General features: G+C 42.6%; 5 protein-coding genes across 7 annotated transcripts; 2 read left to right on the top strand and 3 right to left on the bottom strand.

The window, feature by feature from the left end:
* Positions 1-21,799: 21,799 nt before the first annotated feature.
* On the top strand, positions 21,800-53,087 carry LOC311189270 (ras-related protein Rab-10-like; the record flags this gene model as incomplete). The annotated part of the gene is made up of 6 exons (XM_084260893.1): positions 21,800-21,965; positions 28,641-28,701; positions 29,749-29,887; positions 37,845-37,934; positions 43,564-43,665; positions 53,013-53,087. The coding sequence occupies 6 exons, from the start codon at positions 21,800-21,802 to the stop codon at positions 53,085-53,087; spliced, it is 633 nt and encodes a 210-aa protein (XP_084117019.1).
* A 7,122-nt stretch (positions 53,088-60,209) lies between these two features.
* On the top strand, positions 60,210-165,355 carry GAREM1 (GRB2 associated regulator of MAPK1 subtype 1; the record flags this gene model as incomplete). The annotated part of the gene is given in 6 exon segments (XM_084280187.1): positions 60,210-60,330; positions 86,473-86,613; positions 145,128-145,258; positions 154,742-155,920; positions 160,975-161,148; positions 164,456-165,355. Coding segments are annotated over 6 exon segments (2,646 nt in total).
* A 27,491-nt stretch (positions 165,356-192,846) lies between these two features.
* Positions 192,847-223,189, bottom strand: MEP1B (meprin A subunit beta; the record flags this gene model as incomplete). Its single annotated transcript, XM_084260608.1, has 15 exons — positions 192,847-192,864; positions 193,809-194,007; positions 196,440-196,533; positions 197,225-197,407; positions 199,098-199,565; positions 201,720-201,935; positions 202,605-202,757; positions 205,896-206,114; positions 207,904-208,082; positions 212,765-212,882; positions 213,953-214,025; positions 215,064-215,107; positions 215,218-215,268; positions 215,454-215,472; positions 223,127-223,189. The coding sequence occupies 15 exons, from the start codon at positions 223,187-223,189 to the stop codon at positions 192,847-192,849; spliced, it is 2,097 nt and encodes a 698-aa protein (XP_084116734.1).
* An 11,013-nt stretch (positions 223,190-234,202) lies between these two features.
* On the bottom strand, positions 234,203-242,160 carry RNF138 (ring finger protein 138). 3 transcript variants are annotated; one of them, XM_084279948.1, is made up of 7 exons: positions 241,964-242,160; positions 240,794-240,959; positions 239,169-239,284; positions 237,625-237,693; positions 237,031-237,136; positions 236,084-236,157; positions 234,203-234,809 (listed from the first exon to the last, which is right to left on the bottom strand). In XM_084279948.1, exons 1-6 carry the CDS (start codon positions 242,077-242,079, stop codon positions 236,119-236,121), a joined length of 612 nt encoding a protein of 203 aa, XP_084136074.1. In that variant the 5' UTR covers positions 242,080-242,160; the 3' UTR covers positions 234,203-234,809; positions 236,084-236,118. The 3 variants fall into 3 exon arrangements, with proteins under 3 accessions (XP_084136074.1, XP_084136072.1, XP_084136073.1); XM_084279946.1 differs by having other exon boundaries at positions 236,084-236,191; XM_084279947.1 differs by lacking the exon at positions 236,084-236,157.
* Positions 242,161-247,150: 4,990 nt separating this feature from the next.
* RNF125 (ring finger protein 125) lies at positions 247,151-265,350 on the bottom strand (the record flags this gene model as incomplete). Its single annotated transcript, XM_084260609.1, is given in 7 exon segments — positions 247,151-247,246; positions 249,147-249,237; positions 250,543-250,584; positions 250,586-250,635; positions 253,071-253,094; positions 253,098-253,224; positions 265,142-265,350. Coding segments are annotated over 7 exon segments (639 nt in total).
* Between the last annotated feature and the right edge of the window lie 11,749 nt (positions 265,351-277,099).

Raw genomic sequence — 277,099 nt, forward strand, 5'->3', positions numbered from 1 at the left:
TGGAACAACACCAACACGTCTCAGGAATCAGAGTCTTGGTTTCAAAGTGCCCCTGATGGTACTGACAACGATTTTGTCCAACTCACATTAGCAGCTAAAGTAGTTTCAGGACCAGTGGAGGGCAATATTGCTTTGGCTTCCTAGAATAAAGGGAACTAGGCACCAGCTAGGGCACGGAGCTGGTGTGTGCAAGGCAAAGCCCTGACTCTGGGCACAGGATGACTTTTTGCTTCACAAAAAAACAGTCCCCAGAGCGTTGGGCTGGAGCACCAGCACTGCCTTGTGAAATGCCTCGCTCCCCAAACACCAGCTTGCTGTAGAAATAGATGCTTTTGTACAGGCATCATGACCCCAGAGCAGTGTGCTGGGAAAGGCCGAGGTGGAAGCAGCTCCAGGGTGAAACACATTCTCTGCATCCACCAGCTGCATCATCCCCCATGCAGCCATGCCACAAAACAGCAGTTCTGCATCCTCTTTACCCTTTAACCCCTGTCTTTCCCATAAGTAGTCTTACTGCAAAGGAATTATAGAAAGGACTCTTCCTACTATGACTTTTGTTATTTTCCTCATTGTGAGCTTGACTCAGCATTTAAAAATTTCCCAGTTCCATGTTTAGCACAAGTTAAAGCATCTAAGTAAATATACTAAGGAGCTCAAAAAGGGGGCACTTGGGCCACATTCTTGGTGATGCAGGATCTGAAGTACTTCTGGGCTTGAGCAAACTTTTCAGAAGGTGAAGTCACCAAGCCTGCAAAAGTGACTTAAACCTTTTCCCTGTTTTTTTTTAATAGTTCCTTAGACTCCTTCTGTAATATTAAACACCTTATTGAGCATTAGAAGGAATGTTCAGATCATGTGTTGCCTCTCAGACACTTTTGAACCAATCATGCAGACTTATTTTGCTGTAATTTTTCTCTCCTCTTTAAGACTTTGATTCATTAAGCAAGAAGAACTTTGAACTTCTGCTCACTGAAGATCTCTGTGGTGTTTCTCCTTTTTCATCCTTGGCATCTGTGGCAAACAATGGCTGCTAATCAGTTACCCATGGAGCTTCTGGGTTACTGCTGCTGGGGTGGTGAGTGGGCTTGCCAGAAAGATGGAAGAAGAGCAATGGGGCTGAAGGCTGCTCAGATAGAGATGGCAGGGATGTTGTCCAACTTAGGGGTAAAGCCAGGGTGTCTGAGGGGAAATTAAAGCCTTATGGGAGTTTGCATTGTAGAGGTGGGCTTTGTGGGGACAAAAGGTGAGGTTTTTCCCCTACTCTACTCATGCCTGCTGCCACCTCCCTTCCTTATCCCACTCCTGTGGTGTCAAGGGGGACCATAGTCCCCATGGATGCTCCCACAGTAGGTGCTGGTGCAACCACAGCTCACAGCACCAGCAACCACTGAGGAGTCCTGCTGTCCAGGCTGCCATGAGGCAAATCTGTCAGGAGAGATGCTGTTAGACCCGCTGGTTTGGCTGTAGAAACACAGACAAATCTTTCTAGCTTTTTCTATCTGCAGAGAAGTTTGTGCCTGAAAAACTTGGCTATATTTCCAGCTGTATCAGTTACTCCAAGAAAAAAAAAAGGGGGTGAGGGGTGGGAATAATTTCTTCTTGCAGTCTGTGCCTGTCAGATCTGTAGACCATCAAAGCTACAGCACAATTAGAAGTTTAGCACGTGCCATTCAGTGTGGGCTGCAGATGTGGGCCTTCTGAAGTGATGTCCAAGAGCCAGAGTGTGCATCTCAGATCATTTTTGAATTGTGATCTGTATGTGTTCAACCTTGCCTCTACAAGGAGCAGAATTTATTTACACAGCACAGAAAGTGATAGAAGATCAGAACCAAAGCCTGGTGAGCCTTAATATGCTATTGGGGTTCCTTTCTGCATGAGAGAAGCACCTATATTATTTATATATAATTATTAATGATAGGATAGCAGCAAAGATAAGTGGCTCAATGGAGGCTAAGTAATTTCTCCAAAGCCATGGATTGACAGAAAATATCTCCACTTCATCTTTAACATGTGACTGCAAAGAACGGGTTGCCAATGCAAAAATCATTCCTCTTATTGATCCATTATACATCCATCTTTCTGAGAGAGTTTTGATGTTAAAAATATTACTGAAAGCTTTAGTGAAGACCTGAAATCTTTGATCAACAAATAGGTCCTTCAAAACCTAAAATCAATTTGGGCTTTGAACTTTTTTTGTCTTGTGGTTCCACCAGGGGCCCAGTGGAAGCACGAAGGTTCAGCTGCTTCTTTCTCCCTTGCTGTGATACTTCTGTCCCAAGGAATCCTGTACCACTGCATTGCATATACCATGTTTCTGGCTGCAGAAGACAGGAGGGAACTCTGTTGAAAAGCCTCACCTTACAGTGACTGGAGGTGCTCACTGCTCAGTGACCCTAGGCTCCAAGAGAGAAGTTTACTGTACTTAACAAAGACTTGCACCTCTGCATACATGCAACTCTGAACAAAAAAGCGGGAATGCAAAGGGACTGTATCCTATATGACTATTGGCATGGCACACGTATATGTTGGCTTTACTGTACTGAAACCAGTTAGTGCTTCTTGTAAATCCATGCCTGTCCATCTGCTTAAACACACACACTTGCCAACAGCCTGGCTGAAGCCAGGCTAAGATCACAGGCAGGAGTTTGCAAGGTTAGTCTAACTCGTCTGGAAAAAGCTAAGGAAGAAGACATTCTTCTCTTCTATTGCATTTATTGTAACATTACAAAAAATATTTTGATATAATTATTAACTGTCACATGTGTCTTTAGCTTATTGTATCAGTGCACCCAGTTATCTTTAATTCACAATCCAGTTGGCTTATAACACACGGTCACAAGGAAGGATTTTAAACATCCTCAAATTGTCTTCTGAGATGTCTGTGTTTCCCAGACAAAGGTGACTTTAGTGAAACAATTGCCAAAACTTTGGCTGTTGAGAAAGTTACAGGGCAAGAGTTTATTTGGAATAGCATCTCCCTCTTCTGCAAAGCTGGCACAGTCTTCTCAGCAGGGTGAGCAAAATACAAGCATATCTCTACTCTTGCCTTGGGTAAAGCAAAAGGAAAGGAAAGGGTGATACTGGATTGGAGCCAAGATGTTGATACAGCCTCTTCTTCCATGGGATAGAGATGATGCTGCTGGGAAGCGTCCTTCAGCCCAGTATGAGCTCAGCCTAGCTATCTTGCCTTCTCCAGCCTGGCTTCCTGGGTTCTGGAGTACATAGAGCCCAGAGAGCAGAACTGTGCAGGCTCAGTGATCTGATAGTTTAGCCTGCACTGCCTGTGCCTATGCCAAGGGCCTGTCCTACTCTACTTTGCCAAGGACAGGAAATTACAACATTACAACACTGATGTTCTGATACTGACATCCTGTTATTGCATCCAGTGGCTGAAGACTGTTTTACCTTTTATTACACCGATATTTAATAAAAAAAAAATTACATAGAGTCACCATAAACAGTCAGGGACTTGGAAAGTACATGTATCTACTCATCAGCTATACCCAGTCTTTCCTGAGCAATGTCTGCTAAGCAGATCCTAACCCTAACAATGATGCCAGTATCTGCCTGTATAACCCCTAGCAGTGCCTTGCTGTTACTGCTCTCAGGCATTTCCTAATATATCTAAACCTAATGTCTCCTGATGCAGTGTAGAACTGCTTGTTCACAGGTTACTGTTGTCTTCATTGACATTTATGGTTTTGATCTGTCTTCTTTAATTTCTCTGTTCTTGAGGTCAAACAAACCTGATGCCTTTAACCTTGCCAAAGAGTGTGGAATAAAGAAAATGGCCAGATCCACCTTACTTCACCTGCATCTTTCTTTAAGTGCTTGAAAGTATTCAAAACTGAACACTGGTCTCTAGCTGAACACCACACCTTCCCTGAGCAGAGGATGAAAACTTCATGTAGGTTGCAAAGTGCCCTTTTTTGTACAGCCCAGTACACTGTTTGCCTTTTTGCCATATCATTAACTCACACTCGTTAAAACTTCCAGATCTTCTCTATTTTATGCTTTCTCATCTGTTCCTGGTTTTGTGGGTTTTGGAGTGCAGGTTTTCCTTGCTGAGTGTAGGGTTTATCCTTATGAACTCGCACAGTATTTTGTTATCATTGCCTTCCCCAAGATACTGGGTATAGTCTGGATTCTAATTCTGCCTTTCAAAGTGTTTGCTGCTCTTTCAGCTTGCTCTCTTCTTCAAATTTAGCACAGATGCTCTTTATTTCATCAACAATGTTGTTACTGAAAAGTATTCTGAATGTATATTCAACACTGAGTATTACCAGGTCTTTGACAGACCTCTGGGACATTCCCCCTGAAGCATGCTCCTGTGTGACAGCAATCTACTAATTATTCCCCTTAGTTTATGAAATGGTTTTAGACTGACTCACCTGCACTGTATTTCCATCCATTGCTTATGGGGATTCCACATGTAAGCATGACAAAAGTCTCCCCGAAGTCATGATTTATGGACTTTATTCCTTCTTCCCTACTCTACAAGACCCGTTATCCTGTCATAGAAGGAAATTAGGCCGGTTTAATACAATTTGTACTTGACAAATCCAATTTGTCTTTGCAGCTGGTTTGATTATTTGTTCCATAAGTCTCTGGCTCTTCCTTTTCCTGCTTTCTAAAGATAAGCATTAGGTTTATCATTTTCCAGGCTTATCCCATGTAACTTATCTGCCACCCATTTTGATACTTGTTTTCATCTCTAGCTTCTTCTGAAATCGAGATTTGGTCAACTTTGCTCGTCATCAAGCAGCACTCTTTTAAGCTAACACACTCTTATGCGCTTTGAAATGTGGGTGACCAATGGCTCCAGAAGAGCTTTGGAGCACTCCCTCAGTGCAAACAATCCTTATTTCAGAGAAAATACGGATGTTCACACTTGTGGATAAACTACACTCACAGTTTCCTCAGTCTCTGCAACCACTGCTGACTTCTCAGCTTGATTAGCCACAGCCTGCAGTAATTTTGTCCCTCAACCTAAACAATGACAAACTCCAGATTCCGAATAAAGTCATCTTTCAGGCAGGTCATTTCTCTGATTTTGATTTCATTTCAGAGAAGTGTGGTGGTTTCACCCTGACTGGAGGCCAGATCATAGAATCATAGAATCACAGGGGTTGGAAGGGACCTCGAGAGACCATCGGGTCCAAACCCCTGCCAAAGCAGCTCCCTAGCTCATACTGCACAGATAGGCGTCCAGATGGGTCTTGAATATCTCCAGAGATGGAGACTCCACCACCTCCCTGGGCAGCCTGTCCCAGAGCTCTGTCACCCTCACTGTGAGAAAGTTCTTCCACATGTTGGTATGGAACTTGTGTGCTCCAACTTGCAGCCATTGCCCCTTGTCCTGTCTCCACAGACCACTGAAAAGGGGCTGGCCATTTCCCCCTGCATCCCATACTTAAGATATTTATAAACATTATAATGTTTATAAACATTATAAACATTAATAAAGTTCCCCCTTAGTCTTCTTTTCTCTAGGCTGAACAGTCCCAGCTCACTCAGCCTTTCCTCATAGGGGAGATGCTCCAGGCTCTTAATCATCTTTGTAGCCCTTTTCTGGAGATCCCTGTCTTTTTTATACCAGGGAGCCCAGAACTGGACAAAATACTCCAGGTGGGGCCTGACCAGGGCAGAGTAGAGGGGGAGGATCACCTCCTTCGACCTGCTGGCCACACTCCTCTTGATGCAGCCCAGGACCCCATTGGCTCTCTTAGCCACCAGGGCACACTGCTGGCTCATGGCCAACCTGTCATCAACCAGGACCCCCAGGTCCTTCTCCACAGAGCTCTTCTCCAGCAGGTCATCCCCCAGCCTGTACTGATACAAGCGGTTATTCCTCCCCAGGTGCAAGACTCTACACTTGCTTTTGTTGAATCTCAAAAATGCCCACCGAAATTGCTCTATCACTCCCCTTTTCAGCTGGACAGGGGAGAAAATATACAGAGAGAGGCTTAGGAGTTGAGATAAGGACAGGGAGAGATCATTCTGCAATGAGCATCATGGGCAAAACAGACAACACAGAATAAAGGAAAGAAAACTCTCTATTATACTACACACACACACTAGTGAAACCAGAGACAGATAATGAGAAGCGTGACCAGATCTTAAAGCACCTCCTCTCATCCCTCCCTTCTTAGCAGACTTCCCTTCAGTCATGATTTCGCTCCCTTCTTCGCCCCCATTGTGGCACAGGGAGGGGCAGGGAATGGGGAGTAGGAGTTTTGTTCAGTTCCTCACAAGTCGGTTTCCTTCTTGGCTGGGGGGGGCATTCCTCACACCCTTCCCCTGCTGCACTGTGGGGTCCCACCCATGAGAGACAGTCCTCCACAAACTTCTCCAATACGAGTCCTTTCCCACAGGGCTTCAGCCCTTCACCAGCTGCCCCACTGTGGGTCACAGCTATGGAGTACAGTCATAAATCACAAAATGTCTCTCAGTCTCTCAGTCTTTCAGGCCCAGACTGCTCCAGCCTGGTCCGCCATGGAGTCACAAGACCCTCCACCCCAGCAAACCTGCTCCAGTGAGAATCTCTCTCTCACTCACCCCTCTCTCTCTCTCCATGAGCTGCAAGTGCTGGCAGAGGCTTGCTCCAACTTGGGTTACAGCATCTCCTGTATGTCTCCACCTGCTCCAGCATGGGGCCTCTCCACGTGCTGCAGGTGGGGTCTCAGCCTTTTCCATGGGCTGTGGGGTGACACCAGCTCCACCATGGGTTTCTCCATGGACTGCAGGAGAAAGTCCGTCACCTGGGACACCTCCTCCCACCCCTTCTTCACTGACCTTGGTGTCTGCACAGTTTCTTACACCTTCTCACTCCCTTCTCTGGTGGCAAAAAGCATCTGCTTATGGTTTTTTCCTACAAAATGTGATTCCCAGAGGCTCTGTGACCATCACTGATGGGCTCAGCCTTGGTCAGCAATGACTCTTGCCTTGAGCCAGCTGGTGTTTGCTCTCTTGGGCCTGCAGAGAGCTTCTGGCTGCTTCTTGCAGAAGGCAGCCCTGCAGCCCCCCTTCTCCACCAGAACCCAGCCACTCAAAACTATGACAAAACCCCATGCCCTGCTGTACAGCACCAACAGTTATAGTCTGTGAAGGACACAAGGGTCAAGTTTCATGGTCTGCTTCAATTTTACTCTACTGACTCAACTATCCATCTTGTTCTCTTCCTGGCTTCTCTCTCCTCTTTAGTCCTTCCACTATACCATGTCCTACCTATGCCTTGGGAAGCATAATGTTGGCAAGACAAGCAAGGTGCAAACCCCACGAAAGGTCTGGGAGATGACGAATGAGGATATGCAGAAAATGGGAGCTGTGCATGTGATGTGACTGGGCATCACATCATCAGGTCCCTCAGCCACACTCTTTAAAAAGTCATAGCAGTGACCTCAAAATTTCTGGTGTAAAGATAACCTGAGGGTTACCAAAACTAATGTAGAGCAGAATGGTGTTCCCTGAGAAAGCACAGGTTTGGTACTATTGGGTTGTTCTGTTGAACTATTAAATCTTTCCAGGCAAACTGCAAACAGGCACATTTTAGAAATGCACAATTAATGATTTGCTTTCTGTCAGAAGGTGAAGTGAGTTTGTCATGCATAACCTGTGTGTCCTGCTGCAGGAATCTGTTTTTCTGAACAAGTCACATGGGTCTTTCTCAACATTTTTAACAGACACTACCAAACAACACTCAATGCTTGATTAATATTTGAAGTTATGCACCCAATCGCTCTTTCAGCTTTGTGTGTGGTTGCATGGACCTGGATGGAAGTTTGATTTGTTTTAACTGTAATCACAGAAAATGTTCTTAATTTAAAACAGCTTTTACTTAAGGGATGCATGTCTTCAAGAGGATCAGGTCAAGATTTTATACATTTGTGGCACAACCACCTCCTCTGTTATGTCCCTCTTCTCTGGGTACTAAACATTCATATTCACGTACTTCCCTTCCACTCCACAGTTTCCCCAGTATTTTCTTCCTTTTTTTTTTTTTTTTTTTTTTTTTTTTTTGAGGGGAAGATGCCAACCATGTTGCTTAGGAAGCTGTAGAGGCTAAAGGACTCTTTATTTATTCCTGGTTGTTCTACAGTTCCTGTTCTAACAGCCTCACCAGAGGGTGTAAGCTACTTAATTACATTTCACCTTCATGAAGTGTTTTATTTCAAAGAACAGCATGAGAATACTAATCCCCAAAGTAAGGCTAACCAGCTTGTCAATCAATGCCACAAAAAATAAAACATATGATACACCATCAAATTTTCTCATGTATCTTCCACCCCACATTTCAGCCACTCTCACTCCAGATTACTAAGGATTGAGTGGTCCCTCAGCAAGTTTACCGATGACTCCAAGCTGTGTGGTGCAGAGGGAAAGGATGCCACCTGGAGGGACCTTGACAGGCTTGAGAGGTGGGAACCATTCAAACTGCATGAATTTCAACAAGGACAAGTACAAGGTCCTGCATATGAGTTGGGGCAATCTCCAGCACAACAGGATGCACGGAGAATGGATTGAGAGCAGCCCTGAGGAGAAGGATTTAGGGCTGTTGATTGATGTAAAGCTCAACATGAGCCAGCAGTGTGCCCCTACATCCCAGAAAGCCAACTGTATCCTGGGCTACATCAAAAGGACTATGACCAGCAGGTCAAGGGAGATGATTCTGCCCTTCTACTCTGCTCTGGTGAGACCCCACCTGGAGTACTGCATCCAGTTCTGAGGTCTTCAGTACAAGAAAGACGTGGAGCTGTTGGAACAAGTCCAGAGAAGGGCCACAAACATGATCAGAGGGTTGGAGCACCTCTCCAGACAGTTGGGCTTATTCAGCCTGGAGAAGAGAAGGCTGCCTTCCAATACCTAAAGGGGCCTACAGGAAGGCTGGAGAGGGACTGTTTACAAGGGCATGTAGTGATAAGAAAAAAGGTAATGTCCTTAAGTTGCAGGAGGGCAGACTTAAATTACACATTTGGAAAAAATTCTTCCCTGTGAGGTTGGTGAGGCTGTGGCACAGGTTGCCCAGAGAAGCTGTGGCTGTCCCTCACTGGCAGTGTGCAAGGCCAACTTGGATACGGCTTTGGGCAGTTTGATCTAGTGGAGGGTGTCCCTGCCCATGGCAGGGGGTTGGAACCAGATGATCTTGGAGGTCCAAACCATTCTATAGTTCTATGTTACACATCTTAACCTGTATCCAAATTATCTTGGAAAAACAAACAAGATGAAAATGTTTTCTGTGGATGCATGTAGGCAAAATTATTTTCTTTCACCAGGGCAAAAAGGGAAGCCATCTACCCCAGGGCCCAGCACCAGCTAACTGAAAACTGCACAAGTGGCAGCAACCAGAAAAGATGACACGACCATAGAGACCCACACAGTCTTTACAGGAACACCTTACGGGCACAGCAGCCTGTGACCAGACTGAGTCCCAAGGTTTTTGATCCTGACAGAAATTCCAAACACTTCTATTCCTCACTTGAGGCAATACATCATTAATCCACAATACAGAAAGCTACATCAATTTTTTTTTAAACTTTCAGCATATTTAAATTACTTTTAAAGACTTATCAATCTATTCCATAAATTAAAATAAAAAATAATCTAAGGCAATAGCTTAACATTTTGAAATCACTATTAAACATTTTACAAGTTTGAAGACCTGGAATACAATGATTTAATGAATAGCTTTATCTTCTTTCAAAGGTTGCCTTAAAGAAAAGCTACATAAGAACTCAATAAGTTAAAAATCAGTATTGTGGCTCCTGACAAATACTTATGACTTAAAGTTGTTTCAGTGGAAATATTATCATACAACAAATAAAAAGACTGTATTTTTTCATGCTAAAAAAATGTTGCCTCAGAAATACTAGATGTCCAAATGGTGCAGGCAGTGATAACAAAGGGCATCCAACACTCAGCCTAAGCCAAGGGAAACTAGGAAGGAAGAGACACAGTAGCAAAATAAAATCTAAAGAAAGAGTCAAGGAATTAAATGTATCTCACAAAAATCCTGTGTTTTACAGGCTGAAGTTCTCACATCTAGAATCTCTGCTTCAGAGCAGTGAGGAACAACTGACAGATATAACAGGGAGGATTCCAGAAAATTTAATTTGTGTCTTTTTGCAGATTATAATTTAATTTTTACAGAACTGTCAGGTTCTTCAACTTCTTCTGTGTTGACAAAATACATTTCTGTTTAGCTGAATCATGCAGTACAATCCCAATATGTCTTCTTTCCAGGGCTGCTTTCTGCAGCCAGTGGTTTTATGGGACTTAGATGAGTTTTTGGTGATTCATAGTACTTAAACTACTCAAGAGCACTTTTTCAATTGGAAAATTCACTTGAAGTAAATGCATCATCAGCATGATTGTCCATGCATGAAAGAACTACAAGCAAAACAATGAGAACCATTTTTTAAAACCTACACTTAAGCCAAGAAAAACAGTTATCATGAACTATTAAAAGACCTTATTTTTTTAGTTTCCATGAATCTCTCATGGAAAACATGGGTTATCTGTGTCTCTGCATCTCTTATTCTGAGAATCCCAAATTGCAAATGAAAAAAGTATAATGTGCACATTGTTTTAGAGTCATTAAGATGATACATAGCAACATAAATTATATTATCTACAACAGAATAAGCCACTACTGATTTAGCCTTATTCTTGTACCAGTCTTTTCTAGGGAGAAGCCTATAAGATCTAGGCATCACATTCTCTTATTATTCTCCCTTGTGCTTTCAGAAGGCTAAATATAAATAAAATTATATTTAAATCTTTTAAGGATTAATGGAAGATGTTCTGATACCTGCCAAGTGCACTGTGGATTTGAAGAATATGACAGGCACTTAAACGAAAACGGATGTCTGCATTTTTGACATTTATCTGAGGGGAAAAAATCTTTCCGTGGGTTATGTGTATGCATGTGCCTATATGGCATTTTCACAGATGATTTGACAGTGGTACTTCCAAAATACTTCTACTCCTAATAGCATCAATGCAATCTTTCACTCTTACTCCATTGTGGCACTACTTATTTATTTATTCACTTAAAAAGATTTATATGATACATAAAAAAGGTCTATCCACAACTCTGCTTGCTTTTGGTATATAGGAAAATACATTCAGACTGGTGAAAACAAGTATAAAACCAGCAGCTTCCATTATATCAGAAAACAGTCACCAAGAAATAAATTCAAAACTATTCCCTGTCCCGGACAGCCATTCAGATAACCTGCACAAACCAAGACCATGAGGGCAACTTGAGAAGGTGAGTTCAAATCTTAAGAGCTTTTATAAAAGGGGCCCACCAAGCTCCCAGCTCTGAGGGTCCAGCAGATCTGAAGGTCAGAGGAACATGGTGATTTCACAGCAGGGCTGTGCAATCTAAATGTGAGGGCCCCCTTGCAAGCATCACTTGTTCCTGACGAAAAACAAGAGGATGGATGCTCATGTTGCCCTTTGGTAGGGTGTGGGGTTATCTGGGCACACTGGGGTGCAGAAGAGGAGTCCTGCTCTGGAAAGCTGACCCTTCTGGGCAGCTGCCAGCTGCAGTACAGTTTGCTAATCAAGGCTTAGAGGATTAAACATTACCACCAGCAAACACTGACATCTCTCCTCCAGAAACAAGACTCCACAGCAGACAGCAGTGTTGTGTCATCAACGCTGTCTGTGATGGGCTGACAGACACCTTGGGGCTGGAGTGGCAAGTCCAGCTGAGGAAGAGGAGCACCCAGCTTGGAAGCTAGTTGGAGCAGCTGCATCAGCACACAAGGAGATGGGAGCAAGCAGGTGAGTTTTGTTGCACTCCTGCCAAAATCCAAGTTAGTGGAGGCAAGCTAGTGCCTACAGGGTAGATCTTTGCTGGCTTATTCCTCCAGCAGCTCTGCTTGGTGAACTTGAACTGAAATACAGGTATTTCTACTAAAGGTGAAACAGATGTAGACAGTGTGTTCTCAGGCTCATCTACAAGCAGACTACTTGCATGATTTCCTCTTCGTTTCCATTATTAGATAAAAAAGCAATGTGAAGAATATGTAAAAGCATCCCATCAAAGCTGTCTGCCACGGCCTCTTGGCCTTTGGTATGTGGCCTTTCTCAATCACATATTCAGTTTTGATCTTCTAAATGTGGAATCATTCCCATAAACTATGCCTACAGACCTCTGCAAAGATGAGTTTAGTCCCTCGCCTCTACATCTGCCCTAATTTTCTATTCTCTGTCCCTATGATTCAGAGATCAATCAGCTCCCTCAGTCTACACTGCTCCTGAGTGACACTACAGGTGCTAAGAAAAATCAGAATAAACACATGTACCTATCTTGATGATAACGTACCTTTCCACCTTCTCTTCCTATTCCAGGGTTCTTTTCAGGATGTTAAGATGTTTCCCTTTTTGTTTTGTTTTTTCCCCAAAACCAATATAGTTTCCCATGGCAATTTTCCCTGCAGACCTCTTTTCCACAGGGAAAGCACAGAATGGGTGATTCAATGGCTGCTGAGTCTAGGTGCATAAGTAATGGCACTTCCAGGTTTTGCTTCCCATGGATAGGGATGCCTGCAAGTCAGACATGACACTTGGCTAAGAAAACAGGGAGCAGACCAGAAGAGAGGTAGTGATGCTGTTTACAAGGATGCCTTCACTTCAGGAGATATGGGAGGTAAATATGGGAGGTATCTTGCAATATGCAATCCAAAAGAAAGCATAATTTTAGCCCTACATTATCCATTATAATATACACATATCAGCATAAACTCTACTAGAAAGTAAGTTGAATCCTGCTGTACATGTCTGGTGCCAAGGGCTTCCTATGGCTACAGATGACTCATACTGTACCTCAAGCTAACTTTGCATTTTGAAATGTCCATGAAGCCTAACAAGAGCAACCTGAGGTCAAAAAAATCTCGGCACAGAGATGAATGTGATGAATGTATAAAATTTGATTTCTCTTCATTTTTTTCCTGTATCAGCCAATGCTTCAAACACAATACCTTTGCAACTCCTATGATGTAGTACCTTTACCAGGGCAGCAGAAGCCAAGGCAGACAAAGAAGGAAAGAGGAGAGGGAAGGATGAGGAAAGAAGACCAGGAAACCACTGGAAAGGCCGGGTTGTGTGAATATTGGGTGCCTCTCTCTTTTGTACATCGGTCTTCTCAAGCCACATGTATACCTGAGAAAAAAGCAAATTTTATCTTGTTTACTGCAACATATCAGAACCAATCCTTCCTAGTTGCCTTTCTAACTAAAGCATCTCTGCCTCAACCATCTCTCACTCTGGTTACAGAAATCCTCTTATCTTTTATTCATCTTGCTTCTCTTCAATCATCTGACACTACTTGTTACTGTGACCATTGTGCTGCCTCTTTTGAACACATTCAGAAATTATTTTCCCTAGTTTATCAGCATCGATTTCTTGACTTTGTCGTGACAGAACTGGTCAGTGTCTCTCACCTGCCTCATTCTCACAGCCCTTCCCACCATTGTTCTCATTACTTTCTTGCATAAAATATTCTCCCTTTTCCAGTTCATTAAACCACCAACCTGACAAATCTCTCCTAAAATAACCACTGCTTTCACTATGGCCAAAGAGACATGTTGATAGCACATGGATTATTCTTTATAGCACTCACCAGTCCCTCTGACCTTACTGCCTCCTGCAGCCCTTACTGCCTCCTGCTCCCCTGAGCTCTCCTCTCCCCAGCATCCCTCCCACGGCTGCGTGCCCAGATCACAGAATCACAGAATCGTAGGGGTTGGAAGGGACCTCGAGAGATCATCGGGTCCAACCCCCCTGCCAGAGCAGGCTCCCTAGCTCATATTGCACAGACAGGCGTCCAGATGGGTCTTGGATATCTCCAGAGAATGCGGCCGCTGTGCCTTACTCAACACCAGCTTGCACCTCTCTTCCCTATGCGCAGTGTGGAAAGAGTGGGGTTGTGTCTCCTATAAACTATGGCCACATGTCCCTGGCTCTCAGCCCATCAGCTGTCCACATCCCCAGAAGTATTTATTTTTCCTTATTGAACTGAGCAGATTCTCAGCATGAAGGGCACAATATTAACGTGCCCTGCATGTGTCCTGCAGACCCAGCCTGGAAACCCTGCACTGAGCTGTTTTATCTACTCAGATTCATTTGCCTTTGAAATAAATCCTATTTTCTAAAGTTTTGCAGCAGCACTTCTGCTAGGAATATAGTGCCTGACCTTTCCCTGGTTTTGAGCCAATATAATTTATTTAACCATCTAATAAAATTGGTGCAATAAAGAATCAGGACTATGATACTCCCATACATGTTCTGTTAAAACCTTAATCCTCTTTTTATCAATGTATCATGGTAACGCAGTTTTATCAATATTAGTTACATGATTGTCTTTCCGTTTTTTCTTACAGTAGTTTCCTTATTTGAATAATAACAATTTTCAAGATTAATATAGTCCTGGAAATGCCCCAAAAAAACCCTGTGTCAAAAAACTCATTTCAGCATTGCCCCTTGAAAAGATGCTTCCTTCCACTGAACGAACACTTTTGTAAATTTTCATGTCAGTTGTTCTAAGTGAATCCTATTCTTATAATATGCTTCAAGTTTTTTTAAGAATCACAAAATGCTTATTTTGCAGTTTGTAACAAAAAGCTGAGGTTTTATTAAATTTAGAGAAGACGCTGCAGCCCATAGGGGGGGAAAACCTGATGAATTTCCTTGAAACTTAGAGAAAACAGAAGCTGCTAACTCACATCCCACAGATGGGCAAAGCATTTATCTTTTTGAGAAAGCTAAGAGTAAAATTGTGAAATCATAGACAAGTGGCCCAATGTCAACACCCAAAAAGACTGGGATAAATACAGTTTTTAGTAAACTCACAGAGGTGAACACCTAGTCTTGAGAAGGACATATCATATTAAACCTAATTTCCTTTTGACTTGGAATAAAAGACCACTTAGATGGGATACACCTTAGACTCCACCGTCTTCATTTGTTTGGGTTTTTAATGTGCATTCTGAGGGATTTTCAATAGCATAAAAATGCAAATATAATAGAAAGGTACATGTTAGTGCTTGAGATAGCTGGAAACCTTCTGAGCAGTGTGGAAACTCCCAGGCATGCAGCTGGAGGTGCTCACCTGGGCCGTGGGGTGTCTGCTGCTGGAGTTCACTCCCCACGGTCAAGAACCTCCTCAACCTCGTTGCTCACCTGCACACAGAATATTTCAAACAGTTCTGTCTGATAAAACTTTTGAAAACCTTGTGTAGATTTAAAGCTTGTGCTTCTCAGGCTGATCAGCGAGTGAGGCTGACAGTGAGTGACTGACAGCAATAGATCACTCAGATACTTGAACTGGTCCAAAGTCTGGCTTTCCAGAACTTTCAGTTTTCATTTACAGTGTGCTGGTATTTCATTAATAGAAATGAGGCAGGCTCAAGGTAAGAGAAAAAAGAACATCTGTGACCTTGCCATAAATGTTGTGAGTTTTTCTGAGCAAACGTCAGGTATGACCAGGATTTTATGAAGTATACAGATGGCAGTCTGCATTGTCTCTTAAAACAACTATTCCTTCTGCTGCTCCAGGTTCAGAAAAATAAATCATACATTGCAAAAGGTGCTTTGGAAGAAACTTGACCTTTTCTGATAAGGAGCTGTAATATTTTTGATTTAAAACAGTGTTCTTGAAGTTGCTGAGTGACAATTTTTTAAATAATTTGCTAGATATTCATAGCTAGGAACTTTCATGGGTCCAGGAGCAACGATGCTGAGGCAGGGCTGGGGGTGACACTTGCTTGGTCTCCTTGTTAGTGTCCATTCTAAGTTTTTGAAGGGGTCAGGACCCCGATGTGAGGCTTGGGTTACTTCAGATTGTTCTGCTAATATTTGTCTTCCTTATCAGTAGGTCAGACATGTGACTTTGAATCCTGAGCTATCAAGGGATACTCTAACTGAAGATAATAAGCTCACCCAGGAAGCAATTATGACTTCCATTATTAAGGAAAATAAAATTAAAAGCCCCAACAACTCCAAACCAGGTCAGGAGCAGCTACAAGCAATGGGTAATTAATCGCAATCACTTTTCAACAGAGTTTTCATCAGTAATCCCACATTTGAGTCATTCTGACTTGGAGAGGTGCCCTGTTCTCTGATAAAATCTTAAAAATTATGTTCCAGTTTAACAGTGAATCCTGACTTTTAAATAACTAAAATACTTTACAGTTGGCCCAGAAATTTCATTCAAGGATTAGTGAACCCTGTTTTGCCTACCATGAATAATTTATCTCACTTTTGTCCACTCAGAAGTGGTTTTATCTTAACACTAATGAAAGTAAAGAGTTTCACTTCGGTCACTTAACAGAAACTATTCAGTGAGTAATCTTGACATGAGCAGTGACTTAGTACTGAGGATTTTAAATCCAAATTAAACTTCACTCTTTCCTCTCATTACCATTTTTAGCTTGTACCTTAAACTCAGGAAAATTTGCATAACTATGCTGCTAATATTTATAATTGCATTAGTATTCTAATATTCCACCAAAATAAATTCAAATGGAAATACATTTAACCTCTCTGCAGTATTTTGTAGGCTTTATTTCATTAAGGAGACTGTGACATCTGTAATGGTACCATTATGTTTCAGAAACAGAGCTGCACTTGAACACTGCTGTTCTTCATCCTTGGTTGTTACATTTGACTACTTAACTGGTTTTGGGGGGGCGGGATGGGGGGGTTATATAATGGTTGCTTGCAAGAATGTCCAACGAAGGTTTAGTGACAATATTATGCTGGGTGCTTCAAAGGAAATTGGTTGCTGAAGGATCTCTGGTTCCATCTTGCATTCAGAGCATTCCTATGACTGTGGTGAAGAGTTAGCCCACCTTTTGCCGGGCTTTGGCTATATGAGAAATCAGCTGCTGTAAGAATTCACTGATGCATCAGGAGAGATTGGGGGTGAAACACCACCAGGAAAACAAACTAGGAGGTGAATCCCAAAAGTTGTGTAAGCATTTTGAGAATTTAAAAATGTGGCATTATCTTCTTCGCCCAAAGCCTGTCAGTGCTCTGACAGTTAAACTGAGCAGTTATTCCTAAATCAAACACTTCAGATAAGAAGCACAATTCTAAATATCATACCAATAAAAGCGACAGTAAGCATCTACAAGGATTCAGTGACAATTAATGCAACGTTGTCATAACCCTATATTTTATAGAATGAAATTCTAATAAATCCAGTATTTTTGCTGTATGAAAAGGTCTGCCACTAAACTACTATCTAAAATTATGTCATTATTTGTCTTTATCAAACTGTTGGAAAGATCAAGTCAAAGAAATGGAAATGAGCAATCAAAAAAAGCTGAATAAGAGGCAAAGACATCCTTTTCCAAGGATATCTCAATTAATATCATGGAAACTTTGTTTTGTTCTTTGCACTGATTGTCCTGTAGCCACAAATTATTTTCAAGCTGTCATTATTTTCAAGTCATTAGCTTCATTAAACTAACTTTACTTATGACTACCACTATAAATATAGTTACATCATATAGTCTACAAAGCTCTGGAACTTTTTTATAAAGCATGAAGCACGTATTTTGAAAGAAAAATTAAATTTCACTCATTGAGTGGTAGCTTTCCAAGAAGCTAACTTTTAAATGGCTTCAGTCGGTGGTAAGAGATGGAAAGACTGTCCCCTTGTGGATAGCAATATGAGGGAAGTGATAACTGTACGTCGCCGACAGCAGCCATAACCCTGGGCATTTGGAGTTACTTTGAGGCATTACCTACAATCCTGCCTTGCACGTTGTTCATAAATCAACACTCAAATGCACAAGGTATTATGGAGAGTTTTTTAATTTAAATCGGTTGGCCTGACAGATGACAGAGGGTAAAGATGAAGCTTTCATCTTTGCTAACACCACCCTTCCAGGCTATCACCTAAATCTAAATGCTGCAGGCAGCTGCAGCAGTGCCGTCATTTGAAGAAAGCTATTTTATGAAGAACAGCTTCAGAGTAGAAAATGGGCTCCACAATAAAGTCAAACTCTTATGGGCCATCTATAAACTAACATACTGCTCACATGCATCTGCCAAACCCATGCTAGAGCATCCATCTACAAGGCGAAGCACCAGTCTTGGCCGCACGCCTGCAGCCACACTGATGGAGGGACCAGAGCAGCCCTGTTTCACGGCTGGCCGAAGACACCCCTCCTTTGCTAAACATGTTAGATTACCCCTTAATGTTATAGATTCCCTATACACATCGTGACCTCTGACCAAGAGGTACAAGAAGATGGCTGATCTATGAGAACTGCCAGAAGATGCTAGCACCCCATCACCGCTCAGATCTGGGATGATTCACGGTAGCTTCAAATTCCAGCATAAGGAAGCAGAACTTCACAAAGCTGCTGAGATAGCAGGGGATGTTTCTTAAGTGAAGTGTTCTGGTGTGAGAAGTCCAGTCCTTCCCTACTGTAGGCAGTTATAGCCTCTCTGACAAATTCACCATGGTCTGTCTTTAAGATTTTTCTCCTGATTACCTCAACTGTGAGAATTTTGTGAAATATTACTATAAAGCTCACAGTTTTTATCTCGACCATATTAATGGTCAGTGTATATCTATTAATTCTATTATCCTTTTGTTTAAGCAGCATTTTCACCTCCTCATCTTCTAATCCCTGATAGAAAGCAATCATCTTCCCTCCTAGCCTTTGTTTTTGTGGTGGTTTGGCCCTGGCTGGTAGCCAGATGCCCACCAAAGTCGCTCTATCACTCCCCTTTTCAGCTGGACAGGGGAGAAGATATATATTGAGAGGCTTAAGAGTCAAGATAAGGACAGGGAGAGATCATTCCACTATCAGTGTCACAGCCAAAACAGACTCAACACAGAATAAAGGAAACTAATTTATTATACTACAACACACACCCGGGGAAACCAGAGTTGAATAATGAGAAGTGCGACCAGATCTTAAAGCATGTCCCGTCGCTCCCCTCTCTTCTTAGCAGACTTCAATTTAGTCATGGTTTCACTCCCTTCTTCCCCCCCCACCCCCCCCCACCCCATTTTGGCATGGGGAGGGGCAGGGAATGGGAGTTTTTGGTCAGTTCCTCAAAAGTTGGTTTCCTTCTTGGCCAGGGTGGAGGCGTGGGGGCATTTCTTACACCCTTCCTTTCCTCCAGCATGGGGACACACCCATGGGAGACAGTCCTTCACAAACATCTCCAATGTGAGTCCTTTCCTGCAGGGCTTCAGCTCTTCACCAGCTACACTGCCCTGGCATGGGTCAGTGCTATGGGGTGCAGTCATAAATCACAGAATGTCTCTCAGTCTCTCGGGTCCAGACTGCTCCAGCCTGGTCTTCCACGGGGTCACAAGACTCCACCCCCAGGCAAACCTGCTCTGGTATGGATCTCTCCCTTTCTCACTCTCTCTCACTCTCTCTCTCCGTGGGCTGCAAGTGCTGGCAGAGGCTTGCTCCAAAGCAGGTTACAGCATCTCCTGTATGTCTCCACCTGCTCCAGCATGGGGCCTCTCCACAGGCTGCAGGTGGGGTCTCGGCCTTTTCCATGGGCTGTGGGGGGACACCTGCTCCACCATGGATTTCTCCACAGGCTGCAGGGGCATCTTTCTCTCCAGTGCCTGGGGTCTTCCTCCCCCGCTTCCCTGGCCTTGGTGCCTGCACAGTTTCTTACACCTTCTCACTCCCTTCTCTGGTGGCAAAAAGTGGCTGCTTGCATTGTTTTACTTCTTAAATATGATTCCCAGAGGCGCTGTAACCAGCGCTGATGGGCTCGGCCTTGGCCAACAACTTCGGCCTTGAGCCAGCTGGTGTTTGCTCTTTTGGGCCTGTGGAAAGCTTCTAGCTGCTTCTTGCGGAAAGCACCCCTGCACCCCCCGCCTTCTCCACCAGAACCCAGCCATGCAAAACTACAACAGTTTTGTAAACTGAGAAAGCCGCACACCTGTAGCTTTACTGTACAGGACGGACTCCCCAAATGCTTTTGTAATGTGCTTTGTGTCACCTGAAAGTGTCCTGCAGGGTCAACTTTTTCCATCAACCGATACATTCAAGCATATATCCAGTTTTACCAATACACAGCATTTCTCTGTCCCTAACAGAAACACTGATTCATACCTTCTTTCTTAGTATTTGCTGGTTTACACAGTCATGTCTCACAGATCAGTCTTAAAATAACCAACCAACTCAGTAGGTGATTTTATCAGTCATTTCCTACTGATTATTTCCCAACTTGTAGAAGAAATCCTCGTTCTTCCAGCAATGAGGAAAACTACACTGGCACTCTTTGAAGATCTCCTGCCACCAAGCCCTAAAGGTTTGTAGCTATCCGGTCTGGCACTGGCAAGCTGAGGGACAGGTTGGTGTGTGGTTCAGAGTGGGGCGATGGGGAAATAAGCCTCAAATAAAACTTGGCATTTGGTAAGAGGATGTGCCGAATTGTGCTAGGTGGAATTTACCAAGTCATAAATTGTCCTCTGTAAAGAGTAAGTTACATCTTCTCTGTGATACATGAATAGATCTGGAAGGAGCTTAAGGGGTTGATGTTGAAAATGCCAAAATGCATGGGGAGTCTTTAGAGCCTAGATAGCCACAAATACTTGTAAATGCCTATTAGCACTTTTAATTCAAAGTATATCCCATTTGTAAATTAATGGCACTGGACAAGTTCACTGTGCATGTTGGTAAATGGCCAAGGGCCTGAAAATGTGGACAATATGAGATTCTGGTAAGAGCATCCAGACAGACATGCAGCAAGTCTACACTGAAGATACATACACATTTGGATTTTTGTACGCTACAGGTCACTTTGACTGTCAATGAGAACAAATAAAAAAATAAAAAAGAGGAAATTCTTTAAGCCTATTTCCTCTGTCTCTGTCTTTAACGCTACAACGTATTAAGAGACCAGACTGTTTATTTCTGGACTTCACGGGGGAAGCACTACAAAGGGGTTGTGAAAGTTCCCTCTTTCCTACCCTGTGATGAAACCTGATGAAAAACCATTTATTTGCATAATTTCACAACCCTAATTCAGGACAGAGGCTGAAGTGTAACATGTGGAAGCCAGCACAAGATCTGTAAGAGGTCAAACAAGGCCCTGATGCACAGCTTAGTGTAGCAATGGATGCCTGTGGCACCCACCAGACACTGCTGGCATCTAAATGGCTATTACAGGAGGATGAAGTCTGGAGAGGTTGGGTGAAGACCGGCCTGGTGCTTTGGCCTAACGGACCCGGCCATAGTAACAGCAGCTCTGGGACTGCTGCAGGCCACAGCATCCTCAGCGCACAGCATGGCATCACTCACGTCATCATTTGGGTCTCAGATTTTACCTTTTCAGCCATCATCGGAACTAAGCAATTTACAGCTTGACCGGTTTAGTATTTTCTATAGCATGTGTGCAGATTTCTGCCTGGCGTAACAACAGCGACATGCAAGTGAACTAAAAAAAACCCAAACCAAACAACAAAAGATGCGGCGGAAGCTTTATTCTTCAAAACCGGCTTAAAAAGCTGGCCTGCGGTCCCGCGCACCTCTCCACCCCGCTCCCCCGCAGCATCCGGGGCTCTGTGCGGCCCGCCCCACCTGTGCGGGGCGGGGGGCGGCGGCACCGTCCGCACCAGCGGAGATGGCGCCCGACCCCGCCGCCGGGCTTCCCCCCCGCCGCTACACCGCGGGCGGGGGCGGTGCTCGGTCCCTCTCAGCGGGACGGCCCGCGGCGGTGAGGCCCTCGCCTCGCCCCGCCCCGCCCCGGCTTGGCTTGGGCCGGCCCGGCCGGGCCAGGCCGGTACTCGGTGCTCGCCATGTCGGGGCTGGGTCAGGGGCAAGGCGGTGCGGGGAAGCCGCCGCTGCTGGTGAAAATCGTGATGGCCGGGGAGTCCTGCGTGGGGAAGACCTCTATCGTGCGGAGGTACACGGAGCCTGGTTTGCCGCTCGGCGGAACTCCCTCCTCCTACCTGCCCACGATCGGTGAGTGACCGCGGGCCGGAGGTGCCCGCAGGCAGCCTGCCCTGCCGGCGCTCACCCGCAGCCCCAGGCCTGGCACCTTCCCGGTGCCCAGCAGCTCTCCGTAGGCTGCGGTCAGCCGCCGGCAGCCGCAGCCCTCTGCGAAGCGGGGCCCCGCCGCCGGCTGGCGGGCGGTTGTGTGCGCACGCCCGCGCTCGCCGCACTCCCCAAGGGCCTGGCGTGTATCCCGCGGGGCCGGGGATGCCTGGGCTCCCGCTTTGCGCCCTCCCTTCGTGCCGTCCTCCGCGGGTGCGCGTTTCAGACGCAGCCTTCTCGTCACCGCCTGCCTTGGGGATCTCAGATCTCCCCGAGGGACTGAGCAGTCACATCGAGAAGCTTAAACCGTTGCAGAGGTTTGCCGGGCTCTCAGGAAATGTGTCACCCTGGCTCTGCCAGCAACTGCGCTGTTTATACATAGCATTTGGAACCTAACTCTTTGGTTAAACTGATGAGGACAGCTTGTTGCTTACTGTTTCCTACTGCCCGTGACTCCAGGCCGAGGCCCTGTTGCTGAGAACCAGAGTAGGTGCAGAGAAAAATGGTATCTGCCTCAGAGAGTTGTCAGCCATCAGTAAAATGCCCAGGTCCTCCCTCTGTTGTGCTAGAAAGGGAGTTAATTTTGTGCTAATAATTTTAATCATATAAAGTCAAGATGTTTTCTATTGGAGGTCACCGTGTGCGTGATTATTAGAGCAGAGCCATTGCTGTCATGTGAATAATTAGCCCTGCCAGCCCGAGGTGGTTGTGTGCTGCGTCCATCACCCCATTGCTTTCATAGAATCATAGAGTGGTCTGGGTTGGAAGGGACCCCAAGGATCATAGAGCTCCAACCCCCCTGCCACAGGCAGGGACACCATCCTGGATCTACACCCAAGACTTCAGCGGATGGGGGATGATGGGGAGCTCCCCACTGCCATGCGACACCAGCCCCACGATGCCGTGAGGAACGGCAAGTTGACTGTTCACGTGCTGAAATACATGTCATCAGCAAGAAAACACGTCGTGTATGTGGTGGCTTGATACGCTGTGGAGATTTTCCCAGTTTTTTTGTGGGTAAATCTTCACTTTTAAAAGCTTGCATGTAAGAATTTTTTTCGTGTTACGTACCTTTGAAGAGAAAGTTAAAGTATGCAGAAGAAATCGTGTGTGTCTTCATTTGGAATATGTATGGCTCTTCTGTATGTTTTTTTCAGTATGGGTGGAGTTGGCTTAACTAAGTAAGTAACAGGTAGTAGCTGTGGCAGCAGTTGGTCCAGGGAATGGCTTTGTGTACATGAGAGGACTTGACCTGCCTGTGTGAGGATGGCTGAACTTAACCCACTTTTTATTTTCTTGCCTGTTCTTGCAAAGCAGCTCCTGAAACCAGCACAAAGCAAAGGGGAGGAATGCAACTAGCAGTGAAGTCATGAAATTGATCCTTGTAACAGGCAACTTTTTACCAAGCTTAGCAAGGAGTCCTAAAGATTGGCCATCAGCTCCATTGGTCCATTTTATATTGGAACATAGATTCTTGACCATGAGGTCAAGTATGATGGTCAATTTCTTTTACTCCTAATTCAGTCCACCATGGAGTCACTCTTACATGGTGATGATACTAAGAATATATTTTCCAAGTTATGGGTTGAAATTGTTTAAGGACTAGTTAAAAGAGTCTTAAGACAGTTATATATTGAGATTAACCTTATTTCTATTACTGTTCCTGAAAGTTGTTCTTGAGAGATTTAAACACTTTTTGAACAAATGTTTATCTGGAATGTAAATGAATTGTCCAAATGTGGTATTTGCTACCTGAATGTGATCTAACCATTACATCTGAAATACTGTGTTACATTCAGTTCCATTTTAGGACACGTATTAGATCTTAGATTTTTAAAAGGAAAGGGACTGTGAGTGATGGCTCCAGAAAGAGTAATGTTGGAAGTTTCATGCAGACTGAGAGCATGGTCCAGGCCCGTAACAGTGTAAAGAAAGAAGGCACAATACAGTGCTTTTTCTGTTCACGTCTTCTCCCTCTTTGTTGACATCATCAAAACAAATAAGTGTTTTCACACAGATACCTGTTTCATACAAGCTCAGTTAAATGATCCTTATTTGTCATGCAGCCTGTTGAATGCTCATCTGATGTTAATTGATTTTTCACCTTACCTGTCCAGCTGCAACCATGATTTGAGTAGGGGAAAGATTATCCAGGCTGTGCAGATTCTCAGCTATCCCAGTCCTCTGACAAAGTCTTCTTTAGTGGCAAAGGGTTGTAGGTACAGGAGTTAAAAGGCTGTTGAAAATCTTCTTTCTTGTTCCTCATGAATCAGAGGTTTGTGTCACTAGGAAAAATCTCAGTGTTATTGCAGGGGCAGGGGGAAAACCCAAACATTCTTTAATAAGCTCCATCAGTAGTGAATTTTTCTAAAATGATGTATTTTATGAAAAAAAAAATTGCATCCACAGTAAATTTTAATTGAAAGCTTTTTATGCAGCACTTAAACACACAAGGCTGGGTGCCCTTCCTCCTCTTCAATTACGCAGTTTTGGTAAATTATAAGCAGTTATAGTTTTCTAATTAAACTTCTACGCGTCATAAGGCAGATGCATTGTATTATGAATAGACTATAAAGAATAAATGTTTTTGTTTAAACAATGGCGTTGCATATAAAGCCATAGAGAAAGTTTATGAACAAAAAAACCCCTCTGTATGTGCAAGTGAACGGGATTGTGATCTCACAGGCTGTGAGGTTATTTTGCTGTGTTATGGTGGCTGCACATGCTTGCTGTGAGAAACATTTCTGTAGAGGTGTGCATCCCACCCCCAGTCTGATTTTATTTTGACCTTTTCATCCACATGAAACCTTTGCTTTTTAATGCCAATATTTTGAAAAAATAGAATATTGAGTGAAATTGCAAATGCAAGTGATTTACACATTTGTTTCTGTTGCGAGATAAGAGAACGAGCTCTGAAGTCTGTGTAGATTCCCTGGTACTCACTTTAGAAGGAAATAAAGTCAACAAAATGAACAACAAAATAAACAAAATTAACTGTATTGGAAGTAAACATGTCCTGTGTTAACTACACCGCTGGTAATCCCCATTGTAATTCTTCTCATTTTTTACAAGAAGGCTGGATTTTTTGCCACTTTTCCTTTCCTAACCATCTTACCCATGAGCTGCTTTTCTTACCAAAACAGTAATTATCGGTACTTGTGACCACTCAGATACCACTCTGCTTCAGATATTCCTTGGCAGGTACAGCATACAGGCTGATTCAACTAGTGCACCAACAGCTAGTAAAGGTTAGGTATAGGTAGGAGTAGATACCAACTGCTTCCCCGTTTGCAGAGCTGTATGACAGTAAGTGGTCTAGGGAGAACCTGCACCTGGGCACGTACCCTCCCCTGTCCACGCTGTCATAGTCATGTCCTGCTGAGCTGCTCAAGCTTCAGTTTTCTCCAAATAGACATACTTTTTGGATCCTTTTATATGAGGAACTTGCCAGCAGTATTGGGGTGAAAAGTCTGTTGTCATTTTCTAGGCCAGCTGCAAAGGAGCTCTTTGAAGGGGACTTTTGCAGACAGACAAAGACGATTTTATAGGTGTTGAAGGAAGAGAAGGGCAATTCACAGCTGAATTCCCCTGTGGCTGGTGACTTTTCATGAGTTTTAGACCTGAGTGTCTCTAAGGTACCTTAGTCCTAATATGGACGTATTTGTTATTTGGAATTTAAAAAAAAAATAAATTGATCTCATGACTATAAAACTTTCAAATAACAAGTACAGTTTGAACTTGTGCCACGCATACCCCTTCTTGGTTTTATTTGACAGCTTAAAAGAAGCAAGTACAAGCTGTTGCATTCAAATAACATTTATCTCAGGAGTGTTAATCAATGCCCGCTTTGTTTTGTTGATCATGTTGTATAATACATGGGCCTGAAAGCATCTGAGAACTGTGAGCTGTCTTTGGCATTGTATTTCTCATTTTTCTTTTCTGTCTTTCCAATTTGCCAAGTTTGCTGGAAATTTCATATAAAGACATGAACAATTCATGCATGCAGAACATATTGACTTCTGTTTTTCACTAACATTCATTGACCTTTTAGGTCAATAAATTTTAAAGTTGACTTAAGTAGTCAATAAGCCTTATTTTAATTTAGATTAAGTTTTAGTCTGATTCAGCACTCTTCTACCCTTTTTATAAATAAATAATAATTAAAAAAAAAAGCTTATCACAGAATCACAAGGTTGGAAGAGACCTTTGAAGATCATCGAGTCCAACCATTCCCATCCTATGCTAAACCATATCCCAAAGTACCTCATGTACCCTTTTTTTGAACACATCCAGGGATGGTGACTCAACCACCTCCCTGGGCAGCCTGTTCCAGGCGCTGACAACTCTTTCAGTAAAAAATTTTTTTCTAATATCCAGTCTAAACCTGCCCTGGTGCAGCTTTGTGCCATTTCCCCTTGTTCTATCTTCTGTCACCTGGCTGAAGAGACCATCACCCACCTCTCTACAACCTCCCTTCAGGTAGTTGTAAGTGGTGATAAGGTCTCCTCTCAGCCTCCTCTTCTCCAGGCTAAACATCCCCAGCTCCCTCAGCCCTTCTCTGCACTTGCTCAAGGACCTCAATGTCCTTCTTATGGTGGGGAGCCCAGAACTGGACACAGTACTCGAGGTGTGGCCTCACCAATGCCGAGTACAGGGGCACAATTACCTCCCTAGACCTACTGGCCACACTATATTTGATACAAGCCAAGATGCCATTGGCCTTCTTGGCCGCCCAGGCACACTGCTGGCTCATATTCAGCCTGCTGTCAACCAACAATATAGTGATTTATTTATATTTATATTTTATTTATATTTTTTATATTTATAGTGATTTATTATTAAAAGGTATGTCAACTAAGAACTGTTTCCTACAGGCCTGGGAATCCCTGTCTGGATTGCAATGTTTTTTGCCACGTTCCCCAGGCACCATTTGAAAGTGACATTCCAGCCTCCCAGTACCTGCTTTGTCCCCCTCAACTGCTCAAACATCAATTGTAGAAAGTGATACAGATAATTAAACAAAACCATGTGAATTTCAGGAGCAAATGTTTTCCATCGTGTTGGAATTTCACCTTACATGAGCAAATTTGGCTTAAATTACATTTCCATGTGACATTATTAATTCCATCAAGGAAGCTTTGTGTAATACTAATTACAGATACCAATTATATTATTTCATCTTTCCTTTCCATTGGAGCTTCAATAAAAATTCATCAAGTGAAGGACATGATTATCATAATAATTTTCAAAATCCACCTAAACTGTTTTACCACATACAGAGAAAAAATTTAACAGCATTGGGATCATGCATGGGAGTGTTTATTTGTCAAAGCTTTGTGCACAATACATTTTTACAATGCCAGTAAAAAGGAAGGGAGCATTTCCTCCACTGCATTTTTGGTTTACTGCCATGGATGCTTTCCTTTGATAAAGTAATTTCACAGATAGGCTCTTGCAGAAATCAGTAGTTTAAAATCTTGTGCTTTTTCAGTCTTTTTAGTTCTTTCAAAGCACGTTGTTACAGGTGACAAGCCACTCTGAAGTCATGTTAAGTAGCCTTATTTTGACCCTAAGGAATTTTAGCCATGTAGTATGGCCAGCTATCACAATGTCACCTTAAGGTTGCTTCGTATAATTGGCAAAAATAGCCTTATTGTTTCTCAGTGGAAAAAATATCAGCAGAGAAATTATCAAACAACATTTCAGCAATAGAGTAATTGGGGAAAAAATAGTTAAGTGTGTGGACATGTGTCAGTCTAAGATAGCAGGTGATAGCTGGCAGATTCTAATGCTCAGTTTGGAGCTTTAACAAGCCATAAATACAGGTATCATCTACCACATTTGCAGCACTAATTTGATAATGCAATAAAGGGAAACAGTATAAATTATAAGTAAAGTATCTTTGAGGAAAGATCTGTAATGTTTGAGTAGACAGCGTACTTTTCAAATGCTAAAGCGTAATGGTAGCATTGGCACTATGGATCTGGGATATGCAGAGATTAAGGCAAGAGGGACAGTTGTCTTAATTTTGAATGAAATTCAGGATATGTTTATCTTTTCATTTAACTAGCCTTTCATTTAACTAGCTAATTCCTGTTTGTGTAACTGTGGGTTGTTTTTTTTTTTAGGGATTGGAAGTAAGGACAGAAAAACGGCATTGCACATGTAACAGCTTTTTAAGCATTTCTACCTGCCCATTTCTAGCTGCTACGCTGTGGTAATGAAACTGGGAGCATCTGAAATCACCGGTGTGTTTGCCAGGTGTTACTGTGCACAGGCCATGAAACTGCTGTCACCTCACTTGCCTGTTCCTGGAAGTGTGTGTGTAGTTACAGAGTATCTGCATCCTTGCTTTGACCTGCCCCTCCATTGCTTTGTATTGCATTTGTGTAAGGTACTGGCATGTGGTTGTGTTCACCACTGAATCATTTCCTTTTACAGCTTCCATTTTGGATGTATATGGTTGAGTGGTTATTCTTTGTTTGGTATAGTTGCTTTTCACTTACAGTTCAAAGCTGCATGATAACTAGAGCCAAGAAACAATCTTCCAAGAGAATCTATGTGGTTATGAGAAATGTTAACAGATTTTCTTCTTTCTTCTAGGCATTGATTTTAAAGTAAAGCCAGTAACAATTAATGATACAAGAGTGAAACTTCAAATATGGTAAGTTTTAATTTACATCACAAATGAGAGTGCCAGATAAATTACATCTGCTTTTAATTGTGTGTCTTCCTAAAGTGCAGTTGTTCCTACCGAAGTCACTTTAACGTCTGAATTTGACCTAGGGGAGCATATGTTTTGCAGCAACTAATGTAAGTTAAAACGAGGGTTGTTGCTAGGTTGCTTTAACAATGAAAGTTCATTGTTGTGACACAGAAACAATGCAGAATTATGATCCACATTAAATGTGTGGAAAATCTTACATTTCATTACCCATCAAATGCAGGTTCAGAAGGGTTACTGAGGGAAGGCTGGTAAGATGAATCTTTGGGAACCTACACTCTATTTTTCACTTGTTGAGGTTTTTCTGAAGACTGTAGGCCTACTGACAGCTGTCTTTCCAGGCATCTAATACTGAAGGTTATCTATACTTACTAGTATTTAACTTCTCAAGAAGTAACTCTGTACATGATTTATCCAGTATTAGACCACTGATAGATCTGCAGGTGTTATTACAAAAGTCTTGGAGGCTTGTTTGCAGCTTTCTGAAGGTGTAATTCTATCTGTAGGAATTTCTGCATCTCTGTATCTTATGTCTTTTTCCCTCAGCCTGCCTTCCATTTAAACCAGAGTAGTGTCTGTGTGACTGTTTATGGGGGGCTTTGTCAGAATATGGGATGTCATCTGACTCCTGCAGGGCTTGTACTCCAGCGTGGGTTTTTTTTTAATCGCTCTAGTAGTAATACTGATCTTGATGATCAACTGTGCATTAAGAAGCAATGGTGGACTTGAAGCTATACTCAGTCTTCAACCATAGGTTTAGCTTCCTTAGTAGGGAATAAATTTCCAGTGTATTTCTTTCACTGCTGTATCTGTCACCCAGACTTTCTCTCATCCTTATCCTTTTTGTTCCTTTCGTATTAAAGTACAATTCAAAATTTGGACACTACACCTTAAAATAAAACCAATTTTCTTAGGATTTTGAAGTTTATCAGATTTTTTTTTCGTGTGTGTGTGTGATTTTTTTTTTTTTTTTACAATCTCTTTCAGGGACACAGCTGGCCAGGAGCGATTCCATACACTTAGTACTAGCTATTTTCGTGGTGCACAAGGCTTTGTTCTTGTATATGACATCACAAATCTGGACAGTTTTCAAAGTATAGCAAGCTGGATGAAAGACATACATGAGGTAAACGTATCTAACATTGTTTCATCTCTTAATGAAGGTAATTAATGATTTACTGCAGTTAATGTTTTAAGTCTCTGCATGAGATTTATTCTTGTTCCTTGAGCTGTATTTCTAACCACAGTTTCTTACATTTAACTTAGCACACAGTATGATAGAAAGGTTACTGTTACCTGAAACTGAAATAGAATGTAGATTATCCAGGATAAGCCCATGGGGATTCAGGAGTGTTTTCTGAAGCACTTTTAAAACGCAGCTTCCAAACGAGTTTTTGGGCATGCTGAGTTATGGTGGGTTTTTTTTTTTCATTCTTGCAGCTACACACAAGCCAGTCTACATGAGCTCCTCCCAGGATTTTAATTGGCTTCCATGTCAAAGTTCTGTATTGCACCCAATTAATTCCCTTTCCTAATTTCCTTACTGTAGTGTGGTTACCTCAGCCCAAGAATCAAATGAAACAAAATAAATGAAACATCCTCTCCATCTTTGCTGGGTATCCCCTTTGAGAGGATGGTTTCAAGAGGGAGGAACTGGGCGAGAAAAAGGAGAATCTCTTTTTGGTGGCAGTGAGCTGTCAGGCAGCTCAGCTGCCTGTGGTGCTGCATCCAGAAACATGTGGTTCCATGTGACATAGGAAGTGATTCAGCAACATATGGCTGCCAGACAGAGAGTGTGTTCTCACCTCCCTTCCTGCTCCCAAGCTTTTGCCCCAGCTGTGCTGCTTCTGGAGCTTGTCAGAGGCCTCCAAGCTTCACTATGACTAATGCAGTAAAACCAGTTGAATGGTTATCTGCTGCATCAGAGAGTCATAAAATGTTCATAGAAAGGTCTGACAGTTATTGGAGTTGACACAAGGCGAACAGGTAGGAGTAGGAAAGCCAGGAGAAGAATGTGTGAGAACAATGCAAGGGATGAGTCTTAGACATCAGATCATTCAGCTGCCTGTAACACAGTACCCTGAGCCTGTTTGGTCTGTCTTGATAGGCTCTCTGTTAAGTAGAGGAAGGTCAGTTTTAGAATAGAGTATTTCAGTTGGAAGGGACCTACAACAATCCAATTGCCTGACCACTTCAGGGCTGACCGAAATTTAAAGCATGCTGTTAAGGGCACTGTCCAAACGCCTCTTCAATACTGACAGGCTTGGGGCATTGGCCACCTCACTAGAAAGCCTGTTCCAGTGTTTGACTTCCTGATGTCAAGTCTGAACCTCCCCTGATGCAGCTTTGGGCCATTCCTACTTGTCCTGTCACTGGATCTCAGGGAATAGAGATCCACACCTCCCTCCCCACTTCCCCTCTTTAGGAAGCTGTGGAGAACAGTGAGGTTACCCTAAGTAGTAACGTCCGAGCTTGTAGGTAGTATGCTTGTATAAGTTAATATGCTTGTGTAAGAGTTCAAGTAAGATAATGTTCTTTGTTTATTAACATCAAGTAAACATCCAAGCGTTTTTTTATAATATGCTGTGAATTGATAGGAGTATCACATAATGCATGGGAGAGGTCATCTTGGGGAAGCAGGCTTGAAATAAAACAATTGAACCTGTCCTCTTCTCTCCTCAGAGCTTTAGTATACAGATACATATATATATATATATATACTTGGGATATCTAACACTGTTGGTAAAATATTACATTTACATGACCTCAGTATTAATATTAGTATGGTGACCTAGTCCATCATTACCCTTAGATCTATTGTAAAAGCCCTAAGTTTCCACTGTCTTAACTTCAGTAATGTGTTACAAAAGAAATCTGATGATACAATATTCTTTGCTGGCTTGTCTGCTCACACTTAAAGGAAGCATATGTGGTTTATCATTTTGTTGTGAAAAGTGTGTGTCCTTTTCCTGCTAGGTAGCAAGAGTCACAGCTAGGTCTGCCAATGGTTTTACAGTTTCATGATTAAGATTTAACTTGGCACATAATATGACAGTAGGTTTACTGTTACTCAAAACAGAAAACGTAGATACATGTGTATGAATTTTTATATGTAAAATACTGATCTTCTTTTTACACTGCCTCCAAAGGGGTAATTTTGTCATCTTTAATTAGCTCAACTGGATCATTGATTCAGTGGGCTACAATGCACAAACACGAAGATGAAGAAAGTACCAGGACTGTATGGCTAGGGTGGAGGGAAGGATGGGACTAGCCCTTGTAGCCACCATGAAGGCTTAGATCTGCTTAAGTCAATCAAGAAATCACATCTGCACAAGCCTGCTTGCTGTTCATGACTCTTGAATGCTTTCATGTAAACGTACTCAACCCATTAATACTTAAAATTGTTTAATCTTAACCCCTGAAGGTACTTTGTTAGTTTAAAATTTTAAAAATGGAGAAGTACTCAATTTAAACAATTTCTGGGAATGTAGATTGCATGATAGATTGTACCAATCTAAAAACTAGCAATTAGTGAGTGTTGTAATGGAGCTAGATAATAATAAAAAATTTAATTTAGTCCTAGTGGGATATCAATTTCTGAAGTGTCTTGGTGAAAATATATGGGGCCATTCATTGCAAAAGAAGTGTTTTAAAGCAATAATTGTTAAAACACAGGGCATTTCATGAAAATTAATTACTCACTGGAGGTTGGTGACATTGCCTCCATTTGCTTTGGTCTGCAAATGCAAACCAGTATTTAATTCCCCACAAATGCCCGGTATGGAAGTGGCTGTTTGCCACAGTACCCTTAAAAATGTGCAAGACTAGAAAAATAAATTAAAAAAAAAATTAAGGAAGGGAAATGGACACAGTTTTCATTAAACACCAGACTAATAGGTAATGTGGAGATTGCCCCTGAACTAATCAAACTGGATTTTTGGAGATGATTCAGTTATTACATTACATTCTCATTTCTGATTTTTTTTTGTGCAGAGATTTTAAACAAAGTGGGGTTTTTTAAATCTGTTTAGTGTGCTAAGCCACTTGTACAACAATTGAAAATAACAATCTAAGCAATTTAGCATTCCTAAAAACTCCATTGATTTTATAAAAACTGGCCAGTCAGGGCTATTACAATCAGATTACCAGTAATGTTCTCATTGTATTTCAATTATTTTAAGTGTGGAATACAGCAACTTTCTTATTAAAAATGAGTTACTGTTTAAGGAAGTTCAAGACAGAAATATGCTGCTCTATCTGTATTGTTGTACAATTTATTCAGAACTAGAGGAAACTAAGTAACATGACTGTACTTTAAAAGCTAACTAGAAAAATACTCTGGGAGATTAATATCTTAGGACATTATTGGCAAATCCAATACAGGTATATTGGATTTATAATGCATTCATTAGGAGCATGATAATTGCAGGAAATCCACTTTAGAACCTGAAACCATTCTTTACTCATATGGTTGCGGGTAATGACCATTTTATTAAGGAGTTCCTCTTGCCTGCTGACATGACTTTTAGCTATTGCATGCAGCTCTTCTGAAAGGCTGATTCTGTTAGGTCTTTAAAAAGTAACTACAAGTAACCATGTACCAAATCCATTTGCAGAAAATGGTTCTTTCCTGGATGTTTTGAACAACATTCCCACTAAAATACTGGCAAAAATTTCCTCGTGATAGAGTGGTCAAAGGCTCAAACAGGTGCCCAGAGAGGATCTGGAGATACTCTAAAGCATGATTGAACAGGGCCTTGAGCAACCTGACCTGACCTTGAATTTGGTCCTTCTTCAAGCAAAGGGTTAGACCAGATGGCTTCCTGAAGTCCTTGTCAACCTAAATCACTCCATGATTCATGCGCATCATCTGGGTCTCCAAAAACTTTTGACACAGATGGTAGGTTCTAGTTTGCTTTTAAACACACTGGACTTGTTTTCATTGTGCTTGTCTCCTGGTTTGGCCATGAAGATGGCATTAGGAGTGCCTAATGATTATCTCTCTGCTGGAGGTTCTCTGCTAGCAGAAGGTTTTCTTGCATGAGAAGTATAGATTCATTTTCTCATGCAGTAGCAAGTCTTGGTGATACAATTTAATGTTCATAGCATAAACCTAAAGCCTGTATATTACATCTGAAAGAACTGACCCCTCAAGCAGATTATAAAATGTATGGGTCTGTTGGGTTGCTGCCATTTTTTAATAGTGTCCTTTTCTGGTTCTATGCGCTGGATATAGCTGAGAGCTGGAAACCTGGACTGTTGTTCAGTGTTTCTACATCATACTTAAGTAAAAGCACCACAGCAAAACACTTTACAAATGTAAATTAACTTGATTACAAACTCTTATGAATTTTTCTTCTTTAGATGGGAAAGCTCGGTGCCCAAAGGATCAAATTGTTCCAGTCCATAGACGGGTTTATTGTTACTACTCTGATTAGAACTGAAAAGTCTTGGTTTTGTCACTCTGCTAAATTGTTTTAGCTCTAACCCTAGACTAGTTGGAGGTTAAATGGGTTTATGTCTAGTCAAGTCAACGTTTGCTAATAGACAAATTCTGTCATTTGCAGAATTCCACTAAAGTCCTGGAAACTAGGCATTTGTAACTGAGATCATGGTGAGGCACTTAAAAAAAGAAATGGAAAGCGACATAGCAATCACAATATGAACACTGCTTATGTGATGCTGTCAGAGAGACTGTGGGGACAGTGTATTCCTAACAAATTAATTCTTCATTAATACAAAGGATCAGTTTCTAGTATCATTGTCTAGTGAGCGGGAGGAAGAGACTTCTGGCTTCACAGCCTTCCCCCAACTCCGTGTGACCATCTTCAAATCAGAAAAATGACATTAATGCTGTATTTATTCCTCAAGTACAAACTGATTAAACAGTACCATAGTGTATTTATCAGATCTGGATTCTTGATGTCATTGTTTGGATCTGCAAACAATGACATCTCTTCCCTTTTCAAACTGCAATTGGTGTGTATGAAAATCATGCCTCCCTGCGTAGCTACGCCCTGGAGATGTGGTGGAGGGAGGAAGCTGTGATTCTGGATTGCTAGCTTCATGCACCAAGGAGTCTGCACAGGTTTGGGGCAATCATGGTCGGTTTGCTGCAGGGGAGGTTGTAGCCAGTCATTCACAACAGGGTCTGTACTCACTATTTAAAAAGTGAAGGGATGGTTTTCCCAAAATGAGAACAAGTGCAAAGAAAAACCCCCAAACAAAACCTCACAGAAAAAAGGAATTACATACAAAGGGAATGAGCAAGATATTTTCCCTTTTGTATGCCTGATTTCTGTTAATAGCCTCATAGTCCAAAAGTTGGGCATTTACCCTGTTGGGTGCACTGGCTAGGTGAAAGTTGAGCAGTGCTGTAATTAGTTCAGGGTGTGGATGGGTGGCTCCTCTCACAGCAGGCTGATAAAGCACCCATAGTAGGATGGTGTGTGAGTCCAGTGAGTCTAGTTGGGTCCTGGCACTGGTGCTGCTCCCTCCTGTGGCCACCGGTCTCAGCAGCCTGACTCCCACTGCCACCCACTTCAGCTGCCAGGTGGGAAAAACCCCTTCTGTTGAAACATGATGACTCTGCGCTCTTCCAAAAAACTTGGTCAGTCTTGACTCCAATTTTTGGAGGGAAATAAGAGTACTGTTACTTTCTTTTGGGATGTTTAAAAACCAAAACCAAAACCAGCTAGAGTTTCTCGAAGTTCAGATTATTTTAAAGTTTAAATAAAATGTGAGCTTTGAAATGTTAAAACCAGAAGAAAATGTAAAGAGAGTTAACAAAAAAAAACCTGGATGTGTTTTTGAGATACCAAAGCAAAACACTTTACTTCTGAAAATATTTTTTTTCTTTTTGCCTTGATGAAATTGTTGAAATTCTTGTATAGTGTTTTTCCATGACATGGAGAAAAAATGTTTCCTGGTTCTTACTAGCTTAGTCAGTGCTGGCTTGCATAATAGCATCTTAACAACTGTAAAATAAGTGTCCTCTTTTTAGCTATAGAGTTTGCATTTGGAAAGCTTATTCCTGAGCTATAAATAAAAGAGTGTGAAAATACACAGTGAGCTTTGGAAGTGCTGAAGAGCCATATTTTTGGCTAATTCAAAGCAGTTTTGATACCCCTGCAGTTTTTGTGCCAGCTGAGCACGTGGTCAAACTTCTGCCTAGTCATAATGACTTCTTTTTCTAAGATTTCATCCATATAATCAATTTTCAAAATTTGAAATGGATGTTGTTTGGTGTATATTCTTTAGTTTTCTAAAAGTAAGAAACTGCAAGGTACCATCTTTAAAAAAAGGGGTGCTTGGAGTGCTTTGGTGAAGGAGCCAAAGTGAAAATACGCTGTCACTATATTGATGTAGAAATATTGGTTATTTGGTGAAATAAATGCTTACTGGCCTGGTATCTCTAACCTCCTTTTTGTTACTAGTTGTAGCTTTTTAGAAAGATCAGTGCTACTGCAAAAATTTGAGCTGTTTGTACAGAAGTACTTTGCAGGAAGGATTTCATGGTTTTGTACAGAAAGTGTGCTAATATTTCCCTTTGACCTTTTATTTCAGAGTAAAGTCAAATGTCACTTGTAAAACCTTCGGTTACATCCAGTCTTAAAACGTTGGTTGTGTGATGAAATTAAATTGTCTGTTTACCCTGTTTTAGGGACTGATGTATGTAATTTTGTGTAGGAGGACCATTGACCTTAATGAGTAAAGCTTCAGTGCATTCTGAAACAGCCAACATTTTGGTCTATTAATCCAGGTTAGATTGATTCATTATTTTAGGCCTGTACTTTGTACTCTTATGATGAGCTTACTTCATTTTAATACTACATTATCTTGAACATCAGCTGTGGGTATGAAATGAGATTAGCTGACTCTGAAATGAGAGTGGATTAAAAAAAATGAAATCATGTTCCTTAATAATAGATTGTGTCTCCTGCTGTACTCTTCAAATGCAGCAACTTAGTTGTAGAAGTGAAAATAGTCTAAAAATAATGATTCTCTCATCCTTTAATGAATAGAGGTTTTTCTCTGCGTTTCCCTGAAGGGAGGTGTGAGTCCATGTGCTGTAAAAACTTTGATGGAGATGAGAGATGTCATCAACATCCTTGTAGAGGGAAGATCTGCAGCCTGAGACCAGGCTTTTTGAGTCAGCAGGAAAGCTTTGTGAAGATGTACTTTGAGAATATGAGTCATGGGATCAGACCACATTGGCTTTAATTGTCTCTATATGGAGACCCCTCAGGTTCTTCCATTTAAGCACCAAAAGTGGTTTTAAGTGTTATGATTTTGACAACAAATGTCATTTTTCAAATTCCACATGATACTGCTGAACCATTCTCTTCCTTGTCATTATTCCTGTCGTGTGTAGTTACAGTGGCTTATCTTAACATTGGTGTGGAGCATCCAGTGCATTTCTCAGTCATCATGTATGCAACTGGATTAGTGGAACCTTTGAAGGATGGAGACAAGGTCAAAAAGCTAGGTTTTTCTCCCCTTTGAAATCAATAGTTTTTGAATTTTACTTCATTTAAAAATCTCTTGCCTTCTTCCAAGTGTCTGGGAATAAACAAACTTTTTATGTTGAATTTCAGCACTTTGAGTATAATTTTGGAGTCTGTGTGCAGAAGTGCAGCACATAGAAGTGCTCTTTCAGGTGCAGCAAATTCCTTCCTTTTTACCTGTGAGTGCTGGACATAGGCCAGGCAGACATGCTGATCCCTGAACCCCTTACTTCAGGGTGGGCAGTGTCTGTGAGTTCAGGGCACTTCCAGTCACCTCAAAGCCTCAAGATGAAATACCCATCAGAAGGTGGTACTTTTTACCTTACAAAAGGGGTTCCAAATTACTCCCTGTGCTTATTAAATGACTTTTTTCACCCTTTGCAATTTAGCTGTTTTCCTCTGAATCCCAGTAACCAGTAGAAAATATTTGTTGCAAAGGCCAGGACAGAATTTAGCCCTTGCTTTCAAGGAAATGAAGAGTTGAAGGTTAGTGCTAGCTGGTGGTGAAGGGCTATTGTTGTTTGTTTGGGTTTTTTTTTTACTTTACACTTATTAATGCTGGTTCTCTTTTAGAAAGCAGGTGATGAAGTGGACGTAATACTGTTGGGCAACAAGTGTGATAAGGAGTCAGAACGTGTAGTTCCAAAACAAAAAGGAGAAAAGGTATCATTGATCACTAGTACTTTCTTTGGGTTCTCCTCAGCATCTTAGTGTGTGACTGAGCTGTTACACTGAAAATTGTAAAAAGTTCCTGGATTCCACAAATTCAGTTTGCTCCAGGAGAAGAGTTGTTGAGTTCTGGAGTGTTGGGGGGAGAGCGGGGGATTTGCACACGAAGAGAAGGACGTTAAGTAACTCCTAGCTGATCTTTTTAGAATACTGATTTTTATGTTCAAAGTTAAAATGTACTCTAAAAGTTTTAGGTGTTACAATAGAAATTCTGTATTTTGAATTAAAACTAAAAATGCTTTAGAGTCTGTACTTTCAGAGTACTGGTTTAATGTGGAATACTAAAATATAAAAATATATAATGTATTCTGCATCATTTTTCTAGTATCTGATGCACCTATCAATGATTTAATTTTTTTAGTTATTTATTTTTATTTTTGCTACAGCCTGTCTATAAAGAACTATTCTGACAGCCTGTGTACTGTGATCTGCCTTGGCTGTGAATAGCCCTAAACAATATTGGACGGATACATACAGAGAATAACCAGCTCCCATAGTTCTAACTCTGTGTGCATGTATCACATGTCTGAGACTACAATATAGTTTATGCCTGCTGACCATTTGTAGGGAAGAACTGATGTTGAGTGGGGAGTGCTGTTCTAAAGGCAGTGGCAGAGAACCAGCAAGGAAATCCAGGAGCCATGCTACAGCAGAAGAAATTGTGATAATGACTTCAGTGTCGCAGGAGAGCTTGTCCTATACACCAGTATATTTTGCAGCTGCAAACTGTATGCATCCGTTGTCTGGAACTTGGAATGAGCCCTTCTGTTTTGCTTTGGGCATGGTGAGTCAGGCCGGATGTCTTGAGCTTGAAGAAAAGACCACTGATAATTTCTTGATGATTATATAATCCCAGAGATGGGAGCTTTAAAAATAAAAAAATAGAATCACCTTTTCAACTGCACTGCAGGTAGAAGCTTTGGAAAGTTCATTGCTCATATGCAAGACACTTTTGAAGTTAATGTGCTGTATCTGTGCACAAGGAATGAGGTTGCTGAGAAACACGTGTGCAGCTAGAAATCTCCAGTCGTTGGGTGCATGTGCACAAGAGGGCAGCAGTAGGGTTTGGCATGTGGCATTAACCGTGACATTTTCTGACTTTGGTGTACTTAAACATGCAATCAAAATTTCTCTCAGTGTAGAATGTTTTAGAAACAATTCATTACCTCCTCAACCATGGGTTTACTTTGTAGATTTCTCCTGTGTTCTGAAGCCAGGCAACAATTCAGTTCTACTAGTTCTTCTAAGAATCAGACTGAGCCATCAGGAAGAAGATTCCGTTAGCAATATGAGAGCTGATACTGTCCTCTCACTCCCAAGAAGAAAATACCCTATTAAGAGTGGAAAATAGTTTGATAATTACTCTGTTATATAGGAATTCATATTTAGAGATCTCATTTTACCCTGTGAGTATGAGCAGTTAAGTAAAGATCCCTAAATTCCCTGAGAATCTTACCATATATGTTGGCATTTCTGTAACAGTCTATCATAACTGAGTGGCCATTGTATGCCACTTTATAGACTAATGCTGAGAATATTTTTTTCCTTTTGTAATTATATAATTCTGATCACTTAGTTTTAATTTTAACACTATGAAGTATTATCTTGTGTCAGTAGCTTTTTCTTCACTTTGGGAAATGTTTGAATTTGACCACATTGGGCTCCTCCATTCCTTATATGCTCACCAATAATTTTATCTTTTTCACTGAAAAATAACAGTGTTGAAGTTTATATGAATTAGCAGAATGTGACCAATTTTCTCATATTACATCTTTCTAACAGAAAGAGCCAAGTAAAATAGTCTTCCATTTTTTTTGCTTTTGCTGTCTTCATGTGCCTGACTGCAAGGCTGGTTTTACAGGTACGGTACAAATGGAGGGGAAAAAAAAAGGGGGGGGGGGATAAAAAAAAAACAAACACCCACCCAAACAAAAAAAACCCAAAATAAACCCCAAAACAACCCCCCACATTCTGCAGAGTTCTAGGAATGATTTAGACACATCTCTCTGATTCAACACTACGAAATCATAGCAGCACTTTGCTAGGAAGTAGTATATTTTGAATAAAAAGAAATGAACAATAGGAAATAAATTTTGCCCTTGAAAAGATACTGGCATTACTTACTTTGTTATTGTAAGTAAGACATGAGCTTATTTCACTCGAGATCTCCAAACTGTTCTCAAGGATAATACAACATTTCCCAGTAGCATCATTTCCATAGGTTTGTAAATGTATTTAGCTGTTTTATTTATGGCTCTATTCAAGATGCTCCTAAAGGCAAAAAAAAAGTAACTCTCTGAATGTGCCTGTTCAGTTTCTTTTTGAGAGGGAGTAGCCAAAGCTGTATTCATACTTCCAACTGCTTTAACACTGGACTGTTGTTTTTTTTCCATCTAGCTATAATTTTAGAGGACTTGTTTGGCACAGTGCTCACCAGCATAGGAGATTAATTGGAATAATACATATGGTAATTTTCTTTGACATTGTGTGTGTATGTACAGAGGAAATGGGGGTGAATTGGTAGCCCAGTTGTACCAGGCAGTGTAGTAACGTGGTGCTGAGAAGGCTAAGTACACAAGGTTTTGGGTCAGGGTTTTTTGTTTGTTTGTTTGTTTTGGGGGGTTTTGTTAAAGTTTTATTTTGCATTGGTCTCCACAGACAGAGCTTGCTGCCAGACCTCTGCGTGTATAGGCGTGATTTGGGAAGGAGCTGGTCAGCCAGCAGTGGGAAAGCATTGGGTTAGAAACTGCTTAGGAAAAGTTGGGTGCAGCCATAGACATTATAAATGTCACCCAGTTGCGCTGAAAGAGCTGGACGGTGTGATTTGAGCCACTGTCAGTCTACTCTGAAAAATGATGGTTGGGGGAGATCCCTGTTGACTGTAAAGAGTCCATCACAACAGCTGTCTTTAAAAAAGAGGGTGCAGGGAACTGAGGGCTCAGATAGCCTTGCTTCAGTCAGTGGGAGGATCATGGAGCATGTTTTCATTAGATCCTTTTCCAAGGACATAAAGGACACAAAGATAAGCAGGAGTAATCATCAGAGGGCAAATTGTGGTTCACCACTGTTGCTGCCTTCCGTGTTGCCAGGGAATAACAGTGTGGACAAGGAAATATTCAAGGATCTTGAAATACATAAGGCTTTCTTGTGATCTTGAATTAAATAATGGCATCCTCACTTGGAAGCTAGGAGGTGTGGACTGGACAAGTGGACCATTAGGTGGATCAAAAATTGGCTGGGCTACAAGAGGTGAAGGCTGTATGTCTGACTAGTTGCTAGTGGTAAGCAGAGCACATCAGGGGTGTAATCTGAATGATGATACAAGAAGATTTGTGTGTGACATGAGGTTAAGGGGTGTGACTGTCCCACCAAATGGAAGAAAACCAATCCTGGGGAACCTCGATAAACTTGAGAACTGTGCCAATGGAAACATCATGAAATTGAAGATGAAGTGCAGAGATTTACACCTGAGATGGATTACACACTGCCCTGCTGCAAAGGACCAGCGGGTTACACTGAACATCAGCTCAAATATAAGTGAACAGTGTTCTCTCACTGCTAAAAGCATGCTGGGCTACATTAATAGGATATTGGTAGTAGATCTGGGAAGATTACTACCTCACACACACACATGTAGTGCTGTCAAGGCCACATGGAATATTGTGTCCAGTTTTGGCTCCCTCATTTCAAGAAGGATGTTGAGAAACCACAGAGAGTCTAGGAGACACAGCTACAAAGGTGATCTAGTACGAGTAATCCATGAGGAGAACTGAGGGAGCTGGGTAAAGAGGCAGCTAAGGAGCAGTTACTGGTCTACAGCAGTTGTGTGGCTACAAGCATGACAGAACTACACTCTTCTCAGCAGAGGCAGATAATAAAGCAAGGGGAGGCAGACACAAATCTTGGCTTGGGAGGTTCAGGTTGGAGGTAAGGAGAACCAGTTACACTAGAATGGTGTGGTAGCCATGGAAAAGGGTTCCATAAAGACTACAGGATCTCCACTGTTGGCAGATTTCAAGAGTCAGGTTGGCAAAGCCATGGCTGACCCCATATTGTATGGGCAGTAGTGTCATTCTGAGTGAGTTTATCTTTCCAGATGATTTCTGTTTATGTTTATCCGAGTTTGTACATAGGCAGCCTCTAGGAGTCTCTTACGTGACCAAAGAAAAAGAATGTTTAATAGTAAATTCTGTGTACTTTATAAGCTGGTTTTTTATTGCCTGTGGGGGTTTTTTATGAACCATTTTACATCATTGTTTTAAGCATTGACACTTAGCAATAGTCAGATGAGCCTAACTTTTCACAAGTTACTGCAATACAGAAAACGGTTCACAGCAGTCAGCTGGAGTTTTAGAATCCCATGTGAAGCAGACTGCCTTAAGAAACAGTCTTGATCTCATTTTTATTTTAAAAATTACATTTTCTTACAGCATTTTGAAGCCATTTGCTTACTTTTTTTCCCTACCTTTAACACAAACTTTATTATATTTTGACTAAAATTTTGAAGTCAAATTCTTGCCTTGCCTGATTTTGGATTTTTGTAAAGCATTAATTTTTTATTTCTAGAACTTACTGAAAACAAATGTAACTGCCAACATGAGATTTTTTTTTATCCTAATGGAGAGCCTTCCAAATAAATCATTAAGTGATCGGTAATTATAGTATTTTTTGTACATTATAAGTAGTAGGGTACTTTCTTTGCCTGCGATTGTCCTCTCCAGATGTGTACTGAGAGGGGTTCCATTGCAAAGGCAATAAACAGACTCTCCCACTTTGTTTTTCTGGCAGATATTATTCCCACCTTCCCCTCCCTTCCTTGGGAGGCAATGATGCAACTGTTTTTCTCCATGTATTTAACTGTGTAAATGAGAAAAATTTCAAGACCTTAAAAAGCTATGAATTTTGTTGTTTATTATTCCTCATGCCAGCATATCTGGACCCTATCTGTAAGGGAAATACACTGGAAATGTGAGGACACATGTTAGTAAATAAAATTGACCAATGCAAGGCCTGTGGTGCCTTTTTGTTCTAAGTATTTGCTCTCTTATTACCATAATATATTTTCACATACGTATCTTTTCTTTGCTTGCCTGTTATCTCTGAGCTTTTCACTGTCTAGTAAAAAAAGTAAAAATCTTTTAAAATATATATATATTTCATCATGCCACTTTTTCTACAGTTTTTGTCATATTTTTATTTATACTTTAATGCAGTCACTCCATTAGTTTCCTCCTCTGCCTAGGAGACAGTTCATTTTCCAAACATATCAAAACATTGAGAGCAGACCCACTTGAGTTTATTCTTATTTACAAGTAAAGATAGGTTTTAAAAGTTGTTTTGAAAAGGCAAAAATCTAAGAAGAATGTTTTAAGTTACCTGAAATGAGAAAACTGAGCATGAATATAGAGTACTTTACTGAGCTGACATTTACCTAATCAGTGTTTATGTAGCGTGTTAGAAGCTGTCAGAACACCTCCATATCTTGCTATTAGTATTGGGAAGTGGTTTGGGTTTTTTTTTTTCCTAAAGATTCTTCATCCCACCGCCTACATTTGTTTTTCAGCTTGCTTGGGAACATGGAATACCCTTTTTTGAAACCAGTGCCAAAGATAACGTGAACATCGAGGATGCGTTCTCAATCTTGACTAAGGAAATCCTGGAAAAGGTAGGCTCCTCCTCTGCTCTGAGTAGAAAGAACATGGGAGATTTTTCTTGACAGGTTGGGTAAACAAGGTTGTAAATACCTAAGTTTAATAACTAAGCACAGACAGTGCTGTTCTTGAGTAATGGAGTTAGTATTTATGGGGGATCCTGTAGCTGTAGACATACAGAGGAGGAACATGGGAGAGGAGGATTGAGGGAGAACAACAGAAGAGGGGAGCAGATAAAAATACAGTTCAAAGAGAAGATCAGGAAAACTGCATTTGTGGCTTTACTTCCCATGCTTTTCTTCAAGAGAGCTTAACAGCTCCAGAGTAGTTCCACTTCTGCGCCAGGGAGGTTCCTTCTTCTGTAGGATTCAGTAGAATATGCACACTGTGAAGATGCTGCTTGCTGATTGAATTGAGAAGATCTTGTATGTTCAGCAGTCCAGTGTTTTATCCAAAGTTCACAGCTGTTGGTTTGGTAATTTACACTAGTGCTTTTGAAGTTACTAGGACCTAAAGATTTGAGTTAATTAGTGGTAGAATCAATGTTTTAGCTGTCAGAGTCAGCATTTCTACCTACCTAGAGTATGTTGGCTTAAAGGTCCTTACTCCTCAGGGCTGCAATACTTTTGTAAGACTGAATTATTGTTAATTAGCTCTGAAAATGTTTTGCATTGCAATTTATTTTTAGACAGTAGGATATTATTTTAGACAGTAATGGATGTTCTTCATGTAATGCATTATCATTGCCATTCATCACCAATATTAGTTATACAGAACTAGCCTTCCATTCCGAATGCTCTTGAAGTCATAATAAAGATAAATGAGCAAAATTACTGACAAAGTCACAAGTTGCAGTGTTTTGATTAAGTAGCCATAGGGGATGGTCAGAATAATAGTTCAGGGTTAGACTCCTAAATCAAGGTCCTGTTGTATTACACAATAACACAAGCTGTAGTTAGTTGTTTTGGAGCAGGGGGGGGTGGAAATAAAAGAAAAGCTTTTGATTCTTTTAGCATGAAAATGAAGCTCAGCAACTCAGCAGCCACCAGGATAATGGCAGGTCCACGAATAGTTGGGAAAAAAGTCTCAAAATCAGATAACTCTGATTTTCTTGTAAATGAAAAAGATACTGTCTACTGCAAACAGAGAATGTATTTGTTAGTATGAAGCATGAAACCTTCAAAACAATAGCTATGATCATAACTCCTGCAGAGACAAATACGTGTGAAACGACCATTTCTGCAGAGGGCGTTTGGGTAAGATCCAAGAGAATTATCTGCAGCATTTGGGGTATTTCTCACTTTTAAGATTGCCTGTACTCATTTTACTTTAAATGGAGCTTCAGTATTCCTGCTCATCTTCATGAAAATGCATGGGTTTTGTCGTGAGGACATGCAAACAAATTCAGACCGTGTTGAAAGTGCTGTACTGCTGCACGGCTTTGATTGGAGCTGCTTGAGGATGCAGCGGTGTGCTCTGCATACCAGTATGTGTGCTGGGAAAACATGTTCATGAGAATTTGTCAAGTTCATCTGTAGTAACATTTCACCTCACCTGGAAATGTGTGCAGTCCCCCGTTGGGGCATCATGTACCATTACTTTGGTGTCTAATTTGTCATTTTTAGTGAAATGCATTTGTTGATTTAAACAAGCCCTCCTTTAGCCCAATTGGTTTTACCACTGGCCTGGTAAGAAAGAGTTCAGGGTAAAAAAAATAAATCTACCATACAGTTTCATCATGGTTTTCAGGTTCGACAAAATAATTTGCTTGTTCATAAAACTGTGAAATCTGAATGTAGTACTTGAATTTTAACTTCCTCTAACTGATGAAATTTTGGAGAAGGAAAAATGCAGTAGGAAGTGTGACTAGTAGCTGTGAAAAATGACATGATAGATGCCAGTCTGAGATCACTTCAGTCACACATCCATTCAGTAGTGGTAAAACACGTACTTGCTGATGGTAAAAAAAAGAGATACAGCTTTTCACAGTGTTTTGGCCCAGGACACCTACATCTGAGGTAGCAGGATATCAGGCCTCACTGACTTCTGCAGTAGGACCACCTGTCCCAGACTGATGAGATGCTTCAGTGGAAGCATGTCATTGCTGTACCAGTCCCGTCAAGGAAACTCGTTTTAAGGAACTACCTAGGAAAGTCGGTTATGGCCAATGCTTTTGGGAAGTATGTCAAGGTCGTTCAGAAGTAAGATAGATAGGCAGAGCAGGCTGGCAGGCAGTAGACCATTTTCAGATGCATTGCAGTAGGCTGTACTGAGCTGAGGAAATCAAGGGCTTTTTTCTGTATGCTATTGTTCACCATCTACCACAGGCATTTCTTTATAAAAAAAGTCTACAGAAAACACTCCTGCAGATGGGGAAGATCAATGTCCGGAGTTATAGAGCTCATCCAGAAGTAATGAGCTTCTTCATTCTCTTGAAATTTAGAAGAAGTTGTGGTTCAGTGAAAGATCAGGGGGAAAAAAATAACATTAAAATGTGTCAGGCATTAAAAAAGGCAAGTTTGTATCATCATTATTTTATGCTGTACTTCCTGTATCTTTTTTTTTGTGGTTTTACTTGTAGTGGGCTTAGAGGAGGGAGAAGAATTCTGTATGCCAGTGATTTAGACAACTAAAGCACTGCTTAACTTTTCAGGTATTTATCATCTCTGCCATTCCATGCTGAGTCTCATTCCTACAGCTCTAATTTATAGGGGTAGTCTCATTAAAACAATCAGATGTTGTTTGCTAAGCTAAGAAGTCATGCTGTATTTTTGAGAACTCACCATTTTGAAGCAGTCAGTTAATAATAACTGATTTGATTGTATCTGAAAGGCTGCAGTGGGAAATGAATGTGAACGACACAACTTATCCCAGAGGTTTGCTTAGACATGTTGACAAATAAAACTATTATTTTATTTATCCATAATTCTTAGGAGTCTCAGATATGCCTAAACCTGTTCATTAATGGCTGGCAGCTGGTCCTTAACAATGCTTCTGGTTGCCAGTGAACTATGTGTACTGGTGACTTAGTCTTCAAAAGACAACCAAAACAAAAAAAAATACCACCCAAAATGCAGTTGTTGTTTGCACTTTGGTGGTGTTTTGTTTCATGGCTGACAAGCAATACTCTTCTCAACTAGCTTTAAAAAAAAATATGACAAGCCTTTGTGTTTCTGTCTTTTTGGGTGTGGTGACTGGTATTTTTCTAAACTAGGAGCAGAAGGAGGGAAATTGTATTCAACAAAAAAGAAAAAAAAAAGAATTTTCCCTTTTCTGCTATAAAGCTAACCAACATTTACGTTCTGCCTGCCTCCCAAGAATGGCTGGCTACTAAGATTGTTTTAATATAATATTAAACAAACTTATATCTGCTGAGCAGAGAAGACTCAAAATCCATGTAAGACTTTTCCCTGTGCTGTTGAGAGTAACATTTAATGTTTAACAGATGGATGTCATTTGAGATGAACATTCAGAAGCATCAGGCCCCTATTCTGTCCTTCCTTGATCTTTTTACCTTCCTTTCCTGTGGCAACAATATTTTTGAAATTACATTGTGTGTTCCATTTCTCTGCTCCTAAAGTACCTTTGGAACTTCCTAGCTGATTCTAAACAAATTTGACAGGTCAGACTAAAAGAAAATCAAGTTTCTGAGGAGTTCCTAGAAAATAAGGAGCTGGGTAGAGGAGGCAGAGTGTTCTGCAGAAGTCAAGTCTCCAGCATTAGTTCATACAGTATTAGACAGAGATGACTACACAGAGAGACTGAAAACCACTTCAACCAGCCACTCCAGCTGGAGCTTGCATCATGGATATCAAATTTGGTTCACTGCAAGACCCAAATCCATAGGAAATCAGATTTTGTTGTTGCCAAAGTTCATGGAATTGTTAGTTTGTCCAAAAGACCCCTGTGCTCTAGCAGTGCTCATTCAGGGTTTCTTGTTGTCCTTGGTTGCATATGGAGGCTTTATTTGCCCTTTATTTATCTTATAATGACCACAGAATATTAATTACTGCATGAGGTTTTTCATAATGTTTCTAATGCTGTATTTTAGATCTGGTATAGATTTTTATCTTCATAACCTTCTTAGTAACATCAGGTAGTATATTCAGCATTACACACATGAGAACCAAGGTATGGAGATTAAAGCAAAGAGGATAAATAGTGCCAACTCTCTTATTCCTGCTGCAATATAGGGCATAATTTTACTACACAATCTTGTTTAATTATTAAAAAAAAAAAATAAAGTCTGTTCTGGACATCGAATGTGCCAGACATTTTTCTGGAAACAGTAGCATGTAATTAGGCTATGTAAATCAAAACTTAATCATAATGTTTGAGTATAAGGGATGAGATTCATCTGAGTGTGCAGCCTTAGCCAAAATTTGCATGACTGGTCTGGTGTGGTTGTCTGGCATCATCTCTATCCTTGTTTCAGGATAGAACTGTGTTCTGGAGGTTGTCTTTTTCTCTCCGTTCATTACAGAGGACTTCCTATCTCAGGCTGTATGGCTTCATATGATCAGACTTACAAACTCCAGGAGACCAAAGGGATGTTACACACTTGGCTTACTTTGGCATTTGCTGTTTCTGGAAGATCTTGACTTTGAAGCTGGGTTGCTTTTTAAAATAGGGATTTTAATCTCAAGGGTTGAGGAAATTTACAGTAACAGCACAGCTGTCTTCTCAAGTTTGTGAAATAACTCCTTGCAGTATAACATTGTTATGGTCTATGTGGTATTAACAGAAGAGGGAGATAGAGACCCACACTTTGCCAGTGGGTTAGATGTTTTGGACATTGTGGAACAGCAAGCTTTGGGAGCAAGGACTTCATGCCCATATCTTGAGGAACATGCTCTGTGGCAGTTAGATCCTTTGTGCCTGACCTCATATCCTCTCCCGGCCCTCTCCCTACCGCCCCAGGGATCGCTTTCCCTGGTAATACATCTCCAGCTCTTGTTTGAGACTGCTTGCCCCCTGTCCTGCCCATTCCTCTTGTGAGAGGACTGTCTGACATTTTGAATTACAGAGTATGGGGAAAATACATGTCAAGAAAATGGCGGGACTGGTCTTGACTGCGCTCTCTCTGCTGGCAGCTCAGGCACAGGCGCCAGGTGAACATGGTTGCCTGAAGTTCCCTGCCATGCTTTGCCAGTCTTTGTCAACTGTCACTGCTATGATTGCAGCCATTAAGTATGATCATTTTGTTATTAGAGAGAACAGAAATCCCTGGAATTCAAGAAGTTACAAATAATAGCAGCTACAGTTGTAGTCCCTGTGGTTTGTTTCTCAAGACCCACAGTTCTCCCCCAGGCACGCCAGGTCTGCCTTTCTTGTGGGCATTGAAATGTATATGGCAAAATTCTTCCCAAACCCATCATGAACCCCACTTCCAAAATAACTAAACCAATGTCAAAACACATTACTCGTGGTGCCAGGGTAGGTGAATCCAACTTGGTGTATGATTGCTAATCTAAGCAGTTTTCCAGCAAGGAACAGGCAGCTGCTCTTAACTAAGATTTATGAATGTGCTCCATTAGAAGCTATTCAAAGAGCTTCCCTTATTTTTTGATGATGAATTATCATTTTACTTTTGTATACCAGCTTGCTTTCCGATTAAAAAAAGCCAAACTAAACAAAAAACCCCAAGATTTGGCAGCTCAGCCATCTCATCACAATTCCTGCCTCTCAAAGTTAGGTGATACAAACTCTGCTTAGAGCTGGGGAGGAGAGACACCTGGCTGTAGAGAGCAGTTCATCCTGTCTGATTTTCTCCACTGATGAAGCAGAGAGTTTAAAGCCAGCTTAAACAGATGCCTGCCTGTTCTGTGAGACATGTCATGTCTGCTGTGCTATTCAACAGGAAGAACTAGCATTTGATAGCAGGAGGTTTCAGCATCTTACTAAAATCACTGCAGGGCAGAGCTGCATCTCTGTCTGTGGTGGTATTTTCAAAACCCCACTTTACCCGAGATGCTGAAGTGGAAATCTGAGCTTCTCAGTACCATTGTGGTTCTTCTCCCCATTTCACAGCTTGTTGGGAGTGAGTTCCAACAGGCTGAGCTGAAATGTGAGCTGGAAGCCTTAGTGTTCAGGGAGCCCTGAAGAAGGAATGCTGCCCGCCTTGTTCTCAAAAGTGGGAGAGATTTGCATACCTTCCTGCTGGAATTTCAGGAGAGGAGGGTGCCCCACCTCTTCCAAGGCTCCTCTGAAGTTGAGCACTATGTGGGATTGCTCGATTATTCCTTCAGAGTTTTATGCAGGACTTGTAGTATCTCTTCAGGTTATAAAGGTGCACTTTTAAAATCCGTGTATAAGACATTTGCTTAAATAAATCCCAGGCTTTTATCTGCTTGATGAAGATCCTGTATGGAACATTCTTGCCAAACTGAAGTGATCCTTAAAGCCCTCAACTTCTAAATGGCTTCTGAAACAAACTACTACCTTTTATTTGTGGAGAGGTGGTTCTTTGTCTTTCAGTCCTGGCTAATTTGTTGATGAACTACTGTCAGATAATGATTTTGCAGATTATGTGGAACGTTTCATTGTCAAGTATGTTTCACCCTTCTTAATCGCATGTAGTGCTGAGGATCCTTGCTGAGGTTACACGGTCAGCTTGCTTGCCACCCAAAAGTGCTATTAAGTAGTAAAATATTTGCAGGTAAGCATCTGAAGTTAAGTGAAACCTGAATTCTGACATTGTTCAAACTGATTTTTCTAGAACTTTTGCAACGTAAACTGAATATTTTCTTCTGAAGAAAAAGTAGTGGTGAAATTAAATATACTAGTTTATGTCCACAATAATCAAGGCTCAGTGTTATTTCTTAACTCTAAACAGAGCAAATTTAACTTTCTTATTGTACCTTTGTTTTCCAAAGCTTTTATTTCTTCTTTTTTCTTTTCCCCTCAGAATCATATCTCTAGACCTGAGTGGTGTCTTGTTCCTTGAGATTAAAAGGTTACAGTTGTGTACTTTTGATTCTGCCTTGCTCCCTTTCTTAAAAAGGTCTTCAGAATTTACTGTCTGAGCTTGAAGGCTACCAAATACTGTCTCCACCTATCACAAATCATAATGGGTAATGCCTGTACTCAAGTACCTTACACGACTGAAAAAAATTAAATCAGAACTTATGAAGCTGCATGTTGGAATTTGTGTGAAGTCTTGAGGGTAATAAAAATGGTTTGTCTGTTGGTACTTGTTGCTCCAATAAAAAACAAGTAGAAGTGCACATGCTGTATTTCTTCATACATGAGTTACATGTGACTAATGATGAGGAATTCCTAAAATCAGTCTTATTGTGGCTAGAGTCAGAACAATAGGTGTTAGTAATTTTATTCATGACAGCTTCAGCATCCATCCTGCATTTCAGACACTATGGTACCTTCCCTGCCCTCTACTCCTGCCTCTGTCCATGACTTCTGATCTCATCTTGTGTGTTTCATCTCCTCCCCCAGAAGCATGCACTGTGGAAGCCTCCCTAGGTTCCTGCAGCTGCTGGAAGACCTGGAACTGTGGCTACAGAAGGAAAAGGAGAGAAATGTCATGTGTTTTCTCCAGAACTGTAGATAGTGTTAAATAGATTCTCAAAGAGACACAAAGCTTAGTGTAACATGGGGGAACCTTTTATCTTCCCCTCATTTTGATTCAGCTGAGTGATTTTAGGTGAACCTTTCTGGGTGTAGTCAATATTCCACCACCCTGTGACATCATACATGTACCTTCTTGATTCTGAATCACAATTATCTTTGTACTACATGATCATAGAATCACATAATGGGTTGGGTTGGAAGGCACCTGAGAGATCATCTAGTTCCAACCCCTTCCCATGGGCAGGGACACCCTCCACTAGACCAGGTTGCCCAAAGGCCCATCCAGCCAGGCCTTGAACACTGCCAGGGAGGGGGCAGCCACAGCTTCTCTGGGCAACCTGGGCCAGGGCCTCACCACCCTCAGAGTAAAAAATTCCTGTGAATCGGTGCCTTCTTTCCCCCCATATTTTGAATTTAATTAATTCCAGCTTAGATAGCTGTCTTCTCTGGAAGCTTCTCTGTATTGTGAGGAATGGTTGTTTATGGCTGTTGGGTTTGGATTGAGAGAGGAATGTGGTGAATCCAGTGGTTTTACTTAACTTCTCTGTGTGCCCGTTTCCTATTTGGTAAACCTGTCAAGAAGCAGGCAGGAGAATGGCAATTAAGGACATTAGGACTTCTTTTTTCCCCCCCTAGGTATGTGACAATGTTCTCTGTGTCTTTCTGCCTGTGTTCAGGGCTTGGCACTCATAGTTTTAGAGTACAAGATTGCAACATGTAGTGGTATTGTATTGCTCAACTGGGTTTGACTGTTTCTCTGGACAGCACTAATTATCTAGCTGAATTTATGGCTGAAAGGGAGAGTCCTGGTTTTGCGGATTTTTGTATTTATTTTTTTCTTTTTAAATCTGTGCCTGTGATCAGTACATAAATGTTTTACAAGGGTGGAGTGCTATTTTGATGGTAGTTGATCTCGATAAAGACCAGGTTGTTTCCATGTGGGGGTATTCTTGGTTATTAAACAAAGATGAGAAAGAAGAGAATTGTAGTGAATTTCACAAAACAAGTTGTCAGCCTTTATAACTGTGGTGGTTTAGGCCTGGCTGGAGGCCAGAAACCACTGAAGTTGGTCTATCACTCCCCCTTTCAGTTGGACAGGGGAGAAAATATATATTGAGAGGCTTCGGAGTTGAGATAAGGACAGGGAAAGACCGTTCTGCGATCAGTGTCATGGGCAAAAGATTCAAACAGAGTTGCTTCTAGCTGCTTCTAACAGCAGCCATCTCTGCAGCCCCCCATTCTCTCCCAGCACCCAGCTACACAAAACTGTGACACTAACAATTAATAACCTGTGCCTTTTCTTAATGGGTACTAATGTTCTGTATTCCCCTGTTCCTTTCAACTGGATTTTTGCACCCCGTGCTCAGTGCTTCAAAGATTACTGTACTTAACTGCAAATTAGTAATATTCCATGTAGTCAACAGAAGAGCCTGTACATCTAGAACAATTCATGTGAGTAAAGATGTATCATATCAGTTCATGCGGTCTGTAGTGTCTCCTCAAAGGACACTTTCTGTCATCTGTCACCTTGGGAGTTAGGAGAGATGTTAGAGGCAGCTGAAGAATGTACATACACCAAGCTGTGACTTGCATGGGCATCAGTCTCTGTCTCATTTATTAGAAAACTGCAATATTTTAATTAAATATTCAAAGGAAAAAAATATAACGAGTGCCCCCCTCCAATCTTTTACACATTAAAATAGATGAAAATTCAAGATTTTCAAGTTGTGTTCTAATTATCTTCATTAAATGTTTGCTTTTGTTTGTTTTACAGAAATCCTGTGTATTATATGACTTAGATGTTGTGACTCTAAATGAAAGTAAGAAGAGAACCTGCTGTGCATTCTGAAATATTGTTTCTTATTCCATTTTCTCTTCAGAAAATACTAACTCTTGCAAAGGAACATGCAAGATTTTAAAAGGGAGCCTGTAATCCCAAAACACAGTATTTGGGCATTCTTTGTATTACACGGACTTGATTGCAAATGTTTTGATATGTGTATATTATATTTTCATATTTTTAATGTGAAGTTAAAACAATTATCTAACTTTGGAAATTATTAGATGCGTCACAGGATGACTGCATGTGCATAAAAATGTTTGCAGGGATGAAATCTAAGTGTACTAACTTTCTTTTATTAAAAAAACCTGAAACAAAACAAAAAAACCCATCCCAATCTCACCTTGACTATTTTTTTCTCTTTTATTTACTCCAAATTTGTAATACAATGAACACTGACATTATCACATGGGCAGCTTTCCGATACATGAAATCACTTATGCTCTACCCCCAGATAACTTGTGGTTAAGTAGCTGATACTTGCCTTTGATACACCCTTGAGTACCCTTGAACAAGTAGCATACTTGTGTTTTCATATGTTCCTTTGGCTGTAAATGATCACAACATTAAAAGGCTATGCAGGGCTTGTTTGATACTGTGAGATATTTGTGTTCGCTTCTTAAAGTACAAATGCATCAGGTATCTGATAGTGCTCGTTTAGATCTGCTTTAAACTGATATGTAACATCTTCAATTTCAGTAGAGGAGATCAGGTTTTATTTACATGTAAATCAGGGCAGAATGAGGATGCCAGTTTCTTTTTCTTTAACCAAAAGCAAAGGGAACACAAATTGAACCTCCGGGACACGCACAAACACAAGTTGGGAAATCTGAAGCGTTGTGGTGATTAGATTATAGTCTTTCTTCTCTTTCCTTTTTAATTACTTTTTTTGCCTCGGAGATGTGGTTCTTGCTGATTATTAATTTAATTGTTTTATCACCATTTGCGAACGAATAATACTACTGTGCAAAACTGTGTTGTGAGCTATCCTGGCACATCCAGAATAACTAACTCCACTGGCTTATTGTTCTGGAATGTCACCACCCTCCTGAAATATGCCTCCTCCTTTTTAGAGGGCTGTTTGCAGATTGTCATAATGTCAAATTATTATTAAATTTGGTATTGAGACAGTGAGCTCAACTGGAAAATGCTTTTTGAAGCACATGGGACCTAATGTGCCTGAGCATTCTGCCAGGTGACTGCACAAAGGATGGGAAGGGCTACTATTTACAGCCGCTCCTCATCATGGCCAGTGGCTTAAAGGAGCATTTAGAGGAAAATCTGAAAACACGGAACAAAGGATAATCCCTGCCCTAGTTACAGCCGTGGCAGTGGAACAAAATTGTGCTGGAAGGGATTTTGAGAGGCTGTCCAGGTTCTCTCCTTATCTCAGCCTCAGATCACCTGTCCCTGCTGTATTGCAGGAAGATTAGTTTAGAGACCTGCAGTGATGGAGATTTCAGGTCTGAGTGGTGTACAGTCCTTACTTAACTGGTTTGGCAGGCAGGAAGTTTCCTGATACCTAACCTAACTGGTACACAGGGAGAGCAGGTTCTCCTTGTCCTCTTTATGTAGGTGAACACCTCTGCCTGCCTCTCTCATCTCTTTAGGCCAGATAACTCCTGTCCCTTCTACCTTCCCTTGCAGTTAGGGTTTTGTGAATCCTTTTCCACTTTTGTCTCTCTCCTCTCCGCTGGTTCTCAACTATCCTGGAGTGTAGACCTGAAAACTGAGCAGACTACTCTGGTTTAAATATTAATGGCTGGATAGAGTAAAATTCTTTTTTCCTTATTTATGATACTCCTACTTAGGCATTCCAGCATCAGCATAATGCAAGATAGCTTAGCATTGCTCGTGATTCGTAATCTCTTTTCTGAAGAACTGCTTTTTTATCCTGGTACATACTTGTGCAGCTGATTATTCCTTTGTATGTGTAGAACCTTCTGTTTCTCCTTATTCAGTGGCATTTCAGTTTCTCCAATCTGCCAAGATCCTTCTGAATCGTAATGCTGTGCTGCGGCGTAGTTGGAGCCTCTTCCTGGAGATACAGCCTCCAAATGTAAGCGTATTCTGTTTAGTCATCAGAGAGGTTCATGCAAGCACTGAGCAGTTCTGAATCCAAGGCAGATCTCAGTGAAATCCTGTTCAATGTATCCTTTCAGCCTGGAAGTACTAATTATTTCAAATCAATTTTGCACTCATTTTATATGCTTGTCTAGACCTTCTCTTCAGTTTTCGTTACGAGCACACTCTGGGAAACCCTGTGGTCCTCACTCTTTCTACTCTACCCACGAAGCCTCATTACCATCTAATAGACGTAAACTAGATTGATCTGGTATCCTTTCTTACTGACAAACCCATGCTGGTGCTTACAAATGGTTGGATTACCTATTGAAATGGGTGTTTTTCTTTTTTGAGTAGCAGTTCAGTGAACCAGTTTGCAGAGCTTGTTCCTCCCACCCTAAAAAGAGGTGCAGTTCTTTTCAAATTTTCTGGAACCTCACTCATCCTCTATTGATTTCTTGGAGACAGTCAGTAGCAGGTCTAACACTGCTTGAACCCTAAGGGAGTTTCATTATGTCCAGTCTTACAAAAACCCTTTAACTTGTCTAAGTATATTCCAGTCTATTCTTTCATTTTTCTAGCCTAAATTCTTAGGCTTTTGTCAGTGGGGCTAGTAATAAAATCACATTTGCCTTCTTAAATTGAAGAGTGAGGTTAAAAAAGGCATTAAGGATACTGGTGTCTCAGCATCACCAGTAGCTAGGTAATAATTAAATGAATTTCCCCTTCCATGGGATAACAGACCGATTTTTTCCCTTGGTCTTCTCACTATGCATCTTTCCAACTACCTTGCTGTCTTTTAAATCAAATTGTCTAACATCTGGGGACCTTTCCTGGGTTTGTCCATGTATATTCTAGAAATTTATTCATAACTTAGCAACTTGACCTACTTTCTTTCAGGTAATTGAAGATTTTATGATTCAGGCAAGCTAGTTATTTCACTTCCTCTCCTTCCTTGCATAGATCAAATTCTGCAGTTTTCCCTCAGCAGTGGATCTCTGATGAACTCTTAAGCTGCCCTAAACTCTCAGAAGTTTACCTACTAGTTCTCTGAGTTTGTCTCCACTCTTCCTAACAATGAAAACAGATAAAAGAAGGTCAGGTTCATCCATAATTTTAATTTCTTCTCTGTATAGCTAATCAGAATTTCAAATACAGGAGTTTCTTCGGTATGTTTTTCCTTCTCGTGGTGCTTTCTGCTACTTGCGGCGTAGGCACGATTCAGTCACTGGCCCACCTTAGGGAGGTGCAAGTATTTAGGTTCCCATGCAACAGCAAATGCTTGCAGGATGCCTCACCCTGCCTGCAAACTGGGTGCTTCATCTGTAACACTCCAGGTGGAATGAACGCTCTCCTATCTGTATCTTTTGCTCTCCTGGAGCAAAGCAAATGCCTCTTTCTAAGCACCTGTATTATGGACTGTGTTCACAGCAGCAAGCCACTGGGGGAAAACCATCACTCACTGGAAAGCACCAAAAACTTCCCATCAAGCTGGAACATTCATGGTTTTGGAGTCACTTTCCCAACTAGAAAATAGGATGTAAGTTAAGAGCATTATTGCTATTGTCTGCAAAGCTGGTGGGATGATAGTGTCACACAAGTTCCCACAGATGGAAATTTTACAGTAAGTACAGGTCAAATTAAGGGATTTAACTGGAAAAAGGAGGATGCACAGTGGAATAGAAGATGAAAGGTTGAATGTTCACGCAGGATCCTTGGATCTCTCTTTACAATACCTTGCCTGAGCAAAGATTCCTTGCATTTTGCCAGACATACAGGAATAATGTTTTCTTCCAAACTGTCAGCGTCACCTGTATCAAATGCATTGCTGTCTTGTGCTGTCTTTCCCTCATACCTTGAAGAAAGGCAGGCGTTCAGGGTCTGATTCTGAAATGGTTGCTGCATCTCTGGTTGTTTCCCTTTGCACTTCAATCACAGGGAGGGGTTTATACTGAAATACTGACTCCGATGGCTGCGCATGAAACCTGCTGCACAAGGCTGGGGGTTTTATCTGGTGTGTGCACCCTACCGGATTCATGCCAAGACCGTGTGTGTGGTGAACAGCGCTGTTTCAAATCTTAGCAGAGATCTGAACTGATGATGATCCCAGAATGCTTTAAAAAATCTTTTTATTGGCAATGGAATAAACACACTGGAGATTTTACAGCCTGCTGCGCAAATGCGTTGTGAAATCGACACAAAAGCCACTCAATTCAAAATGCATTTCAGAATAGTTTCAGGAATTATTCCGAGTTCCCCCCACACACACACTCCTCGTCACTGCTTACGGTTTTATGGAGACAATTTCCTGTTGATAGAGAAAAGCCTGTCTCTGAAGGCCACCTGCGAGGCACACACACAAAAATGAGGATGACATAGATGAAGGGAAGCCCCAGCCCTGAGGTGGTTCTGCTCGAGGGGATTCCTCTCCAGGTCCCATGGCTTCGTTAGCATTTTGCACCGGAGGAGACTGGTAAAAGATCACACTGAGGGACCAAGGCATTGCTAGACATCAGAGAAACGATCCTATCTCAAGTGTTAATTATACATAAGGTGCAGTTAAAACAAGAAATCATCTGAGATTCATATGTGCTGGTGGTTTGAATACTCTGTGTGTAATATTAGAAGTTATTATAAGGCAGCTGGGTTACACTACAGCTACAACACATAACAAAGTCATTCTGAGAGCTCCAGTGAGGTCTTTAAATACTAGTAAGCTTTATGATGCCTCTTTTCCTGGAAAAAAAAAATACTGAAATTTAGATTTTTTTTTTACATTTTTAAAAAAATTGTCTTGTTCCAGTACTAAGAGTGGGGTTGGGTTTCCACTGGTTGGGGGTGAAACACAAACATGGTTATATGAGGATGGACCTAAAAGCTTTAGGGCATCTAAAACTGCCTGGAGAATGAGAAAATCTTTAAAGAGAAATTAGCATTAACTGTTTCTGTGTGAAAGATGCATTTCTTCCCAGACAGCAGAAGTGCATGTCTGAGAGAAGGATATGCTGTGAGACGGTATCTGTCACAAAATTAATGTTGGCTATGACTGTGTTAAAAAAAACAATTACCAGCAGATTAGTGCTTCAAGTCCTGGTGTATCCCAGTCTGATGTGATCTGCTTTGCCTTGTACACCCAGCCCGATTACCTTGTCAAACCCGAACGACTTAAAACCATGCTTAAAACCACTGTCTGTATTTCAAAAGTAACGCTCTTAGCTATTGTATTACTTTGCACTTCAGTAGCTTCATATAAGTTGTTCAAAGCAGTTGGTGAACTTTGTAAAAGGAAAGCTACTTTGAAAAAAAAAAAAAGTCATGTTTTAAAAGCGAACTATTCTGGTAGGAGGGAACCCAACAGCAGCATGATTGAACGTAGAGAACGAAAGTTTTCCGCAGCGCTGGCAAATCCCAGTGCCAGACTGCAGCCTAAACATGGACCCACGTCAGGATGAGGTTCAAACCAACTCAGATCCATATAAAGCAAGATAACTGGAGTTTTCTATGATCCCCTGTGCCAGCTGGGCCTCCGGAGTCTTTGTTGCATCTTGGAGAGCATGGATAAGGTCTGCTCACAGAGCAGAACAAGAGCGTGTCTGTCTCAGCCCTCTTCATGCTCGCAGCCACACCAGCACAGGGCAGTGGCACGCACGTGAGGAAGGGCAAGCAGCAGGAGAAGCTCTTCACTACCACAGCAGTTCCCAGAGCTCTGCCATCCTCGGTGGTCTCAAGCGGTGGGAGATGCGGCCTGGGGGGGAGATGGTAGCTGTGGATGTTTCCAGGCGTTTCACAAATCACTAAAAGGCACTTTTGTGTTTCCAGTCCACAGTACAGCCTTAAATGTCACCAAGTGTACAGCAGTGAAGTAAAGTTTTGACACAAAAGTGAACAAAACAAGCTTAAGCACAGCACAGTGTGAGCGCTCAGGGGTTTGCCTTTCCGGCCTGATTTCCCAGAGCTTCTGCAGCCTGGCAATCTGGAGATAAAAATGCTTTAAAAATGGTAACATAAAATAGCTTGTGAAGATGATAGTTCATCACACAAGCCAGTTTGAAAAGAGAACCAGCAGCTGATTTTAAACTTTGCAGCAGCCTGGAGTCCCTCTGACACCCAACATACGGACCGTAACGATGTGCTGTAGTGACAGGACAAAGCCGGCAAAGACCTGCACACCACTCTTCGTGCTGTAAACACCCACCTGTGGGCCACAGGTGAAAACTGAAATAATGGACTAATAGAGCCAACACCTAATTGGATTTTTCTTAACGTAGGATGAGTTTTAGGGGAAAAGTTGCTACGCTAAACCACACAGCGGGAAGCCGCAGTGCACCTCGCTTGCTTTGAATGGCTCCCCGGCAGGCGAGGCGAGACCTTTTCCCCACCAGCTGTAGAAGCAGGCGCGCAGGCAGACGGCCCTCCGTCCCCTCGCGCAGGGAAGCGGCTCACGGAAATCCATGCGCTCCAAGAGCCGCCGACCTCCCGGGCTATTAAGCCCCCGCACACCCCCGCCTCGCTGACAGGTTCTCCTCGCGCCTTCCCTACCCCGGCAGTCCGCAGGGGGAAGGGTGGGCTCGCACCTGCGGGGCCGCCCGGCGGGGCCGTGCGCGGCGGCGGCGGCGGGCGGGCTGCACGTCGGGCGAGCGGTCGGAGGGTGGAGTGAGAGGGACAGACTTGGCGGCGGCGCTCCCGAGCGGGCGGGCAGGCAGCCCGGCACTTTCCTTTTCGGCGCGGGGAGGAGCGGCAGCTGCGCAGGCGTTGCTCGCACCCTGTTGATTAGTCAGTGCTGGGATGGCGCTTCCTGGGCCAGGCGCGGCGGCGGGCGGCCCCAGCCGGTCCCGGGGGGCGGCGGGAGCAGCAGCAGCCGCCACAGCAGCCGTCCGGCGGGCCTCCCCTTCTGCCTAGCTCGGCATGTCCCGCGGCGGCCAGCGCTGAGCGAGGCGGTCTCCCTCCCTCCTTCCCTCCGCTCCCCTCTCCGCTCCCCCGCCCTGCCGGCTGCAGCCCCGCCGGGTGGGAGCACCCCGCCGGCGCTGCCTGTCTGGCTCCCCTCCCTCCCCTCCCCGGGCTGGGAAGATGGACCCCGGCCCGCCGCTGGGCTGCAGCCTCAAGGACGTGAAGTGGAGCGCGGTGGCCGTCCCCTTGGACCTGCTCGTCAGCACCTACCGGCTCCCCCAGATCGCCCGGCTGGACAGCGGTGCGTGGGGCGGCGGAGCGGCCGGCTTTGCCCGGCGGCTGGCGGGGAGCGGGGCCGGGCTGCGGGGGCAAGCGGCGAGCGGCGGGGGCCGCTCCCGGGGCGGGCTGTCAGGCAACCGGGTGCACCCCCTTTTCCTCCCCCGGCTCCCCGGAGTACTTTTCGTGCGGTCCTTAACGCCGGCATCTGCGTTACCGGGTGTCGGTGCGAGGCTTCGGCTTGCACCGGGAGTCCGTGAGGTGCCTTGCATCAAAATATCTGGGTAATCCCCCGCCCCCTTACCGGGTGTGTGCAGGGGAGCTCGGTGAAGCCTGCTTGCTGTCAGCTGCCTGCCCCTGAAAAAGGTCTTTGCTGTCTCAAACGTGGGAAGGGCATTTTCAGTGCAGGAGACCCAGTGTTGTGGTGAAGTGATGCTACACCGAGGCCGGGTAAGAAGGGACATTTAAGAGCCAAGAGGGCTAAATCCCCAAAACTAAAAAAGCCACGGACCTGTGAAAGGAGGAGCGATGTAAGGCGCCTTTACAGTCTCCAGATTAACTTTTTATTGCCGTTCACTTGGGTGCTCACCTGCCGTTTCCGAGCGTGCAGCTTTCTGTTTGCTCCAGGAAATCAGAAATGGGTCTGGCAGAGTAGCTACGACGGCAGCGTTCTGCCTTTCCTACCTTTCCTAGATACGCGTCTTAGAAAGTAACGTGTCAGCACAGAGGCGCGTGGGGAATGGCTTATGAAGGTTCAGACAGCGTGCGTGTGCACTGCGGGGTAGCTCCCTGAAAACTGTCCGGCTCTACCTTCCCAAAGGGGATGCGAAAGAGAACTCACAAATCAGGAAAAATGTCCAGGCTTTTCAGTTAACTAGCCTATGAAATCACCTTGTACTTCCATGATGTATGAGAACAGTTCTCTTTTCCCAAGTTTTGTGTTGATTTGAAAAGTTAAAAATGAGCACAGGTATCGTCCTCTGTTGCTCCCCCGTGTTCAGGAGGTCAAGACCAGGGCTGGTTTATTACTTAACTGCAGTTCCCATAATCTAGTGATGATTCAAGCTGGGGCTTTTTTGACTTTGTCCCTTGATTATGCAGTACTTTTCCTATCCCTTCTAGTCCTTCCTCAGAGTTCCTTTTTAACTGCAGCCGTCTGTTTTTCATACCGATGAATGCGTATTGTCCTTTGAGAGCAGCAAAGCTGGTATGTTAAGGAGTTCCTCGTGGTAATACCTTCTGTCGCTAGAAACAGCTAAGATGGCCTCCAGTCACTGCACTTCAGGCTGTCAATTTATTTGAGGTTCCTGGCAGTGGTTCAGGCTTTAGCAGTGTGTGTGTATCGATGACTTAATCGTTTCCCTCTCTGTGTGCTATACTTCCCAATCTCCCTGCTCCTCTTGTCTTCCATCACTGGAAGGGACCTGAAGTAGTTTTGTGAGTAGAGAAAGTTTATGGATTTTCAAGCAAGTAATTTATTTATTTATCTTAGTCCTGTGTCAGCCCTGTTTATGGGAATGTCCCCTATGTGTCAGGGAGATGATGTAGATTTTGTGCGATGGCATTTTGTCCCACACTTAAAGCGTATGGACAGGCAAGTGGATGTAAACAGACCTGAGCTCCTTTTGCCCATGTCCTGAGATGGCCAGACATGAGGCAGCTGTTGGTGTGGCTGTCCTGTGAGTAATGGTTCAACCCTGCCTGAGACCCTCCTTGGAGGCAGGCTCAGGTACAGCACCATGCTGAGGGCTTTGGGTTGGAGCTGGATGAGGTCTGGCCAGGTCATAGTGTGAGCAGAGGCTCTTGGGTCTGCTTTCACCTGCTCTTACAAACATACCTTTTAACTTCTGGGATGACAGATGGCAGACAAATCAATATTTTATAAAGAACGCAGACGCCGTGGTCTTGGTGATGCAAAGAGAACGCTTTTTGTACTTCCAAAGGAGGTTGTCTTGCAATGGGAGGAAGCAGCCATGAGTCGGCCTGTAGCCTCCTAAAGGAGAACAGCTGGGAACGTGTTAGGGTTGTGGAAACAAGTGGGACACCTGCTGCCATAGGGTGGTGGCTGTGTGCCTCTGTCTTCCAAAGCTTACAAGAATTTCTTGATGCAGTACAGAAGAAAGTAACTGCAGAGTCCAATCCAAACGTGTGTCACCCAACGTGCAGGATGAAAAACTGGCCTTGTGCCAGTTGCATCAGGATGCGGCGCTTGTCGCCGCCCCACCGCTGTGGGTACAGCCTGCAGATACTCATGGATGGGTCAGGGTTCAGGTTTGCAGCAGTGGCCTCCATTCTTCTTTAGGTGCTCAGTTCCTCTCCAGATCAGTGGAAGCTGCGTCGTGCTGTTGGAAATCAAACCACCTGTAGATGTCTGTCTTCAGTCACCTTTTGATTTTGTGGTTTGTCTGTGACTGAGAGTTGTTTCTAGACTGGTTGTTTCAGTCATCCTGAGGCTTTGTGAAAGCCAGAATTCATTTCTTCTGGAGAACTAGGATGTAGAACAAGATTGAAAAGCTGGAGATGTATGTTCTTCAGCAGATGCCAAGCTTACTGTGCTGTTTCTACTTTTTTAAAATGAAGTTTAAAGCTAAGTGGATGATGTTCTTTGATACCCACACAGGATCTCCAGTTTTTCACTCTTGCTTCACCTTCAGGTCCTTCAGTTTGAAGGGTGAGCGTGGACATGATGAATGAATGCAGTTTTATTCTTTGAGTTTGGATGTGCAGCTCCTAGAAAAATGCCCTTAAGTAGTTCAGTTTGATGTCTTGACAGGATGAAGTTATGAAATATTTATGTGGACTAAATTTGGTCCTCTGCTAAGAAGGGAGGGTTTTTTCCTTGATGGTATAGGATGAAGGAGGAATGGGAGGAAGTATTCTACCATTACATCAAAATATAGTTGGAAGTAGTGCCAGTGCCTAGCTTATCAGTCTAGAAATGATAAATATGTCAACCTCTCTTTTCTTCAGAAGAATTTTTAAGACTGTTTAGTTGTGTTCCATATTATGCTTTTGGATGTTTTAAAGTCATAAGTCAAGTTCTGTTTGAATCTGTTAATGTGTGTTAATATTTTGCTAGTGAATGTTGTTATATTAATTGCACAAATAGAAAAAAAATGATCTGTCACTCTTGAGAAGAAGCAAATGGTTTTTTCTGGGGGTTGTGGGGCTTTTTTTCCAACATACAGAAGGGCTTAAAAATTTCTAGCGGATAACTCAAATATAAAACCACTGAAAGAGTGCTAAACACCGTACCAAAGGAAATGGATGGACTTTATCTTACGCTGTGGAATTCAGTGAGTGGGCTGTTTCAGATGGAAAAGAAGCAAGACTGGAAGAGCAAGCGAGGAGGGAGCTTTGTGCTGTGGGGGTTTTTTTCCTGACCTGGTCCCCCCACCCTCCCTTGCCATCCTGCTCCGCCTCGTCACAGCTGAATTCCACCTGGGTGATGGGTGACACCAAGGGGCTGGCGGGTGGGTGGATGGGTGCAGTGGGGAAGAGGTTTTGCTCTGGGAACCCAAAGCAGAAAGAGATGTTATCGGAGTGTGGTTGGTGCAACAGGGCGAAAGGTGAGCGCTGCCAGCCTCTGAGACACCACGGCTGCGTGCGAGGTGTGGGCTGGCTGGCTGCAGCAAAGGCAGCCATAGCAAATACAGCCAGACATAGCTTCACTTTTTAGCCTTTTCTAGGCTAAAAGCGAAGCTGTGGCTGTATCTTGTTGCTGGTGCTGAAATGCTGTTGTGCATTATTATCTCAGGGCTTTATGTTCCTGGTAATTATTTTTCTAAGGATAACTTCTGAGGGTAAAAGAGAAATGGTATCAAGGTTACGATCTGGAAAATAGTGCTTTGCATAGATAGAACTGACCTTCATGCTGAGCTGTTCTTCATAAGCTCACGGCTCCCTTTGGGCTCCGAGAGTTTGTCATTCTTTTTTGTAGTGGTCTCCCCTTTCCCCAGCTGCTCTTGCTGTGTTTCAACAAGTGAAGAGCAGCCTTGGCTAGTAGGTAGTTTTCACCCACACTTTGGGTGCAAACTGGAAGAGTTCACAGAAACTAACAGTTTATGTACAGAGACTGAACCTTCTGGGATTAACAGGACAAGTGACCCTCTATTTATTTTTTTAATATTTTTTTTCACAAGTGATAAACATATTTATACATACTCTTAGAAAACAAAAGATGCTTTTGGCATCAAATGTAGTGGCACTTGTCCCCAACTCATAGAGAAGTGATTCCCCGCCGTGTGTGGTGGGGAAGCCATGCTGAACTTTTCTGGAAGGGGGACCAGAGGCTGCAATGAGCCACTGAGACTCCAGAGGAAATTCTTCTCCGTGTGTTGTAAACTTGTGGTAGCTGTAAGATAAAATAGTGGGATTAGTGGCTATAAGGAAATGGAAAATCTGTAAAATAGGTAACAAATTTAAAGGGTGAACTCCTGTGAATATCAGCAGCGGGTGAATACTGAGTTCATGCCCTAGATACTGCTCCTGGTGATGAAGAGGGGTTTTTTTACCTACTTACTTTATTTCAGGTTTTCTTTTTTTCTCTCCCACTTCAAAACTTTTCCTGATGACGTCAGCCTACCCCAGTCACACTCAGGGGACTGTTGTTTCCCGCAGCACGTTACAGCAAGGCTTATTCTGGTTACAGATACCTGGGAACTGAGCACCCCTCGCAGCTCATCAAAGAGCACCGCGCTCGGTAGAGCAGCGTGGCCGTGCACATAATGAGGGTCTTGCGTTGCGCCAGTGCGGGTTATCTGTGCAGCAGAACGATTCCTTCAAACTACAGAGAGACTCATTCTTTTGAGGTCTGAATGCTGCTATCCCTGCTTTCATTGTCTTGAATGACCTCCTTCTTTCCAGAGGCTAGTGCAGGGTGTCTCAGCAGTCTGCTGTTGAATCAGTCTTTAAAAGGAGTCGTGTGGGAGTAGGGCAGAGCTGCTGAGTGGGCTGAGGGGGTATGAGAGTGGCCATGGTCTGATATCCCACTCCAGATGTGGCTGTCTCATGCGTACCTGCAGTGTTGTAGGTGACTGTTCTCATATGTTGGGCAGGCAGACAAGTGTCCCTGATTCCAAGGCACAATTCCTGCTGAATTCATGTGGCTTGCTTAAATGCTCAGGAGCTGTAAAATTCCAACTGTTTATACTGTGTGTTCTGCCATTTCAGTGTCATCTCAGATGCATCCCCTCTTTGCTGCCTCTCCTCTCCTCCTTTACCTCGTGGTCTGCTGTTTCCATCAAGACAAATGAATGGGAAAAAAAACTGACAGGTTGCCACAAACCACTGCTACTGGGTTTTTGTTTTGGTTGGTTGGTTCTTCTTTTTCTTTCTTTTCCAGTGCTGGCAGAGATGTGTTCCAGAAGCATTTGAGTGAAAAAGCTTTTAATTCATTTAAAATCTGCAGCTACTGAATGGTGTCTGTGAAGATTATGGTGCTCTTCTGGAGATGGAGTCTAGTAACGTGGCAACACCTATTCCCAGGGCTACCACAGGCTTCCAGCGAGGCAGATAGAGTTCGGCAGCATACCTGTTATACGCCTAAAACTTCTGGGTTTTTTTGAGCTGCTTTCATGTTTGGCAGTGATTTAATGTACATTATTGTCCTGCATGCTCTCTAATCAGTATACCATTTGCACCATGCTTGGTAGTGTAGTAGGGTTGCGAAGATGCAAAATAATTGCCATGTACTTAGTAACTGTTTGTATTCTTTTCTGTGAGACAGGGTGTGAAACTTCCAGCTCTTTGTTTCAGTTTCTGAAGTTTTGACTCTGTTGGGTGAAGCCTTTTTTGTCTGTACCTGGACAAACTCTTCTGGGTAATTCTGTAGCTCAGGTATTAGAAGGTGAAACACCATTAGTCTGTCCTCAGCTCGAATTCAAGTGCTGTAAGTTTAAGTCTATGAAGAAAGTCCTTGAGGAACCTTTAGTGCCCTGGCTTTTCTTTTTTTTTATCTTTTCTCCATTTAAATTACATGTGGCTTTCAGATAAGGTGCAAGACATACATAGAGACAAAGGAATTAAGGTGTCTTGAACAATTAGTAAACCCCTTAATCTTAGAACAAATGTGATGCAATGAATCATACACTGCTGTCACAAGATAGGGTAGTAAGGAATGGTACAAGTCTAGCATAGGAAAGAAGGGTTTTGTTGTTCTGTGCTTTGTCTGTAAGTGCTGTTCTGGGACTAGGTGTTCCTGGCTTGGGTGATTACGTGAATTGGCACTCCCTGTAATAGCCCAACAAAGGCAACTCCAGGGACTATGCCAAGATGAAGTGCTGGAGGATATTGGGCAGCATGGTCTGGTGCTCCAGGATTCGATGGAAGTTGTGGGAAGAGCTACAGCATGTTCCAGTCGTTCCAGCATCGGCTTGTCAGCGGCGAAGGGCATGGCCATTGCTGTATTTCCTGTTGGCTTTTACGAGTAACAAGTTGGTAGAATTAGGAAAGCTTAAGTCTCTCCCCTATAGGAAAAAAATCATCATCTTAATGTGGATTGCATATGACTGAAAACCAACCTTCATAAAACCCACTGAGCCAGTGTTTCAGGTCTGAAATTTTTTCTTTCTATGGTGCTTCCCTTTGGAATGAGTTTTACGTAGCACTTGTGCTCTGCAATTTTCATAGCACTTACAGTGTGAAAAGCTTGTGGAACTGGCTTCCCTGCACTGTACCTGTGAGCTGGATCTGAAGGAGGTCTGAAGAAATGTAGAAGCAAGGTGTGTAAGGAGATTGAAGAGTGTGCCTTTGCTGAGCATCGGGGCCACGTCTGCTTTGCAGTCTCTGTGGTGGTGTGCACGTCAGCGTGAAACTGCCAATATCACAGCTCTGCCAGGGCACCTGCACTCTTGGCTGAGACATTGCATCAGCAAGAATGGCTGCTCCTGTACGGCTCCTGCGTGGTGTATCGCCCTGTCAGGCTTCTTGCTGTGTGCTGGAGGGAGGTGGGTGTAGAAATGTCTTCCTGGGAGTGGGGAGGGTTTGCAGTCGAACCTCCTCATCCTGTACTTTGCTTTGGCTTTCGGTTTGTGCAAAGGAGTGATAGGAAACTTGGCCTTTGGAAAGAGATCGGTGGAGTGTCTGTCAGTGGATGGAGGGGACAAAGAGGTACCTGCCTCTAGCTCACAGGAGGCGTTGACACCAACAGCTCCTGCGGCAGCTGACTTTATGTGGGAGAAACAAGCACAGAGATGTTACAGAGGTTGCAGATGGGGAGCAAAAATTGCCAAATCCTACAGGCATTTGCAGGCCAAATCTGTTGTGTGGAGAAAGATGCTCCTGAGCTTACAACACACACACATGGAGCGTCTGGATTGAGCCACGATACAGACCCAAAGCGACCAGTGAGAGCTGCTGGAGCTGTGGGTTCAGGGGGCTTGGGGAGCCCCATGCCAGGGGCTGCAGCATATGCATGCCCAGACAGGAGCTGGTGAGCCCTCAGCAGAGGGGAGGGGATGATGATCTTATCAGGAAAAATGGCAAATCTTATGGCAGGGAAGGTCACATGGAGCTTCCTGGAGATGCAAACCTTCAGGAAATGCAAAATTGTTTGAAGAATGTCACATTTTTTTGTTGTTGTTGGCCTTTTCTTTTGTGGATGTCTAACTCTTGCAAATTGTAATTGTGGAGAACAGGCTTCTGCATGTTTCTTTGGCCTGTGAGGATGTCACTGAGCTCTCAAAGAGAACCAAGGATAAAGATTTAAATATAATCTCGGAGGCTGGAAGATGCCTGAGAGCTCAACCTGAAGAAGTTGTTACGGGAATTGCCTCATGTCAGGGCTAAACGTTATGACTCAAATGTACATGTTATGTAAACCAAAACATGCTGCGATCATATTGGTGAAATGAGCAGGAGAAACCTTTCTGGCAAAGGGGTGGTGGTGAGGTTGGGGAGTTTCTCCTTATGGTCAGAGCTGGGGGAGTGGGAAGAAAAACTGAGTAAGGGACTAAACTCTACACCCCTCTCCTGCCTTTGGCAGGCCAGTGCACTGCTCTGCTTTTGCTGTGTCTGCACCTTGGCTGCAAAACGTGTACCTGGCATGGGTGAGGACATAGCTCCATGGGCAGCAAGTTCCCAGGGAAAGGCTGGGGCGGCTGGGGCTGCCAGCCAGGGTGCCGTACAGCCTTGGGCATCCTCCTACGGTGAGGTGCTGGACACAAGGAGGTATGGGGACAGGAGTCCCCTCTGCAGGAAAGGTATAGGCTAGCTGAAGAGAACCTAACCACCCTAAACCGCTTAGTCACTCTGTCCTGAAGGGAGAGACTGTGAGCCCAAGACTGACCCAAAGGTCTGAGCACTCCAAAGCTCTGTTTGCTTTCTCCGCGTATGTGCTCAGTCCCGTGCTGCTGTTGAGCACTGAAGTGAGCGGGGCTGCCGGGCTGGAACAAGAGTGTGCTCGCCTTGCAGCTGGGTTTGTAAGAGTCATACAGTCTAAATACTCAGTTACCAAATTACTTGAGGCAGTTATTTCAGCGTAATCTACAAACACTCCGATACCTTTTCCCCTGTGTTACTTTGTAGCTCTTCTCCTTGTTGTCCCAACTGGCAATTTTACTTACTTGCCCCACAGCCAGCAAGCACTGACGGTTCTTGTTGCTTCCTGGCACCTCACCATTTGGAGATGAGAGTGGAAAGATTGGGGAAGGGAGATGAAAGAAACTTTATCTAAGAGGGAGAAACCCTCCCCCCCAAAAAACCCAAAGGCACACAGGTATTTTTCTCTTGTCCAGCTTTCCGGTTGCACATTTTAGTGAGTACCTTTGAGGCACAGCTGGATTCAAGGAGCCCTTGGCTGCCGTGTCCATTCAGTCTATCTGTCAGGCAAGCCCACTTGTGGGCTTCCAGTAGGTGTTGGAAGTTATCTGATGTAGCTTCCAAGGTCACTGCAAGATAAAACACCAGTACTATCTAGCAGTAGCAGAATGGAGCACTTCAAGGAGCTGCTTCTGTTTTTCTGTTATCTGTTCTTGCCTTCAGATAGGACAGTCCTTCCTTTCTGCTCTCCTAACATTACCTGCATGTTGCTGTTGTGTTCTTGTGCTGTCCTCCAGTTTCTTGCAGCGGCTATGCAAACTCTGCTTCTCTGTCCCTCAATGACCTTGTCTTTTCCCTCAGTCTGGAAGAAATCAGGGTGTTTCTTGCACCAGACAGCAGCAACATGATGTTTGTCTCTGTGCGTACTGAGAGTTATAGCTGTGTACATGGTGCCAGAGGTGAGAAAGCAAGCACAGAAAGTTACTTCACAAAATCACAAAAGGTTAAGGGTTGGAAGGGACCTCTGGAGATCATCTAGCCCAACCCCCTGCTAAAGCAGGATCACCTCAAGCAGCTTGCACAGGATTGTGTCCAGGGAAGGTCTTGGTATCTACAGAGAAGGAGACTCCACTGCCTGTCTGGGCAGCTTGTCCCAGTGCTCTGTCGTTTCAGATGCCTCTAGACACTTGAAAGTTTCTAGTCACTGAGACAAGAAATGGGATCTGCAGCTTGTTGCTGTTGGAAGGAGATGAGTGTTCTGGGCTTTGCCGCAGAGGGGTGGTTTATATCGGTGCGGATAGTGGGAGATCTCCCTCTGGGGACTCTTGTGCTTTGCTGTTGATGTGGTGTTTGGCTTTACCTCATTAATAGGAGTTTTGCTGGCAGGACTCAAACGTGAACTGGTAGGCTTTGTATGTAATGCTTCCTTCTGTCAGCCAGTGCTGATGGCTTGTGCAGGAAGCAAGTGGAGGTGCTTTGTATCCATGAGAATAATACGAATCCTTGTCCATTTGTTACATGATGTGACTGTCCAGATCTGTATATCCTTGTTGGAAGACTTGTTTCCTAAACACTAAATTGTTCCTGCTTCTTTCTTAACAGTTTTGTTCAGGCTTCTATTTGTTAAAAGGTCAAAATGGCCCTTTCTTCTTGGAAGGAGGCTGAAATCACACACATTGGGCAATATCTATGATCTTATCTGGGTTGCATTTATGTCATTTCACTGTGGTTAGACTTTTTTCCCATCTTGGTCTCCGAATGTGAGCTGCATTATTCTCTCAGCAGGAAAATGCAGAAAGCTTCAGTGCATATGTGACTCAGAGATGGTGGGGTTCCGTATGAAAACACAAGATGTGAGTAGTTACACGTGCTTGTTATTGCAGTCACCAACCCCAGGATGTGGCTGTAGAGAAGCAGCAGAGCTGCACCACTGCCGCAGCTGAATGTAGGGCGAGCTGGAGGAAAGCATCAGTTCTGCCGCGTGTTTTAGGGGTTGCGTTGTCAAGTATAATCTGGGTTCCTGTCAGTATGAAACAAAATATCTGAAGACCAAACGGCCTGGAGGCAAGGATAAACGTGCCCTCAAGGGGGAAGTGAGGCATGATGGGCTTTTCTTCGCTGTGCTCTGCGTGCTGCTCGCCAAAAGTAGAAGCTTTCCTCTTCACAGGAGGGGTTTTATTTTTTCTTTTTGTGCCTTCTTAGGATGATAGAAGTATTATCAAAGAGGTGTTATTCGCTTATCCCTTATGTTTTATCAAAAGCAGAGCCATTCTTTTTATACCTTGCAGTTGAAGTGTAGGTTTCTCTGAAACAATGGAAATAAATTGCATTCAGGATTAGGACTGCTCTTGATCAGAAAATAATTAGGCACAGATTTGATTGCATTCCTCTTGTTAATGCTCCCATATCATTCAGATTTTCTTACTATACCAGCATATAACCAAACAGGTGTCTAATTGCAGTTGAATATCCAAGATTTCCAAATGTGTTTGGAAAATGACACAGGTCAGCCTGTGTTTGAAGAAGCTTTACCCTGTTATTGGTGATACTTGAATTTTTTTCAGGTTGAGCAGAAGGGGTGGGATGGAGATAGCTAAAATGCAAAGGCAACAGCAGCCCTGACAAGCGGGTGTGGTGTGAGCACAATCAATTAGTGCCTGTGCGGTCTCCAAGGGCACGGGGAGATAGGCCAGGCCTCTGGGCAAGCAGCCAGGTGGCAACCCAACTTCAGAGCAGAGCTGAACTTTTGCTTGCTTCCAGCTGGTTTTGTTCCATCCTTAACCCAGACCAAAAAAAAAAAAAAAAAAAAAGTTCCAAGACAAAGTATAATGTAATGATGAGTTCTTTCAAAGCCAAAGAAAACTATGCTTGAGCAGCTCCTGCGTTTCAGCTACTTTATTTTTAATTGGGAGCTTGTCCAAGATGCCCCAAGTTCAAACAGGGATCACTGCTGTGCAACACAAAGCAGCGTAGTGTCTCTTTAGGACTTGGGATGGATGTATGATGAGAGGACTGAGCATGTTTACTTGGATGCTATTTTAAAATACCATCTAATTATAAATAACTGTCAATGAGAGCTCCCCAGCTCTCATGCTGTGCCCAGGAAAAGTCTGAATGAACAGGCTGCTTTTCTGTCTGCCAGAGCAATCAAGAATTAAATTCTAGGTCTTAAATCCATGAGGTTGGTTGGGTTAAAATTTGCTTCATCAGCATCCTGAATTTGGGAAGCTTTAGCCAGATTTCCCTGACCAGGCTCCCAAACGTTGTGTGTGGGGAGAGATGTCTTCTGCAGCAGAAGACATGCACAGCCGCCTTCAGCTTTATCAGTTAAAGCAACCACTCTGTACCTGTGCTTGGAAGTAGAGGAAGGCTGTAAAAGCACATAGTGAGTGCCGTGCTAAATGCTGACCTCACACCTCTAAGTATTAAGCTTCCCCAGCTAGGCACCTGATGCTAAACCAGCACTTGGAAGTGTATCCTCCAGCGGACCTCGCAGTATTTATAGACGTATCTGAGCAGGGGCTTTCCAGCATGAGCAATCCTTGCCTCTAATGAATGAAAACCTTGGCTCCCTCAATGAAGTGTTTAAAGGCGCTGATTTGGATGGCAGCAGGCTCCTCAGAAGTCTTGTTACTGCTGTGTTTTTGTTTTGGTCAGGTAGCCGCATCATTCTCTTTATCTCTACTGGTCAGGCTGCCTATGAAAGCTACTCTTTGCATTCCTCCTTTGCAAGCTTGGTGCCTTGATAGCAAAGGGCAAATAAATATTTTAAATTTTTTATTCCACACTCCTCCCCTCCTGATTTTGGCCATGAGAATTCAGAGTGGAAAATAAACCAAACATGAGACCAATATAAAAATTCCTTTATCTTCCTCTCTGTGTTAACACTAAACTAGGCTGGAACCTCTCTTGCATGCAAGGAAAAGTTATTTAGCTTTCTCCTCCTCAATAATTCTAGCCCATCATTTTAAGTGTAGTTAAACTTGGAGTTCTTTGCTCTTATTTTCAGTATTTCAGATTGTGATTTTGGGTGACTTCTAGACCAGAAAACTTTCTTCCATAAGAATCTCAGTTTATAATTGAGTAATTTTAAGGTTGTTTTTTCCCCTTCAGATTTAAGATACTATGGTAAATAGTTGGCATTAATCAACATGTTGCAAGGTATCAGTGTAGTTTAAAGAATGGCTGAGACTTTCTAGGGTGGCTTGTGAGTAACCATGGTGATTGTTTTGTTGGATCGATCATAACAGCTAAATCTGTCATGAGGATGCAGCAAATCTGCAGTTACATCTGATGATACTCAGCATTAATAAGAAGAGTAATTATGATAACAGCAGAAAGTTACTGCGTTTTGGAATGCAAATGTTAAGATGTTGTTGTACTGAGTGGGTTTTTTCCCCTGTGTGGGGGTGGAGAGCAGACTGTGTTGAAAGATGTGTTTTGGCTTGCTTGACTTGAGTTCATAAAAAGTAAGGTTTCTCATTCGAGATGTTTGTTCTGCAGGCTTGAAACAAACACAAACAAAGCTCAATGAAATCTGTGTTGTTACTCTTCTCTTCTTTTTCTCCACACACGCACACACCCCACCCCACCCCCAGTTTTCTTACAAGTGCAAAGAAAGCAAGATGCCAGGGGTCAAAATGTGAGATGGCTGAAGTCAGCAGAGCATTTAGTGGCAGTGGCACCGGAATCCCACTTAGTGTTTATTTAAAATATTTGTGCTCCTCTTCCCTGCAGTAGGTCAAACAGGTTTTGGGGGTTGTTTTCGAAGACTTGCTGAGATATTGTCTCTGTGGATTTGCAGCTAGAGAAAAGCTTGTCTTAGAACAAACTGGATAGATTTTTCAGTGGATTAATCTGTCCCGTAGCCTTGTAACAAGATTATGGTTTATGCTGTTTTGTTGCAACAGTACTGGTATATCCAGTCATTCCAATAGCAAAATGCTAATCCTGAAGCAATAAATCTGTCTTCTTGCTGGCGTGCATAGAAAAGAGTGGGGGGATGGGAGTCTCTGTTCTCCTGTTAGGTATTAGTGGGAGATAGCTTGAGTTCAGCATCAGTTGGATTGAAGCAATTTGATTGTATCGGGCTTTTGCAGGGGGGTTGGAAGTCACAGGAGTAAAGCCTTATCTCCTTTCTCTTGATTGTGAAATACTTAATGGTCACCCGGAGCAAAGTTTGATCACAGAAATGTGAGGCTGAAGGATTACATCAGTGCACAAACTGCTGCAGGTAGTGATGTTAAGCAGTCTGAGGGCGATGCTGTCCTTGCCCCTTCCTTGATAAGCAGGTAGTGTCAGTGAACCAAACTGGATGCCTTGGTGTTCAGGCGTGATGGAAGATTGTTGTAGTGTGGCCAACTGTAGCCAACAACAGTTGCACTTCATCCAAGGAAAAAAGTGTACGGTGGAGAGAGGCTTAATCTTGGACAAACTATTTCTTGAGTAGCTACATCTTGCCCACCTCAGTGTGTCTCCCTCTACCATCCAAAGCTGAGAAAAGTGTAGTTGCTGGTAATGGATCTTGCAGTAGATGAGCAGTTTTGGGCAGCTGAGTGTCCCAGTCTGGGCTGGGCAGGGTTGGATGATTCTCTTGGGCATTTCCTACACAGTTTCTACAGTGAAGTACCAATGAGGTGGCCTGAAACTCATAGTTTGTGAGGCATGAATGTCTGGGCTCTCCTGTGCCTTTTTCCCAAGAAAAACCTGCTTTGTAAATGTAAAAAGCAACTCTGACGGCCAACTGGTTGAACATTACTTTGAGAGCACACCAGATTTTCAACAAATTTTACCTCATTTTCCCTGCCTTAGTGGTGACTTTTTCCCTTTTCTTTATTTTTTGGCAAAGTAAATCAAACCAAGTATGAATCCTTACACTATGTGGAAGCCTTTCATCCACTAAAAAGATGTGGAGTCTGTGGAGTTGATGGAAGGTCAAGTCAATATTACTTTGTATTTCTTTGAAGAGAGGGGTGTTTGATTGCCAGAAATCATGACAGAAGTACTGGTTGATCCTGATAATAGGAACCAGGGCAAAGAGTGTGCTACAGGAATGGTGCAAATAATCAGAAGCACATATTTAGGACTACGTGGGAAACTGTTTGAAAAGAAGAAGGGAAACTGAAAAGTGAGGTTGATTTTTTTTTTTTTTTTCAACAGTTCTAGATACAACAGGAATTTTCATTCCAGATCTCTGTGTTGCAGTCTCAAAAGGTTGTGTAGTTGGGGGCAGAGGCCTCTGCTTTCATCTTTTCCACTGTATTCCGAGACAGACAGCTAGATGAGACCACTGCCAGGCTTTCCAAATGAATCTGCCCACTTGAAATTAAAAGTTCAGTATATTTTGTATTTTATAGCCCTGAGGTATTTAAATTTTATTGTGGGTTGGGTTTGTTTTGGGTGGGTTTAGGTTTTTTTTTTCCCATCTTGCTCCTAGAAACTACAATATTTGCTCCTAGAAACTACAATATTTGTCCTTTTAACTCACTGGCAGCCTGTATTTAGTCTTTGCATGATAGACTCCCATGCAAGCTGTTTTGCTTTTCTTTAAACTAATAAGCTCATCTGATTAGCTAGATTTAAAAAAAAAAAAGTTATCAACCTTTTTGATATGTCTGTATGGAATGACAAAGTGAGACTGGTTACATGGAAAGGCTTTCATAGCAGGTTTTTCTTCAGTAGTAGCAGTAATGTTTTCTGCCACCACATCTTCTTACTTCTCTCCCACTAGGCATTTTATGCAAGAGTAACTCTTCGAAGCAACTGTTCAGTCATATTGACAAGAAAATGCATAAAACTTTCAATCTTTGTAGACCCAGTGTTCATTAGTGTTGCTGCAAGTGAGGTTCTTCACATAAAATACTTCTGGTGGTTTCTTGCCTTCCTTTGGTAAGGAATGTTAGAAGGATGTGAATTTTTTCCGTACAAATCCTCGTTGCTACTTCAAACTGGAAAATTCAGATTTTGTTCTCCTCCTAATGAACTTTTTCCTCTGACCTACATCATAGATGAGAGCAAGTTTTATTTTTACAGAAGAAATAGCACTGGCAGACTGAGCAGCTCATTGAGATTTGACTCAGTGACCAAGTACAGTGCCAAAGCTTAAGCAAGCAAACTGCCCTAATTTAATATTTATTAGTCTTTGAGGTTCCTTGAGGTATGTCTCCACAGATATATGCCCAACAGATACTCTGGAGTATGATGCAGAAAGCGAAAGGTTAGATTTCCTCCCCTGACCCTCCTTCAGAGTTCAGATAGAGTTATTTGTCACGAGGCATAAGCTGGTGAGCAGGTTGTGTGACCTGCTAAATGATAAAAAACTAAATACAATGAATTGTCCTAATGTTAATATTCAGACTTAACAAGAACTCCTATGTTTCTTCCCCCCAACCTCAATATTACAAACGAAGAAAGCTTCAAGGATTACTGAAATGACCTGTGGGAGAAGCACCAGCATGTTGCTGTGGTACTGTGACCAAGTGCTGGAGGTGAAGGATCATTTGTGATGGTGGTGTGGTGGGTGAGCAGTTGGATGGCACATGGTTGTGGTTTCAGTCTGCCTGAAACAGCAGAACTGTTAGGTGACTTCAGGTGACATCCGTGCTTCTAAGGGAATCTGCTCACTCTTTTCTTTCCTCCCCTTCGTGACAACTGTCACCAGACAGACGGTCGTGTATGACAGCACTGTGGGTAACTGATTAACAAATGGAATGTAGTGGGCTTGTCTTCTCAGTTGTCACATACTCGTTTCTTTTCTTCCTGCTCCACTGTGTGCATTAAAACCAGAGGTTACTTAGGAGTGCAGCCTTGCCCCTGAAGTGAAAGAATTCATATTGCTCTTTGAATTCAAACTCCAATAAAAATAGATCTTAGGCCTCAAAGATATTGGAAAATTAGCTACTTGGAGTTATCTTCCAGTAGCCTATTGCCCATGCTAACAGTTTTGAGCTTTTTTGTGCATGTTTTTCAAAGAACTTGTACTCTTATTAACATAAAAGCAACCTGCTCACTGCAGCACTTCTTGAGCATTAGTGATGCTTCTGTAAGTCTCCATGTCAAATACGACCAACTTGAGATTAACAGTGAAAAAATCTTTGTGATGTAAAGCTTGATGTACACCTTGATCTTTTTTGGCTTGTTTTGTATGGAACAGGGAGTTGCTGTCTGCTGATTTTTGTAGATGGTTATGCCTTGGTTTTTTGTTGTCTTGTGTTTCAAGAGATGAGAAGCCCAAACAGCCACTGCTGAACAAGAATCAATGTTGGGAGCTGCTTGAAGGTTGTGTAAAGGATGAGCCCACTAGTGAAAGGAAACAGATTCCCAGATGAGAATGGTTCTGAGTTGTGATTGATTTCAAAATTGTTGTTTTTTTTAAAGACAGAAAGAATGTGGTGTTTTAACACCCAGCAATACCACAAAGCCTGCCTGGGAAAGGCTTGCAGGTACTGTGATGCTCGCAGATGCTCACTGCCACGGGGGCTGAAGTTAGTGTGCACAGTGCCTGCACACTACTGATAGTAGGTGCTCGCTGCGTACAGCTGGGTGTTCCAGAGGTGGTGCCCTGGTTTTCCACTGGGGCAGACTTAATTTTCACAAGAAGCTGGGAGGGGACATGACCAGGATGGTTGACCCAAACTAGCCAAAGGGATATTCAGTACCATGTGGTGTCCTGTTCAGTGTGTAAGAGACAGGAAGAATTGCTGCTCGGGGGCAGGCTGAGCATTGAGCTTTGTGTATCATGTGTTTTCTATATTCTTTTACTAGTATAGCTGTTATATGCCTTTTCCTTTGCTGTCCCAGTAAACTGTCCTTATCCCAACCCACAAGTTTTATATTTTTCTTCTGATTTTTCTCCCCATCTCGCTGTGGGGTAGAGGGGTGAGTGAGATGCTGCATGCATGGTGTTCAGCTGCTGGCTGGGGCTGAACCATGACAGTCTTGTTTGGTGCCCAACATGGGGCTAGAAGGGTTGAGATAACGACTTATCTGACCTGAGTGTGTTAAAACAAGGTTGTTATGCACGTTTATTACCTTAGTTAAATAGTTGCTGGTCACAATGGTGTTTTGTTTCTTCACACAGTTGTGCCATGTAAATCCTTACTTGCTGTATGTATTCCTGTGGTGGTGCTTATCACGTCTGGGAGAGGGGTCAGGGCTCTCATTTTGCTGTACTGTGTAATGTCAGCTTATGGTATGGTAACATCACTGGTCATGAGGTTAAGTTGGTATTTGTATGTGGCATTGCTGTCATGCCCATACCTCAGATGACATCTCTTGGAATTTATTAATAATCACACCCATTCTATGGGAAGATGGGAGGGGATACTTTCTGCCAGTCTTTCACCTCCCCTTTTTCCTTCAGGTGGGTTACAACAGCTTTTGGAAGTCTTGCATATATATTTGTGATGTTCAAGTCAGCATGCTTCTATAGCTAATGTCTCCTGAACGTGTTTCAGGTCTTGTTTTGGGTTTCAAAAAATTGTTTTAAAAATACCACCCAGAGACCTGCCTCAAAGCTGGAGAGTCAGGAGTGGGAGAATAGTGCAGGTGTCTAGAGACCTTCTCATCCCCAGTGGTTTGGAGCTTCACACCTGTACAACTACAAGACCCTTATGAAGTGGTAGAGCACTTGAAATGCTGTGGCTGTGCCAGAGAGGCACAACTCACTGTGCTAGGGCCTGGCCAGCATCTACCAAAACCTGCTTGATGGTAGGAAATATCCTCAGGGGGAAGAGAGGGAAAGCAGACTGATGATTCTTTGGCTAATCCAGTCCTGGTAACATGCAGTGCAGCTGAAAAGAAAAACAACCCACTTGCCCTCCTACAGAAGAAGAAATACCTCAAAAAAATCAGTTTAGTAAGGGATGACGACGAACTGGGACCGTCACAAGAACAGGAGGAAGAGGCAGAAGTAGCGGTAACTTCCCAATCCCAGTCTCTGAGTGATCCATGAGATATGCGAACATATTTCAGCCACCATCCAGGCAAGCACAGTAATGTTACCTGGCTGCTCTGATGCTGGGATAATGGGGACAGTAGTTTGGAATTAGAGGGTAGGGAAGCCAAGCAGCTGGCATCCCTGTCTAGGGAAGGGGGAACTGACAAGGCAAGTGGGGAAAAAAGTCACAAACCCTCAGCCTCTGGAGGCAACTTCTGTCAGGTATGAGGGAAAGGTGCCCATTCAGTGAAGAATCAAAGTATGTGTTAAGTTGGAAGGGATCCTTAAAGGTCATCTAGTACAACCCCCCTGCAGTAAGCAGGGGCACCTTTAACTAGATCATACTGCTTAGGTGTTCGATGTCAGCTAGCCAGGTGGACTGCTATGGAAAGAGAGATCCAGTACCTGAGTGAATTAGCTGTGCAGGAAACGATTTATCATGGTCTGGACAACACACAGTTACCCACCAATCCTCATGAAGTCCAATATACCTGTCTCATATGGTGGAAGTTTGTACAGAGTTTCACTACCATTGTATGCCAGTTCATTGGAAAGATGAGGAGCCCCCAGCAGTGGAGGAAGTGGGTGGCTGGTTCCAGCAGTGCAAAGACTCTTTTCCTCATCTTGGCTGTGGAGAAACTGTCCCCAAAGGTCCAGCAATATGAAGGGAATTTTTCCAGCTCCTCATCTGTACAGACCAGTATCTCAGCTATTAGGAGTAAGTGTTTCTCAGCCCAAGAAGGAAGCTATACACCACAAAGCACCCAGTGGGCTTACCTGTGTGACCATGGGGAGGACATCAGGAAGTGGGATGGGAAACCTAGCTTGACCCTAGAGGCACAAGTATCAGAGCTGTGAAGCAAAACAATCAGAAGAGGGGATTCTTTTAGGAAAAATGCCACTCCAGTTTTCAGCAGGCAGTCCCCCAGATCAAGTGGAAGGCCTGATCATACTTACGAACCTCTTGAGAGTACTTCTAAGTCATTTTTAGAAGTGAGTAACAAGTATGATGAACAGGATTTGAGGGGCTCTGCCTCCAGCCAGGTGGAGGATGGGGACAACCGGTTTTATTGAACTGTGTGGATCTGATGACCTGGCATGTCAGACCCACAAGAGTTCAAGGCTCTGATGGCACTGGTACAGTGTACCCTAATGCCGACAAGCCATGAAGGGGCAGAAGCCATCTGATTTCTGGAGTGACAGGGGGATGCCAACAGCCAACTGGATCCAGAGTAAGCCTGACTGGGACAAGCATGCCATTGTGACTGGATCAGAGGCTCCGTGCATCCTGGGCATAGCCTACCTCAGGAGAGGGTGTTTCAAGGACCCAAAAAGGTACAGGTGGGCTTTAGGCATAGCTGGCTTGGAGATGGAGGATAAACTGGACAGCTGTCTGTTTGCTTGGTCCCAATCCATGAGTTTTGCTTTTTGTTTTTCCTTCAGAAATCTGGTTGAGGGGGAGGAGGAGTTCATGAATGGCTCCATGGTGCTCAGCTGCTGAACCATGGGGCTGAACCATGATACCTGTGTGCAGTCCCTTCAGGTGTACTGCCTTATCAGTGGTAGGTTCTGCGCTCCCCATTTTTAGCTGGTGAACCCTTAGCTTTTGTGCTGAGAGGAGGCCTTGACTTCAGCTTTTACCTGCTGTGAGTCTTCCAGTAAGTTGAAACTGAGTTAAGATGTTACCTCTGTGGGAGCTATGTGTCTAGCAGATGTTTTCAGAAACACAAGCTGGCCTTTCCAGAAACCAGACAGCTTTTATTAGTTGACTGGTGTACGGTGTTGTATGTTCCTTCTTTTTGGAGTGGAAAAGCAGCGCTGGCATTTGTATTTATGCAAGCAGTGTGACCTCCCTCTGACCTGAAACATCTTGTAGTACAGAGCCATTAAGTTCATCATGCTGGGGTTTTTTGTTTGGTTGGGTTTTGTGTATGTTGGTGTTTTTAAAGATAGATTATAACTTGATTTCTTGCTGGCTGGGGCTATGCTTTGTTTTTCATGATGCTGTAGGATAATGCTAAGATATATTGTAATGCATGGCTTCCTTGGTCCTCAGCCAGGGGAAGCCTGGTGAGGCTGATCGTCTGGTGAAGCAGGTACTGCAAAAGGCAGTCTTCTTAGCATGGTCATAGCGTGATAAATAAGAATCTCACATCTTTCTTTTTTCTGGTTTCTAATAGTTCTGTTTTCTCTTAGCTTCCAGTTGTAAAATAAACCTTCCCTTGTAACACAAGCCTCGTGCTGACAGTTCTTTGTAGTATTTCACAGTGGACATACTCACCTGACCAGACAGCTCCTTCTTTTTGCTGTTCTACAAATTAACCCTACGTTCCTACGAGCTGTTAATGTAAGCGTGAGTGGGGATAAAGCTGAAGTCACTCATTTGTGTAGTATTGTATGTACCTGGCTCTGCACCCACTGAAATGATTTATGACATTGCTGAGATTTTCCTACGTAATGATGTTACATGATTGTGGAATGTTAGTTGGAAAAATTAAACTCGCCACCTACTTAACTGACCAAGGCAGGCTGGGTGATGCACCTAGCTGTATGGCATCTGTTACCTGCATGAAGTTGGTGTTCAGGCTTATTGAAAACCCAGGGCCCAGAGTCTTGAGTTTTCCCTGGGGTTTCACAGGCATCTTCTTCACCAGCTCTTTCACAAAAGTCATCTTAAGTTTCTTGTGAGCTCTGAGCGCTTTTCTGTAAGCCTTTTTGTTCCAGGAAGAGTGAGTTCTGCATTCTTGAAGCTTGAACTGATGTGCAGGGGACAGCGTTAAGCTCGCTTTACAGTCTTCTCTGATGAATGAGAGGAGAGGAATGTCTCCGTAACATCTTCCTGGCAGGGAGAGATGGTATCTAGTTCATCTGGTGTAAGTCGTATCTGTTACACTGCTGGAACCTTGCATGCAACTTCTCTTTCTCTGAATTGCTAGTTACCTACTATTTTAATGTCTCCAGACGCAAAGCTTATGCTTCAAGGCAGCGATGTAAACTCCTTCGCCAAGACAACAGAGTGTGTGGCATTATAAAGCGTTTATATTCCTGTAGATCCCTGCTTATTTTTAGCAGCGTAGTTTCTGTGAGTGAATGAGTCATGTTGGTCTGCACATTTTGCAGTGACTTGAGCGTTAGTTTCCCAATACAAGGAGGAGAATCTTAAAAGTTGTTTGTTTGTTGTTTTTATTTCATTTGTGTCATGATTTTTCTTTAGTGGTTGGTGTTGAAAAGTCATTGCTGTCTTTGGCAACCCAAAATCTGTGGAACCTGTGTGAGTTTTCTTTTATGGACTGCAATGGGCCAGGCTCTAACTTTTGAGCCAGATGGAAGCAAAGAGGAGGTGGGAGTGCTCAGACCCTTCAAAACTGGGGCGATCTTCAGTTCTGCTCCTGAGACTTTACCCCAGACGTTTGGACATTGTGAAATGCGAAGCTAAATGAAAGTGTGTGTGTCTTCAGAAAGCGAGTCGTGGCAACAACCTGCAGGGAGGTCAGTGCTTGCCACAAGATAAATGAGCTTCCTTCTGTACAGTAGCACTGCCATATATAAACTCAGATCCTGCTTTCTCACCTGGTTCTTAAAAACTGCTGGTGAAGGCAGAAATTCATCTCCCAACTTGTAGATCAAGGTATCGCGCTCTCGGCCTTGCTACAGTTAACTGTTAATTTGAGATTGGCGTGTTTGCAGTGACAGAGCCAAGACTTTGCTAAATGTGGATGATCCAGTTTTGGAACTGGAAAGAATTATTAAAGAAGTATTGGCATTTAATGTAGGTGGTGTTTAATAAGCATGGGAGTCTTAAGCAATTACTTTTTTTTTAACTGTATCATCATGTGAACAACTTTCCTTTTGTGGCCAGCGTTCCCTCTGCAATTGCCCTTCAACAGCAATGGACTTTGCAGTTATTTGTAGGCTTTAGGAATTGTATGGGAATGGATCGTAGACTATAACATACTGAGCTGGAAGGGACCCATAAGGATCATCGAGTCCAGCTCCCATCTCATCTGCAGTGCACACATGAAGAGGTGTTGCAGTGCTGTTTGGCAATGCTTGGTGAAGCAGCCCAAATACTGGTCATGGTCAGAGTGCTTATAGGAGGACCACTTGTGTAGAAACATACCAGCTAACTTTTTCAGTTAAGAGGTGTAAGGCTTTTATTGTTGGGCAAGGATGGGTGTTGACAGCTTATTTAGGGTTTGGGTGCTGTTAACAAATCGTGGGTTTCTTAGACTCGGGCATTGTTATGCATAAACTTGACTCATATTTTGGAAAGAGGTAGGCAACTTGGGGAAGGGTGGGGAATTGCATGTGATAGTTCTTTGCTTCTCTGGCTTCTGTTTGAGGGGGAAAACTGCACAAGTATTTGCTTGTAGATTCTTTGTAGTGGTTTAATTTATATTGCAGGCATGTGGGGTGGGGAGGAGAGGGCGAGGAGATAGAGCTAATCCATATTTGATCATAAGAGACAAAACTGTTACTAAAGATGCGTGGCCTGTGTTCTCTGTTTTCTCATGGCATCTGATTTTGTGTAAGCAGCAGTGTAGGAGTATGCTGAATAGGTGACAACCAGGTTGCAGGGTTGGTGGATATGAAGGCTGCCGAGTTCTCTCCCACATAGTTAAAACATGATTAATGGAAGGCTTGCATAACTTGTGTTACTGAGGCAGGGGGGAAAATTGGACTGGGTATGTGTGGCTGTTTTGCAAGGTCCAGTTGGCTGAGAAGAGTGTTAAGGGCTAAGTCTGGGCTGTGCTTGGGCTGGGAGCTGAGTCACATAGTGAGGGTCAGAGGTGTATCCTGCGTAAAAGGTCCTCCTCTCCAGGAGGAAACCACTTTAAAGGCAGTGAGCACGTCTTATGGGGGAGACAGAAAAGAAAGTATGTATTCCCATGTTCTGTTGTCCTCAGTCACAATTGCCTCTTCCTCCATACCATGGAGGCCATTATTAGCCTGGTGTTTTTGTGAGTCCAGTAAATCCCTTTGGTGACAAAGAACCTCTTCCTGTAAAGCAATGCCAGGAATTTGTCTAGCCCATGGTTAGGAAAGATCAGGGCTTGGTGAGGACAGACCTGCCTGTTGTGAGGGAGCTGGGAGGACTGTGAACTCCCCACTGCATCTGCTCTACCTTCTCTGCTCAGTTTCCTGTAGCAAAACATGAAATTCGTTTCCTATGTAATCGTTTGGAGCAAATAATTGGGGTAACAGGAATTGTGGTTTCCAAGGTTCTGTTTAAAAAAGTACAGCTACTTCCAGCTGCAGACGTAATTACTATGTAGTCACTCTTAGGCCTTACTAATCTCTCTTTACACTCACCTGTCCCACCCAGTTTTTGTGCAGTAACCACCTAAACAGATCGTGGCATGTGAGCCATGACTGAAGCACTTTTTCATAATGGGTGTCTTTATTTTCCTGAGAATTTCTTTCTCAGACTCTTCAAGGGTGACCCATACTGTAATTATTTCCCTGTAATCCTGGATGTACAATCCAGCCTTCCTTTGGGTAAAGTTCTGAAATGATACCCATGGGTTGTAAGGCAGGAGAAATGCATACCAGAGATGCCTTGTATCGCCTTTGAAATTTGTTTACAGCTGTCAGTGAAACCAGGAAAATACTAGTTCTTCCCTTAGGTGTGATTGGTTTTATTTTCTTGTAGGATGGAGTAATTACTTGTTGCCATGGATTATAGGAAACATTATTTTAAGTCTCTGAACTGAAACATGAGTTTCAAATAACTCATTCAAATTCAAACAAATTATTATTATTGTTATTGTTAGTATTATTTCCCCTGAATTTGTAAACCTCTGTTGCAGCAAGCTGAAGAGAATTTTTCTACCTATTAGGAGGTGCCCTGTGAGCAGAAAACAGAAGATTCTCAAGGTCAAATGATTTGGTAAAATTTAGCATGTGTATGACTCCTCTAGCAAATATACCTGAACTTCCTTCAAGATACGGATGGGACCAAAGACTTCTCTGGTGCTGCCTGGCAGTTTTGCCACTCTTCTGCAGGCTTTCTGAGGTCCCTGCTCACAGCACGCTGTGAGTAGAGGGGTGTTGATTACTAGGAGCAGGAACTGGCATTCTGCAGCCTGGCTGCCTGCCTGGGCTGCCAAGCAACACGGTCCAAGGAGCACTTGGAAATCAGTTCTTGAAACGTCCTGCTTACCTGGAAGCTACTTTCTGTGCTGCGAAAAAGAAGGAAATCTGGGAATGGTACCTTCATAGGAGAAAGAATAACTGGTACTAAGGAGCAGAGTATCTATCTTTCCCACCCCATCCCCCTCATATATCCCCATAACAACAGTTTATCCACAGCTTTAAGTTAAAGGTCCATCCACTATTTTAGAGGTTTAATAGGACAGCAGGCCCAAGTCCATCTCTTGGTCTCTGCAGTTTGGGAGGGGTCTCACCCTTGTTCAGCTAAATCGAAGTTTCTGGAGGAAACAAGCAGAATCCTGTGGCCAGAGAGTGTTGGAGCAGATGTTTTTAATGGTCTCTTCTGACCTAAAAATCTACCAGTTCTCCCACACACCAGTTGCTGTATTTTGAATCATGTAGGAGGGTGCTTTCTGATAGAATGGGAGCATGAAATCGGGCAGGAATGGGGTGTGTAGTAGCTGTTGCCTACGGTGAAAAGATTGCCTGGCGTGGAGGGGAGAAGCTCAAAATGGGAAGGATCTGTCCTCTGCAGAGACTGAACAGGGGAAATGCCTGCTGTCCATGGCTGAGGGAAGCCTTGTTCTTCCACTGACTTTTAAGATTATCAGAGGACAGTGAAGAAAAAGTGCAGTTTGTTGTAGTAGCTGAAGGGGATGGGTTTTGTCCAAACTTGATTCCAGGGCTAAACTACCAGCTTTATTTTTGGCTGTAACTGCAGAGGACTGGTGGGAGAGAATGAAATTTAAAGCCTCATTACTCTTGGCCCATGTTTAGTATCTACTGTTCCTGAAAGTTCACGTGGCTGCTTTAAAGACACCTTGAGAAAGGCTGTTTTCTGTGTGTTTAATCCAGAGGTGTACTGGGCAGGACTGTGGGGATAGAAGAGCAGCCTGCCATGATACGCCCTGCTCTATGACATTTTGTTCATGTATCATGCTTGAGACTTATAACTGGCACTTGGAGTAGTCTTCCTAATGTGGTTCTTGCAACTGCTGCACCACTGCTGGCGGAAGAGGGGAGAGTACTAGTCAGAAGTGTGGAGGATTTGGTAGGGATAGGGGAAGAAAGGAGAGCTGGATCTCTGGCTGTGTTTGGGATGGATGTTACACACACTACAGAACAAGAGAAGACATCACAAAGATGAGCTGGGTGTTTTCTGAAGGGCTTCTAATTGAGTTTGTCTGTGAGAGGACTTTGCGTGTTAATGGTTTTCTTTTATATATATACATATATTTCTCACCGTAAGTGGCAGGATTAAGTTTACAGGCATAAGAATTGCTAACTAAGCAGTGACTTGCAAAGAGGCAGAATGACAAAGCTGAAATCTGTTTGCAGTGTGATACCCAATTACTTCATAGTGATGAACAAGGTTGGCCTCAGGTGGCTGTAGTAGTGTCATAGTGACCTTTCAACATATGAAAATTTACTTTTTTTCCCTTTATTTAAAAATTAAGACCTGTCAGGTATTTGTGAGATAGGCAACCATAAATAGAGAGGTGAAAACTGTTTTTATGCAGAAAGCTGAAAAGGGAGCCCCAGAGACACTGCTGTGTAATCTGGATTACGTCTCTGTGGTATTGTGTTCTTGTGCTGAGTTCTTTTGCTTTATATTTGTAAGGTAAAGTGCTTACATTGCAAAAATGAATGCTGCATAGAATTGAAATCTGGTTGGGTTGTTAGTTATCAAAATGTCTGGAAAATAAAAACCAGTAAGAATAAAATATTTATTGTGAAGTGCTCCTGATTATTCATGCAATAAGTGTGATTTTTTTTAAAAAAAAGTTTTTTTTTAAAAAACCCACATCTGTTTTGCAGGAGAAGCTGTAGAAGGCCTTCGAGAGAGCGATTATCTTCTGATTCATTCGTGTCGGCAGTGGACAACCATTACAGCTCACAGTCTGGAGGAGGGTCACTACGTCATAGGGCCAAAGATAGAAATCCCTGTACATTATGCAGGTAAAGCTATTGTTGACCTGAAATACAAATTCAAAGAGAATTAATTGCTTACCACTTACACTGCTCACTTCATTTGACAGGGTGAAGCTAAGCCTCTGATGTCGGTGTCTCTGACTTTTTAATAATGTCACAGAGCACAAGTGATACTGCCTTATTCCCAGAGCTGCTAAATAGGTGTATTTCATTGGGCAGCACATTGACACAACACGTAGCTACATAGAAAAATTGGTTTCAATTTGAGTGTAACGAATTGCCAGCGCTTCTCACCAGTGAATGGGGTGACAAAAGTGTGAAAGTTTGAAAATGCCTTGAAATAGTCAGTCAGAGATGGAATGAGTTTTACACTTCAGTGCATACTCATGCTGGAGGGGATTTTTTAATATTTCTATGAAAAAAGCCAGGGACACTTTGCAATAATACCGTGGTTTTATACTAATGCTCCGCAGTAGTGCTTTGTCATAGCCTGCCTTTTTGGATAGTGTAGTAATACTGTTGTTCCAAGTAGATATGATGCAACTAATCCACATTAATTTTATGGTTTCAAATTATTTGTACTTTCCTAGGAAATTATTTTTAATACTGTTTCCTGCTGCTTAATATCCTTAATCACAAGCAGAATAGAACAGTGTGAGTGGGAAAGTGCTTATCTTAACTGCAGTAGGTACAAAAATTCTAAAAGCTGGGAAGTGTGAACTGAAAGAGCCATGGCTACAAAGCAAAGATGTGGGCTTAGTGTTTTACCTGGTCTTCTGTCTAGCCAGTTGTCAACTGAGTAATCTACACAGCTCTCTTGCAGTGGTCCTTGAAATGTTGGTACAATGAGGGTATGCTGAGGTGTGTGAGAGCTGACTGAAATGTTTTGTTTCAATCACACCAGTCCTGCAACTGATGCACCCTGTTTCAGTGGTGAAACTTACACTGGGTGCCTGCTAGGTACTGTTTTTCTTTGGAGTTCACTTTTCAAAGGTTAATTTTTGTAAAGATGTGTTTAAAAGCTGTGGTTTGATGCCATTCAATGCCGTAATATACATGGCTTTAACACTCTCAGAATTTAACTTTTCTAGTATAAACAGTTTCTAGTGCTTGTGCTTAGTAACATCCTCTTTTTTTTTTCTTTTTTAAACACCTCCTGGCCACATAATTTTCAGTGCTGTGGCCAGACAAACACTTCACTTCCTTCTAACTGAAAGCTGCATTTTAAAATCCTCACTGTGATTCCTAGAAGAAGGAGAACAGCAAATAAAACGGTTATTGGCATGAAAGAAAATGAGATCTTATGGGATCTTTAGTAAAGCTGCGTTCTTAATTTTTAAAGAAATTAACAAAGATCTGCCAAGCAGCATTTCCTGACTTTTCATGCTTCCATTCATTTATAGCTTAAACTTAAATAGATACCAGCAAAATTAAAATCTGTCCCCCCAGATACTGCAAAAGTATCAATTTGCTTATCTTCCTGGCTTGTGTTAATATGGGGAAAGTGTGTGTTCAGTTGGCAGAATAAGTTTTGCTATCAAACAATCTCCAGAAAGTTCTCTGCCATAAGCCTCTCAATAATGAGATGAAAATACACAGAAGTTCAGAGACTGCCCTGTAGTGAGGGCACTTACTGAATGTGAGGTGGGCTCTGACGCTGCCAAAGGAGCTTCAGGGAAGTGGTCAGCACTAACCTGCAGTACCAGAGCACGTCTGATGGGCTAGCCTACAGGAAAAGAGACGTGAGTCTGAGCACGTGAAGGGTCAGTTAGCAAAACGTGGCAGTCTGGTGACTGGGTGCTAACATCTACATGCATTTAGAGGCACCTAAAGATTAACTTGTCCAGCTGTGGCCTACTGTAGAGACATCTATAAGCTATTGCTGAGGGTGCTTTCAGTGCTGCATTGTGCAGCACCTCGCGTTTATTCTTTTTGGGACCTGGAACCCCACACTGAAGAGGTAAAGTTTAACATAGCGGCCTAAGAAGGCTTGCTGGGCTGGGTACTGACCTGGCACAGTTCTGCTGCTAGCTCTGGAGCTAGCTGGGGTATCTGCTCTGCAGCGAGCTCTGGGAAGGCTGGGAGGTGGGAGCACTTCACAGTCATTACCTTTCTGGGGACATGCGTGGTCCTACCAAAAGGTGGTTATTGCTGTGTGAGCTGGCTGGCTCAGCCCTCTGTTTGCATGTGAGAGGTTTCTATTTTTTCAGAAAACACAACTAAAATGGTTGGCAGAATGTTTATGTGGGGTTCAGCCAGGTGGTTTTGATTTTAGAGGGGGAATTTTATGTCCTCATGGGCAAATGTTTGTACACTGCATTGTTGTATAGATTTTGGAGGTGCATGCTTCAACTTTACCCTTCTGTCAAGTAAGATTTACTGCTTACCAGAATGACCCTTAGAGATGAAATGTAAGAGTTAAATAAAATGACTTTCTAGGTTTGTTTTGGCTTTAATGGGATAGTTATGATTTTTTTAACCCCTAGCAGAATTTTAATATAGCAGATTGCATGATGATTTTGATTGCAATAGTTGAGCAGGAAGGGATGTTGACACTGATATTAACTCTCCTGAGATGATGGGTTTAAGTACTACAAAGTCATCACTCATATATATAAATACGAGTGTAAAGTAAATCTTATTTTGTTACTTGCTGAAATGGGTTTTGATACACTTATTAAACCTAAATACAATAAAGCCTTATAAAGAAGGAAAATGCTGTATTTTATATTTAAGTGAAATTTCATTAGCAGAACTTGAGTTCTGAAGTCCTGCTGATGGATTGATTTCCCTCCCCCCTCCCCTTCCCCGCTGGGAAATTGCTACCTTGGTTGTTGCAGCTGGGGATGGCTGGCAGGGTCAGTTTTTGCTGTTGCTGTTAAAGAACAGTCATATATGGCAGCTGTTAGTCCAACCATTCCCTCTTGAACACACTTTCCAGTCTGCTTCTCTTTAGAGTAAAGGTTAATGTAGCATTGAGTTGAATTTTCATGTAATTAAAGCCAAATGGCTAATGTGTTTCTGGCTCCTAAAACAAGAGAGGTCTTCACGTGCCTGTAGGATGGAGAGCAGATCAGAATTGCTGTCCTGGTGGTGCCCCATCCTGTTTTGAGAGAGTGGCCTGCACCAGAGTCCAAGACAACCTGTCACAGCTGATGGGAATTGCTTTGATGTCCTTTTGCTTTCCTCAGGTACAAGTACAATTCACACTTGATACTTAGAGGAAGGTCTTAACAACTCTCTGTCTGAACCAGTTTTATATTGTTCCTGATACTGTATCTTTAATACTAAATTGCTACTGTAGAAGCTACTGTGTATCATCCATAGCCTCCAGCTGATGTCAAATGTTACTGCTAGTTTTGGCTTAGACAGCACTGCAATCTTTATCTTGATAAATGTCTCCCCTAGTAGCCTCTGGAAAATACTGGTTTATGATCTGAGTTTGGAAGATACAGGGCGCGTTGCAGAATTAGGCTTCACTGTGCTGCTGCTTGGCAAGAGGAATGCTTCTCTTACCTCTGCAGGGAAGGCGTGTCCTGGGCTGGTGATGACCACATCTTAAACAGTTTCTGTGATAACTGAAAGGCACTGAAGGCATTGTCTGGGGATTGGAACACTATGGCCCTTGGGTGTTGTCTGACTCTAGCCCTGGAAGGTATTCACAAGCCTATAGCTCACAACTATGAAAAGCATTCTTGAGGATTCATCAGATCAATCTGCAGAGGTCTTCTGCTCCTGCCTTTAAATGGCCCAGGTTCTGTCTGCTGTAAATGCCTCTGCTATGTGGCCACAATGCCTTACGTGTGCAGATTACTGATTTGAAAGTTGATGGAGTTGGATGGGGCTGCTTAAAACTTGCTGTACAGGAGAAGTGGCACAGGGGGCTGTGCTGTGACACGTCTGTGTGTGTGTACCTACACAGCACAGCTTTGTCTTTCAAAGGCTTTGCCAGCATTGGTGAGTGGATGCAGTGAAAGAGAAAAGTACTGTTGGATGGGTTGGCAGCATCTAGGCTGTTTTGTCCCAAACACTCACTCCTTTTCATGTTCAATCAAATCATAACAGAACCTTTTCTGTTGATTTTAGGGCCTTATCTCTGTTGCTGCAACTGATGGTTCATTTGCTGTCCTGCCCTTTAGAGGGTATTTTCCATTCTGAGAGCAAAGTTATTCCTTTGAGATGATGTTTTTTAAAAAAATAAGAATCTAAACCCCTACTCTTTCTTTAAGCTTCTACTCAGCTTTGAGCAGGGTTTGGAGACGATGTGTCTTGTGTCACTGCTGCTGTCTGTGTGCTCTAGGAGGCACTAATAAAGAAAATAGTTTTATGAATACATTAAAGTAACACCCTATTCCAGGGTGTGCCACACCGTAACACATCCGGGGTGTTGGAGATGCTGTTCCTGTGAACTCACACATCCCCACCACATAGTGAAGGTGTGCAATTGCTCATACAGATTAAATGCTGGTGCCCTGTCTGGTTTGCTGACCTAAGTGTGCTGATAGCTTTCTTAATGTCTTTTAAATGAGGAAATACAAAACCTTGCTGTGTGAACCTTCCCCAGGTGGGGTGCTGGGTGGGAATGAGTCAGAAGTCCCTTCTCTGGTATTAGAGCTAGTGCACAACCAACGTTCTACTGAAACCTGTTTCTACTAGTTGGATTTGTTAATTGTGGAGCAGTGCCTGATGGGCCTGTGCCTCATTGCTTCCTGCTAACATGGAGGAAGACTCTCTCTGCAGGTCTTCTCAAGAGTGAACTTGCCTTTGCAGTGGTGGAGCAAGGAGAGCTCCTCGAGATTTTGCAACGTGCAGCTGCAGTAGTTTCTCTCTCATGTCCAAAGACATGCTTGCCTCTAAGACACAGTTTTGCTGTCCCAACAGACCTACTGCTTCCTGCTCTGGGCTAGTCAGACCTTGGACACTGAGGGAGGAGAACCCTAAAGTATGGTGTTAGGCATCTCCTACTTGTTTTGAGGTGGTGACAGCAACTGCTCTTGCTCAGTGCCTACCCTGAACCTGATGCATCCAAGGTCTGGAAGAGCTTAGATTTTTACTTTGGTGGTACTGAGATGCTTTGGTGAAACTCTTAGATGTTTATAGTATGTAAGGTTTTCTGTAAATATGCTGTATAGCTCTCCTCGTAGTCCTGGAGAAAAGAGTAAACATTAGACTGGCAAACATCCTTTACTTGATGGCTTTAGGATATCTGCTGCCAATTTCTGTTACTTTGGGGACAGAGGGGGTGCTTTTTTTTGTTTTACATTCAATTCAGACTCCTCACTCCCTCAAGTGCAGTTTAATGCAGCCTGCTGGTCAAGGAAGGTGGTGTTGGACAAAGAGCCCTTTGTTCAGGGCTTTGCTTCCCTGGGAACAGCGGGTGGTGTCAGGGAGAGCTATGCCTCCTCTTCCATGTGAGTGGAGCAGTACAGCTCAGATGGGGTAATTTTTAAGTTCAAAGATGTAGGTGAGTTCTAAGGGAAGGACACTGCTCTGGAGAAGGGAACTTACTTAGGTGAGTCCTTTCCAGCCAACAGGTACACCACTCCCTGATACGAAATGCATTTTGCATTTTAATTTGTGTTTTGCTTTGAACTTAACCTGGCACCAGACTATCACACAGTTCTCCTGGGGCTTTTGTGCTGTACAACTGAAAATAACTTCTAGAGAACAGGACCAGAATGCAGTGCTTCTGAGAGGCAGTCTGCCATGTATCTATGGGCTGGTAAACAATTAATGAATGTATGTACTCAGAGGAGAAAAAAAAAAAGGCAACCCACACATTTAACCCCCTGGTATCCACGTTTTATTTGATTGGAGGGGTTTTTTTGCTTGAAAAAGGCTGTATGATCTGAAAAGCAGTTGGAGGTTTGAAAAGTTTTCTTCATAGGTACTACTGCCTTGCCACCAGCATATAGTCTTCACGCTTTAAAAAGATAAATATTACTTCTGTAGCTCTGAATACTTGACTGCATGAAGTTGCCTGAAAAGTACAGCCCTTTTTTCTACAGGAAAGTCTATTAGGTATTAATTTATAAGTCTGATTGGATAGTAGTGCCTGGGTATTGCAGAGAGAGAGAGGGCCCTCATTTTTGTGGGTAGTGCCTACCTCCTCAGCTGTCACTGAGATCAATCAATATCTGAAACACCTTTAATTGTCCATGTAGTATCATTCATCCAATTGTATAGGTTGGAAAAGACCATTAAGATCATGAAGTCCAGCCATTAACCTATCACTGCCAAGTCCAACCACTAAACTATGTCCATAATCACCACATCTGCACATGGTTTAAATACCTCTAGGGATGGTGACTCAACCACTTCCCTGGACAGACTGTTCCAGGGCTTGATAACCTTTGCGGTGAATAATATTTTCCTAATACTTGATCTAAACCTCTCTTGCACAACTTGAGACCATTTCCGCTTGTCCTGTCGCTTGTTAACTTGGGAGAGGAGACCAACACCCACCTGGCTACAAAACCTCCTTTCAGGGAGTTGTTAGGTCTCCCCTCAGCCTCCTTTTTTTGAGGCTAAACCACCTTAGTTCCCTCAGTAGCTCTTCATAGGACTTGTGCTCCAGACCCTTCACCAGCTTTGTTGCTTTTCTTTAGACCTACTCCTGCACCTCAATGTCTGTCTTGTGGTGAGGGGCTCAAAACTGAACAGAGCACTTGAGGTGTGGCTTCACCAGTGCTGAGCACAGGGGGATGATCCCTTCCCTAGTTCTGCTGGCCAGACTGTTCCTGATACAAGCCAGGGTGCTGTCGGCTGCCTTGGCCTCCTGGGCACACTGCTGGCTCGTGTTCAGACAGCTGTTGACCAATACCTCCAGGTCTCTTTCCACTGGGCAGCTTTCCAGCCTCTCTTCCCCAGGCCTGTAGCACTGCTTGGGCTTGTTGTGACCCAAGTGTAGGACCTGGCATTTGGCCTTGTTGAACCTTACACTGTCAGCCTCAGCCCATTGATCCAGTCTGTCCAGATCCTTCTGTAGAACCTTCCTATCCTCAAGCAGATCAACAGTCCTGCCCCACTTGGAGTCATCTGCAGACTTACTGAGGGGGCACTCAATTCCCTCATGCAGACCATTAATATTAGAGAACTGGCCCCAGCATGTAGTCCCGAGTAACACCACTTGTGACTGGCCACTACCAGGGTTTAACTTCATTCACCACAACTCTTTGGACCCAGACAGCCCTTTTTTTTACCCAACAAAGCAGACACCCATCCAAGCTGTGAGCTGCAACTTTCTCTAGGAGAATGCTGTGGGAAATGGTTTCAAAGGTTTTACTAAAGACCAGGTAGCCAACATGTACAGCCTGTCTCTCATCCAGTAAGCAGGTTGCCTTGTTATAGAAGGAGATCAGGTTGGTCAAGCAGGACCTGCCTTTCATAAACCCATGCTGACTTGGCCTGATCACCTGGCTGTCCTGTACATGCCATGTGATGTCACTCAAGATGATGTGCTCCATGACCTTTCCTGGCACCAAGGTCAGAGTGACAGGCCTGTAGTACCCCAGATCCTTCCAGCCCTTGTTGTAGATCGACATAGCATTTTCTAATTTCCAGTCTTTGTTTTTCTGTCAGCAAAATTTGATCTACTTGTTCTTAGTTTAATTGCTACTTCATTTTTCCACACCAAAGACTGAACTTTTCTATTCTAGGCAATCGTGGCTTTGTAATGTGGGAACTGTCTTGATATTCCCAGATTTTTCAAACCTGTCATCTGGAAATAATGGATAAACTGTTCTTCTATATATGACCAAATATCTATGTCCTTTATTTATTTTTTCCTGCCCAAAAGTTACCTTCAACAAGCTTAGTTGCTGTCAACTTCCTCGTGAGGCCATCTGTTTGTTATTCTGCTATTGTGTGCCTATTTAAATTTTGGCAAATGCCTCTCCATTGATCTACAGGGCAACATCGGATCATAGGATCAAAATGGAGGCACTGAAGTTACTGGCAAAAAACTGCTGGTTTCTTTTGCAGCTGTGCCTGCACGTGTTCTTCCTGTGCCCTCCTCTCCCTCCACAGCAGCTTTTTACTTAAGTGCAATTATATCTTCCCCTGTGGTGTGACAGCCTGTGCTGGAGAATCTCTTCTACTTCTCATTTTGGTTGCTAACTATTAAGGAATGTATACGTATGTCTTCCCAATTCCTTTTTGTGTCCTTGCTCGTTTGCTTGAGTTTTCATTGAGCAGTTAGTCTGAGCCCAAGCAGTTTGAGTGTAGATGGTACTTGCTTTCTAGTATTGTGTGCCAGCAGTTTCCCAGAAATCAAGCTATGGATCAGAAATACCTTTTCAGTGGGGGGAGGTGGTTCAAATTTAGCTTCTAGTGAAACAGTGGTGTGCAGTTCTTCATCAGGTTGCACTGCTAAGAATCTTTCACTCTCAACTTCATCTCTCTCAAGTCAGCCAGACTTGTTTGCAGTGTCTGATTTCCTTAAAGTTATCATCCTCATAAATTAACATCAGCAAACGGTGAGACTGCTGCTCACTTTGTATATATGCAGCCTTACGTCTGTGAGAGATTTTGGAAGTCACCTAGCTTGACATTCAGTTTGGTGGCTGGATATATCAAAGTTTGTAGTCAGCCTTCTGGTGAAACCCCATTCAACTCCCTCTTAGTCCCCATCCACCTTCCAGTTTTGCTGCCTGGCCCATCTGAAATGTCTGGAAGTGCTGCAGAGTCTGCATCTCTCAAAGGCTTCTCATGAGAACGGTAGGGTTAGTTCACAGGATAGCTTTACTCCAACTAGTAGATGAAGAGTCTGATTATGTCCCAGAATTTCATGGAAAGAAAATACCTGCATTTTCTCTCTTGCTTTCCAGCCTAAAATAAAAGGGTTTGGTTTGTAGGTGCCAGTTTGTACTATAAATGTGTTTGGCTTCATGGGAGCTGCTTGGTGCTTTAAAGGGGGTGGAGGGAAAAGCTTGTGATGATGGTGATTTTTGTCAGTACTATCTCAGTGGGACATTAGGTGGAAAGACACGTATGCTTTTAGATACAGCTGTCTTGCTCTCCTTTACTTTGACTTAAGCATGAGTGTAATCTTACACTCATTTAAAAAACTCAAGGAGTTGCATCAGTGTTGAACTTTCTGTGTTTTATTTGCAAGAAGGGAGAGTAGGAGGAGAGAGGGAAAACTCGCAGCTTTTACAACTGATGATTCAAAGTGTCACATGTTCCTCTCAGACTTCCACACTTCTTAGCCTTTTACTCTAAGTCTGCAAGCTTCTAACTCGTTGAAATTCAGCTGCAGCCTCATAAGCATTCACCGTAAGGTGGGTTTTGTTGTTTGCCTGCTTGTTTCAGATCTCTGTGGGCAGCAAAGCAGCTGATCAGAGTTGAATCGATTAGGAAAGAACTCCAGAGGCTTGTGCAAAGGAAATTAACTGGGTACTTTTTGAAAGATTGGAGTTGAGGGAAGGGTAGAATAGCAGCCAGGAAACTGGTTCCCAGAAGAATGGGAGATGGACTAAATCACACAGGATTTGCTTGGCATTGCTTGAATTACTTTGCCTTAGCTCTTGGCTAGTACAGTGGAGTGCTGTGCTCATTTGCATGATGCTAGAAAGACTTAAGTGCTTGGGAGAAGGGTCTTAAAAGCTGCCTAACTTAACCACTAGGAAGCTGAGAGGAAAAGGCTGATCCCCACCGGGAGTTTGAGGAGAATTTAGGGCTGCACTCGAGGTGCTGGTCTGATCCCCCATTTCCGACCACTTGAAGCTGTGCCAAGTACTGGCTATAAAGAAATTGGGAATGTGGCGCCTGAGATCCCAGGAGGAACTTGTTCTCTTTCGTGAGGTATAACTTAAGGATTTAAAAGGGAGGAGATGCATGAACACTACAGCCTGCCCAGTTGGTAAGGCCCTGCCAGGGAGGTTGGGGCAGTGATGGGCTGCCTGTTTCTAGGCGCTGAACAAGGTACAAATTGTGAAACTGTTTCACCCTTTCCTACCCTGAAGTAGGTGTTTAAACTTAATGGTAGTTAGAAGCTCAACTGGAGTCTGTTATCTTGTAGGCTGTAATTGCAAATTGGAGCTTCACACCTGTTTTCTTTCCTAAAATAGGAATTTTACATATTTAATGCCATCCATCTGTCCTCAAAGTGTGACCCTTGATGGGAAAAGGTGATAAAGAGAAGGCAGTTATAAAGGCCATAGTCACTGTTTAAAGAGTGAAACAATATATGCTTTCCTTTCTGTGCAGATCTTGAGGAATAATTTTTATAAATTCTGTCTGAACTGAGAAGTGGTACATTTTGAGTTCACAGTTCATGTGGATAATGGTGCCTTGTGTTAATCTCTTGCTTAACTCTGGTGCCTGAACTTGGGGTTTGTGTTTTCAGATGAACAGTGCAGCAAGTGCAGAAGGGAGCAAGTACGTGTCACTGCTATGAAATACAAAGGATGATACAGTCACCAATGCAACTATCCCATGACTCTTGTTCTTACCTGGGTCTCAGTGCATGCTATTACCAGCTAGGGACTTGTACAGAGAAGTACAGCCCATAATGGGTAGGGGATTTGGGTGCAGTTTACAGCATACTTACTTATTTAACTTTGGCTGTCTTTTCTGCCCTTGGTTTCACTTTGTCTCAAGTTCATACCCTCTTTTTCCTTTGCTGATATTCTGACTTGTTACATGGTCTAAATCTGCATGGGAATTTGGGAGGGTAGAAATTGCCATGAGCTTCCAATGATTAATCTAAGAAATCTTTCCTAGACTGACTGTCCCCTCTGCTTCTTGGGGCTGGAGGGGGAACTGCTACAACTGAGCTAACATGGCAAACAACCAAGTCAAAAAATTATTAATGCCTTTCCCTTCTGTAAATACAGAGCCCAGCTGGCAGGAATTTAGAGCAGAGTTTTTTGATAGGTTGTGTGTGTTTGGGGAGGGAGCTGCAGAGAGCTCTGTCGCACAAGATGACATCATCTTGTGAATTTTTGGATGCCCAAACAGATTTTTTTTTTTTTTTTTAAATTCCCCCTGGAGTTAGTGTTTGCTGCTCAAAACAAGGGATAGGAAGTGCAATAGGAATTCTTCAATCAGCACCCTCCCCATGGAAACCAGCACGCTTCACGTCTGGGAACGAGGGCCAGTCACGTCATTGCTGCCTATTAAAGCAACTGACATCATGGATGTCTTAAGCTTTGACTGAACTACTGTACCAATTGGTGCCAATAGGAAAATAAAACCATGCTATTTAAGCCATGTATAACTCTGTTTATATGGAGAATGTAATTTGTGTGTTTAATTTAGCCTGTGATCCAAGACAGTAATTCTGCTGTGTCAAGGAAAGGCACTTCTGTGAGCTTTGAAACTCCAAGAAGTGGAAAAACTGGCTGTTTTCTGTTGTGAGCTGTTGTGCAGAGATTTTCTGTTCTCAGTTGGCAGAGATTAACTTGTTTCAGTGTGTGGGGAAGCTATTAACACTAATGGCAAAGGTGACCATTATTAACTGGATAGGAGAAACATGGGTATTTAACTCCACATTTGAAGGACCTAAGCATTGGAGTGGAATGGAAGCCTGTACTTGTTTCCCTTGCAGCTTTATGTATAGGCATGAGGCTCCGTTTCTGCTGCTTGTTCCCATTACTGAAGGTGAGACTCACCTCTTTTGAACCAAAGTGCCCAGTTTGATCCCAAAGGTGGGCAGGGGTGAGGAAGTAAATGCAATGTACATGTATATACTATATGGGGAGCTTTCAAACGAAGAATGCCTGACTGATGAGCGACCTGTCATAAATCTACAGCACTGACAGATGCTACTGTCATCTTGGATGGTTGATAGCCTATGTAGAATAAGAAATTTTAAATCTAAATGCTAAGAAGGTTATGTATTGGGGGAGAGTCACCTTCACAGCATGCTCTTTAAATATTTGTCACCGGTTCAACCTTTTCCGGTTCATCTCACACGAATTCTGTATTGCAGGAGACTGGGAATAGCCAGCCAAGGCTGGCTGGCTGCGTTTGGATGGCTGAAATAATTCAAGCCAGTTGTGTCTGTTCTGCATTGCTGTGTTTCATGGTGCTCACCTGATACCTCTTTTAGTGTGTGTATGTGGACCACCTCATCATGTGAAAGGTTCCATTTTTGTCACGATGGCCGCACACGTGCGTGACGAAGGAAGAGGGACAGCTGATTAGGATGCACAATCACACCTGAAGGTTTTTGAAGGTCTTCAAAATGATGGAAAGTGTGTTTGTTGTCTTCTGGGGGGTTTGGTTTTGATTTGGTTTTTTTTACCATTAATTACCTTTTTAACGTAGGCAAGTGAGAGATGTGCATCTCTGGAGGAGAAAGTGTGTTCAACAAGGAGGACTGATAGGGGAAAACTGGCTCTTGTACAGTGCTGCATGGGCCTCTGTGTTTCCAAACTCAAAAAACCCAAAACAAAACAAGAGGCTGTGAAGGCCAAGTGGGGCTTATGTGAAGCTTGACAGGAAAAGTGAAACCTTGGTGAGATGGATGGATGGGGTGGCTTGCATAATCCAGTTCTTTGTTCCCACACACACATTTTGAAACCTAGTAATCAACTGGCAGGGACATGGTAGCTAAAGACATTTGCTACTCAAAAGACATTGCCAAAAGAAAGAATAAAGCCAAAGTAGTGCTCTGTTTAAGATTTGTGACTTAGACACCCAGAACCAGCTGTTGGGTAGGATGCATCCCTCAGAGTCGCTATAGCGGAAGGGCTACAGCATGTCCTGGGGTGTGAGATGAGAAATACTCTGAGTAGTAATGAGAGTTGCAGTGTAATAGTAAATCAGCTTTAGCCTTCTCTAGACATTGTTGGGAAGTTGGATGAGGGAAATGGTCATTACTTGTAAGTGTTTGTGCTATCAGGTTTTTCCTGTGAAGGGCTTTTGGATCCTCCAGGAGGACAGTTGCTATAGAAACATAACATGGGGACTTGGACAAACTTTCTAACTAATGGAGAACCTGTGCTTGGCTTCAGATTGGTAGTGTCTCAAAATGCTATGTAAATAGGAGAGACTGACATTTATAACATCTAGCTGCATATGTTCCTATCTGAAGAACTGTTTTATCTGATTCTAAAAAAGAGGCTGAGATACACACTTCAAATTCACACACTTCAAATTCTTAGGGGTTGGGGTTTTTTGGTTGTTTGTTTTCCATTTTGTCAGTTTGATTCCTGCTGACTGGTCACTACCCTATTGCAGGAAGCCTGTGGATATGTGGGTTAACTGTGTTTGTCCACTGGTGTGGTTGTACCCATGTGGCTAGAAGTAAGCAGCATGGACCCAGAGGTCTGCAGGAGCTGTGCTTGTGCTGTCTTCTCAAGCTGGGAAGCACAGCACACAGACTTCACAACGGCAGACAAGATCGGCTCATCTTGTCGTCTTACACTCCTGTAGCCATTCTGCTGGGTGTGGGAATGAGCCGGGGGAAATTCTACAGCAGTAGTAGGGAGGAAGAGGAATGAGGGAGGAAGCAGGAGACAATAGCATCAGCAGTATGGGTGGCAGTGGAGGGCAGGAGCAGGAAGAGTTGGTGGGACTGGGACTCTACTGTTGGAGGCTGGGAAATGCCAGGCCTTGGAAGGATGCTCTGCCGATCCCGCTTTGGGATCAGGGCTCTTGTTTCTAACTAGTAACTCACTCTGAGCACTGAGTGGTTCTCAATGCTCTGATACTTAGGAAAATTTCTGGTACCATTTTAACAAAAATTTGCTTTGCTAATCTGCATTTCTGGTTGGAACTCTAATGACTAGAATTAGTCTGTCTAGAAGAAAGAGACATATGGCAAGCAAATGGCCCTTTTTAATGAGCCTCCCACTCAGCAGTTGGCTGCTCATCCAGTTTGTGTGTGGCAGAGTCTTAGAACAGCATCTTATTGCCAGGAAATAAAAAAAAATAAAATCCTGTAACCTTTTGGTGGGTTTTCTTTTAGGGAGAGGGGGAACAGATCGTAATGTAAGCATTAGAGAAAGACAAAGCCTCGTGTTAGCTTCTTCAACAATTTGTTACCGAAAGTATAAGAAAATATTCCAGAATCTCATTTAGAAGGCTGGAAAGCACCCAGTTCTTTACCTTTCAATGGTGGCTGGGTCCCATGTGTACCTTTTTACAGCATATGGGCTTTTCTAATGATAAGTAAAGTAAGTAACATAATGCCTGACTTCTGAAAGCCACAGTAGTCTAAAAGGCTGCAGTAAGTGATTGCAGCTGGTCTCTAAAATTCTGTTAAAATTTATTTCATCAAATATTTGATGGAAAATACTGTATTTCGTAGCCAATAGTGGGTCTGGAGGATTGATAGAACCGTTATTCCTAAACTGTAGGTGCCACCAGCATGGGGGCATAAAATTTATGATGACTGGTCTCTGCTGTTAGTAACAGCTGTGTGACTGATCTAAGAGAAATCCATAGCCAAGGTGTAGCTGTGGAAGGAGTCATGCAAGTAAAACCACATTTATTTATGCCCAGCTTCTTCATTCAGCCTTATGACTTCAGATGAACTTGCAGTGAAGTCAGGCTGTCCTTGCCTGCAGAAGAGTATTCTGTGCTATGGTGGTGTAGTTTTGCATGGCTGGGTTCAGGGGGGTGGGAGGGAAGAGGGCTGCAGGGCTGGCTTCTGCAAGAAGCAAGCAGCCAGAAGCTCTCTGCAGGCCCGACAGAGCAAACACCAGCTGGCTCAAGGCCGGAGTTGTCCTTGGCCAAGGCCGAGCCCATCAGCGATGGTCACAGTGCCTGTGGGAGTCACGTTTAAGAAGAAAAAAAACTTGCAAGCAGTTGCCTTTTGCCACCAGAGAAGGGAGTGAGAAGGTGTAAGAAACTGTGCAGGCACCAAGGCCAGTAAAGAAGGCGGGGGTGGGGAGGCAGGGTGTGAGGCACTCTAGGTGCCAGAGAGGAAGGTTCCCCTGCAGCCCATGGAGAGGACCATGGCAAAGCCAAGGCTGTTCCCCTGCAGCCCCTGGATGATGACGGGGAGCAGAGATCCCATCTACAGCCCGTGGAGGACCCCATGCTGGAGCAGGTGGAGACACCTGAAGGATGCTGTGAGCCCGGGAAGCCTGCATTGGAGCAAGCTCCTTGCAGAGAAAGCTGCAGCCTGTGGAGAGACTGACCTATGCCAGAGCAGCTTTGCTGGGGAATTGTGATTCTGGGGGGGACCAGGCTGGAACAGTATGGTCCTGAAGGTCAGCACCCCATGGAAAGGATCCACTCTGTTGTTGAGGAGCTGAAGCCCCAACAGAAAGGACTCAGGTTGGAGAAGTTCATGCAGGGATGTTTCCCATGGGTGGGACTCCACACTGGAGCAGGGGAAGGGTATGAGGAATGACCCCCTGGCCAAGAAGGAAACCAACTTGTGAGGAACTGACCAAAACCCCCATTCCCTGCCACTCCCTGTGCCACAGTGCGTGGGAAGAAGGGAGTGAAATCATGACTAAAGGGAAGCCTGCTCAGAAGGGAGGGGTGGGGGGAGGTGCTTTAAGGTCTGGTCGCGCTTCTCATTCTCTGACTCTGGTGTCACTGTGTGTGTGTGTAGTATAATAAATTAGAGAGTTTTCCTTCCTTTATTCTGTGTTGAGTCTGTTTTGCCCATGATGCTGGTTGCAGAATGATCTCTCCCTGTCCTTATCTCAACTCCTAAGTCCCTCTCTATATATTTTCTCCCCTGTCCAGCTGAAAAGGGGAGTGATAGAGCGACTTTGGTGGGCGTCTGGCCTCCAGCCAGGGCCAAACCACCACACGTTGCAATGGCTTTTAATATTGAACCTGACATTGATGTTTGTTTTCATATTAAAGTTAGTTTCTGTGTGGCAAACGGAGAATACCTTGCTCTCCATCATCCTGCTACTGACTCCTGAAAGTCTGCCTCATCTGATGTGTGGTACTGCCACTTTTCCTTCTCACTGTAATTTCTAACGTTTCTTCTGGCTGCTCAGCTATTGCTTTGTAAGTGCAAAGTACTTTGCTACCCTCTGTGTGCCATTGGGACTACCCAGCCCTCAGCTAAAGAGAGGGCTGCTTGTGCAGGCTTCCTCTTTGAGCACTGCCACCGCAGGGTGGTTTAGTTGTGTGCTCTGTTGCTGTAAGAAAGAGGCTGGTTAAGTATTTCGACAAGAAAAAGAGAGGTGCAGTTCAAACCTGTTTCAGCAGAAAGGAGAGTGGGGTTCACTGGAGTAGTTGTAGCAGCAGAATGCACCTAACCCTTCACCTGGTACTATTTGCTCTATCTTTAGTTGCCATGAATAAAATTCTTGTTGCCCTTTCAGAAGAGGAAGGGAAGCTATTAGCAGCAGTGATTGTGCTCATCCAGCTCTTTTGATAAGATATGAACTAGTAATTGCAACTTAAAATAACTTCTCCCAGTCCATCCTATTAGCCACGCAGTTGTTATCTAAGCAGCCTGGAAACACAGACATGCTGCCGGTCTGGGAACTAACAGGTCTAGTGTCTGACAAACTGCTTCGAAATCTGGGGATGAGCTCTTCAGCTGGCCAACACAGTCTGGGTGGTGGTTTTGTAGACTGTTAATCTGCAGTCTTGCAGGCTTTCTTCCAACTGTGTGTGTCTAGCAGCGACTCTTGTGAAGTTCTCCCTCCTCAGACCTTGTCTGGACACACGCCAGCTTCAGCGCGTACGTACAAACCCTTTCTGTGTCAAATTGCTGGTGACCAATTATAGCAGCACAATATAGAAGGGAGGAGAGGGAAGGCATTTGACTTTCTATTTGCCAAGTCATATTATCATAGCAAGGTGTGAGTAATAACAACTATATATATATTTATATGTATATGCACACACACAAATGCCAGATCTCACTTTGATTTGATTTCCAAAGTATCTGTGCCAGTAAGCGGAGTACTTCCAGATACCTTTGCTCTGTGTGCGACCAGTAAAAGTCATTTGGTGTGAGTGGGTTGAACTTTATTGGGGGAAAATGTAAATATATTTAAAGGAATTCATCTTTTTGATGGGCAAAAAAACCTAAAAAATCAGTGCTGCAAAATTGTCTGCTTTAATTCTACCAATGTGGCTGAGCTAAACTGTGTTCTTTGCTGCTACGATGCATGTAGGGGGATGTTTTTATTATATTTTTTATTATATTTTTAAAATCTAGTGTTTCCATTGTAAAGCATAAAGGCAGCTTATATTTTTATAGCATGGTGAATTAAACAGGATAAATCAGAATTGGTAGATGCGGAAGAACTTATTCACAATGAGGGTGACAGAGCACTGGGACAGGCTGCCCAGGGGGGTTGTGGAGTCTCCTTCTCTGGAGATATTCAGGACCTGTCTAGATGCCTATCTGTGTGATCTGTCCTACGGAACCTGCTTTGGCAGGGGGGTTGGACCTGATCATCTCTGGAGGTCCCTTCCAACCCCTACGATTCTGTGATTCTGTCTTGTGAGCTGTAGTGTAATAGGTAAAAAGTTTTCACAGTGACTCATCCTAGAGTGCGCTCTACACCTACAATAAGCTAGTAAGATCACTGGTTTATTCCACTTACTTAAATTCACCTGAAAAAGGGTATGGTAAACTTCATGTAACCTGAGAGCAGGCTTTTGAATTTTCCATCTCTGGTTACCCAAAACAATAGCCAAAAGAATTCTCTTTCATATGCTGTTCTCAACAAAACTGTGGTGCTTCAGACATTGGGGTGAAATGAAATACCTAAATACATTAATGGTACAGGTTTTAAGAACCTAGAATAAAGTTTAACTAGTGTAATTGTGGGAGATGGAGAGGGTGGGGGGAAGTTTGGGATACTGTGAAATTCCTGTATGACAAATTGCTACAGCTTGTATACATCTGAGTGGGTGTGCAAGGAAGCTGGTGTTTCCATTGTAAAGTTTCTGCAAAAGGAGGTGGTTGCAGTCAATCCTTTCCATTTTACAGCAGCTTTAAAGGGAGCGAGGAAAGGGATTGAGTCCTAGAATTGGAAACCTAGGAAGTGTTTAAGGCCTGCTAAAATCAAATTTCTCTTCTTTAAGTTTTGAAAGCAGAGAGGGTATGTGGATGCTTCTGAGAGGATTGCTCTGCCCAAATCAGTAGGTCAAAGTATCTGCTGCCTTATTTAGTACAAGGATTCTTCTTCAGGGTGAGAATGTTTCCCACTTTAAATGCCTGTTGTGCTCATAAGCTGCTGTGATGGGTAGGAGCTATACTGCCTTTAAACAGGCACTTTGAAGGGCTTCCATCACAGGAACCATATGTGTGCTTCATGTGCGTATTTCCAACGTGTTCTGCTGTGTGTGGAATTGTTTGTTTTTCATAGTTCAGCTTACTGATCCAGTCACAGGGAGCTTTACTTGCATTTATAAAGTAAAGTGGAGGAGAAAATAAGCATTGCTGCCTGGGGCCTCACCTTGAGTAACAGTAAGTCTGGCTCCCCCGATCTGAACCAAAAGTTTCAACTACTGCCTTTTGAAAGGCAGCACTTGAATAATAATTGATGATGTTCATGGTTCAGTTGGATCAGTTTAAAACAAACTCTCTTTTTAAAGGCTGGTTTAGTTGTTTGGAAAGTTCAAAACTTTGTGTGGATAGCTGTTTGGAAAGCTAAAACCGTGATTGGTTAGTGTTTGCCCCAGGCTTCAGTATCATTGACTTCAAACGAAGTCAACAATAGGAACGACTTGGGCTGGTTTTGGCAGATGAGGCTTTTTGTGTCTTGCTTTTCCTTAGTTGGAAGGATGATGTTGGGAAGGAGACAGACTACTTTGACTAGCATTGCTATAAATGTTAGTCTCCCCTCCAGGAATTCTCTGTACTAAACAAATAAACAAACAAAAAAAACTGTTTAAAAAATATGTCCTTTTATGTGAGGAACCATTAAAACAAATACAAACATGCCTTCTTACCTATGTCCTCCATCAGTTTCTCTCAAATGCATTTAAAAATAACCTTGTGTGTTGATTTCTAAGGGTTGTGGTATGTAGCAACTCAGTATTGTTGCATGCTGGAGCACAGCATATCATGGCTTCTTCAGCCTAATTTTTACAAGTCCATTATGCTTAAAACTAAGAAGTTCTGTAACCCAGAAATTTGTCTTGAATGATCGATTGGTTTTGTAGATTTGGGGCTTAGTAGCCTTCATCAAGTATTTCTTCTTAAGTATAGTCTTAGTTTGAAGAACTCATCGGTCTTTCATATTGGCAGTTCCTCGCTGGTGGAGAAAATTCTTTTTCTGCTGTAGGAGGGGAGAGTGTTTATGGCACGTGGGTGATGTCAGAACTTATGGGTAACATTTTGTTTATGCTTTCACTTACTCCATGTCAGGGAGGGGTCAGATGAAGCTCTTCTTAACTGGCCTCTCAGGTCAGAGGAAAACTCTATACTCTGTTATCAGTGATTTTGTAGCAGTACGTAACATTTCCTGAATTGTGCCATGCCTTTTTTTTTTGTTTGCTTTCCAGAGAGTAATGAAAGTCCCAGTAATTTCAATGGGAGCAGAGCTAGATTACTGATAAGGGCTCTTGAGACAAGTTGACTTCTGAGTACTTGAAAATACTTGTATTCTACTGATACTACCACGTTTCAAAAAAGCAAAAACTATAAGGAAGCAGTGCAGGTGACTTATAGCTACTTGAAGGCAATGCCCTGAATATAGGGGCTGACTTCCATGAGATGGGGTGTAGGCTACAAATGGCAAGGTTTTCAAATCTTACTTAGAAACAACTGAGATTCAAAAGCACGTTGCCTTAAGCTTTGAAGCTTAATCTCCTGGCTGTAAAAGAATGGCCATCTATATCCATAAAGAAATAAATGATAGCAAAATGAGTATAATACCCAAGGGTGGATGGAGCTAATACAGGTATGCTGAAGCTTATGTTTGTTTATCTGATTCCATATTAAATGTAGTTCAGATGTAATGGCAGCAACAATAACAGCAGAAGTGGATACCTGCGGTCTCAGGACATGTAAGTACAATTATATGTTTTAAATGCAGTAAATTAGTCAGTTTGAACCACCTGCAGCAATGGATTTATGGGTGCTGCATTTTGGAGCACCAAATCTAGGTTCTTAGTTGCCATGGCTCAGAAACACTGTAGGAGTGAAGAATGGTATAAATGTGTTTTCCACTGAAAAGAGCAGGTGCAAGAGCATAAGCAAAGGACTTGTATCATTTAATAAGAGCACCTCTTCTTGTAAGAGTTGGGCTGCAGATTGTTTGAACCATATCCAATCAAATATTTGGAAACAGATGCACTCGACTGTTGTTTCTCCTCTCTTCCCTTCCCATGGATACAATCACACTTATTAAAACTAGCAGATAAATTCTGTATAATTTTTAGTAAAAAGCAAAACAAACCCTAACCAAACTAAAAGAAACCACACCCAAACTGTTGCTTTCCTGAGCAGTCAAATCCACTTGTTTTAATGGCCATGTAAATCTATAGAATTTTTCATTGTGAATGGAATGTATATGATGCAGAAGTCAGTGACACAGTGAATGTAAAATCCCACAGTACTGTTTCCATGGATGTCTTTCTGTCCGGTGGTAGATGTTTTGATGGAGTTTTTGGGTTTATCTTTTCAATTTCTTTTATGGACTTCTCTACATGGGAGTTATCGTGTGTGATTTGTGGAGACCTAGTAACTACGTTGTTGGACTACTCTAGAGCGTCCAGCTGACAGAGATGACAATTTTGTCTGCAGTTACAGATGCAAGAGTTCAGACCAACATGAAAATCGAACTTTGGGTGTCGACACCGGTATTCTTTCAAACAGTGTAAACAACCAGACAGATTATTCTTAGCAATGATTTACAAACCCACCACAGGTTTGGTTGCATCCAGATTATAATGCAACATTTCCCTCTGGTTTGCAAAGTCAGATTTACTTTGTCAGTTGAGGTTGTTTAGGTTGCCACTGTTTTTCTCCTGTCATTTTGAGCCTCTGTGTGGTTTCACCCCAATGTTTTTGACTGCTCAACAACTTCATGTTAACTAACACAAAGTTAAAGCGAGCACACGAAGAACAGCTAAGAGATTGCTAGACTTGTGTAGAGATCTGGTAAATTGTCCTCCAAGCAAGCATTTCTTATGTGCTTGGCAAATCCTTCTGTTGGATTTTTTTTCCCCCCTCATGCTATCTGAGTTATCTATTTATTTATTTGCTCCTTTTTTCCCTGCAGATGTATTGGCTTCAGGCACTGGCGACTGACCCGAGTTATATTTGTGGAGTTGATGTCTGTATTGTATTGATTGTGCTATTTCTAAATATAGCAAAGTCACTTTTGGACTGCTCTCTCACTCTTGTTTTGCAGTAGCTCAGAGACGTGTGTTCTTCTGTGAGCTATTAAGCACTGCTACCCTGCAAGTTCAATAGGTTTTGAGTAAATGCTTTCTGATCTTGAGAACTGTGAAAAGAAGCAATTTTAAAAACACCTTTATGCTGTAATTGAATAGCAGGTTTTTTTAATGATCTTTTTGAGTAGCTATTAACTGTGATTTTAAAACAAAACCAACAAAACCCAAACAACTAAACACCTCCCTCTTTCATTTTGCAATTAGCAAGACCTATTTGTTATTCTGCAAAAGTCATTACTTTCCTAATCAGTTGCTGGTATATGTTCTGAAAGGCTGCTTTGTGGTAGAAAAATCTTGCTCAGGTCCAAAATGTTGTCAATAGGTTCTCTGTGGTTTGTTCAATTCTGTAAAGCTTTCCAGTAAGAGACCACTTGTCGTAGTGTTGCAGGATAAGACAGTGGGACTGTCCTGGTTGTTCTTTGTGGGATGAATTGCTTTCCTGACACTGAACATGCTGTTGGAAGGTTTGTTCTGGATGTGTCCCAGCCATTAGATCCAGCCAGGAGAAAAAGGAAAACTTCCCAGGTGAAGCAGGAAGGTGGGCGAGACTGAAGTTCTCTAGGCTGGGCACATAGTGAGAGAGTCATAACCTGTGTCTAGATAAGCTGCTTCTCTAAGATGAGAGAGGAATTCCTGACTCTGAGATGAAGTATTCACGTGGGCTTATGCTAGAGGGGACCCTCAGTTAAGGATAGTAACCAAACTAGCCTCATCCTGAACAGAGACGAGCTTTAAAAGTACGCTGTATCTGACTAGAGAGGAGTATTTGTGAGAACAGTTGTAATTTGGCACCGAGTTGCAGTGTATTCGTGGACACAGATGCAAAACTAAAAGAGCATCATGTAGTTGCAATGGAAAATGTTTGTCCAACCACTAACATCTCAAAAGTAGCAGCAGCAGCTTTTGGTTACATACCACTGAGCTCTGTTCATGTGCCTCAGCTGTGCCTCAACTCCATAATGGTACTGTGGGCTGAAGCATCAACTCCATGGAGGTGCCCCACCTCTGGCACGTGGCCGGTGGTGGCCAAGTAGGACGCTGCTGCCTCTGAGGGAAGTGGGACACCTGTTACAAACTCTGCTATGCTATTTCTGTTTGGTAAACAAAATGTAAAGCACTAGAGGAAGTAGTAAAGACAATAATTTATAATCTTAAATTTGTGATGTAATCAGGACGATTACAAGAGGGGATGTTGTAACCGTCTTTCCTGTTTTATTAGTATTATCTTGTATTGCAAAACTCTTCCTATTACCGGATCTGTTTGTAGGTGTGTTTACTCTTAGGGGTTGGGACTTTTCTTTCATCCACAAATTGCACTGTTAATGTCTGGTGTATTTATGTTACACCCATTTTGCCACTTTTTGAGTTCTCGAAAGATTCCAGTCTCCAGTTTAACACTCACCACTGATCCTGTAGTATTAGAACTCATTTAAGTCTGATTTACCTGACCTTCTTTCAAAAGAACAGCCAACCTGGACAGTCCAGTTCCTCTAAAAATACTTAATTCCATATCCTTTTCCAGTCCTTTCTTCATCTTGCTGAAGCTAACTGGTAAAAATGTTCTCATTTGGCCTCTATGTTGACTGCTCGCATGTGAATGTGGATTTGATGAAGCAGTTAGTTGCAGCCTGCTTTGTGTCTACCATATTGACAAAGGTTTTAAGCAGGTCTGAAATCTAACCTATAAGGGCTTAAATCATACACCTAAAGGATATGAGTGCAAATTTGTCAAGTGATAGTGCCATAATTTCTAAATGGTCCTTTAAAAAAAAAAATCAGTTGCTGATTTGTTTCCAAAATTCTCTCAGGGAGTTTTTTTGTTCCTGCTTCTTTAACAGAGGTGGGAAAGGTGTTTGAAATGTTTGGGTTTTTTTTTTTTCGCCCTCCACCTCATCTTGGAACCTCATACACCCAGAAGTACACAAGTGTAATTCCAGCACCTTGTCTTCAAGAATGTAGCATTTAGAAAACTGCTAACCTTGTGCTGTAGAACATTGTAGACACCCAGAAAACAATGGTTACGTAAGTTCAGAAACCTCTGACTTGAATTAAACTGCAACTGGTCTTAAGCCGTGTTTAGTGGCTGCTTCCAGATGACAGTCATACTTGCACAAGCCGGGCAGAACACGGGGCTGTGAGACCATTTCTTACTCCGTGGCTGACATGACTGCAGGAGACGCGCTTCTGCGTGTTTGTATGTGTGTATACGCACACGGTGGTAGCTGCAGTCAGTCAGCAGACCACAGCTCCTTTTCTTAGGTCTAATGGGGTTATTTTTAGAGGAGATCGAGCATCTGTATGGCTCGTTTCATTTCAATCTTGGTTTAACTAGAGAGCTTGACAGTCCTGCATTATTTGTGTTTGTAGAGCAGCTATAATACCTTAAACACCAGATACGTTGGCAAATAGTCCCTGTGGTGGGAAACTTTCATCCTACTAAAGGCAAGCAACAGAGGAGCAGGGAAGGGGAGATGGCAGCACACTATATACATGTAGGCCTCTCTTTAGAGTTGCACAGATCTATTTGAATGGCTGTATGATTTTTTTTTTTTTTTTTTTTTACTATTACTTATTTTTTCTTTAAGCTGGCAACCTTTTCCACAAGTGAGTGATGCTTCCTGCCTCCCTTTCTTGGTAGGGAGCCTGCGTGTTCTGCCAGAAAGCAGCTGTCACTTGACACAATCTGTTCTGTGCTCCGGCGTAGGCTGGCTGCTCAAAGGGGAGCTCTGTTGATTCTTACACATTAGGAGATTAGAGAGTGACTTCAACCTCCCTCGGTTATTAGGGCTTAAAGACCAGCTGCAGAGTGAAATACTTGGAGCCTGTTTCACCAGCTTTCCACAGCGAAGTGGGTCAGGGTTATGTGTTGAAGGAGAGAACGTGCACATCTACAAGGGGTGTGCCATTCCAACATCTATAGATGTCTTAAGTGTATCATGGTAGATGTGGAGAGGGGGAAATTGGGGGGAGTTATTTTTTAAGACCTTATGAAGTGGGATTATTGGTCTTGTTTGTTTCTTTGCAGGGGTTGAAAAGAAAGGTCCATATTTTAAAAATTGATATGTGTACATATGTGTATATCCATGTGCATATAAAAAAGTGTATGCACATATATATACACACACCCCCCTATGTATATGAAACTATTGTAACTAACTACTACCACCTCTTTTAATGACTATGAGCAATTCAGAGTTGGATGATGATGATGATGATGGCCAATTTCTTGTTACAGAGAACAGAAAAATAAGAAGGTAGCAATACCAATCTTTTTTAACAGTTACAAGTGCAGGAAAAAATGTTTCTACAGAACAGTTAAGGCTGTTGGGAAGGTAATGAGCACCAGCATCACATGCCAAGGCCTAATTGCAAGGAGTTTCCAAGTTACAAGTGAGATTTGTGTGTAAGCCTAATTCTCTAAAATAAGCCTTAATTAATAAATGGCAGTACAGTGAATTTTGCCATTGACTAAGTCACCTGAGAGTACTGTCTGAAATGCTTCCTCAGGACAACTTTGAGAGAGCCAGCAGTTCTTACCATATTTATGTATAATTCCGTAATACTCTGATTCAGTGATTATTCTACAGACAGTCTGATACGAAAGCAACACCTTTTTGGGTATATTAATTTAATTTAACTGAAAGGAGCATAGCTGAAAGATATAAGAACAACTGTTTACCCTTTGACATTTTTTCTGTTCCTGAAGCTGAATGAAGAAAGATTATTTCTTTGTAATTTAAAGGTATCCTTAAATTTGCGGTGTATATAGTCTTAAAATTAGGAGAAATTGTGGTGAAGGCCTCTTTTTATGTTTATTGTTCATGTTTCCATGCAGAGAGAGCAAAATTTGTGCCTACTAGTTAAACTAGAGAGGAGAAGGTAGTGTGAAAAATACAACTTAAGTGTCTCTTTTGGGTTCTCCAGTGATCTTAGAGAAAAGGCAATTGTACCAAATTTGATCCATTTATGCCATTAGGCTATTCTAGACAATGTGGGAATGACTCCTATCTTGGAAAAGGATGGAAAATTTATCAAAGAATGCAAATGCCAAGTCATCTGTTTATTATCAGCCTTATGTTTAAACAACAGACTGTGATGCTTTCTTAGTTTCTTAAAGAAGTGGTCTTCATCTCCTCCAAGTTGTGAAATTGAAGTTTGTCACAATGATTGAGAAAATTCATGAGTTCCACAGACGTTGTCCATGAACATTTCAGCTGTTCAACTTTGTTAAAGATCATGAGATCAAATCCTGCTTGCTTCTCTCCCACCCCCTTCCCTCTTCTGTCTGTAAAGACTGTTTTGTTTGTATAGTTTCTTGGAACAAAATCCACTGACAGCGGCCTGTGCAGTAGAATTATTAATCAAATACAGTAGCTCCTTCTGTAGCTTCCTTTCCTGTATCATGCCTGTGACCCTTGGAGTTTTTCCAAGATAATGTCAGTCTTACACATGATAGTTGGATACATTAATTATGCTTATGTGGAACAGAGTGTCTTAGGCTTCATTCATTCATTGCTACTCTTCACAAATCTTGCCGAGTAAACAAGTTCCTAGAGGCATTTGCTTCCAAAGCAGGAGGTTTTCAAGTTGCAGCCTGTAACCTGCTAGTTGGTCTTTGGAGAACTAGCAGGGTGGTGACACTGTGTGGCTCCTTGTTTACAACTTTCACCTAACAGCTGAAAGCTAAAAGTCAGGACTACTCTGGAGGCTGTCTCAGTACAGCAAACTCGTTCTGTTGGTGGAAAGACTGTGCAGTGTGATATAGTCATTGTGACTTCACTGGAGGTTGTATGACTTACCAGCTGTTGAAGTTGTACAGGCTTTTCCTTTTAGCATTATGGTTTTGATGCATCTGAATTACTATTTTTTTTAGTAGAGATCCTGATACTTCTATGGCCAGTGTAAGCCTGTTAACAGTTGCATTAAATGTAGTTGATGGACCATAAAAAGCCATTTCTGCAGTGGGGAAAAACTTGGATATATTCCTTTTTCCCCTCAAAGATCTGTTGTGTACCAAACTGTGTGTACTCCAAACATATCTTCTCTCAGCCCCTGCAGGAAAATATAAGGCACTTGGTAAAAAATGAAATTCAAAGCAAAAATTAAGGTCACGCCTCACTGGTTAAGCACACTTGAAACAAGGACTTTCTCCTTAAGTAATAGGATGATCATCAGTCTGTCCTCAAGCCAATTAACATTTGACATAGGTGTGGTACTTCTCAGCCTGTTTTGCTGTTGTAGGTGTGACTTGCATGGTGCTAGGTACTCCTGAAAATCTTCTCCAAAGGTGTCCATTGGGTACAAGTACCCAATTTAAGTGCTGTGCCAAAGTAAGGACTTAAATGAAAACAGAGTGAAAATAGTGACAGAGATGGAGCAAACCTGGCAATACTAAATGTTGGCACCTTTCATGTGATGGTGAGAACAGGAAACATGGCAGAGTAGGAGGAGGACAGAACCAGGTTTCAGTTGCTAAATATGTCGATTGCTGTCAGTTCTCTGCTAGCCTGTTCTTTCCCTAGTGGGTGAGTAGGACGTACAGGGTTTGCTGATCTTCAGGTTATTTTATATATAAAAACTGTGGCTACTGTGCAGGCTGAACTGTGCTTACATCACACAATGTACTACACTGATTATCACTTAGGTGATGAAACTTCTGTTTATGAGGATTGACTCAGTTATGCTTATCTGATTGAGATGGCACTGTACTGAATTAGTGTACTCATTTGCATATTGCTTCCAGACTAATCAAGAATAGCTATAACTACCAAGTGCTTGATTTTTGTCGTGTCATTACTCTGAAGCATTAACTTTTTGTCTGTTACCTTCTACTTAGCAAGAATGGAGAAGGGTGCATGCCTTTCCTAGGTCACTTTTCCAGCAACTTGATTTGAATGGGGTTTTTGCTTAAGGTGGTATTTGAGGCTAATGGACTCTCCTCGACATTTTAAAAGTGGTAGATGACAAATCAGAGTCTGTGGTGGGTGTTGATTGCTACCAGTAACAGGAATTGTTGGCCTGCCAAGACATTGTTATCTATATTTTTTCAGGTGTGTTTTTGTTTATGAATTCTCTTTCTTTACTAAATGTTTCCTAAGGGCTTTCTTGGGCATTTAATCATATAAATCAGTTTCCAAATACATTTAATTAAAATCTGTGTAAGAACCTAAGGTTTATAGATAATTATGGCTGTCCTGCAGTGAATAAGAAAGATGCCTGACGATATCACATACGTGGATAAACATAAGTAGACTTGTTAAAGCATCAAAAGAAGCTTAAACTCCCTGCTTGTCGTCTCTCTGAATTGAACCTAGAAGCTTATGGCTTACATATGTTGCATCAGTTCATGTTCTGAGGCTGGAAATCCTGCACAGATCAGCCAAACTGAGGAATACTTCCTATAGCATGTATTAACAGGAAAGCTAGCTTTTGATGGATGACCACTACCTCCTTGGAGGAGGTGAGGCTTTTTCGATCTTTTGTGATCACAACAAAAACCTAGATACAGGGATGAGACTTTCAGATGAAATCTGAGAAGAGAGTTCAGAATGAAAATCATATTGGGGTGAATCTTGCCTGGTAGCAATGGTAGAGACCCTACTCAGAGCTCCAGCTGTCTAACTGTCTCTTCTGAGGGGTGGTAGAAGGTCTGTGTGGCCAGGGCCAGGTGTGAATGTAACCTCAGTCTGCAGGGAAGGTGGTGATCTCTCTGGCAAGTGAAAGGATGGCTTCAGAGGAGAGGAGGGCCTCTGCTTTTAAAATCTGGGTGCATAAACCTGAGCTACTTTCCTGCTGAGACTGTTCGAGAGATCCATCTTCCAGTTGTATCTATAGAAAATAGAGGTTGGCAATGCTCTCTGGTTAAATGAACCCACTTGTAGAAGAATCACTTTGGCCTTTCTATAAACTATCGGGTAGTCCTCCTTTGCCGGTCACAGAGAGGCCAGTGCAAAACCTTGTGGTGCCTGTGTCCAAAACGAGACAAGTAGGGGTTTGGTATTCTGGAAATCTTGGTGGACTACAGAGCTGTTACTGTGGTGGTCTGTGGTTGATCAAAAACCCGAATTTCACGGTCTCTGTGACTCTTTCCAGTCCCATGTTTCTGCAGATGCTGCATCTAGCAGGTGCCAAAAGGATGTTTGATGAAGTAGTGGGAGGGCAGAAGGTCTTCGGCCAGCACTCTGAGCAGTTTCAGTCCTTTCTCTGTGAATCAGATAAATGACAGCTTTTTGCATAGCAGCCTGTGCCCTGACTTCACAACTTAATTAAAGATTTAAAAGCTGGATACCCTGGAATCACTTACTGCTGCTTTCTCTGTGGAAAAAGTGAGGAAGAAGGAAAAATGCAGGCAGAGAGGGATGGTAGCTTTCTCTGCGACAGCAAGTTAGAGAGAGACATAATATTTTTTTGTCGACCAGCTGGAATTTCATAAAAAAGAGTTGGAAAAGGCAGGCAGACTTTTGGGCACATGGTCCTTGGGGAGAAACAGCTATTTTTGCACTGCAGAGCAGGGATAAGACACATGGAGTCCTTGGTGGGAGGGAAAATAGAGGAGGGCAAAACCCAGATTGATGTACAGCAGAAAACTGTCTCAGCCTTACAGGGTGAGACTTTACATTTTCTGTTCTTTGTAACTGGGCATTGTTGTTACTTGGTCTTGGAGTGGTGCATTCAGCTAAGGTCTCTTCTGAGGAAAGATGTCTTCCATGGGAAGGAGCAAGTGAGGAGAGGAGGCTTTAGAGACATATGGAGTCGCCAGCAGTGCTCACCTTAACACGACTCATCTCCAGTCAGTCTCCATTGGTACAGCGGACTGGAAAGCTGGACCTCTTATGGTGCAGATGAGCTTGCTGACTGCCTGGTTTTTGAAGCACAGGAGAGAGATGCTGCCTGTAGATGCAAATCTTAAGTGAACTATGAAGAAGAATGTTGTAGGATCTGAAATTCAGTGGTAGTAGTGGAAAAATCCAGTGATGATTTCTTAGAAATAACTGTTAGTTTTTGGCTTATAGAGTTAAAATAGAGATTAGCTTCTAATGGATTCTAATAGTTGTTGTGTGAGGGTTTCTTTAAATCAACACACAAAACCACTAATGTATCTGCACTGTCATGTGTCACTGTCTAACTCCATGTGCCTTTCTAAACTCTAATCTGAACCAGTTCTCCTTTAGGAAATTGAAGATAGTTGTTTACAATGTAATTTTACACTAAGCTGATTGACAGTAGGTTAAAGAGGACTGTTGTTCTGCAAGTCCTTCTCAAAAGTATTCATTTACTAGCTTCCAATAGAAGGGTCCAGAGAGTGAGCAAGGCACATGATGTTATACTGCATGTGTTCACCATCTGTGATTAATCTGGATTAAAGAGGTGTGCAAGAATTTAATTTAGGCATTTTAACCATGTGAATACCCTACTGGTGTTCACTAAATAAAAAAACTGAAGTCAAAGCTACTGTAACAAAATGTTGATTCTATGAGTAACATCCTAGGAGTGTTTTACTTCTCATGCAATTCAGATACTAAGTGTGATAATTTCTGTAAGCAGCAAGTGGGTGACAATAAAGGCAAATATGATACAAAATCATAGAATGGTTTGCGTTGGAAGGCACTTCAAAGACCATTCAGTTCCAACCCCCTGCCATGGGCAGGGACACCCTCCACTTGACCAGGATGCCCAAAACCCCATCCAACCTGCCCTTGAACACTGCTAGGGAGGGGGTTTCCACAGCTGCTTTGGGCAACCTCACCAGTGCCTTACCCTCACACAGAAGAAAATTTTCCTAATGTCTAAGATAAATCTAGCCTCCTTCATCTTAAGGCTATTACCTCTCATCCTATCATTGCATGCTCTACTGGAGAGTCCCCCTTCATCTTTCCTGTAGGCCCCCTTTAGGTGCTGGAAGGCTGCAATAAGGTCTCCCTGGAGCGCTCTCTTCTCAAGGCTGAACAACCCCTACTCTCTCCGCCTGTCTTTGCAGGAGAGGGCTTCCAGCCCTTGGATCATCTTTGTGTCCCTCCTCTGGACTCGTTCCAAAAGCTCCCTGTCTGTCTTGTACTGGGGACCCCAGAGCTGGGTGCAGCACTCCAGGCGAGGTCTCATGAAAGCAGAGAAGAGGAGCAGAATCACCTCCCTCGGCCTGCTGGTCACGCTGGTTTTGATGTAGCCCAGGATACAGTTGGCTTTCTGGGCTGTAGGGACACACTGCTGGCTCGTGCTGAGCTTTATATAAACCAACACCCCCAAGTCCTCCTCTTCAGGACTGCTCTCAATCCGTTCTCTGTGCAGCCTGTAGTTGTGCTGGGGATTGCCCTGACCCATGTGCAGGACCTTGCACTTAGCCTTGCTGAAATTCATGAAGCTTGTCATGGTTCCTCTGGATGGCATCCCTTCCTTCCAAAGTGTCAACTGTACCACAGTTTGATGTCATTGGCAAACTTGCTGAGGGTGTACTGGATGTCATGACGTCTATGTCACAGACAAGGATGTTAAACAGTGCTGGTCCCATTACCAATCTGAGTAATGCATCTTGTCACTGGTCTTCATTTGGGTATTGAGCTGTTGACCACAGTTCTTTGCGTGCAACCATCCAGCTAATTCCTTATCCACACAATGGTCCATCCATCAAATCCATGTCTCTCCGGTTTAGTGACAAAGATGTTGTGTGGGACAGTGTCAAATGCTTTGCAGAAGAAGTCTGGGTAGATGACATGTGTCACTCCAATACTATAACCCCATCGTAGAATGCCTCCAAATGTCAGGCACAATTTGCCTTTAAAAAAGTCCATGTTGGCTGTCCTTATTTTCCATGTGCCTGAGCATAGTTTCCAGGAGGATCTCCCCATGATCTTGCCAGACACAGAGGTGAGATTGGCCAGCCTGTAAGTTGCCCAGGTCTTTTTTCCCCCTTTTTAAAAATGGAGTTATATTTGCTCTTCTCCAGTCAGGGGCACTTCACCAGATTGCCATGATTTCTGAAATATGATGGTGAGTGGCTTTGCAACCTCATCCACCAGTTCCTTCAGGACCCATGAGTGCATCTTACCAGGCCCCATGGACTTCTGCACCTTCAGGTTCCTTCAATATTCTTGAACCTGATCTTCTCCTGCAGTGGGTGGTTCTTCCTTCTCCCAGTCCCTGCCTTTTCCCTCTGTATCCTGGGCAATGTGACTAGAGCCCTTGTTGGTGAAGACTGAGACAAAAAAATTGAGTACCTCAGCCTTCTCCATATCCTGGGTAGCCAGGTCTCCCATTTCATTCTGCAGAGGGTCCACATTTTCCCTAGTTTTCCTTTTATCACTGGCGTACCTGTAGAAGCTAATCTTGTCCTTGATGCTCCTGGCCAGACTTAATTCTATCAGGGCTTTAGTTTTCCTAACCTGATCCCTGGCAGTTTCTCTGTAATACTATCCATGTAGTAAGTAGTTCAGTGTGTAAAGATGCCTCTGGCACGTAGAGTTGCTTAATAGGTCTATATAGTGAGAAGTTCACCAGTGTATCTAAGTAAGAAAGCAAGTGACTGACCTTTCTAGGTTTCTTTCATTAGTCATTACTGGAACCAGTAGGTTTAGCAGTATTTAAGCTTAGGTAGCATCCTGAAAAATTAGGTGATCCAGGAGGCTCTTAAGGATGCCTGTTGTTCTTGATGGTTATGGGGTGGAGGGGGCTAATCACTTGATTTAAAAGAGTACTGCCTGGTCACTTAGAAATATATCTGTAACTCAGAGCACACTCATATGCTCTGCTACCAGACAAGACTGTTAAAACTTGTATAGTATTTATCTTTATATACTTTGTAAAATAACATTGCTTCCATAAATGATTTGAAATCTTGGCTAAAGCTGGGTCACTTTTATCCTACAGCTGAACAGCTGAGCACACCAGGCAAACCAGAACAACTATGTTTGTAGTACAAAATGCTGTTTAGAAAAATTTAGTTGGAGGAAAGGCTAAAATATGTTCATTGACAGAAAATGCAGCTCCTGTCTGTTGGTCTCGTGTAGGAGAGAAGCATCTTTCATTATGAATGAGGATGGTTTTAATGGTATTTACTATAATTTAAAAGTGCTGCCCTTCCCTATCAGATCTGAATGTTATAAAATGCTGCTTTTGGAGATATTCAATAAATCTGCCTTAATTAGTGATTCAGAATTTAGCCAGGCAGAACTGTTTCTGAAATGATGTCCCTTTCCAGAGCCCAGAGGACTAGCACTATATAGCTGCTAATACTTGAAAGCAGCTTTCAGGATTCAGACGGGTTTAAGGATGGCATCTGCACTCAACGTACAGGAGTTGGCTCCCTTAAACTCCTTCTTGCTCCTCTGCTTTACAGCCAAGAAATCCAGGGTTTGTTTGGGTTTTTTTTATTTTTTTGTTTTTCCTTCTCAGAAAGAAAGCTCTAGCCTGGCATATACCACCTTCCAGAACTTGTACAGGTATATGAGGCAAGGAAAATATTAATCATTACTTGGGAGGCATCATCAAGATGTCACATTCAGTAGTTCTTAATTTTATGGCTCGTTTCTGCCTTTTATGGTATTGCTTCACTGTTTATTTCTATAAACCCTCACATATTCTTAATGTTTCTTCTGACTTCTTTCCTTATGAGGGGAAAAGTACGTTTGCCTAACACCTTTCAGAAGGACGATATTCAACAGAAGTTTCTTTGTTTTCTTGGTTTCTTGAACTAATTTACTTTGAGGAATTCAAAGCCCATGTCAGAACTTTTAAGCATATCTTAGGAAGTGACAAGTAAAGACATTAATTTAATTGCTTCAAGCAATGGATTGTTTCATTTACTACCAGTCTGTGCATCCAATAGCATTTAGAAAAAACCAGGATTTTTTTAATTAAGAAATAAGACTTCTACAGTTGTTTCATAGTGTTTGTTCATCTTTGTTCCTTAGGAACTATTGGGACTTAACACTCACACTTATATATGCATGATATCACTCCTACCCATTACTTAATGTATTTATAATGCTTCTGTTGACTCTTCCTCAGCTCACTGCCCATCTTGCACTGCCCTCACTGCTCTTGCACATCAGCATCCTGTTTGGAAAACTCTTGTAGTGATGTTCAATATAGACATTATCTATTCTATGGAACATTCTAACTCAGTACAGTTTTGGAATGCATACTATTTACAAGCGTTTCTAAAACATGGGGAGTATATGTGTGATGAAAACAGCTGGTTTTGTATGTAAGGAGCAGAAGCTGTTTAAACACTGGCATGTTTTAGGGCATTGCACCCTAAGTGCTCCCTTGTTGGGATTTTGTTGCCTGTTTTTGTGTTGCTTTGAAGACAGAAATGCCTGTGTGCAGCTGAACACTGCTTGTCTGTCTTGGTGATCATTGCAGGTGCCTCTTTTTCCTAATTGTGGTCCAGTTCTCTAAGATGCTCTACCTCATTGAAACTTCAAAGAATAGGGCAAATAAAGAACATGTTTCTTTTCCTGTTCTGTGCAACACTTGAATTTATGCAAATATTGTATTTGCCATCAGTAGCTATTTTTCCCTGTTCTTTGATTGTTTTTTTGTTTTGTTTTATGATACATTTTCCTTTTACTGATGAAATGGCTGAGATCCGTGCTCAGTTGGTACATTTGAGGGTGGTTGGGGGTAACCAAAATGAAAGCTTTCCTTTTCACCCATACAGAGATTTGAGATTCAAGCAAGTCATGTTTATGGGCTGTATCTACCACTTTGCTGTGCTTTTATTTGTGTATCAAGAAAGTGACCCTCTGACATGTCTAAAGATCCACCCATCTGAGGGACTGATGGTTGCAGTTTGAAAGTTGTTGACAGCTGGAATGGAGTCTGCTTTAGAGTGAAAGCATGGAGAAAAAGGTCAAAGGCAGGCGTCAAGCACGTTGCTGCCAGCAGACATCAAAGGCCTTATTTTCAGCTGGATATTCAGATACAGAAAACAAATTTAGTAATAGTTTACTTCTGTTTATAAAACTGAACATGAGTCAACAGTGTCATGATGTTGCCTCAAGGAAAGGGGAGGGGTGAAGTGTCTGGGATGAAACTTCTGGTTTGTAGGATGATTATGATTTTGATCTCTTGGCTGTTGCTAAGGCTTCAGCCGAGCAGCATGTTTGATGCTGAATTTCCATCAAAGGCAAACAACTGAAAATCTAGATTACAGCAGCAAGAATAATCTAGATTACCACAGCAACAATAACCAAGATCTAAAAACACAGCCTCTGAAGGAACAGTTTTAGCAAGGGAGATTTAAATGAGTTATTCCAAGTATTTTGAAAACCTTTTCCAAGTGTGAGGTTGCTATATATTCGCATGGATTGCCTAGACAGTTTGAGAAATCTTTTGTGTGGGAAGTTATTTGCCAGATACTTGCCAGAATTGGTTTAGAGACAAGAAATCCTGAACTGGAAGTGAGAGAATTGAGGGAAGAGGGAACTTTTGGATGTTTGCTTTTATTTTCTGTGTATTAAGAACTGAGATGGTATAAAGCTGTGTTCATATCCATTCTTTCTTATTTGTGTGTTTTCTAGTGGTTTTATTAATGAATTAAAAGGCTGGGAAACAAAGTCAGACATAAGTAGTGAATGAAACAAGTTTACATACTGATCTGTGCAAATCCAGTATTTATTTCAGTACAGGCAGATATTAACACTATATATGTAGGAGCAAATTATGTAAGTTACATGTACAGGATAGTGGAGCACTATTTTAGGAAGGACCATTTCTGAAAAGGACTTGGTTATCCTATTAGATTATTGTCTGGTCACTGTGGTAAATGGGCCTGATGTAATCCATGGGTATATAAAACAAAGGCGTAGTATATAAATCTCCTTCTCTCTTTGGGACTGATACTGACTACAGTTTATGGTGGGTTTCCACAGTGGATGAGATACTGGGAGAAAAGCAGAGCTCTTAGAAAAGGTATAAACATGATAGGCTGGAAAATAATATTGCTTGCAAACTCTGGGGGTTTGGAAGGGAAGTTAGGTTTACTCAGCTGTAGGCTTCCAAGAGCTTTCCTGTACCAAAGTGGTGAAATTAAGCTATGTAATGTTAAATCTGAAAGACCCAGCCAGGCCAAGTCACAGCAGAACTGGAATTGAAAGTAAACAAAATGGTAGCAATGAGCATAAGGAAAAATAGGAATTTGAGGGTAGAATTTCCGTTCCTGGAAATATTTCAATCAAGATTGACAGAGGAATTTTTTTTTTCCCCTTTGGGAAAAAGCAAAAACCCATAAGCCTTAACCCAAAAGAAATAATTCATTGCAATCCTCTGGCCTGTGCTATCAAAGAGATAAGATTTGGATGATTACATTGGCTCCTTCTGTCTTCATAATTTATTTTTCAAAGTGATGGGAGGGTTAAATGAGAGATTAGTGGCTCTCATGGGAATGGACGGAGGGTTTTCCCATGACTGGCATTTTGTAATCTCTCTGTCAAAGTGTCTTTTTCAGTCTCTGTGCTTGTTCTTTTTAGGTCATTAATAATTCTATTGATTTCAATGTCAGAGGAGCATCTTTTAGCTTTTTTTTTTCCTTCTCATAGCAGGGAGGGGACTGTTCAGTTACCATCAAGGAAATTCCTCACAACTCTTTATTTTTTACTTCAGTTATTGTTTCATTTGTTACTTTGTCTAACACTGCAGTTTCTGGAGTCATGTAACTACTGACACAAGTTTATTTCATTCTTAGTTTAAAAAAAAAAAGCTAGAAAATAGTACACAAATGTATCCTGAAAGCTGTGAAATCTGAGGAAAAAGTGAAATCAAGCAGTTGGTGGTGTGGATATTTTTAATGTTAAATATATCACGAATTTATTTTGGGGTAGAGGAAGCTTGCCTTACATTTCCAGTTTTTATTAACCTCTTATAGACAGAATTACTAAACTCTGCATACTTTGTGTTGAGGGGAACAGCAGCAACATCCTGTAAGGATACAGATCCCTTCCCTTTATTTCCTGATAAAAGCTGAACCTGTAGTACTGAAACCTTAGCTTAAAAGGGACAATTTTCTTCTGATGTTTATGTAATTTTCTGAGACACAGTTAAGACTTGGGCAGCAAGATGAGGAAAGGAATGAGCGGTACACTGCTGAAATTGATTTTCCTTTCCTTGGAAAGGAAGCTCTATGGGGTACTACAAGGTATAGTGGTAAGGGTTATAGTCATGTGGTTTCTCATGTTTCTCTGGTTCCCCACCTGCTGAATTACAGAATGACATTTGGAGCTGGTGTTCAGATTCAATTTTTTTCTCCCTTTCTGCTAGGAGTTGTGGATGTGTGTGGGAGTTTGGAGGTTTTTTGGGTTTGGTGTCCCCCCCGCTCTTCTTCCTTATACTCCTCCCAAATAGTTCTTTCTAAACTTTACAGATACTGCCAGGAGAAAATTTGGCTTATGTGTATAATTTAACTGTTCATTTATTCCTAATGCCTTCAAAAATACTAAGAATATTCTCATTTTGCAGTTTGTTGTCAGGTTTATTTGTATCTCATTTGTGACTAATTTGATGTAGCATATGGTAACACTATTTTGAAATAAAATGTGTCTTTTTTTCTTTTTTATTTAAAGGAATTTTTCCTCTTAGCTGTTTTTGTTTTGTGAATATTTCTATTAATGCTTGAGCCTAGTAAAGGCGGGTCTTAAGTTCATAGCTGAGGTTCACTTAACAGATGGCCTTCCTTGGCTGACTTGCTGGTTCTCCTCCCCCTCTCTTCCCTTCTCTTGAGAGAGAAGGTCTCAGTGCTCATGGATGTTAACTTGTGAAAACTGGATCCTACTGGTTCAAATACTTATGCATCCAAGTTGTGAATACTCAGACTCATCTGAGCACTTGTCCTGATGCAGATGGTCTTCTTCCTTCCAGGAGATTTTCCCCAGCCCTCCAGGTTGCCTCTTAGGCTAGTCAAGCATCCACATAGTTTTTCTGGAGGTGACCAGGTAGGAGAAGAAACCGAGTTCTGCATTTTAGGGTTTGGGTTTTTTTGGGAGGGTGTGTGTGTGTGTTTGCTTTTAAAGAGTAAACAGCCTTTTGCCTGTTTTTCATATCATTTCTGCAGAATGATCTGTCTGCTCAAACATACCTGCCATCAGATGTAATGACCCTAGTATACTTGAGCCCCACAGTTTCCTTTTCCCTATATGCAGTTCCAGATTTCACTTAATCCAGGGCATGAGCCAGTTCCCTAGAAGCTCTTTGTGGTGTGGTGGATTGAGGCAGGGATAGAAGGAGAGGGCTCAGTGGCTCCCTGGGACAAATGCCAAATAGCTTCCTCTGAATCCTTGCCTCTCTTTCTCCCATTTCTTGGTGTACAATAGATACACTGCTACTGTGCTAACTAGGGTAGAGTTTCCTTTTTGCAGCTAAAGTACCATGATTTCTTAGCTTTGTAAATTTATAAATTCATGGGAATTTATTTCCTTGCCAGATATAACCATGAATATCACCAGGCTTTTTTCATTTCTAGTTTCTATTTGCAGGCTTCTACAGTTTCTATGTTGCAGTGCTGGCAACAAGGGCACTTGCCAAAAATTGCTTATAAAAGATAAAATAAAAGTCTCCTCTTGGTGCAGAATTTCCTACAGGAATGAATGCTGAAGTCTTCACCCATGCATCAAAGCTCAGCATAGGTATCCTTAAAAGGCCCATTAGTCATCCCTTCTTCTCAGGGGCAAGTGAGTGAAGTGCTGATGCTGCGCTCGGGCACATCCGGGTTCAGAAACCTAAAGCTGACAAGTACCACTTCAAGATGACAGACTTCTCTAAATGAAACCTTAGCATTCTGGAGGAGTTTCCAGGACATGCTTGCTTTAACATGCTTGAAAAACTCTTCGCTGCGTTACACCTGCTTCTCACACCGACATCCAGCTTTGCAGCACATGGCAAAAACCTGACATCCTGAACTTTCTTATTGAGCAATAAATTCCGTCCTGTTTAATGAAGGGTGAACAGAGGTCTCCTGTGTATTATGACCTTCTTTGCTTGAAAATTAAGATGTTTTGCTGTTTATTTTACAATACTTAAAAGCAGCATTATTTTAGTGAGCCAACAGTCTAGCTACTTTATCCCATACCAGCCTGAAGAGTTCTGAACTATTTAATATTAACGGGACTGTTTTACAAAAAGTGCTATCTCAAAACAAACTCAAATACAGCTTAACCCAGGAAAGCCATGGAAACCCATTTATTTTTCTGTTCTTCAGCTGGAAACAAATGTTCTGTTCTCATACCATGTGAAACTGGAAGAGATTCAGGTCAGGCAATGCATATTCATTCCTTGAGACTCCTTGACAGTTTTAACTACAGTCACTTCCCTCTCCAGCCCACTCCTTTCACTTGTAGCTGTGAGAATGGGAATTCCTTTGTCTCTTGGGAATTGTGCTTGCTTTTCTCCAAGCCTTGATGGATAAAAATCTGTTAAAACTCTGAGGAACACATCTAGTATGTGAATTGTATTCTTGGGTGTTGCAATATAAAAAAAATACCAGTGTTCATCAGAAATGGCTTTTAGTGGGAATTTTTTCTTCCCCTGGGTTATTGTGGACCCTTTTATACTTCTTTCTGTAGTACTAAATTTGTTATGAGAAATATTAGTTCTGGTGAGTCATAGTATATCAACAAGCCTTCCTTGGCTGTGATCTAAAATGTCACTGGTAAAGCCTGAAACCTTTTCCTTAGACAAGTGCAGCTATCCACTAGTCTGCACTGGATGGTAATTACCCATGTGCAAGCAGACACTTTATGCCTTCCTTTCCAACCTTCACCAAACATCTGACTGGAAATCTGTTCAGTGTGTTAGCAACTGTCTCTCTTCCTGGAAAGCCAAGAAATACCCATAGGCTGTGTTTGCATAAGCTACCAGGCGTGGAAAATACTACGTAAAAGTTTTTACCAGCCCTTAGTTGGGACGTGGCATTGCACCCAAAGGAGATAAAAACCAATTATTCATTTCAAAATTGTCCTTCTCTCGCCTGTGTACGATTTGAGGGTTCAAGTGGCAGTGTAAGAGTTGAGAAGGCTGTATTGTGCTGAACAAAATGAGGGCTGTTCTCTAAAACCCTGCTCCCTGCTACACAGGGTCCATCTATACTGAAGGAAGAAAGAATAAGTAACAACAGAGTAGTTGTGCAGGGAACCACAAAACACATTGCCTATATGGAAGACTTAGGCTTCTTCTCAACATTGAATTCATCAGCTGATGAAAAGGTCTCCCTTCCCCCCACGTGGTGTGTGAACCAACACCTTATTTTCTTTTTTTCCCTTTATTATGTCCGTTGCAGAGGTTTAACATGCTGGAGGTGGCTGGATATTTTTCTCATTAAAATTTATGTTTTGAATAGTTACCAGGTCTAAATAAAAAGGAGGAGGAATTAGCAGAATCTGAGCCAGCCATTTACAAATAAATTTCTTGGGGTCTCCAACCACTAGCAAATCTACCCATCGCTTTGGTTTGAAAGGAGAGGAAGGATTACGAGTGTTTTACAACTATAAGTTCAGTGCTGTTATATGAAAGCAAAGGATTCAGTACTATTTTTTTTCACCCTTTCTTACCTCCTGCAGCAATCTGGAATGATTTAGTTCAATAAACTGAAAAACTTGAAGTGTTTCTACTCTGTCCAAGCCCAGTGCATGAAAAAGCTGTCAGTGGTGTGGCCCGTGAGGTGGTGATACAGAAGTACAGAAATGTTAGTATGACAGAATGGGGCTGCAGAAAGAAAGGGTTAGCCTGGTAAACTTCAATTCATACAAATCAGGGGTGGATATTTTCAACTTTTGTGGCTTTTTGTCTTAAAACTAAGTGCTTGTGTCGTGATTCCCACTGAGGAGAAGGTGACCTCAAGGGAATACTGCAAGTCCTTGACACATTGTTCCTGGCTTGCGCTTGTATCTGGTAGGAAAACATCCCTTGCTGTGGTCTGCCATCATCCTCCTACACACAGGGCTTTCAAATAACAATAGAAGTTGCCAGAGTAAGTCTGTAGGAAGAAAGTGTTTGGATACAAGGTGATGGACCTGCCTTCTCGTCCTGTATGTGTGTTTTGCCTTTTCCATTATTCTGGGTAGCCTGTTCCTGGCAGTGAGTAACTTGGTAGGAACTCTGTGAAACTCTGTCACAGAAAAGCCCTGTGGGAGTCCAAGCAGCATCCTTTAGTTCCCCATAGCATTAAACCTTTCCTTCCATTCCCCTCTTCATCATCTATACCAGTTGCTCAAACTTTTTTGCTCTAATAGTTAAATTGAATTCAGTCACAAAGCAAATTTGGGGAGGTGGAAGGATGGCTCCCATTTCTCTGAAGTCATCATAATTTGGTGCTTTGTAATATTAGAAATAAAATCCTGAAATGATATGTAAATGTTAATGAAGCTCAGCTGGGCTAAAGGTGCTGAGGTTTGCCTGCAAATGCCATCTGGATGTCTGTCAGCACAATGTTTGTTCTTTGTATTATTCTTTCAACCTGCTGTAAACAATTTCAGTGGTTCTGGATTTCCCCTTGATAAACAAATAAATGTGCAGGGCTGATCCTCCCTTTGGTTCTCGGTATCAGTTCTGATGCCAAAACAAAACAAAACTCCCTTCTGTGTAATAGCTTAACTGTATCTCTGCTCCTGTGGGACTAGTCCTGACAGGGAAGGAAGCCTGAACCCTCCCTCTGCCACCAGCCTTCAGGAGAGTTTGTTGTCACGTTGTTGTTAGAAGAGTGCAGAACACCAAGGCAGAGACCCGATCCTTGAAGCATGTCTCCAGTGCATCAGCTCTGGCAACCCTGGCAAGGAGAAAAAGCAGGGTAGGGGGATGAATTGCAGCCTGCCCCTTCTTCCACTGCTTTGTAGAAAGCCTTTGAACCCTTGCCCTCAGGGGAGTCAGGGTGCCCCTGCAAGGCAGGGGGCTTCTAACAATGCACCCCTTGTGCTGGCTGGCTTCTCCGAACACTGCAGCATCGAGGATTATCCTGTAAATTGCCTGGTGGGAAGGAACGCCCTTCTGGTGTAAGAATGATTTCCTACTCTTGGTGATGGATGAAGCTTAAATAAAGCAGTTTAATTTTTAGAAAACCGCCGACCCTGAAAGGATTGAGCTATTATTTTAATTACCGTAATGAGCAAACACTACTTGGAAATCATTAAAAGAACATATACCCAGCTCCAGAGCTTGCTGTCTGACGTGTATTGATGAAACTTTTCTGGAACCAGAGGGATGCAGGTTAATTTTTTCCTGCTAAATTGACAGCAGTGTGGGCAAGACATTTTGCTGTTGCTTTGTATTGCATTTCCGTCACCAGGAAATTTGTAGTCAAATACTGGCTATTAGTATAAGTGTGGGTGAATGTTGTGAGCGAACAGTCGTAATGAGCTCTTCAGAGCAGTTTAAAATTAGCGTTGGCAGAATTAATGTTCAGCTCTACGCTTTTCCTTGGGAATGTTCACCTGTTGAAACTCTTGCAGGACCGTGTTGAGTTCAATCTGGAGGGAATTTTTTTAATTACTGAAAGGCTTCTCAGACCCACAGTGGAAATGGAGAATAAAATTGTATCATACAATAACTGGTGATTTAAAACTTCAGGGTATAATGTAGAAGATGCACATGCTCATACGTTTTCTAACCTGGATTTGAAACAGTGGCTTGAAATTTGCTTCCCACGATGACAGTTCCCTGACCATAAGGGTATATAATCATTTGCTCTGTCCAAGGATTATTTGGAGCAGGACACTTTTTTAATACATATATGGTTCTGAATGGGGCAGCAAGATTGATTCCATAGCTGGGTGTTTAGAAACTGGATTCAAATCACTAGCTCAAATGAAACAGAAGAGGGGTAGCATGAACCCAGGTTGCTCACCAAGATGCAGGACTGCCCAATGCTAGTTGGTGGCACTGAGTGAGCACGCACAAGGGCGTCCCTTCTGTGGCCATCAAAGGGCTGGCAACTTAATGTAACTGTTCTGCTACAGAAAAGAAAGAAATAACCTCAGACCTTCCAATCTGTACAAGGGGCAGAAAAGCTTAACCAAGTTTCTGAATACAGAAGTACTCTCTAGACTAAGTGAAATAAAGCTTCAATTGAAAGTTTAGGATCCTTTTCTTTGGAAAGAGACTGCTGAAAAAACAGGCAAGCAAGTTGCTAACATAAAGTAAAATGCAGATGGGATACACAGGCTTGCATTCTTCTTTCAGAAGAGCACTTCTTATTGGTGTAGCAACTTCATAAACTAACACTTAGAGCAAGCCTTTTTTGGGTTCAATCCTTACTCATCTGGTTCTCCTCAGTATAGATGTTGTTCATCTGATAGGAGCTGGAGCACTTTGTGTTGCCCAGATCCTGATGGGCAGGCTTCTAAAGCTCACTGTGCTTCCCATTGTTCAGTGACAGCAGGTGGCAAAGATGGCAGATGCACTGATCCAGCAGAAGCATCATGTCATTTCTTTGTCTTTGCGTTGCACATGTGCAGTCCTGCTACACGGTTTTCTCAGGGAGACAGTCACAAGTAGGGAGATAGCACTAGTGTTGGAGGAAGTGATTAATGAGGAATGAGACCCTAATTAATTGTGGAGCTGAAGGAAGAAAATTCAGGATATATTTTTGGGGAAAATAAATTCTGATTTTTCTTGTGTTGCCCTCTTGCCTTCACCTGTAAAGAAAGAGTTGTCACCTTTTAACATTTTTGCTATTTAGAGGCTGAACTCTTCTATAAGGCTCAGTGAGATGACCCAACACTTGATTTTTTTTTTCCTCACACTTCTTTCCATGCTGTTTGAGTTCGGCCATGGAGGTGGAATCAGGTTTCATAAGGGAAACAGAATTTTCAAACAGATGCAGCATATCAAAAGCAGAAACTTGTTAGAAAGCTTGCTCTGTGAGCTATACATATGGTTTAATTTTTCAGTAGAAAGTTAATTAAGTTGTCTGGTGTTCCTGGATTAGCCCACAGTGCTTCGTACTATAATCTTACACTAAGATCTGAAGTGTGTGGTTTCAGTGTTTCTGGTATATGTAAGCTGCTAATATTGGAGCTTTTCTGTTATGAAGGATTTGTGTCTGGCTCAATTTATTTACTAATTAATCTTCCTTTTCTCATTGATCTTTACAGTGGTGTGCTGTATGGTCAGAGATAAACCCACTTGCTATTATTATTCCGGGGAGTGTGCTTTTTAACTTTAATATCTTAACACTAACTAATGGCTCTTTCAATGGCAGAAGAAAAAATAAATCTTTTGAGTAGCACAGATTTCTTTACTGTACCTTTCATACCCTTACTGTGAAATGAGGGTCATGCTGATTCATGGCTCCTGTGAGGATCCAGAGGAGGATCACAGGAGAGATTTTTAACTTATTTGTTTGCTCACTTTTCCTTTTCCTCAGAGGGGAATAATTCTGAGTGAGGGAGGAGGGTAGCAGGGAGGAATTGGTGTATGTGATGCTTTCCAGGTGAGAAGCTCTGCACGGGAACGTGGGCAGGCTTCACAGATCGGCTGTCTGCCGCGGCCTTAGGCTTCCCCCTAGGAACCCTGGGAGCGAGGCGTGCGGCGTCTGCCCGCGCCGCGCAAGGGACGCCGAAGGTCACCGCGTGCCCTGGCTTGGCCGCTTAACGGTGGCAGGGAAGCCACAGCAGCCCAGCGTGTGATAGCAACCAAGGTCTGTGTGCTGGTAGGAAGACCTCCTGCGCTGCCCTATCTGCCTTGCTGCCATCAGGTGTGCTGGTTCAGGGAGGCAGATGCGTGCGGCAGCGGTACGTGATGAAGGCTGCATGCCTCCATTCCGCCTAGGTACGCCACTCCTTTCCTCTGCTGTGGGAAATGAAAGATTGCTGCCCTTTTATCATATCGCAGGCATTTGTCACTCAGTGGTGTTTGCCTATCATAAGGCTGGTTTAATGTGAATCAGATGGAAAGGGCACAGTGTTTTTCTGACTCCTGTCCAAGAAAAATCTGGGGTCAGCTGGCATACAGCTTTCTGAGAGTTAGCTCAGCTGAATCTCGTCCTGGAGCTGGCAGCTGAGCTGCCTGGTCAGCCATGAGGAGCCTGTAGCAGGCAGGAGCACGATGAGACGTCACTACGAACACTTGGCTGCCACAAGCCTGTTATCCCTCTGGTAACTTTTCTGACATCTCCTGCTTAAAACCCAAAAAGCCAGAAGCATCATGAGACTCCACTTTCATCATCTGTATTTGTACTGAAAATGAAGATCAAGCAGGGTTTTGCCCATGTACCCTGTGGGAGGTGATGAGTATGGTGAAGAGTAACCTGTAGGTAAGATACTAAGTAATTTCTATAGGTATTTAGGCTCCCAGCGACTTAGGCAATTCAGACTGAAGAGTGGCAGGGGAAGTCTTCATGTTGTGCTCAAAGAAAGAAAAGTAATTGCAGGAAGAAGAGTGCGGACCCTAGAAATGCCCACTTGGACGCATCTCCCTCTGTCAGAGAGCTCACACCAAATAAAATTACACAGATTGTAAACCTGATTGTATCTGGTTTGGCTTAGCTGGGCACAGACTTTCCAGGGACTCAAGTAAATGTGTTTTGTACTAATGTAGTTAAGCAGGCAATGAAATTGTGTGTAGAAAAGCCTGTTAGCTGTGGTGTTGTGTGTCCACCTGTAGCATGCTATGCCTGTGGCTACTTTCTGTGAACCTAGCACATGCCAAGTCTACTGGTGGTAAAAGCCATCACTTTCAATGGCAGAGTATTGCAGGGATGGACACTCAGTGCCTCCAAGGCAACTCAGAGTGGTAGAAGGAGGTGGCAGACTGAAGGGATGAGAGAACTGTTGGGGTGTTTCCTTGGAGCAGGTGGCCCTCCTCCTCCTAATCATCTTTTGCAGCATGGTGATGACTGTACCTCTGTATGTCCTGGAGGCTTGGTGTGTGTTGTAGGTTTTTTGCTCCTCCTGGGTGTGCAGTAGTGCAGTTGAAAATGGAAGGAAAGGGCTTTTTTTAGGAAATTACTGCTTCAAGGGGTGCAACTCATGTAATTTCAAAGGTAGGGTTTCTTAAATGTGCCTTTGCTTCTCTGCTCCCTATGTTCAGAAATCACAACAGAAATAGTTAATTTCCTGAAAGAAACATTAAACCATTGGGAAAACTTTTCCAATACTTTGTGATAACTCTAGCATATACTTATCTTTCGATGGGTTTTGGTTTTTAGTTGCTTTTAGCTTGGGATATGCCTGGTTTTCTGATCTCTAAGCATGATCTGTCTCTCTATATATCTACAGTAACCAGTTCTAAGTGTCTGAAACCCTTATATCCTTTTTTTCTATCCAGGGCATCTTCACAACCTTAAATCTGTGTGCTACCACAAACTGCCCAGTAGTGATGTAGTTTCATTATTCAAGGAACAACTTTTTTTTTTTTTCTAACCCAAAAATATTCATTTCTCTGAATCCCAGAGGTAGATTCAAGATCACCTTGGTTGAAAATCAAAGTTTAAAGAGCAAAATTTCTCTGGATCATTTGCAGCTGCTAATGTTAGCTTGTCTACTTAGATAGAAATCAGTGTGTAATAACATATCTCATGATAATCTAGCAGCTGGGGAAGTCCATGTGCATTCAGAGACAAATAGGCGGCCAGCCACTCTGATAATTAGCACTTCACAGCCCTTTCTGTGAAAGACTGCAAAATGGAATTGGTGCAGAAATGGCTTTCAACCGGAGGTGCTCCAAGCCAATATGAGTGAGAAGGTTTCACTAGAGAGACATACAAGTTAAAATATTCAATAGCATTTCAGAAAGCATTGGTGAGGTATAGTACAGCTCTTTAAATCATGAATTATCATTTGCACGCAGAAAACAAAATACCCCAAATCTAAAAGCACTTCTGAAACTAAACCACCCCATGTGTTATAGTCTGTAGCACTTCTTTGCTGTCGAGCTGTTTCAAGGCCAGGCTGCCCTCGCTAGCTGGTTTCCTTTGGCTCTGAGCAAGCTGGCAGACATCTTACAAGAGAGAAAAATTGGCTGGGCATTCTGTTTTTTCTTTCTTTCAGATTTAGCTATGATCATTTGAACTGCCAGAGGGGTGTTTAGATGGTACCCACCTTATTTAAGGTAATGAAACAAAACATGTGTGCTGAAATGCATTCAGGAGCACTGAGGCAGATGAGTGTCTTGCTTAGATCTGAATTTTAGGTTTATCATCTTTGTTGCCTTTTAGAGTAGCAGTGCAAATTAAATGAAGTGGCAGTGCTGAAGCAATGTGCTCTCACCCAACATCTCTATTCACCCACGTTTTCAGCTCATCTCTTTTCCCTTTCCCCCTCACCCCCCTTCATGGTTTTTTGGTGACACTTTAGCACATGCTGTGAACATATGCCAAAATCCTCATTCTTAAAAGCTGCCTTCATTCATCTCGAGCTGTTATCAAGAGCTTTGTCTGCTTCATAGAGAAATTGCACAATGCTGAATCAATGTCCTCTCATGCTGGAAACCAGACAAACGATTCTGACAGAAACCCTCTTGCAGTCGTACAAGAGTGAGTGAAGAGATGGCTCACCTCGTGCAGAATACTCCTAGCAAAACACCTTCTGCTTCTTAACTTTTAGTTTATAAACCTGGGTGCTGATCCTAAACAAAGAAAAAATCAGAAAGGTTTGCTTGCTCTAAGTTACTTTGCATGCTTGATAGATACTCCAATCTTATGCATGACAATGTTTGGAGCAGTAAGTAACTACATGTGTTTCTATAAGGCGATTTTCAGATCATGTATTATTCTGGCACTACGCCTGATGTAAATTCTCTTTAATATCGTTTTATCTGTAGCACAGAAGTACTTAATACCAAATACTCTCCTTGACAGGAGACTTTAGATTAATAAAATACATCTATTTTGTAATTAAAATGTTTCTTTGGAAATTGGCTTCATTTCAGTTTTAAATATGTTGTCCAGTTTGTTCCAGTTTTTCAAAACTTCCTCATGATTACTGGTTGTGAGAGCTGTAAAATACTCATTTCCTTCCTAATTTAAACACTTGGTAAATATATAAGCTAAACTATAGTCTGCGCTGGTCATTGATGATACACAGTGATAGCACCTTTCCTAAGAAAATTGTCTTTTAAACACGTAGAACAACTGCCCCTCCTTTCCATTGCTAGTACCCAAATGTTGGGAATTACTTGAGCAACAGGCTCTCCAGTAATTTGAGTGCAATACTTCAGTAGATTTAAGTTGAGAGAAAGACGAGGAGGCAAAAGATACAGAGACTCTGCTAGTGATTGTAAACCATATGTATATTCAGCGAGTAAATGAGATAGGAGCTTTGAAACAATAAGCTGCTCTATAATGCACAGACAGTCTTTCAGGCTAACAAGCCCAGGCTCTGAAGCCTCTCTACACATTGATAAAAATGTCTAACTCTGAATGAAATACGTGCATTCTGTCTCATGTAAAAGCCCTGTTTCCTACCAAGAACTGCCTGGGCTGCTGACTCGGTCATTGTTCCTGTTTTTTTTACAACTCCTCCCATTCAGTTAATTAAAAAACCTGTTCCTGAGCAGGAAACAAAAGCACTTTTTATGCTGAATTGATCTATGTACATTTTCAGGATTTCTGCTCCCTGAATGCACTTTTTCTTCAGCTTTGTTTCTTGCGGCGCAGGCGCCTGCCAGAGGCGACACTGCCGACGTGACTGTCCTCCTCGGGTGGAATATTTCACTGCACACCGTCCTACACTTGTGCTGGGGCCCACTGAGCACGGGACGGGGTCAGAACCTGAAAGGCACAAAAAGCCGCTCAGCGGGCACGAGAGCCATGAGTGACGCGGGAGGCGGGCGGGAGGAACGGGGCTCCTCACGTGGGAGTAGCGAGAGGAAAATGATCTGTCAGCAAAAGGGCAGAAAGAATGAAGGGTGGTGGGTTTGCAATGAAGAAAGTGCCTTTGCACTGCGGCAGAAACACTTAAGAGCTTGAGTTTTGGTGAGTATTGACTTGGAAGCTTCTGCTAAATAAATAAATAAGTGAAAGCTGTTACTCAGTAAGGCCGAGTTAACGATTAAGCTCAGCAGTCGTTGCTGTTATTTTAGCAAAAGCTTCAACCTGCCAAGAAATAGAAGAACGTTGTATAAAGCCGTTTGGAAAAAGCCACTTTCATTCTGTCAAGTTCATTTTTTTGAGCTGGCTACCAAATGCCCAAAGTTGTGTCTGGTGTAAATCCACAAGTCGCTCGTGGTTAGAATCTCTGCAGTCCCTGTTGCAACCAAAAATACGCTCTGGACATCTTAACTTCCTCCCCATAATTGCAACTCTCTCCAGTGTTTTAACCAACAAAGTGAATCACAGAATTGTAGGGGTTGGAGGGGACCTTGAGAGATCATCGAGTCCAACCCCGAAGTGAAGTAATACAGTTCAGAGTTGGCCTGACACAGATGTCAGGACCTGGTAGTTTCTAAATTGCAAAAGTTTGCTTTCCTCACTGCAATAAAACTTTTGTTCCTGTAAAATGATAAATGCTCTTTCCAAACTTTGATTTTTGGAATGCTGTCTGGTCTTTATTTTAACTTCAACTAAATATCATCATTTACTTGCGTCCACTGGTAATGAGGAGATGAGATAAGCTGCTCCCTGCAAGTACAGTCTGTGTTTTGAAATACTTTCCATCAGTGCCAAATTCCTCCTTACCTTTTTGAACCAATTTAGACACTAGAAGTAGAAGAATCCCATTCAACTGCACTGATCTCAGGTCCTGATATACTGCTGCCCTTAGAAAATACTCCAGTTTCTTTCATTGACGCTTCAGTTGCACAGGAAACTGAAGGACTGGAGAGAGTGAAAGGGAAGAAAGGTTTCTTTTTGTGTGGCTTTCCCATGAGGAGGCATCCTCTGAAGCAGGGGAAGGATGGAATTGGGTTTCTGTACTGCTTTGGCACCTGGATACATGCAGATAATGAACTACAACTGCACCGGTGCATCGGGACAAACAGAACAGATGAGCATTACTGTGTTTTCCCCACAGTAATGGTCACAACTTTTGTTGTAATAAAAACTGTGATTTTGCTGCTTCTGTGTTAAAGATGAAATGTGATGTTCTCACACATTCATAATTTCTAGTGAAATTGTTGTTAATGAGTTGGGGGAATCTAAGGTGTAAAAGCAGATATAAAATCCCAGCATGCTTGGCTAACCTTTAACAGGTCTAGTCTAACATGGCCTGTTTGAACCTGCTTGAAGCTACTAATATTCATTTCAAATGTTAACTAGGAGTTTGTTCTGTAATTCCCATCTTAACTTTCTTCTGTGCTTTAATTAAATGTTGTCTGTTGTAGACACCCCTGTTCTTTTGATAAATGTCTTGGGACAGGTGTATACTGATGGCTTGGGAGGAGACCACCTAGTTAAGAAAAGGTTCAAAGACAGAATAAGCCTGTACTGCATCTTAATGTTAAATGTAGGTAATCTGTTTCTCTAAAATGGGAAATCTACTTAGGCAGAAGTTTTTTGCTATCCAGTGCAAGGTTTTTGACCTTCAACTTGCATTGGCATATCTAAACTGGGTCTCCTCTCCTTAGGACAGATACTTAGCCCTGAATCAGCGTTAACAGGTAAATGAAAGCAAAATATTTGCTTGGTGAGACAAGTGATTCCAAGTGCAGTAAAAGCTGCAATCAGTGTACATTTTCACCTTTGGTTCTATGTCGTTTTCATTTCCAGCTGTTCATATAGAAGACAGCGGGTTTTGGTAGAGGTTTATGTTGGGTGAGGGGTAAAGTGGTTTATCTTCTTAACACAGCATTCCTCTGTGGTGACAGGCAATTGTAGCAGGCGTTCTCATAAGGATCCTCACTGCTGCTGTAGTAGACCAGCGCCCTAAGCTTTTAGTCACTCTTCCTATTTTCATAACTGAGGTCTAAGTGGGCTTCCACTCTGGGACTAAGGAAACAGTGCTAGTAGTCACATAAGAAAAGCTTTTGTCATTGGGTAACTGCTGTTAAGCATAGTCATAGTCGTCTCAACACTGTTTCACACAAGCTCTGGGTTGGTTTAGTTGGGCTTTCTGTAACTTTTCTTTCTCTTGATACTTTTTTGTGCTGCCATCTGCATAAGTTCTGTTATTCACCAGGAGGGCATGCCATCGTCATGTGTGTGTCTTTACACTTACTGTTCAACAGGAAACTAACAACAGCTTTTTGCAATAGTAATTAGGAAAGTCAGACAGTGTGGTAGTCATCAGGCTCCTCCTGCATGGTCACTTGAGCGTGTGAACTAACTCGCTGCCTATGGAATATTCTTGGTGTCTGTTTGCAGTGCATGGGAAAGGAATAAAAGATGTTAATTACAAGTTAGATTGATGATAACCCAGTGAGTAAGCTAAATCTAGTTAACTTAAAGTCCAGACACTCAAACATGTGACTCTGTAAAATGGAACATTTCATTGTGGTAATCTTGTATTTGTGATGATAATAACTTATGAAACAAAGGTTAGAGGTTAGGCTTGTTTTCCCTGTCTGTCTTTGTACATCATCTACAACCTAAAATTCTCTCTCATGCAATATCTGTGCGTTAAATCTGCTTTAAGCTATCATCAGTCACCATTTGAACTTATTTTTCTTTGTTATGCTGCCAAAAGAATCAATTTCTCTTTTTTGTTATGCTACTTAAGAGTCATAAAACTAAGATAAGAGAAAAGAGTACACTAGGCTGTACCATCCCCTTCGCTTTGCCAGCGTAGGATTAGAGGTTTTGATTAGCAAGCATTGCCTTGCTGTGTGGGAAGCGTGGTTGGATTCCCTCCCTTGATCTCTCGAGGGGTGTCTGTGCAGACGCACAGGTGATGTGTCAGCGTGCTGATGCTGTGCTTCGACATGTCTCGCCAGGTTGGGGTGCCTGACTCATTCTCTCTTGGTTGAATGGGTATCTGTACCACAGACGTAACACAGAGAGGAATAAAGGCGATTAGGGCTTCAAAATCTTCATCATGCTTCCAAGAAGTAAAACTATTCATTCTGAAGGGCTCCTACCCCATGAAATGTTGCACAATCTCTACTGACTGAATGTGCCTTTGTGCCTTGCCCTCTGCTTTGCAGTGCCATAAGTTTAGCTCCAGTACACTTGATTAATGTGATAATTGTATTATGTTTACTTAGATTTGTCTCTAGTTCGTGTTTCATCTGGGTTTTTTTTAATACATTCCCAAAATTTCCAGAAGATTGGGTACAGATGGGGACACGGGAGGTCCTCTTCTTCACCCCTCTCTCTCCCCTCAAGAAAAAGTACTGACAGACAGCTCTTAAAAAACAAAGGCAGTATTTCAAAGTCTGTTTAATAGCTATTGCATGGTGATTGTAAGAATCAATTGTCTTTTTTTTTTTCTAGCTTGTGGCCCAGCCATTATCCTTTGGAAGTTGTGTACCTAAGACTCTTGTTTTGTATTTTCCTGCTGCATTCTCCTCCCTTTCGTAGTCTCCTGTATGCTTTCAGCAGGCTACTCAGGGAAAAATTTCTTCTTTTCTGCCCTCCCAAACCTTTTTTTTTCTTTTTGGTAGCTCACAGAAGACAGCAGAATGGCAGCTAAGAATGAACCTTAACCAATGGGTTGTTTTACTGTCTTTGATGGGAAGAACTTACTGTGGCCTTGCATCCGTGTTAGCTTGCTGCCAGGTCCCAACCTGAGGTGGAGTCCGTAGCTCCTTTAACAGGCAACCCGGAGTTGATGGAGCAGATGATTAGTTTCCATGAACAGTAAGACTGTGAGCCTGTCTGCACTAGTTCATTTGTGGACTTCCCTCTCCTGCTAACGAAAAGAGTGTTCTGTAACTCCATAGTTTCTCTCTGCAATGCATCTGCCCCCCACACTGCCCCCTCTGCAGTGGGGACCCAGGAGCTCTGGTGTTCCAGAGGACCTGAGCACACAGACGCTCTTCTCCCTCTGGAGAGCTGCTAGGTGTCAAGCAGCTGCAAGGTGACCAAAGTGAAGCAAGGCATTAATTTCCCACTTGTTCTTACGACTACATGTCTGCTGAACCTTTTCTCATCTACCTGGTGATAGGTCACTGAAAGATCTGCAATATTAACTTTACACCTTGATTCCAGTTAGACACATCAAACAGACAGTATCAAAGACTGTGATGGATTCTTTTTTTTGCTCTTCCTATTTTCAGGGCTAGGCACCTACGGCCAGTGCCATGAAAACACTTCTTGCAACAACAAAATGCCACGTGTAGGTTCTATGCAGAGACATTTTGGCAAATGTCAATTTAAATAAAATATATATTTTTTTTAAATTACATGTAGGCTGAAGTGTTAGGTTTATGTCTTAATCTGTTATTTTAGACTCTTTGGGTTGCCATGCTTACTCTTGCCTGGCTGCCTTTCCTAAGGATTGGTAGGGACAGTACAGCTCTACCTTATGATCTTGTTGATGGGGTAACAAGCGAGGACATAAACAGGTTTTCTTCCATCGTTCCCCACTGAAACAAATTTAATTCAGCAGCAGGCATTGAGGGCAGTTGTGTACCCTGAAGGATATATGGGTCCATCTGAGAACCAGGCATGCCAAAGTGAACTTTCCAGTTTGTGGCACTGCAGTGTCCCTGACACCTATCAAGCCACCTCTCTCTGGCCTTCATTATTACGTCTTATTTATGCTGTAGGCTTATGCTCTTCCATTCTGCGTAGTTATATCAAGGATTATCTTTCTCGGGAGGAAAACAAAGTTATTTCCTATCCCCTCGATGCACAAGAATGCTGGAGAGAGAGAAAAAAAAAAAAGCTAGACAAAAAATGTGGTTTTCCAACATGGTGGTACCCTGGCAGGTAGAGACCCTTTTCCAGTCAGCTCTGCTGTTCTTTGAAATGCTGAAATGCAGTTAACAGTCAACAAATAATATGAAACATAAACCTCCGCAGTACTTCTGCTACCCTGCTGTGCAGCCTGCTCATTCTTGAGGAGCGCTGGGCTTTGCATACAGGCTCACATAGAGAGATGTGAAACTTATTAAATAATCAAAGCTGCTGAAAGACAATACAACTCCTGCCTCCTTGGAGAAACATTTAACAGCTAACGCAATTGAGCAGATGTTTCAGTGACCTCCATGTTTCCTGCTGATGACATGCAGCTACTTTTTTTTTAACAGCATTTCTTTTTTCCGGTTTTCTTTTTTGCATCCGAGTATATCTGTGCTATCATCCTTTCATATCCATGAAAACTCAACTGTTTGTTCAGTCTGTGAACCCTTGCCATAGATAAGGACTCCCTTGGTCTACGTCCAGCACCGACACAGTACAAAATGAATGTTTCTGTCTTGGAAACATTCTGGAATCTTGGAAACAACAGTACTATTTGGAGGTGAGGGGTAAGTCGCTGCAAAAATCAGAGGATCTTATACTGCAGAAATAACCTATATGAGGTGGGATGGAGCTGCAAGTGCATGTAGGAACCGAAGTTCCTGCAGGAAACGAAGCAGTGGGAGCAGCAGAAGCATCCTGAAGGCTGGGACAGAAAGGGCTGGCTGCAGATTTCAGGGCCAGTTTCTGTCAAGAAGGAAAATGGACTGAACTTGCTCATGTGAGGTCTTAATAAATGCCTGCATGAACTGAGGATGAGCCCTGTTTTAGGTCATTCCAGACTCATTTCTATCTAGCAGTAGTGGATTTACTGTCTTTGCTACAAGTACCTTCACAGGGAAATAAGAATTCATAATCTGCAGAGATAATATGTACTAGAATGAAACTGTTCCAGAACTGTGCCTGACAGAGGCCAGACTGAAAGATAAAGAGATAATAAAGCTTGCAGTAGCCGTTCATTACTCCCTTGCGTTTGGCTGCAAAGGAGTAACCACACCTGCTCGGTGGACCGTGTAGGTATTACAAATCTTTGATCCTTCTGAACCTGCACTGATTTACTAGAGAAACATCTCATTATTCTTTTTGTGCTGGTGGAAGAGGGATGGGGGTACTTCTATGGAAGTAGAGTTTTAGCTTTAGATTTCCTTACCTTCTTTTTTTGTTTTGTTGTTGTTGTTAAATTCCTAATTACCAGGCAGTTAAATCTCCCTGTGAGTTATTGAAGCTTGCTGTCAGTTTTGTGAAGCATCCCGATGAAATCCTGCCTCTTGCGAAGTGCAATAAAATTCCACTTTAACTTGCAGCGAAGCCAAGCTTATGTCCACTTAGCTTGTATTTCAGCCATGCTGTCTTTTTTATGGCAGCTTGAGTAGAGACTGGGGAGAAACATAATAAGAAATTGTCTCCTTCCTCCCCATTAGTTAGTTACTTGACATCTGGCTCAAATGTGCATTACAGACCCCTCTTCAGCCTTTCTTTCTCTCCCTCCAATAAAAAAAAAAAAATTAAAAATCTGCCTTTTTCAATGAGGAAATAAATTTCAAAAAACTGTCTATGGCAAATCCTGACTTATAAACCATCTTTTCCAAAGAAGAGGCATTTTAACGTCCAGCCCTGACAGCTTCCATACACAGCATACTTCTTGATTTCGTAACAGGGGGAGATTAATGCTGCCCTTCTATTATATGCTTTGGGATCTGTGTGTACTCCTCTGTAGTCAACCTCCTCGTGAACTGCTGCTTATTAGCAGGGAAGGCACAGACGGCTTTGTGTTCGCGTGGCTCAGCTGAAGGAAGGGGAGGATGGCACAGATAGCCGCATAGACGGTTCTGAGCATCTCTTTGTACCAAAGCAAAGCTCCAGCTGATTTTTATTTCTCTTTCCAGAAACATGTGTAAAGCTACAATAGATAGTAAACCCTGCTCCCAGTTGTTCCCAGCCTAAAGCATTTGTTGTGTGCTGAGGAATTCGGGACTTTTTTGTGGAAGTTTGGATTGTAATGGATAAGTGGCCTTTTCTTGCCACCAGACTATCTGTTGTTAAATACATAACAGGCATAGTAAAATAATGTTATTATGCTTCCAAACAGTGTAACTAGAGAACCTAGAATTATAAAGACCGCTGTCTCTGAAAGTGCTGGATGAGGATTCTTCATATAATGTGTTGTTATTCAGTATGTTGTTTTCCTTCCTTACTCATGTGAATTCATGCTTTGTTACTGTGCCCAACTCAGTTCCTGCTCCCAAGTAAGAGTTCTCGATTCCTTTCTGAGCAAACAAAATTTTGCCACTGCAAAATCTCTCAGTTTCCAAAAAACTAAGCAGCTTCCAAATAGTGTCATATCCAGCTCCATTCTGTACGTAAGCAGGGAGTGTTAAATCAGAAGTAGCCCCACTGGATTTACATCTGTCTGAGGTGACTCAAACTTGCTGTGGTTTTGAGTTTTGTTTTCCTTCAGGGGAATGCAAAGTATGAAATGCTGTTATAACTTGTAATCCCAGCTTGCCTCAAGTAGCAACCACAGCTGGGAATCCTGCAAATCAGTGCCCTGGATCCCAAATTGAGTAATCAATTAGCACCGCAGCCCGGTGGCTACGTCAGTAATCGAAGAGGACAGCAGTGGTCCCTGAGGAGCAGCTCAGAAGGAAGCAGAGAGCAACAGTCTCGGGTCAGCCCGTGGAGAACAAACACTGTGTGACAACTTCTGCAAAATTTAAGAGCATCCCACCCTTAGTAGCTATCTGTGAAATAACAGTCATTGGCTCTGTGCTTTAGAGTAGCAGTTTTTCAGTGTTATCAGGTGCTCCATGGCACAACTCACAGTCCCTGCTGCTACATGATGTCCTGGCATGTGGCGACTCTGAGTAGGAGGAGGTTTGACTTCACCCCACTCCCAAATTTCCTTGTCCTGAATTTCCTTTGCAGGAAAGCAGGGTGTCTGCAGGGTGAAGGACCTGCGGACCTGAGGAATGCATCTTCCTCTTGGGCTGAGGCTGACAGGGGAATCCCAAAACCAGAATTTACATGGTCTGTGTGGCAGGCTGGGTTTTTTAAAGTGTAGCTATCATCTCTTCACCTCTCCCCATCCGCACCTTGACATCAGTCACAACATTTTTTCCAGCATCAGTGAACTGAGTGACTCCCTGCTTATTGTCCAGATTTCCTAAGCCCAGAGGTTCTGGCTGCCTGTACTCTCTGTTGCTTTGCACTGAAAGGGGCTTAGAGTGAACAACCTGAGGAATTGAGATTTAGGATTGCTAGCATGTTTCCATTGAATATGGGACGTGTTTTTCCAGATGCTTGTCTACTGTCAGGTTTCATGTTGCTACCCACAATGTCTGCCAGGCGTAGCTTTGTCACTCCTAAAATTTCTGCTCCTAATCCTAGAGGTACTCTAAAGTCTGTGGAAGAAGGGGATGCCAGACTTTTTCAAGATAGAGGGTATGTCTACAATGAAAGTTTTAGATGCCTTCAGTAAGCAATTAAGAAAAGGTACAGGAAAGAAAACATCTGGGCCTACTAAACGCAGATACCTCTTCCCTGCTCTGGACATCTTTGAGCCATGAGTTCCTCCTCGAGGTGTAGAAGACACTCTGGGTGTTATTGTTAATGGTGCTTAAAGTCCTCCTTGTATGGCTTTTGTTTACTCCTGAGGCATGAGGCAGACCTTTGGTCTGACCTGGTGAAGCCAGGTAGTCAACTACATTGCTGTAAATGTACGACAGGAATGGTTTCATCAGGTCAGGCCAAAGGTCCTACTGCTTCTACCCCAGTGTTGGTCTTTGAAGTACATGAATTGTCTTGGCTGAGCTTCAATAGTGTGTCCTGAAGCAGGTGCCAAGTTAGGAAAACTCCAAGGCAGCTGATTTCTGAGGTGTGGTGAAGGTTATTAAACAGTTGCCCTATGCGGTCTTGTGGTGGGAAGTACTGGTGTCTTTAGTTACTCTGCTGATAATACTCCAAAGCCTCTGTGGTCATGTTAGAAAGACAAAACGTATGGTAGGGAATAAAAAGAAGTCTTCTGTCTTGTAAGATGGTATTTAGGCTTACAACCATGGTACACAAGCATACTGATAAAGAGTCTGTCCCTGGAGTGCCAGGGTTGGGCAGAGGAGCTGAGGCTCTTGGTCTTGCACCTCTCTTGGTGCACATGTGCCTGTGTGTGCACAGACCTGGCAGAATGGTGGGACAGGTCTTTCTCATGGGTGCCAGGGCTTGCTGAGCTTGCAGTTGTTTCCTCCTCTGCTGCTAGGTGGCCTGAAATAGTTTAGTGTGGGTGAATTCTCTGAACGTGTCACAAAAATCTCAAGTCAAATGGGGTGTATAGGGGCAGCAGGGTGTTGTGCACAAAAATGCTGAAGGAGTGAGAAAATATTTCTGTAGGTGGCTGACATCCTGATGTATTGGATGGACTGTAATGAAGTTGAGCAATCTTTGGAACAATAGTCCAGTAACTGCATGCATTGCTAATTTGAAAGCATGATTTAGAGGAGATGCACTAACCACGGATTTTACTCAGCCTTTTTCTTGTTTTCTGGAGTTGTTTCTTACATCACCTCTTGCTGAGACCAGCCTTTAACTTAGTAGTAATGTTTCTGTATTTGGGGAGATTACTCTGGTCTTCTGATTCTAAGTCATAGAAGCAGCAAGTGTGTCTGTCTAAGCTTTCTTTATCATTGTATTTATAAAATATAGTTGTTAAACTTTGTGTTCATAGTGCACAGTTGCGATTGATGTACCTGGCTGTCCCTGACAGGTTTGCCCAGGACAGTGGCCTCTGTGTTAGTTTATGCCTTTTGTAAGTCTTAAAACATAGCCAAGGTTTTCATGCTGGTGGGGGGGGGGGGGGAGGTAAAGTCAGCAAGAAGCACATCTTTCTAATGCCCTTCTGAAGGCAACCATCTTCAACACGGTTTTAAATATCTGTGGTTTAATTTCTTACCTTAGCTAAAGTTCTTAGAGGACTTAGTTTATGATAAAGTAAAGTTTGGTGCTATTGCACTCATGGGGAAGCTCAGCGGGAAAAGGGCTTTACACTAGTATTTTTCAGTAGCTGTTTGATGATGATAAAAACAAAAGCAAGCCCCTTATGTTTATTGTTTTGGGTTTTTATAGTAATGGGTGTGTTTTCTTTCTGTAAAACATTTTATATTGAGGACCAAAAAATGCTATTTGTGCAGGTACTATTACACTGAATCAAGTGCACAAACACAAATGCCTCCATAGTTATTTACTATTTCTAGAGAGCATGTGATAAAAGGATCTTTTTTAATTTAACTTTCGCTCCCACACATTCTTTTCATTCCAACCTGGTGAAACTGGGTGTCTTTCATGGCAGGTTGAGGAGACTCTGCAATCTTCCCTCGTCTCGTTTGGCTGCTAATCACCGGAAAAATTGACCGAGCAAAATGATGAAGAAGTTGAGCCAGCAGTTGCCACAGTGACAGTTGTCCAATATAAATATCTTACAACTCTTCTGTTTATCATCTGTTTTCAGGGCAGTTTAAGCTGCTGGAACAAGACCGAGATATTAAGGAGCCAGTGCAGTATTTTAACAGTGTGGAGGAGGTGGCTAAAGCATTTCCTGAACGAGTTTACGTCATGGAGGAAATAACATTCAACGTTAAGGTAGTCCCTGAATAAATATTTATCCCTGTCTAAATGATTAACTGTTACAACCTTTATATACATGGCAAGTGAACAACGGCGCTGTGTGGGAAGTGTGATTTTTTTGAGACAAACGAGCCTTTACTGTTCTGCATTCAGTGATGGTGCTCTTCAGGATCGCTTTTGCAGTCTCAAATCAACAAGAGCTCTAAGGGCTCTCCAGTCCTATGGCACTTTGGGGAGCAGTCCTGATGATCCATCCAATAATTCATCTAATTGGGATGCTCCTGCCAGATTTTAAACAAATGTTGTTTGTTGCCCCCTTTCTCCTCCCCCTTCAGCGGTCTCAGTTTTATTCTCTGCTAAGCAGCAGCTGCTCGAATCCCTGTCCAGAAAGCCTTATTCTCAGAGAGCACGCAGGGTGAAATGATGGGGTTGCTTGTCTTGAAATTGCTGCAGCTAAATAGCATTGTGCATAAAAGAAAACAAAGATAACCAAAAAACCCACCCCAAAACCAAAAGACACACTTGTTCTCTGTGTGCATGTGTGTTTGCCTGTGCATGCCTCTTGGGCTCCTTAGAGGGTCAACAATCCCATGAGTATGAGAGGGCTTGCTATCACCAGGCACACTGCAGTGCAGGGCCAGGACACTGTGAAGACAGAACTTGTTCTTCCTTGTTCTGTCTGTATGTGTGGCACTGCACAAGGCAGGTCAGCTCAGCCAGCAGAGCAGAGTGGCTTGGGTTGACATGCCACTGAAGAGCATCCTGGAGCTGGGATGCTATAGTACAGATCCACATCATGTACCTTCCAGGGGAAACTGGTTGTTACAGCTGGTGCACAGTTCCCTGGCTCCATGTGTAGCAAGATAGGGGTTGTATAATAACATTTTAATGGCTTTTTCTTGCACTGCTAGAGTTGGAGGACTCCAGCTAGTCCCTGGTTTTTATAGGTGTGAAACAAAGCTGCTGAAGACTGTTGTAGGGGTGAGAACTCACCGGTTAACTCATTTAGCAGCACAGCCTCATGCCTTTCAAGGCAGCAGGTTGTTTTCATTTACGCTCTCCGTTAACAGCCTTTCATGAATGAGGGCTACATGTAAAAGTGAGAATGCTTTTGTATGTTTAGGACAGTTTGGCAAATCATGGCAACAAAAAAATTTCATTTCTTTCCAGGAAAATTAGTCCTTCCTTGGGGCTGCTAGCCTTATCCAGTGCTGTGCCATTATTTCTCAGTTGAACAAACCAAGAGAGTGGCACAGTAAAATATGCAGCTTTGATTTTATGGAGAGAAAAGTATGTCTGCAGGCTTTTTAAAATGTAGAAAGTTGTATCTTGAGCTTAATATGAGCGTTCTTAAAACTCTTAGCCATATTTAGCAAACTGAGAAATAAGCATGGCTTACTGTTAGCTATCAAATCCATTTTTAAAAGGTATTATAGTTATACTCCTTAATGTAAATAGCAGTGATGATAATCCAGGTTTAACCTAGTTACACAGTTATCTTGGCAGTATTTCTCTTGGCAGATTTTCCAGTTTCATAGAAGTCTATTCCAAGGTTGTTGTCTTCCAAAAAATAAATGAATTTAACAGGATTTATTAAAGTGTTTAATAACCCTTTACATGCAAGAGAATTCTGTATGCTAAAATTTTTAGGTAGGGGAGATCCTGTCAAACTGATTAGAGCAAAGGGAGGAATAGTAAGTACGGTTGATTTCTGTCCAATGCAGTGTGCCTGTTGGAATTCAGAAAAGAGTATCAGAAGGTAGCTTATCTGATATCAAAAGGGGATAAAAAAGGGCTAAAATATCTGATGAAGCATTTAAGACGAGGAGGAACTCTGAAGTCTGGAAATTCTTTCTTGCTCCGAACACTGAAGTCTTTCATGGATAATTTTTGAAGAAAGGGCCTGTAGAGCTCCAGGGTGCCATCAGACAGCTCCGGCATGGTTTTGTCTGCGCTGGCTGCGGCCTGTCTGCATGTGCCAATATGCCATGGCTGTGGTTCAGCTTGGTGCAAACATTGCTCCTCCGTGTAAAAACCTTTCCTGCTCCAGCAGGATCTCACAGCTAGCATTGCAATTTAGAGAACCACCTTCTCACTGTGGCAGGCCATAGGATCTTCTTCAAAGGGGTTTCTTTAGTTTTACTTGGTGCATTAGTTGTTAAAGAGAAAAATAAGCCACCTTATCCTAGGGTAGGCAGGGGAGATGGGTTCCCTTCCATCCTTCCCCACACTTTTGCACCTTAAGCAGGTTTTCTGGGCAGTGCACTGAGTGAGGCAGGGGGTCTGGGACCTGCTGGTATTTGAAGGAGGTTGGTAACACATGTCATCACAAACAGAGCTGGGGGTGGAAGACGGTGAGGTCACTTTTCATGGAATAGCAATCAAATATTTTAGATTAAACAAAACTTTTGTAGTGGCTAAAAGTACTTCTGGTAATTTCTTTGGATGTACATATGTATCAGTACTGTGCTTGTATACCCAGTTGGTTGCCTCAGGTAGCCCGTGGCCAGCAGTATTTGAAGGCACAGCAATTTAGAGTGTTCTGGGGATAAGCTGTTTCAGTCAGTCAATAGGCATTTAGTCTGTTCCTAATTTAAAATTAGAGGAATTCTGTGTTTTCTTCACTGAACAGATAGGTGATAACTACTACTACTACTTACTATTATTATTATTATTATTCAGTGCATATTGCAGAAGTTTTTGTTTAGGTAACAACATTATGCTACAAAGGTGAGGATTTTTTTTATTCTCTGTGCTAGGAAGAAAAATATTAAGAGAGTGGAGCTACCCCAGGGCCCTAGCTTTTGCTGAACCAATAGCAGTCAGTTTCTGTAGTTTGATGCTCGGATCCCATACAGATGGCCATCCGTACAGACATCCAGGAAGTTATTTGCTCTAAAACTTAAAACCAGGAACAAAAACCCCACATCATACTGAGGGCAGTTGACAAGAAGTTCTCTAAGAAAGCAACAGTATTGTCCAATAGACTGGAGGTTTTTAGAAGCCATGAATTCCTGTACTCCAAAAACCAGGCCAGTTGGTATTGTAGGACCCTTCAGATCTTCCAGGGTATCATTTTTGTCCTGATGGTAGCACTCAGTCTGCCAGGAGATGTTGGGAAGTTGTTTGCAGAGCCTTTCCAGAATGGAGAGGTAGGTTAGGGAGCTGGCCCTGTAATGATTCCTTATTTTCTATCTAAGACATTGTTTGGCTGACATGAACTTTTAATACCCAATTTGATTATCTTTTTAATGTAATCCTCTTTTCCCAGTGGCTCGGCTGAGTTGGCCCTTAGACTGTGCGTTTTGTCAGAAGTAAATATGTAGTGAAAACTGTGCAGTGTTTTTGGGGTTGGTTGTTGGGAGGGGAAGGATTGGACAAATGTTAATGCAGCACAAGAAAGGAAAATTGATCCCCTGATTTGGTTGAAATCATGTTGGCTTTGATAAGCTTGCCCTGAGTTTCCAAAAAGTGCCTGTTTAGAACACTATAACCTATGCTGGCATGTTTTAATGCTGCAATGATGACTTTCTTGAAATCAGTCTGTGTCCAGGATTTAACTCCAAGTTTGCAGGCAATTCATAGTCCTTGTCACCTTGAGAATTAGTGCTTCAGTCATGTGCCCCCCTTATGTCATGTTGTGTCCGGGTGCCAGCTTCATGAGCAAGCGCCACTGCCTCGCAGGGGCTTCATGTGATGGTCTTCCTGAGAAGAGACACTTCCTGTTAGAGCTCTGTGGTTATTGCCTGTCAAGTGTAGGGTCATTTTTTGAATGCTTTAGTTTATTTGAGACATCAAAAAGCAACACTGAATCATAGAATCATAGAATGGTCTGAGTTGGAAGGGACCCCAAGGATCATAGAGCTCCAACTCCTCTGCCACAGGCAGGGCCAAAAACCTCCAGGCCTGGATCTACACAAGGCTGCCCAGGGCCCCATCCAACCTGGCCTTGAACACCTCCAGGGACAGGGCATCCACCACCTCTCTCAGCAGCCTGTTCCAGCACCTCACCAATCTCAATGTAAAGAACTTCCCCCTAATATCTTATCTAATCCTTCCTTCCTTTAGCTTTAGTCCATTCCCCCTTGTCCTGCGATTATCTACCCTTTTAAAAAGTTGATTCTCCTCCTGTTTGTATGTTCCCTTCAGGTACTGGAAGGCTGCAATGAGGTCCCCCCACAGCCTTCTCTTCTCCAGGCTGTCCCTAGCTTAGAGGGGTCTGACCCTCTTAGCTGAGAGGGAAATACGCCTTTACCAGCATGAAGGGTCGTACTTGCTGGTTCTCTGTCTTGGGAGACAGACGTTGATGTTTCCTGCTAATAGCTCTTCCAAAAACTGTTTGTAAAGTAATCTTTGGTAATTTTTGGGGACCTGTGAAAAGTTAAATAAATAGGGGGTATTTTAAGTGTTCTGATTGGTCTCTTGGTTTTAGTAGTTAAAAACTATATGCCATAACTATGAATGTGAGACATCAGTGTTAAAAAGAGCTCTACCAAAAGAAATCCTAACAGAATTTTTACTGTGGATGCAATGCTTGCTTTAATCTAGCAAGATCTGCAGGTGTGACAAGTGACACGTGGCCACATATAAGAAGTGGAATTTATAAATTTATAATAGAATTCATATTTGTCCAAGTGATTAAAGAATTTTACTTCAAATTATAACAAATTAGAGCAGCTGGAGTCTAAGGCAGGATATTGACTCAGGTGTTATCAAATCTGTTTTCCCGAGTTTCGTATAGCAAAAGAAAGAATATACTTGAGCCTTCCCAAAAGAAAGGTGTCATTAATCATATTCCTGATGCCTGTCTTCTGCAGTAGAAATAATTGGCTTCTGAATTGTTACTGGATTGCAGGAGTCTTAAAATTTAAAACATTATAGTGACTTAAGCCACTGCTGTTTTGCCAGTAACCTTTCCTGGCATCAATAGTGAATGGTTACTATGGATCAACAGCTGGAAGTAGGGACGTGGAGGGTAAGTACAGCGTGGAGTAGGTTCTGGTTCTGTGGGTCCTCTGCACTAAGAGTTGTTGAATTTGAATATCTGCTAGTGATTTCTAGATGTCTTTGGAGCATAGCGTGACAAGCGCTGCCTCTCCCACAGAGCTGGGAGCACTGATTATTCTCACCTATTAACAGAAAGTGAAAATTGGCTGGGAAGGGCAAAAGAGGGGCCAGGGGGAAGTAAAACTGCAGGAATCGTCATTATAATGCATAAAGCATCATTGTTATAATGTGTAAAACAGAGAGAGCAACCATGAAGATAATCATGTACCGGGAAAGTTATTTCAGAATGCTCCCAAGACTAGCAGTTTAATAAGTGGAGGAGAGTTTGTGTTTATCAGGTAATGACAGCAGCTGGCCTTATGATGGTTACTGCTGCCTGTTGTTGCTCTGGAATTGTCCAGGAAAGAATTCCTGGTTTAAATGAATGTGAGGAGGGGACGCACACAAAAAAATCAAACCATGACAGTAGTCTCACTATGGAGATGTTTGAGAAAAATGTATTGTCCTACCTACCTCCCACACACCCCCCATTCCTTCAGCTGGAATCAGCTTCCTACCAGTAGCAAGGTCTTCACACCTGAAGGTTACAAACTGAACCTGTCACAAGTCCCAGTGGAGGCAAGAATATTGCTCGAATGTGGGCAAAGCAGGAGAAATGAGCTGAAAGTGTGGGGCAGAGTGGAGAGTGGCTCAGACTGGAGTGGGCCCTTCTGGGTATGTTTTGCAGTTGAATTAAGGCTTCTCAGGTGCTTTCTACCTTCTGTAGTGTTACCTGTTTTCCAGACTTATGAGGAGATTCTCACAGTTTGCCAGTTATTTCTGCATCGGTCTGTGCTCCAAACTGCCTTAACTCTACTGCTCTGAGTATGGTGTCATGCACCAGTGACATGCTGCATCATGTGCGTGGGTTGGGACATGCCACTAACCAGTCCAAGCATCTGAAATAGCACGGGGCTCTGATGCACCCCTCCAGTAATTTCATAGCGAGAACTGGAGGGTGCATGGGACGTGCTCTTGGCCGGTGAGGGAGAGGTGGGATGCTTGAAGGTGGGAATCCTGTTGGGTCAGTGCTGGAAACTTAGAGGGTAGAGGAAGCCAAATCTGATGTGGTGTCACCCATTCTGCATTTTAGGAATGGTTTACGATATGCACTTTCTCCCAGATGACGTTGTCTTTAAGCCTCCTATTAGGTGTGAATCAAATCTGTTCTGAGGAGCTGCTCTGCTCAGCTGATTCCTGGGCTGGCAGGAGCCCTGTGCAGGTCACAAAGCCGTAAGCCCTGCAACAAGCTGGCAAGCTAGAAAGTGGCTCTACTCCTGGTGTATTGCTTCCAGTTTTGGAAATGTCTTTAGTAATAGCACACTAATACAAGGAAGACATTGGCATGTGGGAGGGAGTCCTGTATACTAAGATGGTATGGGAGGCTGTAGCAAACTGCACATTAGGAGAGGCAGGGAGAACTGGGTTTGTCCAGCTTTGGCAGGGCTGAGGGGACCTAATGAGAGGGTATAAAGAATACCAGTGGATTCATCAAAGGTGCCCAGTGGGAGGGCAAGAGGCAACAGGCACCAGCTGGAACATGAGAATTCTGTTCTAATATAAGAAAAAAATAGTTTTTAATGAAGGTGGTTGAACACAGAAAGAGGTTGCCCAGAGAAAATGTGGATGTCCATCTTTGGAGAGATTAAAAATTTAACTTGACGTGACTCTGAGCAGCCTGCTGCAACTAGACCTGTTCTGAGGAGCAGGTGGGACTAGATGACTCTAAGGGTCTTGCCCAACCTGAAGTATTCTAGTGGTCTCACCTGATGTCCTCTGCTGAGGTCCGTGGCCCTATTTGTTGATGTTTTCATAAGTTTTATGGCCATTGATAAAGTGAAATGCTTGAGTGAACAAGACAGCAAGTTTGATTTTTGTGGGTCATTGCTACCAGAACAGAGTAAACATCATACAGCTGTATAATCTGGGAAACAAAAACTTAGAGATAGGATTTTAGAGTGATTGGTGTGTAAGGTATGATTGAGGGAGATATTTTTTGCTACTGTCTTGGAACACACATTTACCTCTCATGTATGCTCTATGGGTGTTAGCTCCCATGTGGTAATGAATGAATTAACCTAACACAAGGAGAGAGGAGTTACCTTTCTTGACTTTCAGAATTTAAATTTTCAAATACACTTAGCCTGCTGTGTACCAGCAGGTACAACTTCACTGTAGTAGGGTTTAATGAATAAGGACAAAGTTGTGTGCAGTCTTAGATGTTCAGTTTCACATTTTGATTTTTTTACTGCAGTTTTGGACAGCAGCTGATATATTTTTGTTCAGAAGGAAGAGTGCAGAATAGTATTTTTCTCACGGTGCCAATCTAGACCCATGGCATAATTTTTCTTGTGTTCCAGCACAGTAAAATAGCACAGTAGCCTTATTTTTCCTATTATTAGCCTGTGACTATATTCAAAACAAAGAAAGATTTGCCAATTTTTTTTTTTAAATTGAGAGTAATTTTGTCTTCAAACATGCCTGTCAAATCTGAAAACCCTTTTGCTATTTGGCTGGTTGAAATGGTTGCCATTAATAAGCAGCTGCTTCGTCAGACCTTCATTGTGAAGCTCGAGCAGGTAGTTACTTCCATGGTTTCACATCTAACCCACCATTTCCTTCTCCTGTGGCTTGTCTGTTTGTGGATCACCAGGGAACTACAAGTTGGCCCAGCAGCAGTAGGTTGTGACACCTCCCTCACTCCAGCCGGTGTGCCAGTGGAAGTGAGAAGAAGCTGTAACCACACTGTCTTCAGTTAAAATGTCTGTCCAAAGAAGCCATTTGTGGGGAATGATATTAATAACCAATAACCAATATTCTTACAGAACATGCCCTCTCAGAAAGGGGGGACAGGGATGGTAATTGAATTGTACATGCAGAGTCCTGTGTGTCCTCAGCCCTTCTCAGCTCCACGGAAGGTAGAGCTACATGGCCACAGCTCAAAGTGATGCTCCGTGGCAGTTTGGAGGAGAAACCAGCAACAAGTGTCACGTTTACTCGGTGTTGTCAGCAAAAAGCTCAGGTGCTTTCCCTTCACATCACAGTGTTTCTGTCTGGCTGGTAGTGTGAACTGTGAATGAGTATTACGTACCATAAAATCCTGGTAGTTTCCTGGATTAAGCCCAATTAGTGTTTGTTTAGATAATTCAGGGCTTGAATGACTTCCTCCCCGGAAGCCCCGAGACCAAAGTGCTAAGGCAGCGCACCTCGGCGGAGCTGCCTGCCACGGCGCTCTGAAGGGCTTGCAGAAGGGAAGCACAACTTTACAGACCACATCTTACAAGGAGACAGGTTTACTCACAGCTCTTCCCAGTAATTAGCTGATTGGAATTACAGCCTTGATTACATGCAGTGGCTATTCTGTGATGATACCAGAGTTTGAAGCCTGGAACTTGAACTTCACAGACTTCTGCTGAAGCCTTTAGGTGTTGTGGAGGTGAAGAGGGGATATACCAATTTGGCATGTATTTTCATATGATTTTAATATGTTCAGCATTTCCAAATAAAATGGTCCATAACAAGCCAGTAGTGTTTCTCTGATGCACCTTCCTTTATGAGTAGGTGTCTGCTGCTGCTGAGGAAGAGCTGAGCTTTTCATGTTAAAGCGTTCAAATGAGAAGCAGAGCAGTCTTGTCTATAAAGGGTCAGTCCAGTCTTAAGGAAATAACTTTAAGAACAAATGACCCTTGGACATCTGTTTTGTGCTTTTTTCTTTCTTTCTTTCCAGTACAGTTTCCATAGTAGAAAAGCACACACATGGCTTTGCATATGTTGTTTAATTTCTTAAATTGCAATTATGTTCAAAAAAAATGAGGAAGGAAGTCTATGACTGGGAGAGCAAGGCAGAGGGGGAGTCAGGCATATGGGATACACCGATACTCTTGACTTCTCCTTCAGGGAATACATGTCATCTGTCTGGAAGAGATCATATCAAGGGATGTGCTTCATCCATAATGATGAGATCACCTTTTCTGCTCCTCAGGGACCTGAATATGGCGGAAGAAGGTTTGCTTCCTTCAAGAGCATGGCAAATACGTTTTAGCAAACAGCAAAAACAAAGCAAAACAAAGGGGCAGGAAAAAGATGTCCAAGGGAACCTAGACATGCTCTGTCATAGCTGCATGACACTAGTGGGTATTTGAACTGCTGGTATATGTGGATTTATCCTGTCTTTAAAAATTGGTTCTGTTTCTTCTTGTGCCTTCCTTGGCAGTTTCAGGTGCCTCTTTCCCTTCAAGTAAGATACAAGAATGTGCAGAAAAATAAAAAAAAAGGTTACTTGCCTGAGCTTCAGGTTAAACACCTTGCACTTGACTGCTCAGCTGTTCAAATAAAGTTAATTTAGTTTCTCTGTATATAGTCTTGTTAAGTCCAGTCTCAATAGATTTTATATGATTTGAAGTATTATCTCAAGTGGGAGGGAAACCATTTCATTTTATTATTATTTTTCAGGTGGCTTCAGGGGAATGCAATGAAGATACTGAAGTTTACAACATTACCCTTAGTACCGGGGATGAGCTCACTTTAATGGGGCAAGCAGAAATCCTGTATGCAAAATCTTCTAAGGAGAAGTCACGGCTCAACACCATCTTCAAAAAAATCGGGAAACTAAATTCAATTAGTAAGCTAGGAAGAGGCAAAATGCCCTGCCTCATTTGCATGAACCACAGGACCAACGAAAGCATCAGTCTCCCCTTCCAGTGTAAGGGTAAGTTCAGCACCCGCAGCCCGCTGGAGGTGCAGATGCAAGAAGGTGAGCACACGATTCGCAACATCGTGGAAAAAACCAGGCTGCCTGTTAACGTGACTGTGCCGAGTCCTACACCGAGGAACCCTTACGACCTGCATTTTATTCGTGAAGGGCACAGGTACAAGTTTGTCAACATTCAAACCAAGACGGTGGTAGTTTGTTGTGTGCTTCGTGGCAACAAAATTATCCCCATGCATTTTCCCTTGCACTTGACGCTTCCGAAATTCACTCTGCCGGACAGCCTGGTGAAGGGAGAGCTGTGGCACGAGTCCCTCATCCAGCACTGGTTTAATATCTGCCAGGAGCAGTTCGACATAGACGAATACTCCCGTGCCGTGCGAGATGTGAAGACCGACTGGAACGACGACTGCAAGAGCCCCAAGAAGACCCGGTGCACTGGGCACAGCCACGTGCCGAACTCCCTCAGCTACGCGCGGGACGAGCTCACGCAGTCCTTCCACCGGCTCTCCGTGTGCGTCTATGGAAACAACTTGCATGGGAATAGTGAAGTCAACCTCCACGGCTGCAGGGACTTGTGTAACGAGTGGGCCCTGTTTTCTCATGATGCTCTTCAGTACCAGGAGTCTGGTGACAGTAGCAGCGATTACCTGTTCCCTGAAGTTAGCGAGGAGTCGATGTTTCTGCCTACAAAACCAGAACTTCCTTACGAAGAGCTGTGGTTGGACCAAGGGTCTGGGAAGGCTGGTGACCAGCCCCTCACTCGCTCGCTAAGTGAGAAGAACAAATGTGACAACTACAGAGGGTCTTTCCGGTCGAAGTGTGGTACTGCGTCTCTTCCTGTTCCTGCGACTGCCGGAGCAGCCACGAAGCCTGCAGATGTTTCCCTACCTCCACCTCCAGTGCCTCCCAAATCAGAAGCGGTAAGTCAGGGTTATTCTTCTTGGTTTGTTTCTGGCTTCGCTGGTGATTTTGTGTGGGGATTTGTATGGGGAAGACTTGGGCTTGGGGTGGTATATGGAGGGCAAGGAAATGGTTCGACTTTGAGGTGTACAACTTCACTGAGTTTCCTAACAAGTGTAAGGCATGCCCAAAAAATCACCAGACTATATTTAATGTAACTGATCTAGTAGCTTAATCCTGATACTTTCAGATTATACATATTGGGTTTTTTCATCACAGAAACAAGGTCTAAGAACTCCTGAATCACTTCCTTCCCTTGCTTTCCACATCACCTCTCTGCATGGCCTCCATGTTTTCTCACATTTTATGTGGCTGAAGTATGTGGGCCAGGACCCCGTTTGGAACTGCCTTAGATCCTCTGAGTGTATCTTCAATTCACAGGCCCTGATAACGAGGACAGCTAGAATTTTTCTGGATTCAAAGTTAATGAAAGAATGTCTTCTCTGTTAGGAGTCTGTGGCAGATTTTGAAGAATATTAAGTGTCACTGACCTCAAGGAAACTCTATCAAACTAGACCTCAACTACTCACACTGTACTGTTTATTGAAAGAAAGCGGTTTAAATGGGAACTCTGCAGAGTTGACAAATGGACCTTCTAGAGGTCTCAATTTTAAATGGAACATGTTTCCTGTCCTAGGGTATCTAATGAAAACTCATGGGAGAAATCACTTCTCCAAACCTGAAATGTCATGGAGCCTTCAGAGGTGATAGTGCAAATACATTTTGTCAACAGGAGCTTATGTGGACTGGGTGGAAAATCCGACTCTTGACGCAGTCCTAAGCATGATAGGAAAAAAGAACACTTCTCCCAGGAAAGAGTGTCTAGGAATCTTTAGCCAAATTTAAATGATACCTACTTATGTCACATTAATCTTGATTCATATTATAAATTAACAAATTAGTTTTACAGGTTGCATGTCCAGTGATATTTTGAAGAGCGTGGCTGCACAGTAAGCTGAGACTCATCTAAGACCAAACTGCAGCAAACCATGGTGATCCCACCCCCTTCCTATTCCCATCTGACAGTCCAGCAGTGCTGGCTGTAGCCTCCCCGTCGTGAGCCAGGTCACGATCTGGTTGAAAGCGAAGTTATATTTATTTGTGCTGGGTTAGCCTGCAGCGGGCTGCTGCGGGGATCCCCCTGGCCAGGCTGTGCAGCTGCCAGAGGGCTCAGTGAGGAGAAGGGAGGAGAACACCAGTGCAGGCACCAAATGCGCAACTGCAGGCCTTGGGCCGTGCTGCAGAAACCTCCCCAAAAAGCAGCCGCAGCAGCTTCAGCAAAGACAGGAAAGTCAAGACATTACGTCGTCTTAGCAAAGAGTGTTTACGTGTAATGTCTAAGTGCAGGAACCCAAGAGTAATTCCTTGCCTCTGAGGTCAGGTACGCACTGACACTTTGTCCAGACTCTGTTGGACAGGAGCCCGGTAGCACCGTATCGGGATGAGGTTCCCTGGCAGCCGACGTTGATGTAAATGGTGTGGGTCTGGTCCCACCCTCCTCCTCTTCTCCTTTCCCAGCCGCATGGTCCTGGCTCCTCTTTTGTGCTGGCTCTGGCACTCCTGTGCCTGGGCAGGCAGCCAGGTCTGGATCTGGAAAATGATTAGTTTCCTGCTCGTTTCTGTGAGCTGAACTGCTACAGCACAGGGTCAAGGGAGCGCTGGAGCCGCGAGAGTGAAATGAGGGAGGAAGGCTGCCCCCATAGCGGGGTGAGGGCAGCCCTCCCCTCCTGGCAGGGGGCTGCAGGCCGCCCACCACGTCATGCCTGAGGCATGGGTGGTGGGATGCTGGGAGAGCTGTGGAGCCACCTGCCCAGCACTGGTGTGAACCTTCACACCTGGGGAAATCTTGTGGTATCGCGACTCCCTCCTGGGGCGGCAGGGTGGTGTCTGGGGTAGGTACGTGTGTTGCCTTTTAAGGATGTTTTGAAAAGGGTGCGATTTTGTCGTGTCTCATATCCCTGAGGAAAAGTGCTGTCAGCAATTTTGGTATTGCTTTCTAGCTGTGCAGGAGAACCAATTTCTGGTAAAGATATTAGCTTGCATTTAGAGGTGGGCAGGGGGTGTAACCCCATAAGAAATAAAAACGACTGCATCTCTGTAGATGATATAGACTCAGTTTTGTGGCTTCCTGGAACAGCTTTGGGATGAGTATCAGTGATCTACTGAATTCATCAGTAGGCTGGGGCCAAGGAGATGTTTGCATGGTTTCCATGTAGGGTATTTATAGAATAAGTAGATCTCAGGAGCTGCTGATGAGCATGCGGTTTAGTCATCACTCCCTCTAGAATGATATTCCACGGTGTTTCTGTATAAAGGTTGTCTGGCAATTGGTTTTTTTGCATGCCCTAAATATAAAATGTGTGTATGGGAGCTGTTTGTAGGAGACAGAAAAGGACATTTGGGTGTTTGAGAAGCTCTTCTGGTTTTCTTCTCACTGGCAGGATGAAGCATTCTGACATATAATGTTTATTTCCTAAATACCTTTCAGAAAATCAAAGTAGCATGAAGGCAGAAGTGGGGGAGGGGTAAATGATCTCTGAACTAAGGCCTGTAAATGAGAAATTGCTTCAGTCCCCAAACGCTAATTTACATAACATCAGTTTCCTGATTGATTTAAAGCACATCCCTGGTGGAGCGTGCCGGCAGTTCAGGCTGTTGTTGGCAAGGAGCTTTGAACCACTTTGCGTTACGCTCGTGGTCATGCCAGCGACGGGCTGTGTTTTATCCCGGTGGCCTCGGAAGTGGTCAGCATGATGGGTGCCTGAGATGCCCGGATTCAGGACTGACACCCCAGCGCCCGGGAGGTGCTGGCGTGGCTTGGGCTGGCACCAAGGGAAGGGAGGAAAGGTCTTAAAATCAGCATAACACTTCACACCATCAGAACAGGGTTTCCATCCACGGGTCACAGGAAGGAGAATTGGAGCATGGAGAGCTCAGACGATGACGAGCAGGAGTCCCAGGACATGCAGTGCCAGTGCACTTTATCTAGATCTGGCAGCCATGTGGCATCCAGAGGTTCTGGGTGAAAGAGAACAGTCTATGAAGAGCGGCAGCCACCGAGGTGATGGTCATGGCGTGCCATGGCTGTTTGCCTCCTCTCCTGCATCTGTTTCATTGCTGTTCGCTCGGACCTAGTGAGGGTAGCTCTCTGAAGTTTCCCCTTGCTCCTGTCTGTTTAATCTCCAGAATCTCTCCTTTCTGTTCCTCTGTTGGGGTTCCTGAGGGCTGTGTCTGCCAGCTGTAATCCTTGTCATGTGACGGGGACCGACTGGGACTGCAAATCACTATTGTTTATGGCCTTGTTCTGATCTGCAGTCTAGGTCAGCAAGGGAGCTTGGCATCATTTGTTATGCCAGCACCTTTGAATGCCAGCAGTCTTCCCAGGAAAGAATCCCTTTAACCTTTTCTTGACCGTCTGCTATGCTCCAGGAGCTCCTCTGGCTGGTCCCTCTAACCCCATGGGTATATATTCAATAGCATGCAGTAGTAACTTTATCCTAGTCTGACTTGGAAAAAAAATAAATAGGTCCTTAGGCATCCTTGGGGCACAGCACTAAAATGGTTGAAGAGTTTTATGCCTGAATTCAATAAAAAAATGAATAAAATTGATTCTTTTTTTTTTGCTGCTTCTTTTTTTTCTTGAAAGAGCAAATAAGAACCCTTAGAGCAAGATTTATTTCAGTGTTTTATGCTGTCAGGCATTTCCTGTAATTTTGACTTGTTTTGAATTAGGGAAAAAATGTACTACAATGTCCTAGTCCCCAGTTTTCCATTTCACAGAAGTACTAAATGGGTTGTTGCGTTTTGAAAGCGCTGAAGTGGATTGCGAAAGGTTCTGCATTTATTTTGTTTTCCAATAAATTAAATCGCTTTAATTGCTAATTATGTGTTGCAGAACTGCTAAGATAACTCTTAGTTCTGCAGTGTTGTTAAATTTAAAAATAAACTATAACTTTCAAACACAAAGAAAATTTCCCCTTTCTGGTGCATCCAAGACTGTTTCAAACAAGGAGAACGTAGAGGTCTCCTCCTGCCCAGGGGAGAGGTGGTGAGGCCTTAAAAATCCTGCCAGGTAGCCTAATCTTCAGCAGCCTTGCTCACCTCTAGCCCTTCTGAATAAAGTTGCTCTTCCAAATGTGTACTGATGAGATTAAGATCTTGATTCCATCATCTTTGTGATGGGGATAGATTCTGGCATTCTGCTCCAACATAGGCAGACCAGACTACGTGTCAGAGAAGCAGTGCTGCAGTTGTGTGATGTAAGCTGCAGAGCTGGCTGGCTGCAAAAAGCAGATCTGTTGACTGGGTGTGTTCTTTGAACGGGCTCTCCTGCCCACCACACCTTTCAACTTGTACATTTAGTAGTTAACTGTATCCTGAACTGCTGTGGCAGCTACAGGAGGACTGAAGCGCCAGGTGTGAATCCCAGCATCTGGTAAATAGGAGACATGAACTGTTCCTGGGGTGAGGGGAAGGCTGGGAATTATCCTAGAGCTGGATGGCTGGGTATCACTGGTGAAGCAAGTCAGAAAACATCAAAGCCTATTGAGATCTTTTCATTACGTAAGCTTGGTTTATTACATCTACATAAACAACACTAATGAAGTTTAAAGCTAATGAATTGCTCCTTAGGAAATGTAAAATACCTGGAACAGTCTGTCTGATTTTGTCTATTACTGGAAGGTTCTTTTACATCATTTCTTTCAGGTTCATTTACATCATTTACATCGTTTCATTGCTGCTGCTTTTTAAATGAGGGGATATCAAACTGCTGAAAAGCAGCCTCCAAAAGAATGCTGGTAGTTCTACTGGTAGCAACACGTTCTTCTGGACTTCTTTATGACAGCCACATACTGTTGCAAATGTGTATACTTAGCATCATTTTTCTCTTCTCCCTTTTCAATTATTTCCTTTCACAGCGTAAGGCCAAACCAGCTGTGTTTCATCTGGTTGAGAATGAGTGCTGCTGCCCAGATTTTCTCTCTGCTTACATAAGTCTTCTTCTTTCGTGCAGGTAAAAGAGGAATGCAGGCTCCTGAATGCTCCCCCCGTCCCACCGCGGAGTTCAAAGCCGTCCTCCACCAGTCCTTCCATCCCTCCCCGCACAGTCAAACCCGCACGGCAGCAGACCCGCTCTCCCAGCCCTACTCTGTCCTACTACTCCTCGGGACTGCACAACATGTATGTGTGTGAGCTGCGAGCACCCCCCGCGAGCACTCCTTAGGGAACCCAAATTTAGCAGTATTCCTTTTGAAGGCACTTGCTTGTCAATCATAGAATCTTTAAGGTTGGAAAACCTTAAAGGCGACCTCTGAGAGCATCAAGTCCAACCATCGCATGGACCCATCAGGGTTACCGACTTTTTCTGAAATGAGCTAATCTGTCAAGTTTTTTGCAAAGACTCAAGAGGAAGCAAAGCTCCAGCAGAAGATTTTTACAAGATAGGACATAGCAATATATCTTAAATGCATGCACATGCTCCTATAGGTAATCTCACTGTAAGGTGACGCTGGCTTTCTAAATGGAGAATCCCATACAACTCTGAGTAATTGTTGAAAGGCTTGAGTCTCTGAACCAGAATATCTCAAAGCTAGTTTTCATGTGGGATTTCAGTGCTGCACGCCTGCAGTGCAGTCAGCTCTGATAAGTGGGGGGCTCCAAAGGGGTGTGGTAATCCAGAAATGTGTTGTGCCAGCTACATGGGAACCTACGGGGTGGGTGTGATGGAGAACAGAGAGGTCAGCAGACACCACTGAGTGCAAAGTGAGCTGTAGTGGAAGGGAGCCAGACGGCTTCCAGATCAAGCCCACTTCAGCACAAACCTAACCCACAGACTAGAAAATCCACTCAAGTTTAGTCAAAAGTTGACAGTAAATCTTGACTTCTGTGGCTGAGTATGTTTTCCTAGCAATGCAGTGTTCTTCCTTGGGCTTTGGAAAGCTTGTAGACCTTTTTGAAGTCTGGCCTGCTCTTTGCTTCAAATGTCTTGTTGCCATTATTTTTGATACCTCTTCAATGACAGGATACTACCTGTCTGGATATTGCAAGTTGATCTGAAACACCTCTGAAATTTAAGTTCAGCTTAGATGCCACTGGTGTAGTAACTTAGGCTGGAATTTTCATCCAAAGCCACACTGCACATTTGCAGCTTAGTGTCGTGTATCTGGCAATGATCAGTCTAGATCAAGGCTGCTCGTTTGTTTTTATGAAGCCTGTTGGGTAGCTCTGTCAAGGTCTACTCCATAGGGGGCCAAGCACAAGACCTCCCAGAATCTGGGGCCCACCAAATGCTGCTTTCTCTCTTTGTAGCTAAGATTTACATCTGTCTTCCAAGAAACCAGGAACAGTGAGAATTGAAGTTACTCAGGAATGCAGGTGGTATTATTTGCTTTCAACATCATAATATTGGCAAGAAATTTATCTCAGGCTTCGGTCCAGACCAGATACCTCCATATTGCTGGAAGTGCTGTAGTGCTGCAGAGAAAGCTGCTAGCAAATTGGCAGCCTGTGGAGTAACCAGATTGATGGTGAAGTTGCTTTTCAAGTCTTGCCATTTTTACCCATGATCTTATTTTCTGGATTGTGAAGGGCTGCAGCCAGTATCCTAAACACAAACCAAACCAATGTGATTTGTCCTTGGGAAAGTTAACCCTGTCCCAGCCAGAACCAGGGCATCTGCCTGTATAAAAATGTGTTTGAGGCTTCTTTTGTGTCCTTTGGCAGTGAGTCCTGGCGAGTTAATTTTGGTGGGGGACAAATAAGGAAGCGCTTTGAAAATGTTACTTTTTCAGTTTTCAATTATTCCCTTAATCTTTTAAATCATTAATTGTTCCCATTCCTAGCACTGAATTAGAGACCAGAAACAGGATCAATCAGTGGGATTCCTCTGTAGGGTTAGCTGCCTACAACGCTGCGCTGACTTTCTCTGCATTGAGCAGCCCCACAGCTCGGTCTGTGAAAAATGCTTTGCAGTGTGTGCGTTACACCAGTTGGCTTTCAAGCAGCCAGAAGGGACCAGTTGACAGTGTATCCTCAGGGGGGAAGGGAGGGGGATAAATCTCTGCTATTGCAAACATCCAGCTGCATTTAACTGGCGGATTTAGTGACATAAGTATGACTACAGAAAAGTTTGGTGGGCATGGGGTGGATGGTTAGGTAGAGAGAAGCTGCATCTCGTAAGGGCTGAGTTTTGTAACTGATTTTTCAGTGATATAGATTAGAGCAGCTTTTACACATCTGCACTTGGCATTTGAGCCTGGCAAGTCCAGGTTGGCTTCCTCCCTGATTCACTGTAAGCACATGGGGACCTAGGCTCGTGTCAGTCCATTCAGAGCTGTGCTGTTTTTTAGGGGCCACTGCCCTCCTCGAGCAGTTTTTCTGAGCTGTTACAGGAAGACTACTGAGTTTCTTTCTTGAGTAGTTTGTTTCCAGGAGAGGGAGGTGAAAATTTAAACAACTTTTTTTTTTAACTGTTGGTTTCTGTTTTAAGTAAGGATTTTATAAATCTGCTAATTGCTTTTCCAATGTTCTGGCTTAATTGGCCAAAATTGCAAAGATCAACCCAGTCCTTCAGACTTTCTTGTAGGAGGTGGCATAGAAGCAGCAGACATTTGCTTTTGATAACAGATCACATGCTTTTGCTGGCATCTCAGTCTCTGGGGAACACCTGGATTTAACCATCAGTTCCCTTGGACGGGCTGAGCTTAGTTTGCCACCTGGAAGTAGGGCAGGGTAACTTTCTTTAGGTGCTTTGGAAAACTATTTTTTTAAGGATATGGATACACAGACAAGTTACTATGGGATCAACTTAAAGCCTGATGCTTCAGCAGACACAGCTAGGTCTGCTCACCCTTCCAGGTACAGCTCTTCCTTTGGCAGTAACCATTAATGATTCTGCAGTGTCATGTGGTTTTTGAACCACAGTGACCAGTGGGGAAGGAACCTGTGCCCCATGCACATGCAAATGCCATAGCAAATGAAAATGTTGGCTCCAAGAGGGCTTTTTTGGTCATCTCTTATGTCAGTCAAGCTCAGGTCTGCTGCAGATTCTACCCGTTAGGAGGTTTTGCACACCATGACACATCTCTGGTATATAAACATAAAATACAGGACGAGAACATCTCGTGTTATCTGAGGCCATCCCTTTTCCACAGTGGTGTCCCTCAGGAATTCGACAGTGGAAAAACTGAGTATTTGGGAGATGACACAGAACTGAATTGAGACATCTACCTCTTTACAGGCTTGAAAAAACAAGATGGGAGGCTTTTGGGTACATCAGCACCTTGTCAGGCTTGTAGAAGCAGTAAAAGAACTGTCAATGCATTATTCAAACGTGTTGTTATTTCAAATCTGAGAAGTTCTGCTGGAGGAAAGATTCTTTCCTTGTGACAGCCACCCTCTGACTCTGTCAGATGATTTATGAATGTATTCAAATGCCACATTTTTTCGTACTGATGACATCCTTTCTGCTTTGTTCTTTAAGCAATGTCACAGAGGGCGACAACGCCAACCCAGCTGAGAGCACACCTGCTTCCTGCTATCCTTGCAACATGATGAAAACCGAATCCAAAGAGCCCGAGAGCACGATGCCTTTGGGAAGCGCCTCGACTGAAGCTCTGCCTTCGAGGTTATCTTGGCCAAACCATTTTTCGGGAACTACTGAAGGCCTGAATAGGAGTGATTTCCTGCTTGACCCAAGCAGGAGCTACAGCTACCCCAGGCAGAAGACTCCAGGTACGCCAAAGAGAAACTGTCCAGCACCTTTGACTTTTGACTTCGATGGGTGTGAGCTCCCAGCGGGGTGCTCCCCGCTGACCCCAGCAGAGTTCATGAACACCATCTCTAGCTGTCCAAAGTCAGCAAGCTACTCTCTAGACTGCACTGATGAGAAAACTCTGGGAGTCGGCAACGCAAAGCAGAGCCATTCGTGTCCTGCCTTACCTCCTCGGGCACCGAAGTCAACTGAAGAGAAAACAGTTACAGACGTATGTCCCTTGCCACTGAAAATAGATGGTGCCGAGGAGGAGTCGAAAACTGATTCTCCAGACCTCTTGGAAGATCAGTATCTCGTTAAAAAGGGCATGCAGGACACGTTCTCTGTGTCTTACCCCTTCTCGTCTCCCCTCCATCTCCAGTTAGCACCGAGATCTTGTGGGGACGGCTCTCCCTGGCAGCCACCCACAGACCTTTCTGGACTCTCCATAGAGGAAGTGTCTAAATCGCTGAGGTTTATTGGCCTGTCAGAGGATGTCATATCGTTTTTTGTTACAGAGAAGATTGATGGCAATTTACTGGTTCAGCTTACAGAAGAAATCCTGTCAGAAGACTTTAAGCTAAGCAAATTGCAGGTTAAGAAAATACTACAGTTCATTAATGGCTGGCGGCCCAAGATGTGATGCCAACTAGTAATTAGTGAAACTGTACGAGGCGTGCTCGATGCACTACAGCTAATACATCACTTCCTGTTTTTTGCACTAAAAGCCCTTCCTGTAAATAAGTAGTAGAAAAATCCTTACTATGCAGATAAACGTTTTTGAGTGGTGAATGGATTCTTTTTTCTTCTTGTTGTTCGTATGTCAGTAATAAAAGTAGAGAGCCTGCAGAGGTGTGCCTTGGGCATCCCTAAACGTTCAACAGCTGCTAAAAACTGGACACTAAGGGAACTTTTGACTCCATGGTCTGTTAAGACTTAGTCGTATTTATTACTGAATAATTTGATGCTGAAAGACACACACTGATCCAGTTTACAGTTTTGTGTTAACTGCAAAAAAAGAAAATAATATTGTATTTCTTACGGGATTATTTCTGTTCAAATCATATTTGGCAACATGCTGTGACTTTCTTCCTTTCCTGTTGACAAAAAGCATGTTCAGATAGACAAAAAAACATTGTTCTGACACTACATCTGAAAATGTTAAGAACTGCTGTGAAGTGCCACTAATACACTATTCTTGCAGCTTATTTTTATTAACAGTATCTTCTTGACTACCTGTAATGTGGATACATTTTTCCATGTTACTTCGAGCAAAAAGAGTTAAATGTTTTTTTAAAAAACAAGAGTCTTGCTTAGCTCATTGCCCAGAGGGGAGGGAGAAAGGGGGATTTTCCTACTGAGCCACTCTGCCCTGGCCAATTAAAAGTTTATGACCTGTAGATTTCAAAAGTTTCTTTTGTAGTCGGATGGCTGGAGTAAGTAGCACGGCTTCTGGTCGTGCAGCTTTCTCATGGGAAAGGCAGCTGGGAGCACAGACTCTTCTCCCGGCAGATCCTGCCTGCTAGCACAGCCCTTGCAGTAGCCTTTACCCCCTGTGTTTCCTCTGCTGCTGTCATGATGATCTGAAAATGTGCTCCATGTGCTTATCCTGTTCCTGGGGTCGGATCTGTGTGGGAAGGTGACAGTACACACGTAGGGTGCCTTTGAACTGAAGCACTGGTGAGGTGGGAACAGAAGCAGCACATGGCACGCTGGTAAGGAGGGGTCAAGTGAGGGTTTGGGCCATGCCAGGGGAAACTCTTGTGATGTTTAAGTTCACCTGTCTTGTTTGCAGTGGGCTAGGAGGGTGTGGGTGTTCAAGTGGGAGGGACTGTCTCATCATAAGATGTGCTAACTCACTACAGTAAGATGTCACGTGGAAGTGGGAGTTGAAAGGGAGCTCAGAGGTGGGAAGGGGAAGTTAGGCTGTGCCTGCTGACCTTTCGAATTTAACTGCTCAGAAGGCCAGAATTAGGATTGTTTTGATAGTCCATTGCTGATTTCCTGTGCTTGGCAGAGCTCTCAAAACGTGTCTAAATAACCCTAAGATACTCTGCTTTTGTAGTGCTCAATGCACGAATTTGTGGAGGTCCTCAGGAAACAGTCTGCAGTGTCCATCCCCAGCAGCCCTGCATGCCTGGGATCCTCATGTGGTCAGAGCCAGGGATGCTGGAGTACATGCTGCCAAGCAGAACCCTGGCTGGGGTGACGCTGTCACCCACCTTTCTTACCTTTTTGAAGTACAAAAACCAAAACCAAACCCACAACCCACCTCTTTTTCCATTTCCCTCATAGTTGGAGCAGCAAGAGGAAACACAGAGAAGGGACAAAGCTGAGAGGCTGCTTTTGCCTGTTTTCTCAACCATATTGACTCATTAAAAAGCATTTATTTGCAAACAGGGGTTTCTTTTGCCTGAGCAAATCTTATGTCGTGTCTCCATGCCGAAGCCAAGATGCATCACTTGTCTTGCAATAACACAAACCACCAGTTCCCAACCAGAGAGCAAAGCCTGGTTGATGTGGCTACTAGAAAGCAGTGAGCCAAAAAACCCATATCCCAATAGAAAAACCCCAAGAGTTCGTAATCCTACTCTTTTTTCTTAATGTATTGACTTTTAGCAACAGATCAATAGCTTTCTCCGGGTGCATTTTAATTAGCATCCTAAAATATTTTAGCTGCAATAAGACTAAATCAAACTCAAGTACTGTTCAGATGGGTGTGCTTGTGGGTGGGCATGTGCAAGTTGAAGTGTTTTAACCCTCGCTGTGTCAAATGAGCGCTCGGATTTGAAAGGGACAAATTATGAATGTCAGGTGCTTCTCTTTGGTTTGCTTGGCTTGTTAATTGCAGGTGAATAAAGTAAAAGTGGAAAGGCCCAGGACTGTGCAGCTCCTGTGTGCAGAAGTACTGCTACCACCTCTAATTGCCAACTTGCTGTTGATGTCCTTCCAGTCGTCTTCTTCTGGCTTGGCACCACTTACTTATTTTTACGCATCATCTGTTAGCATTTGACCTTTTCTTTTGCCCTTAGCAGCTCATCATCTTAATTTTCTCAGTCTTATTTAGTGATTTAGATGTTCCTAACCAGTGTTGTGTGACTTATATGATTGCAGTGTCAAGCCACCTGCTGTGATGCAGAAGCTGGATTGAAATTCCTGCTCTGGTGAAATGAGAAGAGTGATGGGCAGGCTTGGCCTCTCCACCACTGGGTTAGGTCAACAGGCTATGGCAGCACTGATGCCTGTGGGATCTGATTCACGTGCTTTCCTCTTGAGCTTTGTTGCTGTAGTGTTAAGGGTTTGGGACCATCTTTGGCATTGTAGAAGGCAATCTGGACAGGGCAGACTGAAGTAAATAGGTCAGTGTCATGGGAAGTCCCTGGCAATAAAGTAATGATGGCACCTTTGAAAGGGGGCAGGAGCAGAGGAGTCATTCAGGCCTTAGCAGGGAACCACACACTCTCTAGAAATAAAACCCAGAGACTTCAGTCTTTAAAAGGTTACCAAATGCTGCACTGCTGATTGTACTTGGAGAGGGAGGGTTACTTTAATGCTCTCACCGTGATTAGGAGGTGTCTGAAAGCTCTGGGGAATACCCCTGTGACAGGAACTTCTTGCCAGCTGATGTGAATAGGAGGAGACAGCATTTGAGGACTTGCAAACTGAGCAGCGGGGAGCATGGGCACTCTCTGGTGGGAGTCCCTTGTTGCTCAATATTGATATGGGGTCTTGGCTGCTTTGGTGTAACCCACCGTCCTATGCAGTGGGTGATCCCAGACAACTCCCCAGCGCAGCTCAGGTTAGAATTCAGGGAAACCAGCCTGGTTTTGGAGAGTAATGGAATTCAACCATGTTGACTCAAGTTGTGTTGGTTATCCTTAGGGCCTGAGAGTGGGCTCTGGCCCATTTTGTCTGCTAAGAGACATGTAGCTGTTGAGTTCAGTCAACACTTTTGTGCCAGAAAGACCTAAAATCTTATACTTTTTGAGAGCGCTCTGTTAAAATAGGTGAACCCTAAACTTGGATTTCACTTCTCTGGTGCTTATCTAGTTTCCAGTGTTCTGTTACCCTGGGGGCTTTTTGTTTCTCTGGGGGCTTTGGTAGCAAAACCTGTGGCACATCAATCTGTACGGAGCTGTCTCTCTGTCCTGCACCAGGAAATAACATCCTTTCTATGCAACAGTTGCATGGCAGCGCCAGGACTGATGCTGCCTTCATCCCCTGGATTCTGGCACAGGAGCTTCTCTGGATGTGGGCATAGTCATAGTCAGGGGAGGAAGTTTGAGGGAGAATGCTGATTTCCTTTAAATGCTGGTTGTGCCTAGGATTAAGATTCTTTTCTAGCTGCCTGACTGGCGAACCAAAATTGTATTGAAATCAACTCAAAGCACATATTTGTGTTCCTATTCTTGCCGTATTGTAAGAACTGCCTACGGCTAGAAACAGAGACAGAAAACATTTGGTCCATCCAAAATTAGAAGGAAAATGCATTTTGAAGTGGTCTCTGCAGCTAGAAGCAAGGGTTTGAAGTAACTGTGTATTACATGGGTTGCTTTTTTTCCAATACAACAGTTTTACTTGCCACTTTAATTGATTTTATTCCACAACAACAGCTTTGAGAGAAGCCGTGTGAATAGCGGTGCCATCAACCCACCGTGTTTCAGATCTGTCTAGAAATACTTGAAGTGTTTTCTTCTATGTTTTCTTTTTAAATCAACTCCTTCGTTTTCTCCCTGCTGAATAAAGTGTGCCAGCACCAGCTACTTACCTGCTGCCCAGCAGGATGCCTGCCTGCAACTCAGGTCAGCTACATCCTGCCCGTAGGCCGGGCAGGGATACACCATGCCACGCCACTTAAAAACTGAATAGTGACCCTACACTAAAGGACACAGGCTTAATCCCAGCTCTCCTGACTCCTCTTTTTAATGCTCTGCAGCATTCCCATGCATAGGGTAGAAGGTACAAATGGAATCTTGATCGGAGTGAGGGGATCGGCCTTGTTGCGTGCAGGGCAGTAGGGAAACACAGGCCCCTTGTTGAGACCTAGCAATAACTGACTCTTGGTTTGTGGTGTCTTACACTCCCAGCAGCCTGGGAGTTACTCAGACTTTACCACTTCTGTGCGTAATAACCAAATTTTCAGCGTGAAAATCTGTGGAGTGATTCTCTTGACTTGGACAATCTTCTGAATTATATTAGAAATATCTGTTAGTTCTTAGATCTTTAGAGTCACTTTGAGTAGGTCAACAGAGTAACATTTGGGAAAAGAGAGGGAAAAAAAAAGAAAAAGAGAAAAAGCCCCAAAACTTTGGCTAAGTACATTTCCGTTATAAAACGAAGCATGGTTTTTGTGGAATTCTGTGCTGTTTTGGGCTTTTGTGTAAAAGGCTGAAGGCAGATTATTATTTAAACCAGGTGCAAATAAATATCCCTGTAATGTATATGAACAAATTTAAGCTGCGTATTGTAAGTATATAAACTGTATATTAAAGACACTATTTTCATGATATTTCAAAAGTGTATGGAATTTGTTGTGCTAAATCGGTTGGGTTGCATGTTTTACATGGAATGGCTGGGCTTCATTTAGTAATTTCACTGACTTATCCTCTTGCTCATCTCAGTGTAATTCAGAAATAAGCACTTCTCAAATAGTGAATTCACAAAGTAAGATTGGGATAATTGAGAGGAGCAATCAGGCTTTTGCATTTAATCTCTCAAGACACATTACTTTTCCCTGTCATGTAATTTCACTTGATCTCCTTCAGCAAGAGTATCGAGCTGTGTGCTCCCCAAAGAATTTGTTGCCAGACAGCTTTCCTGTCTCCAGCAGACATTCACCTAAAGCATTATTTTCCCAAGCCCTCAGCCTATTATCTTTGTTTTAGAGAAATGTATTCAATTATAATTTGGATATGCTTTTAAGCGCGAGACGATGCGCAAGTGTTTCTGCTCTGCAAAAACTCTCTGAAGCATTTATTGGGTGGGGAGAAAATTGGAGGCGAGATAGTGTTGTGCTCTAGGTTGCCTGTTCACGTTTCCTCTGATATTGGCAACGGGGGAGATGTCAGCTCTACAACCATCCACATGCCATGCAGATAAGTTGCTGTGGTGCCAGATCCCCCTGGGCTGCAGCTTTGTTCGCTGATACTAGGCCAAAAGAAAGTTTGCTCCAGCACAACAGTAATTGTGGAGGGTTTTATTGTGGAGGCACTTATTAATACGTGCTTATGGGAAATAAAGTGGGGCAGAATATGCCACAGTGGTTGCTGCTGGATCTCAGACAGATGGAGTTTGCTTGCCTACAGCCCTCACGTCTGAGAGGGGAGAAGTGTGTCTGGAGGCAGGATGTGCATCGTGTTGTGGGGGGGACAGAGTGAAGCAGAACTGCTTTCTCAAGTAAGGAAAAATCTCCTTCGCCATGAGGGGGGCTGTCTGGCGTCTGTCTCTGCTCTTCTAAGAGGGGAAAGGCAAATACTTATGTTTTTTTGAATGCTCCAGTTGCTCCAGACTGGGTAAAAGGGTCTGTGGGAAAGCACTGGAGGTGTGATGGGAAGGGCTACAGCCCATGTGAAGTGTGGCCATCTCCCTGTCAGGAGAGCACTGCTCTAAGGCGTTTTCTGTTTGCGTGTATTGTAGTCATCAGCCTGACATAAATCTCCTGTCTGAGGAGTCACCATGGCTACCTGTAAATGCAGGGGAGGGACCTGAAAATACAGCTCTCCTCTTTGGGAAGTGCAAGCTTGCGGATGTGCCACTGGTTCCTCTTGGTGTGATATGTTCATTGGCTAATTAGACCTCCCCTGGATGTGTTAGGTGTGTGTTTACCCTGTTCTCCCTCTCGCTGGGGCTCCTGTCCTTGAGTGGAGTTGCTATGGGATTCAGGATATTGAGAGAGCCTGACGTCCTGTCTCATGACGCTGATGACTAATCGCTGAAGTCCTTAGCTGCAGTAGACTGTGCTAGCTCAGGTCATCATTAGCTTGGGGCACCGTGCACCATGCTCTGTTGCCCAGGTATAAACATGCTTTATGTCACCAGATGCCCACGTCATAGGCAACCACTTTCTGTGGTGCACAGGGTGACCGAGAGCTGCAAAGCTGGGCAAAGTGTTCCAGTTGTCCCTCTGGCCCGTGCCGCGAGCCGACGATGGGATTTGCTGTTGCAGAATGAACAGACAGTCTGGGCTGCTTGGGCAGTCGCCCTTGGTGATTTTGCCCAGGCCCTCACTGCTGCTGGACCGTCTCCCCATCAGCCTTGCTCCCATGGCAGCATGATTTTTAGCGGGTCCCTTGGCACCCCTCACCAACCACTGCCTCTGCCCCTGTGGGCAGCTGTTGGAACAGCAGCTCTAGTGGCAGCACAAAACTTCACGATTGTATTGTGTATGAAGATTTATTTCTTTCCTGGCTTGCCCAGGGCTGTCACACTCAATGAAGATGAGGTTTTGTTGAAAGTTGACAGTATTTGTGTTCAGCTGCCTGGTTCCTCCTTCCCCAGGGTAAATCGTTGCTATCCATCTTCACGCAGCACAGCGAAGAGCTGATGTGAAGAGCGGCTTCGAGCAGGGGGTGTCCTCTCCCCATTCTCACCATCAAATTTCAAAGGTGGGAAGCTCAAGATAAGCTGCCAGGCCACCACCATGTGAGCATAAGAAATAAGACCCAAGTCTGTCTTTGTTGCTCAACAAGACCTCAAAATGTCCTTAACTCCTGGGTGGGACAAAAGGAACCTGGTGCCAAACACACTTGGATTAAATGAAAACCATTCCTCTCGGGGAGGCTGGGGTAGGAAGAAGAATAATAACAGGAAATAAGGAGGAAAGAGACAGCATATTCAAGGTGCCAAGTCTAAGGAGTTGGCAGTGAAGCAGAGAGGACGTGTCCTTTTGCTTTGTGTAGCGGTGGCTGCTGTAGTACTTGTATGGGTCACACCATGTCAGACTGGCACGCAGCCACTGAAAGATGAAACCAGCCATAGGAGGTGTGGAAGGTGATAGATGGGCTCCAGGATCTCATTAGGACTCTCTGCCAATCCCATAAAAGCTCTGCCATGAGAAGGAGCTGTTTCAATTCCGCTGCTGCAATTCCATTACATAGTATCAACAACTATTCCTAATTAATATGGGGGTCAGCAAAGCAGGTCTCCAGGGCGAAGTTAGTGCAAAAAGCAGTAGGAAGCCATAATGATTGAACATGAAGAACTGGTAGAAGGTCTGGCAGAACTCTGCACGTGAGAGGAATGTACAACATTGAGAAATTATCCTAAATGCTAGTCCTAGGTAGTCTTTGCTCCTGAAGAATGAAGCTTAGGCCATCCTGGTGACTAGTCCTCCAGTTTTCTCCTGAAGACAAAGGGCATTTTTATCTTTCAAAAAGACTGGAAAATCATGCTGGATTAGTATTTCATAGGATCACACAATGGTTTGGGTCAGAAGGGACTGTCCTGGTTTCAGTCAGGATGGAGTTAACTTCTTTTGTAGCAGCGGATGGAACTGCATCAGGGACCTCAATGACCATCTAGTTCCAACCCCCTGCCGTGGGCAGGGACACCCTTCACTAGACCAGGTTGCCCAAAGCCCCATCCAATCTGGCCTTGAACACTGCCAGGGAGGGGGCAGCCACAGCTTCTCTGGGCAGCCTGTGCCAGGGCCTTACCACCCTCACATGGAAGAATTTCTTCCCAATACCTAATCAAAATCTGCCTTCCTTCAGCTTAAGGCCATTGCACTCCCTGATAAACAGTGCCCCTCTGTCTTTCCTGTAGGTCCCTTTAGCTACTGGAAGGCTGCTGTAAGGTCCCCCCTGAACCGTCTCTTCTTCAAGCTGAACAAGCCCATCTCTCTCATTCTATCTTCATAGGAGAGGTGCTCCAGTCCTCTTACCATTATCATGGCCCAGAAATTTCTCCTTTTACTAAAAAATTAGTGAAACTGCATTAGAGATGAGAACAGCCCTCTGTCCCTCATAGGTCTGTGGTTCCTCCTGCCTTACTATCGAGTTCTCAAACAGTTTTGTCTTCTGCTTCCTGTAATGAAAAGCAGTGATAGTTAAAACATTTGTATCTGTCTAGTAAGCTTTCCAATGACCCACCCTTCCTGGCTTTAAGATAAAAAAAGGTCACACATTGTTTTTTTCTTTTGATTCTTCTCTGCCACAGCTGGTTTAATGAAAAAAGAAAGTGTCGTTTCATGGGGTGTCCAGTGTCCATCTTTTGCTTTATAGAATTCAATCTCAGCTTCTTGTGCAATGCTAAAAAGTAGGACTTGGAATCTGAGCCTTCAGTGGGAATGCAGCAGGCCAAGGATTAAAAACACACTAATTAAAAAAGCAACAAACAGTATGAACTGAGGTTTCCCAGCTTGACCTACAAACCCAGCCCAGCATATCCTTTTATTTTGTCACACTCTTCTGCTACCCTTTGGCCTCCAGAGGCTAACTGGGTACCTCTTCCCATGGCTGTTCAGGTGGTTGCAGGGGGTGGGTGGCTGCCTCCAGTCCCACACAGAGCCTTACTGGTATGTCCAGGCCAAACAGCCCATCTCTCTCCTGCCCCGCTCCTGCTGCCTGCTTCCCTCTTGCTCCGAGAGCTTTAACCTCTGAGCTTCCATTGCAGATACACCTGGTTTTGGTTTCTGCTGTGCCTGCAATCCCTGAAGAAATCAGGTAGGGTAATGCCCACTTATAAAGCCAAGTAACTAATGTTTATAAAACACCCCACTGCTGTTGAGCAGCGAGAACTGATTTGAGTACAGCAAAGCTTTCAGCAGATGGAGTTTCTTACATTCCTCTTCTCTGGTTCTTCACGTATGAAGTGAACCCACCCCTGAGCCCAGTGTCTGGCACAGTACTTCTGCTCCTGAACGTGGTTTGGTTACTTCCCCACTTGGGATTACTGAAACACCTTCAGCTACTGTCTAAATGCACTGAGTTTGGTTTCCTAAGCATGTATGACATCACTTATATTTGATAACTGGCAGCTGGGATTTGATTTTTGTACCTTGTCCGAAGGGCTTGTGTTCATACTTCCTTAACCCAGTGTCTTTATAACAAAGTGAAACGCAAACATAAAGATAACTATATAGATGGTCCATGGAAATCGGTGTCAAACCTACCAATGGCTTTAAACAGTAAAACCAGAGAAGGGCAATGCACAAGTAAAAGGAATTTTATTTCGGCTGCAGGTTCTTCCTCTTCAGCTTGAAATCCCAGGAAGACTGCCTGGAGCCACGAATTTCCATACACTAGGTGCAGCTTTGAAATCTCTTTCAAAGTCTTACTTTTGAACTGTGGCAAGCCAGAGATGAGAAGGCAGTTTCCAAAGGAGAGAGGAGAGGCCTCTCCGTCACACTGCACCTTTCATCTCCGAACACAAAGGACCAGCATGCAGAGAAAGAGCCAGCATCAGCCCAGCCGCAGCGGCTCAGCCCAAGGTCGCAGCCCAGCATCGCCTCCCTCACAGCAGCCCTGAGCAAAAAGGGAGTGGGATATTTCTTGGGACTGCTTTCCCTACCTCTGATGACTGACATCTTGGGGGCTTTCAGAGGCAGAAGTGGTGTTTTGCCTTTAGAAGTCACTGTCTTCACCCACTGCCATTCAGAGTTTGCGATTTTTTTTACCTGCAACTTACGCTGGATTTTATTCAGAAGGGCTAATCAAACCCCCAGACTTTAGGAAGGGGTGCACCCAGCCCCAAGGCTAAAAGAGTATCAGCATGCTGCCTTCATAAGTCATGCATGCCTCTGTCTCTGGTATGTTTGTTCTTGCACACTTTTCTGAGGTGTTAAAGCTTTCTGTTGGTACTCTCAGAGCTCGAGATTCACTCAATAACCTGTGAAATGCCTTGAAGTGTGTGTGTGGGGGGGCTTGTTTCCAGCCCCAAAGCCAACCCCAAAACTCTGAAGGGATGCAGTTGACACCCAGTCATTCTGAAGGAAATGTGCCCAAACACCAAGGAACAAAGTAAATGTTGTCTTGGACGCCAAACCTCAGTGTTTCTCAGGTTCTGTGTGAAATCACCCTTACCCCATGGCTTTCTGCCTTTATTGCTTGGACAAAATTTACCCTGAAATACACCTGACTTTTTAGAAGCCAGAGGGGATTCCAGCCAAGCACCTAAGATCATGTCCATCAGCAAAAATTGGCCCAAGGCATTACTGAGCCTCTTACACCTGTGTAATATATCAGAAGCATCCTTCTCTGTGAGCCATTCCCCGTAACAGCCGCTGCTTGCTTTGCCATAAAACATGTCCATAAATGCATTTTAAATGGGTGTAATGGAAGTCTTGGGATTTGGGGGTCAGGGGGAAAGGCCCATAATTCCTTTAATTGTGCTGCAATCTTTCTGATCATTTTAAATAGGTGTCTCCTAGAAGGCTTTGCTATCTCTTCTTTTTTAATGCATATCGTAAGGTGTTTCAGACAGGAGAGGTTTAAAAGTCAGAGCATCCACAAAGGCTTGTTAAAAGGGGGGTAACCTCTGGTTTGCTGAGGGGGGGGATTGCTCAAGGTGTGTTATGTTACAGAGCACGGCAGGTGTGTGTACGCACCAGAATGTCAGTGTGTATGCGCAGGTAACCAGCAATAAACACCGGGATAAAACATCATCTGCTGCTTGTCTGCTGCTTCTGCTGAAGAGCTCCTGAGGTCCCCAAAACATGAGGTTGGTTTTATTCCCCTGGCATGTGAGAACACGCAAGGGAACCTGCCTGACAGACAGGAAAGAAAATCTTGTTGGTGAAGACGGACTGACAGTGCAAGTGCAGGGAGATGGGAACAGGGCAATCCAGGCTCTGCCTTTTAAGTTTGCTTAATAATAAGGTTTTCTTCTCTTCTGAGAAAATCAAGGATTGTGTTCACACAGGTAAAGGGCGTTTTTAATTCGATTGGTTTAGCTGAGTTTCTTCATGCAATTTTCCATTTGATTTAATTCTACTTAGTATGACAAACGCGGCTTAATTGAAATTCTTTTTTCATTTTGGGGGGTTTTGTTTTTGTTTGTTTTCATGTATGAAAACCAGAGATGACAGATTAGCTCCTAGTGACCTGCATCAAAATATAACTTGGCTGGAGACGAAATGAGTTTGGATTTAAGCCGTATCTCCTGGATAGTTTTGCCGCAACAACAAATCTTCATAAAGTTAAGCTGCCTCTGCTCAAGGAGTGGAAGAGGTGTGTGCAGCCGAGCTGTGAGAAGCTCCTGCAGTCTTTGCCCTGCCTCTGTGTCTCTGTGTGTGCGTGTGTGTGTGTCTCTGGCTGGAGCTGGTGCCATCAGATCCTCGAAATGTAAAGGAATTCGGGATTTTAAAATAAGATTACTGCAGCAGCTTTTCACGGTTTAATTATTTTATATTGGAGGCTGCTGACTGATGCGGTGGGTGAGCTGATTGCTTTTCAGAGAGCATTAAAAGATTTAGTTGCTCCCCGTTTCAAATGTTGGGAAATTTCCGCTCTGGGATTGAAGGAAGCTGTGGAGCAAATCCTGCCTCTCCCCAGGCGCTGGCAGCTCGCTTCCTCGGTGGCTTGGGCTGCACGGAAGGAATTGTGACAAAATGTAATTATTTTGGGTTTAAGCTGTGTTGTCACTTGGTCTGTGTTTCATCCCTCAGCTGTATAAAAGGCAATATGCACTGGTGGTTGGGTTTGCCTAAGCGGTGGGTATTCATGGCAGGGGCTAACACAGCGCTTTCCCCCTGCTCTGATGGTGGCACTGGTCTTGCTGGGTCCCCGCTGACTGGGCTGGTCCCAGGCATGGGGTTGCAGGGGGCACCCAGTGCCCCTCAGTGCAGAGCAGGCATCTGTGGGGGAACACCTCCTCAGACCCCAGTGTCCTTATTTCCCTCACGGCATTAGTTGGAGCGCGGGGTCACGGCAGGCAATCACAGAATCAACAAGGCTGGAAAAGACCTCCAAGATCATCTAGCCCAACCGTTGTCCTACCACCTATATTACTCACTGGACCATAGAATCATAGAGTCATAGAATTGCATGGGTTGGAAGGGACCCCAAGGATCTGCCACAGACAGGGCCGCCAACCTCCAGGCCTGGATCTATACAAGGTTGCCCAGGGCCCCATCCAACCTGGCCTTGAACACTTCCAGGGATGGGGCATCCACCACCTCTCTGGGCTGCCTGTTCCAGCATCTTACCACTCTCTCCGTAAAAAACCTCCCACTAATATCTAATCTAAATCTTCCTTCCTTTAGTTTTAATCCATTACCCATTCTCCTGCCATTGTCTACCATGTTCCTAAGTACCTCATCCAAACTTTCCTTAAACATCCCAAGGGACGGTGATTCCACCACCTCCCTGGGCAACCTGTTCCAATGCCTACCTACTCTTTCTGAGAGGAGATTTCTCCTAATTTCTAACCTGAACCTCCCCTGACTCAATGTGCAGTCATACAGGCAACTTAGGTACCATCACATCCTCCCTTTCCCGCCGTATCGTTGTGTGACCGTAGCTGCCACCCATCCTCCTCCTCACTAGGGGAAAATCTAAGTATCTCCCAAGAGCAAACGGTTCTGCTTACAACATTACAAATATCACAAGAAATTATTTACAGAACAATTAGTTTCTTTTGGATAGGGCATGGGAGGAATAAGCAGTCATAAAAATCTCCTTGCATCAGAGTACTTCTGACTGACAGCCCCTCCCCACGCGCTGCCAGCCAGCCTTCCAGCGGGGCACGGCAGCAAAGGAGGCTCCCTGTCAGGGCCGGCTTGAGATGAACTGGGTATCAAACAGGAGGGATTGGCACTTACTGAACAGTTGAAAAGTCCCTGTCATCGTGGCTTCAAGTGCTATTAATTCTATTGTGATTTTTCTTCAGTGCTCATTACCAAAAAACCTCGGCAGCTGTTCCCTGGGGAGCCACTTGGGAAGATCCCATCTTTTTTAGAGCCAGGAATAGGACTTGCCAGTGGCTGATGCTGCCTGCAGTGATGGCTGCTGCCCTGCTTGTGGAGCTGAAAACAACCATTTCCACCTATCCCTGTCTCCTCTTTGCCAAGTTTGTTCCTGTCACCTGGCCTCAGACCCTCCCCAGTGACAGCTGGATGCTTGCTGAGGTTCATAAAGTAGACGTTAAAGTCATGTTTTCCCACTTTCCTCTTTAAAATGTAGGTTTGTGCAATGATTGCTTTGGTCTCACTCTTCTGGGGTTGCAAGGCTTGTGTTTAGAAGCCCAAATGTCTGACAAGTCTTTTGAAAACAGAAAAAAATGAGTTGTGTTCTCTCTTTCCTTCAGAGGTGACCCTAACTCCAGAGCACGGTCTTTGATGGGACATCATCCCATGCTCTCTGCCCCATACAGATGCCCACCCATCCATATTCTGGGGTAAGGAAGAAGTTCAATCCCTGGCCCTATAAAGCCTTATGATGTAGTTTTGGTATTTCTGATGTTGGAACTTTATTGAATGCTCTTTCAGTGCGGATTTCACTCACTAAGCCATAATAAAATGGATAAATCTAACAATTTCTTTGAATTTGATTCCATTTACACTTTTCTCTTTCCTAAGCAGCTTTTTGTGTTGGGAAAACAATGGTCCAGTGTGCACTTAATAGTTCATCTATTTAATAGTTAATCTCATGACATTTCTCTGCATCTGGAGGAAAATACCCGGGACAATAATGCTGGCTAACAATATCAAACTGATGAGCAAAGAAATAGCACCCACATTCTCAGCTGATGATGTGGCAAAGATCAAGAAATTTTGCAAAGCTCAAACTCAAAGTAAGTTATAAATTGCACTAATACTGGCTAATGGATAATGAGATTCCATTCTAATGTTGGTAATGTGCAATGTAAGTGTTTGCTGTTTCTTAAATAGAATATCTTTGACCATTTAAGCAAGTCTTTAGCACCAAATGTTCATGGCCATGAGTATATTAAAAAAGCCATTTTGTGTATGCTACTGCAGGGTAATGAGAAAGTTCCCAACAATGGGACACGCATTAAAGGAGACATCAATATCTTATTATTAGGTAAGAGCATGTAGAGTTAATAGTGCATTGATAAGTTATTTTATTATCCCCCCTCCTCATCATGCCAGTGTAGTTCTGTTATGCAATATTAGCAAGAAAATAAAAGCCAACCCAGTACAAAGACTCATTTCGTCTTCTACAAGGATGTTTGTTAGTGTCTCAGGATCAATTTATTTTATCCTTGGGCACATTTTTACAATTATTTCTATTTTGTCCCACACTTCCCTATTTACTTGACATCTGTTCTGTGTTTCTAACTAGTGCTGGCATGATGTGCAATCGAGTCTAATCCTGCGCTGCTCGTTCGGGCGAGACACCCACTGATTTCACGAATGGGCTTCCGTTTATCGCTCAAGTTGATGGAACTATTCTACTTCTGTCACTTGTAGGCACAGTGGCTGTTGGGTTGTGACTTCATTCCTAAATGCTTTGTTTTCAGTACCCATAATTAAGTTACATTAGCCTGACAATGCTAACCTGCTGCATAACAGCTCCTGGCAAAGATGTCAGCTTCCTTACACAAATCAAGCTCTTTGTGTCTCTACAGAGCTTCAATCAAATATTTGATAGCCTGACTTAAATATAGATCAGCCTAAAACAATAATCCTCTTCAAATCCTTCTCTTTGAGCACGTCCTGCAGAAGGCACCTTCCACACTGACTTACTGCCAGTACTGACACAACGCCTCATCCACGCCGCACTCCTGGCATTTTCACCGTGTCAGTACCGGTGGGATCTGATATCAAACAACCCCTGGTCGAAAGCACTTGCCCAGCACCTGGATTATTACCTTGCTGTGCATCCAAATATAATGCATGCAGAGCCACAAGAATTCAAAGCAGTTCTGCAATGGCACTTGATGATGTGCTGATGGATCTGCTGGCCTTTGCAGGCCAAACAGATTGTCTATTAAAACTTTAATAAAGGCAAAAGCTGGTCCCTTAGCAAAATGCACAGAATCACAAGGTTGGAAAAGACCTGTAAGATCATCAAGTCCAACCATTCCTGTCCTATACTAAACCATATCCTTAAGTACCCCATCTACCCTTTTTTTAAACACATCCAGGGAAGGTGACTCAACCCCCTTCCTGGGCAGCCTGTTCCAGGCCCTGACAACTCTTTCAGTGAAAATTTTTTTCCTAACATCTAATCTGAACCTGCAAAGCTAAGCTGGACATAGATACACTTCTTTTAAATTTGGCATGAGTTCTTAATTTATTTTTTTTTTTAAAAAAAGGAAAAACATTTATTTGGGGGGGATTCTGAAGCAAGAACTCTAATAAGAAAAGTCTAGTTTGAGTGTTTCTATCAGTTTTTTTGAAACAGCAAGATTTCTGCGGATGTCTTCAGTACCGACCTACGTTGCTGTAATGTCTGGAGGGGTGTTAAGCATGTGGTTCCTACACTTACAGAAATTTACACTCCCAAGCTTAGAAATTCCAGCTTCTTTCTCTCCACTTTGAGGCTGAAATCAGAAACTGCAACTCTTCTAATATACAAAATGCTGTTGATACAACTTTGCAACTATCTAAAGCAATTTAACAACTCCCAGTGCAAGATTCCTGAGTTTGCCAAGACTCGGGAGCATTCCAGAGGGGAAATGTTGGGAAAAAAAAATACCAAACTAAAATCCTAAACCATGGAGGGTTTCTTACCAGAGTCCTCCAACTCTGGGAACCTGGAGGCTGAAGCATGTCTTTCTGTAATTCTTTGTCTTCTTTCAGTTGCCTGAACCTGTGTTTTTGGAGGTGCTGGTGGAGGATGACAGGCTCCTGCACATGAAGTAACAAAAGGCGTTGGTTTGATTTACTCACAGTTTTCTCCTGTTAATCTGAAGTGGAACATTGCACCTCATAACATCTATATGGAAGCTGTGTTTTTGAATAACATATGAAATAAAAGGCTGCAAGTTTAGGAAAAAAAAAAACCCAAACAAAACATACTGATGGTGTTTCAAGGTACTTACAAGTTTTAAGTGAAGATTTAAAAGTTGGGAAGTTTTGATCTGCATGACTTGAAAAGAGAAAAAGCTTTGTCACTTCTCAATATCCAATGTCAACTTGCTCACAACATCCTTGCATCACTGTCAGAGGCATCTTCACATCTTCCTCTTTTTACAGGGAAACAGCTTATAAACACCAAATAAAAAGTACTTATTACACAGATCAAGTGGTAGCTGATAAAAGCTGGATGTAACCACCCTTCAGCTCCCTGGAAAACTGCATTTTTTGAGGGCACAGCCCCAGGCTCCCCTGGAATTAGCAATATCAGGCTTAGTGTGCCCTGACCCATCAAGAGCTGTCCGCCTCCCAACACCTTCATCCAGCCATTGAGGTCTGTCTGCCAACAGTGAAGATAACTGTCACGTTTGGGGGGCTAAGGGGAAAAAAGCATCTTTGCAACAGCTGTGGAACAGAACTGACAGAAATCCTGGGTTTGTTCCCATCAAGTGCCACATCCCGCCTGTGAATGCTGGACTAAAGGGCACCATAAGAACAGCAAAACGTCAACTACCAGTGAGTTGCTTTTTCTCAATCTGATTTGACAGTGATTTTCTCTGTGCTCTCACTTAACCCCCCAAATAGTCCTGATTTAACTGTCTTTCCAATAAATTAAGGGAACTGATCTTCCATTTCCATGGAACATTTGGCCAATTAATTTTAAAATACTTTTTAAGTGCAAGAACACATTCAAACTCATTCCTGCCAGAGCTTGAAAGTACCAAGATTCAAGTACTAAGATTCCAGTTTGCTGGAGCAATTAGCCCCTGACATCATCAGCACATATGTAATGACTGTCCCTACACCCAGCTCAGAAGCCTGGGCCTGCATCCTGCAGTCCCTCGCTCTGAAGGGGGTGCCCCTGGTGCTCCTCCTGCCCTCATTTCTTTTGCAGAAGGAACAGAGAGGAGTCAGGGCTCTGGTTGCTGGGACCCTCAGCACTTCCCCTAAAGTTAAAAGTTTACCCCAAAGGTAAAAGTTTCATATCACTCACCCGTGTATTCGCATGAGGTTGCCATGTTGTTAAACATAACTGAAGTGTGAAGTTTAATGACAAATAGGCCCTGGAAAGACCTTTGGCAAGGGTAATCCTGCTAATGTGTGGCTCCAGCTGAGATGATCCAGACCCTTAGAAGTGCATGACTGACTACATCTTACATGGTGACTCTTGGGAGGGGTGTGCAAAAAACATTCTGACTTCACCAGTAGTTACTTAAATTTCATTTACTTCCAGCACCCCTTGTGACAAAAGCCAAAAGCAATGGAGAAGGAGGGGATGTTTGCTCTACCCCTCTTTAATACACTGAGGGATGCCATGCAGTCACAGATACTGTGCAGGTTATGGAGCACAAATTAATCGTTCCCATATATGCTGAATAAGACAGTAGTTATGAAAGGCCAAGATTTCTCTACTGCTTACCAGGCTATTTATTCTTTTCCAGCCCTCTAAAACCAGTCTGCAAAGGGTTTTGGCCCCACAACAGAAAGATGCCACAGTGCTCTGCTTTCCCCTTTAAGAGGTGATCTTCGTATTTCAAAACATTCCCTAAACCACTTCCACCATCAGCAGGGGGTTGCCAGGAAGGCAGTTGACAGCAGCTGTAACTGCTGATTGAGAAACTGATGCTCAGCCTTGCATTTCCAAAGACACCAAACTTTCTGCCTTTCAAGCTCTAAAACCCCAGGCTCCCAGCTCCATGCTGTGCCCCCCTGTGTGCATCAGCAAGCACCCACCTAACTGAGGTCCTGCACGCTGGCCTGTGGAGGGGTTTTTCTTGGTAACAAAACCTTGAAAAGGTCTTTATGCCACCTAACAAGGAGTGGGAAATTGTTTCATACCTGGAGAATTTTGTGGCATGGAAAACAAAAAAGATTTTCAACACACCTATTGTTTTACCCCAGTCCTATTCCACTGGGTCACTGAGATGCTGAGAGCAACCTGACACACCTGCAAAGCAGTTTGTGCAGAATGGGTATAAATCAAGGCAAGTAGAAGCCAAGATAACTTGCTCTTAGGAAATGGCACCACCTAATCTAGGCACTCGGGCATGATTGATGCATAAATGAAAGCATTCCTATGGCTTTGATAGCTCAAAGGGTGGAGTTGGTTGCTCATTTGGACCCCAGGGGAAAAAAGGTAAATAAATCTCTGGGGAAAAAAAAAAGAATAAATAAACCTCTATTCCTCCTTTCCCCACATTTCATTTCAGAAATACCTTTGAGGGCGCTGGGACCACATTCAAAATGAATGTGTCTGTGGCTTTTGTATCTCTCAGAAATTCAGATTGGTCCCAATGATCAAGATTCACTCTGAGGGGTGAGGCAGCTGCCAGATGATGCTCTGCAGGTCCTTTGCGAACAGGGATGTGACTGGCAGGGAGGTTTGATGTCAGCTGTCACTCCCACGGTGAGACTGCACGGGGACCAGGCTGGGAAAGCCAGTGAGGGGCAGAACACCAGGATGGGGCAGACCTGGCTTTTCCTGACAAGGTAGGATGGGGACTTCCCTCCTAAGGGAAGGGGGCAAATATTTATATCTGGTCTTCATTGGCTCTCTGAAACAGACAGTGGTCTCCACTGGTTCCTCTAGCAAATCCTCCAAGGCAAGAATGCTTCTTATTTATTGCCCCCAGCTGCATCCTGTGTGGAGCCGAGCTGCTGTAGGAACAGCAGAGATGGTACCAACATGGCAGGGCCATGGAAGGGGTTACACTTCCAAGTTTTAAATCTGTTTTTCAGAGAGAAAGTATGTTTTGTGCGATCTTGTGCCAACACAGCCTTCACATTGCCCTGGCTGCCAGATTCCTGGACCTCCCCAAGGGAGAGAGCTGCCCAAAAAGGCTTTGCCCCACTGCAGCTGGGACAGCTGGAGGTCTCACGGTGCTTGTAAGTGAGAGACATAAGCATTGCTGTAAGCTGATGGAGACAGGTTTAAAAAGGACAGGAGGAGTGGCGAATGCTCTTGCTGAGAGGTGGGAACCATGAAAGCAGAGCAAAGGAGTGGGCTGCTGAGCAGGAGGAATCATTCAGGCTTCATGCTGTAAAGGAGCATCTACCTGGCTGGGAGACATGGCCTGCTGGCTATCATGCAGCAGTCCATAGTGGGTATTCACTGTCTTGGTTTAATTTTCATTTTTTCCTTAGAGTTTTAGTTCTTTTAAGGAAATTAAATTATTTAAATTTTTTTCTTGTCCTAGAAGCTTTTCTTTTCCCATTCCTCCAAATGACATGCCTGGTGCTTGAGCGTGATCATTATTCTTTTGGCCAAGGCAAACCTGCAGCTGCCCTGCATGCCCCCCAAGGTTGTTCCTTAACCAGATGAGATGACAGATGCTTTCATTTTCTGTTTCTCTCCCTAACCTCAGTTTACCCAGACAGATCTTTTCTGGTGCCGAAAGCATGACAGCAGCAGCCGGCACAAAACCCATTCTAAGTGGCAACAGAGACTTCCACCACAGTTAATAAACTCAAGTTTATTAAACAACTTAATAACTACCAAACTTAATGACCTAATCGCTTACTTTGCAAACTAAACTGAAGGTGCAATGTCATTTTATGTAGTTCACAATGCTCTATTCTGAATGAGGAAGCAACATTTACATGAGTAAAAGCTTCCTCCAAACCCAAGTGCTCCCAACGTGATGAGAAGTATGGGGGGGGGGGAAAGGTAATCATGGCTGAAGAGGGAGACATGCGGCTGACAAGACCTGATCTGGCTTTTTGTAGCCTGGGCTGCAGGGATACAGATGGTGTTAAAAAAACACCCCAAAATCAAGGGCAAATGCACATACACAGAGCACTAGCAGAACAGGACGGCTGGTTCTAGTTACATATTAGTAACCGCTCAGCAGAAATGCTGTCGGTAGGAAGCGAATCGAAATGCCCCATCAGATTGTTTAGAGATTCGAATCTGATGACACACAACCTTCTTTTCCCCTGATTATTGCACTGGAAGGGCCATTATGTTTATGTATTGTATGATTAAGCATTGCAGCCTTGGGAAACGATGAAGTTTGATTTCGTTCTTTTAAGTTCCAGACATTCAAGTTAAACTTCTTTGATGCTATTTTGCTTTCACAGTAGGTGAAGTCAAAGGCGGAGATCAAGCATGGACTGTTTCATCTCAGGTGGAAGGGCTTTAGGAATTTGTGAGCAAATGAAGATGAAAATTGGAATGGAAACCTGTCTGCAAGCTTTATGATCCCAGTTGTAGTGCACGAGCTGTAGGTAGAAAGCTTGGGGGGGGAGGAGAAAAAAAAGCTTTCCATGAAAAAATAGAAAAATGTGCCAATGGTCATGGTTTTGAAGAAGTTTAATACAAAGGAGACTGACCCATATGTGCTCCAGAAAATTACTCATTTGGGAGTAGGAGGGGTGATCAGTCTGAATTGCTGTGGTCTTTTTTTTTTCACCCCAGATCCTTCTGTTGATGCTCAGAAAGAGGACAAGGAGAGTGGCCATGTGCAATCTGCCTGCTGCAAAAAAGTTCATAATCTTCTCACACAAAAGGAATTAGTACAACTTGACTTTAGAGCTGTCTTTTGTAATAAACTGGAATATATGAAAGAAGTAGGAAAATCACATCACCATATAGTTAATTTTTTCATAATTTCATAGCACAATCTGAGTGAAATACAGACATTTGGCCATTACTGGATCAAATACTACAAAAGTCTCTAAGCAACAACTCTAGATTTAAGAAACAGCAATTGACTGCATGCCTGTTCAGAAAGTGCAGCTTATTTGGTGGTTATCTTCTCCTTTTGAGATGTGAATTTCTGTACTACTGGCAATTGAAGATAGCTTGAAAATGCAGCCCAAGGAGACAGGAGATTTAAGATCCCATTTATCAGAATCAAAGGCACTTAACTGACACGTGGCATCTCTGCCTTAGCAAAAGTCCCTGAGCTCTAACAGCAGTGGAAGAGGACAGCTGCAAGGGGGGAAACCAAAAACATATTGGAAAAAGACCACTTCTCTGTTCTGACCTGCACCTAAAACATGACAACTCGTGACTTCTGCCCTGTACCCCGGAACCGCGTCTGCCTGGCATGGGTGGTATGAGACACCTGGCAAAATAAGAGAGCTGGTGTCTAGGATCAGGCCCTTTTTGTTTTTTAAATTTTTTTATTTTATTTTTGAAAGTTTAGACAATGCAGTGCCAGACAATTAGACAATGTGATGCCGTTACTCGCTACTTGTGCATAAGCTAGACTGAGCGAGCTGATCCGTGTGATGCAAATAGCAGTGAAATTGCTCCAGTTTGCCTGCACCGTGAACATGAGGCTGTGCATAGTGTTTAGCAGAGATATTAGGCAGCGTGCCTAAAAGATTTTCTGCAGTGCTGAGATTCTTGAAGACAGAGAAGAAGCTAGAATAGCAGCCTGCCTACCTACCTTTTTATTTATTTATTTAACTCCAAACCTGAGCTACTGACTTGAATGTTGGGGTTATTTTATTTTATCTTTAAGCCCATGCTGGGACTCCCAGTAAACTCAGCTGTGGGGATTGAGTCATACACACAGCTCAGAATACAATGTGCACATACTCTGCTGGGTCACAGCATCACAGAACATTAAGAGTTAGAAGGGATCTGGAAAGTTCACCTAGTCCAACCCCCGCTGCCAAAGCATGATCACCTAGACTAAATCACACAGGGTGCACCTGTACAGAGAGCCTGGAGCCCAGGAAAGGTGGAGCAGAGAAGACAGCATCCACTTAAGCCTGGGTCTTTGCTAGATGGTACTAGCAGAGACCCACACTTGAATGAAGGATGAGAACAGAGCAGTTGGCCTGAGGATTCAACACCCACAGCTCAAGCTTGTTCTGTGTGCAATCAGCTTTTTTGCACTAGTCTTGATCTGTAGAGAGGAGAGTGTGCCCCATCAGCTTGGCTCCAGGGATGCACGCAGAGCAAATCCTTGCTGCAAGTTTTAACCTGAATGACCACAAAGTCAGGTGGGAAGGAGAAGTGAAACTATGTCCATATTTTACACTGTATTTTAACACTAGGTTTTACTATCATGTTAATATCACAGTGATTTCATATGGAGAAGCTTGACTTCAAGATTTTTAGTAATATTTTCTGTGAGTTAATCTGCTTTAGGAAAGTAAACACCCAGTCTTTCTGTGAAGTGCTGCAACTCCATGTATGGCTTTCCAGCTGACCAACACAGTATGTGATCTGTGATGAATACCGGTATCATCTGTAAATCTATCAACTGTATGTCTCCAGAATTAAGTTGTTTCATTAAAAATAAAAGACCCAGACCTAGTAACCATACAGAAAAGTCATTGTAAAGCAGGGAAATCGGATCCAGAAAAAAGCCATAGGACCTGGGTTGATGAATCTTCATTGTTGTTTTTATACAAGAGGTGACTATTACCAAGACATTGCAATGTCAACCAGTTAAATTACAAATCCAAGTAAAGCATCTACTCATAAAGAAGAAAACTCCAGTTCAAATGCTTCATTGCCTAACCTTGGTATGTACATTTAATCTTTAACTGCAGAAAAATACCATCACTCAGTCAGTTGTTGTAAGAAAAATGTATTTGCTCAGTTGGATAGATTTTGTGATGATATACAATAAGTTGCAATATTGAATCTGATGTTGAAATTCCTAAGTATTTTTTCTGCATTGAAAACTGGGGGAGAAAAAAAGTATTTTCATCTTGAGTATTTTTAGGTCAGTTAGTTAATGACATTAATAAACCCTCCATCTCTTCTGGCTCTCTGGAACCTGCAACTGAAAACTGAGTTGTTCTTACTCGCTGACTAGGAGATTCAGTTTTAAATTGTGCTCCTCACTTATTCCTATTTGAGATGAATAAGCAGAAGCTTAAGGGGTTTTTCCCATGGAAGTTTACCATTTCAGTATATACCCTATGAAATTTGCATCTTGAACAATGCATTCTAGCATATCTCTACATATTATCATAGAATCATAGAATCATAGAATTATGCTTTCTTCTAGTGAAAGCACAGAAGAGTTTATGATTCAGGTAGCATTTATGCCATTCCATGTAATCTGGATTTCAAAAAAAGATGGATGATCTCTGCAGTCACAAAGCCAGTAGTTCACATTTGAAATTAGGAAATGCCCACTGTTTATAAGGTTAAGTATTTTATGCAGGGTAATTCACGAAGAGTCTCATTTGTGTCTTCTTAACTTCATGTAAATCTATGTGCATATCTTAATTGAAGGCACATTTGGAGGATTATTTGCATGAAAACTGCTGATGAAGACATGTCAAAATAGGAAAGTTATTTTAAGACAGCTATAGTAGGGTATTTTACTGCCCAGGATGTTTGTTAGCTCTGACAAATCTTTGTTAATTTTGTCTGGCTGTTTCCCTGATTCTTTGGGTTCCAACAAAAGCTAATAAAACCAGCTATGAATGCTTTAAATATAACTACATTTCAGAGAATATTAATCAGAGGAGGATCACATGTGTAGTGTTGGTAGAAGCATACACTATTGTAGCATTTGGAGAAAGACTAGTTCCCTCATCGAATTTCCATACATTTGAACTGTTCTTGCCCAGAATTAGGGTAGGTTGCATGACAAATGTTATGATCATCAACATCCATTCCAAGGAATCAAAGTAGAAGCTGACCTTTAAATGTGAATGTGTCACATATCAGTCTACCAACCATCTGGTGTGATTTGACATTTGTATTACTGGCACTCCTGTTTCTTGCAGCCCCTCTCCAAAACGCTGCAAATGTGATGATCTGTGCCCATGGTGACTGCCACCTTCCTCTGCAGTGTCCTCAGGGAAGCACACTTTGCTTCCTCTGGCTTTTCTTCTATTTCCATGCCTACTCTATTCTCCAAATCCCACTGTATTGTAGCCCTACTTATCAAGGATGTTAAGGGAGCAACCAGATCCAGCAGACCCTGTATCCCTCCTCCCCAGATGATGTGCCCAGCTGTGACCAGTCCCACGTTATCTCTCCATACTGGTGCCAGGGATGCAACTGCTGCTCCTCTGGCTTCCAGACCTGGCCTGTAGCAAGGTTGAGTGTGTACCTGAGAGACACACTCACACACACAGAAGTCCCTGCTGTGGCTGGGGGCACAGACTGCTGCATATACACAGCCAGCACTTAGCCATAACACTACCCAAACTCACACAGGTGCAGACAGCCTCATCCTCTCCCCCCACTCCAGCTGATCAGAGTGGAGGTTCTCTGATGAAAATGTGTGCGCCCTCATTTTCCACATCCTGAAGCACACCCAAATTCACAGCCCCCTTCAATGTTAACACAGCCTCTAAACATGTTTAACATTGTCATAGTTTTGTGTGGCTGGGTTCTGGTGAAGAGGGGGGAGGCTGCAGGGGTGGCTTCTGCAAGAAGCAGCCAGAAGCTCTTTGCAGGCCCCAGAGAGCAAACACCAGCTGGCTCAAGGCCGGAGTCGTTGTTGGCCAAGGCTGAGCCCATCAGCGATGGTCACAGTGCCTCTGGGAGTCACATTTAGGAGAAAAAAAAATGCCAGCAGCTGCTTTTTGCCACCAGAGAAGAGAGTGAGAAGGTGTAAGAAACTGTGCAGGTGCCCCAGGTGACGGAGAGAAAGATGTCCCTGCAGCCTGTGGAGAAACCCATGGTGGAGCGGGTGTCCCCCCACAGCCCACGGAAAAAGACAGGGGAAGGGTGTGAGGAATGCCTGTCCCCTGTCCCCACCCCTGCCAGCCAAGAAGGAAAAAAACTTGTGAGGAACTGACTGAAGCCCCCATTCCCTGCCCCTCCCCGTGACACAATGGGTGGGAGGAAGAAGGGAGTGAAATCATGACTGAAGTGAAGTCTGTTAAGAAGGGAGGGGTGGGGGGAGGTGCTTTAAGATCTGGTTCCACTTCTCATTATCTGACTCTGGTGTCACTGGGTGTGCAGTGTAGTGCAATAGAGAGTTTTCTTTCCTTTATTCTGTGTTGAGTCTGTTTTGCCCATGACACTAATTGCAGAATGAACTTTCCCTGTCCTCATCTTGACTCCTAAGCTTCTCAATATATTTTTTCTCCCCATCCAGCTGAAAAGGGGAGTGATAGAGCAACTTTGGTGGGTGTCTGGCCTCCAGCCAGGGCCAAACCACCACAAATATCAATGCCTGGACTTGGGAGTCCTTTAACTGCTGTGCACATCACCTCCTACTTTCCAGATAGAGCAATGCGATGCCTGCCAGTGAGACAGATGCATACACTCACACATTCATTGCATAAGCACTCCCACCATCGCAGATCCCTTGACTATTCCCATGGGCTGTCAGTCTGCTCAATGTGGAGAAGTGTTGTGGAGGGATGGGCACTGAACTTTTCTCCCTAGTGACAAGCGATAGGACAAGAGGAAATAGTGTCAAGTTACCCCAGGGGGTGTTTAGATTGGTTATTAGGAAAACCTTCTTCACAGAGAGGCTTCTTGGGCATTGGAACAGGCTGCCCGGGTAAGTGGTGGAGTCTCCATCCCTGGAGGTATTTAAAAGACAGATGGGACATGGTTTAGTAGTGGATGGAAGGTTAGGGTTGATGATCTAAAGGGTCTCTTCCAACCAAGAAAATTTTATGATTCTATTTCCAGACCTGGGATTCCTTACCCCAAACATCAGTTCAGATCAAGTCCTCCAGATGTGGAAAAGTTTCCTTCAGCTCACCAGCTTGTCCAGCTTCAAGTTTGCTAATGAACTATCCATACACACACAGAATTGAATTCACTAAAGAAATATAAACACATCCAGGTCTCCAGGAGTGTGGTGGAAGTGAAGGACAAGAACAGGTTTTGAATGAAGTGGCTTTTTGGGGTTCAAGAAATTAATAGCTCTTAATGGAGGTCCTTAATTCCTGAGCTGGAGTCTTCAGAATTCAAAAATTGGACATCTTGCAATTTACTACTTCCTCGATTTGACTGGTCACATTTTAGTGTTTAGTTTTTACTTTTGTGTGTGTGTGTAGACTTTATTTCCTTTTAAGGAACACTGCAGTCGACACTTTGACCTCTTACATACACAACCCAATCCCTCCCGTTCCTGCCACTCAGACCTACAGCCCTGGTGAGCACGGCCTTTTCTCCAGTTTCTGGCACTTAGACTTTCAACACACATACAACACACACACACAGACACACTGGTCCTTCCAGGTACTGGTGTTTAGACCTAGAAGCCCTATGGCTCACAGCCCCTCCAGTTGGTGGCACACAGACTCTTACATGCCAGTCCCTCCGTGTTAGCACCTAGACCCACAAGTTCTAATACCTGTGGTCCGGAGGGTCATTGACACACAGATCTCTTTAGCAGCCTATTTTTGTACTGTTCTCCCACACTAGTTCCTCTGATCCACTGTGATCCCTCCCATTTTCTTGGGCCTTTTGGCCCTTCCCTTAAATATCCCATAGTTATTTTTACATGAGTCCACAAGCCTCTTCTGACAACCCATATCCCAAGCAGCCCCCCATAATACTCACATTAATCATGTTTCCTCTTTCCTATCAGATTAAAATTGTTTTTCAGGTTGACATTCTTGAGGGCTTTGCGTGAGTAGTTCCTTTAATGGACCATCAATCAGCGGCTGAAGCATTCTGGGTCCTCATTGTTGTCTCTGTTGTGACTTATTCATTAATGTTTATGTGTCTGTGTGGTTAATTTATCACTTTCCTTATTACTTGGTATTTCTTTTATAGAGAGTAGATCATAACAAAATGGCTCAATGAACCACACACTCCCACACTCCACATACCCTCACCACTGTTGCAGGACTCAGAACTGCTGGGCACCCCATGATTACAGGGTCCAGCTGTCTTTTATTATAGATATCTGTATTATGACAAGATGGTGAAGTACAGTGAAGCCTTGGCTTGCTGTGTCAACTGAAAGTCAGAATGTAGTTTTACTTGTTTTCTTCATGTTCTTGTAGACTTAAAGGACAGGACAGGCATGTCACACAACATATTTCCATCTTTCTCCATTGCACGGCAATACAAAACGTAGTCAGACACATTACTGACTTTAGCACAGTGTTTTATCCAGCTGATGAGTTATTTTTCCAGACTTTACAAACCTTTATCATGATTGTTGAGATAAAAGTAATAGAAAGAATGATCTCATAGTTGTGGTTTTCCAGTGATGTTCATCTTATGTCTTTGATGCGTGTTTGCACTATCTTCAGAAGGATGTTTTAACCTGAATGTGAAAAAAAAAATAACCAACCAAAAATCAAACCACTAAACTCCCATCTCAGAAGCATGGAGGGAAGGGAAATATGTGTATAATGTACAGTATTACCTACAAAAAAACCCAAAATGATTTAATGGAAGGTCATGAAAAAACAGTGTCAAGTATCTGGCATTGTACAGAGGTACTGCACCTCAACAGGACACCATATAAAGAGTATTAGCTCTCTGAAAGGCCATTCTTCTTCAGCTTGCTTACAAAATTTCTCCTGTGTCTTGTGAGTTCCTCTAAGCTATGTCACTCTAGCTATTTCCAAGTCAAGGTCTCTGTTTAAACTGAGAATCCGGATGCCTGGGATTTTATGAAACTTCCTATCCAAACCTGCCCAAATAGCTCTGCTCTTCACTGCATGGCCTTTCTGATCCAGTCATTCAGACAGTTTTAACCTGCTGTCTTCTTTTAATTCTCCTTAAGACACAATTGCCATGGCTATTATGTTCCTTGCATTAAAAATGGCTACTGGGAAACTGATTTTTAGATTCCCTTTTCACCTGGACATTATTGGTTGGGTTTTTTAGCACCATACCCACATGTTTTGAGATCTTTAGTAGAAAATGCAGGAATAGATTTAATACAAGTCCATTAAGTGGAATTTGTGGTTTATTTGCAAATTGAAAATAAGACCCTTTGTTCACACCCTCCCACTCGATGTAGGATGCCATCAAGGCAGTGAGAGTGGAGGAGGGGGGGGTGGAGGAGGTTTTGAATGTAGTGGCTTTTTGGGGTTTGAGAAATTAGTAGCTCTTAATGGAGCTCTTTAATTCCTGAGCTGGAGTCTTCAGACTTCAAAAAAGTGGCATCTTCCAATTTACTATTTCCTGAATTTGACTGGTTACTTTTAGTGTTTAGCTTTTATGTGAGTGTGTGTTTGATCCAAGAGATGAAATACTTACTTCTAGACCCAGGGTCTCCCCGTTTTCCTTTCTTTGACTGTATTTCTTTTTAAGGCACACTGCAGTTGTGATAGTGACAATTAGCATTACAACAAATACAGCTATGGTTGAAGAAACAGCTATTACGGTGTTTTCTTGAGTTGAGCTTCTCCTTTCACATTTTGGTCCCATGTACCACCAGTTGTCGCCTGCTGGACATCTAGAAAATAAAAGAGCAAACATGTGGTTTATTAGATAAAAGGCATGAAAAGGGCTACTTAAAAAAGGCAGCTCTGATGCACTGATTCCATATCCCAAAGCATAAGTAAGTTATCTTAAAATGGACTTCTATTTTAAAGTCATCTTGAGTGGCCCACTGTCCTTACGCACCTAGGGTGCTTTTTTCAGATTCCTGCTGTTTTAAAGGTCATGTCTTCAGAGAAGCCTTTGCCAGAGAACCCAAGCGCCATCCTGATTCTTTTGACTGCTTAAGACGTGGCTGCAGCTGACCTGCAGAGGTGCTGCTACAGAACAGTCATCCTTTGCTCCAAATAGAGAGGCCCTCTGCATGGCTCCATTCACTTATCTGCTTCCTTTTCCTTGCAGTTTATAGCACTTCTGTTGATAGAGAACTCACTTTCTGCTCCATGAAACTGATAGCTGTCGCTAGGACCACTGTCGTGTAATATTTGCTTCCACTATCATTAATTAGCCTCATATCCTGATGCAGCCCTGCCCTTTGTCATGCTCAGCTTTTACACAAAAGCCCTTCTATCTTCTGCACTCAGTCAATTTTAAAAAGCCTTCATAGGAAGGAGGTGAATAAGCTCTTAGGGCAAGTGGTCCAGAAGCTTACGCTGTGTTTTTTGTCAAGCCACATATACCATCCTCTAGAAAACTTAATCCTCCTGTTTCCTCATGTGTTTGTTATATCTCAGCTCACCTTATCCTGTAATTTGAATCGGGTGGAGACCACAGGCTGGACTCTTGAGGCATTGCTGACCATATAGCAGCAGAATGAAAACTTAGGTGCAGGAATTCCCCAGTTCTAGGGCTGAGCTAGAGGAGGATGTACCCACCACATGCCCCTTTCCCTGCTCAGTGATTCTCCACTAGTAGATCTGGTATGTTCTGATCAGATCTTCTCATTGCCAAAAGGGCTTATTTTCAAATTTAAAGAACTTGTACAAGCTGCCTCTGCCCTCCCTCAAGAAAAAGGTAAGAAAAGAAAGAAACACCCTAAAAGTTGTCTGGTTTTAGGACTATAAACAACCTCCAAGCCCTGATTGTCTGGTTTTAGGACTATAAACAACCTCCAAGCCCTGATTCCTTCACCTCATTCAGCAACGCTATCAGATTCCAAATATTTTATAGTGAACATATGAGGGTCTCAATGATCTGACTGGGAAAAACAAAATAATCTATGTACAGTACTGCTGAGTGCACACCTGCCCATATCTCTCTAACCCCAGTTGTGCCTTATGTTACTGTTTTTCTAGTTCCTGTCTGAGCCGTTTATTCAGAACCAAATGCTCAACCCTGAAAATTAGTCTTTATGCAGTGCACTGCAAGGGTACTGACTGTTGAGGAACTTCACGTGACCCAGCTTACTCAGACTTATGCATCACAACACCCATTGCTTCCCAATAGAAAATTGGAGCGGAAATTAACTGCTGGTCATGCACTTCTCTAGGACAGAAAGTACATCACTTCGGTACGAGAACTTCAGATAGTCCAGAGATGTCAGAGAATAAATGTTTTATTTACATAATTTTGAAATCAGGCATAACATTCAGCGTAAATTTTGTTTTCTCAGAACAGCTTCTTGACATTTACTCATATCTGTGACCTGCTTCTGGTCGATTGCACAAGAATTGTTTTTTAAAAGGTTTCTAAACGGGGAGATATAACACTTAATGAGTCATCCTGACACTTGTTGTTCTTGGCCTTTAGAGCTTTGCCTCACAGCACTCTCCCAGTCTACCTGCCCTGGCACAGCATCACTATCTTCAGCCTTGGAGCTTGTTTGAGAGCTGGAACAGTGCTGATCAGCCAGGTGAGATACATGTATCAACAGAGAATTAAATAAAAGTTGATACTAATTTTCTTGCAGGGCAAACAATTCTTTTAGTCATGAGCCTTCATCTCTGGTTTCAAAGGCAAGAAGCTACAACTTGGTAAGTTGTGGTCATAATTTATACTGCACAATATTTCTGAATCAAATTCTAAAGGAATGCCTATGTTGCTTTGTGCCTGAGAAGTATTAGACCTCTTTTTTTTTTTCTGATATAAATGCTATTTTATTTCAAATGCATTTACATCTACCTCTTATAACTTTTGCTGTAGGGACTTCTAAGGAGCTGTACAGTCCATTTTATGACACTGGATGAATACATTACCAAAAACGATAAATGCATTTAAAATATAATTTACAGGGAAGTCAAGCAGCTTACTTCAGAATGCTGAAATGCTGAGGTTAGGACTTTTGTTGCCCAAACTAGTCATAAATTTAGTCTCACAGTAGCAGTTAGAAATATTTTCCTTAATCAGCTATAGTCTGTCTTTCCTTTCATTAAAAACAAGGATTTATTCTACCAGAAACTTTCATTACTCATCCCAAAATTGTATTTGAATGTGAATAACAGCAGTTACCTGCAGACCTGTGCTTTATCTACAATAACGCAGACACCATCATTTTCACAAGGGTTGTCTGGACAGAAACTGGGCACCTCAGCCTCTGGCTTTTCTGTTGGGGTGACGGAAGCTGTTGTGGTGGTGGTAGGCCTCGTGGTGGTGGTGGTGGTAGACCTTGTGGTGGTGGTGGTAGGCTTCGTGGTGGTGGTGGTGGTGGTGGACCTCGTGGTGGTGGTGGTAGTAGACCTCGTGGTGGTGGTGGTGGTGGTGGTGACAGTGGATGTATTCATAACAAAGGTGGGTGAAGCACTTGGCTGAGTTGATAGTAGATGTGATATATCTGCACAATAAAACCATAAGAAATAAGGTCATTTCTTTGTGGGTTTTTTTCCCTCTTATTCTAATGATAAGTTCTATCGTGAAGAGCGAAGAGCCTGTCCACAGGTATAATGGGTAAATAGTCCTTTTTAACCTTTCAGGAGCAGGAGGTATTTTGGAAAGGTCCTCTAGATTTTTTTCAGAAACAGACAATTTTATTCAAATTACTCTATGCAAAATAATTTGCATACGATTATCATTGTTTTATACATCTTCACATGAGATAAAGGAATTAGACAGTGCAGGTACCTGTCCACAAATTTGGTTTGAGACATGTGATTTGACTTTAGATACCTGCATAATTCCAAAATTGCTCATTAGCAAAGTACATCATGTGCATTTATATTCACAGCACTAGTGACTTAAGTATGTGGCATTCCCTGTGTACTGTATCTTAAAGAGGATCAGCTATATTATTTACATACCTTCCATTGTTAAAAGAATATAAGCACTGTCATCTTTAATAAAGTTGCGGCTTCTAAGTCTCTGATGAGTTAAGAATGCACTGGTTCCACTTCCTGGACCTCTCATGAATTCAGTTCCATTGGGAAAGGTTTCTAAAGATCCTACTTTATCTGGCCTATCCCAAAAATAATTTGATGAGGAATCTGGAAAAAAAAATATTAACCGAATGTGAGTGCAAGACCACTCTGGATTACTTTCTCAATAGGGACCCTTCCTTCTCAGATAACCTCTCCTGAAAAGTGGTACCAAACAATCAGGACCAACTTCATCCTTCTTTGCCTGCTTTTGCTTAAATGCTCATGGATATCATGAACATGGAGAAGACAATAAATTACCTGAAACTTAAGGAGCAGGAGCAATGCTGAACTTGCCTACAATATTTGCAGAATTTTTTAGCCTGAAATTCCACCCTGATGAGATGCACAAGACAATGAAGATCTTCAATGGCTTAGTTTAGCCTGAAGTATTGAGGAAATAGTCTGCTGGAGATGAGATTACCAGAGACCTAATTGAAAACTTGTTGCATTTTCTTTTTAGTTCTTTTAAAGCGTAGTGGGTAAGAAGGTAGCACATGAATCATCTGTAAATTGAATTAATTCAGCGCTTCTCAGAAAAGAGTCTTGATGTGGATGCATGACCAAGGGTTCTTGAACAACCTGAACGGTCACAGGCCACAGATGTCCCCTCCATCAAACCCGGTTGTCTGTGAATGTATCTGACAAAGGGAGAAGAAACTGACTGCTCCAACACCTCTGCTTGTCAAAGAAAGGACAGGCGTTACAAGGCTTCTCTTGGGAATCTGGGGCTATTAGCAATGTGTGAATAATGAAGGGAGAAGGGGCAGAGTGCAAACAGACTGCATGTCCACAGGATCAGAGAAGGAAAAGGGCTGAGCACTGTGGCCATAATAGGAGAGAGCACCGGGGAATTGTCAGCCATTTACAGAAGACCTGGTATTACGCATCATTCGTTTACAGGGGAGGACATTTAGTCTCTCTAGATTACCTGCACTGTCTTCATGTAGGGACAGTGTCATAGAAAAATGAACGGAAATCATAAAATTTCTAAAATAGTATTGTGAATTAGGCATTGTTGTGCCTTCCCTCCTACACTAATGTTAGTCTGAAAGCCCAGGAAACTAATTCAGTGGTGGAGGTGGTTCCTTTTGGCAAACCTCTTGTATCGATGCAGAAAGTAACTCTGGCTTAAATCCAATCTTTATCCTATGATGAATATAGGATGTTCCTTTAATATCTCTCTTTATGGAGATTCCTAGCATTTCTCAGAGTTACATCTTTACTTCAACTGCCACCTTTCCAAGTTATTATGGACAATTGCTCCTTATCTGCTCATACTTTGAACAAGCAGAGATTATGTAACATCAATCAGTACTTTGTCCATATGGAAATTTGTGCTGACACCACTCTATGTTTTACAAGGAGGGAGGGGATTTGTTTAACAGCTGCACATTTATCCACTATGACCTCTGTGTATTGTTAATTCCACACTTTCTTCTTCAAGCCCTCTGGAAAACTTCCATTCTTGTTAAAGCAGACATAAATGCATCTTCACAGAGCATATGAAAGAAATTTTAGAAGTCAATCATCCACCTGTTTCTTATGCAGATCAACTTTGAAATCCAGGGTCCCAGAGTAACCTACTTGTATGTTCCATTTTTTCTTGTCTGTGGACCAATTATATTGTGGCTACAAACAAACAGAACATTCCAGAATCTAAAAAAACATGCACTAGTTCACAAAAAGAGAAAATTTGACTCCTTATCTTTTGGCTGTGTTTTAAGTGAACTGGATATCATGTCTGGTTTTAACTAACCTGATAACTTCAGAGGGTCAGTTGTTATACTTCTTTGGTTTGACATCCGTTGACGAATATCAGGATGCTGGTCGAGCAGAATCATGGTACCTTGTTGCCATGCACAGGGCCATTGCAACTGATCATCATTTGCTCCAGAGATCAAGTGCAAGTATATTGCTAAATTAAGTGGGTTATCGGCAGTACCATTCACATACAAGCTGACCTGAAAAGCGTACCCTTTGCTAGAGTAAAAAGGTGGACTGTATATTCTTCCTTCTGTCCCTGCTGGACTTGTGTTGAGGAGATGTGTGAAATTTCTGATATGCCAGACATGGTGGGGACACTGAGTTTCTGACAAGTTGATGTCATCAATAGAGAGGCCTCCCTCTGATAAGCCGCTTCCTTTCGTGACTTGAAACACAACTCGGAATTTACTTGTCACCTTCAAAGAAACATGATGGAGCTGCCAGTAACTTGCAGGTGAACCTGAAACAGAAGGGTAGGGATTTCTGAGTAAGAGGTACAATCAAACACTGCACAGGTCTGTGGACCGTATACAGAATCACAAGGTTGGAAAAGACCTTTAAGATCATCAAGTCCAACCATTCCCATCCTATGCTAAACCATATCCCTAAGTACCTCATCTACCCTTTTTTTGAACACGCCCAGGGAAGGTGACTCAACCCCCTCCCTGGGCAGCCTGTTCCAGGCCTTGACAACTCTATATGGACACTATGTAAGAATTTTCCAGTTCCACTGGCACTGACACGATGGAATACATCACCTGCAGATGTTAGACTTTCAGCGTAAGATCGTATTATCTCAGTTCAGTTTTTCAACAGATTTAATATGCATAGCAGCTCTTTAATTTGATTTAAAACAGTGTTAATGGTTAAGTCTGCTTTTTCTTTTATATTTCTACCTGAACATTGCATTAAATTAGTATAGATGCTGTGATAATTAAATGCACAAAAATAGCTGCCACTTGTATTGTTAAAAAGGAAAAAAATCAGAACAAGATATGTTCAAATAGCTGAATAACAGCATGCCTCAATAAAGAACATGGCAAAGGATTCAGAGAGCCTGGAACTACAAGACTGGCTCGTTCAGATGCTTTTGTATGTTTAAATGGCTTGTCGGAAGTTTGCCTGTGCCGAAGCACTATTCACCTGCCAAATGACTGATGGCGCCAAGTTCAAATTGCAGCCAGTCATTTGCAAAACCTACTGCATGAGATAAAACCTCACTGAGAGCCTGATGCTGCATCCAAAAATTGCCTGCACTAGCAAATTCCATTTGGCTCCACAAGCAGTGTAGGCAAAAGCAGAGAGAGACCTCTGCACTTGGACCTTGTAAGGCAAGTCAAAGTAGGACATCCTTTGTACATAGTATGTGCAGCAAAACAGTTTCTTCTGCTGTTTGGTGTATGTTCACCTGCACAGACCAGGCTTTCAGATGCATTTATGGAATAAATTTAGGCTTCACTTTGCTGACAATTCTAAACACAACATAATGGATCTCAGATACGAGTCTTAATTTCTTGCCATTTTTCATTACCATTACAATTAGAGAAAAAAAATAAAGCCAGAAACAAGAACAAAAGCACCCTACTATTTTCTATTAAATTGCCTTCTGCATAAACTAAGGGTTTTTTTAAACTGCACAGATTATATGCAAGGCTGGGTTTTCTAACTCATATTCAATGAGCACACCAGCTACTGTGCTGCAAAATATCCCACCCCCACAGCCTCCCCTGCTCCTGGCTGCAGGCATCCATAGTTGCCACAGACCAGCAGAAAGGGTTCAGGGCTTGTCCCTCAGCCTCTTGAGCATGGTGTTTCAGTGCAAACCCATAAGCATTTCAGATAAGATGTCAGATGATGACTGGAAAGGGCTGTAGTGTCACTGTTTCTTCTAATTTGTTGAACTAGCCATCAAATAGTCAACCAGAATATTGAACTAGATCCAGTCGTAATGGAGACAAAGTCATAGTTAGATATTTGAGAAAATAATTTAATAAGTTAGGGAAATTGTATCTTAAATCTAGTCCATCAACTGTGGCTCAGTGGCTCATTCTGTAGGCTATCGGCTCCTAAAACCACAAGAACTGAATTGTCTTCAAACTACAACTCAATTCTCTGTCTGCTGCCCATGTATTTCAGTTAAGTAATTTCAAGCCTTATTTAAAAAGAAAGATAATTCTTATTTATTTTTTTTAAACTGGTATATTAGGTATTCCAGGGCACTTGCAATTGGCATCTCTTTATTATTATTTTCTTACCCACTGTGATTTACTCTAATGACCAACTTTGTCTGTTGCTATTGATACCAGCAATTCTTGAACAGTTAAAATGACTGTTCATGGAATTTTAGCTATTTTGGTGAGAAAACTATCTTGATAATGCAAGAGTTTGTAATTTCTGGTAATGGATTATATTATAGGAAAACGGCTGACTGAGGATCCATCAAGTATAATTTCACCAGCAGAGAATCAATTCCATAGTTAGAAATGAAGCCAAAGAATAACCCTAGCAGATGAGTCACTTTGCTGCAATATTTCATCCCCAACTTCCGCCCCCCCCAGTACTTTCAAAACTATATTGAGTATAGGTTAAACCAAAATGCAATTTTATTCCATACCTTTTATCTCTTCAATGATTCTCAAAGTACCATTTGGATGAGATGAAGTATACTCCCTGACCCCGACGTATAACCGGTCGCTTTCGTGACCGCTGTTATAGAAATAGAACTGTAAGCACTGAAAGCCCCTTTTGGGATACAGAATTCGACTCTCCAGGGTAGCGTTGCTTCCTGCTTCTCCAGCGCTGGTGTTGAAATGCATGAAGTAGCCAGAACCTGTCAAAATTCATTGAGAAATGAACACTAGAGGAGAGAGAAAACAAAATCTTCCTGGCGTAGTGGCATATTCCTAACAGTGTATTGTACGAACACGGCCCAGTAGGGCACAGTAGGTCCTCTACAAATCCTCAGGCTGAGAACAGAGCTGTTCTCCTTGCAACTTTTTTCCTCGATTTGTACTCAAAAGCATGGGCTTTTACTCTGCCCAGTGCCAGTAATTCACAGCTGACTCTCTGAAGAACTGGTTTAAGCTCCTGAACCCACAGGTTCAGAAACAACTGGCTATATTTTCAATTCACCCAAGCCCTGATAATATACATAATTTCTATATCTCAATCCTATCCAAAGACTTACTGAGCAATTATTCTGAAAAGCAGTGGACTTTCTGGTGTGCCTGTACCATAGGTTAGAACATTTTATATTGTTTTCATGGCAGGATGTGCCATTAGGACTATAAAAAAAGAGATAAGGACATGTAATCTTCTCAAATAAGCAGAAAATTGAACATATCACATGATGTCCCTAAGTATGTAGATTTATGTTGCTTAGTTAAAAAATAAACTGTAATTTGTCAAGAAATAAACAGACAAGGCCAAGATCAAAGTCAACTCACACGCCTCTGCAGAAAATACTTTCCAGAGAGATAAGAACAGTCTTTTCTCATACCTTCACACTCTCCCATGTTGGTGTGATCAGTATTTGGCCCAGCAGGAACCTGTGACAAACGCTGCCACTTATTGTTATCATCTGAACTTTGAATCATGCCACATATATTTTCAAGTTCAAAACTGCATGTGTCCATGAAACTTAGGGAGGAGGCTGCATGATTTAAGAAGAATAATAAAAAACCAAAAGGATGTGAATCTCTATTACATGACATACATTTTAATTCTGAATGTCAAAAGCCAAGAGCAGGGAAAGACTAAATGCAAACACCAAATTGTCAGCAGCTTCAAAGACCATCAACATTCATAGGTATAATGTTCAGAAACTCAAAGCATTTGGCGATTAACACTGACATTAGTAAGATATCGTCACGACAACTCTGGGCACTTAGCAAGCACAGAAGGGTGCCAGCTAATTACCATATCACATCTTTTATTTTAAAAGGAACACTAATACCAGTTCCAACCCAACGACATCCGCACAGTCGAAAGGTCCTGAGACCATCCACTCCTCTGCTTTCTTTGGGCCAGTCCACACATGGTCACAGATTTTAATAAAAGGTCACTAATGTGCTTGTTTTGAAATACAGACAGCAGAGCAGAAGTTATTTCACTGCTATAAACAAACGTTGATTTTCAAAATGCTCAACTGAAAAAAAACCCCACAAAACCAAAATACAACATCTGGCAAAGGTACATTTGGGACCAGTGGATTTCTCATCTCATTCAAATTTTCAAGAAGTCTTGCATGTAACAAGTGAAAAATTAAGTGAAGGAAGATAGTGCAGTTGAGTAGGGAAGTGAAAGCTCTGTATGTAATGTTTTCTCTGTCTAAAGCACACCTTGGATGGGTGAGGGAGGACACAGTCCAGGTTTATCCCTGTTCTTAGATTTATTTCTCATGTCTGAGCTCTGTGCAACACCAGCGTAATTTGAAAACAACTAAGCTATTAAAATGCTTCACTATTATTGTTTTTCAAACTATGTCTTGTGGCAGGTTTAAAGGCCTCATTGCACAAAAAGGACCTTGGATATCAGAAAAATTCAACCTGAGTGGCACACCAAATGCCCCACTTCTGCTGTAGCTCAGGGAAGCACTTAAATATGAACTGCTGCCAAATCAGTTGTACTGCTGAGATGCTTTGTGCTGTCCTCAAAGAAAACTAACAATCCTCTAGAGGTGTTGTATGACTGATACAATATTGGTATGATGTTCTCAAAACCAAGAAAAGATTTTCACAATAAACATTATATTGACTGGCAGAGAAAGGAAAAGAAAACCAGCAAAGGTGTCAGCAAGAAGCTAAGCAAAAATGGAGAATTATTAGATGAAATACCTCTTTGAAATCAAAATATGAAACAAATCATTAAATCAATTTGCCCAAACAGGAAAACCTTAATTAGAAATTGCCATTTGGAATGGACTGCTGACCTAAACAACAGGAGGAGAGGAAAGCAAGACTCAGCAGCTTATAATTTATTTCTTAGATTACTTAATGAGATAGGGGAAGGAGTCATTGCTTGGGGGGAGGAGGTCAGGGAGTGTTGAACTCCATCTATACCAAAGGCTGGATACTTCGTTGGTATGTAAGAAAAGGCTGGATTTAGAAGAAAATACATAGGGGGTGAATGGTGGTTCTTAACTTCCAATGACTGAGGGAAACCTCATGGTCAGTTTTGTGAAGTGATATGCTAGAAGTGGAAAGTGAACTAAAATCTACCATGACATTAGCCTGAAAGCAGTCCTGAAGGAGAGATTAGAACAGCAGTAAAGCACCCATCAGGATCCCTTATGCTGTGGGTTGTGAGGTTGGGGTTTTTTCAATTTAAGAACCAAGTTTCCCATTTTTGATGCAATTTCCTAACCGCAAAGGCCTTTGGCAGAAATTAATCTTAAACTTTTCCTTAGACCATGTTCAGCCACAGAAGTAATCTTTTCATTCCTCTGGGAGGATATCTGCCCCCCAAACCACATTTGGCATTCTCAGTCTTCCCTCTAACCTGAAACAATCAGTCTAGTGGCTGGGTGGGCAAGGGCTGGGACTTTCCAAGCATCTGTATTCCCGGGCACAGGAGCCACTTAGGCAAGTGTTGGGTGGCCTGAAGACCACTTATGGCTCTGCAAATATTGTGCACAACAGATGAAGCCAAGGGACAGGCTGGGGAGCAGTGCAGATCCTGATTGCACTGAAGGTGGTGGTTATTTTGTCATTAATTTCAACATGACTGGCACTTATTTCACCTGGGTAATGTGTCTTTGGGTTAAGAATAAAGTTGAAGTGTCAAGAAGTATTTATGCAATGTACAAGAAGTATGTAAGATTACTGAAGAGGAAGATGGCCCTCATCCACTGTTAAAGACATCCTTAGCTATAAGCACTTCTGTAACACCTAATTGTGCACCAAGTGCTAGAAGCTAAGGCTGTATGTAAGTGAGTGTTCAGTTTAGACTTACATGAACAGAAATATTTTCATTAGAATCATACACTCAAAAAAATGCACTGTTTTAATACAACACTTTGATATTTATTTAAGGCATTTGTAGAATGAAGGCTTAAATTATAATTGTAAACCAGTACTTGTAATTTTAAGTCACAGCTTGGGACACTGAGATGGTAAAGTAAAAGTTTTTATCTGAATGCCAGGGCACATTTGATGCAGTCACAATTACAGAATTGTATTCTGGTAGTAGAATTGTCGATATTTCTGCCTCTTACTTTCACCCAACTTTCTCAAATAAATCCCTCATGAGCAAAATATCTCTCTTGACCACTTTTGTAAGAGACTGGGTATGAAACTAAAAAGTAAAATTTGCAAAGCCCACATTTTCTTCCTAACAGCATCTGTACCATATTTGCACAACACACACTCTCTGCCTCACAGTGGAGTGGGTACAGTAGCCACAGCGAAGATGCTTATTTCTGTACAGTGTCTGAGCAGCAGCTGCAGAAAAATGGGGTAAAAACCAAGAGGCTTTGTGCAGAAGCACACACTTTAAACAGCCACCCAAGGGATGAACAAAAATCAGCTGCTGAGCGAAGCTCATTTTTAACTAAAGGTCAGATAAAATTGCACAGAAAACTCTGGTACACAGCAGTGTTTCTGCAGGAGGGCTGTGTTATTTCTAGCTGTACCATTATTTCTGGTGGTTTTAACACAAGTCACTTCTCCAAATACGTTAGCATCTCTTTCATTTGTGCCTGGCTGAATCCAGCATCCATGTATCACCATCATTTCTTTAAAATGCCAGAAGCCAAAAAAAAAAAATACTTAAAAGAAATGGAGAAACTTACAGCAATTGTACAGCCGGTTCAGTTTCTGGAGATCATAATCACTGAAATCCATTCGCTGTCCTATAACATCCATGAAGTCTGGTATGTTAGTGACAATGGTGGGTTCAGTTCCATTTTGGAATGCACTTTGGCTGTAGTGCATCACAGAAGTGTAGTCATAGGGAACATTCAGGGAGTCGGATGTTTTATCATCATATTTGTTGAAATTATGTTCTTTACCTGAATGGGGAAAAATAAAAAGACAGGAGGTTGGTTGTTCAGAGAATCATAGAATGGTTTAGCTTGGAAGGGACCCCAAAGATCACAGAGTTCCAACCCCCCTGCCACAGACAGGGCCACCAATCTCCAGGCCTGGATCTAACTAGGTAGCCCAGGGCCCCATCCAACCCGGCCTTGAACACCTCTAGGGATGTGGCATCCACCACCACTCTGGGCAGCCTGTTCCAGCACCTCACCACTCCCTCTGTAATCTAAACCTTCCCTCCTGGAAACTTTAATCCATTCCCCCTTGTCCTGCCATTGTCTACCCTTTTAAAAAGTTGATTCCCCTCCTGCCTATAAGCTCCCTTCAGGTACTGGAAGGCTGCAATGAGATCCCCCCCACAGCCTTCTCTTCTCTAAGCTGAACAAGCTCAACTCCCTCAGCCTCTCTTTATAGGGGAGGTACTCCAGCCCTCTAATCATCTTTGTGGCCCTCCTCTGAAACCTCTCCAACAGTTCTACATCTTTCTTGTATTGGGGCCCCAGATCTGGACACAGTACTCCAGATGGGGCCTCACAAGTGCAGAGTAGAGAGGGACAATCACCTCCCTGTCCCTGCTGGCCACCCCTCTTCTGATGTTGCCCAAAAAGACCAAGTTTTGACGTACAGACTTAAAGTTACAGAGAATCCATCAGATCCCCAAGTATTTATGGTCATTTACCTGTACTTACTCTGTAAAACTATTTTATTTCTAGAGCTATTCACTTTCCTCTTTCAGCCACTGGAAGATAACTTGATGGAAGAAAGGTTTTTGCAACAAGAAATCTTTTTCTGGTGAAACTACCAGTAAACTTTGTTGGGCTTGCAATACCCAGAAGTGGAGATATTGTTTCAGTACTCAAATTAATACAATTTGCAACTGTTAATGCCTCCCTGTTTCTACTCTCTATTCCCTGATGCTTAATTGTTGGTCATTTTAGCTCGCAATAAACAAGTCAGAGTTGTCATCAGATGAGCTTCCAGAATGTAATTTTATCGTTGTTTTCTGGAGCAGGAGCAAGAAAACCTTACTGGCTACCCAACAGAAGGTGAAGTTTGACATGTTTTAAATTAATCAAAATAAAGTAACTATATTCTGGTCAGCATAAAAAAGTTGCATCCATTTCAAATGGCTAACAATAACACAGCTTGTCACTAAAGAGTCAGCAGAAATACAATGGAAAGCAAAGAACAGAGACTAAGTAATTTTCTGTACTTGCATATGCACCTGGCTATTGATCATGACTAAATAAGAACACATTATATTTAATCATTATCTGTTTTTTTAAATCTTGTGTGTGTACCTGTGCTAGGAAAGCATCAAGTCTGTCTACATAACTTTGGTTTTGAACTGCCTGAAAGTGCCAAGGGATGGTGGGCAACCTGAAGAGGCAGAGACTGAGCAGAGTCCCAAGGAGCTCTGCCCCAGCTCCCAGGGTTGTGCCAAATAGGCCAACACATCCCCAAGCTGCATCGCCAAAGCAACCACTACAACCAGCCATGTGATGCTGGCCCCAAAAGTGTCTCTCCTGTCTGTACCCCACCTCTGCACTGCCTGCAGCCTCAGCTCTGCTGGCCACACCAGGTGAATGAATGAGGCTTTCTGTCCCAAACAGCTGTCACTTGATACTTATTTATTGATATGCTGGCTTGGAAAAATGTGATGAGCAGATAGCGTGGCCTCTGAGGGATGGCTGGAGATCACGAATTCCACAGCTAAACCCCCTAACACCAGAGCCTGAAAGGAAAAGCGGGGCAGTGGCTGACCAGTCTGAATCCTGTCCCAGATGATGGACACGTAGTCGTCGCGGTCAGAGCGTGACTGCTCATGCCAGAATCCCAGGGCGTGCAGAAATTCATGCTGAATTGTCCCGATCCTGTCACAGTTGGTGCCGATGGAGAGCTGCTGCATCCCTTGTTGCTGGTTTCCCACAAAGGACCAGCAGCTAGCATTGAAATAAAATGAGAGAGAGCTCCGTGAGATACACACCATCCCCATGTCATGCAAACTCCAGAATCAGCGGGTTCAACAGGTGTGTATTTAACTTGAGTGTTGAAGTTACATTTTGCCACAGAGTGCACTTTTTCATTGATCAGTCCCTTTCTGGATCCTTCCATCCCACATTTAACTCCGATTCGATGAACAAGCAGTTCCCCCACTCCGGCTTTATCATTTTTAATGGCTCTGCTTTAGCAGAAAGATGTTGAGCTATTGGTGACAGAATAAAACCGATGAGGATTTCATCAGTAAACATTGAAGACTATGGAACACATGATTTAGAGCAATTAAGTCACTGTAAATTTAACAGTATATAGCTGGACCACAGTAAGTGACCGTGAGTGCAATTCGAGCCTGTCCCAGCTGTAAGGGAAACCAGGTTCATGCACACCCTCGCCTCTGCTGTCACAGCTGCTTCTTGCTTTATGGCTTTGGCCTTTTGCTCTGTGAGGGGCTGTGGCAAGGTATGCTCCCGTGCGGCTCTGTTTCCCTTCTGAAAGGTTGGAGGATCTGACAATGCTTTCCACAAGCTCTTTTCTTTCTAGTTACTGGGGAGCTGCGGCGCCAGAGCGCTTGCTGCTGCCACACACTCACCAGGAAGAGCAAAACTGCAGCTGTGCTGGAAGTTTTTATTAAAGAACAAAAAATACTCGGTGAGCTGTCTGCACAAGCCAATAAAATGGCACCCCATGTCCACAGAATAGCAAGCACAGAGAGTTACATTTAAATTGATATTTTATGCAGCAAATAAATCAATGCTTACCCAATGAAGTCCATAAAATTAATCAGGCACAAAATATGCCATAGGATTTGCAGTCCTATCACCCCAGAAATTTAAAAGCACAAGCATACCATGCGCTTTCGAACCCTGTAACTTATTGGTGCAACGTATTCGCCAGCATTTCCCTTTCCATATAGCAGCACAGGCCTTGGCTATTGATTACTCATTAAAATCACTGTGTGAGACCAAGGAAGGAACACATGTGGTATCCATGATTTCATGGGCCTCCCTTGAACAAGGTCTCATATGGATTATGCAGAAGTCTAAGAAGTCCGTCACAGTTCTGGGTCGACCTCATACCAAAGCAGCTGCCTCTGGCTTCACAGCTGCTTCGCAGAGCACAGCTGGCTACAGGCACATCCAGGACACTTGGCAAAATTAGCATCCAAACACTTGGCAAAATTAGCATCCAAACACAGAGGGATGCAGCTCACCCTTGCCTTCTGTTTGCCAAATTCCTACAACACCATCACTCTGCAGCGGCAGAGGGAGTAAGTGCTTGGTCTGTGTCACCCATCAAGAATAAAAGTCAATGAGTGAGACAGGGCACTCCAGTGTGATGGGCACCTGGACCCCCATCTTATCAGTGTCTTCAGGAAGGGAGGAAATAGGGAGAAGAACCTGCTCTGATTAATCTCACCAACCTTTGTCCTGGTTTTGGTCAGGATGGAGTTAATTTCATTTGTAGCAGCAGATGAATGCTGTGTTTGAGAGTAAAATGGGAGTAGTGCTGATAACACCCTGATGTTTCTAGTTGCTGTCAGACAGTCAAGGACTTTCTCAGCTCTTCATGAGAAAGGAGGGGCGAAGCCAGGACAGGTGACCCAACTGACCAAAGAGAGTATTCCACGCCAGTTACGTCCTGCCCAGGATGTCGGGGGCTGACGGGAGGAAGGCCTGGGGCGGCGCCGGGACGCGCGGTTCTTGGGGGACGGTCGGGTTCTGGGACGGCTCTGGGTGGCACGGCCTGAGTTGTGTGGTTTGGTGAGAAACTGCATTGTGTATCAACAGCTTCATATATTTTGCTTTGAAGTCCTGTTAGTATTGTTACATTGTATCTTTCTGTTATCTTAGTAAACTATCCTTATCCCAACCCACGGGCCTCTTAATTTCTTGATCTTGGGGTTATTTGCCCCTTTTCTCTTCCTTTTCCCTTCCCTTACTTCTCACCCCCCTTCCCCTTCCCTTTAACCTGCTCTTTTCCTTTAAGGAGCAGGCAGCTGCGTGGATCTTGGCCCTCAGCCGGGTGAAACCACGACAACCTTCCTTTTGGAAGATGGGCTGTGAGTAGATACATGCCATCAATAGCAATGATGCTGTTTACACATCCTGTCTTCTAACAGCCAGCACTTGTTTCAGGCACATTTTTATGCTAATGTCCTGCTAGTAAATAGTACTACATGTCACCAGTATCACCACACAGACACTTTAATTACCAACACCAAGCTGGTTAGCCATGGATCTGTATCAGTCCACTTCTGCATGGGTTCCCTTTACCATGTGTCACAGGGACAAAGAGCTGAGGTGACTTCCCAGAAGAGCTCCATGGAAATCTTGTTTTCCATGTGGAAATACTAGAGACCTGGTTGATCCTTCCTGGACTGCTAACAATTTGACTGTACCACACCATGCCAGCTTTCCTGCTGCATGAGCCTCGCTCTTCATGAGAAGCGTAGGGAGAACTGGCACCATCCATTGCAGGTTCCCAGACTGTTCCGTGAGCTTTGTGAGCACCACATCTGATGTTCCTGAACTTCTGTAATTCACAAGCATCCCTCATGTGTTTTGCTTAGCTCACAGGCTAAGAGTCAAGGAAAGGTCTTTAAATAGATCTACAACCTACCCTGTGCCACAGACCTGAGTGGAAGAGAGGTGAAAGGCTGCATGCCAGCAAACCTTACATGAACCTCTACTCATTTAGCGTTATATATGTAAACATAATTCCAGCAGTAAACAAGGCTTGGCAAGCGGTAGATAAAGAATGTGGGCAGGGAGAGGGCTCACTGCACAGGGGGTTGATGACACAGTGTCCGTACATCACAATCTACAAACATATTTTCACATGGAGCAGTCAACGTAACAAAATGGCAGCTGGCTTCGTTTGTGGCGGACTTCATTTGAATTCAAATGGACAATCCAGACAGGGACTTTATGGCCTACTACAAATCATTTTGACACAAAGTTCCTCTACCTTCCTCTGTCTGTTTTATAGATGCAAGCCAAGATTGCAAAGATAAAGGTGATTTATCAACTTTTTTCTTGGTGAGATAAAACTTTATGAATCCAGCTGATATTGGCAGGGACTTTGTGCTCCTGCCTGCACTGTACCCTCTGGACTGAAGGTTTTAGTCTGCAGTTAGAAGAGTCTTGGCTGATTTTTTAAAAAAAGATACTTAGGAACAGCAGAGGGGAAACAGGTTGGTTTATCTACCTTTTGCCCTGTCCCTGTATATCATAGGAGAGGTAGAGTGAAACAAAATGCAGGGTCACTCTGGATAATTTCGTTGTCCAGCCCAAACTGACTCACTGAAACTGGACAACAGTTTTCAAGAGACTGCACCATTTAGCTCCAATCTTTTCAAAAGTGCTGCTGAGCATTAATTGTTTTAAGGATGTGTCAGCTGAGATGAAACATTTCAGGGCAAGCAACGCACCAGTCAGTGAGGGCAAGGCGTGTTAACCAACTGGAGTGACTTGCCTTCTTCATCACCACGATTCATCTATTTTTAATAGACATATAAATGAAACATTGTGCAGAGGCCTCTTAAGTTGCCATCAGCTAAATATTGTAGTTCTTTTTCAGGTACAATTATTAGCAAATGCAATGCATACTTTATGTGACGAAGGACTCAAAAATTTAGGTACATGACTTTTCCATTTATCTCAAAAAGCTGAAGAGTCATTAGCACAGGAAAATGCTCCCTAAGTCTCCACTTATAGATCCTTTAGGGTTGAGTTTCAATGTCATGTGTACAGCATGAAGAGTAGAAGATATAAAAAGCCAGAGACTGAAGAAATCTTGCAACAATTATCTGCTACAAATATCTCAGAACAAGCCAAAGGGAAAGAGAAACATTTCTATTATCAGAAAATCTTTTCCCATTTATGAATGCATTCTCATATCAGGAAATGATTTTCTGAAAGTAAATTTCCTCACCAGGCTATCAAGCTTTCCCTCTTCTTTTCTAACAGAAAAATGGTTCAGCATAGAGTGGAGAATATATTTGTTCTTGTTGCACTGTTTTGACAGAGACTGATTAGAAAGGAAAGCAGCTGAGGCAATTTTGACTTCTTTACTGGGATCTTATTTTGCAAAATTTAACGTGGAATAGCATAATTATTCATCAAAAGAGGGAAACAAACTGAAACCTCTGTAAAATATCTCAGTGCTGTGCAGCATTTAAAAATATCATTGTTATATCTGAATGCTGGTATGACGTTCAAATGCAATTACATTTGTTACAGTCAAATAAATTCATAGTTCCACATTTAGAACTATCATATTTCTACAGGGATTTATTTTTTTCCCTGAAAACTAAGGTGTACTAAGAATGACCATCTGAAAGTGCCACTCCATATATCCAAAGATCAATCAATCAAGAAAATAATTGGCTTCTTTCCTCTACCTTTTACTATGCCCAGAAAATGACATCTTTAAAAATAAGTATAAGCAAGAAATTGTTCCTTACTACCAAGAAATTACTACAATTTCCAGTTAAAAATAGTCTGGAGAAACAGAACAAAGATACAAAATTATAATCAATGATATGAGTTTTAGAGCGAATACTGGCCATCAAACCAACCTGCAGACAAACAGGATGAGAATTATTTTACATTACTCCTCTTACCCACTGCCTTTGAACACGGATATGTAATTCTTCTCCCCTTCCCAAGGTTTGAAGTCAATACAGGATTTCAGTCGATACTGTTCAAACGCCTTGAGGATGAGTCCCTTAGCGTTCATTTCTGCAAAGCAAGCAGTGTTCTTTGTCAATACCGAGAGGATGGGTTTGTACAAGTACCCACACAGATCAAGTCCTAAGGGTAGGTCTTGCTCCAGCAGTCTTAGACTAAATCAAGCAGGCTTTTTGCTGCTTTAAGACCTGGGTAGGGACCCAAAACCCGTAAGTTAGGCAGTTATCATGTTTTCTCATCCTCTAGTGTAATTTTTCTTTGGTACTTATTTATAAAATATGACCTGATGAGTATATAATACAAGCTAGTGCACGGTTCATAATTTTGTAAATTTGTTCATTCCCTCTGCTGAGGTTCATGCAAGCAAGTGTTAAATAACCAGGGACCAGAGACATCCTGTTTCGCTTAGTGCAGGCTGCAAGCTACGGGTCTCTCACAGAATCTCTCAAGGACTTGAACTGCTAACATTGTATCTAGATTATCTCCTCTAGGCATGGTTTCAACCCAGTTTAGATCTGAATCGAGACTGGGGATGAGTGATTTATGGTGTTTTTTTCTGCCACGGACCGGAACGATGACCCCGCGTTGTGTAGTGTGGGCACCTACCACATTTTGTGGTAGGTGTACAGTAAGAACTCACATCCCTCAACTCACCGCTTGCCTCTGCTGTGCAGAGCCACAGCTGGGTGGATCCAAAGGGATGGACATATCCCTGTTCCCACAATGGGGCACTCAGCAATGTGCCACTGAAAACTGCTGATTTACCATCAATGCTGTAGATGATGTAAGTGACCAGGCAGGCTTCCTGGCTTCAAAAAGACCTTTGGCGCCCTGTTTTTTCTTCTGCTTAGTAGTATTTCACATTTCAGACTTAATGCTTTTAAACCCAAATCATTCTGCTGGGCCACAGCAACAGCAGGATAAGAACTACTCAAGAAAGGAGGTGAGAGCCAGCACCAGCACCAAGACAATACACCCTGTTTGTGCATGCCCAGCTCCAATCCTTCTGCGGGAAACAGCTTGCTAGAGACTTACAAGAGGAAAGAATGCCACACTATCTTTACCAGCCTATATAAAACATTTTAATCAACATGAAATACAGACATTGTGAAGTACTTTACCCAGGCTGTCATCAAGGACATAAGGGATAACGTGGGGCCATCGATAATTATCACCAATGATGGAGCTTCGTTCCTGCATCAGAGAAAGAAAATAAGTATGTGCTCCCCAGAAAAAAAGTGATTTAGAATCAGGGACTACAATAGTGCTAAAGCAAAGCATGCCTCCTACAAGTCCATGTAAGACACCTAAGAGCTCAAATACTTTGGAAGGTCACTCAGAGGTCTAAGGCTTGGGTTTTGAAATAATTTCATTCTCTTCCAGCATTGTCTCTGACTTCTACAGCATTTTCTCCATACAAGTTACCTGGGATTTTGATGCATGTGTGAGGAGATCTTCAGGTCCTATGGGAAGCATTAAGATCTGAAGTCTTGAAAATGGTACAAAGATCAATAATTCTGTAATTCTTCATAACACAAGGGTTTGTTCCTGTGCTCTTAGGAAGCTCTGTCCTGGCTTCCGCTGATATACTCGGGCCAAAGCAGCTCACCAAAAGGGAGAGTAAAACACTGCTGACTTACAGGGGTACTAGACACTTTAGGAGGTTCTACTAGGCATTTTTGAGATGTAACTCCCTAAGTTTTTGGTGTTTGGGTTTGTTTGGGTTTTTTAATTGATCAGATAGGGACAGGTGCTTTAAATTGTGGTATTACAGAGCTAATTTTTCCATTGGTTTTAGTGAATCTGCTTAATGCTGAAGGGTTTGCAGCACTGGTCTGTACACTTAATCATCTTATAATAAATGCTGTGCTGGTAGATTTAGAATCTTTTATATAACCCTGTCTGCATGTGAACAGTGCTGCTGAATCTCTTGGAAGTCAAAAATATAAAAAACCACAGTAAAGGAAACAAGAAGCCCATAACATTGATCTAATGGCTGAACTGACCACCTTATTCTGGATGATGCTTCTGCAAATGCACCCCAACTCTTTCATTGTCTATGGCATTTGGTAGAAATCTATACCCAAACATTTTCAGTTTGTTGTTATATAAACAGCATTTGTTGTTAGTTGGAGCAGGATGCATCAATTGTTTCCATGCCAGTGATACTTTCTTTATATTGCATAAGTCATCAACACATTTTTAGGTTTATATTTTATGTTTTGGACTCACCCCATCAAGTTTGATGTCTCCTTCAAAAAGGTCTAATCCTAAAGCTAAAGGGAAGAGGAGATAAACATTCAATTGCTGTATTGATCTGTGGCTGCCATAATGAAAATCATGACCAAGAAAATAAAATTAAAAAAGAAACTTAAGGCTTAAAAACCTTCGTTGATGTCAAAGATGTCTTGATCAATTCCTCCATCTACATCTATTTCTGAAAAATAAAAAGACAAGTGAGGTAGGACATTAGCCCTTGCTGTTATCTTTATGAAGTGTGAAAATTAATGCAATAACAATAACAGTAATTATAAATCTGTGTCTGTCCTAGCGAAGTTTATGAGCAGCTGGTTTTGTTGACTGCCTCCCGTGCATACAAATAGATCTCTAAACAGAACTCACCAGTTGTCTCCAGAGCAGGCTGGGGAGGGGAAAGAAAAAAGATATTATTAGAAAGACACATAATGAAATGCAGCTCGCGTTACTCCCTCAACAGTATTAGAGATGCGATTTAAACTCAACTGACAGCACTTAGTGTGTGGCTTTGTATTGGATTGACCGGCCCTGCTGCCGTCCCATTTGGCTGGAAATGTTTATTCGCTTGTGTGTCATCTTTGTGTCCTCTCCACTTCGGGTTGCCCAACAAGCGAATCACCCAGTATTGCTTCTGTGAAGTTTTCCCAACCATTTTTCTCTTGCCATTCAGGCAGTGCTGAATGGTCTTTCACAAGCAGGAAGAGCCAATTATTTCTATGAAATCAAGTACTACTGCTGGTCAGGTGCAGTGCAGAACTTATGGAAGCTATCACAGAATCACAAGGTTGGAAAAGACCTTTAAGATCATTAAGTCCAACCTTTCCCATCCTATGCTAAACCACATCCCTAAGTACCTCATCTACCCTTTTTTGAAACACATCCAGGGAAGGTGACTCAACCACCTCCCTGGGCAGCCTGTTCCAGGCCCTGACAACTCTTTCAGTAAAAAATTTGTTTCTAATATCCAATCTGACCCTGCCCTGGCACATCTTCATGCCATTTCCCCTTGTTCTATCTCCTGTCACCTGGCTGAAGAGACCATCGCCCACCTCTCTACAACCTCCCTTCAGGTAGTTGTAGGTGGTGATAAGGTCTCCCCTCAGCCTCCTCTTCTCCAGGCTAAACATCCCCAGCTCCCTCAGCTGCTCCTCATAGGATTTGCCCCCCAGCCCCTTCACCAGCCTGGTTGCCCTTCTCTGGACTCGCTTGAGGACCTCAATGTCCTCCTTATGGTGAGGAGCCCAGAACTGGACACAGTACTATGCTTATCCTTACCTCACAATGCTAAAAATGGGAGGGAATGAGCAGTCTGGCGCCACACGAGAAGTCTTTGAAGGACAGGACACAGACCCTGGGTCACCTCAGCCCCAGGTCAGTGCCTTACCCAGGCTCCATTTACATCAGCAACACCAACCCAAAGGCTGTTTCTGCAATGTCCAAAATCCAAGTTCCATACTGGAACAAGACCATAAGCAGATATGCATAGCACACTTCTCCCAGCCATAGCCTGCTCACAGAATGCAATCTATATTCTCTTACTGGACTAGAAACTTCATTTTGGACTGGTTTGGACATACTTGACATAGTACCCTGCTACTATTTCTCACGCAGTGAGTAAGATCATGGACAGCCTTTCTAACAAATTGTTGCTGTGTGGATCTCCCTATTTCTAAGCAGAAGTCTTGTATTTGTATGTTTGACAAGAAGTGCACAAACTGAAGGGAAAAACCACCCTTAAATCCTCAACTCTGACAATACAGGTTACAGACAGAACAAACAGTAAGATATAACAGCAAGTCTGCAAAGCAGGGTGGGATTTTTACTTTTATTTTCCCTCTAGTTCCCCTCCCAGCTGCTTTTCTTTCTCCATATAAATACTTGGTTGTATTTGGATAAACGATTTCGCATGCAGGGCATACTTTTCCTGTGTGATAAGCACCTGCTAACTCAATTAGAAGCAACAAACAGCACAAGTTCAAAACACTGACAAATGACAAAAATCAAGTCCATGCAGTCCATGTGAATACTCATTTTGGTAATTTCTACCATCCATATGATGAATAAGAAAACAGTATGGCCAGAATATTCAAGAGAGTTTCAAATGCACGTGTTCTTCTAGACCTGACCTTTGGCATATAATGACAGGAACAATTTTGAGAGCAAACATAACTGTGGGACCTAAAACTGACGGGATTGAAATAAAAAAATTAACCAAATACAGAAAAGAACTAACTTCAATTTCTTCATTTGGAAAAGGTTCAGACAGAAAGCTTTGAAATTGTCAGAATGTCCTAGTTTAGCTTTTTAATGGAAGATTCATCTTCAATCTGAAACGACTATCTTGAGAAAACTTCAGCAAACAGCAGAAAAACAATACTGCAAATACAAAAGCCTGAGATCTCCTGTTATCATTTTGATTCACCTGAACTAAAATTAATTCAAACTGTTGCTGCTTCACAGCTTTTGTCAGATTTTGATCATTAATTCTGATGGCCTGAGAGGGGAAAAGCATTTTTTGCCTAAAATGTAAAGGCTATAATTTATAGCTTTAAGAGAGATAATGCCTAATTGGTATGAGCTGGCATAATCAAATGCTTAATATCTAAATGTTATATAATCAGGAAACCTTTTTAATCAACAACTTCTTCTGCTTCTTAATTTTCTTACTGAAAACTACCACCCACATATGTCCTTGCCCAGTCTAAAGATGGGATTTTGTCCTTGAAGTGTCAGTTGCAAGCACCATTGAATAGAATCTCTTTCCTGACCCGATTCCTCCTGAACAGCACTGTAACAGTACTTCACAGCTTTAGATTGTTTCAAAATTTGATAGATTTTAATTAAACAGACCCTTAAAAAAGCAGTTTTATTGTGGAAAAGTGATTGAGTCCATTGAAAACCTGTTTCCAGACTTGGGCAGATGCAAATGTTGAAGGACTAAATTTGATCTCATGTTTCACTGAGTTAACTGGTACTATTCAGATTTACATGAGAAATAAGGATGGGGAACATATAACTGTATACAGATACAGTTCAGTAAACTACAATAACTTTTCCAAACAAATCATCCACAAAACTGCAACTTCAATAGACCTCTCTGCAGTTTTATTGCACATACAACACCACAGAACCACAGACTGGTTTGGGTTGGAATGGACCTCAGACCCCTTGCCATGTGCAGGGACACCCTCCACTAGATCAAGCTGCCCATTGCCAGGGAGGGGGCAGCCACAGCTTCTATGGGCAACCTGTGCCAGTGCCTCACCAGTCTCACAGGGAAGGACTTCTTCCTAATATCTAATCTAAGTCTGCCCTCTTGCAGTTTAAGGTCATTAATCCTTGTCCTATCACTACACTCCCTTATAAACAGTCCCTCTCCAAGCTTTCCTGTCGGACTTCTTAAGGGGGGTACTGGAAGGCTGTAACAAGGTCTCCCCACAGCCTTCTCTTCTGCAGGCTGAACAAGCCCAACTCTCTCAGCCTGTCTTCACAGGAGAGGTGCTCCAGCCATCTGCATCTTTGTGGCCCTCCTCTGGACTCAGTCTAAGAGCAAAGTTTTTCTTATCTTGGTATGCCCAGAGCTCGATGCAGTACTCTGGGTGGGGTCTCAGGAGAGCACAGGGACAGAGTCACCTCCCTCAACCTGCTTGCTGGTCACACATCTTTTGGTTCACCTCAGGATACGGTTGGCTTTCTGAGCTGCAAGTGTACATTGCCAGCTCATGTTGAGTTTTACAACAATCAACACCCCCAAATCCTTCTCCTCATGGCTGCTCTATTGTCTTCCCAGCCTGTAGTTGTGTTTGGGCTTGCACTGACCCACGTGCAGGACCTTGCCCTTGGTCTTGTGGAACTCCATGAGATTGGGCCCACCTCTCAATCCTGTCAAAGCCCTTCTGGACAGCATCCCTTCCCTCTGGTGTGTTGACCAGGATCCAGGCAGGTTTTGAATATCTCCAGAGAAGGAGAGTCCACAATCTCTCTGGGCAGCCTGCCCCAGTGCTCTGTCACCCTCAGAATGAAGAAGTTTTTCCTCATGTTGAGATGGAACTTCCTGTGTTCCAGTTTGTGCCCATTGCCCCTTGTCCTGTCACTGGGCACCATTACATTTCATTACCACTGGATATGCATGATAGTATCCAGTCCAGGTGTTCAAGTTCTGAAATGAAAGTGTAGCTTGTAAACCAAGCTGACAGTACAGAGACAAATTGTGTAACACATATTTTGAAGAAATAATTTACTTTTAAACTTCAACTCTCACAGATTTCTAATATGGAAGGAAAAAATGACAAGTAAAGCTTGCAATATTAAAAAATTAAAATCACATTATCATCTTTTCTGTTAAAGATCTTTATACAGTAAAGTTGTATATGTTGATTGTGGGGAAGATTCATACCTGTACGTGTTGAATCCTCTTATAACCATTAATGGAGAGTAAAATGTTTCTACAGTTTCAATAATTATAAACCACAATGTGCCCATATTGATTAATCAGAAAGCATAACTGTGCTAAAGGTAAAAACTGTCTAGCTCATGAAAAAGCTCCTCTATCAGCAGCAAAGTCTCACAAACCGAAATCAATGCAGCTCAGTCCCGCAGCATTTCTGGTGCATAAACCAAAATGTGAGTCCATGACTGAAGAAAACCACATTCAGCAATCTGCTGAAATCCAGGCTGGTCCTCAACGTCTGAAAACTGTCACTAGACAAACGTCATTCATCACTCCTTCCCTCTTCTTTCTCAACAAAACTAGGCCCATAGTCCTCTGCAGCTCAACAGCAAAATACTCCGTTTCAAAAGGAGCGTCTCTGTGTACGAGTATTAGTTGTTTGAGCAGCAACGGCCTCTGCCTCCATACCAGCCTGACAACAGAGACCCATATGATGTGTTTTAGTCTCTGGAAGTATTGTTAGTAAATAACAGATCCACAGTTGAGTGTCATGTACAGAGGAAGGTTGTATTACCTACAGTGTGTCAAAGAGGAATCTAATCTAGTCTAACCAATGCTACTTTTCAATCCACACTGTCGTGGTTTAGCCCTGGCTGGAGGCCAGATGCCCACCAAAGTCAGTCTATTACTCCCCTTCTTAGGCGAACAGGGGAGAAAATATATATTAAGAGACTCAGGAATTAAAATAAGAACAGGGAGAGATCACTCTGTCACCCAGGACATGGGCAAAACCGACTCAACACAAAGTGAAGAAGAGAAAAATGACTCTACTTTATTATACTACACTACAACTACAAAGAACAGTGAAGAAACCTGAGTTGAGAGCATGACCAGATCTTAAAACAAACATAACCAGATCTTAAAACACTTTCCCCCCACCATTCCCTTCTTAGCAGACTTTAGTCAGGATTATGCCCCCTTTTTCCCCCCTGCTCTCAGTACAGGGGGGGCAGGGACTGGGGAAGATGGGGTTCACAGTAGCACCTTCCCCCTACCCCTCCATTCTAAGCAGACTTCCCTTTAGCCATGATCTTGCTCCCTTCTTCCCCCTGCTCACAGTACAGGGGGGCAGGGACTGGGGAAGATGGGGTTCTCAGTTACTTCTTCATGAGCTGTTTTCCTCTTTCAGATCTTAAAAAACCTCTAACTTCCCTCCCCGCTCCCTTCTCCAATGGCAAAATGCAGCTGGTTCCGGGTTGTTTTCTCCTGTATGTGATTCTCAGAGGCACTCGACTATCTCTTGGGCTGTGACTTTGGCCTTGAATTGCTCGTTGTTTATAGTTTAGGCTGGCAGAAAACTCTAACTGCTGCTTAAAGAAACCGTCTCAGCAGCACAGCCTCACAAAACTGCAACACACACACATGCAAAATTCTGAACACTTGCAATACTTGTCCCCAACTTTGGCAAACAATGAGGTTTATGTGAATTAAGTTACACTAATGATTGGTCAAACCATGGCTTGTGAGTACATTTAACTGGCTTTCAAGTGCGTCTTGAACAGGTGGGAAACATATCACCTATTTCAGTCACGCAAAAACTAAGTAGACTTACTCAGTAATCAGTGGAGAAACAAATGAGTAATTACATACATAATTCATCTGTCTCTAAAATAGGTATAGCACCACCCTGATGCCCTAGCATATCCAGGAGACGGTCCACCTCACCTAGCTTGGACAGCTATTCAAGTATGTGATAGATCACCTGATGAGAATTTCTGTGCCTCACCATGGACTTCAGATGCAGTATAGCCAACTAGCTTAGATAAGACAGCCTAACCTATCAGTGTTTTCTCCAGACTGTAAAACTTTTAGTACTGCTATCTAGAAATACAAAAGTATCTCTTCCCAGCCATAGGGCACATGGAAATTAAATTATTAGCTCTGGTGATCAAAAGTCCCTCTCTCACATGGGAACTGGACATTAAGAGTTGATTCAATGCATGATGGCTTGTAGAAGTTAGTAGCAGCCTGCATCACCCACTACTTAATTCACCAAGGCCAGCAGAGGAATTTCATAGAATTTCATAGAATGGTCTGGGTTGCAAGGGACCCCAAGGATCATAGAGCTCCAACCCCCCTGCCACAGGCAGGGCCACCAACCTCCAGGCCTGGATCTACACAAGGCTGCCCAGGGCCCCATCCAACCTGGCCTTGAACACCTCCAGGGACGGAATCTAAACAAGGCTGAGACTTGAGTTTCCAAAAGGTTGGGAAGAGAGGAACAGGTGTCATAATGGGCAGTGAAGTAGAAGGGAAGCATGAAGTTGGAGTAGCAGGGGATAAAGGAGGACTGTAGGAAAATTTGGGGCACAAGGTTGAACTCTTGACTTGGAATCATAGAATCTTTAAGGTTAGAAAACACCTCTAAGATCATCAAATTCAATTGTCTGTCCAATACCACCATGTCAACTAAACCATGTCCTGGAGTGCCACATCTATGTGTTTTTTGAACACCTCCAGGGACAGTGACTCCACCCCCTCTCTAGGCAGCCTGTTCCAATGCCTGACCACTCTTTCAGTGAAGAATTTTTTCCTAATATCCAAGCTAAACCTCCCAGACAGAACTTGAGACCATTTCCTTGAGACCATTGCTTGTTATTTGGGAGAAGAGACCAAACCCTACCTCACTGCAACCTCCTTTCAGGCAGTTGTAGAGAGTGATAAGGTCCCCCCTAAGCCTCTTCTTCTCTGGGATAAACAACCCCAGATCCTTCAGCTTCTCCTAATAAAACCTGTGCTCCAAACCTTTTACCAGCTTCATTGCCCTTCTCTGGACCCACTCCAGCACCTCAGGGACTTAGGGAGATGTATGAGCATGTTAGTGGAGGGGAAGAGGATACAACTGGCACAATGAGGTATTGGAGATGAATTCACAGAATCAGACAGTTGTTTAACATAAAATAGATAAGGTTATTCCACTTAAGTAATATCACAATGATTAATATGTTACTCAACAGATAACCCTGAAGCTATGAACAGTTGAAATAAACTTTCAGCATCTTACTGTTTGTTCTCCAAGCTAATTATATTGTTTACCACCACACCTCTACAATAAACAATCATGAGGTGAGAAAACTGCTACATTTCATTACAAAAGACAAAAAATACAAAATCTCAGCTGCTACTTTTTTGACATTAAATAGTTCAACTGGATCGGAGGAACAGAGAACCATCATATACAAGTATATCCAGCAGCTAAAAAGGCATCAATTTCAATATCAAATATATTGTGATATAGCAAAACAATCCCCCTATTTCCATTCAGAGTATCAAAATAAATATTAATAGTTACCTTAGTTCTAACACCAGACTTGCTGTAGTGATAACATCACTTGGAATACTAGTGGGCATTTTGCTTAGATAGGGAATGCAAGATAAGCTCTTCCCATCTATATCTATAGCCAGGCCTATTAAAATTAGCAGCACTAAGACCCCAAGGAAACAGAAATCTTTCTCTCTCTCCCACGCAGATGACAACAGGACTCTCATTTCGCAAAAGCAACATGCACAAGTCTTTTCCTCTCAAACTCATCTCAAGTTGCGTGGCTTGCTCAATCATATAAAGAATACACATTCTTCATTCTCTTACCTGACTCCAGACCACCTGAAGAAGCAGGCAAGTTAGTAGCACAGACTCAGAAAACCAGCCCATGCTGTTGTCTGGTCAGCAGTTGCATGGACAGAATTTCAGACCAACTTGGTACTTAAGGCAGCAGATACCATAAATCCAAACCTTTGTCCTTTCATCAACGATTAACTTACCTATCTTTTTCTTGTCTAGTAAGCAAAATCCATCAGTACTACATTACAATAACTAACATAAACTTTAACTATTCTTAAGCATCACTGTGAGAAAAATTGCTGGACACAAACAGACGTACAGGCTGAAATGGACACAAGAAAATGGAAATACAGAAGAAACAGATGCAGTGAAATACAGGAAATTCCATGTAAGCAGAAGAACATTTTTTTCATTCTAAGGGGGGTTTAGGTGCTGGAACAATTTGCCCAGAGAAGTTGTGGGGTCTCCATCCTTGGACACAGTCAAAAAACAACCAGACACAGCCCTGAGCAACGTGCTGCAGGTGACCCTGCTGCGAGCAGGGGATTGGGTTCGGTGATTCCCAGAGGTGCCTTCCCACCTCAACCATCCTGTGATTCAGTGAATAAAGCTGGCACTAAAACCATGTGAATAACTGAGTTAGGAAGACTCTGAGCAGGTAAGACATTCATCTATTAATAAGTATGTAATTTTTGACAGAAAGTGAAAGTGGAAAATGTATGCATGTAAAAAAGGATCTAATTTCAGTATCTTGCTTTTAGAAAAGACAATGCCATTTCTGTTGTTGATGAATGTGAAACTGGATCTGTCAGTAAATCCTAGCATGGTATTTTTCTGGACTATTAAAAAAAATCCATTCTGAATAATTTATTAACCATCATTACCATTTTACTATCACCACTGTCTGATACTCTTTGGAGTTTTAGTTTCTTCTAACTTAAGACATCTCTTCTTGTTACTAGCTGCCAGAGGGCTGCTGTTTCCTTCTAATGTTTAAACTGAAGGTACTGGTGGTAATTATATGAGCAGACTTTGCTCATGTTTCACTTTCCCAGACCAAACACCTGGTTAGAACATCATAAAAACTAAGAGAGGCATTTGGATTTTGTATTATAGACTCCAAAATTATTATATCAAAATTAATAACATTTATGATACTATTTCAAGTATCAGAGCTGATAAGAAAGAATGGGTTGATCCCAAGTAATGGCAACACCTGAGCAATTTCTGGCTGTTCAGAGCCACGTTCATTTCATCCCTGGCCCATGGAGAAGTAGCACTTGTGTATATTGTCGTTCTTCCAATGTTCGTTTTGTCAACAAAAGTAACAGTACGTATTGTAATCCTCAACCCACCAACACCAATGGTGTCAATTATCCTCAAATCAATGATGTTTGGAAGGTTGAAAAGCTCTTTTATCAACATTTCTTCCACCAGTCAGCAGTCCTTGAGTTCTACCCACCATCACCTTCAGCTGCTGGGGGATGGTGGTAGTTCTCCTTATGAAGGCTCTTTATATTAGGTTGGCTACATCCACAGTAACCAGTACTTTGAACCAACTGGAACAGATCCATTCATTTAAACATGTGGTGCTAAGAACCTGGAATCCTATGCTGTAGACATCTCAAAGGGGTTTAATTCATTCTGTGACTGATCTGATCCCAAGGACTGGATGTCAGTGGCAGCAACTGGACTGTATTAGGCAGGGATCTGAAGAATGTATCCTGTTTTAGTTTCAAACCAAAGGAATTCAATGTGGACACTCCAAAAACTGCTCTGTGATGTGAACTAAAGCATAGTAAGTGGGAATTATGATGACACTTGTTTAAAAAACACATTCCTGATGAAAACTAAAAGACTAGCATAGCTGCACCTGTTATTCCATGATTATAGTACAAGTGTTTTCGTGAGATGTTGGAGAAATAGCACATCCTTTTGGTCTTACTACTTGGTGTTGGAAGAAAACCTATAAGCCTGTTTTGCTACTTCTTTGGTCCCTTTTACATGCAAATAATCGAGACAATCTGCCCTCTCTTCCCATATCCCCACTTCTAAGATGCATCAACCATCACTGAGACCTCACACCAATCTCTTCCCAATAGGAGACAGGAGGGTGAGTTTCCTTTCACAAAGAAGGGCTGTATGAACCTCTGTGTCATGACCATCAATGCTCTCAGGACTGACTAAAAAAGTGAATTACCCAAAGAAAACACTTGAAGGTGTTGGAACCAGCACATAGTAGCACCAAACAGAGAAATTATATGCCAACCTTGCATTGATTATTATCAATAATACAAGTCCCTAAACAAATTTTACCTCCAATTCATACTGCTTTTTAAATTAAACTCAATAGCTTTGACACCTCAACCAGTCTTCTGGTATAATAAAGCAATAGAAAATTAAACAATGAATGAATGTCAGGAATTTTAAGGCAAAACTTGGTACAAATGTCAGTGTTATACATGAAGTAGGTAAATGCTTTTTTAAATACACATTGAGGAGAAAGTAATGTATAGATGGGCAGCCTTAAGGAAGGGGTTTTTTCTGTCTAATCATGGAAGATATATTCTCAGACCTTACGTACTTTTTTGAGCATATTCTCTAAGATCATAAAACCATGGAATGTCCTGGCTTGGAAGGGACCTTAAAAATTATCTAGTTCCAACCCCCTGCCATGGGCAAGGACACCCTCCACGAGCCCTGCCTGCCCAAAGCCCCATCCAGCCTGGCCTTGAAGACAGCTTTTCTGGGCAACCTGTGTCAGTGCCTCACCACCCTTACAGGGAAGGATTTCTTCCTGATATCTAAATCTACCCTCCTGCAGCTTAAACCCGTTACCCCTTGTCCTATCACTGCACTCCCTGATAAACAGTCCCTCTCCAGCTTTCCTGTAGCTTTCCAGTACCCCTTCAGGTACTGGAAGGCTGCCATAGGGTCTCCCCACAGCCTTCTCTTCTGCAGGCTGAACAAGCCTAACTCTTTCAGCCTGCCCTCATACGAGAGGTGCTCCAGCCCTCTGATTATACTTGTGGCTCTCCTCTGGTTGCACTCCAACAGCCCCATGTCTTACTTTTGTTGAGAGGTCCAGAGCTGGATGCAGGTGGGGTCTCACAAGAGCAGAGTGGAGGGGCAGAATCACCTCCCTCTACCTGCTGGCCACACTTGTTTGGATGCAGCTTGCTTCATCACTGACTTAGCGTTTATGTTCAGGCAATGTACCTACCCCTTATTTTCCTTAAGGGTTTTGCTACATGACTCCTCACATTTATCTTTGAAGATGAAAAGCACTCCAACCACGTCATACTTCTATGACCAAGGCCCACAGTAAGAAATAACTGTCACTGGAGATGAATTAATAAAGGCCAGTGAAACTTACTTGAATAGATGGTGTGCATTTTCAGATGTAAAAAAAATGCCACTCTTAGATCTTGCCTTTATTCTACAGTTACTTGGCATGTAACAGCCAAAAGTAATGCAAGTCCACTCTTGATACAGTGGGGGATCTGTGGAATACAAGAATGCTATTTCCATTACCATTTTAATCTGCAGGTAGAGTCCATGAGTGTCCTGACTACAAGCTCTGTATGCGAGGAAAAGTAAAAACATTAAACACAAAGCAGAAGGAGCAGATCTTTAGCTGGTTGATTGCTTTTTCCTTTCTTGCAATTCTTTGCCTTGAACATGTTTCACAACTTTTATGGGTGCTAAGCTATCTAATGAGCCCTGAGTAACTATAAGAGACACCTGCAAAATCTGAGTCTTTGCCAGTCAATTACATTTCTTTCCCCATAGACCCACATGCTCCCATGCTGCTAGTAGAAGCAATGAGAAGGAAAGACATCAGAACTTGATGTGGGGCTTGCTGCGGATCTATTGCAGGGTCTGCTTGGATCTCCTGCTGAGTTCACTTCACTAGCACCAGACAGATGGGGAGCAGACAGCATGTTCCCTAGGATATGTACCGTCCCTGTCTCTGCCCGGTAGCTCCAATGCCAGTGGGCTCTGCTGCAGCCCAGGTAATAGTACTGCAGTGCTTATTATCCCACTGCCTTGTTGCAGAAGGAACATGTATCAGGCGTTGTCCAATGCAGATGGGAAACACCACAAGCTTCAGCCATCTTTGTAAAGCTATGCTTGAGGACAATAATCTGGGAAGAGACAGTAATGGGGACAAAGATTGGGAAAAAAAGTGAAGTACAGGAGAGCAAGAATGCTCTTTTTAAAAACTAAAGGAACTTAATTTTAAAATGTAGCAGCACCTAACTACAACCATAAACCAAATTAAAATTAGCTCTATACAGACAGACATTTTCCTGTGCTTTTGGTTGGCAGTTTCCTATTTGAATGATCTTCTGTGTTTCAGCACAGATGCTTTGATAACGTTGTGATCCATATACTGCTCAGTGAGCAACTGTGATTCACGGCTGCTTGTTGACATTTGGATGGAACCTGCCTGATCATGAGTTTCTGTGTCACCTGCAAGTGATACAAATTCATCAAATAATCTTGAAAAGTGCTGGCTTGTAGAGCATTATGTAGCTCACTTAGCAATGCTTATAGACCAAGTGTTAAAGAGCAGGAGGGTATTAAAACAGCGTATTATTCTCAGTGGATTGCTCCTTGCCCTGTCTAAAACTTCCAGCATTATCTTGCATAAATTAGTTTCACTTTTTCAGTTAAACTCCCAAATGGGGATAACACTGCAATAGTATCTCCTTGGCTGATGCAGCAAAACCACCAATGAAGATAAGGTCTGTCAGATAAGCCTGCAAGATAAGGGACTCTCAGCCAAAGCCAAAATGTTTCAAGTTGAATGCCTCAGTGTCTCAAGCTAGGAAACTCCAATGTTCACAAAGTTAGCAGGTGTCATGGAATATAATGTAAGGGAGTGAAAATTACAACAGATATCAAATACAAGCGTTACTTCCACTTGCAGAGACATGTTTGCTTTAAGAGCTATCATGAAAAACAAACAGACCTTCAGTTTCCTCCTGCTGCTTAGCTGCAGGTAAATTAAAAAGCAAGGTTAAAAAGCAAGGTGAAAAAGCAAGCAGCAGAAGCTTGAGCATATAACATTTCATCCCCTCCAGCCCACCAGCATGTACTCTAACCATTGCTTTTTCTTTTGTGTGGAAAAAGCAATCCTGCAGCGATTAAATAATTATTCATGCAGGATTACACCTCTCCCCCTTCCATGAGGATCTGAATTATGTCCAACATTTTTACACAAGCATATTTTATGTCAAACATGAACCAGAGCACATTGTGACACAAACTGTGGCTGGTACTCGGCTACCCAAGCAGTGGTAGCTGCCCACTAAGCACCCTGTCATACAGAAGCGTGCTCCAGGGACACCTAGTTCTCTCTCAGGTGATGGATGGAGCGCGAGCCTGAGCCAGGAGAATTTATCTCTTAATTCAGGAGGACGGTAGGACCCGTAAACTGTCATGTGTCCAGCCAGAGAACAACTTAGAAGACTTGAGCAGTACAAAGGGATATCTGAGCATACCTGTACTCGGCACCAAATCCTTACCGCGGGAACTGGGAAACGCCGCCAGGGAGGTGGTTGGCATGTGTGCGGTTTGAGAAAGCAAGAAGTCAAAAGACCAGCAACAACCCCACTGCTCATTATGGCAGAATGCAGCAGTCCTCAGATGCCCCCGTGTGATGCCTACGCGCACTACAGCGCTTCAGCTGTACCGGGGACAGCTCGAGAACGCCTTTGGGGAGGGAAGGGACTTGCCCGTAAATGGAGTTCACATGGACACCTCACATTTTACGTTCACTCGTGAACCGGGGTGTCCTCAGTTCTTCCCAGAGCAGTCCGCTCTGGGAGAGCACAGCTTGCACAAGCACACGGGGAAATCTGTTAATCTGAGGGTTTAAAGTAAGTTAGTCATCTTCTTTCTGTAGATTGGAACGACTCCAGCCAGCCTCCTAAACCCCACAAACAGATAAAAGGTATGCTACATTTCATGAAACATCTGGACAGAAATCCCTTATCTGAAAGGATCTCAAGAGTGTGACTGCTTAGTGAATCAGCATCCTTAAATACTACACTTACTTAGAGACAACCCAAAAATATTCAGTGCCCTCTTGTGGTTTGAATTCGAAAGAAGAAAAATTCGTAGGAGAAACTACTGAAACTTGAACAGCCTCAGAACCAAGGTAGCACGTAAATCACACCTTCTGTGACACTGTTCCACAACCATTACCCTAGAGAAAAGTCTCCATCTTCCTACTGTCTTCTCTCCATACCTGCAGAGACAGAGAGCCTAATGCAAAGCTTTCTAAAACAACCAAGTGACTGTTACAGTTAAAGGACAGGTCTGCCTGAGGTGATTTTGATCTTAAACATCATCCTGGCCTCACAATTTAAAAAAAAAAAAAGCCACAACCACAAATCCTCTCCTCAAAGAAGATAAGTAAATGCATTTTAAAAAAAAGTGTCACTGGTAAGACAGTTCCATTAGGCATTGGAACGGGTGGAGTCACAGTCCCTCTGGTTGTTTAAGGAAAGGTGGGATGAGGTACTTAGGCACATGGTTTAGTTAGTAATATAGGTGGTAGGTAGACTAGATGATCTTGGAGGTCTTCTCCAACCTTGATGTTTCTATGCTTTTAAGACATTTAGATTCTGTCAAACTGCAAACACACTCTGGGATACACAAACTCCACCAGCCCTAGAAGTGAACATGGCAGGTCAGCTCTGGAAATTACTGGCACTAAGCTTCAGAGTTACTCTGTTTACCCCTGAGGCTCACCTCAGCCCCATGATACTGAGGGCCCAGCCAGAGGAGCTTGTAAAACATACAGAATGAGAGACCACACTTAGTAGCTCAGCACTGTTATTTCAGGTATTTAATTGCTGACTGGTTTAAAAGATAGAAAGGTGAGTGGGAAGGAAACAGGATAAACTTCTGAGAACTGGTGTAGGGAAATACATTGAGAGGGAAAAAAAAAGACAGGAACACAAGAAGGGAGAAAGAACATACAGTAACAATGAGGAAGGGTTTTACCAGTGACCAAGCATCCTCATAAACTTAAGTTCATAGAAACAGTATTCTGTCTCCGAGCCCTGGAAAATGACCTGCAGCTTCATGGAGCTATGGAATGCATCCTAAATGTATACAGAGGATTGAAGAGAAAGATGTAAATGGAATTAGATGCTTTTTACAGAATGCATTTGGGCAATTATGAATTTTTCCTCTTTTTTGTCTTTTTCAGTTTCCTAACAGGTTGGGGGAGGTAGAGGAATAAACATAAAATTTACTCTCTTACCTCTTTCCTGATCATGTCCATAAAAATAAATATATGACTAGATAAAAATTAAAAGTAATTTTTAAAAGATGTTACAGATAGAATAAGGCTGATTAGGGCTGGAAAATGAAGAGCTGAAAACTGGTCCTTCCCAAAGCAAACCTGCAGTTTGAGGAAAGTAAGAAACAGCACAGGCCTACCTTACTCATGAGGGAAAAAAAGCAGCCCGTGCTTTGACCCTAGCAAGGGTCTGGTAATTCACTGGGCAGAGACAATTTTAACACAATTGAAAAGGCTTCTTATAGTAAAGGCCCTGAGTTTTATCCCCTGTAACAGGACACAAAAGAAACCCAGTATCTAGAGCAGGTTTGAATGGACACTGTACAGAGAACAGGCTATAAAGTGTTTGTCTCTTTTGCTTGTTAGTTTCGCCTGTTCAAAAAGAATTTGAAGATGCTTTTGTCAGATATTCTTGGAGCTCTGCTTCATGCAATAGAACAACCTTGGCAGCCGGGTTCTGCACTCATAAGTGCCATAGTGTTTACAAGACATAGCAAAGTGCACATCTCCATCAATTTAAGTGTGCTTCAGCACAAAACAAAAAAATATGGAAAATATACTGGGTGTACTTTTTTAATATTAGAGTCCTCAGGCATCTTGTCCAAATCTCACCAGACTCAAAAGCCTCATCTAGAGAGAGTGACCCAGGAAACCTTCCAGCCCTGACTACCTGTCAGGTGACCTGGGTGCACAGAAGTCCTCCTCCCTCCAAGGGAATGAAACCCTGGCTTAGGACTGGAGCAGGACAAGGAGTTCTACAGTGCTTGAGTATCCTGTGACCAACATGCTGCCAACAAAAATTAAACACACTGAGGGCATTCTCTGTAAATCATGAAACATGCATTGCTGTAGTAAAAGAAAATTAAATGGAATCTCTTAACAAAGGGCTTGTTACCAGATTTAGGAGAGACAAAAATCCAGTTAGAGCTCAGAAAAATACATTCAAGGGGGAAAAATGATAAATTAATGAAAAGTATATTTACATATTTTTGCTGTATTCACAGCATTCGGAATAAGACATTAACTCAATTTCATAACCACATTAGCATCGGTATGTCCTTAGAATATAAAAGCACAAACAATAACTAGGGGGCTTTTCAGCTCAGAAACACAGGGCAGAAGGATAAATCATCCTGATGCCACCTTGCTGGCCCAGTACTGCAACCAGCCCAAACCCATTGACAATTCTTTCCTCAGAAAAACATCACCTCTTGTTAGTAAACCTACCTTTACGTACTAAGGTTTTGCTGTTGGTCCCAGGTGTTACATACTTCTTTCTCTCTCCTTTTAGGAGGTTATTTATCTATTGAAATCACGTGGGAGAGCAACATGTGAACATAGGAGGCAGAAAAGGGGCATGAACAAGTTCTGATGTAAGGGAACTTGTCAGCTCACTTGTCAGTTCAAGCAACATACACACCATTCTCACACTTTGAAGTATGAAATCATACAACTGACCATGTACTTCAGTTTATAGAGCATCTAGAAAGTAAGAAGTAGCATCAAGGGGACTGATCATCTTTATTATGTGACAAAGAAACAAACAGAAAATAAAATACTTTAATAGAAGAAAAATAGAAGGTACAATTCAAACATAATATACCATGTTGAAACCATACACAATGCAACGTGAACAAGAAAACGTTGTTTAACAGCCACCTTTTCCTAGAGGTTGCATGTTCTGAGCACAGGCATCCCCCATCACAAATACAGCTTTTTGCCTATGTCTGAGTTTCAGTGAGAAAGCCCACGACCAGCAGCAACGTATTTAAACATACTGTTTCATTTTCATTGAACACTTACCTAATGAGTGCACTGGATGCAATCTTTTCATATTAAAAGTATAATGTCTTAAGCAAGGTGGTGCCTGCCAATACAGATTTTAATATATGCAAATAAAGATAAACATTTTGCTGGGGTTTTATATTGCATTTATACACATCTGTTGCTTTAAAAATGTGTATTCAAGTCTCTCAACATTTAAAACAGGACTAACACTCAGCAACTATGAGTCAAGTGACAACTATTTATTGCTATAGAAATTTTTTTTTCCCAGAGTTTTAAAATAGATGCAATTTAATTTGCAATTCTCAAGATATGTTCAAGTAATAGAAATAGCTAGTTCCAGTGTCCATGAGGCATTCTGAATCTGTATTGGCTGTAGGCATTTATTGCCAGATCATATAAATATTTTATTGAATCTAAAAAAGTTAACTAAAATCAGGTAGAACTATTAAACTCCTTAGGAAATGTATGCAGTAATAAAAATCACCACAGTATGTGTTTTTATTTTAAAAAGCTAAAACTTTAACATCAGGCTACTTTAAAACTCCTTTCTTTCTAAGGGCACTATTTCATAGCTGGCTTTATAGAGCAAGAGAGAAAGTAAAAATCCAAACAACCTTTTCAGGTGGATCAGTGAACCACTCCAAACCAGTACATGGTCACACAAGCACTAGACTTGACAGACCAGTGAGAATACACAGGCAGAGTAGGGGGTGGGGGGGCCTAACAGTGAAGTTGGAGCACATGATGAAAGCGTGACTTGCTGTCAAAACATTGTAGTAAGCCAGAAACAAAACACAAAATGTTGTTACAAAAAGGATATACCCTTTAGAGGCTTCTGAAATAACCAACTTTCTGTGTATTTTAGCCAACTGTGCCATTAGTAATGTTTTACACTTTCAAAAGCAAGATGGTAGGAATGTCAAATTATGGTGTATAGTGTTATATTTTCAACATAACATATCAGAATTAAGATTCAGTTCTGAAAAGCATTACATTGTGGAATGAGGCATTTTAACCTTACCAGTGTGGGAATATGAAAAATCCCAGTATTTAAAGAATTACCAAAACCTCTGTTTGGAGAACAAATTGGAGCTAGGGCACAAGAAGCAGGTTGGACTCTGGCCACACAACTGATATTGTTACACATAAATCACCAACTAGACTAGGAACATTGCTGGGGATGTTCTCCACCACGTGTACATACCCGTTAAGAACAGGAGTTTGACAACAGGCTAGGGTGACACAGGGTGAAGAGTCAGTCCTAACAGGTATATGTTCAGAACAGTCTTATTTAAACCCACTGAACGTATGCTGTGCAGCTTTCATTCCCCTTCTCCCCATTAGTGTGAAATAGAAAACCTTGACACTCCTTTATAAGTAGATTTTCCATCTAAATTCAAAATTGTATTATTGCCCTCTTTTCTCCAGTTTTAATGACAGTCTTGCTGGCACTGTGGAAGTCTACAATGGGAATGCTTAAAATATATTTGTAGCTATTTTGGAGCAAATTTTTCTTCTCAACTGTTTGGGTTGTTTTTTTTTTTTTTTTCAAAGCCTTTGGATGCAGGAGATGTCCAGGTTTCTAAACAGTCTTACCAAAAAAAACTGGTTCATTTCTGAGTGTTGGTAGGACTGAAGCAAATTAGTTCTCTATAGTTACACAGCCTTCCATGAAGAACAGAACAGGCCAAAACTTGGATTCCAAATGCAACAACAGAAGTTCTTAAGCAGCTTCAAGAAAATGAAAAACTAGCTGGTCACAGTCATACACCAAAGTAGTATACCTTTTGCAGGTCATCTTGAATTGCTCAGAAAGTATGTCATCTTCCTCAGTAGCTGGGAGTACAGAGGAGTACTCCTCACCTATCACTTTAGGAAGCAAGCATCCTATTTCAGTTATGCTCCAAAAGGGGGAAAATAGATGTAATTATTCCTAGGCAATGGCCTCATTCTTTCTCAGTGAAAGGTGAAAAAAACAAACAACCTCCTTTGCATTGTTGATCTACAGAAAACAAATATTTTTATTCCTTAAGCTGTTATTTTCATTCACACAGTAACAGTAAAAAACAAATCACAACATCAGATAAAACTTTTGTCCTTGAGCAGGAGAGAAAAAAACAACTGTATCATCTCATCTTAGTAGATGACAGAAGAACTTAAAGAAACTCAACAGTGCAACAGAGCACCTTTGCATGTCTTTCTAAACATACTTTCAGAGTTTGTTTTGGTGAATTAAAATATCTGACATTAATAAAAAACTGCAATTAACAGAGTAGTAAAAGTTAAGAGAAAATCAAAGTAACAGTGAGAAGTTTCAACAAGGTCCCAAATTCCACAGGGACAGATCTCCGTGAAGATGTCAAGTTTTAGTTTCAGCAAAATAATTTATTAAAAGTCCTTATAAGTATGGGAAAAAGTTAATCCTGAAAAGTGGTTACTGAATATCATTTTTATTAATATATGCTTCAGATGACCAACGGAATGAATGTATTTTTTCTCTCAGATAATCAGTAAGGTGAAGGGGGCCAAACTTTAAAAGCTCACATGACAGGATTCTTGAACTGCATTTTGATATTGGGCTTCTTCATCAAGCTGAAGATTCTAAATAAAATGAAAAACAACATCAAAATGGGCAAATAGTCAAGATGTACTGTAGCCCTCAATTTCCCCATTTTTACATAAGAATTGGTACCAAAATGAAGACCCACCATCTTTCTGTGTACTAGATTATTGTTTATGTCGCAGAGTATCTTTTATTTAATCAAGTACCAAGATACACAAGACAAGAGAAGAATCAGACGAGTGGGACAAGGCTCATTAAGCAGAAGGGTCCATCTTCTCTCCCTGGCTCAATTACATTACAGAACAGCCAGCTCAGGAAAGCTGACTGTCACACAGTTCTTATAACGGGCCTTCCAACCATCCATAACATCCTCCATTAATAAAACCAAAATGTGATCCCCTGACAACAGTAATCATAGATTGTTGAGAATATACTGCTTAAAATGAGAAAGCAAACACGTACCACAAAAGATGGGTGGTTAACTCTGCTACTTGCAAAGAGCTGTTAATATGCCAGAATAACACACCTTTTTAGTGCAATTCCAGCAGCTTCCCCAAATCAAAATTCCGATCACCAGTTTTACATCCTCAAATGGGCAAGTTGCCCTCACGCTGAATAGCCCCATCCCCTGTGTCAATCTCCTAGCTCATCATGCCTTTGTCACAGATGACTCAACACAAGGAAAGACATGCGTCATCTTTGCCATCTTTAACCAGATGCTGCCTATGCCTCAAATACTGTATACCCACACAAAGCTCAAGCAGTGTACCCCAAAGCCTGTCAAAACTCTGTAGAAATGACAACACAAACCCTCAAACTCCCTGATGTAACGTGCAGACCTCAACTGGTTGGCTTGACTTACAATTCACTCACTGACTACATCTATGTGTGTAGTTCTGCATCTGCTCCCTAGTTGAGCTGCACTTTTGAGTCCTATTAATTATGATTTAGCTATTTCTGCCATAAAAGGTAAAAAATGTCAATAAACCAGAGTAGCATTTATTTTATTTCCCACAGAAGCAGCAATAATAAACTGTTTTAGTGGAACAAGTAGTGCAGATTGAGAACACGAATCCAATGACTTAAATCACTAGTTCAGAGCTGAGTTTAACCATTGACAACACCAATTCCCGGTAGCACTTCAAGTTGGTAACAGAAAGTTTAAGAACAGTCAGGCCTACATCTGAGATCTGTACAGAGGAGGAACACAGCATGTCCAGAGCACAAGCAGCTTTGGTACAGTATTTTTTTTTTTATTTATAGGAAAAAGTCCTCATTTATTCCTGTCCACATCAAAGAAGAAAAAGCTTACCACAAATTCTCCGTAGTCAAACCGATGTCTTAGATTTAGGTGACTAACAAGATTTCTAGTAACCTGGTTAGTATCTGCCCAAGGAAGAGATACACAAATAGGACAGATCTGAATTTGGAGGGAAAGGGGAAAGAGAGAAAATTAAAAAAAAAACCAAACCCAAACGTTATTGGTAATAGAGAATGCATTTAAGACATGGAGGAATAACTAGTCTATTATTCATCCACTACCAAAATACAATAGAGATGTACACACAAAGTCATAGTTCTAAGTGTTATTTTCCTCAATTAAGAAATCTGGCAAGTTGAAATGTAATTTTTGAATATTACATAACTTTCTCTGAGGAGTGGAGGATTATCATGCCTGTTCAGCACTTATTGTCAATTTCTGCTGTTTAAAATTTAGAAAAGAAAGTGATTACTGCATCCTGCTTAGCGTTTGGGAGGATTTTCACACGACTGAGATGGTCAAGTAAGCCAAGAGGAAAAAAAAACCCCACCCAAAAAACACACCCTATACAGATTAAAATTATGGAAAACCAAACAAATATTTCTCCATCACTCCCTTTGACTACCTTAGATTGCTTCTTTAAAAGTAACTGTAGGTTTCATATGAAGCAATAGCTACCTTACGAATGGGATTCTACAGAAGCAAATCTGAATTACTAAATGAGGAAAAGTAAGAATCAGGCTCAAAAACTGAGCTTGTTTCATATCAAGATAAATGAGATAACTAAGCCAGAAATGCCTCAGAACCACCACAAAGCTGGACAAGAAACATTTTCAACCAAAAGTCACTCCTCAAGTTAGATGTACATCATTAAGTACACAGTCTCTCTCAGACTGCAGTGATCTTTACAGATATCAAATAGCTACTGCACATTCAAAATTGTTCCCATAGTTATAATGGAATTAGCATAACAAACATACATAAGCAACTCTACTTACTACAGGAACTATCTGATAAAGATGTCTATTATTACAGTGATCCAGCAGCCGTTGTCTGGTAAAATTGGCTTCCTGGCACAAGGGGCATTTGAAGGTTGGGTGTCCACTGTGAACAGAAATACACAGTATTAAACAGAAAAGAGAGTTTGAGAAGTAGTGTTACAAAAAGCTTAATTCATCTGGTACCTTGTCATTGTTTTCCCTTGAACTGGTAACAACAAATCCCTCCACCCTCACTGACATAGTAGCAGAACTAACAGAGTTCCAATACCACTTCCAAATTGAAATTTTAATACACAGTTATTATTTGTAAGCCTAGAGGCATTCTTCTGAGGCTTGGGCTTTTGAAAATTATTTTGTTCCAATTGCAGCTGAACCCTGTTCTTCCTTATTGGCAACATCTTTTAGAGTAAATCTTTCACAAAAGTAATGAAAAAAAATTCAACTTATAGATGCAAATGCAGAAGACACAACAGGGTTTTTTTTAATACAACTTGTTATAGATGTTTGCATGGGGTTTGTTTTTTTTCAGAGTTACTAGGGGCATGCACTATGACCTATTTTAATCATAACTGTAGCAAATAAGCAGCTTACCTTGTTTCTCCTTGAAGTATTTGATTATGAGCCATCTCTCCATTATCTGCTATTGCATCACTCCTGCTACTTTAAATGAAAAAAAAAAAAAAACAACAAACAAAAACCAAAACAATGAAAATTGAGATTATTTTACTCCATTATCAAAATATTTAAGTTTAACAGTAATGAGGGCAGGGGAAGAATCCATTAAGTCCCAGGAATTTCAAGGCAAAATATAAAACAGCACATATTTTAACTCTCACAACTTTTCCTTTGGATTAAGGTATTTGGTCTCAGCATTTAGTTACCATGGTGACCCTTAGTGCAATACTATACAACTTCATAGGAAAGTGGGACATAACACAACAGACATTTAGTCAACAAGAATGGGAACAAAGCAGCTGAAAAGGCATCATGAGCCACATGAACACAAGACAGGTAGCACTTCCTTCCTAAGGCTTTTGACTGAGGCCTAGGTAAATAGACACTTAACTGCCACGTGTCTACACAAGCAACTTGCAACTTTCAACTACAGCAAGATAAATTTCCTTGTACTGTGCACAAAATAAACTATTCCCTAAAGTAAGGGTGACAAAGAGGGCCACTGTAGAAAGTAAATTTTACCACAAATGCACCTCTACCTAAGTCAGAAGAAACTGCTCTAAGAACATGAGTACTTGCAGTCACAGATCTGGTGATGGTACATTTTTTTTTATACTTCTGTGATGAGCACAGGTATTCTATGCTGGCATAGTCAATACAAAATGATGTAACAACGTCCAGACACTTTGATGAAATGTTGCTGCAACTAGTTCTGATAACAGCTTAGACTTCTGCTTTCAACATACTGATGGGTTGAAAACCAAACACTGAGAAGTTCTGACTGCTAAAAATAGAAAACAGATGTCAAAACAAAGTAAATAAAGGACAGGCTATATACAATAAAGCCCTGTGACCCTAATATGTTTAAAAAAGGTCTTTAAAAAATAAGCAAAAATGCCCAAGCAAACAAAATACATCAGTCAGAAAGTATGAAAAAGAAAAGTTCTTTGGCTTTGCTGCCTGAAAACAAACGGTAAGTGGCATTTGTATTTAATGGTGTGTAATGTACTGGAGTTCCTTGTATGTTTCATAAGAGATCGGTTTAAAATAAATTCGGTCAGAAAGCAAAAGTTTGCACAGTAGTGTTCTGAAACAGGATACCCACTAAAGCAGGCTTAGGAAAGGGGAGGGGGTATAAGAACAGAAGGAAACTTCCCAGGGGCTAAGTATTATGAAATCTGCTACAAAGTAAACTGCTTAAATGCTGTCGGGTCAAGGAAAGCTACAAATATTATACACTTTTTAGAAGAACTCCTAGAAGACATTCCAAACCATCATGTAGAGAGTTCCTCTGTATGCTAAGAGTAAAGAAAAGGAGCTGGAAAAGCTGTCATTTTGTTGACAATAAGGACAATAATTATTGCAAAAAAGGAGACTTGCCCTGGAAAAAAAAAAAAAAAAGAATTATTTCACAGGGGCAAAAAGAAGATGCATTGTTATACATAAAACACCCTGATTACCTGTTCCCTGTTGACTCTTGGGAAATCTGCAAGTTTGGGATAATAGGAGAAACACCATATTCATCCTGATACTTCTTACACGTTTTATAATGCTGCCTCATCCACGAAAATCTAACCTGTAAATGAAATGCCAAATTATTGAAATTGTACTAAACAATCCGGGGATAGAAGGAAGAGATAATTCTGCCAACAGAAAGCAATGCATGCAGGAATTGTCCAGACATATACAGCAGAAATCAGAACTTGTGTCTCCCCTCTCAGCATGAACAATTTCTTCTCCAAGAGGAGATCTTCAATTCCTTTTTCCACAGATCCTGTGTTACTCTGTGAGACTAGAGAACATTCCCACTTCCCATGTCCCCAACGGCCAAGCAACTGAGAGACTTCTCAGGAGTGAAAGATGCCAGTAAACTCCATTTAACTGAAACAAAGTCATGGGAACTACATCATGAGGGCCCTGAGGATGGGATAAGCAACACTGCTCCTTCAGTCTTCTCTGACCTGCTGTTACCTTGTGCAGAGCAAGATCTTTTTGTATCAGGTATGTTCTGAAAATACATAACTTTTCTTTTTCATGAGAAAAAAATGAAGTAAAACCCCACATCAATACATAAAAGGTGAATGAACACCAACTTAAGGCTGCCTATCCAGCTTAAATGCAAGGTAAAATAATAAGTTGCTCAGATTTGTTGGAAGACAGCTGTGCTGGACATGGCCCTAAATCAGAATTTCAGGTCCAACAGTGCTGTCAGAAAGTGCTTACAGGTTCAGCACTGAACAAGATCACATCCCACACGCCTGTGCCTATATTCCATTAAAGTTCTTCTGGGGATCTGTTTGGTTCTTCCTTCCAGTTTACCAACTTATTATTGCTTCTTTCTCCTAGCTTTTCAAATTAATGAATCATGTGGAACAAAGCAAGCAGATCGGCTTTCCACTAGTGCTAATCTCCACGTTGGCAGAACTAAGTCCCAAGTGAAACGAAACAAACATGAAGACAAGTACCAGGATTTGATGCAATTTGATACAAAGCAAATGTGTGACTGAAATCCTGCATCCATTTCTAGCAGAAGAGAAATTGTTATTGATTTCAGTGGGGGTCAAGATTTCACCCCATGTTCTGAAAATAATGACTGCTTTACAGAAGGAATGAAGGGAATGTAAACAGACTGGGGGAAATTCCACATGATTGTCTGTGCACCAAGAATATTCAACATAATTTTTGTTGTTGTTGTTGTTTTAAAGTTTACAGCAGCTCTATGCACTTTTATTTCCGCAATGAAAGTTTCTGAGGTTTTCCATGTATCTGCAACTTTCATTTTCAGTTGTTTAACTTATCTTTTGCCAGTTTTATAGCTATATCCAGTTTTTGCATTAATTTTGGGGAAAAAAAAGGCACTCCACTTAAAAAGCCCTTATAGACAATAGAAGATCCTCTTTCAGTTTACACCTGTTAGGCATTCCTAGCAGGCGCTGCATGCCTAGTATATGCACAAGCCATACAAAGCTGAATTCAAACTGCTACAGGCTCTTTAGCTCCAAGACAAAACCGACGCACAGTAAAAGCGCGTCTGGTCGAAAACGTGAAGAAAAATTATCCAACTTTTGGTAAAGTTTTACTCTACCTGCTTCTCACAGCATCTACATCCCCCAGAAGCTTTCTTCATACTGTTTTCAACATCTAGAGCCCTTTTAGGATACGTTCTTTCTTTTTTAGTCACGCTCCCCCGGCAGAGAGGACAGTGTGTTCCACTTTCTCTGATTGCTGTCAAGAAGCACTTCCTGCAAAACCTAAATTTAAAAGTTACCACAAACACAGGTTAGCAACGTGAAGACAGTTAGATACTTTGTCCTCGAAGAGAGATGGGCAATCATTAGGCTGAGGAAGGGGGGGCTAAGGGAGTGTGTGGAGGAGGGTAATAGTCAACTGAATGGAAACCTTCATAAGCAAAATGAAATAATGGTGCTTACGCAGAAGTAAACAGAAATTAGGGGAACTTGGCAGCGCACTTTAGGTAAAGATCTTCCTCTTTACTGACTGCTATTCCTGAGCTGTACACCAGATTGATCATTAATGAGATATTAAATGGTGCAGCAGGCACATGACACTGGAAAAAAAAAAAAACCCTTATCAGAGGAACTGCTGTTTATTGTCCTTAAGCGGAGCCAAAAACACTGCAAAGCCTCATTTACCATGCGCTTCCAAAGATTCCCCTCCATGGGCTCTTGCAGCTCCCCTCTCACTTTCTTTTCCTCATGCACCAACTGCCAGAGCTACTCCGCCTTCCTACGCGGCCGCGCTCGGTAATTAAAACGTTCCTCTGAAAAGCGACCGCTTCCCCGCTACGAATAAACGGGCTGAAGAGGGAGAACTGCCCCGCAAGGGTCCTCGCTTGAAAACGGGCAGGAAACTACTACAAAGCCGAAACCGCGGGTTGGGTTAGGTTAGGCGCGGTAAGACGCTCTCGTCGCCTGCAAAACTCGGCCGCCGCCGGATCGGACAACGGGGGCTTGGCTGCAAGAGGCGGCTCTCCCGGCACCGCGGTCCTCGTTCGCTACAAAAGAAAAGAGCCGAGGGAGGGAAGGCCGGGCGGCGCTCGGCACGTATGCCTCACGGCCAGCTCCCGGCGGCGTGCGGTGGCGAGCTCCGCGGATCCCGCTACGCCCCCGGTCTCTCTGCCGGCTCCAGGCCGAGGGTCTTGTCCGCGGGGGCGGGGAACGCGGAGGAGGCGAGGAAAAGGCTTGTGAAGGGGGCGGAGGGCGGGGGGGGATACGCGGAAGAGGGGAATACCCACACGTGCTGGCAGTTCGCAGTCCTCACGGGCGTTTTGAACACCTCCTGGCAGACGGGGCAGTAAAAATCATCCTCGCTGAAGCACGCCGCCGCCGCCGCGGTGGTCCCCTCGGCCATGGCAACCCGTCAGGGCCTCTCCGTGCGGAGCGGGGACGAGAAACAAGCCCCGCCCCTGGCGAGCTGCGCTCCGTTCCGCTCTCGCGGGCCGCCACCAGGCAGCCTGGGGCCGAGGCGTGGGGCGGAGGGTGCCCGGGGTCCGGTAGAAGATGGCGGGTGGGCACCTGGCACCAGGTGGGAGGCCGGGTCGGGCTGCGGCGGAGGCGGGTGGGGGAGCGGCCCCGGCCTACGCGCCGCACGCCCCGCCTCTCCCTCCTTCCCTCCCCGGCCCGGGAATCGCCCCCTCTCCGCGCTCTACCTGAGGGTGCCCAGGGAGGGAGCCACAGCGCCGGCTGCCGCCTACCAGTGGCCCGGCCGCAGCTCTGGCGGAGCTCCCAGAGGCACCCACGCCCCGCCGCTGCTCTCCCGCGGGGGGCAGGGGCGGGACCAGGGCCTGGGTTTCCATGGTGATCGCCTCCTGGCCCGGCGGGGCTGCTATGACACGGCGGAGCGGCCTCCCTCCGCTCCGCCTTGCCCGGGAGGCTTCCCCGCTCCGCCTATCGCTTTTCGTCGGCCCTACCGCCCTCCCGGGGCCTGCGGGTGCCGCCGCCTCGCACCTCCCCTTCCGCAGGCGCTTGGGTCCGCACGGCCGCCGGGCAGGGCCGAGGGACCGCTACAGGCCGCAGCGGGCGGGGGACGGAGTCGGGGCCCCGTGGGGGCCGGACCCTACATCAGAAGAAAGCTTTTACTACCTTCTTCTGGATATAGCGAAGGAGAACAGTTTCTGCTTCGTTTTTCACTTATAGAGCGAGTGTATTTTAGTGTATCAGCAAAGATACACGTCTTGTTTTTATTGTGCTTCTCTGTTCAAGGTCCCCTTGCTACTTATTATTCAAGTGTACCTCATTCTGTGATAAATTATGTTCCTCATGCAATTAAATTGGGTATGTGGGATGTTAGTGGTGTTAATTGAGCCAGCTAGGCACCAGTTATGTCAATTATGTCCTTAGCTAGGCCTCACTAAAACACCAGTGCCTCAGCTAGGCATCAATTGCTCTAATTTGAGGCAGTTAGTTTAGCATTAGTAATATTTGGGCCAGGAATTCTGACTCCTGAATAGCACTTGCCAAAATCTTAATTCAGCAGTACGATTCCGTGCTTTTTTCTAGAATAGAGTTGTAAAAATATTATAGTGAAATAGTAATGCCAAAAATGTGTCCAGTTGAGAAGACTTTGGACCTGCTAAGCACATCTACCACTGACCTCCTTTGAGCATAGGTATTGGCAGATAAGCAATAAACAAAATGTTGGCAATACTTTAAAAACAAATGGATTTTTAGAGATTGTATTTTTTTCCAGAACATATTCCTCTGTGCAGATTATAGTAATGAATAATAAAACTAAGATTCAAGGGCTGAGGGGAAATGTGTCCTTCATTTTATCTGCTTGCTTGGACTGCAGCTGTCTGTGCCATAGCTACATCTTCAGAGGAGATCGCTACATGGGGAGGGGATCACTGTGGCTCACCTATGTCTTCAGCACTTCGATTATTTGGGCTTCAGGTGTCCATCAGAGCAGCTTCTTGTATCTTTCAGTCATCCACAGCAAGAGACAATGCCCATGTTGCCACCTGGGCTCATGGTTTGGAGGGGAGAGAGGGAACTGCAGGAAACAAACCTGAAGCTCATGCTTCTCTTCAGGTGAGGATGAGGGGCAAACCATCCTGTGATTCTGTGAATGATGCTGGCTCTGTTTTTTTTATTCAGGATCTATGGTGATTAGCTAAAAATGCTAGTATCTTCCTAAGCAACAGAGAGCAAGAGCCAATGATTGCCCTTCGTTATAGACCATGTAGAGGCAAAATTTGAATGTCTCAAAGTACTGGGAGATCTGAAACACTGATGAGAAACACATCTGGGGATGGTACAGATCTAGGAGTTAGGTCACCTGGGCTGGGATATTTACTACCCACTGTTCAGGTCGGGAGAAAATCTGGTGGAAAAGGTAGAACTCCCTGGACAGGGGTCTCCTGGGACATGGCGTACCTGGGATTTGGGGCCTTACAATAAGCTACCCTCTTGTAACCGTGGCTGTGCTAGCTCAGGAGGTTACTGCTCCCCTGTGATCATTGCTTCTCTATTAGAGACTGCTAAGGGTTAGCTGAGCTGTTCATGGGCTGGGAAAAAAAAAAAAACCATAAATCTGCTATTAGAGCAATTGACTGATTATCTTCTTCCCTGAAATGATATAGGAAGCCAGATCAGTAGATCTGAGTAAGCATGACAGATAACAAGTGGCAGTTGGTGGCCGGAATCTCTTCAACAGTGCAAGTACAGCCAGAAGAAGACATAACTATACCTGAAATGGTAAATAGCCTACAGAATGTTTCTTGTGTGTGTTTGTGTCAGCTAGGGCTGTACCACAGCTGTATAGCCAGCTTCAGGTGCATCCTATCCGTGCTGTGACAGTACCTTAAAAGGCAGAATTAGAGACGTCTCAGTTCCAGTGCTGGGCAGCAGCCTGGCATCACTCGCTGGGAGATGGGCTTCCAAGTCTTTTCAGCCCTCCTGTATGACTTCAGCAAAACGTGTCCTTGTGCCTCAATCTCTCAGTCTGTAAAAGGGGAGTCGTGTTTTTAATCACCAGCTAAGGCTGCTGTGAAGTTAAATTAATTACTGCAGGTAAAGAGGGTTATGTCCTGAGAAGGCAGGTGTTAAACAAAAGCAAAGATTTATTGCTACAGGAACATGATGGGTCCATTTGAACTCTGCACGGGAGACCGCAGTATTTATCGATTAGTAGCTTTTGGCAGGGGGAGGAATTGCGCAGGTGACCTCAAGGAAGTAAACTACAGGCAGGTGTGTGTGCAGGCATTCACGCTCTTGCTAACGTTATTGTAAATCTTGATCCTTTAATAAAGCTGTGACCTTGGAGTTGACAACTAGTAGAGCCACAGAGCAATATATAGCATGGCACCAGCCTTGTAAATCTCATGTAGTTTCGGCCATTGACATAGACAATGATGTAAAGGGAAATCAGGCAGCTGAAGTTTATGAAAACACATTTATTTGAAGGAAAGCATTTTAAACCCGTCTTTTTAGATTAAATTAAACCAATGGCCTTGCCAACTCTTTATGCTTTATGATAAAATGTGTTTGTGAAATGAAATCTCAGCAGTGAAAACTTGCAGAACTGCTCATAAAATATTGCCGTTTGCAAGGGATGGGTGACTGCCACCAAAGAGATCACCTTTTCACAGCTATTGTATAACTACTTTTCTTGCAATTATTATTTTGGTGTTTTTCTTGACAATGCTGCTGCTGCAAGAGCAGCACATCTCCTTGCCGATATGAAAAGGGCAGGGATTTTTTCTGTGAGAGCAAAGATGGACGTGTAGCTGTGTAGCTGCAGGGGTATTGGAAGTTGTCACATGTGAGGGAAAGGACATCCTTTGCTTTGCCAGGTGTACCAGTATCACTACTAACAAAGAACAGTCACAGAAACCAGATTTTAATTTTTTTTTATTACTCAAACATTCCCACAAATGCCACCCTCTGCAGCAGCACCATCCATCTTTCTGACTGGAGAGTTTTCACTCCCAAAGCCAGTTCTCAAAGAGAAAGGAAAGCAACTTTCTGAGGCATGTGAAACATTGAATCTTTCGCTTTTCACAAAGGAGCCACTTTCTGATTTGATGAAGAACTAGAAAGACCTGAAGTCTATTGGAAAGTTCCTTGTTAACATGTTACTGTCATTAAAGCTACTTAGTCACCGTGCACGCCTCAGTGCATGAGCATGAATTTTAGTTTCTTACAGATCAACTGCATCTTTGAAAGATACTGTGTTATTCTGTACATGTAAAACACTGTACATACTTCAGTTAAAAAGACACTGCAGATCTCTTGTCCATGTTTCTATTTTTTTTTTATTACAAGCATACTAGTTGCTGTCATTTTGAGATGGCTTTCACTTACCAACGGTGCTAATTGCTGTAGGCTCCTCTTGCACTGCAAATGGAAACTGATGTGCGATCTCACGGGGTCAGTAGTACTGTCTCTGGCAGTAGCTAGTACATTTGATACTGTCCTGTGGGGTATTTTGATTTGTTTAGTCCCACAGCATCTGAAAAGTTCTTGTTTGTCATCTACCTTCAGCATTGCATCATCATCATCAATGCACAAAAGACTGCCTGCTCCTGAATGGAAGCTGCAAACTGACAGGAGTGGCTGCTGTCAGCGCTGCTGTATCTGTATGTCCAGCCAGCAGCGAGTTCGGGACTTGTGTTTTAGGTAGAGAAACTGACAGTATTTTCTTTTATCCTAAAGAAAGATAAAACAAAACCAACAAACAAACCCACATTTTTTAAATGCAACTGAAATTTAATTTGAAATAAAAAATTAAAATAAAACTGCTTAAGAAAAAAAAAACCACAGCACTTTTAGTGCATGGATTATAGGTTCAAATTATTAAGATGGCCCTTCACCCCTGCCCTCCATTTCAACATTATTTTCTTTAGTGCTTTTACCCCATTAAAAAGAAAGGTTTACATCTCTCTTTGTCTGGATTAGTATCAAACTTAAATATGGTAAAACACTAACTGATATTCTTGAGAAATCCCAACAGCATGCTGGTTCTTGTGCTGCATTTCCTATTTTACAGCTCTCTCAGACAGCAAACAGCTGCAGCACCTTTCAGAAGTACAACTGTGTCCTCTTAGGTTCTTGCAGAATAAAAATGGGATGTTGAAACAGCTTTCATTGGATGGGCGTAGGTTTTCATCCAAGGATCTCCAAGTCATTTATAAACAGCATTCAGATGAATAATACTGGTGAAGAAATGAGGTGACTGAGTAACTTTCCCTTGTCTCACCCTTACATGGAAACAGAGCTGAGGACAGAATCCACGAGCTGGCACCTCTGAGTGGCAGACTGTGCTGTTTCTGTACAGGTCTGTCACACTTTGTGACTTCATGGTGCAGTGACCTGGTCAGTTCTTTTAATGAATTCTGAATCATAAAAGGTGTGGAAGAAGACACAGGTAAAGAAACCAAGTTCAGTAATTTGCAAATACCATTGCTCACTATGTAATCTTCTTAATGGAGTGTATGCCTGAGTTGAAGATGCCTTATAAAATTTCTGCTGAAATAGCTTGAATTTCTCACAGGTGTTAAACAGCAAAATGGACAACGCTATAAACAAATGGAAGGTAATGGTCGACTTTCCTCTTGGAGGTCTTGCAGAAAAAAATATTATCAGAGTTTAAAAAACCAGAAATGTGATGTAAGTAGATCTGCTACAGCCAAATGGCATTCTCTGAGCAAGAGGAATACTGCTGGGCACAGCGCACTGTCCCATCAACGGTCAGTTATGCTAATCCCTGCTGTGTAATTCATGCCTGCAAGTATCTCCAGGACTGTCAACCTGTGTAGATCTGATGGTTAGTATACCCCCCTCTACTAACTACAAGAGAAGAGACACATGAAAGCACTTGTTTTATTCAAAACAAAATTAGTTTATCATCCAAACAATTAATGTATCAGTTTTATCATTCAAACAGTAAACTAATAACAAATAATCCATTTGTTTATCATCCAAGCCCCTGTTTTGATGATGAACTGCTACAAGAAACATACGGGATGTCTCTGGTCATCAATAACAAATTAATTCATCTGTGTGTCTACTACAGAAGTGCCCAAAAGGTTTTATCAAAAGCAAAGCTGAATTGCTACCTGTGGGTTCTTCCTAATGCAGGGGCTGCAGTTGGTGCAACAGGTATTTCTCTAAGCAATGTCATGAGAACATTGCGCATGCCAAAGGGATGATTATCATGGAATACACCGTGTGTGAATACAGTGTGTGAATACACCATTTGTATACTCAAAATAGCTTTATGACATGTTGTGGTAACGATAGAACACACAAAAAAATCCTATGCCTTTTTAGAACTGAAAGTCCAATGTGCTTATTCCGAGGTTGAAATAGCAAGGTTGCAATAACTACACCTTGATTCAGGTAGTCCTGAAATCCTGAAACAGTTAAACCAAAGATGTTTCAGAATGAAAGGGAAGGGTCAGCATGTCGGTAGCAGACAGCAAAGTGCACCTTTCTTTGCTTTGTCTTCATGATATGGTGTCTATAGTTTAGAAACCAACTAAAGTGGTTACAAAACCAGTATGACTTAAAAGATCACATTTTCATTTCCTTGTGAAACAATTTTTACATTATTTGTAGACAAACAATTCTGAATATTACTTTTTCCATTAGGTTCCAAAGAAACGTGCAACAAAGGCTGTATAATGCATATTGCAAGTCTCTCAGGATCAGTTTGTGTATGCAATTATGAACTGAGCAAAGGATTTAATAATTTTCTATGTCTTAAGGCTTATTTTTTGCCCTACAGCTACACAATACAGCTATTTGCCCTGAGTGAAAGAAAGAGAGCCTATAGACTCATAGGGTTACTTACTAATATGATCATGGTTGAAGTGGTGAAAATTGGTAGAAGGAAATCGAAATCCCACCCACTGCAGGAAACAGGAACCTGGGTTGATTTGTCTGCAAATCCTTCAGTCTGCAACCTCTCTAAACCACCCCTTCTGCAAGATGGGAGAATTGGAGTCTGAAATGCCTCAGCAAATGTTGATCAGGGAAGTAAATTATGCTCCTTGGGATCTGAGGCTCAGACTATGGACCTCAATCCTACAAACAGGGTCACAGTGCAACCTTACAGCCTCCATGGACCTGAGTTTAGGTCAGTAGAAATAGCACATGAGGAATTTAAATGCAGGGAAGTCACTGAACCTAATAATGCTTGTTTTCTTGTTTCACTTGTAAGTCTTCCAACACCATTTTGGTCCTCCTACTAGCGCTCACACTGATAGGGGTGCTAATATTTTAAATGTATAAGTATGATGCCTTTCTGTGAGAGAAGGGGAGAGGGAATGACCATGGGTAAGTTTTTCCTCTCCTGTCAGAAACAATTAAACAACTGAATATATTTTACCATTGTCCGTTTTCTCCTATCAGTAATGCTTGCTAGAATTAATTTAACATGTGAATTCAGTAAAATATATACTAATGCACATTAACCACTGCTCTCCTTTCCGATCTATGGTAAGCGAAACAGTGGCCCATTAGCTCATCCTCATCTCTGTCACGCTGGCAGTAAGGACAGGAATATCTGGGAATATGGGGTAGTAGATTGTTGGTGGCTGTGGAGAACTGATATGTTCTTAGTACTGAAAGCAACAGAAGTATTCACATTTCTTCAGCCAGGTATCATTAGAAGCTGCTTTGCCCACAGCTAAAATGCAGCATGGGTGTGTGACATGTAGCCCGGGTGTGACGTACGCTGTGCGGGCAAAAGGTCAGCCTTGCTAATGGACGCAGAGAACACTGCACAGAACTGTGCCAGCCTGTCAGGATATCGATCCAGAAAAAGTCTTAACATACCCATGACCTCAGAGGAGAATGGATGAAAGTACAGAGCACGACCGCTACCACATTTGATAAAAGCACCATTTAATTGCTGCGATACACTTGGAGCCTGTGTCACCAAAGTGCCAACTCTCAGGAGCCCTCGTTAAGTACTGACACTTTCTCACAGGGGATTCCTGCTTCATTCTCAGTACAGACTGTGGTCTTATTGCACGGTGGGAACACCGTTTGCAGGTTAATGAAGTTTGCAGCTGCGTGTGGACGAGCCTTCAGTTTTTTCTGAGCATCACAAAAGAGCAATCAAAACAACAGAAGAGATAGCTCTTCTGTGCAAGCAACCTGAAAAATACGTCATTTAGGAATTTAGGCAGCAAAGAAAATAGATACTTTAAACTACATATATTAAAAATTTTATTTTAATAATGCTATCAAAATTGTTCCTACTGGTTAATGGACAAAACCAAAGGCCATTCAACTTCAAGACCTCAGTCATTCTAGAATTGCTATACCTGTTGATTGCTCTAACAGGTGTTGCCCTGAAAGAGAATGAAAGGGACAAAGAATTTGGATTTCTGACATATGACACTCATATATTCTGTAAATATAAATATTCTCTCTATGCACTGTAAGTATTTAAGGAAGAAAAGCTGACAGTCTGCTTAATTAAAAAACATTTCTAAAGAAAAAATTATTAGGTGAGAACCATTAAGTTGAGATTATTACTAGTGTTATTCACTCTGGAAACAACATTTTGAAGGAGCTTTATTTGCACGTAAACAAAAAAAAATAACAAAACCTGCTGGCTTGTCAAAATAGTTGTTTCTACAAAACAGGTCACATGGAGCTAAATCTTAACAAAATCATAGTAAGGGGAAGTAAAATCTATTATTTTGTAGTCATACACACAAATTAAATACTATTTGAGTATTATGATTTTGAAATATTACTAAAGGATTCATGTTCAATTCTATAAACAGAAACAAGTTCCAATTAAAAAAACACCAACATATGAGAGTTGTTCTACCCGCTTGACTTTACTAAGATTTACCTTGTTACAGCATCTCCAAGCTCCTGTACAGGTCCATATTCTTATATATATCTCAAAAGTTCTTAAATGAGCTCTTATCTCACTCAGACACACCTAAGCCATGAGAAGAAGGGGGGTCTTAGGTTTTATACCGTGACACATTCATGAAAATACATCACTTTTGGAATATTTTCTAATTCAAAGACTAACTTCAACATCATGGCTATACCCAAGGAAGAAAACACATTTCCTACTCCTAGCTCAGTTCCTCAAATATTTTTGTAACTGGTTTGCTAAGCTCCTTAAACATTTTTGTAACTGGTTCAGCATTGTAATAATAACATTCAGCTTATCAGGGTGAAATGAATTTGAGTGAATTATTATTGGTTTCAAATTATTTTATATGCCAATTATGTTGTCCCTTAGCATTTTAGAATGTAATTTGGGAGGCAAGAGGGAAGCATTTCTAGTTTGGGGAGGGGGACCCTCTTAGTTCACATCTTTCTCTGGTTTTAATGGTGAAAACGAAAAAACACCACCAACCCACTATATGTACATTCCAAGCTGAGGGCCCAATTCTGACTTCAGTGAAATCATGAGCAAAACTTTTTTAGAGACTCATTGAAGATAAAAGTTGGAGTTTATATTGCTGCTGCTACTAGCTGTCTTATTCCCTTCAACTCAGAACCTCCATACCACAAATCTGATGAAGCACAGTCGTGAAGTGTTTTCTAGGACAGGAAAGAATATGAAGTGATATGAAGTTGCCATGTTGAGAGGCATTGAAGTATTGTTTGCACAGAAACAGTGCAGAGGAATCAGTCCTACTTACAGGTTATTCGATATTCTTAACCCTTAAGCATTAGTGACCAGTTGGGGTGAACCTTGGTGAAGAAATGGAACATAACCCTGCGCCAGCTGCCTGGGCCACAGCTCCACTACAAGCCATCGCCCTGACTGCAGATGCAGCAGAATGAAACATGCTCATGTCACAGTCACTTGATGGCAGTTTCCACTCCCTGAGTGGAAGCTGCAAATGAAATTAGGTTTATACTAAGGCAGTAATCCATGCATTGGCATGACTGAGACACTGCGGGAGCAGTTGCCCAAGGGTAGGCTGCCAAATATCAGAGATGCCATACAGAGGTATCTTGATGCTATGATGTGTTGAACATGCTCGCCTTTTCAACATATCTTAATGGCCTCACATATGGTTTTATGGAAGAAACAGAGCCCATCCTTTCTGTGGCCATAAGAAAGATCTTAAACTCCTGCAGATAACCACAAGCAGGTGATTTACATTCTGCCACTGAGCAGCAAAAAGCTGTGCTTCAGCTATACTTATTGAGAAGCCTAACTAAGCTGTATGGAGCTCAGCACTCCTTAACATACCCGTTACAACTGAGTTCCTTCCACAAAGCCAGGTTTTTAACAAATATTGAAATTAAATTCAAGATTTAGCTATTGTTACTATCAAGGTGTTGCAGTCCATGCTTTTCATTTTTGCAGCAAATAGAGAATCCATAGCAAAAAGGTAAAGAACCAAGAGCCTTTACAACGGAGAAACATTTTTTGCTGCTTTTCCTAAGCTTATGGTCCCGGTAATTCCCTACAGCCCTGCAAACAGCAGTCTTTCTGAAGTTCACACATTTGCTTGCTGGTTTGCATTTACGACCCTTTCACACCGCTGCTGCTAGACAAGATTTAAGGGTATTGCTTTGCAGTAGTTAGGGCAAGAGATGTTATAAACGCCAGGAGGAAACAAAAAGAGGGAGTCACATCTAAACTGTACATTCTCCTCCCACAAACCAACACAGGTATAAAAATACAAGGGAAGAACAGGGCTGAAGAGTGTTCATTAAGAGGCACAGAGTAAATACTCACCAACGTGGCAGAAAATACTTGTTTTATGTGAGTTTTCAAGTACACGTACATTAATTCAATCTTGGTTAACTGTTTTTCCTACTGAAAACACTCTGTCCTCCACCACAAAGTCCTATTATGATTTTGCCCTGTATCTTGGTTTTGATGAAACATGATTAACACGTTCCAGTTCAAACAGCAGCATTTAAAACTGCTTTCACATGTAAGTGATGTTTCAAAGGCATTATTAAGACTTAAGGGAAAAAGCTCAGTTTAGGTAAGTTTACCAAAAGGGGCAGGGTGTTTAAAAAAATTAAAAATCAGAACATTTTCTCGCTTTGTCCTGTTTTTGCAACTGTAGCCAGGATTTTGATAATTAGGTAGTCATAATATATGTTAAAAAAAAAAAAAAGATTTGGTGTTTCTCCAGATAAAGCCAGTGTAGGGAATCAAGAAATTTCAGGTTCCAAATGTTTGGCTTGAGCTTAATATTTACATCAGCACCAAGCTGTGTTTTAGAGCTCTTTTAGATATGGAACTTGATAAATCACAAAAATTTATTCTTCCATTGTCATGCTGGTGGAGTTTCTCTATTTGCCCGTAAAAAGGAATCTTAATACAGTTAGTTCCCATGCATGGATACATCTCTGGAATTATTTAGCAGTTACGTGTTCAAGGCTGTGAACTTGTGTTTCCCATTCTGTGCAATTTCAGTATGTGCTCTCCATCTTCCTGGCAATAGCAGTAGCTGGAATTCCTTCAGAAGGAAGATAAGCACCACAGCAAGGGCATGCCCACGCATTATTCTTTAAACTTGCAGAAATACAGGAATGACAGAATCCATACATAGAAAGAAACAAAACCATATGTGATAATCTCCCCCAAAACTTGCTTCAAATAAGGCAGGGTATAGCAAAGTCAAAACTTTGCACCAGATGACATCCCCAGCATTACATTGCAGAGCATTTGTTCTTCTGAGGGTATGATGTTAAGAAAATTGTAGGTATTGTTCCTGCAGCCCTGCTTGTGTTAAGCAGAGCACTGAAAACAGACCAGCTGAGCATGCTGGTAGCACTGAAATGTATGTGGCCCATTCCAGAGCAGAAGTGAGGAATCCTGCCTGTTATAAATTGAGACTACAATGGATCATAATCCAATTAGAATTTTATTAATTATAGCAAGTAGAATATGAGCAAAGACAGCGCTGGACGGCAGGAGAGTCTGCGCTCTGCCAACTGCCGTGCTGATCAGTTCAAACAGTCCCCTTTTATATATTTTTTACTTCCGTGTTCATGAAGTAGTGGAGGTACTGTGCGTATGCTTCAGTTGTTGTTAGGGGGTTGTTTTCTGCCTCTGGGTGGTCTTTGAGGCCGGAGTAAGAAGTCTTCCTCCTTTGTCCTATCTGTGGCTCCTGGACATCTGGTTATCTTGTACAAGCGGTATCTGGTTTAGTTTGTGTAAGCAATTGTGGTTATCTTATCCTGGACAAGCAGGTTTAGTTTGTGTAAGCAATTGTTACCTTATCCTGGACAAGCAGTGTCTGGTAGCTTGCATAAGCAATTGCACATTTTTGGTAGCTGCTGGCATAAGCCTTAATAAACAATATCCTGGTCCATAATTCCTCACAGTTATTTTTTACAAACTAAGATGTGGTGACCGATTTCGAAATGTGTCAGCAGATGTTGTGACGGGTTTCAAGATATAAGTCAGCAACCTCCCTGATATTAGAACTAATATTAGAAGCTAAGTGTTTTCCTGTCATTCATACTTTGTTTCAATGAACAAAATATTAACCCATTCACTACAATCCCCCCTTTTTCTTTTTCTTTATTCTTGTTCATTGAACCTTTTTTAATTCCTTTTTGGCCCATTCTAATTTCTCGTCGCCTGATTCTTCAGGTGATGATTCATATTGTGTTCTAATAAGCATTAAATGTGCTGCTTCTAAGCGTCCTTTTACAATGGTAATTAGTTTGTTAAAGATACATGGTCCAAATGTCAAACCTAATATTAGCAGGATGAGTGGTCCTGCTATAGTTGATAAAAGGGTAGTTAACCAAGGAGAATAGTCGAACCAGGATTCGTACCAGTTTTGATTAGTCTCTCTCTTTTTTTTTTTTTTTTTTTTTTTTTTTTTTTTTTTTTTTTTTTTTTTTTTTTTTTTTCGAGCCCTTCCCTTAACTCAGTCATGGAATCTCATACCACAACCGTGTGATCTACATAGAAGCAGCATTCTTCTCCCAGAGCGGCACAAAGCCCACCTTGTTGTAGAAAAAGGATATCCATCCCTCTTCTATTTTGTAAAACTACCTCTGATAATGAGGTCAAGGATTTTCCACAATATCCATACCCCGGGGTAGTTACAGTAACCTTTACCCAGATTGGAAGCAGGACACCAATAAGTTTGATACAATGATTGATCACCAAATTTGGGAAATCCTAGTTGTGAAGGAAATATGTCCTTTAGTTTAAATTCAAAAAATGGATTACCCGGTGTGGTAGTTTTGTGGAGTGCCTTGTCACTGGAAAGGTGACGCAGGACCCACTTAAATGGTTGATGAGGATTTCCATTTGCTTGAGTTATTATTAATAACAAGATTAACGGTATACCAGGAAAAAGGGTGTCTGTTAATTTGGCTAATTTAAGTATACTTTTACCAGTCCTGGGGAAGTTCGGCCATTGCTGTTTTTGCGTCCCATTGTTCTGGTTCTTTTCTCCACAGTTTGTTCCTCCTCTGCCTCGCCTGTCGACTCGGTTGCTTCGAGCCACGGGGGGTACCATCTTCTCGGCAGCAAGGGAATTCTTCAGGAGAACAGCTGATCTGGGCTTTTTTTTTTCCTATTTATATAGGCTTCCCACTTTGCAGCTTTAACTAATGGGGCAAAACAAGACACCGTTATTACTTCCCTTCTGCACTTTATAGCCAAGATATCAGCTACAAAGGGGACTGGCTCGTTGGAATGGTAACAATAATATTGAGGGTTTATTCTTTTGGTAAAAATTTCCCACCACTCACGAGATTCTCGGACAATTTCTTGTGTTAGCTCTAATTGTTTTAGTTTCCACTCAGTGAGTGTTCTTTGAATTTTCCAACACTGTGTACAAACCCCTATTGGCGGGTATCCATATCCACAGTGTGCCCACCATTTATCTTGGCATACCTTGCACCTAAAACAAGCAAATGGATAACAATTACAGTTTTAATTATTACACTTAATTTTTACGTCAAAGGTACATGTATTACTTATATCAACATATTCTCTAAATTCAATATTATGTGGTTGCATGGGTCTAACAGTTTTCCTTTTGCACACTTTGTGTTTTTCCAGATGTAATAGACAAAAAAGAAATAATTATAGCAAATATAAACGACAACATGCACTTTATACCAAAAGGTAGTGCAGCAAAATAATCAAATAAAGTCTTTATCATCACGTTATCTTTTCAGGGTTATCTTGGTGTCACCTGGAGTACTGATTATTTTCCAGTGGGGTCTTGTCACTGGGCCTTTAATGCGACTGGCATGAGTCCATCCACGCTCAGCAGTCCGGACAGCTGTTTCTGTTGTAAGCAAAACAAGATAAGGTCCCTCCCAATGGGGTTTTAGGGTTTCTTCTTTCCACGTTTTAACCAATATCCAGTCCCCAGGTTTAAAATTGTGAATTTTTAAGTCCAACGGGGGTCGTTGCACAATCAGTCCACGTTCCCAAAGTTTGTTGCGATGTTCTGCTAATTGTGAAACATATTCATTAATCACACGATCTCGAATTAAAACATTTGTTTGTGGACTTTCAATTCTATAGGACATTCCATATACCATTTCAAACGCTGATATTCCTATATCTGCTCGGGGCCTGGTTCTGAGAATTAATAGTGCCATGGGTAGGCACTTAGTCCATGATAATCTGGTTTCTATCATTAATTTAGTCAAAATAGTTTTGATTTCTCCATTCATCCTTTCAACTTTTCCCGAACTTTGTGGATGCCATGGAGTATGGTATTCCCACTTAATACCCAAGTTTTCTGTTAGATCTCTAACAATTTTTGACACAAAATGTGTTCCTCTGTCCGAGTCGATTACATCAGGTACTCCATATCGAGGTACAATGTGTTCAAGTAATACCTTAGTAACTTGGTTAGCAGTTGCTTTGGAGGTGGGAAAAGCCTCAACATAATGTGTTAAATGATCCACCATTACTAATAAATATTTGTAACGCCCTACCCTGGGTAGTTCAGTAAAATCCACTTGTATGTGTGAGAAAGGTCTATATGCTGGGGAACGTCCTCCAAGAGGTTTTTGTCTCATGTTGTTTCGATTAACCTTTTGACAGGTCTCACAGGCTGCCGTTACTGTTTTTGCTATGTTATATACACCTATACAGGCAAACCGTTGACTGAAATGATCAACTAACGCCTGCGTTCCCCAGTGTGTTTTACTGTGTATTTTTGAAAATATTTCGAGTGCTATGCCCTTCGGCAAGACTTCTCTTCCATCTGGTAATATATACTTACCATCCTGTTCCTTAGCTCCCATTTGTTTTAGTTTTTCCTTTTCTATAGATTCAAAACTTAAATTTTTATTAACAGGTACTTGTTGCATAATTAAAATCGTATTATAATTGCCTGCCACTCGTTTTGCTTCTATATCGGCTGCATTATTTCCTCTAACTTGATAACTTGTACCTCGCTGGTGTCCCTTTATATGTACAACTGCTATTTTATTCGGCATTTTCAACGCCCCCAGAACTCGCCGAATTAATTCCGGGTGTATCAGTTCTTTTCCCTGTGAATTAATAAATCCTCTTTCCTCCCATATTTTCCCAAAGGTTTGTACTACTCCGAACGCATAGCGTGAGTCTGTATATATAGTTCCATCCTTTCCCTTCAGTGACACTAATGCTTTCCATAATGCATACAGTTCACAGGCTTGAGCCGACCAGCTGGCACTCAGGGGGCCTGATTCTATTATCTTAAATTCACCTTTTTCCAACTTAACGATGGCATATCCAGACAATCGTTTACCTTCTATTATTCGAGATGACCCATCTATAAAAACTATTTCTCCATGTTGTAATTCCTCTTCTTCTAGATCTGGTCGAATTCGTGTTTGCTGTTCAATCGTTTGAAAACAATCATGTACTAGCTCAGTACTTTCCCCCGGGTATAAAAATTCTGCGGGGTTAACCGCTCCGATAGTCCTTAGGGACAGTTTTGGAGATTCTATGAGTATTCCCTCATACTTTAGTAGTCGGCTATCTGTAAGCCATTTTTCTGCTTTTTGTTGAAGCACCCCCCTTATATTATGAGGTGCATATAGGACAACTTCTCCATTAAAGGTAATACGATTTGTTTCCTCAAGTAATAAGGCAGCAGCAACAATGATTTGTAAACAACTTGGCCAACCCCTGCTCACAGGATCTAACAGCTTTGATAAGTAAGCCACCGGTTTCTTTTGTCCAGCCCATTTCTGAGTTAATACTCCAAATGCCGTTCCTTCATGTATGTTAACGAATAAATGGAATGGCCGCTTTAAATCTGGGAGGCTTAAAACTGGTGCTTGACTTAGCTCCCTTTTGAGACTGGCAAACTGCTCTTGATCCTGAGGGGTCCACTTGGGTATTTTGTCTTTAGACAGTTGTTCATATAAAAATTTAACTTTAAAGCTGTAGTTCTCTATCCATTGCCTACAATACCCAAATAGCCCTAATGCCTGCCGAATTTGCCTCTTAGTGACAGGCATAGGTAATTCTAAAATTCCTTTAATGCGCTCTGGATCCAATATTTTCTTGCCATTAAACAAATAGTGCCCCAAATATTTCACCTTTTCCTCCACAAATTGTAACTTTTCTTGTGATACCCGTAGTCCTTTTTGTGCAAGAAAGTTTAGGAGCCGAATGCTTTCTTTTCTTACATCTTCCTTATTATTCCCTGCTATTAGCAGATCATCTACATACTGTAACAGCACGTTTCCTGTTTGTACCTGGTATTCTTTTAAGAGCTCTTCCAGGGCCTGTCCAAACAGATTAGGGGACTCAGTAAACCCCTGGGGGAGCACGGTCCATCTCAATTGCTGTCTACGACCTGTCTCTATGTCCTCCCATTCAAAGGCAAAATAATCACGGCATTCTTCTGCCAGTGGACAGGCCCAAAAGGCATCCTTTAAATCAATCACACTATACCAGGAGTTATGGGGTCCTAGCTTGCTTAGCAGTGTGTATGGATTTGCTACTACAGGGAACCGGGTGATAGTTCTTTTGTTTATTTCCCTTAAATCATGTACAAGCCGATATTTTCCATTTGGCTTCCTCACAGGCAAAATGGGGGTATTAAAGGGTGACATACAAGGCTCTAAGATTCCTTGTGCTAACAATCGATCAATTTCTGGTTTTAATCCTCTCCGTCCCTCTAGGGATATGGGATATTGCCTTACCCTCACAGGTACGTGGGGTTCGGAAATTTGAATTTTAATCGGTGGGATTTCCAGTTTGCTTATTGTGTCTGGGGAGTACCAGACATCGGGGTTAATTTGTTTTTGATCGTCCACGGTCAAAGGATAAGCAGACACTGTTAGCTCTTGATTCTTTACTTTAATTTCTAATTGCAATTCAACAATTAAGTCTCGTCCTAACAGATTAAATTCTGTTTCAGGGACGAGCAAGAGTTCACCCATTCCAAATTTATTTTCAGTTTCGAATACTACATTTTTGATTTTGCTTACTTTAAAGGGTTCTCCTTTTGCCCCAATTACTTGTACCTTTTCAGGGGAAACTTTACATCCCTCAGGTATTTGCCTAATAGTCGATTTCTCAGCCCCAGTGTCTACTAAAAAGGTGAACTCTTGTTTATGGGGACCTATCTTTAATTTTATCAAGGGCTCATGATGACTCCGGTCCCCTAAGATATAGAGCCCCTGACTCTCCTATTCCGTTTTCAATATTTCCTCATCCCTGATCCTTTCTCTGCAATTCTTCTTTATATGTCCCCTCTTTCCACAGTAAAAACAACATCTCTGTTCCTTCTTCACTACTACGTTCCCTTGTTTTATTCCAGCGGATCTGTGTTCACCAGTCCGCTCTTTGCGATCCTCTCTGACCGCTGCTACCATCATTCTTACTTGTCGCTTGCTACTCTCTTCTTCCCGCCTTACGTAGACTTTCTGAGCTTCCCTCAATAATTCATCCAACCCTCTATTTTGCCAGTCTTCTAACTTTTCAATTTTCTTTCTGATATCTTCCCATGATTTTGCTACAAACTGAGTTTTGAGGAGTGCTTGCCCTAAAGGGTCGTCTGGATTTACCCCAGAGTACAGCTGAAGGGCTTTCCTCAGTCGTTCCAGCCACTCAGTAGGGCTCTCATCTTTCTTTTGCATTTCATTAAATGCTTTATTGATATTCTGGCCACGGGGTACTGCTTCTTTAATCCCCTGAATTACTATAGTTCTCAGGTCCTGCATATGAGTTCTATGCATCGGATCCTGATTATTCCAATTAGGTCTTTGGAGTGGCCATTTAATATCTGCTTGGGGTCCCTGGGCATGCTGAGTATCCCACAGTCTCATTCCTGCTCGTCTAATCATATCTCTTTCCTCGGTAGTAAATAATTGACCAAGGATAGATTGCATCTCATCCCAAGTATAAAGGTTTGGTCCCAAAAATTGATCTAATCTTTCTGCCACTCCGAATGGGTCCTCAATTAAGTTTCCCATCTCGGTTCTTTTAAAATCTCGTAGGTCAGCCGAGCTTAGGGGTACAGAAATATATCCAATCACAGGTTGAGGTCCCCCCATGGGCATTTCCCTTAGAGGGTATATCTGAGCTGCCTCTTTTTGACTTCTAGTCACGCGTCTAGGAGGAGGGGGAGACCCTTGTTCCGACTCTGGTGGGGGAGTGGGCGCTCTGGGGACCTCTGGAGGGGCTGTGGGAGCAGGAGAAGGAATGTAAGGAGGGGGGGTTAGAAGGGTTTCGTCTAACTCTTTTTTCTTTTTCTTTTGTTTAATTTTTACTTCATTCAGTGGGTAAAGTCTAGTTCCCGGTTTTTCTAGCCACACTTCCGCATACTGACTCTCCTCCGGGTTAAGGGGTTTTTTATTACTAACCCAGAGGTTTAATTGCTGTCTTACCCAATCCTCTTCTGACCCATAGACTGGCCAAAAGACATTTTTAGAAATCTTCTTCCCTCCCCATATCTTAGTACAATATTCTATCATTTTTTGCTTATCTTTCCCTAGAGTTCCAGGTAAATATCTCCAATTGTCTAAGATATATGCCAGAGGGGTATTCTTAGGTACAGTGGGTACCCTTCCCATGGGAGTCGAAGGCTTGCTGCCCTTCACCCCCATCTTCTGGATTATCCACAAACATACACTCACTCGCTCCCTTTGTTCCTGGCCCAGTCCCTCGCGGGAGATGGGAAACGCAGTACTTAAGAGTCCACACTCACTTGGTTCAGTATATCGAACCTCTCACTCGTTATAATCCAGGAAACCCAATCCCGCCCGAACGGCAAACCCGCGAAAAATTTCGCAATATACTTACGCGTCCTGCGTCTTCGTCCGGACTCCCGTGCACAGAATTTTTATGGGATTTTACCGGTTCCTCCTTTGCTCATTATCCTAGAATTTAGGTTCGTCGGTAAGGTTGAGGTAGGCTGTCGGTCGCGGGGCCGCGGATTGCCGCGGGGCGCCTCCCCGAGGACAGAAGCCCACCGTTCCTTATCCGAGTCACGGCACCAGATTGTTATAAATTGAGACTACAATGGATCATAATCCAATTAGAATTTTATTAATTATAGCAAGTAGAATATGAGCAAAGACAGCGCTGGACGGCAGGAGAGTCTGCGCTCTGCCAACTGCCGTGCTGATCAGTTCAAACAGTCCCCTTTTATATATTTTTTACTTCCGTGTTCATGAAGTAGTGGAGGTACTGTGCGTATGCTTCAGTTGTTGTTAGGGGGTTGTTTTCTGCCTCTGGGTGGTCTTTGAGGCCGGAGTAAGAAGTCTTCCTCCTTTGTCCTATCTGTGGCTCCTGGACATCTGGTTATCTTGTACAAGCGGTATCTGGTTTAGTTTGTGTAAGCAATTGTGGTTATCTTATCCTGGACAAGCAGGTTTAGTTTGTGTAAGCAATTGTTACCTTATCCTGGACAAGCAGTGTCTGGTAGCTTGCATAAGCAATTGCACATTTTTGGTAGCTGCTGGCATAAGCCTTAATAAACAATATCCTAGTCCATAATTCCTCACAGTTATTTTTTACAAACTAAGATGTGGTGACCGATTTCGAAATGTGTCAGCAGATGTTGTGACGGGTTTCGAGATATAAGTCAGCAACCTCCCTGATATTAGAACTAATATTAGAAGCTAAGTGTTTTCCTGTCATTCATACTTTGTTTCAATGAACAAAATATTAACCCATTCACTACACTGCCCAAGTGGGACAGGTAATGCCTGCAGTCCACGATTTCAAAACGTGTCATCACAGCAAAGATTCTCTCTCTCTTCCTTTATTTCTCTCTTTCTCTTTTTCTTTCTCTCTTTTCTCTCTTTCTCCTCTTTCTTCTCTTTCTCTCTCTCTTTTTCTTTTTTTTTTTTTTTTTTTGGTGTGTGTTACTACTGGAAAACATCACAAATATACACACTGATATCTTACTATCACTCTTCCTGAGCCCATACACAGAATAATACTCCATGCAGCTCCTGTAGGATGGCCAAGAATCCAGGTTGTTAAGATGAGGGAATTTCTCCAATATACCATGAATTCAGGAGTTGGAGAATTAATTTTAGGCAACAGTAGCAGGGGAAGTGTTAGGTTGTGGTGTGATAAGTGGTTTGTTTTTCTAGCCATCACAGGGTTTGGACTGGGTAAAAGCATATCTACCTCTCTGAGTGTCCAAGCCACTTCACTTCTCCCAATTTAGTAATAAAAGCAGATTGGATTAGTGCTCTCTGCAGCTGCTTCTGAAAGCTTTTTGACAGATAAGCGTTGGTGAATCTGCCTGTAGAGATTCAAGACATTACTGTCCTTCACTGTCTGAGCACCACTGCAAAGCCCCGGCACTAATGGCTCGGGAGACGCCTTTCTTTGCATTAGATTATTGCTCCCCACCACGTCGAGATAGGGATCTGTAGTGTCTGAGGAAGAGTGACAGTCTGGGGCTGCAAGGACTGACAAAAGAAAGGATGCACAACGACTGACTGACCCCCCTCTGGCTTTGCAGGGGCTAGAAGGAGCTGTGGTGGCAGACTGCAGCCCCCAGCGAGCACAACGCTGTGCTGCGAGCAACGGGCGAGCGCGCAGACACGTAAGGGCGAGGAGGTGGTGGAAGTCCTTGCACCTCTACGATAAAGTTGTGCTTGCACCCCTCTACTTGCAGTTCCTCACAGCTTGCAGCAGAAGCAGCGGGAGCCAGTGACACCTAAACCCACAAATCACTGCAGTCATGATCGGCAGGTCACTCAAACCACTGGCACATCCTGTGCCAATTCAGGATGTTAACCTCTGTGGAAGGTTCCTCGCCTTTCCTTCAGCCTCCTCTCTCAACCCTCCAGCCCAGCATAAGGTATCTCTCAGATACTCCTATTCAGTTGGGCATTTTAGTGTAAATCCACCCGCTCTCCCAGTTGCCAACCTTTGCACCTGAACTGCTAAGCCAGGGGGTCCACACTGCCCCCCGCCTGCTCTGCTATGTAGATGGTAACTCTGGCAGAGTGGAGTCGGGAACTCACTCTAAAACGTTTTAAACCACTGTAAAACAACTTGCCAAGCTTGTCAGTGTGTTCTTGCGACAACATTTCTAAGGCACTTAGCAGCCTGTGATCGACCTACAGGAGGATTTCAGATGTAATCTCTTCTTCGGAAGACTTCTTCACTATAGCTCCACTGAGCCATGTAAAATACAATCGAAGCCCAAGTCAGACAGAAGGTGGTATTTTGCAGTTACTTCACAGAAGTATAAATGATTACACAAAGTGCAAAGCGAGCACAGCCAAGACCCAGCAGGCTCCCTGTGGCCAAGGATAAACTCGGAATTGTTACACATGGTTTGCCCTCGGGCAGGTTTTATCTTAGATTATTCCTGTACTTTAGAGGGGGTTGAAAAGGTTTCCTTTGTTTCCCTGACAAACAGAAGAGTCTTCTATAAATAACCCTGCGCAAGGTTCACACGTGCTGTCTGAGAGCTTTTTCCCTGTTAATGTCACACAATATAAAATCTGATTACCCTTTGCCAGTTTGTTCACCCTCCCCCTAAAACTGTCAGTAGCAGAGAGGAGAAAAAAAATTAAAATAAAGGTGATATAAAGGATACAGGGATTGGCAAAGAACACTTAAACCCATCTATTATGCACAGTCTTTTGTTATCAGTCAGTGATTGGTTTGAGGACAAAAACTATTTGAAAGAATTTCAGGTTCAGCAAGAAAAAAAACCTTCCACCCTCAACCCAATCTATCACTCTACTTTACTTGCTCAGTCCGTACCTGAACAGGGAGAACAAATAAACAAAACTTAAAACAGGGAAGGTAGATGAAGTAAGACCTAAGCGTCTCAGGATATTGACCCTGGTCATCGCTAAAGTCCTACTTTCCCCCTCCCTTTCTTTACCCTCCAAATAATTGTCTCAAGACTCTGGAGACCATACAACATTTCTCACATCCAACAAAAACTAATACACTCGTTCTTGAAGGTACTGAGGATGAGTTGCATTTTTTCTCATACATACATAAATACATACACACATACACACACGTGTACGTCTCAGCTCAGGAGCATGTCATTTTCCATGATCTGTGACTTGGAATAAATAATAAAAACAAGCCTTCCCAGGTGAACAGTAGAAAAGATGCAGCTTTTTTTTAGCTTGCTCTCTGTTGAGAAGGAACTCTGGAAGTTGCATATAGTTTCTGAGGCCGAGAAGGGGTCTAGAAACATGCTATGAACTATATTTTCCAGAAATTGTTCCAAAACAACATCTTAAGCCATACTTATGACTGCCATTATCCTTAGAAGGATGCTTGTGCCAGGTGCCACTTTTGTAAAGGGAGTCACTAGCAGGTGTTTTATGTTTGTTCTTGCATTTTACACCTGCATACATCGCTTTGTGCTGATCTTTATGCTATGCTTACATCTGGGTAAGGTTTGAGATTAGGAGTGTTATTCCAATTATGGCTGACATTAAACTTGTGGTGAAGGCAACCTTTAGAAATACTCACTTGGAACGTGAACCAGAAGAACACGTTCACTCCAGAACATCTGTTTTTATGCAATGATTTTTATTTTAAAGTGGTCTGAAATAACCAGCCTTACCCTAAGGCAGCTATCCCAAAACTGATTTTCTGGCACACCCTTTAAGCAGATTTAACTGGGACGAATCTAGGCGTGTTTCTAGGTATTTGGCAGGGAAAACAACTCCTCTGTAGACAGCAGAGAAAACGACACAACTCATTTAAGGTAATTTCAGTAACTCGAGGTAATTTCAGTCGCAAAGGGGCTGTTTCCAGAGCTGCTTTACCTGCTTTGCCTGTGCCTACCGCCTACGGAGGCGGGCGGGCGCGGTGCTACTGCTGTGCCCGTACCAGTAAGTAAATCACTGATGAAAACCGATTCCTCTCTGTCTATTCATTTCAAAGCGGGCTTCCCCCACCCCCTCGGCTTTTCCCCGGGTGTTTTCACCTCAAACTCCTCCCACTGCCCCACACCCCGACCCTCACGCCTGCCTCTGCCGGCAGGAGACATCCCGGGACCGGGCAGCGGGAAGCCCCTTACACGTGTCCCCAGGGCGTCCGCACGGGGCGGTGCAGCACCTCCAGGCACACGGCGCACTCGAAGGAGGGGATGGGGCGGCTGCTGCCGGCACCATGGCACCGCCGCCCAGCGCCGAACCACCCAGCGCCCCTCCCGGCCCGCGGGAAGACCCCGCCGGGCGCCGACCGACACCGCCCCGGCACGGAGAGGGGACCGCGGGGCGCGCTCATCCGGCGCGGCCCCTCTGACCGCCGGGGCTGCGACCCCTGGGGGGTCGTGCTGGGAAAGGGGCGTGGGCAGCCCCCCTCTTTTTTCCAACAGACTGTTATTTCCCCGAGTGCTGTGGATGGGGAAGGGATTGAGGTGACGGAGTATGCAGGAGGTAGGCGTCACCATCAATTTTTTAGACCCTCCAAAAGGTCAAAATGAAATAAACCCAGCGTCGGGCTTGGACTCGATGATCCCCATGGGTCCCTTCCAACTCGGTGTCTTCTAGGATTCTGTGATTTGTGGTGACTCCCTGGAAAGCATCCTTGCAAAACGCCTGTTTTCGAGGAGAAGTTAGGAAGCTGGCAGTGATGCTGTTCAACTACCAAGGCGTGCAACTGCTGAGCACAGAGGCAACAGACAGGGCACTTCCCTACGGCTGCCTGCCGCTGCTGATCATTGAGTGATCACTTTATAAAACAAATTTGCATGAGCACTGAGATGTCATTCCCCCAGGTGTAGGCAGCAATGGCCCACCTTCGTTGTGATCATCAACTATCACTGTCAAAAATAATAAGGAAAGAAGTGATGGCTAAAAATTGTAACACTTTGGGAGAAATGTCTTTTTTCTCTGTTTGTAGAGGTTATAAAGAACACTGATGCTCTGCTTTGCCTGTTTCCTGCCTCTTACACTTCAGCCTTCTTCACCTTGTAGGTACTCTGATGATAGCTGTGGTGGGGATGTCTGTAGTAAATAACAGTGTGGGGGAATGGAAGGCGTGAGGCTTGTCCTTGCCTTGGACACAAACATAGGTTAATTTTAGTGGAGACTGAAGTGCCCAAGGACTGCTGAGCTGTGGAAACAAAGCACGCTGTGATTTTCCTTGATGTGTCCTCTCACATCATGCATCCCCATACATGGAGCTTCTCTGCCTGGGGTAGAAATGACTGCTGGAGGAATGTGAAAGAGCCAAGGCAGAAACCTGCAAGGAGTTAACATGAACAAACATCGCACGGTGGCCTTACTGCAGCTGTCAAAGCGACCTGCTAGAGCAACTGTTGGGTTATTTTTTGCCTGTGACAAGTAAAAATAAAAGCTGATTCCTCTTAGATGCCCCCAAGCATGTGAACACCTGAAGAGCAAAGGTAGTGTTCCCACTGATTTGTACAAGTCCTAGAAAACTTGTGATTCATTTAGTGATGCACAAAAGTGAACTGGGATCTGTCTATGTTTTTCTCATTTGGCTGAAAGTTGTTTCAGCTCTGTGAGGTACAGTTGGAATGGGTTTCAATATCTTTTGGGCAGTGTATTTGCTTTTCCTTGTGATAGATTATTACTTTTACTTTAATATTGAGGAAATTTGAATATAGAATGAGAAAACTAGTATCTGTGCATGTTTCACTATATATATGTATACACAATCCAGCATCCAATGTATTTTCTGTAACAATACTTTTACAAAAGCAAAGTCAAGTACAAACCACTTTTGAGTAAGAAATAAGAAGGAAAACACAGTAGATTTGGCAGCTCCAAGATGAAGGCATCAGGAAGCTTGCTATCTTCCAGTTTGGGTCTGGCTTGCAGTAAAAACAATAATATCCTGTCAAAGTGATTTTCATGGAAATTTCCATCATGGATTTGGTTTTGGAGGAAGATACCACTATTTTCTGGGCCCAAACTCTGCAGTGATGCCTCTCTCATATAAACAGCTTTTTACAGTCATCTTATTAACTTGCCAAATCAAATATGTAATGACAACAGAAGGACAGCAATAGTTCCTGTGCTTACTGTTTGCTCATATGCTACCCCACTGATGAATAATAAAAGTAGATCTAAGAAGAATTATATCTCATCTTAGGTAAATCCCACACAAATCAGGACAGCAGAGTGCCCTGTTATAGAAACTGCAACAAAGTACATCCCAGCATATGTGAAATCTCGTCAGTCAGAATTGTCAACGAATTTCCTCTGTCAGTTACTGGTTTTCTTCAGTATCAAATAAATCACAAGGAAAACAGCAATACCATGCCACTGGCTAGGCTTTAATTTTATCTATTGCTGCATTACATTTGTTGTCACTTGGTTAAGATTTAGATCTCAGTTATACCAAAGTTTAATTTCTTTGCATATCATTGCATTAACAACATAATGTGATAAAATGTCATTAGGCACTGTAAGATAATTAAGTGCAAAGGTTATAACAAAAAATCCATCTGAACTGAACTGGACCAAAACTGTTGGTTTTGGTTTGTTTTTCCTGGTAAATCCCATATAGGTATGAATAAGGTATGGAAAATATTAAATCATGAGGGATAAAAGGCTTTTTAAAATAAAGAAATTAAAACCCCCAAACACGCTCTTAGATGCCTGTCAATAATAAATGAAAATAAAAATGTCACTGTCATTGTGGATATATGGAGAATGGAAGTCTTGTGAAGACAGCGGTAAAGCTGCATCAGAGATTTTAGGAATTACTGATGATAATTTCCCAGTACTGAGCAGGTGGCACACACAGAGAGACCTGACTGTGGTGGGAAGGGCTAGAATGATCATGAGGCTGGAAGCTTGTGGTGGCCTGAAGATTGATGCTCACAACCAATTGCATCAAGGGCAGAGTACAGACGCAGCCACGATCTGTTACATGTGCATGTGTTTGTGACTGAGTAGGCATTTACACACGTGTATTTACTTTGGTACACACATGCAGATAGATTTTGTACATCTGCCTGACTAGTTTCTTAGGAAAAAACCTCAAACAATTAAGAAACAAGAAAATCTGAGAGCAAATTAAAATAGAAACTTAACAACCTTAATGAAAATCAGGTTTCTGGTGTATCAGGAGACTTTATTATATGGCAAGTGTTTCACAATATTTTAACTATTAAAATTAACAACTTTATCAAAACCTCTTTCAGGAAGGAAGGAAGGAAGGAAGGAAGGAAGGAAGGGAGGGAGGAAGGGAGGGAGGGAGAGGGAGGGAGATAACAGTCACAATTATGTCAAAAATCAAATAAAGGCAAAGAAAATTCAAGCCTAGCAAAACTAGGGAAAATAGAAGGAAATCTGAAATATATATAAAAAAAGAAGACAAAACAGCATTGAAGACAGAGTAGTAGATTGATGAGAGAGTGTTAATGACTCAAAGAAGTGTTCAAATAGCTACAGTATTTGGTAAAGAGCAAAAGGATGTATTTATATCTGATCAGGGTACTGGATAACTCGACAGCTCAGAATGACAACCTAAGTATTAAACCACATTAATCAAGAATAAATGTTCTAAAAAGAACACTGAGAGAATTTTCACCCAACAATCCTAGAACTCTCTGTTGATGGGATACAAGCATAACCTTGAGAGAAAAGAGCTGGGAACATCACAACATGATAAAACACAGAACAGTTTTCCCTCTTGGGCCTTTAATGTAGCTTCACTGTCCCTTCAGTGAGAGCAGATCATACTTCAGGTAACCTGTGCCCCAGATAATCTGCACAGAAGTGCATTAAGGAGATGGGGTAATTGAAGGGGATGAGACATAGGGCCATGGTTCCCGAGCAGAGGCTCTGGGATACCTTTTCCCTGGTGTAACATCAGCATGTGTGCTGAACCACACAGCATTTTCCCACCCACGCACAACCCACGGTCTTACAATTGAAAATACACGTGGAAGCACAACAACGGATGTTTGTTGACTGGCCTATAAAGAGCACACTGAGCTGCCTTTGCTCCTTGTTCCCCTGTCCTAATTAAAAATGATACAATTGTAGAGGATTTCCTTGCCCGAGTTTCCTGTCATTTATGCAAGTCAAAAAGAGGGAAGCATTTCCCACTCCCCAAAGGGAGACCCAAGAACATGCACGTCAGGCAGCAGTGCTGTTGCCTTGAAACGTGAATTCCAATTCCAGCGAGTTTCTGTCCATGATGACCCTTCATCTATTTACCTAATTTCTAATGAAAAATCTCTGACAACTATATTATTCAGTACAGCTTCCTAAAACATTAATGACTTAACCTTTGTTAGAGTGAGTAATAAAATAATTGGGTAAGGTCAGCTGAAGTTGACACATGCTGCCTGCTGACAGCATGCGTTGCCATGAAACTAGTTTTATAAAATCATGGTATCATCTCTAACTTCTGCTTGTGCCTTAAGGAACTATATATACAGTTCTCCTGGGGAAAAACCCATGTGAATTCAGCTAAAAAGATAAGCCATATAAGCACAGATATTTTTAATTGTTAGAAGTTTAAAAGAGGGTTTAAAATCTTTTTTTATAATTTATTAATTACCTTCCATGCTTCCTTCATGAAAAAGCAGTAAGGAAAACTGGTGCCTGAAATTTAATTTTTGTTATCAACATAAAGGAAAATAATCTGTTTAAAGCCAAAAAACTTTAAAAAAATTGTTTGGTATTTTGATTCCCTCAATCCCTCATACCTGCTTCCAGCTCTGATCCCATCTGTAGCTGTTCACTGACCAGCGATTCACTGACCATCCCACCACAGCCCAGGTGCCTTCCCTCCTGCCTATCCCTTACCTGCCTTCAGACTATTCCTCTGTCTTCTTCATCTAACTGAGATTTGGGTCCAATGCTTTTTCCTTGCCATACCACCCTTCCAGGTTCAGCTCTGTACACTGGTGAGGTCTTTTTTCCCCAGTGTTTTCTTCGTAAATCCACGTTTGCTGCTTCAGCTTCCCAGATTTTTCTTACACCTTTTCATGTAGTATTGCCTGACCGGCAGCAGTCCCTGCTTTCCTGATCAATTTGAAGAAGAAATAATTTGTACCAAGTCAATCAGTTTATTTTTTTTAACCCCCATGTGAGAACACATGCTTGACTGAACTTTCAATTTTCTGTGTACCTGCACTGCATTTTCCCCTGAAGAAACTTCCCCTGGAAAGGGATGGACTGAGGGATCTAAACAGCTGGATCCACCACCAATCTGGGCTTTTGGAAAGTGAGCTAGCGAGAACAGAAGCACCAGGGGCAGCATGAGCAGGAGGGAAAGGAGAAATGAGCTGTGGCAAAGCCTTTAAATTATTTAAGAAGGAGGCAGCCACACAGGCTGCACTCAGATTAGAGGCACGACACTTCTTTGCTAGTCTCAGCTCAGAAGTATATGACGACTTTGATGAAGCAGGTAAAGAGCTAACAGGTAATTTCTGCTCCTCAAGAAATGACCTGATTAATTTAGTTTCACCTCAAACTGGCACAAAAGTTAAAATTTTGAAATCTACCAACCGGTATTCAGGGAGAAAGGCATTTTGTCTGAGGTCAGCTGGAATGATTAATTTTAAAAAAAACTTCTGTTTGACTTGACAATGTCATGCTTTCAGTGTGTACTCTATACTATAATGTGAAATACTTTTCTGAATTAAATAGCATTCCTAAGAATAAAAACTGAGGCAGGCTGTTTGGACTTTGCCATGGCTGGCACAGGACATAAGACGTGGAATAAAAGAGATGATTCTATAGTCATAGCTTTCCAGTTTGGTAGCCTGCACAGTTACACTCCTTTTACTTCCTCTACTTTCCTTCTTTCCCAAACAGTGAAAATATAATTATCCATTTGATTCTAGTTCCTAGCAAGGATGGTGTTTCTCTCTCATGTTGGCATTGTGCTGTCTGGAAGCTGCTGAGATTGCTCTGACTCCATCTCCTCTCACCTCTTCCCAAGCTGAGGGCTATGTATCCCTACAAATATTGAGGAAAAACTCCCATCTTGCACATGAAATTCAGTGATTTCTGATATAACTAATATCAGAATTAATACCTTTATACTTGTGACTGTTAAATGCCAGCAAGCTTAAAATGGTCTTTCTGTGGTTACTTAGTTGTTTCTAATGCATCGAAATATCTTTTGCAAGGGAAATCTGCACTGTTGAGTCAAAGATTTAATTTCTTGAAATGATAAAGAAAAGATTATTTAGTCTTTCTGCTTTGCAGTAAAGAAATCTCTTTGTGGGAGAACAAAGAGGTAATTCTAAATATAAAAAAGACAGGAAATCTCAGATTGCTTTTGTCCCCTGGAGTAATATCTGGTGAACAATGGAAAAGTCTGATGTTATCATCCAAAGGCATTTTATTATTACTGTATGACTTTGCACTACATAGCACTTTATTTGGGTAACTAAAACCCTAGGAAAACTACTCTTTGTGAGCCAGGGAAACACTGATTGCTGAGTAAGACTCCACCGTTACGCTCATTTTCATCTTCTCCTTGTGAATCCAAGAGTAATTACTTAAACATATTGAAGAGAAAATCTAGTTGAATACAATAATGTGCCCTTTTAAGAAAAAAATATGAGAAAAAATTAGTATTAAGATATCTTTGCAAGTTCCTCTGCATTAAGCACATTGCTGTTTGACTCAGAATATCAAAATGTAACTGCAGAGCAAAAGTTTGTAAAGCCAGTACCTCAGGTCTTTTAACAACACAGCCTGCATGGGCAATGTGAACATTTGTAGCTTCTCTGTGAACATGAGTAGCAAAAATCCATATTGCACCTGGTCTTCCACCCAACTAGATTAAAAAATAACTTGGGGATGTGACAGTTTCCCAATCCCACCCTGCTGCTGCTCATACCACCAGGCAGCAGCACCACTGGTGATGGCTGTGGTGGTCTGGGATGGCTGGAGGACATGGGTCTAGTGGGCAACCACGACTTTCATGGGCAACAGGTTCACCTCGGTGTTAGCCTCAGCACACCGCTGGTGGCTGTGCTTGCCAATCGCCCTGCAATGACCTACAGGAAGGTCTGTTTTCATACATGGCATGGTATGGCCTAATTTATTGTAAACCTTTTGTATATCACACTAAAAAGCTGGCTTTGGGGCAGGTATTACTTAGTCTTTTGCTGCATAGCATGGTATTAAAAAAAAGAACTTTATATTAGACTGAAAATACTGTTTATTTTCATGGCAGAGCAAGAAAAAAGCCTATTTTCCTCTAATTTCATAGGATGTGAATTTATCTCAAGTGAATAGATGCAGTCTGTTCATGACTACACCATGAAAAGTCCTGAAATCACAAATGCACTTGACAATGCATTTTCACATGACCAGTGGTCTCCACGTGTATGTTTGTCAATTATTGCCTCAATGACTTTTTTCTTCAGAATGCTCAAATTTAACATCGCTGACTACTATTCTCAGAGAAATCAGAGCGGAATGAAAGGAATGAAACTGATTTTAATTCATAGTTTCACTTGTCTACACTTCTGTGCATGCAAATTGTAATCACAGCTTACTTGGCATCCATGTGGCACGTTCCTACTGGCTTTTGGCTGCCTACAAGTCTAAGTTGTGTACTACCCATGTACTAACCCATGTACTCCAGCATATATGTGGATATGGGGCCATGTGACACATAAGCCTCTTGCTTGTAAGAGCCACAGGAACACCCAAAAGTGCAAAAAAGAAACTGATTTGGGAAAATGAGTTCAAATGGTGCCTCTACATAAATAATCAGTTCCTTAGTCAGTCCTTTGTTGATTTAATGACTTGATGTTATGAAGCAGGAGCTACACAAATTCTGACAAAGGGCATTCCAGAATCCAGAAGATCATCCAATTTCAGTTTAAAGAAACTGACAGCAAGGATGACTGCAGCAACCAACTCCCTACCCCCAACAGGTAGCTTCTTGTGTAATTTTAGGTAAATCTTAAAATCTCAGTTCAAGTTGTGCTGGGATCAATTGCTGTGCAAAACATCACTTCTGTAATGGCAGGAGCTTGGACTGAGCAAAACCTCAAATGTGCCCTTGAAGTCTGCAGGGAGCTGTGAGTCCATGACACAAACTTTTGGGGGTATAGTTTAATCAGTAACCAACTCACAGGGAAACATGTTACACATTTCAATAACTGCAAATGAAAGCATTGGATTCAACTTCAGACTGCAGCATTTGCAATTCCATTGTTCTTTTTCCCCTGTCTTACACCTACACAATAACACAGATATTATTTTATTGACAGGTGAAAACAACCTTACAAATAAACTTCCCTAGCAGCAGCTCAGTTCAACAGAAGACTTGGGCTCTGTGGCTCAGCGAGCGATGTGCACAAAGGAATCACAGAACTTGGAAGTTCAGGAAGCTTTCAGCCCAAGCATTGCTGGCAGCAGCAAGGAAGCAGCAGAGAATCATAGAATCATAGAACCGTAAAATGGTCTGAGTTGGAAGGGACCCCAAGGACCATAGAGTTCCAACCCCCCTGCTACAGGCAGGGTCACCAACCTCCAGGCCTGGATCTAACAAGGTTGCCCAGGGCCCCATCCAACCTGGCCTTGAACACCTCCAGGGATGGGGCATCTCCTTTCTCTGTTAACACCAATATTTTCAGTTAAAAAATTCAGATGCTTAAAGCATAGATTCATGCCTTCGGATCAGCCCTTTGTGCTTCTGTCCATATCTGTCCTATTCGTGCTCTGTCAGACTTTAAAAACAAGGTTTCGCACACACACTGCCAAGCTTGGGAATGATCCAAGCAAACAGCGATGATACATTATATTCCATTCCTTTGAATGTGCCTTCAGCCTTGTAAATAAAGATGTTATTTGAATCCTCTCTAACTTCACTATTTTTAGGAACGGATTTGGGCTACAACACCCTGAGCTACTATGTTCATTGAAGATGGGGTTGTTTATCCCTCTCCTTAGTAGGGCAGGCAAGTCAGAGGCTGCATCAAAGCAGCAAAATACTGCACAGCCCATGAGACAGCCAAGCTGTAGGAAACCAGCATGACAGAACCAGGCCTTTGGAAAGTGTCACACTGGGAGAGAACTGTCATGAGAGAGAAATTCTAAGGATCAACTTCCAAATACTGGGTAAAATATGTGTTTTATTAATCTAATTAAGTTCAACAAGGGCAGGTGCAGGACCCTGCACCTAGGGAGGAATAATCCCAAGCACCAGTACAGGTGAGGGGCTGAGCTGCTGAGAAGCAGCACTGTAAAGAATGACCTGGGAGTCCTGGTGGACAGCAAGCTCTCCATTGTGTCCAGTGTGTCCTCATGGCCAAGAAGGCCAATGGTATCCTGGGGGGCTTTAAGAAGAGTGTGGCCATAAGGTCGAGGGAGGTTCTCCTCCCCTTTTACTCTGCCTTGGTGAGGCCACATCTGGAGTCCTGTGTCCAGTTCTGGGCTCCCCAGTTCAAGAAAAACAGGGAACTACTGGAGAGAGTCCAGCGGAGGGTTGTGGGGATGATTTTGTGCCTGGAGCATCTCTGGTATGTGGAAAGGCTGGGAGAGATGGGTCTGTTCAGCCTGGAGAAGACTGAGAGGGGAACTTACCAATCCTTATAAATATCTAAAGGCTGGATTTCAGGAGGATGGGACCAGGCTCTTCTCAGTGGTGCCCAGCAGCAGGACAAAGGGCAACAGGCACAAAGTGGAACCCAGGAAGTTCCATCTCAACATGAGGAAAAACTTCACAGTGAGGGTGCCAGAGCACTGGGACAGGCTGCCCAGAGAGGCTGTGAAGTCTCCTTCTCTGGGGATATTAAAAACCCACCTGGACACCATCCTGTGCAACCTGCTCGAGGTGATCCTGCTTTAGCAGATATTTTGGAGTAGATGATCTCCAGAGGTCCTTTCCAACCCCTACAGTTCTGACATTCTGTGATTCTATGTTTTCATACACAGAATAAATTTCGGGCACACAAATGTAGGTTTAGAACACAGAGCTGTTCTTAACAAACCCCAAGCATTTACAAACTTTGGCCTGTGTAAGCAACAAAAACGAGTGAGTTCTTGCTCTGTAATGGCTACTGAAAGCTGCCAATAGCCACACACTGCCTGTTTGGAGAACAACAAACAAATGAAAATTGAATCTTCACCAGAAAGGCCTAATGGTCGGAATTTTAATTTTTTTTTTTAATGTCAAGTCATGTGCAAACAGGATCAGAGTTTTTCTGATCTGCCTCCATCAACCAGATGTAATTCATTTACTGTTCAGGAGCTTTTTTTACTGTTTTTCCAAAGCATCCATGCAGAGGTCATGCTTTAGTTGGAATAGCACTGGGGAATTTCCTAATGTGGATAGAGTATAAATATTTGAAGAACGTTGGCCTTCAACTTGTTCTAAAAATCTAACCAAGCCAAAATATTTTTTTGTATTGTTTAGTAGCTTTTGGGCAACATTCTCAGGACTCAGTCCTGAAAAAGTGTGTTGTAAGGCCTGTTAGTTTTTTTTTCTGACTGCCTACAAAGAATAAATAACTAATTTTTCATTCACAGAGGAAGTTGCTGACCCAGTTGCTGTAGATGAATGAGTTAACACTAATTTCCAAGTTACTGAATTTGTTAGGGAAGATGAAAAGATGTTTTCCTCAGTTTTATTTTGTTTTCAATTAGGATGCATTAATTCTGTGATATCAACTATAAAAATAGAATAGAATCATACAATCTCCCGAGTTGGAAGGGACCCATAAGGATCAAGTCCAACTCCTGGCTCACAACACACAGGGCCAGACAAGTCCAGACGCTTCTTGAACTCCGACAAGCTCAGTGCAGTGACCACTTCCCTGGGGAGCCTGTGCCAGTGCCCAATCACCCACTCAGTAAAGAACCTCTTCCCAATATCCAGCCCAAACCTCCCCTGTTGCAGCTAATCTTCTTTTTGCCTTTTTTTGAAAGGTTTTTAATACATGAAAATTTACAATGGAAACTAGCTGCACATAAAGACTGCTTCTGGATAAGAAGAGGTTTGTCTTCCTAGCTCTGTGTAAATCACACATCTGAAAAATAATGTGTGATCTCCCACTGAAACCCACCGATAATAACAACTCTGCTTCTGACATTTGCATTTAGGAAGGAGTCATCTTGTGCTTCACGTCCTCTCCTCAGAATAAGCTCTCTCTCCTGTATTTACCTGGCTCAATTGAGTAATTCGTACTATTTTCCTGCCTGACAGGTCTGCCAAATTCTCAGAAATCAATTAATGACTGCAAAACCTTACTGTCCAAATCATATTCTACTCTAATCTTGTTAAACCCTGATTTCCAAAGATGTTTTTTGTGATATTTACAAGCCCTGTCCTAAGGACTGTTCCCCACACCATGCTAAAACCCAACCTTACTAGACTGCTATGTATTTGTAAAGAACGTGTTCAAAATCACTCATCCTGAACCGCCACTGATCACCACTGCGGTTTTCCTGTCGTGTCACTTCCCTCCTCAGCTTACAAATGTAAAAGCGGGGCTCTGTATATTACCGTGGAATTGGTAGGTGCATCTCAAAAATTACTCTGCACGATTTTCATTTTACGCATATAACTGAGCTGGGACAGAGAAACCCCCAACGAGTCTTTGCCATAACGGCTACTTTTTTTTTTCCCCTACTAAGAACTCCCGAACTGCGGGGGTTTTGGGGGTCAACAGCTCTGCAAGATCGCGAACGCTCCAACTTCCCCCTCCTCCGGCACATCATTCTATAAGCAACCCCTCGAGAGGCGAAAAGCCGCCGGCGCTGCCCAGCCCCGGCAGGGAGGTGTGCGTGTGGGGCGAGGCGAGCGTCCAGCCCGGCGGGGCGGCTGCCAGCCGCGGCCCTGACACGGGCAGGAGCTGCCACCGCACGCCAGCCCCCGGCCCGCCGCATACCAGCTTCCCGCTGTCTGGCTCGACCCCCGCCCCGGGCCGGGGTCAGCTGCCCGCCGCCTCAGGGAGGGGACAGCCGTTAGCGGCGGTTGGCGGCTGCTCTCCGCGCCCACACCCTTGGAACGCACCAAGGGCCCGCGGGGCTGCGAGGGGACACACAAACCCACCCCTACTCGGCCACCGTCG

The sequence above is a fragment of the Gallinula chloropus genome (genome assembly GCF_964237585.1).
Source record: "Gallinula chloropus genome assembly, chromosome: 2".
Taxonomy (NCBI): domain Eukaryota; kingdom Metazoa; phylum Chordata; class Aves; order Gruiformes; family Rallidae; genus Gallinula; species Gallinula chloropus.

Excerpts from the sequence above, each read along its gene's own strand:
- RNF138 (XM_084279946.1), bottom strand. The coding sequence starts at position 242,079 with ATGGCCGAGGGGACCACCGCGGCGGCGGCGGCGTGCTTCAGCGAGGAT. Across the intron at positions 240,960-241,963 it reads ACTGCGAACTGCCAGCACGT|GTTTTGCAGGAAGTGCTTCT; the intron begins GTGGGTATTCCC and ends TTTTAAATTTAG. Across the intron at positions 237,694-239,168 it reads CAAGAGTCAACAGGGAACAG|TAGCAGGAGTGATGCAATAG; the intron begins GTAATCAGGGTG and ends TTTCATTTAAAG.